Source organism: Thunnus albacares, chromosome 19 (genome assembly GCF_914725855.1).
Source record: "Thunnus albacares chromosome 19, fThuAlb1.1, whole genome shotgun sequence".
Taxonomy (NCBI): Eukaryota; Metazoa; Chordata; class Actinopteri; order Scombriformes; family Scombridae; genus Thunnus; species Thunnus albacares.
The window spans coordinates 19,330,737-19,548,540 of NC_058124.1; the positions used below are offsets into that span (position 1 = coordinate 19,330,737).

General features: G+C 39.1%; 15 protein-coding genes across 29 annotated transcripts; 6 read left to right on the plus strand and 9 right to left on the minus strand.

The window, feature by feature from the left end:
* Positions 1–12,082: 12,082 nt before the first annotated feature.
* Positions 12,083–25,639, minus strand: spaca4l (sperm acrosome associated 4 like). The gene is made up of 3 exons (XM_044336484.1): positions 25,477–25,639; positions 15,809–15,919; positions 12,083–13,877 (listed from the first exon to the last, which is right to left on the minus strand). Exons 1-3 carry the CDS (start codon positions 25,526–25,528, stop codon positions 13,648–13,650), a joined length of 393 nt encoding a protein of 130 aa, XP_044192419.1. The 5' UTR covers positions 25,529–25,639; the 3' UTR covers positions 12,083–13,647.
* An 11,855-nt stretch (positions 25,640–37,494) lies between these two features.
* Positions 37,495–47,167, minus strand: csnk2b (casein kinase 2, beta polypeptide). Its single transcript, XM_044335803.1, has 7 exons — positions 47,027–47,167; positions 46,345–46,426; positions 44,969–45,071; positions 44,213–44,328; positions 42,608–42,683; positions 41,426–41,615; positions 37,495–40,051 (listed from the first exon to the last, which is right to left on the minus strand). Exons 2-7 carry the CDS (start codon positions 46,414–46,416, stop codon positions 39,961–39,963), a joined length of 648 nt encoding a protein of 215 aa, XP_044191738.1. The 5' UTR covers positions 46,417–46,426; positions 47,027–47,167; the 3' UTR covers positions 37,495–39,960.
* Positions 47,168–48,839: 1,672 nt separating this feature from the next.
* On the minus strand, positions 48,840–66,815 carry prrc2a (proline-rich coiled-coil 2A). 4 transcript variants are annotated; one of them, XM_044334806.1, is made up of 17 exons: positions 66,688–66,815; positions 62,537–62,688; positions 61,239–61,416; positions 60,861–60,972; positions 60,660–60,741; positions 60,408–60,551; positions 59,650–59,891; positions 59,328–59,416; positions 59,052–59,203; positions 58,346–58,448; positions 58,012–58,201; positions 57,746–57,838; positions 56,941–57,493; positions 56,537–56,793; positions 55,682–55,985; positions 55,253–55,475; positions 48,840–54,900 (listed from the first exon to the last, which is right to left on the minus strand). In XM_044334806.1, exons 2-17 carry the CDS (start codon positions 62,649–62,651, stop codon positions 51,843–51,845), a joined length of 5,895 nt encoding a protein of 1,964 aa, XP_044190741.1. In that variant the 5' UTR covers positions 62,652–62,688; positions 66,688–66,815; the 3' UTR covers positions 48,840–51,842. The 4 variants fall into 4 exon arrangements, with proteins under 4 accessions (XP_044190741.1, XP_044190742.1, XP_044190740.1 ...); XM_044334807.1 differs by having other exon boundaries at positions 60,876–60,972; positions 66,486–66,815; XM_044334805.1 differs by having other exon boundaries at positions 66,486–66,815.
* Positions 66,816–68,935: 2,120 nt separating this feature from the next.
* Positions 68,936–76,999, minus strand: neu1 (neuraminidase 1). Of its 2 annotated transcripts, none has more exons than XM_044336500.1 (7): positions 76,743–76,999; positions 76,190–76,379; positions 74,844–75,100; positions 71,587–71,769; positions 70,446–70,665; positions 70,118–70,343; positions 68,936–70,015 (listed from the first exon to the last, which is right to left on the minus strand). In XM_044336500.1, the coding sequence occupies exons 1-6, from the start codon at positions 76,884–76,886 to the stop codon at positions 70,123–70,125; spliced, it is 1,215 nt and encodes a 404-aa protein (XP_044192435.1). In that variant the 5' UTR covers positions 76,887–76,999; the 3' UTR covers positions 68,936–70,015; positions 70,118–70,122. The 2 variants fall into 2 exon arrangements, with proteins under 2 accessions (XP_044192435.1, XP_044192434.1); XM_044336499.1 differs by having other exon boundaries at positions 70,107–70,343.
* Positions 77,000–81,672: 4,673 nt separating this feature from the next.
* Positions 81,673–93,137, plus strand: LOC122970548 (transmembrane protein 268). The gene is made up of 9 exons (XM_044336717.1): positions 81,673–81,882; positions 83,623–83,758; positions 85,970–86,064; positions 86,212–86,319; positions 88,727–88,879; positions 89,053–89,163; positions 90,194–90,283; positions 90,534–90,752; positions 92,555–93,137. The coding sequence occupies exons 2-9, from the start codon at positions 83,641–83,643 to the stop codon at positions 92,720–92,722; spliced, it is 1,062 nt and encodes a 353-aa protein (XP_044192652.1). The 5' UTR covers positions 81,673–81,882; positions 83,623–83,640; the 3' UTR covers positions 92,723–93,137.
* A 4,078-nt stretch (positions 93,138–97,215) lies between these two features.
* prrt1 (proline-rich transmembrane protein 1) lies at positions 97,216–109,802 on the minus strand. The gene is made up of 4 exons (XM_044336542.1): positions 109,325–109,802; positions 104,524–104,861; positions 102,279–102,470; positions 97,216–101,003 (listed from the first exon to the last, which is right to left on the minus strand). The coding sequence occupies exons 1-4, from the start codon at positions 109,341–109,343 to the stop codon at positions 100,827–100,829; spliced, it is 726 nt and encodes a 241-aa protein (XP_044192477.1). The 5' UTR covers positions 109,344–109,802; the 3' UTR covers positions 97,216–100,826.
* Positions 109,803–109,989: 187 nt separating this feature from the next.
* Positions 109,990–127,238, minus strand: skiv2l (SKI2 homolog, superkiller viralicidic activity 2-like). The gene is made up of 29 exons (XM_044335201.1): positions 127,138–127,238; positions 126,639–126,757; positions 125,479–125,600; positions 124,665–124,782; positions 124,338–124,452; positions 124,136–124,210; positions 123,956–124,009; positions 123,700–123,863; positions 122,939–123,106; positions 122,598–122,743; positions 121,924–122,070; positions 121,745–121,829; positions 121,533–121,639; positions 121,222–121,368; positions 121,008–121,104; positions 120,661–120,873; positions 119,736–119,846; positions 119,397–119,508; positions 119,145–119,263; positions 117,712–117,843; positions 117,245–117,382; positions 117,048–117,152; positions 115,467–115,602; positions 115,148–115,274; positions 114,447–114,657; positions 113,462–113,572; positions 112,605–112,823; positions 111,956–112,096; positions 109,990–110,531 (listed from the first exon to the last, which is right to left on the minus strand). Exons 1-29 carry the CDS (start codon positions 127,148–127,150, stop codon positions 110,331–110,333), a joined length of 3,753 nt encoding a protein of 1,250 aa, XP_044191136.1. The 5' UTR covers positions 127,151–127,238; the 3' UTR covers positions 109,990–110,330.
* Positions 127,239–127,377: 139 nt separating this feature from the next.
* On the plus strand, positions 127,378–132,553 carry nelfe (negative elongation factor complex member E). 2 transcript variants are annotated; one of them, XM_044335202.1, is made up of 11 exons: positions 127,378–127,480; positions 127,775–127,860; positions 128,012–128,081; positions 128,500–128,645; positions 129,223–129,297; positions 129,868–129,905; positions 130,007–130,278; positions 130,443–130,587; positions 130,763–130,817; positions 132,010–132,112; positions 132,225–132,553. In XM_044335202.1, exons 2-11 carry the CDS (start codon positions 127,786–127,788, stop codon positions 132,299–132,301), a joined length of 1,056 nt encoding a protein of 351 aa, XP_044191137.1. In that variant the 5' UTR covers positions 127,378–127,480; positions 127,775–127,785; the 3' UTR covers positions 132,302–132,553. The 2 variants fall into 2 exon arrangements, with proteins under 2 accessions (XP_044191137.1, XP_044191138.1); XM_044335203.1 differs by lacking the exon at positions 127,378–127,480 and adding an exon at positions 127,555–127,700.
* Positions 132,554–133,680: 1,127 nt separating this feature from the next.
* On the minus strand, positions 133,681–139,429 carry LOC122969505 (zinc finger and BTB domain-containing protein 12-like). The gene is made up of 5 exons (XM_044335215.1): positions 139,043–139,429; positions 137,354–137,562; positions 137,042–137,236; positions 136,534–136,746; positions 133,681–135,927 (listed from the first exon to the last, which is right to left on the minus strand). The coding sequence occupies exons 2-5, from the start codon at positions 137,555–137,557 to the stop codon at positions 134,806–134,808; spliced, it is 1,734 nt and encodes a 577-aa protein (XP_044191150.1). The 5' UTR covers positions 137,558–137,562; positions 139,043–139,429; the 3' UTR covers positions 133,681–134,805.
* Positions 139,430–139,976: 547 nt separating this feature from the next.
* ehmt2 (euchromatic histone-lysine N-methyltransferase 2) lies at positions 139,977–154,149 on the plus strand. 9 transcript variants are annotated; one of them, XM_044335208.1, is made up of 29 exons: positions 140,030–140,073; positions 141,758–141,798; positions 142,007–142,073; positions 142,179–142,343; positions 142,496–142,785; positions 142,913–142,991; positions 143,135–143,217; positions 143,375–143,506; positions 143,663–143,734; positions 144,733–144,853; positions 145,876–145,962; positions 147,127–147,263; positions 147,702–147,845; positions 147,982–148,304; positions 148,400–148,627; positions 148,976–149,058; positions 149,331–149,437; positions 149,563–149,685; positions 149,784–149,885; positions 150,147–150,251; positions 150,666–150,820; positions 151,004–151,171; positions 151,298–151,442; positions 151,587–151,664; positions 151,908–152,023; positions 152,353–152,439; positions 152,529–152,607; positions 153,002–153,177; positions 153,376–154,149. In XM_044335208.1, the coding sequence occupies exons 4-29, from the start codon at positions 142,226–142,228 to the stop codon at positions 153,554–153,556; spliced, it is 3,519 nt and encodes a 1,172-aa protein (XP_044191143.1). In that variant the 5' UTR covers positions 140,030–140,073; positions 141,758–141,798; positions 142,007–142,073; positions 142,179–142,225; the 3' UTR covers positions 153,557–154,149. The 9 variants fall into 9 exon arrangements, 8 of the variants coding, with proteins under 8 accessions (XP_044191142.1, XP_044191143.1, XP_044191139.1 ...); XM_044335204.1 differs by lacking the exon at positions 140,030–140,073 and adding an exon at positions 141,569–141,629; XM_044335206.1 differs by lacking the exon at positions 140,030–140,073 and adding an exon at positions 141,569–141,629 and having other exon boundaries at positions 149,787–149,885.
* Positions 154,150–155,625: 1,476 nt separating this feature from the next.
* On the plus strand, positions 155,626–177,432 carry slc44a4 (solute carrier family 44 member 4). Its single transcript, XM_044335212.1, has 22 exons — positions 155,626–155,928; positions 165,832–165,880; positions 166,134–166,207; positions 168,519–168,597; positions 168,726–168,825; positions 168,927–169,058; positions 169,151–169,211; positions 169,503–169,623; positions 170,432–170,515; positions 170,914–171,026; positions 171,437–171,559; positions 172,147–172,246; positions 172,486–172,578; positions 172,711–172,813; positions 173,046–173,305; positions 173,869–173,963; positions 174,351–174,454; positions 174,757–174,830; positions 175,011–175,081; positions 175,892–175,986; positions 176,111–176,195; positions 176,649–177,432. Exons 1-22 carry the CDS (start codon positions 155,886–155,888, stop codon positions 176,765–176,767), a joined length of 2,178 nt encoding a protein of 725 aa, XP_044191147.1. The 5' UTR covers positions 155,626–155,885; the 3' UTR covers positions 176,768–177,432.
* Positions 177,433–178,507: 1,075 nt separating this feature from the next.
* rnf5 (ring finger protein 5) lies at positions 178,508–193,488 on the minus strand. 2 transcript variants are annotated; one of them, XM_044335218.1, is made up of 6 exons: positions 192,088–192,587; positions 184,829–184,847; positions 182,734–182,846; positions 182,566–182,623; positions 182,358–182,469; positions 178,508–180,813 (listed from the first exon to the last, which is right to left on the minus strand). In XM_044335218.1, the coding sequence occupies exons 1-6, from the start codon at positions 192,327–192,329 to the stop codon at positions 180,695–180,697; spliced, it is 663 nt and encodes a 220-aa protein (XP_044191153.1). In that variant the 5' UTR covers positions 192,330–192,587; the 3' UTR covers positions 178,508–180,694. The 2 variants fall into 2 exon arrangements, with proteins under 2 accessions (XP_044191153.1, XP_044191154.1); XM_044335219.1 differs by lacking the exon at positions 182,566–182,623 and having other exon boundaries at positions 182,358–182,493; positions 192,088–193,488.
* A 604-nt stretch (positions 193,489–194,092) lies between these two features.
* On the plus strand, positions 194,093–197,295 carry utp23 (UTP23 small subunit processome component). The gene is made up of 3 exons (XM_044335216.1): positions 194,093–194,531; positions 195,413–195,584; positions 196,733–197,295. Exons 1-3 carry the CDS (start codon positions 194,344–194,346, stop codon positions 197,135–197,137), a joined length of 765 nt encoding a protein of 254 aa, XP_044191151.1. The 5' UTR covers positions 194,093–194,343; the 3' UTR covers positions 197,138–197,295.
* rad21b (RAD21 cohesin complex component b) lies at positions 197,163–207,895 on the minus strand. The gene is made up of 14 exons (XM_044335214.1): positions 207,750–207,895; positions 205,456–205,653; positions 205,121–205,250; positions 204,727–204,826; positions 204,156–204,262; positions 203,797–204,006; positions 203,504–203,626; positions 203,267–203,395; positions 202,950–203,173; positions 202,647–202,803; positions 202,151–202,296; positions 201,836–202,051; positions 201,524–201,607; positions 197,163–200,570 (listed from the first exon to the last, which is right to left on the minus strand). The coding sequence occupies exons 2-14, from the start codon at positions 205,597–205,599 to the stop codon at positions 200,379–200,381; spliced, it is 1,962 nt and encodes a 653-aa protein (XP_044191149.1). The 5' UTR covers positions 205,600–205,653; positions 207,750–207,895; the 3' UTR covers positions 197,163–200,378.
* A 5,821-nt stretch (positions 207,896–213,716) lies between these two features.
* On the plus strand, positions 213,717–215,454 carry si:ch211-153f2.3. The gene is made up of 2 exons (XM_044336254.1): positions 213,717–214,352; positions 214,598–215,454. The coding sequence occupies exons 1-2, from the start codon at positions 214,128–214,130 to the stop codon at positions 214,718–214,720; spliced, it is 348 nt and encodes a 115-aa protein (XP_044192189.1). The 5' UTR covers positions 213,717–214,127; the 3' UTR covers positions 214,721–215,454.
* Positions 215,455–217,804: the final 2,350 nt, after the last annotated feature.

Consider the following 217,804-nt stretch of genomic DNA (forward strand, 5'->3'; position numbering starts at 1 on the left):
ATGGTACTGTATATCGGTGCGTATATAATTTTCATGAAAGGATAGGTTCACAATTTTTCAAATCTGTAATAAAACTTAAAACTCAAAAACTATGTCAAGAAAAACCCATTTAAGTGTTAATTTGGGCTCCTGACGGTTGTTTTAAGACAGACTTGAGAAATGGTGAACCCATCCTTTAGGCTTGGCATTTATAGCGAAAAAACATTGTTTGTGATTATTTAGTGCTTGCAGACAAAGACAACACCCAGTGATGAATGGGATCCTTTGTTTGTTTGTTTGTTTATTTTAATGGCCCCAGTTCTTCCAAATAGACATTAAGGCAGCACCCAGATCACCAACTACAGGGAGCTGGACAGGTTTGACACCATTACAGAGGTCAGTGCTGCAGCATTTCCTGGTGATGGTGTATCCAGCAGTCAGGAGGGTTCCTGTTTCTGTTCGGTTGCAGAGAGCCGTGGCCATGCAGCCTCGAGTCTCCAGTCTCATCAAACTGCTGACGTTGAAGGCTGAAGGAGGGCAAGAAGATCAGCAGTCTTTTGTTAAACTTTTTACATAAGGTACAAGGTACTTATACATTTCACTGTGTCTGTCTGTGGCCCCATGTGCAGTGGTGGAATAAGTACTCTGATCTTTTACTTAAACATAAACACTGCCTTTACTGAACCTGGTTATTCAGGCTAAAGAAGTTTTTAGAAATAACACTTAATGAATTTTCACATTGTCGGTGATCTCTAAGTAGGACCATTTAATACAAATCAAATGACATACAGTATTTCACCATAATTTTATGAAACATTATGTACATTTGTAAAAGGAATTAGTCTTACATTTTGGGAAATACACTTGTTTACTTTCTCGACGAGAGTTAGATGAGTATGAAGTCAGAGCCAGGAGATGGTGAGTTTAGCTTAGCATAAAGAATGGAAACAGGATGAAACAGCTAACCTTGCTCTGTCCAAAGGTAAAAAAAAAATCCACCTGCCAGCTCTCTAAAGCTCACTGTCAACACTTTATATCTCGTTTGTTTAATCAACAGACAAACAGAATTGAAAAAAAGAAGTGGTTTTACAGGGAGTTGGGTGCTAGCCTACTTCTGGCAACTTCAAACAACAGTTCCAAAAAAACCACAACTTGTTTTTACATTTCTGTTTGTGTACAGATTAAACAAATTAGATATGACATGTTAATTGGTAAGGTTTAGAGATGCTGCAAGGCATATTTTTGAAGTTTGGACAGAGGCAGTCTAGCTTTTTTCAGTTGCTTCTTGTCTATTAATGCTAAGCTAACGGTCTTTAGCTGTAGCTTCATGACATCGTCTTATCTAACTCATAGGGGAAAACAAATAAACATATTTTCCCAACACGTTCCTTCAAAGAAGTGACACTAAATTTCTTATTTGACTCTAAACATAGTAAATTAGAATAAATCCAGTTCTTGAAGGACCATATTATTATTTAACGTGTTAATTCCTTTAATATACTGTAAATCAAACATACTGTATAATAAAAATCCTGCCAAATTATTATTTATTTTTTGCTTTTTCCCCCCTCAAAGTTGTTATGTTGTCAAAGCTGCATTTTAGTTGTGTGGTAAGTCAGCTGACTGGTACATTCAAGTGCTGATAAGGATCTCCAAAATCAAGTTTTGACTTCCAGACAGATGACGTCATGCCATGTCAAGTACCATTGTTAGAAAATGGCTATGTGACTCAGCCTCTTGCATCAGCCATGTTTTAGATGTCCTGAGGTGAGCCTAACAACTGCACATAAATCTGTCAACCCAAAAGGTTGTTGTTGTTTTTTTTTTAATCAAAGGCAGCCTAAAGTGGAATAACAATATTCCCCTGTGGATAAGTGTGTTGCAGCAATGTTAAACATATCTGATATGTAAGAAATGGTCTAAAACATGCAAAAACAATGGTATTGTTCTTTTTATTAAGCCTGCAGCTGTGTAAAGAGAACAGAAAGTCATTGTTGGACTGCTTTAAACAGGTTTTTCCATCTTCTGCAGTGTCAAATAGCAGTTATAACATAGTTACAAACTCTGCAGGGATCAGTATCATTGTTAGCACAGACGCACACACCAATCTGCTCTCACAATTTTTTGGGGAGTTATGTAATCGACTAAAGAAGACAGCAGATGGTCATTGAAATGTTACTCACTCAGTTCTCCCCAGTAGCAGTTGTTGTGAGTGATATCGCAGGTTTCAGTGATGCTGATCAGGCATTCTCCTCCAATCCCCATTTTGCAGGTGTTACAGGTCAGGGACTCACCTGTGATCCAGAGTAATAGAGAAATTAAGGAGAGCAAAGCAGTGGACTGTAAAGAAAGATGAGGTGCCTAGTAGAGCTTCGTTTGTACAAACAGAAATCAGATGAACCCTAGAAATTACATTTATATACTACTGAATTGTTTTCAAAATTACGTTGCATTGGAAAATGTAATCACTTCCTGGATTATATTCACAGGCAACATTTGTTTTCTCTGAACATTTCACTCATTCATGTTGATACTTTTGCAACATGCCAAATACATTAATTAACATTTTCTCATTATGTTGAGAGAAAACGTAAGTCAGTCAGCATTACATTTCTAGCAAAATATATATTTGCTGTTGCAAATTTAGTGGTATATGAATGTTATTTCTGGGCGACAGGATTGTTCAGATAGATACAATGATTTAATTTCAAACTGTGTCAGTAACCAACATTACAAAGTGTTGACATCATCTTTTCATCATCAAAGTTGTCATCATGATCAGAAATATCATCATCAAACACTTTTATAGTTATTCAGTCAGTGTTTTAATTTTAGTGTTGTACAACTTTTTTTTTTAATTGTGTGAAAGTTACAGTAACTTTAGTCACACACATTCTTGTAGTATTACTTTATTGTCAATGTTACTGGAGTTTTGACTGTTTCAAGTTGGTTTCCTTTCTCCATTTCTTTTGAAAATAGATAAAGCGATGCCTCTGCAAAGATCTGATCTAATCCAAATCCAAACATAAACAACAAAAACGAAGGTAAAAAAAGCCCCCCCAGAGTATCTCATATTCTCAAACATGATACAGTTCAGTACTTCCTTGATCCAATCTTTCCATTACAGAATAATTAGGCATCCAAGGCCAAGACCTTTAGCAAAGTGACAGAAATATGACATCATAGGGAACGCCAAAAAATGGCTGATGATTTTTAGAGAATTACACAACATGGCTACAGATAATGTAGATAATAGATTACAGCTGTTATTATCTTGATAATACAATATGTATGACAATGGAGATAACATTTTATAAAAAAACTAAAATGCTACCAAGAGCAAACTCACAAGGATAAACTTCAACAAAAAATGAAAAATAAGCGATTAAAGAAACATTAAATCCTCACTTATGTTTGTCTGTTTATTGCTGTTTGTATGTTAGACCAGCTTCTAATTATTTTAGTGTTGGATTGTACTCCGGGTCACTAAAGGACAGACGGACACATTTAGCACAATTCATCACTCTTCAACGATGACACATGAACTCCTTTGGTGTCTATATGACTGACAAATATTTTCAACTTTTAGCACAACACTTAATCACAATGATTAATAATTAGATTATGTAATCTATCTACCTCACAGGATATAGCTCAACTGTCTTAGTGAATCAGTGTAATGTCGTCAATGATGACAATTTGGAAAATGTCACATTTGATATGAGATGGGTGTGTACTTGGAAGTAGATCTAAGAAGATACAAAATGTATTGAACAGCGTCATATACAATTAGGTAACAAGTTCTAACAAATACAGAAACTGGCGGCAAATTGAGACTTCATGAATAAGCTCTGAATGTACAGAAATTTAGGATGAACTGATAAAACATACTTTAATCTGCATTTTGCATGTTAAAATATGTTTTATCAGTTCATGTTTTACCAGTTTATCATGTTTTATCAGTCCTCTCTGCAGTAGACGAGTGCCTCCCGTGTGGTGCTCTTACCTGTAACAAACAACGCCATCAGTGCTGCAGAAACCCACAAGAGCTTGTCCATCTTGTTCTTGCAGAGATGTTGTTTTTATCAAGAAAATATCAGCTCAGATAAGTAGATGCCACCCAGTCAAAGAGCCGTGCAGTGATCTGACAGTCCAGTGAGTTTCAAATGAGATTCTTCATCTGGGCATCTGCTTTTATGCCATAAGTGTGCCAGTCACTGAATATGGTGCAAAAAAGGATGTTGACATTAATTTTGATTTGTTAACTGCTCATATATTCTTTAAAATGCTGACGCTATTAAAAAAACAAAAAAAACCAATAGAGGTTTGTTTGGCGAGCGTGAAGTCTTTTAAAAAGTTAAATAAAGAGAAAAATAGATGGTGGATGACATGTGTACATAGTTGAATATAAATGTGTTTGTGTGTTATTGAAAACCAAACATTAAAATAATTTTCAAAAGCTTTCAACTGCAATAGAGAACAAAGCTTCGGTTAATAACTCAGTAATTCAACAAACATTCTTTGTTAAAGCTAATAACACTCCTTTTATTCTTTCTATTTAACATTGAGCTGGAATAAAACAGCGTATGAGCGCGGAAGTTCATTTTTGACCTTGGGAACAGTATATCTGATAAAATAATCTCAACTCAAAGGTCCACTTACAGGCATAGAATAAAACAGAATAAATATTTGAAGATAAATATGGAAAGAAATAATATAAATGAGACACTGGAAAGGAACTGAAACTGTGAGCTCAATGAAAAAGTTCTGAAACATTATTTGCATCTAATCAACTTGCTGTAAATCATAGTTTTTAAGTTTAGTCATTACTTTTAGTCTGTGTCACCTCTTTAACGAAGCCTCTACATTTTTGTTTTTTGTTGACATTGTCAGAAATGTGATAATTCTACTTTATGTTTATTATTGAGGTGATAGTGGGTGGTGGTGGTGTACTGGAGTGAATTATATTGAAAAGTGTTCCTAATATTTTGTCCACTCCGTTAACTCCGTTAACATACATTCAAAAACTGAAAATGTAGAAGCTTCGTAAATGTAGAATTTATGGCAGAGCTGTTGTATTGGATTGCATTAGATTGCACAGGTGTACCTAATAAAGTGGGTGAATATTATTTGTACATATGGGATAGGAGGTTCTGTTCCAAATAAACACACAGTTACATAAATGGAAATAATTTATTGCTGTAATAATCAGTATCAGGGTTTACAGAGGCTGAGGCAGAGGATTTTTGCTTGAAAGTACAGTGGTTTATTGAACATCAACAAGGTGTTAAAATGTATGAGAATTACATAGAAAAGCATATACGGTGCATACAACCACACACTGCATGTACATTAAAAGCCAGACCTGCTCAGATGATGCTGTAAAGACTCAAAGCTGAGTCATAGCAGCCAGTATCCCTCCATTATATATCATAAGGATACTGACAGACTGTAAATGTTATTTAAAGCACATTAAAGGATAAAAAAAAAGGAATTCTTAAATGAAAACGCCCTCACTATTCCTCTTCTTTAAAGGCTCCATTGGCTCAAAACTGCCACCAGAGCAGCAGCCAGAGCTGCAGTCAGCGGCATTTGGATAGAATCGACTCTGTTACACAGGCTGGTGCTGCAGCAGGTCTTGGTGATGTTGTAGTGTACATTCAGGATAGAGCCTGTCCCATTTTTGCAGTTGGTGCTATTGGTGCAGCCTCTTTCATGGATATCCAACAGGTCGGCACTAAACTCTGGTGGAAGCAAAGGAGAGATATTTTGATGTGAGTCTTCTTTTACTGGAGCTGATTACAATCATAAAATCATTCTGTTGTTATACTTGGTGGGGTTTTGAAGGCGGATTCTTGTATATTTTTAGACTAAATATCTTAAAATGTGAAAAGTTTTTTGTTACATCGAATTGGGATTGGGAAAATTGGGTGTAAATTGAATATATTTATACCAAAAAAGCATCTGTAGTTCATGTTTTCCATGCAAAGTGTCCCAAACTACATGTGGTTACATTAATTTACTGTATGTGCAGTATTGGAAAATATGGGAAAATTACATGTGCCTGCATCATGTGAATTTATCATGTCTGAAAAACACATTACCACATGCCTTAATATGAAACTTCCACACGTACATTTTTTTTTTCAAACGGGAGAAGGATTTAAAACAGGATTTAGGAAATATAATTTGTAGAAGATATTAAGGAAATGTCAAATAAATTAGTAAAATGAAAAAAAAGTAATAATTAGAATATTTTTTAGTGGTTCATCAAAAATTTAATTGGGGCATTTGTTGGCACTGTGGCGATTTGGGCTTGTCTGTCATGCAGTCATTTTTCAGGTTTTATGTCGATACTGATAGTTTTAGACTAAAGTTATTGATAGATGATAGTTTGTTGGCATTTACAATATCTTTAAACTGTATAATCTTCATGCTAACAAACGTAAATTGTCAGCATTTCTCTCAAACTTTTATCAAGTTTAGAGTACACAAGCATCTGAAACAGTTTTCACAGCATTCTGAGAAATTGAAAGTCTCCATTAAAAACATAATAATTTAAATTCCTTTATACTTTAAGCTGTTTTTTCAGTGACAGTGAAAAGTTTAACACGTTAGCTTTAAATGTGCAATTTCCACAAAACACAGGAGGCAAATTCAGTGAATAAAAATATGAAAACAGAATAAAATGTTTGTCTTGTTGTTTTTAGGTCTCTGATATAAAAAGTGGATGATGCATATCGACCTAAAACTGAAGTTGTTATTTAGTTATTGGATATTTTTGTAATGCCGCAGAAATTATCAAGGTGTCATTCAGCTGTTAAACTCACTTGCAACTGCGGTGTAGCATCTGTCCTGAGTTTCGGTGCAATTTACAGGCGCCTCTCTGAGGCAGGTACCGAGGATCCCCAGACTGCAGGTGTAACAGCTAAGGGACTCAACTGTGGGACAGGAGAAAAAATGTTTGTATCTCAGACTATCAATCTTCTGTCATATTTAAAGAAAAAGTTAAACCAGTGGCCTTAAATATCTGACTCCATTTAATCATACTTTTATCAGACATACACCTTCTGTAATCACCAAGTACACACCTAGAGTTTCTTTTGTTACCTCTCAAGGTGAACACTGGTGGTGAATGCATTATTGAAAAAAACATAATTCAATGTAGGATGCTTGACTTTGAAGCAAGTTATAATGATACACCACACCTGTTTTCTTGTGTTACATCAGGAAACAGATTTAATTGCAGGTTTCTGCCTCCACCCAGCACATTAGAGGTGAATAGAATTTGGTTTGTGGTGTTCAAAACTTAAAAAAGATGACCTTTAAATAGTGAACAGCCAGAAACAATGTCCTGATGACTGAAAAATCCACTTCACTTTGAGGTTTTCATTACTGCTACTAGAAAGAAAACTATAAAATACAGTTGAAAGTGTGTTTTGTGATTTGAGGGAACTGTTCCTTTTACATAAATGTTATGTTTGGAGTCCTGAAGCCCCGAAAACATACTTAACAATGTTTTATCATCTTGGTACTTCATGATTTTTCATAATCTTATGAGAATTTCTTATGAATACAATTTTGATGATAGAAAATGATGGAAATGATTACGTCTGTTTGGGATCTCAGAGACCCCAACAGTAAAACGGTTAAATGAAATGGATTTTTCATAAGCTATACATCAGTGTTTGGTGTTGACTGTACTTTTTATGCAGCTCTACCTCTTCCAAATCTCAAATAAGTCGACAAAGAGTGAGACCTCTCTGAAGTCTAGCATAAAACTCAGTTACTACTGTATGTTTCTTTGTCTGTGGATGACTTTTTGACCAAAAAAAGGAATATATATACTGTATTTGTTCATGCATAGCCCCTATTACATATAAAACATGAAATATTTCCTAATTTGGTGCAGTAAAAATACTGCATGGTGTGTATTTTGACATCTTTATCAAATATTCATGTCCAGTTTATGGCGAAAGAAGGGTTACTACTTCAATACTTCTCTTGTTATTGGGTTTTAATAAGATCAGAAGAAGAAAAAGTGGTTAATTTTGTCATTATTATTATTGTTTTTACACATACACATTGAGGAAGTGAAGTCAATATCATCAAAACACAGGAATTAAATGCAATGCAGATGTGATATTATCTTAAAAACAGGTGTTGCATTTCATATAGCTTGAATCCTGCAATGATAACACATTGCAGCAGTCCTGCACTGATTTGAAAAAGGTGCCACTTTTCATCCACAAAACACAGTAAAAACCTCCTACCTGCAACAAACAGAGTCAACAGTGCTGCACAGCTCCACAGAATTTTGTTCATCGTGTTGATCTTAGATGTGCTGACAGGTGAAAATATCACTCAGGAGAGCTGGTTGGTCTCTAATTATTTAAGATCTGACTGTTTCAGGAGCTGTGGGATTATGTTTTGGGGAACCACGACTCACGTTGGACAAGTTTTATACACGCAGGAGTTAAATCAATAATACCCTGACTGCAAATACACGTCAACAGTAGGGCTGTGATAAGGTTTATCAGAGGTGACACATTCCTGTAACATGAATTATAACTATTAAACACAATGCTTCATAATAGAATATTTCTAAGAGATAAAAGATGAAGAGATAAAGATGTTATCAAACTACTTAGAAACAAAACAAGTGAGACTACAGATGGGTTTTTTTTTGATGATTTTCTTTATTTTCACATTAATGTTTTACCCAGTAAGACACACAGTAGTAAAAAAAAAGGATAAATAAACTTTTATGTAAAAACACCATGAAAGGTTTACAACCTCGAAGTTTCCCTGAAACATCCCATTGATCGACTTCCATGATGTGAACACCTCAGTTTGGTGTTCTGGTTTATGTAACTTGTCATAAAATTGAACCCTGATGTGACAAGTATCCACAATAAGACCTGAGTTATGAAAAGTAAAGAGTGTTACAGTACATGAGCATATAAATAATTATACATTTAAGCTCATAAACGGTCCAAGGAGTTTAGTTTGGACGGTGCTTTTGATAAAAACCCTGCTTGATAATTCATTACAACTGGATATATACAGCAGCTGGATCCAGCTATTGTGCATTTTTATTTATCTCTATTTTAATTCAATGTTTTCGCTGTGCAGGGCCAGGTTTCATTAGGTGTATTACAGCATGCTTCCCCACATGGAAGCCAGGACGGCGACACCAGCGGCGACGGTGAGGGTCATCTTGGTAGACGGGGCACCGCTGACCTGGACGGGGTTGCATTTGTCTGTTGAGCAGCAGTCGATTTTGGTCTCATAGGTCACGCCCAGCAGTGTGCTGTTGGAGGTCATGTTGCAGCCGCTGGGCTCCCGGCAGCCCTGAGTGTTGAAGCCCGAGAAGCTTGAGAGGCTTGGGAAGGCTGAGGAGAAATATTTGTGTTAGACTGACACTGAGGACACATGAGAATGGAAATATTTCTACATTTATTTGATGCAGTTGATTCAGATTTTACATTCAACATGAGATAAGCTCATTGAATCGTTAATCAATCAGTCATCTTTTGCTTCCCTCCATGATTCTTTTATTCCTTCCTTTCATTCTTTAGCCTGCAGGATGTGTAATGGAGTAATTTCTCAGTGTGGAAAAGTTATTTTATGCACTATTTAGACAAAAAAAGAGATCAAGGAATGACTTAACTATCAATATGACTGTAAAACATGAATTTCTAGTCTGGTGTGTCAGTTGGGAACATCAGGGTGTGCTTGTTGATCTGTGTTTGTGTGACTGGGCGTCAGTATTTTGGAGTGATTTGGACTGAAATCATGTCTGTGTGGTTATGTAATGTTTGAAGGAAAAGGGGGTGTTAGCTTTTAGGCTATTAGGCGGAGACGTACTTGCTTTTCCAGTAAAGCAGACGCTGGTGTTGGTCGAGCAGGTCTCCTCTGAAGTGCTAATGCAGATGCCCACCAAGCCAAAGGAGCATTTGTTGCAACTCAGGGAGTCCACTGAAATACAGAAATGGCAAACAAAAGAGTTGAAATGAGAACAAACTGTGAACAAACTTTGATATTTACCCCTAATTTGCTGTATTTTATCACAGTGACACTTCACGTGAATGTTGTTTTGGAATGAGACACTTTTTGACTACCAGTATTAGAAGTCATAATGATCTTTGTCCTGATCTTTCACAATGATGGATCATTCAAATGCAGCAGTCATTGTTTTAGGGACTTTGTGGTGGTGCCACACCCTTCACTCTGCTGCAGGCAAGAAGTAACAGCTGCTCAATGAACTCTTGTCTTAACCCTGCCCAGTTGAGTCAACAACCAAACTCTAAATGATATATTAAAATACGATCGGACAGATTTCAAAGATATGATTTAAATTTTCATAGTCAGTGAAAGCAGCCAGTGTGAAGGAATGCTAATCTGCTTTTACTAAACTGGAATGCGTTCAAGATTTTGACTCACAGTAATCTAGAGAACTGAAGAGTTGGTGAGCTCTTGTGGTTTCTAATTTTTGTTTTTCTTATCCAGATTTTGAGATTTTTCCTGCCACGCCTGTACACTTGAGATGAATGGAATCTCATTTGTTCTGACTACTTTCTACCAAAAACTCAAGAATCTGCATGTCTAAAAGCCACACAGAGTAATTGAGAAATACATCAAATTTTGGGTGAAACAACCCTTTGAAGAGTCTTTCTCAGAAGGATCCAAATTGTGACTTTTAGCTGCAGTAAATGTGGCACAGAGACAAAATATCTTTAAAAATACAGGTGGAGTAGTCTAGGCATACAGTTGGAATAGATTTTTTTCACCAAAGTACTTTATATTAACACCAAAACAAAGTTCTGCGTAAGTATTGGACAAATTAAGTGATTTGAGCATAAAGACTTCAATCCACTTGTTATATTTGCCTTTTTTTATGTTAATAAAATTTGTCAAAATCCCTCAAATCATGAAAGTTAAAAACAAAAAAGGCGTGAAGCCTTTTAATTGACTCTTGAGTTGTCGCCACCAGATTTCTTATTGAAGAGATCTTTTTGTTTGTCAATAATGTCTTTACACTATACAATTAAACTACAAAAATACATCAATCAGTTCAATCACCTACAGAAAAATTTTCTGTAGAATTTTCTTCATTCTCACATTTTGTCTATTTTACCTCGATTTAGTCATTAATAGCCTGCGTTTGTGATCGCTGACTGATAACCCAGATTATTGTTTAATCTTACCCAGCATGAAAGATGCAATGGCTGCAACGATAACAATTAGGATCCTGCTCATCTTGATGTGTTGGTTGGTTCTTGGTTGTAGATCAAAGACAAAAAAGTTTTCCACAGACTATCTGAAGCTTCTTATCACCTGAGTGGTTGAGTGGTGTGTGAAGAGAGAAACTGATGAGCCTGCTTGGTGAACCCAGGATTTTATACCATCAGGAGCTGGTCTGACAGGTGAAGGGAGGGGACAAGGACAAGAGGGGGGTTTCCCCCCACCCCCTCCCCAAGTCTTTTGTCTTCATTTTCACCTTTAGTCTTTTGTATTTGCATTCCTTCTATCTCTATGAGTCACTGAGACATCGAAGGAATGCTAATTCAGTGTGTAATAAAATTACGTACATGGTTCATCCTTAAAACACGCACGGGACCCTGACTTTAAGAAAACCTCCAGGCCACAAATGTCAGACATTTGACACAGGAAATGCTTCATATGAAAGGTCAGTTTTAAAAACCATCCCTTTTGGGTTATTTACTAGACATTTCTTACTCAAAGGCTGTTTGTAAGAAGACCATCTTAGGTTTCAACACTAGAAATGTTCTCGTACCATAGGAATGAAAAATGTCTGCTCTGTAGCAGATCTGAAATCATGATACTAATGGCACTGAAACCTGAACAACAAGTCAGTCCTGGGGGATTGCAACAAGCCAAGAGATATTTAGAAGACAGGAACCAAATCACGCCAGTAGCACAAATGTCGCAGGAAGCGGCTTATTCTGCCCAATTTGAGGATTGCATTGCCTTCTTTAAATTCTTCGAATTGTCTACATAACCCATTTCACAAAAGAAGGGGAAAAAAAGAGACAGGCCTACACATTTCTTTTTGAGCAATAATGACAAAACTATCAGCTTCAGGAAGGTTTAAATTGTCTTTATTCATTCCGTGTGATTCATGTTGAAATCCAAGCCAATATCTCGTGATCAGTCTTGACACATTTCAAATTGCTGCGATCTCAATTACATTTCAATATATGCAACATCATGATTGATGTCATCACTTTCTTCCCATATATACACACACACATTCAAAACTAGCAAGAAAAACTTATGAGCAGTGAGCAGAATGAATTTGACACAAATATTGAAAATAAAACAGGTTAAAGACAGAAATGATGGAGCAGTTTATGTCAAAAAGAGGAGAAAAAAAACAGCAAAACAAAATAAAAAGAAATGTTTTCACAGACACTAGTGAAGGGATAATATACATTTTATTAGATAAGTTGTAATTATGTGAACACAAAGCAACTGGCAACAAATTAATAGGTGCTGTTTTGAAATAGAAATGTTTTCAACTTTTAGATCTAGATATTGGTATTTGAATATATGACCAAAAAAAAAAAAAAAGAAAAAAAAAATCATACAGTGAGTCAAAGGCAATAAATTAAAAAAATAGTTTGACATTTTAGGAAATGTGATTCTTCGGCTGACAGAAGATCGATACAACTCATATCTGTCTGTTCAATGTCAAGCATCAGCACAGCAGGCGGTTAGCTTAGCTTAGCACAAAGACTGGAAGCAAGGGGGAAAACAGCTAGCCTGGCTGTCAAAAAAGGTAAAAAAAAAATATACCTAACAGCTCAAAGAATAGCTCACTATGACTAATGTGTGTAAGACCCACAACATGTCTTGTCTGGATAAAGCAAACAAGATATAACATGTTAATCAGTGAGCTTTAAAAAAGGTGCTGATAGGCAGATTTCTTTACCTTTCAGAGCCATGCTAGCAGTTTCCCTCTGCTTCCAGTCTTTATGCTAAGCTAAGCTAACCGCCTCCTGATTCCTGATAGATTCATATTTAAACATACAGACATGAGCGGTATCGATCTTAACTTTCAGCTAAATGAATAAGCATTTCCCCCAAAATGTCAAACTATTCCTTTAAGCTATATTAACACTTAATTTGACCTGCAAAAATGATTTAGTCATACAGTGAAACGCTTGAAGGATTCACACCCTCGGCCCTGAAGCTAAACATTATATATCGCTTATTCATGTGGAGAGAGTTAATTGCAGGGCCCTTTAAGCAGGCGGTAAACTTCTTAAAATCATCTATGTGTCGGTGTAATGCACTCGTTTTACACTTTTCATCTGCTGTCGACTAATTTTAATATCTCTGACAGTGAAATGACAGCTTAGGCAACTTACTGATAAATCTTAAAAAATACAAAAAAAAGAGGGAATTACATTTTAGGGACAATTTATAAACAATAACACCGTGCGTGAAATTATAAAGTACAATACACCTGAAGGAAAGTAAACACAAGACCCATGTGGAAATGAAATCAAGCTCTATGATTAAAGAGCTCATGTCTGCCGAGATCATTTAATTTAATCCTTATGTAGTGCCGGTGTGTGGGTGGTATGTAGTTTTTGTTTTCTGTGTGTGTCTGTATGTATTTGCATTTTGTGTCATCCATCAAACCAGGACGTTAGCCACAAACAGAGCAGTGATGGTGGCGAGGGCCAGCGGCAGCCCGGACACACCGGGCAGACCGGGCGCCTTGTTGCACAAGTCGGTGTCGCAGCACGTCTTAGTCATCGTGTAGACGGTGGTGTTGCTGCTGCTGGAGGGGAAATTCACGTCTTTGGTCTGGTTGCACTCAGCCTTTATTAGACAGCCCTTGGTCTTGATGTCCACGAAGCCGGCTGTGGAGCAACGGAGAACATAAAATCACTGTCAGCGTTCATTGTTCATTGTGTTTGATTGAACTGGTTGGATGGTGTTGCATGGACAGAGGTATTCACTCACACACACACACTGCATGCTCTGTTGTTGTTGTTTAGAGAAGACATGACTCCAGTTTTGGTGATTTTTAAACAGTTTTTAACCAGTTACAGAAATCTAAAAATACAAATTGTATAGTACAAGTTTTTACTCCTTAAAAAAGGATAAGTGTGATGTTTTTTTACATCTTTGCCAACAAACCCAATGAAGAGATCAAAAATCAAGAATGAGTTAGTTTGTCCTGATACTTTCAAACTTCCCTCCTCTATCTGTGTCTTTTCCGCTACAGATTAACTGGTGCCTAGTTAAGTATTAACAATATGAAAAAAAGTACAGATACTGTTCATATAATTACATTGGGTGACAAAGATGAAAATAAGTCAGGAATTATTCTATTCCTGACCAGTCTGTTGTATTGTATAAATAAATACAGTATCAACCAAACCAGGATGTGTAAGAGCTGCTTATTGATTTTCATACTGTGTAGAAATGACAGGAAAGTGATGGATGTTTACATCGTTTGCTCACTGTAACATTTAAACACCACTGGTATTGTCCTTTAAGTTAAAAAGAACAATTATTCACTCCCCTGCAACACTGAAGTACATTATCTACCTAAAGCTTAAAATCCATTTTATTAATTGACTGTCGAAAGCTTTCATTCACAACACGCACGCTGCTGTCTGAGCCATCAGACTAAAAGGAGAGATTGAGCTACCCGGTGGATTCTTGGAATAATCTATCTCAAGTGGAGACAGATGTCAGTGATTGTAATCACCATTTTCAAGAACACTTAGAAATATCTCAAAACATAAAGATGTAGATCTGACTACTGATCTGTAACACTTGATAAATCAAACATAAAAAAGGCACAAAAGGGGAGAGTTGGTTTAGAACAGAAACTGAAAATTATTTTAATCATCAATCTGTCCCCCCCACACCACAGTTAATTATACCACTCATACATCTGTAGATGAATGTAACACCACACACATTCAGTTGTAAGAATTAAGAGCATTGTTGGAGATTGTTTTGGCACATAAATGCCAATCATTCCCACATCGTCTGGTCATGTGAAAATATATTTTGGGAGAATATATGTTTAACCCTTTGAGACATTTTTGGTTATGTGATGTATTATATGTTGGATTGATAACAGCATAAGTAATAAGTGACCTGTATCTTTGAAAAACTACTGGTGTCCAGCAAAATAAGTAATACCCAACATGCAAGTTTGTATTTATACCACTTGGAGAGGCAGATGCTGTATGTTTCAACTAACTACTTCAATTTATTTTCATTTACTTTTATCCAACCATTTCAACTGTTTATCATTTACCTTCAGCCAACTGTATTTCGACTGTTTCATTGCTTTTAGCTAAATATCAAGTGTTTATTTATTACTTTTAGCTAACTACGGTATTTCAACTGTTTGTATTATCTAAACTATTTATCCATTAGCCTACTTTTAGCTAACTGAACTTTTCTGCTCACTTGCCAACTAGCATTATAGTGTTCACACACTGTCAATTGCTTTACAACTGAATCATGTTGATGGTAACTGTAAATTTACTAGTTATTACTTAAACTTTCCATGAACCTCCAGGCAACGCAGAAATACCTCCTGGAGTGCGTACACATGGTTTAGAATAACTGACAAACTCCACAAAGGCTTTGTTGATTTAATTACTTAAAATCCAGCTTAGTAGAAATCCCTCACAACTCCACCTTGTGATGAAACATAAAGCTACGCATTTTGAGAATGTAGCTGGCGGGGTTTCATGTGAACGATGACGACAAGCTTCGTCAGGAGAGTATTGACTGTGACATTTTTAGCCCCTGAGTTCCTTACCTGCTTTTCCGACACCACTGAAGCATTGTTCCCCGTTTTCACACGTGGTTTTAGTGGTTATGCACAGGTCCCAGAAGCCAACTTTGCATTTGTAGCACTGCAGAGCTTGACCTGAGAGTTTGAGGGGAGAGAGATAAAAGAGAGGAAAGAGGAAGAACAGAAGAATTAACCTTTGCAACAGGATGTAATTTAGGTTAAAATGTAGGCTGATAAATACGTCTGCTCCCAGTTAACATCTTCTCGTGTTTGTCTGAGCACAGAGACTGTTTAAACAGTGCAGGTTTACCATCCACTCAGGTGATGCAGTTTGGCAATTAAAAGAGGCAATCAGACAAAGTCAGTAATCATGGCTGAGACAACAAGATGACCTTTGACCTGCAGCCCAGAGGAGGTTTTGTGGTCAAGGTCTTACTAGATCTTGGAAGCACATGGAAGTTACTTGACATCTTTTCTGATTCAGTCTCAAAACACTTCGACACTTTGCTTAAAACTCTTCAAACCTATGAAACTTAACATTAACTAATTTGATTTAGTTAATATTGCAGTTCTGTTACCCCACATTGTAATTCTACTGTTATTTCTACTGCCAAGTCTGATTCTTAAAACATATTTTGCCTTTTAACCACTTTACAAGCACAAACCCAAATACTGCAGGGTCTGATGGGATGACATTTGGTTAAATCTTCACTCAAAGCTGACAAACTATACATTATTTTAAAGCACAAAGCCTCCCGATTCTTTCTGTGCAAACATTTAGCATCTAAATATCACTATAACATCATTTTGACTTTGTAAAAAATCACTTTTGACTCATTTTAACAGTTTTGATTGGAAACTGTAAAGAGTTCCTGACAGATGATGACTATAATCAAAAGGGTTCGAGAACAGAAGAGTTTTTATTTTGGGCTTGTTCACAAAAAGGTTTAACTTTTAAAGTTTTTAATGGCTCAAAAACACACGTATCTGAAAGCTTATCCTGCTTTTATTTGAGGTTTTATTCCGTGAACTTGAATTGTCTTTTTGTTTATTTTATATTTTATTACTGGAAGTGGTTTTAGCCATTTTATTTTAAAATCTAGTCAAATATATTCAATTTCATATTAAATTCTATAATTTGTTGTTTGCTGGCTTTTGTGAGGCACTTTGTAACTTTGGTTTCACAAAGTGCTCCAAGATTACTGGTGTTATGTCATCTGTCTGCTCCGTATGTACAACAATGGAGACACTGTCGCGCCTCCTGACGTGATAAATGTGTTATTTTGGGCTATAAAAATAAAATTGACTTGACCTGAACTATTTTACCAGTGTTATTAAACAACTGTGGGACTCCAGACTGCAGATAATAGTACCCTATGTATATTTAAACTATTAGTTTGAAGTCTTACGGGAAACAAAATGGCTGTGTGAGGGAAATTACACATACGTCTAATCAAGTTTGAATATCTTTTATTGCACATGTTTGCTTATACAGTTAATTTTCACTATGTTATCATTTCACTTTTCAATGTGTTTGATTATTCTGAATCTTAAGAGGGTACATTAGAGAACTTCTGCTGTGAAAGAAGTCTTAGTCACTGAGACTGTGAACAAAGAATAACTGATAAACCGAGTTAAAAAGGTACAGATAAGAAAGTGAGAAAGTGTCCAGTCCGCTAAATGCAAAATGGCCTCACAAAAAGTCCTCTCAGAAGCTGCAAGAGGCTCCCTAAGAAAGAGAAACATGATAAGCTACACACAACGTACAAGCTGTAGTTTTAATTACTTCTGAGAGTGAAAAAATTCTTTATAGCGTTCATGCCAGGAGACTCTGGCACTTTGCTCAGCCTGTGTGCACATGTATTAAAGTGTGACAATATTGTAAGAGATCTTTATCTTATTCCTCTTTGTCAGAGTGGCATTACAAAATTACCATGACAGCTGATACTGTAAATGCTGAGTAAATAACTTGATCAATGGGCTCAGAGGTCACACTGAGACTTAAAACATCTGCCGCCATTACATCCATTTCTCTTAGGAACTTAAGCGCATCTAATACGCACCTGTGACCTTTATTTGTTACAGTAACTCCAATAAAAATAAAGCTACCTGCTACAGGCCCTTTGTTATTATGAAAGAGTTCAACACTGACCTGGAATCGCTCCAGACAAAAACACATGTTAAGCAGAGCGATTAAATGGCTAAAACCAGTCACAGCTGTCGGCTCTCAATTCATGGAAATTAAATTGTTTTGTTTAAAACAGATTTTACATGTCACAGTTTTTAAATAGAAAACTAATGATCCTTGGTAGTGATGATTCAATCTTTCAGCAAATGGAAAAACTTTTTTTTTTTTTTAGACTTTTGAGAGAACAAAACTCAATGAACTCCGTTGCCATGGTTACACCAAGCCTTAAAGTCCTGGTGCCATTGTGAGGCAGAGTGTGTGACTACGTGCTGGGAGGGGGGGGGGAAGATACTCGCCTGTCCTCCACATCACAGCAGCTGGAGTGAACTTTGGTGAAAGTGCCAGAAACCTGTCGTTCAAGTTTCAACGCCAGGATCGAATAACAGGTGATGACACACTGATTATACTGAAACAATTTTACACCCACACACACACACACACACCGAGTTTGGAAAGTTCTCCCCCCCCCCCCCCCATTTTCATTTGTATGATCAAGATTTGTATATTTAGTTTAAACCGGTAAAATGAGTGAGTGATTTTTTGGAATATAAAACACTTAACTTTGTTTGTTGTAATAGATTTGAAAGCTTTACAGGCCTTAAAGGACAATAAAGCCCAGACCCAACTATTCTTACACATTTAAAATTTAAATTCACAATATATTCAGTCATCACAGGTAATGCTTTAATCCAGTGTGTTCCAACTTGGGGGGCAGGACGCCAGAAAGTGGTCACAGAGTGAATCTAAGGGGGTCGCCAAGTGTTTAAATGTTGAAAGAAACAATTAGATGCACATCATGTAGGTGCAAAGCTATTAAAAAGCAGCATCGATGAAAAAAACGTAAGCCACAAAATTTTATCAGTTAGGACGTCTGAGTTTATTCGGATCGTCACCGTTTTGTCGGATTGAAATGTTGTTCTAAACGATTACATTATGTGGCTTAATGTAAGTATGCAGGTGTTACCTTTACCATGATCCTTTAATCTGCTTGTTTTCTCAGTTATTAAATTATCCGAAAAACATCAGAGCCTGAGGGAACATATTCAAATTGTTTGTTTTACTCAACCAACAATCTAAAACCCCAAATATGTTCTGTTTATAATAATAATACAAAACAGAGAAAACCAGCAAATAATCGTGTTTAAAAAGCTTAAAACAAGCAAATATTTGCTTGAAAAAGGGACTCAAACGATTAATTTATTATCAAAATAGTCACCAGTTAATTTACCGTTGATTAAGTAATCATTTCCGCTCTCTAATAATTGCTGAAAGTCTTCAACTCTTCACAGATTACCAGTTTTGATATAAAGTTTCAAAATAACGAATAATCTCACAGGTTAGTGTGAGGCCAGACGCAGCTCACATGTAGCTTTTTGGTCTTGAATCAAACTCTTATGAAACCCAAACAGTATAAAGCAGCTACTGAAGTAGAAAGATGGCTGACTCAATATTTATCTACAATAATCTGACAGATAAAAGAGTCACTGCTGTATTGTCGATGTTTGCTGAGCTGACTCATCACCGGTCACAGTTTTTTTTTTCCAGCTGACCAACTCCTCCATTTTGGGTGTGGATTGCATCCAGCCACAAAACTCAAAAGTGCTGACATCTTTGGATTTTTTCAACTGGGTCACTTTTTCAGTGCATACTTAAAAAGAAAAAAGGGTGTAGAATTGGGAGAATACAACCAAAACTAACTTAAACTCCACCACAAAACAGGAGGGTTTAAAACAAATTAAAAAAAAGATCTGACAGATGTTTTATGTGACTGAAGACCCTGAGGGACAGCTTCAACTTAATCACATTCTGTTGGGATAATCCCAACTCTTTACTTCAGAGATGAAAAACACAGCCACGCCTTCGTACACAAACAACCGCACACACCCTTGTCCCGCCAGTTTCGGTTACACCCGAATTCAAGTGGAGCCTCCAATTTAGACACTTCTGACGATCCTGACATCGTCTTTTATTGCTCTTACTCTCATATAATCTCACATTTTACTCTGTTGTGAGATAAAAAGAAAGATTTTTTTTCCATCTGAGACGAATTAAGTTTGTTTATCCGAAAACAACAAACCACCAAAAGTACCTCTGTAAAAAAAAAAAAAAAAAAAAAGGCACCTACAAACATCTGACTCACTCGGTTTTATAACCCTGTTAACCAAAATAGCAAACATAACTCAATTCTTAAGTTAAAACATTGAATACTGTGTCATGTGACCTCAGTGTCGCCACACCTAGCAACACCTCAGAGCTCTGCAATGCCGACTGACGTGTTGCAGATCACCTCCCCTCCCTCCCCACCCCCCCCCCCCCCCCCCCCGCTGCTGGTGCAGCTGTCTGAGAGGCATCCAACCAGTCCAACCTGATCCTCCACACTACTGAGTCCTGTCATACACAAAACAACATTTACGCAAGCAAAGTTGCATGGCTTAAAATTTTCTTTTCAACCCAACAGCACAAATGGACGAATTGGCGGTCTGGAGGTTAAGTCACATGGGAACACTAAAGCTAAATGTCGCTCAGTTAAACTGTTTGTTCACTGCAGCGGAAGTGTCTCAACATGTAATTGGTTGTGTCCTCGCCTCCCTTGATTGCGACACTTTTTCTACACAGCTGCATAACAGGTGCCAGTCTGATAAGAATACACAACAATAAAAGAGGAGATTGGCATTCAAGAAGTGTCAGTACATAATTGTAGGGGTAATTAGTCACGATGCAGATATCAGAGGAGGTATATGTCCTTGTTGGTGCACTTCAAACCCCCTCCTTTTTGTTTTTCTTGTATGAGTTCAATCACAATGTGGCATGAAAGTAAAAAAAAACAACAAACTATAATGTTTCTCTTGCTACTGGAAACGTTCTCATTTGGAGCATAAAATGTCCTTTATGTAACATCTCCTAACACAACCAACATCACCACCACCCTCGTTACTGGAGCATGAGAAAGGACGCACCTGAGCACAAGCAGCCGCAACCTTTCAACATGAGAACAACAGCACCGGAAGTCCTGAATGCTGAATGCTAAAAAGGTCACAAAGTGGTGGAGCAAGTCCTCAGATCCTTAACTTACACATATTTTAATACTTTATAAAACTAAAATCTGCCTAATACTGTTAAAACTGTTACTTAAAGGACGGGTTCACAATTTTAAGTCTGTGCTAAAACAGCAGCCAGGTGCTACATCCATGCAAATAAGTTTATTTGAAGCTAATATGAGGCTTCAGTCGTCCAAATAAGTCAAATAAATTCAATATCTTTTAATGTTACATGTATTTTTAGTGCCAAATTCCCTCTTTTTGTTACTAATCCTTCTACTACAGCTCAACAGGACACAAAGAGGGAATTTTTCCACTTTCTTTGACTGACTCAGATGGGTAAAGCTTCATATTATCTTCAAATAAACTTTTAAATACATTGTTTCTCAAAAACGAGGACTGTGGATTTTTGTTCCCCGTGGCCAGTATGAACATGAGGAAAGATCACAGTGAGCCACACCTGTTTCTGTGATATATATGAGCAGCTGACTGTTGTTTTAAGACTTTCGTTAGCCAAAACTAACAGATTTAAAAACCTAAACTGTGAGAAAAAGGTCACATAAGAACATAAATTCAAAATGTTTTATGATTTGTATTTTTATTAATGATTTAACTTATTTTTTTAACTTCTGTACTCCATTTTTTCTTTACTTGATGTGCTCACATGCATCTATAGCAGTCAAATAAATGTTGTGGAGGAAAAAGTATAAAGTAACAGAAAATATTAAATATTCAAGTACCTCAAGTTGTGTTTCAATACTTGAGTAAAGTCATGTGTGTCAAAACTTGTTTATACCTTCAGTATGTATAAATACTGCAACTATTGAGCAAGAAATCTTCTAAACTACAATGATACAGATTAAAATTGTAATTAATGACACCTGAACACATTTATTGTTCATGTAGTCACTTGAGGATGCTGCTACTGTGAGTTAATACTCTTATACTTTGAGTAAACCTGGAATTAAAAGCGCTTTCAGACTCTTTGCAATCAATGTTGCTCTCAAAAGTATTCAGGTGTGGCACATTACTAATCAACCTGCATGATATCTGTCTTATGCTGCCACCTGCTGCCCCTTTACTGACACTACAGATATAAAACCCTTCAGTTACAAACACAAGGACAAGTTAAGCAGCACAAAACACAGAGAAAAGGTCAAAAATACCAAACAGAAGCTGCTTTAAAACAACAAAAAATCCTGTTAATTCTAATATCACAGAACAGAAGAAGAATAAAGTGACTATAAAAGGAAGAATACAGCTCTGGATTTGAAGTTGAAATGTTTTTAGGTGTGGTATGATACCCGCTCTGGTAATCTGTGCTTTGGGAGGAGTTAGAACCCGCATTTTCCACCCAAGGGCATCATTATCAAGATATTTTGTTTGTACTTTAAACAGTTACTGATTCGAATATCCAGATTTCTTCAGTCACTCGAGAGTTTATTCATGTGTGACCAACAGAAGCAGCTGATAAGATGTTCAGTACAGCCTCTCAAGAGCTTAAAAATCAGTTCTTTTTATTCCCAATTCACCAAAAAAAAAGAGGTTTGGAAAGAGCTCACTTAAGGGAACAACTGGAAAGAAAAACAGTGAATAACACGAGCCAAAATTAAACTCATGTGCTACAACACATCCCATGATGTGATGAAAGCTGAAATGAGGCAATTTGTTGTCTTTGCCCTTGTGATTTAGTTGTTGATGATTAATAAAACAGACTTCAAACACATTTTTAACAGAGAAGTAATGACAATTCTATAAAAAGGCTTTTGTGCTGGAGTCAAATCTGAACAACAGAAGATTAGACTTGCAGTAAAACAAAAGAGGTGTATATTTAAAAAAAAGGGGGGGGGGGGGGGGGGGATCTCCAGGAAATGCTATTAATAGAAGGTGAGAAATACTTTCAATTGATGATTGGATTGAAAGAATTCACATTATCTTTATGGTAGACATAATAACTTTCTCCATGAGACTCTAACATGACAAGTTTGAGGAAATTTGGGGAAGTTGGAGCTTGAATTTTTATACCTTTACATCCATTTGTTTACGGTGACTACTTTTTTATGCATGTATATGTGTTTTTTATGTGTTTTCTCTTAATTTCTTTGTATTTATTTGCCATTATATTATTATCATCATTACTCTTTGTTGCAATTGTTAGAAAAGAAGAAGCATGGACAGTCATGACTTCTACATTTTATCATTTGCCTTTTTCAAAAAATAAAAAAGTATCTCAAACAAAACCAAAGATCCAAATGTGACTTACACAAATGAACGTCACTTCTCTGTTCTCCCAAACTCCACAAATTTACTGACATCTGACTATAAAAGTAGCAGCACAGAGGTATGTTTTTGTCTTTTTATGGGGCAGCTGGTGCTTGGGGAAACCTTTCAATCGCCTGTAACATGTTGACATCAAAAATCAACCAGACCGCCACCTGAAGTCATCTGCTTTTCCCCAGAGTACAAACCAAACCCACAAGGATTCATCCCTGCTGGTCACTTGAACATGGAAAAAAAAAACCTCAGTATATAATTATCTACATCCGTGAACCACTCTTCAGTCACAAACAACTATTTACATGAAGGATTAGTGGGCTGAAGGTCACAGTTGTTACCTGAAAACATAAAAAACAGCCAGAGAGGGAATAAAGTTCCAGCTAGGAAGGGTGTGGTTTGAAATAGGAGACTGAAACAATGCAGCAGAGGACAAAAAAATGAACTACAATAGCCCCAAAACACAAAAGAACAAATGGTCCCATACAGTGCCCAGTCTGCAGAGACTCTGTTAAAGTGGAATTCGAGAAATGGGCAAAGCTTCCACCATTACAAGGTGAGGAATTTCTCATACAATGGCTGGCAGGATGGGACATGATTCAGTCTTTTAATAACGTCTGGGGGGGAAAAAAGAACCTCTTAGTACCAGGCTATAACAGGCTGCCTCACCCTAACCTGTAATAACAGTATTACAGTAAAGCCTTTGGGATGTGAAACACGGAGTAAACACGGCAAAACTCTGCAGCTACTTTGTTCAACTGTGGCAATCAGTTACCATGTTGTTTTGTTGACTCTTTAGGAGCTAAAACCATTGATGGATGATAAAAATGTACTTTAGGGCTGCAACTACTGACCATTTTCAACCTTTAGCAATTATTTTCTTGATCAAGCAATTAATCATTTTGTCATAAAAGAGTGAAAATGCCCATTATAATTTCCCAAAGCCCAAGGTGACGCCTATAAATGACTTCCATCAGTCCTAACCCTTCAGTTTATGGTCGTATATGACAAAGAAAAGCAGCAAATCCTCACATCTGATAAGCTGAAATCAGAGAATGTTTGGCATTGTTGTGCAAGTTAGTAAGTTATTTTGGTGATCGATTAATAGATTAATCAACTAATTGTAGAGCAATTAGTCGATAATCCAATTATTGTCATTTCTCAAGCAAAAAAGACCAAATATTCCCTGGTTTCAGCTTCTCAAACGTGAGGATTTGTTGCTTTTCTTTGTCATATGTGACAATAAATTAAAGTTTTGGACTGTTGGTCGGACAAAAACAAGCAAAATGAAAACATCTATGTAGGCACTGAGAGGTTGTGAAAGCCATGGATGATGGAAATAACTCAGCCTTGACTTCAATTTGCATTGATTGTAGGATATTTTGCGTGGATATGATGACTAAACAGGTGATGTTATGACTGATCATTATCTCATCTGGAGCAGTCAAATTAGTTCAACTAGCTCAAAAAAACAGGAAATAATAACATCAGTATATGATAGTAACCAAAGGTTTACTTAATTTCAAACCAAAGCATTGCCAGTTTTATATTACATTATGTTAAACAACTGGGGGGGGGGGGGCATTTTTTTGATGTTTTATTTCATGGTGCGTCACTGGTCATATTTGTCTCAAAAAAAGTGCCCACTTCTTATTTTTGAGCCCCGTCTGCCACTGAAAACATGTGAACACACCACTGGTATTAAAAGAGTGAACACACCCAGTTAGAAAACAGCCCCAAGCTCTGCAGCTTCCAACATAACCAGTAACCGTCAAAAAAAAAAACAGGACACACAGTGGAAATGACAGAATATTTGTTTTTAACGCAAAAAAAACCGTGCGAGACAGAATCAAAACGCATTTTCTCATCTATTTTCTTAGAATTAGATCATGGAAATTTTTGCTCCGTGCAGCAAAACCTAGAAATGCAACATATTAATCATTAAAGAAAAGTCACTCTTACTAATACTGCACATAATAACTGAATATATTATTTATGGGAAACAAACACACCAAACTTCATAGAGAAAAAGGCAGATTTTACCCGTTTTTTTTCCTGAAATATGAACTTCTCGAACCCTAACAAATCCTATTACAGAGGAAAGTTTTTACAAGTAAACGCTTTGAGATAACGGGGGAAACATGCATGTATAGAATATATTATATATATTATAAATCAGAGTATTTTCTTACCGACTGCAAAGCAGAATCCCACTGCAACAAGCTGGAGAATAACTCTGTTCATGTTGGGAAGAAATAAGGTCAACAAACTCGACTCGAAGCTGCCTGCTTGTCTTGTCTGCGCGGACCAGACCGTTATATTCTTGATCAAACAACAAACTGTTTCTCTCCGCCATCGCTGCATTTATAATTTTCCACCTCCCATCCAAACGTCACCGTTATCCAATCAGAGGACGTCTTCCGGGACCTCAATCCAGTTTTTCTCTTTTTTTTTTCTTCTTCTTCTCAAATTCTCCCACCTGTGTGATTTTACAGGTAGGGGGGATTTTACACTCCAGCATGAGGCTCAAACTGTGGGAAGTGTTGCTCAGAAGAGATTATAAGGTGATGTTGTGTCATTTAAATATCTCTAAAAGGATTTATAGTGTTTTTCTACTGTTTTTTAGTGACTTATATGTTGTTTTATGCCATTTTAATCATCTATGGAAAGGAATTCATGTAGAGCTTGAGTGCAATTTTGAGGTATTTGTGCTTTTTGGAGGGTGAAGTAGGATTAAAACAAACTGCAAGTCATCAGTTAATTTAAAACTCCATCAAGTTTATGAATGAACAAACAATTTCCATGATGTATATCATTAACCCTGGACAATTTGCAAGTGTCTCTCTTTTTTTCCGAAAGACACAGCTATACTGACGCAACTGATCAAATCAAGATAATAACTATTTGTCTTCACGTTTCAGCACCTCTCGCTCACTCATGCCGTACTGTTCACACACTTCCTGATTCACAGAAATGTAAAGGTGTATGCAAACTTGTAACTGATACTATATCTCAGTCTATCACGCCCTAATGCAGCAGTCAACACATGAAAGCTCACACTAACAATATACTGCATAGAGCAGTGGTTCTCAAAGTGAGGTGTGGTAGACCCTCAGGGGTCCCTGAGGGTCCTCCAATGAGTTCCCAGCAAAAAGGGGAATAATTTATTTTCGCTATAATTCCATCCATAAGTAACACAATGACAGATTGTATGACTATTTTGGTCACGGGTTTCATACACTTTCTGTAATAAAACATCTTAAAGTAAAAATCCTATCAAATGGGGGTCCGTAGTCTAATTTGTGTCAGTTTAGGGGTCCTTGACATGAAAAAGGCGCAGAGGATTTCATGTGTGTGTCTAAAGTCTCCTGACACAATGACAGCAAGGAAAAGACTAAAAAATATCAAATGCTGTAAGTGAAACTTCAATAATGTGATTAAATTCGAGTAGATTTGTCGAAATATTTAGACAGAACGTGTTCAAATTTGAAATGTAAGTTGCCTTATAAATGTCAGGTAGCTGAACTCAAAAGTCAGGCGCCGAAATGAATATTGAAACAGGTTTTTCTTGCTGTGATAATTCCTCCTGTTTACACAGACCTTTAGAAAATCGCTTCCAAATGTTTTTATAGCATACATGATGGCTTCAGCTGTCTAAGTTCGTCATATCAAGTGGATTTTTAGTATCAAATTCAGGACTTTGGCACTAAAAAGACTGTGTCGTTGAAAGATATCTACTTATTTTGACTCATTTGGACGGCTGAAGCTTCATATTAGCCTCAGATGAACTTTTAAATACATATGTGTACAGAAGGAGGACTGTGGATTCTGTCGCCCGTCACTTACATTTAAAAGGTGCATTATGAAGGGAACCAATCCTTTATGTTGAAGGATTAGTTCCAAGTCCTCCTATAAGTAAACTCATTAATTTGAGTTATCTCAACTAGAGATAAGATCAATGACTGTTCAAAGATGTTAATCAGATTTTCTTTCTGTTGATGTTCTCAGTTCGATTAGTCAGACCTTTCATTGTAATGTTGTAATGTAATATTAAGATAATATGCAAGGCTGTACTTAAAGGGAAGTTAGTGATTCAGAAGTAAACACAAGGTGGGGCTGAAAGTGACCTTCATCACAGTCTGCTTTGTTTTCATTACAACAGCCATGACTTATCTTAACAGATTAAAGACTCACAAAAAGTTTCCATCATCTTCAAACTACACATAAGAAGGATCTCTGGAGAGTTTAAACTGTCACACAATGAATGCTAACATGCTAATCATGTTTCTTTAAAAATGTAATTGTATGTACGTTATATAAAGTAACTTATTGCATTTTTTTACCCATTCAGTATTCATTTCAGCACTCCTTGCACCTTACACACCTTCGACTACCTGTATCCTTGTTTACAATTTACAGAAACTGTTTTACTAGTATACAGACATTGTATGTTGTCTCTACGTGTGTGTATCTAATTTTTCACCTACTTACTTGTACATAACAAGTCATAAGTTAATGTTTATCTTCATTTGGCTTTTTTGTCCTTGTATTGACTGTAAGTCCACGTGTATCTTACTGAGCAATGTTGTGTGTACGTATATTGAGAGTCAAATTCCTTGTATAAATAAACATATTTGGCTAATAAAGCTTATTCTGATTAATTTAACGAATCTATGTTTCTAAGTTCTGACACGGCTTGAAAATGAAAACAAGAACATTTCAAGTTTAATCAACCCGAAATTCATAAAGTTTACATAGTTAAAGAGCGGGTTCACAATTTTTCAAGTCTGTCTTAAACTACAGTCAGGAGCCCAAATAAACATTGAAACAGGTTTTTCTTGCCTCCTGTTTATACTGACTTACATTAACCCATAACAACCCATAGTGAAGGTAGATGTCACCAACCCTTTCAGTGTTCTGGAAAATTCCTTATACAGCTTTATCCTTGATTTTGACTCATGAAGTCCTTAAGTGACACCTACTGAACATCCTGCTGCAGTCATGTGACAATGTGTTAATCTGTGTACTCATGACATCATTTCCAAAATGACGGTGTGCCTGGTTAGCAAATGTGACAGAACTAGCTAATTTTAGAAAAAGCTTGTTTTTTGTTACTAAAAGGTAGGTTTCAACTCATTTAACAATTGTGATGCTTTAATAAGATGTCCTGTATTACATCTAACCTGTTCTGACCACATTTCTTGACCAAATTTATATAAAACAAGTTAGGGAAATGTCATTATGACATACAGTACAGACCAAAAGTTTGGACACACCTTCTCATTCAAAGAGTTTTCTTTATTTTCATGATTATGAAAATTGTAGATTCACACTGAAGGCATCAAAACTATGAATTAACACATGTGGAATTATATACTTAACAAAAAAGTGTGAAACAACTGAAAATATGTCTTATATTCTAGTTTCTTCAAAGTAGCCACCTTTTGCTTTGATTACTGCTTCGCACACTCTTGGCATTCTCTTGATGAGCTTCAAGAGGTAGTCACCTGAGATGAGTTCCCAGAGATGCTTAGCACTTGTTGGCCCTTTTGCCTTCACTCTGCGGTCCAGCTCACCCCAAACCATCTCGATTGGGTTCAGGTCCGGTGACTGTGGAGGCCAGGTCATCTGGCGCAGCACCCCATCACTCTCCTTCTTCGTCAAATAGCCCTTACACAGCCTGGAGGTGTGTTTGGAGTCATTGTCCTGTTGAAAAATAAATGATGGTCCAACTAAACGCAAACCGGATGGAATAGCATGCCGCTGCAAGATGCTGTGGTAGCCATGCTGGTTCAGTATGCCTTCAATTTGGAATAAATCCCCAACAGTGTCACCAGCAAAGCACCCCCACACCATCACACCTCCTCCTCCATGCTTCACGGTGGGAACCAGGCATGTAGAGTCCATCCGTTCACCTTTTCTGCGTCGCACAAAGACACGGTGGTTGGAACCAAAGATCTCAAATTTGGACTCATCAGACCAAAGCACAGATTTCCACTGGTTTAATGTCCATTCCTTGTGTTCTTTAGCCCAAACAAGTCTCTTCTGCTTGTTGCCTGTCCTTAGCAGTGGTTTCCTAGCAGCTATTCTACCATGAAGGCCTGATTCACACAGTCTCCTCTTAACAGTTGTTCTAGAGATGTGTCTGCTGCTAGAACTCTGTGTGGCATTGACCTGGTCTCTAATCTGAGCTGCTGTTAACCTGCGATGTCTGAGGCTGGTGACTCGGATGAACTTATCCTCCGCAGCAGAGGTGACTCTTGGTCTTCCTTTCCTGGGGCGGTCCTCATGTGAGCCAGTTTCTTTGTAGCACTTGATGGTTTTTGCGACTGCACTTGGGGACACTTTCAAAGTTTTCCCAATTTTTCGGACTGACTGACCTTCAGTTCTTAAAGTAATGATGGCCACTCGTTTTTCTTTACTTAGCTGCTTTTTTCTTGCCATAATACAAATTCTAACAGTCTATTCAGTAGGACTATCAGCTGTGTATCCACCTGACTTCTGCACAACACAACTGATGGTCCCAACCCCATTTATAAGGCAAGAAATCCCACTTATTAAACCTGACAGGGCACACCTGTGAAGTGAAAACCATTTCAGGTGACTACCTCTTGAAGCTCATCAAGAGAATGCAGAGTGTGTGCAAAGCAGTAATCAGAGCAAAAGGTGGCTACTTTGAAGAAACTAGAATATAAGGCGTATTTTCAGTTGTTTTACACTTTTTTGTTAAGTACATATTTCCACATGTGTTAATTCATAGTTTTGATGCCTTCAGTGTGAATCTACAATGTCAATAGTCATGAAAAGATCAAATCAGAAATGTGTTTCTTGTGGTCCATTTGGTCTGTTTTATATTCCCCATAATTTTCCTTTAAGGAGGAATGTAAGTAATGTAAGTGATGAAGGACAAAATCCACAGTCCTCTTCTGTTGATGAGGACTGTGGATGATGAGTCAAATCAAGTAAATATCGTTCAACGTTACAGTCTTTTTAGTGCCAAAGTCTGTTTTTGTTACTATACTTCCACCGCAGCTCAACAGAGAAACACAAAGAGGGAATTTGATGCTAAAAAGACTATAAATGTGGCAAATATCCACTCGATATGACTAACTCAGACTGCTGAAGCCTCAGCAGACTGCCTAAGCTTCAGATAAACTATTAAATGACAATGAATGGACAAACTGGATTTTATCCACAGCACATTTGAGGAGGAACTTTTAACAGCCAGTATAAAGAGGAGAAGGAATGATAACAGCGACAAAAACCTCTTTCAGTGTTCATATGGACGCCTGACTGTTGTTTTAAGACAGACTTGAAAAATTGTGAACCCGTCCTTTAAGCTAAGTTAATGACATTAAGATGAGTTGATTCCACTAAATTCCTGGATGATGTTTTACAGTGCAGTCAGCAAAAGCTTATGTACAGACTTCGAGCTGTTTTCAAGTCTATTTTTAAACTTTTGGAGCCTTAGTCATCTACACAGTGTACAACAAAGCAGTCTTAAGGCAAAAGTATGTGACTGTGTTGTTTCCCAGCAGCCAAAGTGACACCAAAACATATCACATATCAAACAATATCAACTTATGTCTCTTGTTACATGAAAAAACACTGAATTCTTGAGTCCTCGTTATGCACTTCCTCTACATAATCAGGATGTTTTTTTTTTTAAAGACAAAGTTCCCACCCCAAAAAAGGAAATTTAAAGAACATAAAACTAAAATCATTTTATGAAAAGCCAGCCTTTGTATCCATTGTTGCCCAGCAGCAACTTGATGGTGATGTGATCCGTATTTCCAGTCAGCTAAAGCACAAATACAATTTCACTAATCTGATCAAATAAGCAGAACACAACATAACTGATCTAGAGTTTCCCTTAAATCAAACACAGTCGCATCTTGTGCATAGTCTCTATTTTCAGATATCATTAAAATGAAATGCAGGGTTTTTTTTTCTCCTTGGCAGCAGCTCAGCAAGTTTAAAGACACAGTACAAAATTGCAGATATTAGTGGACACAATCTCAGCAACACTTGCACAATATAATGCAAATCCAGTATTATCTCTGTAAAGCTTATAATGTAATCTAATAATTACCAAAAGCTGAATTAATCAAACATCCCTAAGGAAATAAAAAAAAAGATCCAGCTTCACAAAGACACTTTCTAAAACAATTTAATCATGAGGTCCATTTAGTAGCTGCTCTTGTGGCCATTTTTCACACACTTCAAGAACTTCTTGTCCATGTCGGCACAAAAACTGAGATTTAAAGTTAATTATTGACCTTGAAAACAGGCGCTGACAGCAAACAATCTCACCACAAAGTCCATTTATCATTCAGAAAAATGGAAATCTAAAAATGTATGATTACATGACAACTGTGCTGAGGAAAAATCGTGCGATACCATCAAATCCAGATTAGCTACTAAATGGACCTTGTGGTGAGGTTTATAGGTCAGCTGCTGTTTTCATGTTTTCAAAAATGAACTTCTTCTTTTTTTAAACTGTGAAGTAGAGCTAAGTTAATCAACTTTAACCAAGTAATCGATTTGTGGATCGATTTGATATTTGATTCATCTTTAGTTATTTTTCAAGCAAAAATGTCTTCTGAAATGTGAGAATTTTCTGCATTCCTTTGTCTTATATGATGATAAGCTGAATATCTTTGGTCTGTCAATTTGAAGACTTCACATCGGGCTTTAGGATCTCATAAAGGTCCATTTCCACAATTTTATGACATTTTTTTTAGTCCAAATGATCAATTAGTAATGAAAATAATCATAAGTTGCAGCCCTTATGAGAAGTGATATACTGTATGTTTTTCATTTATGCCAGGGCTAGCTCAAAAGCTAATTTGTACTCGACTAATCCCGACAAATTAGAACTATAAAATGATGAAAAAGCTTTAGTACAAAGTAAAGTTGCAATGAAAAAAAGGCTGTGAGAAATATTTCACAACACTTTGTTCTAACAATCTTAAACCAACTATACAATCAGATCAGTGTAAAACTCAATCATTTAAGTGTGATCTGATGGTTTTATCACATTGAGTCTGATTTTAAAAACGCTGTATGTGCTGCAGTTCTTTGAGTTACTCCAGAAGTCTGTTATTCTTGCAGAAAACACTGATAGTCCAATGTTTCTGCATCTAAATGGGACAACACAGTCCTACATGTAATCTCATGGACAAAAATGTTAAAAACAAGATAAAATCCAATGTGGGTCAAGCTCAAAACAGAGAGTGACATGTTTACCACACATTTTATTACAGATTTTATCACTGATGCGAGCACTGTGTGTCTCCCTGAAGCTGGTCTGACCTGATAGCAATATGTTGGAACAGCTTAGTGAGTAAAACATCAGCTTGTTGCCAGAACAGTCCATTATCCAAATTAATACAGATGTGGTTTAAGACCAAACTGAGGAGGTGAACTTTCACTCTGAGATTGATAAATGGGACTCAACAATGAAGCAGCCTGAGCACACTGAGCCTGAATTCAAAGAGCGATTATTGATGAGTTGAATTATTCACATAAGCCCGTGTGTGTGTGTCCTTGAGCGTTTTTCTCCACCTCTGTTTGTCTCCAAGTGTTTGCACAGATCCTTGGAAAGAGAGGAAGAAAAAGGATCTAGTCAATGACTGACAAGTGGAGTCACGGGTGAGGCTATTACCAAGATGTTCACAGTTTGTTTGTCCACATAAGTCACAATGGCAGGCGTTTGTTGTCTCTGTGTGAGCCTTTTTTAATAATTATCTCTGCGTGTGACTTTAAAAAAGGGGGCACATGATTTCCTGCTGGAGAGGGGAAAAGTTATGAAACGGCATCTTCAGAAGTCATCGTTTCGAAATATTTTGCTGAGAGGGAGGCTGCTCGCGGCCCCTGGTGAAATGCCACTATTGTTTTTTGTACACAGATCCTCGGTGTTTCTCAACTCGTCACTTGGAAAGAGGGCGTGTGGGAGAACAGAGCTGCCAAACTAATCCTTATTCCAACACTCACAGCAATGACAGTTAAGTCAACGGCAAAGTCCAAATTGTGAGAAAGGAGGGAGCAAAGAAGGGGAGTTTAAACATTAAAACTCAAGAGGTTGTCAAGTTTGATGAATTTTTAACAGAATTTATGAGTCTTGCACATTGAAACATCACTTGTGAAGAGCAAAACCTCAAAAAGGCAGATTTACTATCATTAATACATACAGTGGTGCTTGAAAGTTTGCAAACCCTTTAGAATTTGCTCTATTTTTTGCATAAATATGATCTAAAACATGATCAGATTTCCATGCAAGTCCTAAAACTACATAAAGTTTAACATCAGTCAAAGAAATGAGACAAAAACCTTACACTTGTTCATTCATTTATATAATGATCCAATGTTACATATTTGTACATGACAAAAGTATGTGAAGGATTAACAACTCATTTGAAAGGGAAATTAGAGTCAATCAATGGGATGACAAGCAGGTGTGAGTCTGGGAGGCCCTACCTTATGTAAAGAAGAGAAAGCAGGGTTTTCTCTATCAAAGTTTGAGCTTCACAACACAGGTTTGTGGAAGTGTGTCATTGCTCAAACAAAGGGTATTTCTGAGGACCTTAGAAGGAAAGTTGCTGATACTCACCAGACTGGAAAAGGTTACAAAACCATTTCTAAAGAGTTTGGACTCCACAAGTCGACTGTCTGGCAGATTGTGTACAAATGAGGACATCCAGAACCAGTGTTACCCTCCCCAAGAGTGGTCGGCCAACAAAGATCACACCAAGAGCAGTGCGTGTAATAGTCTGGGAGGCCACAAGGGACCCCAGTGTAATGTCTAGGAAACTAAAGGCCTCTCTTGCAGTGGCTACAGTCAATGTTCATGAATCCACCATCAGGAGAACATTGAACATCAATGGTGTGCATGGAAGAGGTGCAAGGAGAAAAGCCACTTCTCTCCAAAAACAACATTGCTGCCCATCTACGGTTTGCTCAAGACCATGTGGATAAGCAAATAGGCGATCGGGAAAATGTTCTGTGGATGGATGAGACCAAAATTGAATTTTTCCGCTTGAATGAGAAGTGTCGTGTTTGGTGATGAGCAAACACTGCATTCCAGCATGAGAACCTTATCCCATCTGTGAAATATGGTGTCATGGACTGCGAAAAGAACGTCCTATCCACTTTTCCTTCACCTCAATGGAAAATGTCACAAGGTCAAGGAAAGATGTTAAGGAGAATTCATGAGGACTTAGGAAAAGACAACCACGGTGCTAAGAGAAGCTGCACTTACACTGGGCTATGCATCTTAGATACTTTGCCCCATGCGTTCTTACCAAGTTGTTTCATGCAGGCTATATAAACACAGACAACACGGTGAAAAATATTACTTCATCACCAAGGTCAGAATTGAATTAAATAAAGAAATATAGGCTACCAGCCATAAAACTGAAACGAAATTGTCACATTGAGAACGCTTGCTCACTCTCGCCCTCCTGAATCCCAATTATTGCATGAAAATAAATGTTAAATGTATACAAATCTACTACTGTACATATTATCATCCTTAAGTTTCAAACATGATGAATTAAAAACATCATCTGACTAAAACCGTCTCATATTCCCTTTTGTTTTGAAAGACAGACGTCTGTGTTTTGGTCAATGTGCTGATTATGATCTGGTATAATAGCTTAAGAACCACCACACAACTCAGTAAACACCTTGAAATGTTGACTTGATTGTGCTTTGAAGTTGTTATCGGTTGATACAGGTTGCAGATGTGACAAAATAGTTGATTCCCCAAAGATATTACTCTCAGATAATCAAGGGCCCAGCATTACTGCACTTAACGATTGGCCAATGACCCATCTACCTAGCTGAGTAGTATATATCCCAAGGAGCCCATCTTCAATTAGTAGCATATAAAAGGGCAGCTCAGGAGTATCAGAATTATACAGCAAAATGGGAGACATGGAGCTTGCTGCTGCTGTGTGGCTCATCTTACAGCGAATGGTACGTGGATGCTGATATGTGTTTTGGACAGACCACAGGGCATGCTTCATTTGAATATACTTTCAAAGCATGTTCGTGCATAACTAATGTGTTTCTACACAGAATATAGCTGTTGTTTTGCCTCACACAACGATAACGCAGCACACTAGTTATTTATTTACCATGTCCCTATTGCGCAGATCTATTTAAAGCTGTCCAAAGACATGAGCTTTGACTACCGCCTTCTGTGTTCTTCCTCTTCGGGTTTAATCGTTTGAGTTTGTGAATGGTGCGTCCCTTGGTAGCTTTAAATGTTGCTGCTGCAAGGAACTGTGGGACGGCATTATCTCCTCTCCTTTCATAAAGGATGGTTACATGTACCCTATGCTAAAGGAGATTAGAGAGGAAGCATTTAGAGAATTCAACCAACTCTTATCATGGCTGCCACTTAGATACTTCTGGGTCAGTTCACTATAGGAACCTTCCTAAGCAAAAAAGACTATTCGACTGTAGCCTTGATTTGGGCATGCTTTGCTGCCTCTGGACCAGGACAGCTAGCAATCATTGATGGAGCTATGAGTTCTGAGATATACCAGCGAATTCCACAGGAAAATATCTTGGTATCAGTCTGTGAGCTGAAGCTCAACAGAAAGTGGGTCATGCAGTAAGACAACGACCCTAAACACACAAGTCGCTCTACCAAAGAATGGTTAGAGCAGAAGAAAATTAATGTTTTGGAATGGCTGAGTCAAAATCCTGACCTTGATCCAAAAAAAATGCTGTGGAAGGACCTTAAGTGGGCAATTCATACAGGAAGTGCACCAACATCCCCAAATTGAGACTGTTCTGTAAGGAGCAATGAGCTAAAATTCCTCCAAGCTGATGTGCAGGGCTGATAAACAGCTACTAGAAATGTTTGGTTGAAGGTATTGCTGCAAAATGGGGTCAAATACTCGCTTCATATAAATATGTAAGATTAGATCATTTTCCTCAATAGATAAATGAAGTTTAATGTTTTTGTCTCATTTGTTTTAATTGGATTCCCTTCATCTAGTTCTAGGTAATATTATACAGAAATCGGGTTCACAAACTTTCAAGCACCACTATATTTTTGGAGTGTTTTTGTGTTTTTTCAGCTTGTGGTTGGCAGAGCTCCTTAATAGTTGTATCTATTGCAAAGGCAAAAAATAAAAAAATCTTTGAGGGGAAAGTGCTGCAATATTGCCTCTGGGTGTGGCAAAAGAGAGGCTGAACATTTCACATGACTACACTATGAGCAGCTGAACTAACAAATTATAACTCAGAGCTGCTTAATTGCCACATTTTTGTGGAAATGTGAAATCAAACACACACACACACCTCTCATTATTCTTCAGAACATCACCATCAGAGGAAAATCGGCTCTCCTACAAAATCTAAACTTTAGGAGACTCTCGTATAAAAAAAAACAGGGGATTCCTCATCACAAAATTTGTTCCCAAAAGAAGAAGAGGAGAAGGGCTGGTCCCCGAGTTGTGGTTTGAGGTTATCCTTAGTCATAAAGGAACCTCCTCCTTCTCCTCTTCTCCTTCCAGAGGGAGCACTCTGGAAAAATTGACTTGGTAAGGCCACATGAAGACAACTCAGCCCTGCCAGTCACTTTTTTGCCAAAGACAGCAGCAAAGAGGGAAAAACAGTTTTTATGAGTCACACATAAAGAAGCCATAACAGTTCGTCTCAAGGTGTTTTGTATGTTTCTAAGGAGGGCAGCCCGCTCATTTCCTGCATATTTTGAAAATAAAGATGCATTTTGCTCACTTATTACTCCCCCCCCCCCCCCTCCATATATCAAAAGTGAATTAAAAGATAAGTGCAAAAGCCTGACTGAGATCTTGTGATCTTGCCTGTGCTTTTCTATGGTGTGTATTTGTTTTCGTGTGTTTGTGGGTGCTTGCCCACCAATGTTGTTACTCAGAATCATGTGAAATGCCACTGCAGCCACACCCAGAAGCAAGACGACCATTTCTCTCCCTCCTGTCACCACAGGAAATCTTCCTTCAAGCTTGAAAACATACACACAACAAAGAATGCAATGACGTGTGTGTAATGTTATCTTTTCATGTTTAAGATTTGAATTTAGTAGTAAGTTGTGCCTCAGAAATATTTAGAAATGTAGACAAATGAAGCTTTTCATAAGTAAGAAGCTCTCTACTGACACTGTGTGGTAGGAGGGCAGAACAGCAGCATTACAGGGAAATAAAAGACAAAAGAAGTATGAAAAGAAAATAGAAGTTTATTGAGAATTCTGAATCCTGCTCACCCTTCCACAGTAGCAGAAAGACAACGACAACGACATGGACAAACATTAGTTAAAATCTGGACACATAAATACCGATTCTCTTGTATCATGAAATCCAAAAAACGAAAAAAAAAAACCTATTCCAATCACACAAACTCAAAAGTAGACAGGAGAGGGAGTGAAGGGAGGGCAGTGTGTATGTGTGTATCTGCCCCGATGTTTCAGAAACAAAAAAAAAAAAAAAAAAAAAAAGCGGCTGGTGGTCTGTTTGTCTCTAAACCTGAACATAAATAATGAGACTGTGCGGTGGAGAGACACCAGTAGAATCAGTGCAGTGGTGGAGTGAGCCAAAGGATTCAGATTGTCTAAATTCCTCTTTCTCTGAGTCTCCTCCTTGATCTTTAAACAAATAGTTCCACGTTTTGGGAAATACGCTTAAGAGTTAGATGAGAAGATTAAAAACATGCTCGTGTTTGTACGCTAAATATAAAGGCTAGGATCAGAAGACAGTTTAGTTTAGCTTAGCATAAAGACTGTCGCTCTGTCCAAAATAGGGCTGCAACTAACGATTATTTTCATTATCGATTAATCCATCGTTTGATCTATAAAATGTCAGAAAATGGTGGAAAATGTTGATCACTGTCTCCCAAGCTACAACCTAAAATGTTTTGAGAAACCAGTAAGTATTCCAATTTAAGAAGCTGGAACCAGAGTGTTTTTGCATATTTTTTTCTTAGAAAAAAAATGACAAAATGATTAATCGATCATCAAAATAGTTGTAGATTAATTTTCTCTCAATCACTTGATTAATCGTTGCAGCTCTAGTCCAAAGGTAACGAGAGTCAATCTACCGGCACCTCTAATCAACACATTACACCTCTTCTGTTTAATCTGTACAAGAGCTGAAGTTGCGGTGTTTCAGGGGTTTATGTGCCAAACTATCTCTTGGCTCGGACAAAATAACTTCCTGAAGTCCCCTGTAACACCGCAACTTGTTTTTATACGTCTGTTTTTGTATGGATTAAACAAACAAGACGAAACATGTTCATTAGTGAACTCTGGAGGTGCTGTTAAGCGGATTTTGTCACCTGTGAACAGAGCCAGGCTATGTTTCCCTCCTGTTTCCGGTCTTTATGTTAAGCTAAATGGCCGCTAGCAGTCGCTTCATATTTACGTCACAGAAATGAGTGGTATCAATCTTTTTCTTTAACTCTCTGCCAGGAAGTAAACGCATTTCCAAAAACTATTTCTTTACGGGAGATGGAGCAATGAGGGGAAGGTGGTGGTGGTGGTGGTGGTGGTGTGGGGGTGGGTGGGCTGCTGCTGCAGAGGGGTCTCGCGGGAAAAAAAAAAAAACGTAGCACAAGTTATATTCTCACTTGGGTACCAATAAAGACAGTTGTTTGACACGCGCACAGACAGCTGGAGAAATGACACAGGCTTGATTACAAATTGTCTGAACAGTTCAGAAGTTCATGTTAGTTTGATCTATTTCTATTACACGTCCTTTAACAGCAGAGGAAATAAAGACTCTTCTAAGAACAATCACACCATCTGGGTGTTTTCGCTGCATCTTAAGGCAAATTTAACAGAATGCTTTGCGCTGCGTGAAAACAGCAACAACACCACAAAACATCAGACAGAAACAGCAACCAAATTTTTTTTTTCTTCTTGTTCTTCTTTTTACAAACGAGTGATACAGAAAAACACCCGTCCAAACTGTCTCTGCGAGTGCCAGCCTGAGTGTACATGCACTGGGGGTTGAGGGGGGTGGGGAGGGGGCTAACGGGGAGAGGAGGCAGGCTTCCAATGACGGAGGGTTTACCACCACTCTTTACCAAACTGTGCCAAATACAGAAAAAAAACCACAGAGCCAGAGGTGAAAACTGACCAAACATTGCACTTTTTCTTTCTTTTTTTTTTTTTTTTTTTAAGCTTTCTGTCTCATGTAACAGCCCCGTACATTAAAACTCTTTCTACAGATCCTGTAGTGTCACCCAACGATAGAATAATTTTCCTTATCAGTGTGCTCATAAAGCAGCAGCATGGAGCCCCTGTATTGTTCAGCTTCCTCTTACCTCACCTCCTGTTTTTGGCACTGATGAGTTTGGTAAGGTACGTGCATGGAATCCCAAGTGTGTGACTGCAAGTGTATGTGTTTGTTTGTTTGTGTGTGTGTGCACGTGTATGTGGTGAAGATCATGGCTGTACGTTCTTGTGTCTCACTCACACTCAAAAATCTTTACACTTTTGTTTTCATTTGCCCTAAACTAAACCAAAATAATACAGTCTTCAGGGTGGGGAGGGGACATCTGAAGAGCTTTGTAAAATGCAGGTGACCTCTCCCCCATCTGACAATAATTATTTCCTGTCTTCTCTCTCTCTCTCTCTCTCTCTCTACAAATCCATGCTCCTCTTCCTCTTCCTCTTCATCTGTCTTCTAGCGGATGGCCTTGACGGGGCTCTTGAAGCTGGAGGCTGCTTGCAGCTGCAGCTGGTAGGCCATGGGGTGGATCTTGAACCCGTACAACCTGGAGAAAGAAGACGCAAACAAACATCTGAGCATTTTGAAGAAATAATAACATTCCAGCTGCATGACGTAAAATATGCCTCGCAACTAAAGCTACAAATAGCAACATCAAATACAAATAACTAAACATGCGCTGCTGCAAACGGATGTCACAACCAAATGAAATTGGATGCAGGGAAAACTTGACAAAAAAAACCAAAAAAACAAAACACTTGAGTGTCTTCAAGTGATCAGAAATGTGACAAAATTAAGACTTTAATAGCTTAAATGTTTGTGTAATCAGCCAAAAATTTAAAAAATAGGTTGCGATACAGACAAGCATGCAATTCCTATCAACAATAAACCAACAACAAGTATTTCTCTTGGTCTCCTAAGGCTGAAACTAATAATTACTTTCATTAGATTAATCTGCGGATTATTTCCTTAATTCTGGGTGATATCTCTAATAATTCCATTAATTTAAATTTTAGTTTTTCCACGATGTGTAAAATGTCTAAATCTTAAAATCAAAAAAATGTCTGCTGTAATTTCCCAGAGCCAAAGGTCATGTTTTAAAATTGATTGTTTTGTCCATCCAGTTGACCAAAACCTAAAGACATTTACTTTAAATTGATATAAAAATCAAGAAATGCAGTAAACCTTCACACGGGAGAAGCAGGAACAAAAGAATGTTTTGCATTTCTGCTTGCAAAAAACAATCCATTTATCATTTTCAGCTCTATTTCCTTGTCATGTTATGAATCATCACAGACGGCAGGTGGGAAAACATCACTAAGCTCTTACTTGTCATGTGGTATAATTTCTGGGAATTTAAGTTCAGATTTTTTTTCTGTCATCCAAATCTGACACTGCATGGCTTAAAAATGCTTCTTCGTTCAAAATGGGTTTCAAACTGTCTCTTACAGTAAAAAAAAAAAAAAAAAATACTGCTGATGTCACAATCGGAGCGTTGTTAGCTGGCTGAGACTGCAGAAGCATCAAACATGCCTGTATATGTCAATCTCTGTCAGAGCGGATCACACCGTGAATACAGATTGTTCTGCAATATTATGACATGAAGAGTGAGCGGATTCATCTTTAATCTTCGTGTCGCCTGCAGCGTTGTGTTTTGGCTTTGAAGTGAGGATACACCCACAACCTTAAATTGTGCAGCCGCACGATTCTGACCTGAATTATTTGGGTGTTTATTTTGTTCAGTATTCAAATTAAAATGTACTTTTGATGATCATGAAGGATCATAGTTTTAGGGCTGCCCTAAATACCTTTTTCCTTGTTGTTTGTGTGTATTTGTTTGATTTTAACCCTTTGACGCTGCTGTGTGAATGTAGTGATACTGCTCTCTGGACACCTTTTAAGTTCGATCTGCTACACTCACCTTGGGACAAACTGATTGGCGGGCCTCTTGGGCCTGTACTCAGGGTGAACCATGAAGAGCATGTGGGGGAAACCAGTGCCAAAGTAGGCTCCATCTGTGTGGTGGTGCCTGGAGGACTTGGGTGTGTAGACGTCCATGCACTTGGGGCAGTACAGCTTCACCATGGCCTCTCCTGGGATGTCTGACAGGCCTGTGGAGGTGGAGGAAGAGGAGCAGGAGGGAAGAGACTGGCTTAGATAGTAATTCAATATATCATATCTACAATAGAGACAGCACTAACTTATACTGGGACACTGCTATTGCAAAAAAAAAGTCCTCGTTCCTAGATCTTGAAATATGGTCCTTACTGAAAAAAGTAAAAAAATAAGAGGACAATATTTCGAATAAGGCCACGAGTGATGAGCAATGAGCTGTTGTATGTTTTTACACATGCAAAGCCAAGAACAGACTGCAGCTAAATTCCTGAATAACTCTTTGATTCTTTGAACCTCATGCAAAATGCTGATTCCAGTGCTGAATAAAGACCTCAAGCAAAAAAAAAAAAAGACAGTGTGACACCAATAAGTATCGTCATGGAAACCACAAACTTTTCACAGTTATATACACCATCTTGTTCTCTGTCTTATTCTGTGGCTTGCTATATAGTAAGTGGCATCCGAGGTAACACTTTTTAAACATAAATGCAGCAGTTGCGAGCATGTTTTGATTTAATGACTAAATAATTACCTTTGCTTTATATTATGAACTTTCTATGCCGTCACCCTGACTAACATTAGCAGACTCTTTCCCCAGAGCTGACAGTGCAGCAGAGAGGCTGCTCTCCGCTGCTGGAGACTTGACATTAATAACAACGCAGCAGAGCGCTCCGCCTCCCCCTCACTGTGTTATTCTAAATACAGGTAGGAGACTGTAAGATGCTTTCAAATTAATTAATGTTGTTAACTTTTTAAAATAAATAGGCTGCAGACTGTTTATCTTTTCTGCCAGTTATGTTTCATATTGTATTTCAGTGGACAAAAGACACTCAGTACACTGGAGCAAGAGAGTGAAAATAGTGCCCCCTTTTCTATTCATTCAGTCAAGAATCGGTTTTAAATCGAATTGTGAGATTCCCAAAGACTTGCACTCCTAATAAATTGTTTAAAATAATAAATTACAATAGTCATAATACATTTTACTCACCAATAGGAAGCATAGGCTGATTCTCACAATACACCCGGGGACAATAGCCAAAGTCTCCCTGCTGATATTTCTCCAACTACAAGGAAAAAAAGAGAGTTTAAGATTAAATGATGATGACGATGATGAGAATAACGATAATAATTTAGGTCAGGACAAAAGGAACCACATTTTCTCAGCTGGGGCTGTTGTATATACAGAAAAGATCGCGTAGACAAGTATGCAGCATACAAAGAATGTGTCTTGGCGTTTGCACACAACAGCAACAAGCAGCTTCTTCTGTCTCTTCGACTGCAGAAACTAAACTAACAGCCTCTCCGCTGTTGAACACCTGCTGTTAACTATCATAGAGCTGCTTCAGTGAACTAAGAGTCCCAGTTATAAAAAGTGACAGGTAATAGGCCAAGTGAATTTCCGTATCAGGGACTCTAGGGAGCCTTTTCCACAGGAATAATAATAGTTTTGAAATGGGATACAAATCTTGATATGAAATATTAACTGTACAAAGGACATGTAGACTGTACGACGGACAAAGAAATTAAGTGTATGAAATATGAAAAGTGCAAAAATTAAATGTGACGTGCAATAAATAAATCATAAGTGTTAAGTCGAGCTTGATGAAATATATGGAAGTGACAGGATTAAATGAGGGAGGTGAAATATAGAGGCCACTTTGATAACAGTACAGTTCAGCTTTTTTAGGTGGGTTTCCATTGTTGATTCATCTGGCAATTATTTTCCTGATTAATTGTTTGGTCAATAAAATGTACGACAATTGTGAACATCACTGTTCCCTGAAGCCTAAGGTGACGTCCTCCAACATCTTTCATATTCACTTTACTATCATATATGACTTAACAGCTGGAATCTGAGAATTTGGACATTTTTTCCCCTAAAAAATTACTTACTTACTACAATTATCCAAAAAGTTGGCAATTCATTTTCAGTCCGTTGACTCATCGATTAATCACTGCAGCTCTAATTTCAAGGATCATTTCTCTGCTGTTCGTTTTGAGTCAATGTGAATATTGGAAAAAAAATCTTGCAAAACAATCCAACAACACCACGAATTACGGCTTCAAGAACTACAGAGATGAATCACCACCTCCCCGACACAGTGACACTGAATAATTGAACATCATAAGCTTTTTAACTATTGCAGTGATATCGCCTTTGAGTTTATTATACTGCAAGTTCTTGTTAGTTTGTCTACCTTCTGTTTAATGACACCTTGGCCAAAAAGTAACAATTCAACAAAAACCTGTTAGGTTTTGAAGGTAAAGCGCCACTGAAAGCTGAGCTTGGCAGCAACTTGCTTGAGTTTAACTCTTGTAATGACAGCTGATAAAAAGTCTATTTATTTCCCAACATAAATCTAGCATTATAACCCATCACTGAATATATTAAATGACCCCATTCTTCCTGTTAAACCTGCTGTACTGCATCAGAATTCAACTGTCATGTTCAAACTTGCAGGCATCATCTCACACGCTGTAAATAATTTTCCACCTCGTCAAGAGAAAAAAAAAAAAAAAAAAAGGTGATGGAAAAACAGCTTCTCTAATACAGACAGCGGTGGGGGTTTATGCTGACACAGAAGGCGCCTACCATCTGTGCGATGCCTCGGTTAGTGAGGATGTAGCGTGCGTGGATGAGGCCGTACAGCATCTCAGCTGCCTGCTCTATCAGGTCGCTCTGGTTGGGATTGTCCTCCAGCTCCTCGTCTAAAAAAAGACAGAGAAGATTGTTGAGGTTTCTGACAGTTGAAAGAAATGAATGAAAAAGAGTTTTAAAAAAGGACGGGGGAACACCAGAAGCACAACAGAGAGAATAGGGACACATGATGGTTTTCAAAGCGTGATACATCAATAAATCCTTAAAAAAGGCACAAAACAGAGACAACAAAAGATCTAAAGAAGCCTGAAGAGGACTTGCAAGATGAAACGAACACCTGCACTGCTATCTGTTGTTTGTAATGATCTAAGAAAAGAGAGACGCAGCCTGCACACAAGCAGGGCAGGCTAAACAGGCTTAAAACGAAAGAATCCTGAAATCACATGACCCTCCTAAACTTTATTTATTACTTGTCATGTGCAAAAGCGCTTAAAATAACCGAATGGCAGACGTTTAAGTCAGGAACACTAATGGTGACTCCTGCAGCTGCTTTAATCTTAACTCTTGATCTGTGCTCCACATGAAGACGCAGATCAACATTCAGTCTCAGCATTTGTTTGTTTTACAGTTGCTTAAGGCTTCTCTGCTGGTGTTTGGGGTTGTTTTTCTCTCCACTGATACAATATTTAGGGTGGTAACCAGAGCTAAACTAAATTTGAGAGTGTGGAGGCATGAATGTAACATACAGACCTGGTTCAAGGTCCAGGATCATGTCTAGGGCCTGGCGGTAGTGAGGAACCTGCTCATTGAGCCCCGTCAGGTTGAACTTGTCCTGGATATAGTCTTCATCCACCTGATAGACGGGAAATGAGACGGATGAGAAAAACGGATTATTTGGTGAGAACTTACTGTGGAATATAACAAAGATCAGTCAAAGATGCCACATGACTGCTTTCTCACTTACATGTGCCATCGTTGATTTTACATGATTTGTATTACTTTTAATGGAAGAAACCTTTCTCTATCTGAATAAATCATGTATTTTATTACTTTAAAGTCACCTGATGTGGATTGTTCTCAGCTTATAAGTAACTAAGAAGATTTCCGACTCTACAGTGAGTTCGTACATTCAACATTTTTTACAGTAGGCAGTTTTATGAACGGATGTGTACCTGAGATGTCCGAGTTACAGGAGATACCCATGCAGGACTGTGATACAATGTGTACAGTCAGCACCGGTTATTTTGATAAATCAATTACTTACTTGGAGTCATTCTTTAAGGGAAAAAAAAGGCCAAATTCTCTGGTTCCAGCTTCTCAAATGTGAATATTTTTCTTGTTTCTATGATAGTGAAACAGTCCATAACTTAAAATATCTTTGAGTTGTAGACTGTTGCTCAGAACAAAAGGAGACATTTAAGGACGTCATGTTGAGCTTTGGGAACAGTGATGGGGATTTCTCATTTTCTGACATTTTATAGACTAAACAATTAGTCGATTAATTGAGAACATAATCAACAGATTAAGTGATAATGAAAATAACTGTTAGTTGCAGCACTAGTCCAGGTGTATTTAGTAAAAATAACAGTAAGAAAAATATGCCAATAAGGAGTATAATACATTCTGCTGGACTCATAACTGTGGGATTGAATGTTTTAAAGTTTTTTTAAGTCCAGCTTTTAATTTAATTTCACTGATACATTTCTAACTGGATGAGAACAATTCATAGATATATATAAGGCTGCAAGTAACAATTATTTTCATAATTACTCGATTAGTTATTTGTTCTGCAAAATGTCAGAAAATGGTGAAAAACGTCGATCACTGTTTCCCAAAACCCAAAGTGTTTCCTCAAATGTCTTCTTTTATCCTGATCAGCAGTCCACAAACTAAATATATTAATTTTACTGTAATAGAAGACTAAATAAACCAGAAAATATTCAGTTAAGAAGCTGCAAACAGAAACTTTTTTTTATTCTTTCTTAAAAACTGATTCAAAAACAATTAATGGATTATCAAAATAGTTGGAGATTAACTTTCTGTAGATTGATTAATCAATAAGTCCACTAATCATTGCAGCTGTGGACATAAGACAGATGAAAGTACAGGAGAATGAGGCAACTCACCTCACAAAAAAACTCATTCCCCCTCAGGCCACAGAACCAGGAGATCCATGACACTTCTTCTGAACTACTCATCTCTGAAGACCTTTAAAGAGAGACATGGAAACATGAAGATACAGAAAATAAATTAACACTATATTCACACAAGTCTGAGAACTTTCAGTCTCAAATTCAATGTTAATGCCTGCGGCTGGTTAGATTTTTCCATAATATTTATATTATATCTTATATAAGTAAGTAATTGGCCAAAACAGATACCGTGTAAGAATAATAGCCTTTCCACAAACGAATAACTTGGCTGTATGAGGAAATAATTAGTGACTGACCGGTCAGAATTGATTAAGGCTAGGCTAACTAGCTAGCAGCATTATCTTTCCAACAGTTAGTTTTATAAGTTTGCCGCTGCGTTGCAAAAATGACCGTGAATCCATCAAAAACATGCATTATTCATGGTAAACCCAACTCTAAATATATAGTGCAGTTATACAAGACGACAAACTGTTAATGTAGCCGACGTTAGCTCGTTAAGCTACAACCCGCTAACGGCTAGCATCCAAAATGAAATTCAATATGGCGCATCGTTAGACAACAGGCCTCATGAAGAAGATCGGCGCTTTCTGGGGGAGTCTGAGCGACCGCGTTTAACCGTCTGAGTATAGTTAGTTGCGTATTTCTTCCAGCTTACCCGGTTTTCAACTTTTATGTTGCTGTAAAATCCGGCAGATCAAATATTTAGCGATCTCACGGGTGTAAATAAGATGGACACCACCTCCCAGTTCACCCCCGCTAGGTCTCCTTCTTCCTCTGGTGTCTCGACGGCAGGATGCAGCGCAGATTGTGTACTACTGCCGCTCAACGTTTAGTTTGAGTATTACATATTCTTTGATGACATAAAATTGTTCACTTCTGTCTTAAAACAACAGTCAGGTGTTCATATGAACACTGAAAGAGGTTTTCCTCGCTGTAATCATTCCTCCTGTTCATACTGGCTGTTAAAAGATCCCCTTCAAATGTGCTTTCATTGTAGGTGATGGGGGCCCAAATCTACAGTGTGTCCACAATATAGTTATTTTGTACAAAAAATGCATTTAAAAGTTTATCTGAAGCTTATATGATGTCTGAGTTAATCATATCAAGTGGATATCTGCCACATTTAGTCTTTTTAGCATCAAATTTGTGCTTCCTCGGACAGTGTTTCCCTTTAACGTTGAAAGATATCTACTTGATTTGACTCATTTGGATGGCTGAAGCTTCATATTAGCTTCAGATAAACTTTTAAATACATTTTGTACAGAAGGAGGACTGTGGATTCTGGCCCCCATCACTTACATTTTAAGACAGACTTAAAAAAAAACATGAATCTGTCGTTTAAATAGCTTTGATTTTAGTATTTCAGCAGCCTTTTTGTTTGATTTTAAACACTAAAGTAGAAAATTTAAGTCTTGTTTCCTCTTCCTCTTTTCTCTCTATATTTATATATGTATTTACTGTATATGTATATATAAGTACTCCATAAAGATAATGATAAAAATGATACAAGCCTTAATAACATAAGTAACATATCTAAAAGATTGTATTTTTGGCCACATACAACTGTAATCCCACTATTTTTTTTTAAAATGTACTGTTTGAGTTTTCATATCATCTAGCTGACAACAGACAGTGGTGGAAGAAGTAGTCAAATCTTTTACTTAAGTAAAAGTGGCAATACCACAATGAAAAATACTCAATTACAAGTAAAAGTCCTGCATTCAAAATCTTAAGTAAAAGTATTGTCCGCAAAATGTACTTAAAGTATCAAAAGTACTCATTAAGCAAAATGGACCAATTTAGTGTTATATAACATACATGTATATATATCATTCGAGTATCAAAACTGATTGATGTGTAAATGTAAGCAGCATTTTAATGTTATACTGTTAAATAGTCAAATATATAAAATTACACATTTTTATCAACTGATCATATGTTTTATGTATTACAGTATTAAGCTGAAAAGTAACCAGTAACTATAGCTGTGAAATTAATGTGGTGGTGTAAAAACTACAATATTTCCCTCTGAAATGTAGCGGACAAAATGGAAATACTCAAGTAAAGTACAATTACCTCAAAATTGTACATTAAGTAAATGTACTTAGTTACTTTCCACCACTAACAGATTGTAATATATTAAAGCATATTACTAAGTTTTGATTTCAAGATACTTCTAATGAGGTTTGTGGTAACTTAACATCATATCTCTTCTTAAATGTGTTAAGAATTGTATTTAGGTGAGAAAATAAATGTAAGGACATTTTGTCAAACATAGATGTAACTAATAACAGTAATTACACCTGCATTTTACTGGGACGTGCCACTGTCATACTGGATCACCAGTATGGCTTCCTGGCACGTTTACTTAGACTTAAGTCATCATTGTTACACCTGTTGCAACACGTCTGCAGTGAAAACACAAAATATTCCACTTAATCTCAGAAGAATAAGACAATGCAATTACATTTTCCATTAAATCAAAAGTAGTTTATTTAACTTTGCCTTCTCTGTATAACTTTATTATAATAAGACACTTCTCTGCTTGTACATTGCTCCCTTGAACTAAAAATGGCAACATTTGTTTGTGGGAATGTAAGTTGGGGTAGACAAAACTTAGATACATACCAATATACATACATGTGTGTATATTACGGTTCCATTAATAAAACCATAAATGCTAAAAACAGTTTGAACCACTCCAGGTACCTTGGTAATGCTGGAAACATAGTACAATCTTTGAGTAATTTCTCTGGAATACACTACTTTTGTTTTCTTTTAACATGGGTACATACAATAATGCGCACATCAACAGTAAGAGTTAAGGAGGGATGAAGGACTCTTTGAGCCAGTGTTAAGTGTACAGCTATTGATGTATAAACCAGTAACAGGCAAGGCAAGCTGCACGCATGGGTGTGTGTTCATGCTTACAAGAAGTCATAGTGAAAAAATAATAATGTCCAACTTCACTTGCCTGCTTAAGAATGTATGCTTTAAATTACACAAAAAAAAACTGGTGAAGTTCTCCACTGCATGTTCTTCTTCACTTGGATGATGAACATATACACACAGCTGAATGTATCTATGTGGATGTATTTAAGAAAACAGTAGAATTGTCTTAATAATATTGGTTAAATCAAGTGTGGGCAAACAAGGCAGAAAGTGCTTGCCATTCATGTTACCCTCTGGTCCCCACCCCTTCCCCGAGTTATAACACATACACCAGAAAACTCACACATGCTACACACACACACACACACGCACGCGCACACACACACATACACAAATCATCAAATGCCCTACTCACAACATCCCAGAGACAATCTTCAAACTGTTGTCAGTAAACAAACAAACCCCAACTTACAGCAGTGACAGAATTGATGCAGATGAGTATATCGATTTAGTTCACCCTTGGATGTTGTCTCCTGTCATTTTTTTTTTTTTTTCAAGCTGTGTGCCATTTTGTGTCTTTTTAATGTGTGATACAAACTATGTTTACAAGTGTTATCTTACATCAATCCAAATATTTCCTGAACACACCATGTCAGCATTATTTGTTGCGAGTTACTTCTTGGAAACCGTGTGGTGAACTGTAGAAAGGTGACTTCGCGTGATGCTTCTTTTTTTTCTTTTCTTTTCTTTTTTTTTTTTTTGTTGTTGTCGTCACCCTTTCAGCATAGTCCTGAATTTAATTCGTTTTGGGCTTCTGGGTTGCCACCGTGCACTGAAACAGCCATCCCGAGAGCGCGCACACTTTGAAAAATACTTCCTCAGACAAGGAGCTCTTGGTAGTCCTCCTTGGCGTGAGGAGTCTCCACGTGAGCGCAGAGTGCATCGCAGCGTGCAGGACAGCAGAGGAGGTGTAATAGTACAATACTCAGCCTAGCTCTGTACTCTGGGCCCAGACAGAGTACCTGTTCTGTTGCATCACATGTAACTTGCCCGAAAAACATAAAACACAAAGAAAGACAGAAGGAAAAAAAAAAAAAAAAAACAGCAACCATGGATTTGTTACTACAAGGAGTGCTTATTAGAACATATTCAGTTACCTATTGAAGCATAAACAGTTTTATGAAAGTCAAACATCTTTTTCTTATTCTAGCATGACCTACATTTTCATTAAACTCATTTTCCCCTAACAAGATAGAAAAGGTATTTCACCTTGAAGGGAGGGAAAAAAAAGTGTTTCCATAAAAATGGATGTCACTGAGGAAATAATGGTTGTTAAAATAAAGCCATCAAGCTATCAATACAGTCCTCATAGGGTAAACAAAACTCATGAATGAGATCATAAGAGAGAGTAAAACTATTGTCCTTGGGGGAAACTTTTTGCACTGTGCAGAACTTTACTGCAGGTAAAGTAGGATGCTACGATGAGGCTGAAAAAGCCTTTATTTTCTAAAAAGGACCAACCGATAGCAAGTCAACAACTTGAGGGGTGGGGTGGGGGGAATAGAAAAAATCACACTATCTGCACAAGCAGCAGAAACACTGATATTAAAGACAGATCAATGTAAGTGTAGGTGAGCACTGAGCAGTAGTACTTCAATGGGTCTTATCACAGTAATCAGAGACCTACTTTGCAGGAGACCAAAAAGTCAGCGAAAAGAGTAACTGGGAAATTTAGTAAAAAGGTATTTTTAATGACCTGCTTTTATAGAAGACAAAACACACACCCCTAACATTTCTCAGAGGCTGAAACTGAACTGACACAAGGCCCAAAAAAAAAAAAAAGACAGAGAGAGAAAGAGAAAGAAAAAAAAAAAAAAAAAAACATTTTATGGTACATTGTTCTTGTTAAAAGATGAAGCTGCACTCTTTCCCTTTGTGAGGGAAGTAATGCAGAACTGCACTACTGAATACCACCAAAGGCCAAAGTGTGGTAGAAATATACACAGGTACATAAATATAAAAATTAGCCCAATCCAAACATTTTGCCAATTTAATCCCACGTTCATTTTTCGCCCACATGACTGCATGTGTTTCGTGTTAAAAGATGTCATATTGTGCTTGTTTATGCGTGTGTGTGTGTGTGTGTGTGTGTGTTTGTGTAGCTCTGTGTGAATGTCTTCTGTCAAAACGACGTGCACCTCCATAGCAGAACCACATGCTTGTCAAATCCAACTGGGGGTGAGATTCTTGAGGGAAGGTAAAGGGGCAGGGGGAGGGGGGTTTTGGGGGAGAGGGTGAGGGGGGGGGACAACTGAACGGAGAGCAAGACGGAACAAACGGAGAAATTTACAATAACGGACGGTAGATAGTAGATTGATGCAAGGGGGGAAAAAGGTGACCGGGGTGGTGGCAGCTAAAGTGAATGTGAATACCATCTCCATATACTGTACAATGCACTAATATGTTTAGGGATGCAAACATGAAATAAAGCCATGAAATAATGATCAAAAGGGATTAAAATGTAAGAGGTGGGTTTTTAACGTGGGTGGGGTTCATCTGAAATGTTTTGAAATATTCCATCACTTCCTATTTTTCGGAGAGGGCCAGTTGCCCCGCTTCTCCCCGCGGTTACCACCTCCGTTGCCAGGCCCGCCAGAGCCACCACCGGGCGGGCCACGTGGGCCTCTTCCTCCCCCTCCACCTCCTGCTCCTCCAGTGTTGACCCTCCGGTTCTGTCGCTCCATGCCAGGACGCTGACTTGAAAAGCTTCTTTTATTAGCTGAGGGCTCTTTTCCCGCCATCTCTCGCTCGACCACACCTCCTCCTCCTCCGCTGCCCCCTCCTCCCCTTCCTAGGTGGTGGTGATGGTGAGAAGAATATGACTTCCCTCCTCCCTCCCTGTCTCTGAACTCTGTGAAATCACTGCTCTCGGAGGCGGTCTCCCATTCCTCATTGGCCTGGTCCGAGTTCTGGTTGGTGAAGTCAGGGGACTTTGCTCCATGGCTGTGGTGGTGCTGGGGGTGGGTTTGCCCAGCGTTGCCCTGGTTGTAGTGGTGATGGTGGTGGCTGTTCGCGTTGCTGAGATGCCCTCCACCACTGTTATTGTTGGCTGTTAGTGTGGCGTTGTGGTTAGCATTTTGGGCATTGCCTGTCATGGGAGCAGAGATAGGGGCTCCGTTGCTGTCCTGAACTGAATTCAGGGAAGGAGAGGAGGGTCTTCCTCCTCCGATGACCCCCACTCCTCCATTGATGCGTGCGGCATTCTCTCGCTCCTTCAGTCTCCGGAAGCGGGGTGGCTTGTCCTGCTGATGCTGGGATCGCCCGTGACGCCGACGTCTGGGGGGTCGCTCAAACCCACCCGGCGGGAATCCACGATTAGCAGGAAGAGGGACTGAATTTGACCCTCCAGAGTTTGACGTAGGGTTAGTTGAAGCTTGCTGGGTAACAACCCCTCCATTTTCAGTAGAACCTATAGTGGCAGGAGTTACTGCAGACAAAGATGGCTGAGGGGGATTGGACCCCTGACTTTGAGCTTGACTTCCATCAGCCATCTTGTCCTTCTTCTCGCCACTATTTCCTCCCCGGCTCAAGTCTTTGGGCCCAGAGGTTTGTGCCGGGGCTTGCTGCTTCCGCACTGAGGCTGATGGCTTGGAGGACCCACCGTGAGAGGCTGAGCTGGGTCCAACCCTGTGTCCCCCAGCTGTTCCTCCAACATTGCCACTACTCCTGTAGATGTTTCCTCCTCCACTACCTCCACCCCTGCCCCTCCTCGAGGGCACACCCCTGGGGGTGAAGACCCTGGCCTGTGAACCTCTGGGAGGGGCAGATGAAATGTTGCCGCTGCCGGTGGTGTTGGCATTATCTGAGCCATTCTTGGTGTTGGGTTTCTGGTGGTCTTCCTTGTCTGAGTGACCAAGGTCACTTGCACCACTCTCACTGCCCGTCTCTGAGCCTCTCTCCCTCCTTCTCTTGGGGATTTCTTCATACTCTGAACCCTCACTGCGGGTTTCACTTCGATTCCTGGCTCTGGCTGGGTTGTGTTGGGACCGGTCTTGACCATGCCTGCCGCCAGCCCCCTCACCCTTGGACTCCTGGTGGTGGCCACCAGCAACAGATGAGCGGTAGTCTCTGCCACTCCTGCCACCCATTCTACCCCGACTGCCACCACTAGGTCCAGCGCTGGCCGTGTAGGTTCCCCGGTAACCACGGCCACGCCCATAGAACTCCCCACCTCGTCCACGACTGCCTCTGCCGCCTTTGGTGGAGACTCCATGGTGGTGGGGGGTGCCGCCTCCTCTCTCAAAGGAGCGGTCTCTGTCCCTCCTGGACCCTGAAAATCCTGAAGAAGTGGTGTCTACATCTTTGGGCCCTCTGCCTGACCCTCCCCCACCTCCTCCAGAGGACCGTTCTTTTCCTCCGTTCCTGGGTTTGGCTGACTGGGTAGACTCTTCTTTACCAGATGGAGCTGAAGTATTCTGGGAGATGGAGGAGGCTTCCTGCTTCATGGAGCTGGGTTGGCCACCATCTTGCTCTTTATCTTTCCCAAAGCCTTGGCTTGTTTTTTCTCCTCCATCAACTTCTCCCTCTCTCTTCATCTCTTTCAGCACTGGTTTCTTGATGGGACCAGCCCTCTTGTTGGCATTGCTACCTCCTGTCTGGCTGGAGGGCTTGTGGTCCAATGGAGTGCTGGAAGAGTCCTCCCCTCCACGGGAATTGCTCCCACCTCCTGCATTGTTGGCCCTCCTACCATGAGAGGACCCCCCACCTGTATTGCTGCTGCCAGGCCGTGGGCCCCACTGGGTCTCTGTCTTGTGCTCCCGCCCCCCTCTTTGGTTTGACTTTGGATGGGGATGCTGCTGCTGCTGCTGAAGCTGAGTATGACTGCCATGCTGAGCGGGAGGTGGGCTCGAAGTCATGGAGGAATGGGGAGCATATGCTGGGCCGGTTTTCTCCTGTTTGACATGGCTGCTACTGCCAGCACTACCACTGTTGCCTCTTTCACCAAGACTGTGCCCAATAGCTTCACTTTCTCTGTGGGATGGGTGATGATGCATGGCGATTTTGACATTCCCATCTTCCCTGGCAGAAGTAGAGGAGGCCGAGGAAGAGCATGAAGATGAGAGGGAAGGTTGGTGGAGTGGGGGAGAGGAATCTGTCTTCTTGGCAGGGGCCTCAACAACCCTGTCGCGGCTGTTCTCTTGCTTATGGGGATGGAGAGGGAAGTGAGGCTGCTGAGGGTGGTGGCTGTGATGGTGGTGGAGGTGAGAATTGCTCTCAACAGTGGGGAGGTCTGCTCGACCGTTGCGATCGTAGTGAGGGTGTGGGGCTCCCCATATCTGGCCCTGCTGAGCTCCTCGGGGGGGCCCTTCATCCTGATGGGTGAAGCTATGCGGGTGGTTTCCCCTTTCACCGGCCCTTTGCGGCTGCTGATGGGGAGGCATCCTCGCACCTTGATCAGGGAAGTTACTGTAGTTGCCCCTCCCACTCATGTAGTGATGAGGGTGGTGGCTGCCGCCCTGGGTGCCAACTTGAGTGCCGACTGGTGGTGGGGTCTGATTGGATGTCCCAGAGCTAGAGCTGGGCTGCTGGATGGGTCCCAATCCACCCTCTCGCATGCGGTGTGGAGGAGTGTCACTCCTAAGACAAAGAAGATCGTAAGAATACAAAATACTAAATTAAACACACTTACATAAATATATTTTTCTCCAAATCCAAGTAATATTTAAAGCCTTGCAGTATATATAGATTGAACACTATCAAACAATCACATGCAATCCAATTTAACAGCCCTGAAATAAATTCTCCCATTGAAAAATGTATAATACTGTTCTTAATACGTACAATAAATGTTGCAACCACTACAAGGCAGGAAAACAAAAGTAAAACTCTAAATTTCTAGCACAATGATTTATGCATCATACATTAGTTGTGTATAACATCTTGAAACTGTTCGGCTTAAATCTCCCTCAAAACTTGCTTGTATCCATACCTGGGCCCTTTGGCCACATCATCATCCTCCAACGCTTGCTTCTGCCTCAGTGGGGAGGTTAGCCCACGACCCTCCCCTCCACCAGGGAATACCTCCGGCCCCCACCCCAGCTTTGGATCCATAGGGGGGGTCCCACGGTGAGGGTGCCCTGGATGCTGTTGCTGCCTGTCAAAGGGGTCTGAACCAGATCCCCCTGAATCAGACCGCTCACGCCCAATAAGCCCTGTGACACAGGAGGATTTTTAAAATGACAGACATTGCAATGTTTGATGCTTGATGGGACAGCTTGATAGCCACTACGTCAGCCCACCATACATTAAGAGCTACACTCTCACATATGTCAATACAGTTATTATTTAACCATTCAACCACAATCTTTATCTTCAAAGTGTTGAATCAGATCTCAGTGATAATGATATATCTACTCACCAGATGGGTGCATGCTGGCTGAATAATAGTCCATAGGTGGAGGGCGGCCCTGCATCATGCGAGGGTCCATGTAGGGCATCATCATCCAGCGAGGGTCAAAATTCATTGGCAGAGGCGGGGGTCGAACCATGTTGCTGGGTTGATACAGTGGTCCACCCTGCTTAGGTCCAGGCCCTGGCTGGGGTGTTGAGCCTGGTGAAGGACCCTGTGGAGGCTGGGGCTGGGGGGACAGCTGGCTCTGGGATGCCTGGCTGTGCTGCTGTTGCTGCTGCTGCCACTGCTGCTGCTGCTTCAAGAGCTGCTCCTAAAGAGGAATTATGTAAAAATAGAAAGCATAGCATTCAGGTTGTTAAAAGAACAGAATCATCAATAGGATTCATGCATAAAGACATGCCAGCACTGTTACCTAGCACCTTTTAGATAATTTTGTGGTTATTTTTTCTGAATGTCCTTTGGTGTCTGCCTATTATTTGCCTAGATTTAATGAGGACACAAGTGTACCTAATCAACTGAAGTGGTCACCTTTCAGACTTGTGAATGGGCATAAAAACCACCTTTATCATGGAGCTACTGCTTCCGATATAACATGATCAGTACTTTGACAAGCCTATGGAATGACAATTAAAATGAATATTATAATGGCATTTCTTACATCCCAATTTTTTTGGTGAGGATGCTGTATTGTTTGAATATCAAAAATCCTTGCGGAATGCTTGTGAATCATTGCTAAGTGGTCATCATTAAACCACTTGGGGTTTAATATTGGGGTTTAGTTTGAATATAACAGAGAGTCGAACACATTTAGGATTAAAAGATCAAGTAACACCTGTTATTATGACAAGAACAAATGCTAACCTGCTGCTGCCTCTGGAAACGAGGTGGAAGAGACTTCTGGTACTTTGAGTAACCCTGGCCAGGGGGACCACCGGCTTGACGACCTGCTCCTCCTCCAATATTCTCAATCTTCACTGGGTCGACTCCTCTTTCACCTCCACTTCCTGCACGAATGCGAGGACTACCAATGGTCTCCTCCTTAGTCTCTCCCGGTAAAGGTACCTCCAGGGTGGGCTGCTGTGGCTGTGACACAGCAGGCTGGGGACACTGTTGGGTATCTGAACCAGGAAAGAGGGTTGTTGGGTTGAATAAAGAGCTTTAATCAAGGAGGTGGATGCTTTATTTGACACATCAACTCTTGAGAAAACCGATGTTAATGATCCAAATGATTCAGACCAGTCATCGCTGATCATGTGTAAACTCACCTGCGCTGGAGTCATAGCTGCTGTTGCTGCTGGCTCGCTGTCTGTCACTGACTCCAGGACCCGTCCCCGGCTGCACAGCCAGCACTGGAGGCTCCTCGGTGTCTACACATGGGGATGGGGGCTGGCTGATGTTGGGGGAGGAGGCAGAGGCTGACATAGATGGACTAGGGCTGCCTGCTGTGGCAGCTGTCAAGTTTCCATCAAGGCTCGGGGATTTACTGGTGCCAACACTGCCTCCCACGTTACTGCCCTGCTGCTGTTGCTGCTTCTCATCGAGCCTCTTCAGCTTCTCGGCACAGGCAGCACGTCTCTCCTCCTCCATCCTACGTTCTTCCTCCTCACGGCGTCGACGGGCTCGCTCCACTGCAGCAGAGATCTCAGTAGAGGACTGCTTCCTGCGCTGACGCCAAGTCTCATCCTCATCCTCCCCCTGGGCCCCATGGACCAGCAGGCCAGGCTGGGAAGGAGGGCTAGGGCCTCCTGCTGCTGGCTGGTGCTGGGCAGGGCCAGGTTTTCCAGGGCCTAGAGGGGCACCCTGGTTGTGGGGCCGGTCCTAAACAGAGTGCATTAGAAAAAATATGAAGCTCTATTATGTAGTTCTCACCAATACAGAAGACATCGTTGCAATCTTGTTGAGAAAAATTTATAGCAATGATTACATCCAACTGTAATAAAACTTCAGTTAAAAAAGCGAACTTAAAACTATAGATGATTTATAATGACTATATGACATAAGATCTGTGGGGGCGGTGGATGAGATAATGACAGAAATGATTTGTCTATGAGGCCCTATCCAGATGTCTACCTCTCGGTAAAAGGAGTAGGGCCCTTGTCCGAGGAGCGGCCCAGGTGGGGGGGAGGGCTGCTCCCGGGGACCACCCAATCCAGGCCTGCGCCCCTGTATACAGGCAGACACATTTAGCCATGCTCCACCACAATAATCTACACCGACAAAAACAGACAGGCACACACACACACACACACACACACTAACACATCTCTTTCTATCTTTTCGTAGCTTGAGGATGGCCTGGCTGGGCAACCCTTTATTGCCGCTGTTCAGCACACTACCTGGTAGTTGGGTGGTGCTCCCTGGCCGCCCCAGCCACTGCCACCCTCCTCGGCCCATCCTGGCTTGCTGGAGGGGGGTTGGGAGCCATTGTCAGCATTAGTGGGAGGGGTGCGGCGGGTGTCTCCACCGCTCTCTGAAGCTCGAGAGCGAGAGGTTGCAGGGGGGGCATCCTGGGACCTCTGCTGCTCACTAAGGAAAAGAGAAAAAAAATGCCTATTATTTAAACAAATTATAGTATAGCTGATATGTATAGTCAAGCAAAAAAAAGAAAAAGAATTATAACAGTATTGTTATAGTTTAGCTCACACACACTGAATGTACTTGGCCACATACCGCAAGTCATTCTTGCTCTCCGTTCTCTCCTCTTCTCCCTCCTCATCTCCTTCATCATCACTGAACTTCAACTTGGCAGAGTAATCAATTTCCTCATGAGCTCCTATTAAACCAAAAAGTAAGACATAAAGAATACATCAGAACCATGTTTATAGCAAACATGCATTCAGTGCACTGGCACATTATTCATCATCCTTCACTTCGATAAACCCAATCCTCCTTTTCCCCCCCTCCCTCTTGTGTAGTGACTGGAACCCCTCTGCTTGGATCAGCAGGAAATATGATATATAGACACATCTGCAACGCTAGAAAGCATCAGTCTCACCCACTACCACTGTGTCGTCAGCTCCTTAATAATTTAGCAGCATAAGCACTAAATCAACATGCCATGCACACACCCCATGTAAAACAGCTGCAAAAATGAAAGCCTCTCCATTGCTAGTTCTCTGTAGCTGCTCTCTAAATTAACTGATACGGTTGCACTCATAAGAACAAATTAAATATATACACATATATGAAAAAACTGTCTTTGAGCAAAGATTTACAAATGATGCAATATGATTATTTTTTCTTAATTTGTTTTGTTGTAGCATCAACTGTATTAATTATTTTATAAATTTGGAACTGTTTCCAAATAATATCAGGGTCTCTTTAGCCATCTCTGTTTACAGGTTAGTTGTATATATAAGAATGAGCATCTTTCGACCTGCCCAGCCGTCGTCTCCATCGTGGTCCAGCTCGTCAAGCTCCTTCAGGTCGTCCTGCTTTAGGATAGAGGGTCGCTTCACCACCTCTCCACCTGCATCACGTGGGCCACCCTGAGGCCTGCTGTCAGGACCACCTTGCGCACGAGCGAACCTAAAAGAGGGCAGGGGGTTCTTTGTCACTGATATGATGAAGATGCAGAAAAAAGCATGGCTCAAAATGGCAGAGCAGTTGTGATTTAATTATAAATCGAGCTAAATTGTAAAACTTAACATACCTTGGAGCAGGCCCTTCCCCAGGTGGCGGGTACCTGTAGGGTGCCTGAGGGCCATAGGGGGCCGGAAAGGGCAGATAGGGAGGATACATCTAGAAAGAAAAAAAAGAACCAGTTCAAACTCCAGTTCTTTATTCTAAAAGCAGCTGTGGTAGTTTAAACCCTTAATCTATACAGGAAGCACTTAAAAACAAAAATTGTGTAGTGTAGCAATCGTAATTCTGCACTCCATCTGCATACAAATGATGCAGATAGAAAAAATATATAAAGTGAAAACAAATACTATAATATTTGCCTGAAATCAAACAGAGAAAAACAAACTTACGAATGGAGGCATGATCCCTCGGTATTGGGGGAACCCTGGCCCAACGGGGGGCTGGGGCAGGGGCAAGGCGGGGCTGCCTGCGGGAGGGTTCCTAGGTGGCCCGTGGGACTGAGGGTTCTGAGGCGGGACCCCAGCTGCCCCATCCATCACCAGAGCCCCACCACTGCCACCCTCCGCTGCCCCCTCCCCAGACAGGGTGGGCGCCAGGGCTCGGCCCCCACCGTCCCGCCAGCTTGTAACGTCTGAGGACAGCGAACACAAGAGAGGACAGAGCGGTCAGAATGGTTTATGGTCTTGAATGCCTCAGAGATGCAAAGCCATTACTTTAGAGATAACACATCCTTTCAACAGAAGACAAACGGATTCAAGTTCTTTCAGATGGGAGAATATCTTTTTTTATTTTTCCTTGGTTCTTAAATTACATTCATTTTAAATTATTAATTTGGCAAGCACACTACAACACAAACCAAAGAATAAAGAAAATAACCAGAATACATACAGAATACATATATATAAAAAAAATCTTGTGCATTTGAAGCAATACAAGCCAAATTAATAATTAATAGGAAAATAGCTCTCAGACTATTTGATCAGCTGCCCTGTTGCTGTATGTTATCAACTTAACTACTAGCCAAAATCTGTAGTCTGTAACATAATAAATAGAAGCAGCTCTCCTGCTTAAAACAGATCTAGTGTCTCACCACCACTCACTTAATAAAAGTTGATCAATTATTGGATATTAAGTAGACATCACTCACTCTGGGGGCGGAGGCTTGGTCCGGGCCCATACCACTGATCTGCAGTGCCCTGTTCTCTGCCAGCTCTGTCCTGGTCGCCAGCCGCCTGCAGGGTGGGAAATTCCTCGCGAGAGAATGGCGACGGTAGGTTTGATCCCTTTCCACCTGCAAAAAGGCAAGACAAGGAGAGAATGATTTTGCAGAAAGCATCACACATGTGCGACAAAAAGCTTATTCCGGAGAAATGTGTGAGAGATATACAGAAAGACTCACCATCCCCTTGTGTTCCATGTGTAACACTGGCCTGTGCCCAGGACCTTGCCCCTACGGCCTGGGTTGAAGCTGGGGCCAGAGCCTGAGGAGGGAACACACACACACAAAGAGACAAATAACCATATGATACATGTCAACTACGGCTGCTGTAAATCCCCAAGCACATTATTAACTCAGAAGATGATTTAGCATTTTCCTTACTGTGTTTGTCGGTACCTCTGAAGCCGGCGGGGTTCTCGGGCGGGTCGGTGCAGGCATCTGTGAAGCCACAGGCTGCTGCGGTTCCGGCTGCGGTGCTGACAATGCATCGGTACTGAGAGAAAGAATAAAGTCAGGGGGAGACAGTTATGAGACAAGGTGAAACAAGCGACCGCACAGGGCAACAAGGAAACAAAACAAACAACAGTGTCAGACAATATTACAGTCTGGTGTCTGGATAATTAATATAAAGCAACTTCTCAGAGTAGCCTTCAAAATGTATGTTTCTCTTCTTATGATGAGATCTGAATGCACTTTGACATTTGGAGTAATTGTAACAGTCTAAAATTGATATGGTGGGGGGGAATGGGATCCACTTACCTCTTTGGGTCTGCTGGTTCCGGTTTGCTTGCCCATCCTGTGCCGTCTTTGGGAACGAGCGAGACGTTAGGATCGTTGCCTTTGTTCTCTGCCTTCAGACTGGGCAGGTTGGCAGGGGGTGGCATACGCCGCGCGGAGGCAACTTTACCAAGAGACTGCAGGCCATGGCGGGGGGGAACTGATATGGGGAAGAGAAAGGAGGTCATTAGCACAGATGGACCATGGAAACCTGACACCAATTAAATCTACTGGATGTAAGGAGGGGCCTGATGACAGGCTGATGTTAGGTTTGCTGCTTACTTTGCTAGATATACAATTAGGATTCTGAACAACCAACAAGGCTGGAGACTTGCTAGTTTCAGTCTGATGATTCCGACAAATATTTAGTTGTCATTAAAACCCACTTCACTTACGGTTTATAGAGAAGTATTAGGATATTGATGTTCACGGAAGCATGGAAAAGCTTTCCGATTCTGAAAAGTGAAGCTGCGCTGAATATTAATCCCTCGTTTGTTTCCTTGAGGCTGAGAGAAACCACAGCAGTGCATGGCTTCACTATGTAGGAGGGGGAAGTATGTAGTTTAGAAACGGGGACAGCTGCTTAGATCTAGTGGGGAGCTTCTGAATAAAACATAGACTGGGGACTCAGCACAGAAGTCAAACAGCGTCCACAAGTAAGCCTCTGTCTCAGGTCAGGCTCAGTGGCTTCGAGGCTCAGCTGACACGACGAGGCTCAGGAGCCCTTCACCCTCTAGGCCATGCATAATTTCTGTCTATATGGCAACAGTTGTGCATCAGTCTAATAGGCAACCCTTTTCTCTACAAGACAGGTGTAAAGGCCTATAAATAATGGAAGTAAACATCCTGTATCCCTGAATAATATTAACCGTATCAGCAAAACCAGGTTAGCAGGCAGCTGAGAGATGAAGCGTATCGTCCATTTCCTGCATTGGAAATCGGTAGCACCAGAGTCATTAGGGTGACGGTACGCTAATGCATCAAAGTTCAAGCACTTGGTGAGAGGAGACAACGCAGCACAGCCAGGCCCACTTAATGACAACACCAACGGATAAATCAAAATGACCAGGCAGATCTGCTTCTTAAGGCTATATCTGATAAATGACACCACAAACGTTACATTGTTACAGGTAGCACCAAAACAAAACCATCTAGCAGAATTTACAGACAGCCTGACAGTTATGTGATTTAAAAAAAAAAAGAATAACCCGGATAGCATGGCAAATCCATTACAGTAAGTTACAACAAAAGCTTGGGCATATCAGAAGCAAGATACTCACCAACAGGCTTTTGTGTTTCAAGGCTCTTTCCTTTGTATGTATCAAACAGGTTGAGAGACGCATACTTGGTTTTGCCTTCCTTCCCCTTTGCAGTTTGCCCAGAGCGCTCTGACATTGCGCTGTCCGCTCATTGAGTATGGTGAGCCCTGAGACTGGGAGGGAGAGACAGACAGACAGAGAGAGAGAGATTTGACACCAAGCATGCACAGAAAGTGAGAGTAAATGTATTGAGTGCACAAGCACGCATTCATGACAACTGACACAAACAAAAACTGGCTGCAAATCAAAATATCCGCATGTGCTGTGGTCCAACGGATTTAAAATACGGGATTTGACTGCAGTGGTGATTCAGCTGGAGGTGTGTGTGGTGGTATGATTAAGTACTCGTATAGTAAATTACAACACAACATCATCACAACACAGGCTGTTCTGTGAAACGTGATATATTGCAAGACGAACATTTGTGACTACCTTCACTTAGGTGTTGCAGTTTCACTTTTTACAGGGCCCTAAATCTCTTGTATCACATGCCAACTAAGAAGACTTAATGCTAATGCACACAACACTGCTTGCCGAGGCTTTCAGACATGGTTTTTTGTCCTCTGTCTCACTGATGAAATATGCCTCTATTCTATTTCGATAAATTATCCGTCTGTAACACAATGAGACGTGTCGATACACAAACCCTCTTTTTTTTTTTTTATTGTTTTTTTTTCACCCTCTTGTGCCCGTTGTAAATCACATCTAAACTAACTAACTGATCAATTAAACTAAACAAATTTCTATACATTGTGCATTAGCTACATCGACAATGATTATTCATGGCCCCAGATTTAATTATGTGCATTCACAAGTTAAATGGATGGAAAAGAACAGCTCCAAAAAACATTTTAAAACCAAAATACTTCAAACATTTATTTGCAATAAACTTCTATAAAAACAGCTTATTTTTGTACATTTTAACAACTAACTGTTGGAGTTATTTTCAATATTTGCCAATTTAGTGAAGACATGTTTGCTTGCTGCAGGCCTTCTGAACCAGCACAACAAAAACAAGGACATTAGGAAGTTCATTAACAACTCAAACAATATGCAAAATCTACACCAAAATAAAACTAGCAATGCAGCTGGAGTAAGGCAGTAAGCCTCACTAGGTGATCATCAACACACCTGCAACATCTCGGTAAGTTAAAGTAACTTTTTCCATTATATTTTTCCAGAAGATAAACATTTTTTAAATCAGACAATCCATAAACATAAGGAAAATACTTGGTCATGTAAGATCCCATGGGTCTGACTCCTTAGGTAAACTAGCCAATCTTTACAAAACATCAGCAATCATGTATAACATAAGGAATTGTGTTGCAGGCATTAGAAAAGTCAGATGAGTTTGTGTGCCTGCCCTTAGATCAGAATAAAGTTGCTTCACATTAAGCTTTTTCCCCCACAGGGCTCTGTCACATGTAGAAGCAATTTTTTTTTTTATTATTTGCACAGCACAGAGATGAAAGTGCCTGGACCACAATAATGATGCAGCACATTCAACTAAAACATATATATCAAAACAGAAGAAATATCCAGAGATGTGGAGTTATGTTAAGCCCAGTCAACAACTACCTAAAGGCCAGGGGGTATTTGGGGATGACCTGTTGTTACACACACCCATTTTCTTCTCTTAGCCATATTGTTTTCACTGTTTACCTACCACTGTACTGACCTATAAGGCATAATTCTCACTCACACACAGTGACATTTTTATGTGGCATGCAAGGATTACCAAGGCAGTCAATCTGTCCACCGAAATAATTCTGGTTCTACTCCAGCCTTTTAGGAGGGTGGACAGGTGGTTTAGTGTATGATATTACACATATTGTCACTAGGGCATATTCGGCATCATGCCAGTGTAAATTCTACTCGGAAAGACTATACACTACACACCTTATCACAGGAAAACTGTACAAAAGAAAGGGGGGGGGGCAAAAGCAGGGTTTCTATGGCAACACATTATAAATGATATTCTTCTATGCCTTGCCTTGAGACATGGTTGGCTCCATGGCAACGACCAGGCCTTTAGCTTGAACTCATTTTACTGCACATCAATAAAACACACTGTGCTGACATCTGTCCAATTCAGAATAAATTGGCTGAATCCAGCAGGTTAAACTGTTGCCCCAACTCCACCCAGCTCTTACTAGGCACAATTAGTGAGGAGAGATGATTCTCCTGAAGATTATTGTGCTACAAATAACATTAGTCATTTCATTCACTGGCTCTGGATGAATTGGTGAAATGATGCGAGCCAAATGGTCCATGACCAGAAGAACAATTTTAGACCTCAACAAAGACTTTCAAGCAATGCCTTGTTGTTTTATTATTCTGTATCAAAACGACCTGTGTATAGTTTAATAAAAAGGTAGAAGAAGAACTGATGAAAACTCTAGTCATGATAGCTCCATTAGTCTACCTGAATTGATGGCTACAACAGGGCTCACACCAGCAGTGGTGTAGCTTTGTTGAGCAAAACAAAGTGATTCAAACAGGGATTAACACAAAATCTCAATCAAACAAGTAGAAACACACTCTGAAATGTGAAGCCAATACCCTTCTACAGCGCGCTGGTAATCCTCACAATGCCACAATGATCCACGCTGTTTGCAATAAACACCACACTGCAGAAAAATAAATAACTACACTAAACAACCCAGCGGTTTTTTGTTGGTTTTTGTTTTACACAAGAGGGACTACCGAGCAGCAGCACTGCACCGTGTCTCGATAGCCAGATGAGATTAGAAAATTAGGTCGTGGGATGGCTGGCCAACTACATGTTGTATGGGGATTAACTGGGGCCAGCAAGCTTCACTACCAAGCCATAAATGCAGCAACGTATACCACAAAAAAGGGGCCTTGCAACGCTACAGCTAACGATAAGCTATGAGCACGTATGCACGATCGTGTCCGGACAACATCGGCTCGTAGCGACGACATTAGCAACCAGAGATCAGACATTATAAATTTAAAAAAATAAATTTGATGAGACTATCCAAACTCAAGACATGTTTCTTGTGGAGTTGGTGCTAGCTGGCTAACACAGGGCCTCAGTGTTCGCGTTGGGAGGGGGACTGCGTTGATGTTTCATAATGCATTTTCAACTCCTTGCGGTAACACTAGCTTGTGGCTCTTCAACCAGTCGAGCTGCTTGTTTGAATCACACACACACACACAACCGATACGGGCAAACGGGCGTTTCTGTGGAGCTATTACTCATCTATCGCTCGTTAAAAAAGGGGGGCATGGGATAACGAAAGGAAAAAAATATTTTATTATAGAGAACAAAACAAAATGGCGGTGGAGAGACAGGCCCCGGTGCATATTAACGTTAACACAAACCGGTTGAGTAGCATAGGTGTAACGTTAAGCCAACTTGCCATCATGCGACGTCCATTTACAGACGCTGGCAATACAGACAAAGCAGGGTTGATTGTGCTACAATACCAAATCAAAATAAATATCCTGTTCTACTAAAGTTAATGTATCGTAAAAGGATAGTTTTATTAGCTAAAGCTACACGACTAGCGTCACAACCTGCGCTAACGTTTATCCGCTAACGTTAGCCTTGAAGCGTTAGCAACCAACAAAACGTTATTAGTTATATCAATAACATACAAACTTCGTAGCTAATAACATCACAAAAATACATATATGTGTGGTACCTCACAAAAAACATTGCACCTAACATTTGAAATGATAGCTCACCCCTTTTAGCCAAGCTACGCTAACGAGCTACCAGCCTTTCCCAAAAAAAAACAATAAGACTGCCTCTCCACAAAATACCATCTTAATACGCTGCTAATATGGTGTCCGCTGCTAGTATGGTGATCATTTCTGCTCATTATAATGTAAGTTGATCGGTGTGTTTGCATAAAATAGACAATATTTCCCGGCCACTGACCTGGTCTTGTCCCGACTTGTCTCGAGGTTGTATCGCAGAATGAGGTTAGCTATGCTATCGCGTAGCTTTCTAGCAAGTGACCCAGCTAGGCTAAAGCAACGTTATTATCCTCCTGCATAGTCAAAACACACAAGGTCTTTGCAATCGCTCGCCCCTAACTTAAGATACGACTACGTAAAGACAAAGAAGGTTTACGGCTTACTTGCACTCCTTTTCTTTTTTTTCTCCCAGAAAAAATAAATGAAAAGGGGGGGAAAAGAAAACTGTAATAATGGGCTCGATCCGTCACCTAAAGAGCCGTCAACGGCTACTGGGTGATATCATGAGATGGGAGCCGTTTGGGATCTTTACTGTAAATGAAAAAAAAAATGCGACTCTAGTTTATATTTTCAAAAAAATGCAAAATAAGTATTTATAATATAATAATTTTCATAAGCTTGTGGGTTAAATATGAATTTAAGTGGCCAAGTGTGGATTGACGAGTTTAGAAATTGTGATTTATTCTCAGTCTTTGGTTCACCAGTTAAAGGACAGGTTCACAGTTTTTCCAAGTCTGTCTTAAAATAACAGTTAGGAGCCCAAATGAACATTAAAATTGGTTTTTCTTGCTGTAATAATTCCTCTTATTCATACTGGCCATTAGAAGATCCATTTATTATGCACTTTCATTAATGTCAGTGATGGGGGGGCAAAATCCACAGTCCTCCTGTGCAAAAAAATGTATTTAAAAGTTTATCTGAAGCTAATATGAAGCTTCAGCCGTCCAAATGAGTCAAATCAAGTAGATATCTTTCAATGTTACAGCCGTTTTAGTGCTAAAGTCCCTCTTTTTGTTACTATACTTCCACCACAGCTCAACAGGGAAACACAAAGAGGGAATTTGAAGCAAAATGTGACAGATATCCACTTGATATGATTAACTCAGACTGCTGAAGCCACATATAAGCTTCAGATAAACTTTTAATTAATTGTGCATAACTTGATTTTGTGGCCCCCATCACTTACATTGAAAGCACATTTGAAGGGGATCTTTTAACAGCCAGTATGAACAGGAGGAAGGATTACAGCGAGGAAAATGTCTTTCAGTGTTTATTTGGACACCTGACTATTGTTTTACAACAGACTTGAAAAATTGTGAACCTGTCCTTCAAAGCAAGGAGGGGTTTATTTGTATAGCACATTTCAACAACAAGGCAATTCAAGGTGCTTTACATAAAACATAAAAGGCATCAAGAGACAATGTAAAAGCAACACAAGGCAATATTAAAAGACATTTAAATACAATTAAAAAGTGTTACATTGGAAATAAAATTAAGCTGAAATAGAATAAGACAGATAAAACAGGAGAGTAAAAGTTACAGTGCAGTGTAAGATATTAATAAAAAGCTTCAAATTTGATTTAATAAAAGGCAGCGGTAAACAGAAAAGATTTAAAAGAACTGAGAGTTGCAGCAGACCTGTTTTCTGGGAGTTTGTTCCAGATATGTGAAGCATAAAAACTGAACGCTGCCTCTTCATGTTTAGTTTTGACTCTGGGGACAGAAAGCAGATGTGTCCTAGACAACCTGAGAGGTCTGGATGGTTCATAACATAGCAGCAGATATGTAGAAATGTATTTTGGCCCTAAAGCATTCAGTGATTTATAAACCAACAGCAATATTTTAAAATCAATAGGGTGACAGACAGGAAGTCAGTGTAAAGATCTGAGAACTGGAGTGATGAGATTCACTTTTTTGGTCTTAGTGAGCTGTCTGATTGATTTTTTTAGAGAGACCTTTAAAGAACCCATTACAGTAGTCGAGTCTGCTGAGGATAAATGCATGGACAAGTTTTTCCATAAACTGCTGAAACATAAATCCTTTAATCCTTGATATATTCTTCAGGTGATAGCGGGCTGACTTTGTAAATGTCTTCATGTGGCTGTTGAAATTCATGTCTGAGTCCATGACTACATCAAGATTTCTGGCCTGGTTTGTGGTCCTTAGCATTATCGATTGAAGCTGCGCGGAATGGATGAAGGATGACTCGCCATAATTAGGGCACCATTATTATTGTAGCATGCAATTTTCGAAATGGGTGGGGAAAAAAACAACTTACTAAAAGGCTGCAGAGAGATTTATCAAGACAGAGTATTGTTGTTCAAAACAGAGTGGGATGCATGCTGTCATTTCTTCATTTATGTGTTTTTGTGTGCTGATGCACAAGACAATATTAGGATATATATATATAAGCTACTATGTTAAAAGCAAAAATATAAAATGAACACACATAGCACATAGAGTGAAATTAATGTACATCAAGCCCTTTCTTTCCTTCCTTCACTGAGATCAAGAACCAGCATCTTCCTCATTATTCGATGAGACTGTAATTATACTTCTTTGCCTAAAACATGGACAAGACTGCAGATCAACTTGGCTGTACTCACAACAAAAAAAAAAGGCAGTATGAAATCTGCTCGCAACAATTTTTTTTATTTTACAGATCAGATAATAGCCCAGTTAGGGAAAAAAAAGGTAATCAAGTGTACTGTGCTGGTAATACAGGGCTTAAACTCACACTTGATTTGAAAATAAAATATCCAAATCTAAGTGCAGTGGAGTTCAGACTGATTACAAAGTATTAGAATACACTCTGTGTAAGTACAAGGCAGATTACTTTGGCTACATTATGCACTTACCTCTTCACTCTCACATTCAATCACACACTCGAACCCAAACCACTCAAACCCAATAGGAAATAGGAGAGAACATTCAAGTACAGGTCTCATAACAAAAGGCTATCAACATTATTTTACATACATATTCTAGATTTACAGAGGCAGAGCCATTTTCAATCGGCGTGAAATTCATTGCACAATTAAGGCCACTTGTAGGCCACTTCTGTATAACATTATCTTATCTGAGCGACTAGGAATGACAGTATTTCACAGCAAGTATACAGTTCAATGAGGTGAGGTGAATTATATTGGTGGATGATTTGCCAGCGAAAAATCTATGTTGTGTTAACGTCATATTTCATTCTGCGAGACCCCAAATATACTGCTGTCACTCATCTGTATGGAAGAGTGTGATGTGATACTTATTGTATATATATATATATATATATATATATATATTGTATTTACTGTATAAATGAGGTGTTGAGGTTGTCTGCTTCAAAACAGATGATATTTACATGACAGTATGGTTTAAGTTGCTTGGAAACTAGTGTATTTATCCAAAACTTGCTTGTTATATTTTCATTTGTCTAGGGAACAGGGGACTCGCAAAAAAAAATTTTTGGCTGTGCAAAAGTACATATCTCAGACTAATGGACGTGAGACGTGTGACAGAGAATATAAAACAAGGAGAAAAATGAAAAGCTTAATTAGATGCCAGACACAAAAACTTGTGCTTTCATGGTGCCAAGCATCATTACGTTCCCATATCTTTGATCATAAAGTGATCTTTAAAAGTCTCTTGTGTTCTTCCTGAGAAAGATGAGGAAGAAAACCACCTCGTCCTGTTTCCTTTTACCTCCAGTGGTTGAATCTGGGAGACAAAAACAATGAGAAATCAAAACAGGAGTAAATGCGATTACGTCATATTTCACTGTTGATGTTCATGACCTCTTCCTCCTTACCTTTGACTTACAAGCTCTAATTGCCGCCATACAGGTGGATCTTGGCGAATGAGATAGTCTCATCGTAGTCCTTGTGCCCCTTCTCGTAGATGACGTAGATGTACCTCCGGTCCTCTGGGGAACCCGTATCCAGTGTTGTAATGCAGGAGTAACCACTTGGCCCCCCCCATATCTGGACAGCGTTCTTCTCCCAAGATGTGCCATTAGTCAGCGACCATCGTAAAGTTAGATTAATTCCTGAGTAAAAAATGCAAGAAGTCGATACAGATTACTCATTCATCATCTTTTTCTGTATCTTTGGTTAAGGTTGTGGTGACCCTCGATGTAAACGGCTCTTACTGTGCTGGTCGTTGGCGGGGTTGGTGAAGAAGAGCACTCCCTCTTTCTGCAGGGCTCCGGCCGCCACCGCAGGATCCACCAGCTCGTAGTCGAAGTACAGTTCGTCTATGGGCAGGGTTAATCCGCCGTCAAGGCTTCGCATCACTATGCGACACCTACAATGGTAGTTGTTCTGGTTCCGGACATTGATGACGATGCTCCCGTCCAGCATCTCAAACGGCTGCAAGAAGGGCAGAGAGGAAGAAAATGGGTTTAGCTTGGCGGGTGTCTAATGCTTTGTAATTTAAAAAGGTGTCTGAAGTGATGTTTGACATTCATACACTGGAATCAGATTAATTATGACACCTTGGTATCAACACAATGGTTGAGATAAATGCCAGGTGTTTTAAATCCTAAAATTTACAGCTCTATTGGCTGATTTTCTTGGCCAGTAGAGGGCAGAAGAACTCTGCAACTACAGCCCTAACATGAGTTCTTTTCAGTATCTTTTTAACCTGTTTTATTTCTCCACTAACTACAAAGAATAATTTTCTTCTTTACCCGTTAGGCACTCAACTTTCTTCAACAGCTAGTTGCTAATTTGGTCTTTCTACTGTTTGATTTTGGCATTATCACAATGCCAGCCAATTATTGCTGGAAACTGAGTTTATAAGCACTTAGACTGAACTGTAGAGGAAATTTGTGGGGCATAAAAACTAAACTATGCGTCAAATTAGGCTAAAAAGTCTCTGTAGACCTGCATAGTTGGCTGATAACTCTCTGTTGGTTTCATATTATGCATAATCATTTGATTCATTGTTAATATAAAAATACCAATAAGTGGAGCTTTAATGAAATAGTATTTTTAGACCATCTGTCTGAATATGATGTATTTCCTGTTAAATACATCCACTATGGTGGAAAGGAAAATTATCTCAGTCACACAGTCACACTGAGCATATGACCAGATAATAGACTCTCAGTTTTAAGTACTTTTTAATTGGTTAGATTATTAAATTGAGTTTTCATATTGTGTTGCTGTTGTAAGATGACAGCAGCCTAGGGCGGGCACTTTTGGCATCCTGATACCCGAATGCTACACGGCCGACACGTTTCTGGTGTGATTCACAGCACAGTTTGATAAACAGCAGGGTCCGTGTACCTGGCATTCATCAGGGTTGAAGTCCTGTGGTTTCTTCTTCCTGTTGTAAGGGATGCTTTTCAGCACAGCACCATTGGTCCAGCTGCGTCCGTGGTCGTCACTCAGGATGCAGAAAACGCCATCGCCCTCCAGTGTCCCATGACCGCAAACCACCAGCCTTCCTTTAGCTGGGTTGTAGCGCTTCTGTAGTGCAAAGATACAAAGTGATGTAGTCTCAGTACACAATAAACAAAAGGTCCAAACAAGAGAGAGCAATGATTTGATTCAATGATGACGATCAAAGCGGAAATCAAAAATAGATTTCCTTAATATAGAAAATTGATTACATATACCAAATACATCATTCTGAAATTCTGGCAAACAAAAAAGCATGAAAGCATTTTTCGGTATTGAAACATGGAATGGTAGCCTACATGCACAGAATAAAAATAAGCTGTTTAAATATTCAGCATTATATAATATACATTTTGGTATTTTGTATTGTTTCATCCACATAGAACTGTGTTTTCTGGGTTCTTACATGTTAAAAACACAAAAAAAACTAGGGCTAAAAACTAAAAATAACAGCTGCGCCATGAACACAGCTCTCTCTCATAAAGCAAAACCAGAATACTAATCATACATATTGCCTTAGCTGCTGTCATCCAACAGAAGGTTTAGTGTCCCAAAAGCTGACAGGAATCTGCACAAACATAATAGCTATACAGATGCTCAGCTCAGATTGTGGAGAGGGATAAGCAACTCATTTGCACAATTAAAGCTCCCCTCCCATTATACGGTACAGTATAATTGCTCTGTTGCTGCAAACATTTCAAATTCATTGTTTTGCATGAATTAAATGTCCTTGTTTATCACCATGATAAATTATAACAAGGCTCATATTAGGAGAGGCAATCTGGACACAAATAACATACAGTATGTTTGCATCTTGCAGGTTTAACAAGGTTGAGCTCATAATGTGAATATGATATTAATGGTACCCAGACTAGAACATCCTCAGCCCATAACGGTCAATACTGATGATATGGGATGGCAACCACTAAATGTCAGACATAAATGTGACATGATTTGACTTGTGAATGGACACTCCTGGATTAGTGAGGTGAAAAAAACAGATTTTAGTGGAATATTCATGATGCACAAAGTGTCCCTGATGTACAAAGAAAGATTAAATTAAAAAAACATATTGTTTGATGAAATACAACTACAGCGTGGAGCCTTATGTGAAGCAGAATTTATCCAAAAGTCAAAGATCTCAGTGTACACAGTTATGTTCAGGTACATTGCCATCAGCTATAGAAACAGGCAGGTTTACTCCCTGGAGAGAAAAGACTCTGTTTGCTGTGTGATGCACGTGAGACTGTTAAATTGATCATTATATGATTTAACAGCTACACTATTTAGTAAAATGTCCTTAATTTTTGATGATTTTTTTCTGGATTGAATGATTATACAAGAAAAAAAAAATTGAGCTGTGTTTCAGAAAAGAAACCATTTTTGTGGCTGATTTTATTTGTAGAGCCTGGTGCAGAAAACTAAGTTCTTTGTTTACAATGTTATGTAAGAAGCTTTGGTTTTGTCTATGTTTGAGAAATATTTCATCACTGCAACTGTCCTTAAGTATATTCAGTCACACACAAACAAGTGCATGAACTCTAGGAAATTGTGATGGACATTTTTCACTGTTACGATGTTTTAAATGATTGATTTTCAATAATCGAAAAAAAGATTTGGAAGGTTAATCGATGATGAATTGTTAGTTGAAGCCCTAATACAGACTCTACAGTATATTAGTCTGACTGTAAGTTAAATGTAAAGTAAAATCTACAGCAGCATTTGTAAAACCTCCCCATACATCCATCATGTCTCTTTTGGTTAGTTTTAACCAGTGGTGGAAAGTAACTAAGTACATTTACTCTAGTACTGTACTTAAGTACAAATTTGAGGTACTTGTACTTTACTTGAGTATTTCTATTTTATGCTACTTTATACTTCCACTCTACTACATTTGTCACTTATTCTCTTAAGATTAAGATTTTACAGTAAATTATATATTTTAATATTCTAACTGTTGTTTAAATTGTGCACTTTTAGCTGCATTAGTGTGTGAAAGGTTCTATATAAATAAAGTGTATTATTATTATTATAAAAAGACATATGCTACACTCATATAATATAATGCAGTGCTATTACTATGAATCTACCCAAAATATCTAAAATTGGCTTCACATTGATGAACTACAACATTAAAATTCTGTTACATGTATTTTTCAGTAATAAAAACAAAAGCAATATAATATACTACAATAATATAACATTCTGCATAATGAGCACTTTTACTTCTGATACTTAAAGTACATTTTACTGAGCACTTCTTCTACCACTGGTTTTAACTTGTGACTACAGTTCCTCTTTGTGGGTGCAGTTTCAACAAATTTCTAAATTGCTTCCCTTGACATGCTAGATTGTGTCTGTAATTCTATGACTGATGGGTAAAGATACACCCCCCCCCCCAAAAAAATCCAGCCATATCTGATAGACAAAATACTGACATCCTGATCTCATCGATCTCAGTATGACCCGTCTTAACTGCTTTCTTATAATTCTGATAAAGTCACTTCAGAGTTTACACTGAATCCATTTTAATAAATTCATTTATTTCCTGATAAACAGTCCATAAAGTGTTAACATTATTTTGTCTACCCTCTGTGCTTTGTTGACTAGTTCACAGACGAAATATGTTGTGAGCTTGAAACTAGAACTAAGCAAGTTTTCACTTCTTAATTTAGACCGTATATTCAACATTAAATTCACAAGATACACTTCCTCTTCTCATGAAGTGACAGTTCAAGTAAATAAGTATTTTTTTAAATGCATTTGTTAATCAGAATCAGTCAAATTTTAAACACATAACTATGTTGAATCCTTCCTTTAGAATAATTACACAGGTGGAACAAAGGTGTATCAACTAAGAATTTTAGATTCAATGAAATAAAATGATCATAACATCCCTGCAGGGAGTGAAGAGGACTTTTGTGTCTCAATATCACCACTCAGATTTATATCTTTAAATCTCACTAACAGATCTGTTATTATTACTAGTGCGTGACACAAATGACGAACGTCTTGTGAGCTGTAAAACCAATGTGACATGAACACAATATAAAGGTCATTTAGGTTCAATTTTAGCTCACTTTACAGCTACAAAACAACTCGTCCGTTGCCTCTCACACCTTCGTATCGTACTGTTCTCTCACCTGGAGGCCGAGGCCCGGCCCGGGAGCGAAATTCTTGAGTTGGAACTCCGCCGAGAGGTTTCTGGGTTGGCTCCAGCTGAGGCCGTCATCCGTGCTCTCTACCATCATGGTGCTGGACGGGTTGCAGACATGGAAGCAAACGGAGTAGATCAGAAAAATCGAGCCCACTTCATGGTCTACCACCACTGAGCCCAGGTTCAGGCCGTCCTGCATCTGATCGTCATCCACAATATATTTAATCGGGGACCAGATGGCTCCTGGAGGAACAGACGAGGAGAGGGGAGATCAGGATAAAAAACTTTTGAATAAGCTCTTTACACTGGTGGATTTTAAACTTTCCATTCATAGACCACATTATGTCACATCATCAGTTTCCCTCCACTGCTCAACTTAAAATATTTTGTTGTCTCTTTCAGTTCCTTTTTTCTCCGTTCTGTCTATCCGTTTTATTTACAGGAATTAAGAGAAAGAGATTCAGACAACAGAGGAGGTCTACTCAGGCAACAAGATGTTTAGGTGTGGAAGACCTTTGTAATAAGCGTGCTCACATGTAAACTAATTTAAGTAATGTGACTGAAATTGAAATACTCTGAATACCTTTATCAGATCCACCACGATGCTTTTTTTTTACTGTTTTAGTGTTGATGTCAAGTACCGAAAGCTGTCATCAAATGCTGTATTAAAATTCTTATTTACTTGTCCTTTGATCAGATACTTTGCTAATTTTTGACTGTAGTCATTTATGCAAAGCTCTTGTGCAGCTAATGTTTAGACTGTTTTTACCTTTTGAGAGGCTTCTTCTGTTCAATGACAAAAAAGGGGATTTTTTATAGAAAAACATGTTTTTGAAAACATGTTTTTACCTGAGTTTTTCCAAAACCAAGGTATCAAACCAGCACTAATATGCAACATTTCCAAATGGTACATCTAATAGTGATGTACCAAATTTCCCATGTTTGAGCTTATGCACATCGCTTTATGTTGTTTCTTTACTCTTGTATTTGTCATAATGTTGTTTTCTGATAAATCTGAGTATTAACAAAGGAAGATGCACATGTAACATAATAAAAAAAGCTGAAAAATGCAGATAAGATAGCAGGTTAAGCCATGACTGACTGGTGCTGATGTTCGTTGCCCGGTTTACATCTAAACATCAACAAAGAAACCAAGACAGGATGGTAAATTAAAGTTACTCTTGACTATTGTTTTTCATTTTTACTCTCTGCTAATCACTCTCAGGCATTCACAGCCACTTTGTTAGTGTATATGTGTGTGTGTGCTGCCTGGGTTTATCTAACTCTGCCTGTCTGCCTGTCCACAGTCTGATTAAGGGGGGGTTGTCCTGCCTTTGTCAGTGGACCGCCGCATTGCGAGGAACTTTGACCCCGTGTCAGCCTGGAATGCCTTCCTGGCCTCAGCAAAAGCCAGCAGGGTGCCTTTGTGGGTGGAGGTGAGCAGCGGGATCCTGTAGGTGTTCACCTCCCCCTGGGTGCCGCTCACCCATAGCAGGTGCTCCTCATACAGGAGCGGGTTTATCTGGACAGAGAGAAAATAAAGAAGAGAGGGAGGGAGTGAAGGAACAAAACCTGTTAGGGCACCGATTATATCTTCAACATACACCAGGTGTCAGGTTAAACAGTCAGGTGATGATCCTCATTTCAGTTCAGGAACCTTGAGGCTGCAAAATATTAACTTTCGATGCTTAAAAAAACATAGAAGGCTTGTAAGAACTGGACAACATAACAGAAATGTAATAGCATATTTTTTAAAAGTTAATTAGATCATTGAAATCATCTGACGGCCTCGTTAAAACACCACAAGCTTCACCGGTTTTCTACTAAGATGCTGTTACTGTGTTATAAAAACTGATATTTTGCAGGTAATGACAACTCACTGTACCTCGTTAGGACCGGGTATACAAACACAAGGAGAAAACACAGCAGAGAGAAGTAACGAAAGCGTAGCGAGCCGGCTTCCTGTTTCCATGTTAGATCCTCGTCCTGAAAACATCATCTTTACTCCGACAGGAAAGAGAGTCAGCATGAAATAAATATGCGAAGAGTTTTAAAAACAAGCCGAAAAAGAATCTGAAACAGAGAGAAGAGCACTGTTATCAGTTTCTCCGGGTGATCTGGACATGTGACCAAGGTGGGCGGTCACATGACCAACGTCACGCACCAAATATAGATATAAATGTTTTTTTTTATTGTTTTTGTCAACTTTATTGACAACAGACAAACGAAAAGAGGAAACGAACTGCCGGAGAATTTAGTTGTGACATTAACAAAAAAAAAAAGAAAAAGAAAGAAAAAGTAAAATGTGGAAAAAAAGGAAGAAGCAAGAAGCTTTTTACATTCAATAAGAGCAAAACAATACATAAGAGGAATAAATAAGTAAATAAATGAGTAGGCACAGATTAACAAATAACTAAGTAACTAACTAAAATTAGTCGATATAGTCAATAGTCGATTTTATATGTTTCAAATATTGTTTGGGTCTTTGTTGCTTTTCTATTTTTCAGTTTGACCAGAGCAGCAGTTCTCAAGCTTTTCCACATCAAGGACCTTTAAACTGACACAAATTAGACCACAGACCCCCATCTGATAAGATTTTTTACTTTTAGATGTTTTATTACAGAAAGTATCTGAAACATATGACCAAAATAGTCATATATTCTGTCATTGTGTTACTTATGGATGGAGTTATTGTGAAAATAGATTATTCTCCTTTTTGCTGGGAACCACCTGGAACCTTCTCAAGGACCCCTGGCTGTCCCCAGACCCCAGTTTGAGAACCACTGGGCTAGAGAATTGTAATAGTGGTTAATTGATATTAACACAAAATAAAAGAGGAAACTATTAATGATGATGCACATTATTATTATTATTATTATTATTATTATTATTATTGATAGAATAGTATTGATTTTGATAGATTTTTAAGGTTAAAAAATAAAAACAAGAGTACCTAAATTACTGTCTTGTTTGATGAGTCGTAATCGTAATTCTTTATTTACATAATATTTATTTTGTATAATTAAAATGAATTTAACATAAACTTAAACTAAACATACTAACAGCTAAATATTTTTTTCTATAATGCTGTCTGATGTTTGAACACACAATAATGCACCTTGTATTTAGCTGTTGAATTATGCTCAAATGTTTGTTGCTACATTTCAGTTATTTTGATCTAAATAAAACGTAATTACTTGTGATAAAACATAACATGTCATTGCACATATCATACCTCTGTGGCGTTTCTCTTCATTCAACAATACCTGGAACTTAACTGGAAAAATCAATTTCAATGGTTTTTACTTTTTATAGCAGGTCTGGATGAATGCTGTCAGCAAGTAAATTTAATTTACACTGTGTGTAATTAATTTCATGGAATTAACCCATTTAATTTTATGTTTTTATCATGCTCTTTACTTATAGTAAGAAAACACGCTGAATACACTTTTATCCACATGGGGGCAGAATTTTCCTAAAACAACACCAAGGACAGCAGATAGTTACTTACAACAGAGTACTGTATAATACACTGTACTGTGTATACTGTATAATAGTGTAATATACTGTACTTTCCATTGACTGTTTGGTACTTTCCAACAGTGTTACTGAAATCAACCATGATGTGACTCAATTTAGATGTAGAATAACACAAAGTGATTGATTTAAATATGAATTAAAACATGTATTACTATGATTTTTAAAAAAAATCAATTATAGCAACAGAAAGGAAAAAAGAAACTCACAAAAGTTTGTACAAACTTTCTCATTCACTTGAATGACAAAGTGTGTCTGGTGCTGTATAAACTAACATGCACTTATTTTCTATATTTCAAAGTTTATATGTAGAGCACAATCTCATACAAAAGCAGTTCAGTGTGCCATACAGAGTGAAAGTTCAACAAATTTACAGACAGACAACAACATGACAGACAGACAACAGTAACAAAGTAGTAAAAGATACTGAAACCTTCACTATCTTACCTAAACTTTAGTATTGGTGAGTAAACCAAATGAATTATATCAAATAACATTAACACATTAACAAAAATGACACTTTTTGGGGGGTTTAGTTGATGACCCAACATAATGATGATTTGGTTTGATTTATGACCCAACAGTAATGTAAAAATGATATTGTTACTGGGTCAAAACAACCCATTGTCTTGGGTGTGAGTGGTGACCTAATGGTTTTTGTACTCACGGGTACAAAGTGAGGCTTTTTAGTGCGTAAGTAAAATAGTGAAGGTGCAAATGCCAAATGAAAAGGCAGAGCTGTATAAACACTGACTGCTCCATCACCAGAGTTTGAATAAACCGTAGGAATTCGAATGAGAAGACAGTAACAGTATGTGGTGTCTGTGTGTTTTTAAAGTTTAGACTTAGTTTTAGGGTTATGGTTAAAGAAATGAGTTTAGGGACTTTACGCCTTCCTCTCTCTCTGTTACCTGTCTGTATCTCAGGGGTGGAAAGTAACTAAGTACTTAAGTACAATTTTGAGGTACTTGTACTCGAATATTTCCATTTATGCTACTTTATACTTCCAATCCACTAGATTTCAGAGGTAAATTATTGTACTTTCTACTCCACTACATTTATTTGACAGCTTTAGTTAATTTTCAGATGAAGATTTGACACAACTGATAATATAACAAGCTTTTAAAATACAACACATTGTTAAAGATGAAACCAGTGGTTTCCAACCTTTTTGGCTTTTGACATCTTACAAAAAGCAGTGTGTAGTCGGGGTCACATTTCAGATGTCTATGAGCTGTTAACAGCTCCACCAAATAGTGAGTTTTCCCTCTAAACTTCTCATAAATGTTCAAATGATCCAATATTTCACCAAAAATCAAAGATTAGAGAAAAAGTCCAAAAACTTCGAACAGATTTTTGTATCAGAACTTTGTTTTTTCTTCTTTCCTCTCCCGTCAATCATTTCATGACCCCTCAGATTTATCTGGTGACCCTTTGGAGGGGCCCGACCCCTAGGTTAGGAACCACTGGACTAAACTAAGTAACTGTATGTAAAGTAGTTCAAACTAGCTCCACCTCCAGCAGCTACAACAGTAACATGCTGCGTACACACTGATGCTTCAGTACTAATAATCTAATGATGTCAAATATAATAAAGTAAATGAGTACTTTTACTTTTACTTGCTAATACTTATGTACTTTTACTTAAATAGGATTTTTCATGCAAGACTTGTAATGGAGTATTTTTACATTGTAGTATTGGCACTTTTACTTAAGTAAAGGATCTGAAAACTTCTTCCACCACTGCTGTATCTCCACTGTTACAAATCAAATAAAGGCAAAAATGCAGATAAATAATCTAAGGAAAAAAAAACCTTAACTAAATAAAAATGTCTTGGGCTTATTCTTAAAGAAAGATAGTGTAACTACAAAACTCTATTCAGCGGCCACGCTTTAGGTACATAATCAGTCAACACAAATTTTGAATGAACTCTGGGAATTTGAAGGTGGACGTTCTGTAACCAGTGTGTGTGTTTTGTATTTTAAGGGACTTAAAGCTCTTAAGTTTGAGGTTAAAATTTTGTATTTTATTTTATTTGTTTAATCTGTTTCAGCACTACTTGCACACTTACACACCTTTTCACTACCTGTATCCTGTTTACAATCCACAAATACAATTTAACCTGTATATAGACATTGTATGTTGTTGTCCATTTGTTTTTTTCTATGTGTTTGTATCAACTTTTTCACCTACAAGCTTGTACATAATAGTGATATGTTTATGTTTGGCTTTTTTGTCCTTGTTTTGGCTGTGTGTCCATGTGCATCTTCCTGAAGATTGTTGTTTGTAAGTATATTGAGAGCCACTAGAAACTGGAGTCAAATTCCTCGTATAAGTAAACCATTAAAACTGATTCTGACATACGGATAAGCAATACAGCAGATGTGATGTAAAATTTGCAGCCCCCATCACTGGTTAGGTTTTTAAAACTTGTGTTCAAACAATCGATCGAATGAGTCGATGAAACAGAATCAGGATAACAACAACAGGAAAGATACTGTGAACATGTGTATATACATGTGTCTGTATTCTATATGACTTTGACACACACTGACATGTTGTGTGTGTATGAGTATAAGTGTGTATACAGTATGTAACCATATATTTAAAGGGTAGGTTCATAATTTTTCAAGTCTCTATTAAAACAACAGTCAGGTGTCTCCCTTCAAATGTGCTTTCGGTTTAAGTGATGGGGGGCAAAATCCACAGTGTGTCCACACAGTCATTTTGTGCAAAAATGCATTTAAAAGTTTATCTGAAGCTAATATGAGGCTTCAGATAAGATTGTAAATTGTAAATGTGGCTGATGGATATCTACATCTTTATATGTGTGTGTGTGTGTGTGTGTGTATCCACCGTGTGACCCCACTGGACTTTATTAGTTAATGTGTGACAGTTCCAGTACAGACACAACATGGTGCCAGTGAAAACAAACTGGCACCTCTCCATGTTTTTAGAATGCCAATAAAATGCTAACACGTCCCATATCATAAAACATTTTTACTGCATACAGTAGCTATAAGACAGATTATTATTCTCTATTACAATGATACTGACAGAAACAGAAATCTCACCTTAAAATATATAAAAGTTTGAATCGCCATGCTTAATAATTCCAAGCATGTAAAAAAAAAGGCTGAACTAACACAGTTCACAGTTCTCTCTCTAGTGTCGTCTGTATTGAGACGTGAACCACAAACCGCATTCCAGCAGTCATGAGGCTGAGCTGATCTGAGTCACACGCTAAGAGAGACAGAGAGAGAGAGAGAGAAATAGAGGGAGAGAGAGAGATAGAGAGAGAGAGAGAAGTAGGGAAGAAACTCTGCTGAGACACGAGTGTGAAAGTAACCACGCCACACTCTGTATGAGCTGCATGCTCTCAAGATGTATGACAATGTTCAACAGTGACAACAGTCACAATAGGATCGAGAAAGGAATACAATCATCACAGCTTTATTGACATGATGGATTTTCATCTGAAGTGCAGGTATGATGTGTTTAAATCGTATAAAAAAAGTGAACTTTGTGGGTCGTTTGTGTTGGTTTTGGTTTCAAGGCTTCACTGGCTCAAACATGAAATGAAACAAGCAGGGCAGCCACTGAAAAATAAGATTGAACTTTTGTATACAAATAACTTTTTTTTTTACTAGACTTCCAGGAGATCTTTTTTACTTCAAGAGGGTTTCAACTTTTTTTTTGCAGTGAATGGATTAAGTCTAACATCTCTGCTCAACATTCAGATTTCAATTCATCCTTCAGGATAAAAAAAATCTTGTGAAATGTGATGCACTTTTCCTTGAAACAGACACAACCTACAGACGAGATGCATTTTAAAGAGGCTATGAGTTTAGTTTTTACTGATAAGATCAAGACAATTATGCCGTTTCCTCTATCTAGCAGCGAAACACTGCAGATGCTGCTCGTGCAAAAACTTCTGCTTGCACATGTGTGGACAATATGTTCTCCTATTGAGGCAGGTGCAATGTAAGCAGACAATGATAAATTGGCTTAGAGTTTGTGTGACTTTATTTACAGGCAAGGAAGTGAAAATGAGAGAGTAGATAAAGGCAGAGAGGAGGCCTACGTGGGAGAGAAAGTAAAGAGAGAGACTGCCGTGTTGAATTTTTACACTTCAGTGCCGAAATGTGGCTCCGTCACAGGCAAACAGGCGAGAGAGAGAGATGGAAAGAGACCCAGAGAGAGCTGGTTTTATCTGCATGTAGCTTTTCTTTAGTTTCATCCCTTTCTTTCTTTTTTTTTTTGCCTTTTTTTTTTACAGACATTAAGCTGTTGAAAGGATCAGAGGAAGTGTGCTGAGCGTTGTTAAAGGTGTAGTGCACAGAGATATGAATGTCTTATCCTCTATCAACAGACCCAGCTACACTGTCATGATAATACATGACATTCTGGATGTTCTTTTCTTTGAAGACAACACAGATATTGGCAACTCTAAAAGCTCATAAAAAAAAGGAAATTCATTTAAGTCTAGTCCTCCAAACTTTATCTACCCAATAAGATGGTAATAACCTATTTGTTCTGCCTGTGCGAGCAGATAACACCATGAAAACGTCATAACAGTGAAGCCCTGAAAGGAGAAGTGATCTCGTTTCCTGCATGTTCTTGCCTTTCTTGAGCTACTTCAAATAAACTGTGAACATGTCTATCAGAGATAAGGGCCGCTGTTTATGTGAAGAGCTTTCTTGAAAAGGATTGCAGCTGTCTGATGTGAATGTTCTGCTTCCTCTACTTCGGTTCAGCTTCACCTTTGTGCCTCCAATACTTACGCAGCAGACTTGCTCTTTAACAGTCAGCTTCATGTATTAGTTACATCATCGACCCGAGTTGGTCACATGAAAACTGATATCATAGTGTTATTTAGATTTTTTGCACCATGAGGTTTACCTGTATTGAACTGTTTCGTGGTTCTTTTGTGACTCTATTGTTTTCAAATGTAATTGCAAAACGATGCATGCCTGCTGTCACATGAAACCTCCGCATCCTCTTTTGTTCTTGCTCAAATTGAAAGTTTTCAAGGGTGTTGAGGCAGCAGGTTTTAGCACTTCAGGGGTGGGGGGCCTCTCAGGAATTTCTGGAGTTTCAGTTTTTCAGACATTATGAGACAGAAACTAGAAAATGTCACTATCAAGTTTTATGTTATAAATACGGCAGCAGCTGTTCAGTATTTCTTATCAGTATTTTCCTTGACACACACTTTTTTCTTCTTCAGGGTCTGGTTTCCTCTGAGATGATGGAGGACAAGAACGGAGTTTGTCATGTGATGGAGGAGAGTGAAGTGGATGTTCAAATTAGACACACTAAAGTTCAGCCGCAGGCAAACAACAGCATACCCAAATGGTCGAATGGTAATATTTGTTTCTTTACTTGTCTTTATCTGGTATAAACTGTTTTTGTATTGAACATACTCCATTTGTGCCAAAATGGTGTTTTTGTACATGGTGGCATACAGGTATTATACAGTTGTGTCAGAGAAGGTGCAAGAAGGGCCACAGGGATACAGTGGAAGGACCCGAATGCCGATGTCTGAGGCAAAGCTTAATACAGTTAAATGATTTAATGCACAAAATGGATGTTCAAAGGCTTTCGGGATGGTGAGGCAGGCAGGCAAGGGTCAAAACCAGAGCAGGCAGTCCAAACAGGCAAATAAAGCTGAAAAGGAGCAGGCAAGAATCAAAAGTCCAATAAACAGGCAGGTAACAGGTCTCAGGTACAGAAGATGAACCAAACATAGACACAGCAGCTAGAGAGCAAGAAGCACATGGCTACTTAACAGTCTGGCAGAGAACAATGGAAGTAGACCAGTATAAGTAGTGAGTGGCTGATGAGGGAATGAGTTGGAGGTGGTGAGTGGGCGGAGTAGGATATGACTGATGAGAAATGGGAACGGGTGTGTAGATGGGGAAAGGAAGGAAAGTCTGAGGTAATTTGGTGGACAGCTTGAGGATGGCAGGTCAGGGGAGTTGAAGGAAAGTAAATGGCCTGGGAGAAGTGAGCAGGAGCTGGAGACAGAGACAGAGAGTGATGCAGAGGGCTGAGGATCAGAGTTTGTGGCTGCGGAGAAGGACTGAGGAGAAGTTGTTGTGCACGTTTCCCTGCTGTTGTGTAATTGTTTGACCTTTGTCACTGGTTTATATTGACTACACAAACTTTTACCTGCATCAATCCATAATTAACAGTGCTAATAATGCTATTAATGCTAAAGCAGATTCGGGGTACAACAACAATGTTGCTTATGTAATTTAGTGTTTTATTGTGTAGTTTTTGACCATTAGATAAAAATCAATTATTGCTCTATAAACGACGTTTATACTGTAGTTATACTGAGATGAGACAGATTGTAACAGCACATGGCATTAGTGTTTCTTTCAGACTTACATTTTCACATTCAGTTTTAGTATTTGGAACCTGTTGTGGAAATCTAAAAGGAGTTTGTTGTTATCATCAACAAATCCCAGCAATGTATTACTGAAGACGTATATCTTTAAAAACTGGGCACAAAAACATAGTTTTGCTTTTTTTAAAAAGACATGTGGGTACTGTAGTGTTTAGCAAATGTTATTCAAACAGGAGTAAATAGTGCATTTGTTGAGGACTACTCTCAGCAGTGGATTTGATATGATAGTGAGTAACTACAGCGAATGTGGGATTGACTCAAAATGAAATACTGTGCCCATGTTGATTGTAATGAAGGGGTTTACCACCCAGTGGCTCATTGATGTGTTGTTAATGGTTTTGGAGCTCTATGGCACACAGGAATAAGATCTATCTGGCTTTGGAGACGATACTTGTCAGTCGAATCAACTCATTGTTGGTTTCTGAGAAATATAAAAGATCACCAGACTTCTCCTTTAAAGCATTTCCGGTGTCCACTAACCACAATCCCAGTCAAACTGAATCTGAAAGTACACAGCTGTGTGTTCAGTGTCTTGTTTATTTTGGCTCATAGTTTGATGATTTGTCCTGCGAGGCTTTTTTCAGAAATCTTTAAGGCTGTGATACCGATGGGGGAACAAATCAGTGTTCCAATCTTAGATTACCTCATGACCAACCCGTTAGAGATGTATAATCACCATGTGCCACCGTAACGTCACGTTCACATGCCATCGATGCCACTTAACCTGTGCAGACACGTTAAGACATGAACAGACCCTTTTGACACACATTATTTCCCCTTAAGTAGCTTTAATGATGGAAAAAAACATCTTATTTCACACTGTCTGACTGTATTGAACATGTGTACCAGCTTGTTTTAGCTCTTCATTGAAGCAATATGATGTTTACACCGAGTATAAAATTGGAATAACATATTTGGCATCTAGTGATCTCCACTAGAATTTAAAATAAAGTTCTGGGGTATTTGAACGATGTTTGGCTGTACAAAATAGGGTTTGTGACCCTAAAATCTTTAAATATTTTGTGTGTTTGCCAAGTTCTCATTTTCTTGTCACACTTCCATTTTAAGTATTTATCTAATGATCGTATTGTGGACTGCTCTCTCTCTCTCTCTCTCTCTCTCTCTCTCTCTCTCTCTCTCTCTCTCTCTCTCTGGCTCTCAGGTCAGTGTGTTCTGGCAGTGCCGAGCTGTTCATTTTTAAACCCCAGCTTTGATCTGTCTCTGTGCCGCGCAAAACTGGAGAGGGATGGCTTCCAGGTCAACACACACACACACACACACACAACATAAAGAACAAAATACAGATGTATTTATTACAGAATTATAACTGAAATTATTCGTTATATCTCACTCGTGGTTAATTCAGGTTTTTAATTTGTCTTTTTTAAAAAAAAATCATTTCAGATTCCAGTCACAGATATGGAGGTTCCACTGAGGATAGCTCTGGACGTTCCTTCAGTCAGGAGATACATGGTTTTCAACTCGGCCCTCTTCCATTTCATAATGGCTCCGGTATGATCATCCAGCTCTCTGTCTCTGTCCAATCCCATCAACCTTTTACCCAAAATATATCAGTACTGCACTTCCATAAAGTTAGGGTTTTTGCAAGAGATTAAAAATAAAGAAAATAATAATCAAGATCTAATCCCAAAAAAATATGTGGATACGTGGTTTGTACCTCATTTGTACGTCACATGAAGGAGAGGAAGAGATATTCAGCCTTTAATTCCCATGTTTGAGTCCCCAAACATGTTGCAATATTCATAGTACAGCTCAAAAACATCTGTCATTACATCCTTCCTGTCTGGTAAACAATCACGTCTTTCAAACTTTATGCCCCCGGTTTGTAACACAGGTTGTTAAACATTTCAACAGAAGACGGCATCATCAGGGTCGTTTTCTTAGACTTTAGAGATCTCAGAAGACATTATTCAACAGGCTTGTGACAAGTAAACTGAATCTTGATGTGTAAGAACGGTGGACGGGGCCTTTAAGTGCCTTTAAGCTCATATGAGCTTCGCTGCAAATACAGAGCTCATATAAATAGCACACTGGAATAGATCAGATCAAACATGGCATAAATAATCACATTATATCACAGGCAAAACAACACTGCGACTGTGTACCGCTGGTTACTGTTAACAGCTTCTGCCTGTGAATCTCTTTTACTGTTGTACATGTAATTTTGAATTTAAATATGTTTTTATCTTATTTTTGTGCGGTTGAAGGTTGTAGAACGGATGCTGAAAAAAGGCTGCAGATAAACGTCATGATGTTGATAAAAATCAGATCGTGAATGTGCTTTTATATCATCCTCTGCAGTTTGATGGCTTTTATTTATTTATTAATTTATCTATTGCGCCTTAATCGACATTTACATTTTAACAACGTCAATGTGAATGTGCTGGGGTTTGCTCAATAGCCCTAAACATCTTGCATAATTGTAGGTAAGTTGCTTTGTTCACAGTGAGAAGAAGTTCCTTTTAGGAATCAAAAGTTTCTTTTTGTGACTCATACATTAAAAAAAAAAAAGAGAGAAATTAAATGTCAGAGCTGATGTAGCCAGGTTTATTTTAAGAATTAGGCCTGCTTCAGAATTACAACACATTCATCCACTGTGCTGTGATATTTGGCTGCAAATGGTTTCTTCTTTCTTGCCATCAATACAGAAACATGGAAAATTGTCTCTGCTGGTTCCAAACAGTCTTTAAGTGTTATGTAAGTTTTATCACCTAGAAAAACTGCCAGAATCCTTTATCTGACCTTATAAGGCTGTCACATGTTCTCATTTTTATATCATGGAGTCAAAAGAATTCTTTGACATTTTACTTATTTGTTTTCTTGCCAAGAGTTAGACGAGAAGATCAATTTACTCTCCCTTCTGGCTCCAGCATCAATCTTCTCATCTAACTCTCAGCAAGAAAGTGATTAAGCGTATTTCCCAAAATGTAGATTTATTCTTTTGATGCTAGTTGCCAGCTCTCACTCAGGATGTTTTAAGCAAACTATCACCAAGCGTTAGGCTACTTATTGGTTTTCTGTGTCATGCCAAACATTTGGCCCGTTCTACATGGGATCACAAAACACCACTATTTTACAGATCATGCATCTTCTGGTAAAATATATACAAAGCATATACAGAAGCATGTGGAAAAAGAAGCTCTATAAAGAGCTTTTTTTCTCTTCTTCAAGGATTTCTACAAGTAACTGGCTAATTTATATGTTTCATATGTGAACAGCCAACTCAGTCTTTGTGCATCATCCAAATCTACAAAATGAATATCTATTTATCTATCTTACTAAACAAAGCATTGCACAGCTCCCAATAAAAGGACAGTAGAAAACAAAATGGAACTCATTTACTATCTCATTTAGACGGCACATTGGACAAATCCGCTTTTCTTCTTCTAGATTAACATACTGTCCAGTTTCGATAGTCAGTGGACAAATTTTATACAACTTAATTCTCATATTCGGTTTTTTATCCTTGTAAATATACACAGTTTTGGTTTAGTCCATATATCATCAGCCCACTGCTCTTTGCTCTGGACAAACAAACGTTGAGCTTTTCATTATTTAAAAAAAAAAGTCTCACCAAACCCAGAGTTGCAGAATAATGTGCACACATTAAAACATTACTCACAAACCCATATGAACACTGAAACAGTTTTTGCTTGCTGTAATCATTCCTCTTGTTCATACTGGCCATTAAAAGATCCCCTCCGAACAAAATCCATGCAAAAAATTATTCCGAAGTTGATCTGAAGCTAACACGAGGCTTCATCAGTCTGAGTTAATCAAGTTATGAATGGAAGTGCAGTAGGAAGCATCTCCTAATGATTTGTTTGGGTGTCTGATGTGTTTTGAGACAAAAACTGTGAACATATCCTTTAATATTCCTCTGTTTTCTTTCCACCAGATGCTGTATGTGGTGGTGTGGTGTGCCGTGTTCTCAACTCTCCACCTCTACATCACCGTCAGCGACTACTGGGTCCTCTGCCTCTCTGTCAGTCTGGTCTCCATCTTCCTCACCACTGCCATCATCTTTGTCCTCCACCACAGTAACAAAGAAGTAAGAGGGGTTTATTTCCATACGTAGAGTGTATTTGAGTTTTGAATTTAGGTTAATCTCAGGAGGATTTTTTAAAATATCCCCACAGTGATTTCCGTTTTTATATGAGGGGAATACCTGAAATGTGAAATAAGTGATTCTAAAACTTGTCTCCGTGTCTGTTTTTGTGTCAGATCAGCATGAACTTAGACGTCCGGCTGATCCAGGTGAATGAGAGGATGGTGAAACACAAGCTGCTGGTGGCCGTGGCCGACTGGGTGCAGAACTGCACCGGAAACATGAAGGTATGTTCCTCTGAAATTAACAGAAGAAGAATTTGGTGTTTTACTTGTACTAAAATATTCTTTTTGTAGACAATACTCGCTTTGTCAGAGTTATTTTGCTGTTTGCTCTGCTGCTGTGTCACTTTCCCCGATGACATTTTTTGCTGCTCTCCATTGTCTTGTTGATGTTAAGAAGTAAAGCATAACTAGATGACACAATAAGATATAAAAACATGATAACAACATCGCAACAACAGGGAGAGTGACATAATAAGGCAAACAAGATATGACACAAAACTATGACGAAGCAAATACACACAACCGCCTGTGTTTGGCCATCTATATGATATGAAAACAATCTAGATGTTTTGCAGCATTTTACAGACATTTCCCCAAATTTCATGACATATTTTATGACTATTTAGTATCTTAAGAAACTTTGGGATCTCCACTAATATTTAAAATGCAGTTGCGTGGGTTTGAACAATGTTTGGCCGTACAGCATGAGCTTATGAAAATGGACCAGTCAGTAGATTTTCATGATCAGAGTCAGTTTTACTAACCAAAAGCATCAAGAAATAAGTGGGACTGAGTGGGTTTGCTCACGTACAGCAGGTCACATCAAACAGCACAGAATGTATCATCAAGATCTGTCAGTAATTCTGGTAATAACAAGAATTAAAAGGTAGTATACACAAAATCGAAATAGATTTTAGAACAAGGGATGCCTCTTCTTATAGGAGGCTTTGGAGGTCAGTGATAAAAGAAAAAACAATGAAGAGAGACACATATTAATGCTGCTAACAAATGTTAAAAGAAATAATCTATTCCCTGGTGTGCATCTCCTCCATGTTGTTAATCATGTAGGAGTAAAGACGTTTATGTAAAGTGATTAGTAAATGTTTTCCTGTAATAAAACTTGCCAAAATGTGAGTTGTGGGTGGTGATTTTGTGGTCTGGACTCCTACAGTACATCAGCAATGAACAACAAATTGAATAAATTTGCTTTGGCATGTTTCTTATGCTGATGCATTCACATGTCTCTCTGTAGCTCTACTTTGTGTATTGGGACATGACTCGCTGTCTGAGAGCACTGACTGAAACTTTAGAGGATCGCAGCTCTGCAGCCAACGACACCCAGGTGAGTGAGTCGACTACATCTGTAGCTCAGTTTGTCCTCCTGCTGCATTATTGATTTCTTTTGTGTTCCCATGTTAGTCCTCCCTCAAAAATCAATAGAAACATAATTCTGTTGAGAGGAGATTTATTTCTGGACTTTGAAGAAACAGAAGTTTAGTCGTCGTAGGAGAGTGTCACATTTCAAAGCTTCCGTTCTTGCATTATGTAGGAAATTTCAATAATCTAATGTATAACAATCACACTTTCAACAGAAAAAACTGAAGAGGAAAATGTCCCATCTCGTCCTTGTGACCGAGGTTAAGGCTGCTGACCCGGAGGATGGTGGGTCAGACGTTAGTCAGGGCTCAGATGAACAGAGGCCTCTACTGAGGAATGAGGAGACGGACTGCAGTTCCTCATCCAGCCAGCGGGAGGACGCTAAAGTCACCACCAGTTACAGCCTCGTTCCTGACGCATCGTTACCTGCGCAGGTAAGAGACGTGATGCTTCAAGGTTTCTGTGAGTGATATATCAGCAGTCTTATTACAGATATATCTGTATTGGTCTGTATATTGTAAGATTAGCAATAAGAACGTGAAGTGCTGAAAACTGCGGAAGTAAATGTTTTACATTCTGCATTTTTATGGTTACCTTCATTTTCTTTAATGAAAAATGATTATCTATTATTTTAGTTATGTTTGTGTTTGTGTATTTTAGTGAAGTCAGTTGGTTAGTGGCTTTATTGTGAATTGGTGAGTTAGAAACTTTACTGTCCAAAATGTGGGAAATTGTCAGCAGCAGCATGAAGAAGAAAGGGAAATTAAAGGTGCAATATGTAAGAATCAGAAATTCCTTCTCATTAATGACACCGGTGGCCGTTAAGTGAGCTGCATTCAGCATCCTGTTGCTCACACTCCATCCACAGCTTCGCTAACATTAGCCAGCAAAACCACAATATCACAATATATGTCACATGCTTTGCAGTAATGTTAGCTTAGCTGACTCTGTGTTGTGGTGGGTGCCGGTCATTTGTTGACATCAGCAGACTCCATTTATAAGCTAATGTTAGCTAGTGTTGCACCCTGTTGGCGCTGTAGGGGAACAGAAGAGAGGCAAGGCAATCAGGAGCACAAATAAACATTACATCCTTTGAATTTTCCCAGCAAAACCGTCCCGAGTCCTTTACATAGAAATCAGTCCACAGTTGTCTCTTATAGACAACTGAGAAAGTTGGGGAAGGTCTCATTTTAACATTTCTTCACATTCTGTTGATAATTTTAGTTAATTTTTGAGTGTTTTAAACTAACATTCTTACATAATTCTCACATGCTGCACCTTTTAATAAATGAAATTAAATAGATTGGGAACAAAACATTAACAAAAAGACTTCAAAAAACTCAGATGCAGTTAAAACAATTTATTAATCTAAATTTCTTTCTTTTATACTGTCACTTTCATTTGTAATTTTATTGTTTATTGTTTAACGGGATATCCTGATTTAATGACATATTTTCATAACTTAACTGATGCCAAAGTAGTTTGTTCATGTTATATTTTCAAGTCAATAAATGAATATTAACGGATGTATCAGATTTTTATTAAATTCAAATATCTGTATTGGTACTTTCAAAGAAAATTCAGTATCTGTGGGGCTTAAACTGATAACAATCATATGACCCAAACCGCAGCATCAAAACACGTACAGATGAGAGATTTCTCTGTGAGAGAATGGCTTATTTTATCTGTGTATGTGGCTGATATTTTCAGTGTTTTGAGACTTTAAGTGAGCTGCTGATTATTTTTTTTTGCCATCCAGTATTTTCAAATGTAACTAGAAATTAAACTAGATATTGAGGTTTTAGTATTCTGACCATCACAGAACACTTCAGTAGACGAGTACAACTTAAACATGTATGTTAGCTTCTTTTTCAGTGGAATGACCCATGTTGTTTATTGGAGAAAAGAAAAATTCAGACTATATTACCGCCTTAAATTGCTTCCAAAAAACCCCCCAAAAAACACTAATAGAGCAATCGAGTTACAGAATAAAATATGCAAATAGAACAAAACTTAAGTACAAAATTGAAGAGCTGTGTTTTATCTTGAAGCATTGACTGTATATCAAGACAGATGGGGAACAGATTTCCTACTTATAATGCAAATTAAATCTCAAACAACCAGTTTCCAAGAGTGTGGAAACAACAGTTAAATGGTTTAAATAACACCAGCACCAATAAATATTGGTCTGTCTCCACACACATGCATAAACTCCTTTTCCCCCCTTTTATTGCAGGCTAAAGCCTACCAGCTTCTCATGACCTACAGTGCCGCCTATGTGAAGCTGCTGGTGTCTGACAGGCTGTCAGGGCCGTCGCACCACCGACTACGACCCCGGAGAAATCACTGCACCACCGCCCCGTTCTGCCTCTGCCAGTACATCAAAAACAAGATCCTCCGATAACACATCTGGTGAAACAGATGAACTGCTGGACTATTAAAAAAAAAAAAAAAAGACTTCTGCTTTGTGTCCAGGCTCTTGAACAGACTGACATCCAGGAGGATTTCCTAAGAAGCAATAATGGATTAAGTGACATGTTGATAAAAAAAAAAGAAGGACATGTTTGGAGCTTCAGTCTCTTGACTCCTCAGTTTTAAAGTTTGTTCTCCAGCCTGCGGGTTACTGTATCTCTACTGCTGTTTTCATGCCAGCTCTGTGTTTGCACCACCTGGATCCTCGTCTGTTTTGTGCCAACTATTGCCAAACAAAGGTCCATCCAGCTGCTGTAAAACAATATTTGTACTCTTGTATGTACATGACAATCGCCGTCTACTGTTTAAATTATTTGTACAAATAATAAATATATTCTTGTGATTTATCCTTTGCGATGGATTCTACAGTATCTTTGTAGCTGACTTGGAGGCAGCAGTGCCTACAAGAACTGTACTTAAGTACAATTTTGAGGTACTTTACTCCAGTATTTCCATTTTATGCTCCTTTATACTTTTACTCAACCACATATCAGAGAAAAATATTATATTTTTAGTCCACTACTTTTATTTGACAGCTGTAGCTATTATCTACTTTCAAGATCAAGATTTTACATTTAAAAAAAAAACATATGATAAGCTCATAAAATACAATGTAATGTTAAAGATTAAACCCGTGGCTGCCAAGCTTTTTGGCTTGTGGCCCTGTGTTAAAAAAGGTGTGTCTAGATGGGGCCCCTTGGTATGTTTCAGATGTCTTTGAGTTGTTAGCAGCTCCAAACCTCTTATATGGTTTCATTTAAATAACTGCTCGAGAAAGAGGTAAAGGCAAAGAGGTAAATTATTACATATTTCACAGAAAAAGCAAAGATTAGAAAAAAGTTTTTTTTAAAAAATACAAATTTGTGTAGCAGAACTTTGTTTATTCCGCTTTCCTCTTCCATTAATCATCTCATGACCCCCCAGATTTATCTTGTGGCCCAGTTTGGACGGGGCTTCACTCCTACGTTGGGAACCACTGGACTTAACTACCAAACTGTACATGAAGTATTAAAATACAGCTCCACCTCGACCACTTACAACAGTAAAAAGCTGGCTACACATTGATCTTGATAATAAAATATGTAATAATCAGTCACAGGGGCCGTTTTCTTTACTTTTGCTCCTTTAGTATATTTTGTTGATAACACCTCTGTGTTTTTACTTACGTAGGACTTTAAATGCAAGACTTTAACTTATAATGGAGTATTTTTGCATCATTAAATTAATATTTTTACCTAAGTAAAGGTCTGAATGTACTTCTTCCACCACAGCTTGGAGGATTGATAAGTGATTTGTAGAAAAAGACAGTGGACGCATGAAAGGAAAGAAAGAGAATCCCCTTGATGCAGGAGTGTAATGATGCTGAAAGGGGGTTAACACGAATCATTGGCTTTAGTTTTCTAGCTACATCATCTCAAATGTCAGCAGCAACACAGCAGGACCAAGTGTGTTTGTGTGTGTGTGTGTGTGTGTGTGTGTGTGTGTGTGTGTGCTTGTTGTACACCTATGATTTTATGTGTGTGGGTGGGTTAGTTATCTATACATAAAGACATGTTCTGGATTTATTTTCCAGCATCCTCCAGTATTACCAGCAAGTATTCATCAGTCCTGATGCTGTGGCCAGAATGACAGCCCAGCAAGGGAGCTGCAGCATGACACAAACACACACAGCGAGACAGCCAGCGTGGCCAACGCAGGGAAAGCTGGGATTGTGTGTGATGGAGGAGAGAGGCGTGCAGCGTGAGGCCAAGTTAAACGATCTCAGAGACACTGGCTCTCCTCGGGAGGCTAAACGGCCATCTGTGATCCTGCACACACAGGCTGGCGCGGCTCCTGCCTTTAGTTTCTCCCTCAAACCTCTTTTTCCATTGGCCTGATCTGTTGGGCACATACTTAACTGTTCATGAGATATTAATTAATGGATTTTACTTAAAAGAAAATCATCATCATGGGATGAAACAGCAGCAAAAGTAAGAGAAGACATGGAAACATAGGAAAAATAAAGAAAATAACAAAGCCATGCTGGTGCCTCTGTGCATTTGAGCTAAATGCTAATGTCAGCATGATAACATACTGGTATAAGGTTTACCATGTTCAACATTTTTTATCGGTTATCAATTATCTCTACATTCACAGTTCACTATTGTTCTCTCCACAAACAGGTCAGTTGGACTCTTTTATCCTATCTCTAAACACATGCACAGTCAATCATTGTCTTTTCAACAGACAGGTGCGACTGGCCTGTTATCTCTGCAAAGCAGTTTCACCATAAACCAGATCATAAAACATCATCAAAGTATAGTGTAAAGTAGTGGCAAAGTACCAGAATAAGTATAACGTATTGTATTTTTTCCCATTTCTTTTTCATTATCAATTAATCTGTTGATTATTTTGTTGATTAACTGATTAGTCATTTAATTGGTTTACAGAATGTCAGAAAAGGGTGAAAAAAGTTGATCACCATTTCGCAAAGCTTAAGATGCAACCTAAAATGTCTTGTTTTGTCCCGACCAACAGTCCACAACACAAAGATATTCAGTTTACTATCATGGAGGACTAAAGAAACCAGAATACACTGATATTTAAGAAGCTGGAGGCAGCGCATTTTAGCATTTTTACTTGAAAAGGACTCAAAACGAAACAAGGATGTTGCAGATCGTTTTTTGTTAATTGATTAATTGACTAATCGTTGCAGCTCTAGTCTGTATCAAATTTTAGCAATCCATTCAACAGTTGTTAAGACATTTCACTAAAAGCCATAGATGTGAACCTCATGGTGCTGCTGGAGGAAAAGTCAGACTGATTTGGATTCATCCTCTGGGAACCATGAATGTCTGTTCAAACTTTTGTGCCAATCCTTCAAGTAGACATATATATATAATATTTCACTGGATAAGCAAAAATCTTGCTGCTGCTGGCAGTGGTGAAAGAAGTATTTACTTCAGTAAAGGTAACAACACACAATGAAGAAATACTCAATTATAAGTAAAAGTCCTGCATTCAAAATCTTACATAAGTAAAAGTACATGGTGTTGTCAGAAAATGTATTTTAAGTTTCAAAAGTAAAAAATAGTAAGCATGCAAAATGGCCCGATATTGAGTGTTGTATTTATCATGTGTGTATATATTAATTGAATATTAAAACTGATTAATTAATGTGCACATGCAAACAGAATTTTAATGTCAGCAAGCTAGAGCTAATTTTAACACCTTGCACTAGTCTAATCTATATCAATGCATATATAACAAATCATATGTTTTACATACAAAATGTTGTTATAGTAGAAAAGTACAATATTCCTTTGCAGAAGTACGCAAAGAATCACAAAATGGAAATACTCAAGTAAAGTACATTTACATCAAAATTGTACTTAAATCGAGTACTTGAGTAATCGTATTTAGCTACATTCCACCGCTGCCTGCTGGCGGCGCTGTAGGAAAAGTTAGGTGATGACAAAAGTCAGTAGGGGTGCATTCTGACACCCAAACTACCATAAAAGATTTAGTATGTCCCATTACATAGTATGTCAAATGCAGTATGTCAAAAATACCAGGATGTCTTACTACATCTGGTCACATTTAGCAGTATGGAAGCAAGCATGCTTTTCTGGCTATTCTGACCCACAATCCTCTGCATGGCATAAGATCCGTCACATCAACTGAGCCGCCGAGAGAGCACAGACCAATGACAGTGCATTGACAGTGCAATGACGGAAGCCGGCATGACGACAAGTGCCGCAATGGCAGATGAAGTAGTATGTCCCAGTTGTATGCATACTGCATGCAACAGTACGTAGTTTGAGAGGGCAGCTGCAGTATGTACTAAAAGTTAAAAAGTAGAAGTATGCGATTCAGAACATACCGCCAAATTCATCATCGGGGAACCATGAATGTTTGTGCACAATCATGGCGATCTGTATGTTAGCTTTTGAGATGATTTGGTCTTGGCCAAAGTGGTGGAGCGACCATCTAACATCACCACCCAGAGCCATATTACATGACCAATAACACCTAGAAGACACTACTGTTGCTCTGATTTAAAATGTTAAGAGTAGATATATTGAAGGACACTAAAATTTAAGTTTATACAATATAAACTTCCAAGACGGGAAGATATAATCATTTTTATGTGATATAGATTCAGTGGAGATGATAGGAAACAACAGCTACCCTAAATGTAGAAAAAGCAGCTATAAAGCACAAACCTTATGTGATTAAATACGTGATAGTGAGAGATACTGTAGCTCATGTCAGGGAGGGAGATAACGAGAGACGGAGAGGGAGAAAACCGGGGCAACTATAAATAGCAGCTTAGCGATGAGGGGAGAGGAAAGGCCGCAGAGAGACTGAGAGGATGGAGAGAGATAGAGAGAGAGAGACGGAAAGGTGAAAAACAGACCCGAAGGAAGAGAGATGTGTCGTTCACAACTCAAAATGACTCTTTTTATTCATTACTCAAACAACTGAAGTCAGAAACAACCAATGCGTTTGCAACACATCCATGAACATAATAATAATAAAACCCCAAGAGAATCAATCACATGTACAGTTTTTTTTTTTTTTTTGGCAGCCGCCTCTTTAAACAAACAACCCGTCGCATTTACAAGCTCAACAACAAAAAAAGAAAAAGGAGGAACACATCTCCCAGCTGTACAGTAAACAGCTACGATTTATGTTTGTTGAGCACATAGGAGTCCTAGAAGAAAGCACACAGGAAGATGCAGCCTATCTAGCGCCATATAAACTAGATATGAGGAGTAGACACACACACTCACTGCCAGAGCCATCTGTACAACAGTAATACTAAACAGCACTGTGCTTCAATTACTCTTTTTTAACACTGAAATATTACCGTGCCATTCAAATAAGGTCAGGGCCTGTATTTATCAAACTGCTAAAAAGGACTTAGCTCAAGTGTAAGATAACAAAGTTTTACTCCTACTCACAAATGCATAAATAAATAGTTTTATTTTGAGTATTGTATTCGCTTTCTTAGAGATTAGATGAGATTGATGCCACTTTAGTGTTTGTACAGTAGTTGATGAGGCTATAGCTAGTAGCCGGTTAGCTTAGCACACAGATTGAAAACAGAGGAAAACAGCCTGGCTTTGTCTAAAGATAACAAAATACATCTTCCAGCACCTCTAAAGATCACTAATTACCATGTTACATTTAGTTAATTTAATTAGTACAAAAAACAAAGTGTAAAAAAAGACAATTTAGCGTTAGCCCAGTTTTATTTCTTGGTCTGGAGCAGTTGCCAGGCAACCTGTGGAGAAAATTTGTGCTCCCAGCTCATTTTTATACTTTTGTTTTTGTACAGATTAAACAAACCATATATAAAACGTTGATCAGTGAGCTTAATTTACAGATGTTGGTATAGGTGGATTTAGCCAGGCTAGTTGTTTCCCCCGTTTACGCTAAGCTCTTTATGCTAAGCTAAGCTAACTGGCCGCTAGCTCTAGCTTTGTAGTGTTCAGACATGAGAGTATCAATCTTCTTATCTAACTCTCTGCAAGAGGAAAATACGTGTATTGCCCAAAATATCAAACTATTTCTTTAAGAATAAACTATTTATTAAAATTCTTTTGACTTAAAAAGGCTTTTAAATTTAAGAAAGCTCCAGATGTATCTGTCACACATAAAGAGAGGCGAGCCCACATCTTAGGAGACATGTTTTAGAGTGATTGTACAAAATATCATTAGTCATGATAAAGCAATAAGCATAATTCAGGATAAGGTAGTTTCAAATACAGCTACATTCTCCTTCGCTGCTCCAGTTTGGTTTTCTTTGAAGCCAATATCTGTTATTCCATCCCATTTATACATTTGATCACTGTTAATTTCACATGTTGATTGCCTCTAGAAATATTAAAGATGCCACATAAATAAAAAGAACTTCACTTCAATCAAAAACTGTATGTTTGTGCAGAAAAACACCTCTCTGAGTAAGGATTATTTTTGGGGGACGAGTGATACAGCAGATGTGGTTTGCTTTTTTCTGCTCAGAGCATACATGTGAACAGGAGTAGGAGTAAATTGCTTCATAATCGGCAGATTAAACTCAGATCAAACTTATTTTTACTCCTAAATTGGCTCTTAAAGTTTGATAAATACCAGCCCAGATGTGTTCAATGTCCATAATATCATACATTAGTAATAAAATAATAATAATAATATAAACTAGTATAAACTGTAGTTATACTTTCTATTTGTGATCATTTTCAATAAACATAATTTTCATTATTTTTAATATCTCTGTATAATTCTTTTAAAAATAGCATCATCATAGGAACCAACAGAGGAAAGGGGGGGGGGGGGGGGGGGGGGCAGAAGAGATATGTTGATAGGTCCGATTATTCATGTGGACAGGAGAAAGACAGAAAGAGAGAGAAAGAGGATCAGGGGAGAAAGATTTCACAAAGAGGAAAGTGCTACAATACAGTATAGGCATTGATTTTTTTTTCTCTCTCTCTTCTATTTGAAACATTCATTTTCAGTTTTTCCACAACTGCAGTTCATACTGTTAATGTTACAGCCACTTACAAAACAACAGTGCTCCCGCTCAACGCTACATTATGGAAACCCTACTCATATTGAAGGAAACCCTGACTCGTTGTACAGTAGAACAACAGTGAAATATACTGTAGGAGCTCACAGTTGCACATCTAGCCTCAATATTTAAGACAAATGGAAACAAACTGAGGATGACATGCAGGGGTTATGTTGCCTCATAAGTCTAACATTGCGCTAAAGTTTCATATACAGTGTCTGAGATTAAATAGCTAAGAGATGTGCAACACAAAATAGCCCAATACACTTCTAAAGTACTTGCGAAAACAATATTTGCAAACCTATTTAAACCCAAAGTTCAAATACTTATCATCTAAAGTGTCTCATTTTCTTGTTTTGACATGAGCTTGTTTAACATTTTTGAAAAATACTGTAGCACACACTTCTAGAAATTTTAGGAAATGCTCCCACCAACAGCTGAGAGATAAGCTATTTTTGCACTAAAAGCCCATTAGCCTCAAAACGAATTCATTTTTATCATGCACTATAAGAACTATGAATGTAAGCAGCTGCGTCATCTCATCTGGTTACTACAAAGTGCAATATCATCATCATAAGATATCAAATTTAAGCCAATTTCAAAGTGTTAACTAGTGATATACTGTAAATCATAGCAGACAAAGTCAGTACATGGGTAGATATAGAATAAATTAATAAATAACAGATTTTTAAATAAATAAACATGTCATACATAAGTTATGATAGACACAACCAATCTCAAATAAATACTCTCGTGTTTGGTTATGTTAGACAGTCACTTTGTCAGTCTCCATTTGGTGTGTTAAATGTGTATTGATCACCCCCCTCTAACACTTTAAATCAGTTTGACAGTCTCTTATGCAAGTGCACCAGCAATAATACTATTCTGTAAATCAATAGTAGCACACTGTTTCAACATGGCACAGTTTCAAAAGAGGAAAACACACGTATACTTTTATAATTAAAATGTGCATTTCACTATCCTAAAAAAACTCTTTGATTATGTTGCCTCTAATTACAACTACTGCGTGGGTCTGTTTGGTCATTTGGAATATTTGAAACTGAAACACAAAGTGACCTATCCTCTCATTTAACTACATCACTATGAATTAATCAGTGTCAAATGAATTGTTAATGCAAGGAGCTTTGTACCCCTCCTGCAGCTCATATCTGAGTGTAAATATTAAGATGGTCGCTGTGTTAACAGCAATACTGGGCCTCATTTGATAGCTGCTTGCATTTGGCATTTGGACATCAGCTGTGATTGGTTGTTTTTGGTCGTCGGTGTGTGTTTGATGGCAGCGGGTTATTTCACAGCTGTGTGTGTAAATGTACACAGAGGGCCAGCGTGCAGACCCATTGTGTAGCAGCAAGCAGTAGCAGTTTGAGTACATTATCAGTGCTCCTATTTCCTCCGCCCGATCAAGAGTAGTTAGCTAGCTAATATATGCCGTGATTTCCCATCTGTCTGACGCCGCGTGTAGTTATGGCTCCCAGTCGTCGTCGTGGTGCTGAGAGGCGATGATGACTACCACGGTGAGGATGGTGCACAGCACGATGGAGGCGATGCCAACAGCCAGGCTGATGAAGGAGAAGTTGCGTGCCTCACGGGAGGCTATTTCCGCTGTCACCATGTCCCCTCTGGCTATCGCCGTACGCACCTAAATGATGTGGAGAGAGAGAGAGAGACAGAGGGAGAGAGAGAGAGAGAGGGGACGGGTGTGTGGGAGAGAAGAGAAGTCAGGATGTAAGTTATGTAAGAAGAAGATGCACGAGTGGGAGCAGGAGAGATCCTGGTTAACAGCTAAAACACCATGAATGGATCGATTTCACTGCAGCACGGCCTGGATGTGCAGAAAGAGGCCACTCCACACAACATTAACACACCATAACAACATATACAGCTCAGACCGGTGGGTCTATGCCTTGTCAGCTCAACTCAACTCAAAGCCAGCTGAGCAGGCCCAGAGGAAAAAATCCATTCTATCCTGTTGCACCGACAATGGTGCCGTTACGTAATGTGGTCCGTTGGGTGCATGTTGGTCAGCACGGTCTGCCATTACAGAGGCAAACAACAGGCATCATGAGCTATGAGAGCCACCAGACTGAGCCTTTACATTTCTAACATCACGCTCAACTTAACTTGTATGTTAAAGAGTGTCAATAAAGGGTCTGAAAAAGAGCAAAACATGTCTTTTTATGGCTACATTCCACCGTATGGATGATGTTGCTGAGAATAAAAACTATAACAGAGCAGCAGCATTTTGCTCTTTTTTGAAGAAAAGCACTAAAGACTGACATTTGCAATTTCTATCTCCTTGTTGACAGTATTTCTTGATTCTGCATAATTTCAAAGTATTGAAAATATCAGCTCAGCACTGTCTATTCACACTTAATTGACAGAAATTACATTGTTTAATTGTTTTTTACTTTGTCTGCAGTTCAAACCTGTACAAAGTACATGACTTATCTGTGCTGAAATCAAATGTAATAGTGAACATTTTGCTTCCTGTTATCATTCAGCAATGTTCATATTAACCATTACATGATCTCCTCCAGATGATGGGGGACGGCGGACAAAATCCACAGTCCTCATTTTGAGCAAAAATGTATCTAAACGTTTATCTGAAGATAATATGAGGTTTCGCCCGCCTGATTTAGTCAAATAAAGTGGATATCTTCCACAGTTACAGTCTTTTTACTAGTTTTGTATCTTCATATGAATAAAATCAGAGGGCTATATCTTACTATTATGCATACTAGAAATTCTTATCACAAACTTTGATGTCATTCTATAAGGCGAGTCAATTTCTGCTGAATAAAAATGGGGAGTAAAATGACTTTAGGATAGATTTACACTCCAAAGTCCCGGGTAAAAGCGACATTATGTTAATGAAATCCAAAGATCAAAAAAGATACTGTGAAGTCGCATTAACCTGCACTGCCTTGATGATCGCAATGATGCCTGTAGGCCAGAAGCAGCAGACGGTGGTGAGCACGGCGATGGGCAGGTAGTCGTGTGGCGGTCGGCGGTCCATTAGGGTGATGCTGGGCGGCATTTGCATGGGATGAATCTGCCCCGGTGGGATGCCTGGGTGGCCTCCCCCGGCCGGCATGTAGGGCTGACCCTGAGAGGAAGGAGAGAAGGAGAAAGGGAGTAAGCACACGTACCTTTTTAAAAACAGAAGAGCAGCTTACATCGCACTTTCCACTCAAGACAGGGGAAACGAGGTGACACGAGCAAAGAGAGGACAGCAGCAAAAAGCACGACAGAGGGAGGGACACAGAGCTTGTTAGGATTACTGCTGCTGGACAGGGAGCAATAGGGAAAAGGGCTTTATTTGCATTTTTGACAGCAGTCTGTCAAATTGATTTAGAGGATTTTTTTTTACAAGCTGGTAGCAGAACGAGACATCAGAGGCAAGTTAATCACAGTGCAGAGCCTCTGAAGATTAGCCTTCAAAGCCAACTGGACAATTTTCACCGGGTTCGCCTTATTAAAAACCACCTGCAGAGCTCAGACATGGCTGACTCTTCAGGTTCTGTATCTTCTGTGCATTCATATCTTTCATCTTACTGTTAGCTGCAAGACCTAAGAGGAGATATCAGAGTGCATTGGTGCTTTAAGCTTCTACAAATCAAACAGTGTTCAAAATTGTATGTATTTGTGTAAATTGCCTCTATTGTGTGTATAAGGGTATTTTTTCAGTTAGTTGCATGTGTTCATTCTGTTCAACGAAACACGCCACCAGTCTCTGTGCTGATGCAACAGTTGCACGTATTAGAGTCATGCATGTCTAAGCTCCATCAGCAGCGTGGCAGGAAATGTCTGAAGCGATGATTGATTTGTGAGATTGCAGCTGGCCTGCAAGATGAGCGTGTTACTTACAAATCTACACTCACTGCTGTAGATTTGTGTAACTCTGTGGAATTTAGACAAACATAAAGTATTTGGAAAACATTAATGATACATTTCTGGGGTTTTTCAATGTTTATCCTATTAAAAGTAACAGATAAGAGTACAGTGGGCAGCAGCCATGGTCGACCAGTCTATTCACAGCTCAGTGTTAAAATTAGGACACTTGATGGTGAGAAAACAGTTGCACTTTCAGTCATTTAATGACTCACAATCACATTTATAATTAAACCACTTTCAGTTTAGAGCTGGGTATCGCTGTGGATGGTTTTATCTGTTCATGTGCAAACACATGATTGTGAATCACTGATCTTACAGACATCAATTCTAAAATGATGAAGGTTATTGATGCCATCTCACCTGCCAGGTTTAAAATACTTAATGTTATGCAAATGTCATACAGTACATGTCAGTTGTTTTAGTTTCAGTGTCTTATGTGAAGCACTTATAATTGTCCTGTCTGTGAAATGCTGCACAAATTAAGTCTTTCCCCCAAGTGTCACCAGCTAGAAAACTGCATAAAAATGAAGCAATGCAGTCGTGTTTGGACTAATCAAAGAACCTGGTGCTCAGTCACAAAATATTGTCTATTGTGTTGTATATTTATGTTCTTATAAAAGAATAAGTCTGAGTAGTCGTGTGCTGGATACAAAATTCTATTAAATTGGGATACAAGGAATACACACACACTAAATTAAAGTTCCCTTTAATTTTATTTCTGATGTTTCAACTAAACACAGGCCCACCTCGGGAGGGAAATTAATTATGTATATGTATATATGGAGCAAAATTACCAGTCACATCATAATCATCTAATTACATCATGTGTCTATTCAGTGAACATTCTGTGCTTATGTATCTGTAATCTATCTGTGTTTAAATCAATAAAAACCCAATCAACTGTTTCAAATATTGCTCTAAACATTTTCCCCCTGTTTGAATAACCCTCTCCTTAAAAATATATATACATACTCATCTAAAATGTTAAGAAAAGCTGTGGCTGCTGCCAAATTGCATGTGAGATAAACATGTGCTATAATGCTAACATGCTAACATTTGAATAAATGTATAGTTCAGTAGACAAAAAAAAACAGAATTTGGCATAAAATAAATTTCCGGTTATCCAATCTGTAAATGTTAAGGATGCTAGCTGTGATATGAAGTGAAAATAAATATATATCTAGAAGTTTGAGCAGAGATCGGTGTAACTCTGCAGCCGCCTGATATCAGACCTGTGAAAACTCTAAAAGCAGTCTCTGACTCACCGATGGCATGGGATAGACGGGTACGTAAGCTGTGCAGGGCTGCAGCTGAAGCGGGTAGCCCGGGTGGAGGTATCCTACAGGAGGATGAGGCATGGTGCCTCCGGGTCCCTGGGTCTGGACTGTGTAGCCCTGCTGGGCCCCCGGGGGTCCCAGTGGGCTGCAGTGGAACTGCGTCTCTTGGAGGTAGCCTTCTGAGCCTGGAGGTGGAGGTGGCGGAGGATAGTTGGGCTGGGTGCCCGGCGCGGGAGCCATGTTGGGGTGTTGGGGTACGTTGGGGTCTTGCGGGCCGGGGAGATACGGAGGAGGCTGCATGGTCTGACGGCCAGAGTCATCGAGACCTGGGAAAGAGAGAGAAAGAGATAAGAAAAAAGCAGGTAGGAGAACAATCAGAAATAGAAAGAATGGTGGGTGAACAATAAAAGAGACAGATGTAAGGGTGAGGGCATGTTATCTAACTCGAGCACTGTTACACGTTCGTCCGCATGTAGAATGCGACGTGTCTTATCTCAGCTCTTGGGGAGGAGAAAAACAATTACACAGACCACAGCTCCTCAGCACGACATCAAATAACATCCACAAAGACACGCGGAAAGAAAAAAGGCTGATATTTTCCAACCTGTCATGTCTGTGTGCTAATGATGACAAGTGATTGGCATTTTCACTTCCAAAGAAGAAAAGCCTTGTTCCTCTTTCACTCCCATCAGAACAATATTTATTAACAGCTGGAAATGTGGCATGAAGAACTTCATCTGATTGCTTCATCTGAAGCATCTGTCCACTTTTTGGACATCTGAGCGTTAAATGGTAAACACCTCTTGCTTCCTTTGTGTTTGTTTGAAAATGACTGATAGGATGTCGTGCTTTCGTAGGAGGTTACAGTAATCCGTTTTGACAGGGACATGAGGAAGGATGAGAAGAGCAGGAAGAGAAATAGAGATAGATGGAGGTGAGGTTGGAGGACTTGAAGAAGGAGAGCAGGAGGCAGTCAGAGAGCAGAGCAGCTGAGCAATGACGGATGACGACTTGTGCTCGGGGACCGACTTTACATAACAGTCCCTATCTCCTGTCACAAGCAGGAGCTGGACCAGAAACAGACACAAGGGAAAGGAATGAGTACGAGTGGAAGGGACACCTTTAAAAGGTCATGGTGATGTGACAAGCAGCTTGGCAAATGTGAGAGACAAAATACATGGAGTGAGCTGTTGGCGTTTACGAGCCCATGCCTGTGACATCTCAACTATTTACTTTATTTTCTATCAAAACACAAGAAACCAGGAAGTGGTGGATTTTCAGTTCAATCCTGATCAAAGATAGGTCAAAACCCTGACTTTAAACTATATTTTGTGCTACAGCAGGCATTACAAGGAGAGAAAAGCACCAACATTCATTTAAAAAAAGAACTTAATGATGGTAGGCCTGAGCTTCCTTAGTGTACCTGCTGCCACAGCGGACCAGACCCAGATAAGTGGAGTGGATGCATGGAGTCTTGTGGTTAATTTAATCACAAGTCGTTCATCTGCAAAATGCAACTCACAAGCATAATTCTGCTAGTCACTACAGTCTATCAGGTCTCATTAATCTATAATTGACTAATTCATATATTTTATTAGCGATTCCATATGTTGCAGCTCCTGTTTTTATTAAATTAATGTACTAATAACTGATTTATGTTTCTTTAAACATAGAATAGCTGTTTTTTAATTGAATCATATGGAGCTTTGATATTTTAAGATAAACGTTTCATTAGTCAGTTGCTTCTTGCCAAAACATTATATAATAATTGCTCATATTTATTAATTAATAGTTATAATTAAATTGTTTACACGTCACTATTTCACTGCTGATGAATTTCAACACTTTCATTCTTATAGTTTTGTTCCAAATCATGATCTCAACAGTCAATATACTATAATACATGGTTTTTAAAATGGTGATTAGTTGAAACTAGAAAATGATCATACAATTGTAGATTTTACTAGTCAAGCTGAAAGTGGTGACATTTACCAAAAGGGATGAAACTGGATTAGATTTACTGCTCGTCTCTAAGTAGCAGCTATGAGCTGACTTTTCTTGTAATAGCAGGAAAATCACAGGTGCAATTAACAGCATTAATGAGGATTTTACTCCATCTGATAATCACATTTTAACATAGCGATAGTATGTAGTTATCATATAGATAATTTTATTCATATAGTCCAAAATGACAAATTTGCCTCCGAGGGTTATTGTGTCAACAGTCTAATCAGTAGTGAAGTGAAGTGATGGCAACTTTAAAATAATAATAAAAAAGGCCTCATCATAACAATTACAAACAATGTCATAATTATGAACAGAGTTGGAGACAATGTGTCAGTGATGAGTGACTTGTACAAATGCTACAAAAATGTTTTTATACATGATTTATAAGCTATCAGTAGATGGAGGAACAGTGAGTACTACAGGCAGCATTTAGCTGCAGACAAAGTGCCTTTTAAGGAAAGGAAACATGAACATGCTCAACAGCTACTGAGCATCTCTGAATTTATGGGCCAAAATCCCTCCTTCTCAGTGTGTGTCATGTGATATGTACAGTAGCCACTGTATCACGATATCAACACTATTACAATAGAGAAATTGTATTCTGGTGTGTTATTCATAGCTGCATCCTAATAAAAATATTAAAGCTGCAGTGATTAGTTGATTAGTTGTGTGACAGAAAATGAATAGAGAGCTATTTTGATAATTGAATAATTGTTTTAGTTATTTTTTAAAGCACAAATGTCAAATATTCTGTGGTTGCAGCTTCTCAAATGTGAGAATATGAAGCTTTTTTCTGCCATACTGTACATGATAAATGTCTTTCTTTGGATTTTGGACTGTAAATCTGACCTTTGAAGACCTTTAAAGACGTTGTCTTGAGCTTTATGAATGTATAATGGCCATTTTTCTCTATTTTCTGACATTTTATAGACAAAACAATCGGTTAATCGAGAAAAGAATCAGCAGATTAATCAATAATGATAATAATTGTTAGTTGCAGCCCTAAAAAAATATACCGGTACCACTTTCTGATAAGTCATCAGGTCTTAAAAGTGTTAAGTGTTTCACATTTTCTAATTCATCGGGTCCGCAGTTATATTTAATAAGTCATTAATGAAAATAATCTGCAGTTATAAATGTTATAAATTGTTGATTTTTAGCTGGATGTCCTGCAGCTCTTTCCAGAGAGTAAGTGGTTGAATATCAGAGGTGTCTTCTTAAAGAATTAGATAAAGCAAATGCTATGGTGGTATAGAAAGGAGGGATTTTTCACAACCTGGCACCCCAAAACTGATGCTTGTTAATGGCTTATAAATGATATATAAAGCATTAGTAAATGATTTGTTAACCATGAATTAGCCGTTAATTAATGCTTATAACCCCTTTATAAAGGATGCCTTCTCAGAAAATCAGAAAGTGGTTCCCTTACAGCTACAACAGCTGCTGGATTGTTGTTGGTCATCCCTGGATTAATTGACCACACAGAGTTTATTAACCCTTTCATGCTGTTCATATTCTGACCCGTCACAGTGTATATGTATGATTAGTCTCTCTGCCACAAATCATACATGAATACCTGATCAGTTACAGATAAATTGGTGATTAATGAAGCTTTCAGGGAGCAGAGAGAGCATATTCTTAACATTTACACACTATATAATGGTCCTATGTTAAAAAAGGGGGGAAACATAACGCACACACAACAAAAATGTGCATCAGCTGCACAAAAATGTTTGTAAAAAGTTGAAATATTCACATTTTTGTATATTCAGGGTCACATTAGAATAAGTCATCAAATTTCAGGCTTAAAGAAAAGTGTTTAAGTGTTTTTCTTCTTCTTGCAAATGTAAAAATGGTTCAAATTTGAACAGTAGCCTATATATAAGGGTTTTTACAGCCCAAACTGCAGTCTGCTGCAGTGTGCTGAACATCCTGCCCTTTACAGTGTCTGTGGTAACTTTATAGGTTTCACTATTTATCATCTTTATTATTTATTTTTTCTGCTGTAAAGCTGTTTGAGCTCCATCAGTTGGCGCTTTCACATCCTGAAGGACGGAGAAGAAAACCGGAGAGTCAAAATGTGTCTTATTGTGCACCAGACGTTATTATTAAAAATCCTGTTGAACACGCGCACATGAAGGCGAGTCTCATGATGCGTGCACGCGCAAAGGACACCCACATAATGTCTATAAGCAGGAGGAGAAGATGTACAATATGTGGGCCTGTGCGTAATGATGATAATGAGACATACAGAGTGAAGGAAAAAAATGACAATAACCCCATAATACATTTTAAAGTCGCTAGTTGGGGGTTCTTTCCAATTTTGTGTAATAAAACAATAAAAGCTTGAAAAAAAAACTCCACATGACATAAAAACATTATCAAATTAAGTCTGATTATGTCACTGTAAACTCTCCTCTGTGTAATTTAAGGCCTTATATTGATCCCCCCCCTGCCCCCCCCCCCTCCTCTCCCTCAGGCTGCACCCACACAGCGGCGCATCATCCTACAGAAACAACGCTGTGCAGATAAATAGCGGATGGAGATCTTGACAAGGAGGGAGAGCTGAGGGGGAAAAATGCAGATGGGATAAAAAAAAAAAGATGTAGTCAGCCTGATGTGTATCAGACGCTACAAAAAAAAAAAAAAAAAGCGATGTACACATAAAGCTGTATTCACACATCTCAAAGGGGTTGGATGAGAAGTGGCTCAATTAGGCTGCCAATTAGGCTTCAAAATGCGCCATGTACGTATGTTAGACAATTAAAAAAAGACACCTCACCGTGTTTTTCCGACGACATGCCTTCCGATCTTCTGTCCTCCTCCTGTGATCGGATGTATTTTTACTCCAGCTAGTGGTGGGAGAAAAAAAAAATCCCCTCCTGTCGTGCGCGGCGATGCAGACTTTTATTCCAAACGAGCCATCCTCAAGATGTCTTCATCTTAATAACACCCACGGTTTACTAATAATAACTTCAGGTGTGTTTTCTAAAGCTTTCAGTGGTCCTCTCCTCTCTCCTCTGTCTGTCTGTCTGTCTCTCTCTCTCTCTGTGTGTGTGGCAGCTTGTCTAATAAGGTTTCTCCACTAACGCGTTGCCGTACATTGAATTAATCAGACACAAAGCTATCGTTGTCTTAAAGCGACAGCCCGGGACTGGGAAAACGCACAGGCACTGGGCTGGAACATCCCATTACTGCTCAACAAAGAGGCACCTTTTGAATGAGATGGATTTCTCTCATTGCGTGACATTTCACCACCTCAGTTTTTCCCCCCCTCTCTCTCTCTCTCTCTACGCCTGCTTGTCCTCAAATTATATTTCTGGCAGATTATTCCAGCAAGAGGTGTTTACAGGATGTCAGAACCCCCCCACCCCCCCAAGTGATGATGCAGGCAACCACACATTTCCTTTTTATCTCTTCTGCTTTTAATTCAATGTTGACAAAAAAAGAAGACATCACATCATGTTTTTTTTTTGTTTTTTTTTTAATTCCTGTACAATAAATTACAATCCAGATTTCATTCCGACAGTCAGTACTTTGGTCTGTTTGTTAAAAATGATTCCCTTTTTCATGGTCAGGAATTTCTTGTAAACATCAACATATTTTTTTTTTGTAGGCACATACAGCACTTGTCAGCAGAAACCTCATAAAATATCTCTCTGTCCCCACCACCCCCCCAACATACATCTCACACCTTTCACACAAAGACACACTTGGCTGCAGGCACCTCGGCATGCTCTCTCACATTCACCAGCGTCCCTTTCTCCCTCTCTCTCTCTCTCTCTCCCTCAGTGGGTGTAGAGGGAAGCGGTGAAGACGATGTCCCTGCGGATGGCCAAGGAGGCCTTCTCCATCTTGCTCCCCAGGACGGAGTCTCCCACGATGCGCGCAGCCTGCCGCACCTCCTTCAGCACCTCGTCCAGACGCTGGATGCAACGGACCACCGTGCCCTCCTGGACGTCTGTCAGCTGGGCGATCTCTGCGAAAGGCTGGTGAAGGGACAAGCGAAAGAGGGGGGGGTTTGGGGGGGGGGGAGAGAAGGAGAAAAAAAAAAGCGTGAAATGACATGGTGAGATGGTGTGTGTGATGCAAGAGGAGGGTTGCGGAGGTGAGGAGGGAAAGCTCAGTAGCTTAAATCCAGAAGAAATTACAAATTCTGTTTGAATGTGTCTTAAAGATGTTAAACTATAATCCATTTTAGAATTAGATAAGAAACTAAATGAGATAAGCACTGAGATCTCATACTGTATACTGTACGGATAAGTATGGTGATAAGATATATGACTGGTCCATATTATTAAAACACTTTGATTTTAAGATAGAGATTGTGAAAAGTTACGCACAAAAGAACCAGACTTTTTATCTTATATTACCAAAATATTAAATCTCTTTTGATGAAACTAAAATTGAAACCCATTCACACCTGATATCAACATTCAATCTGCATCTTAATTAGAGCTGAAGCACTAAATTGATTGATTAACAGACAAGTAACAACAACAACAAAAAAATTAAAAGCAAAAATGCAAAAATTCTCTGGTTCCAGCTTCTCAAACTTGACTATTTGCTCTTTTATGATGATTGATGATCATGATTATCTTCTATGATAGTTAACTGATCATCCCTGAGTTTTGAACTGTTGGTCAGACAAAACAGGCAATTTAAACATGTCAGCTTGGGATTTGAGAAACTGTTATTCCTCTATTTTCTGTCTGTTTATAGACCAAACGATTCACTGAATAACATAGCCAATCATTGGCAGATGAACAACGCAAATAATCCTCAACTGCAGCCTTCACCTTAATACTTAAAGGACCAGTGTGTAAGATTTAGTGACATCTAGTGGTGAGTTTGCAGATTGTAACCAACTGGATACCCCCTTCTAAGCATGTAGGACAACCTATTGTGGCTGCGAAACCCTTGAAAAACGCAAAAAGGCCCTCTCTAGAGCCAGTGTTTGGTTTGTCCATTCTGGGCTACTGTAGAAACATGGCGGACCTGCTCCCTCTATAGATATAAAGGGCTCATTCTAAGGTAACGAAAACACAACGGTTCTAATTTTCAGGTGATTAAAAACTAATGAAAACATACTTATGATTTCATTTCTGCCAACAGATGCCCTAAATCTTACACACTGGTCCTTTAATACATTATCTGAATCAAAAACCTTTACATTTATACTCAATATTAATAATATCAGTATCTGTATTCTGCCCACATAACTTCTCAACATCTTCCAGATGTGGTTTAGACATCTGGCCAATTTGATAGCTTTCTGACAGCAATGTGTACAATCACACCAGCTAGAAGTGCGTTTTTTTTTCCTCATTCAGATAAAACATCCAGATACAGATCTCATGTTAACGCCAGATGTAATTGTCAAAATCGAGTGCAACAAAGGGTTAAATCTCACCATGCCTCTGGCCCAGCAGTACACCACCTCTGTCAGGCCAAACTTGAACTGGCCTACAAACTCCTCGGCCGTCTGTGGTATCCCACATTCCCTCTGCAGCTCTCCGATACGCTTGGCCACTGACAGCACGCGATCGATACCCTGAAAGAAAAGGGGGGAAAAAAGAGACAAGGAAAAGACGGGAAAGAGTAAGTTAACCCTGAAAGACACATCCAACTCTCACCTCTTGGCGCTATCACAGAGAGAGACAGCGAGCGGTTTGTCATTTATGTTCAAGAAATCTGTTTCACCGCTCTCTTAGGGCGGCAGGTCGCCACAGATACAGACCTCAGGTCATCACTAATTTAAACCCTCATAAAGCACTTTCATGTATCAGGGGCCGTTCACAACACACACTGACACGGCAAAGACGTATCTGACAAAGACGAGTGAATTAATAAGTGACTTGGGTGAGTCAGGTGAAGTGCCTTTGCTGTCTTTTCTGCAGGGGAACGATGTTATGCATCAAATCTGCACAAGTACGATGTAATACAATGTGAGTGTGTGTGTGTGTGTGAGTCACACATGGAGGAGGCAAAGTCTGTACACACACACACACAAATCATGTTCATGCTTTCTGTGCTACATGAAAAGACCACTTCCTTCTTACCTCCTGCAGCGTGTTGGTAATGTGCGGCTCCACCTGCGTGTTCTGTGTGAAGACCAAACAGGACAGCAGGGCGGCGCTCTCCTCGGGCGCCAGCGGGCTCAGGACGTTTTCGAACAGCAGCTCGGTCAGCAGCAGCTCGTGGCTGCTGATCTGACAGGCCACCCGACCCTTCAGCTGCACCGCGCCGCTGCTGTCGACGTACTGGAGGGACTGCAGCACCTGAGGCCGACAAGCAGGGAGATAAACCTTTTAGTCTGAACTCACCGGCATGCAAATGATTCATTAGGGCTGGACTCAATGAAAACACTACTTTTAATGGCATGTTAGAGATAAAAACTTTAAGAGAATAAAGTTTATAAGCTGAAGTCATGCTCACCTGACTGTATAAAAATGTGTGCGTCATGTCTGTGAGTGTCTTTATGTGAAAGGTGTGTATATATAATATCCCTTCTGCCAAATTTACTCAGACAAAAACAAACATTTCTATCACAAGAATATGGTCAAGGCACTTACAGAGATTGTCTTTCTATGATTTCTAAGCAGATTTATCAATATTTATGAATGTTTATATCTCTGGTAAGTGTAAGTCACACTGAATGTAAAAAAAAAAACTCGAAGGAGGACGACTTTTGAGCCAAACTGCCGCTCATCTCTCCCTCCGCGTTTGAAAATGTCCGACTTAAACAAACAAAAAAAAACCCTGAAAGGATAACAGTATCTCACAGAAAGGACTCCAGTCAGTGATTTCAAAGTACTAAAATTAACTCTGTGGGACTGGAAAGTGACCTTATTCGGAAAAATACAAAATGCCCCGACAGAAGCAGGTCTGGGCAGCGAGTCAAGTGTCTAATCCAAACCTTGATCCTCTGGTGGTATTCAGGCAGCAGAGACAGAGACTGGTCGGACACCAGGAAGAGCAGCTTGTCCAGCTCCTCCTGCACACTCATCCTCTCCTTAACTCGAGCAAACTGAAACACACACACACACACACACACACACACACACAAACATACAGGTTACTTAACTCAAGCAATACTGCAGCACTTGACCTGATTTCAAGGCAACCAAAAAAGCAATGCTGCATTTTAGAGGAGAGGAAAACGTTGCCTATTGTACTCTTGTTGACAGCGCAGGGGAGTCTCTTGGAGAAAATGTTGCATAAACCCACCGAGGCCAATTACTGTACACTAACAGCTTGCATTGTTGAGCATACTGCCCTAACCGCTGCTTCCCAATACCCACAATGCTGCATAAAGACACAAGGAAGTGTGAATCTACAGTGATGAGAGGAGACAATGATACAGCAAGTAAGAGCTTGTTATCTTGCAAAGTAATGAGAGAGCTTGTGTGTGTGTGTGTGTGTGTGTGCAGGTGAGATGGCTCAAATGACACGCTGTGCCTGTGAGACAGTGATGAGCTGACTCTATGAGCCTATATGGGTAATTATAGACACGGCCGCCGACTCCGATTCTCGCATCTTATCTCCTCGACAGGCCACCGGGAAGACAGGATACACGACACAAAAAGCAGAAATCTTGTGGTGAAGTTTGATGTCGTTATTGTGAAATTAGAGGCACGAAGAGAAATGATGGAAGATTAAAGGAATGAAAAGGGACAAATGAGAAACGGCGTCAAAAGGAGGCCAATTGCAAGTAAGTGTCTTATTAAAGGGTATGATGCTAATTAGCTGGCAAAACAATGAAATAAAACACTCGCCTCATCGTTCAACTTGAAAAGAGCGCTTTCTTCAAGGACCGCCTCGGTGATTAAACGCATCAAGACATGCAAACACACACACACACACACACACACACACACACACACACACACACACACACAAACCTGCTCCGCGAAAGTCGGCGAGTGGATGCAGTTGAAATCTCGGAGGCTGTCCCGCAGCACACGGAGCCGCATGGAGTCTTCGACCACGTCGACGCTCTTCAGCTGGAGATCGTTCACGGGGTCAAGGGTCCCTATCCCGCTGGGGTTGGCCTCGGCCAATCGCAGGAGCTCCTGGGTTGCCGTGGAGATGGCCTGGCCGGGAGGGTCATGCCTGGAGGACGAGAGAGGGTGATGGAAGGTGAATAAGAAATGTCGAATAAACCAAAGACAACCACCTGTTATCACATGATGACTTCCATTCTTTAGGTCATGTGACGACAACTACAACAACAACTAAGTGAGCAAACTCTTTACTTTGAAGAAGACCATGAGATGTCATAGAAATCCCCCCAAAAATGCTAGTAAATGGACCTTGGGTTAAGATTTTTTGTCAAACAAATATAAACAGTTCAAGTGTTTTTATATACAGACTAGATAAAACACATATTTCATGTCACTACTTTGGCTTTTACGAGGCTGGAAAGAAGGACACATAAAAAGGGAAAATACTGTAAATGGAGATACTAGATTTGTCTCAATTAAAAGAATAATTACATAAAATGGCCCTCACAGAGTACCATATTTCTTGGTTTTAATACAGAGGGGACAATTAGACATTTCATTTTGCTAAAGAGAGACATCAAACATGCTGTTACACACACCTGAATCGTGGCTGTTGCCTCTTGTTGTAGTTGTCGATGATCCTGTCGGGAATCACTTTGAGGGTTTTCACTGTGATGGCAGTGATGTCCTGTAGCTTCAGCTTCTGCACCGTGTGGCTGCAAGGACCTGATGCAAAAAAAGAAAAAAGCTCATTTTACTGCTCTGTAAAAGCATCAAGAAAAAATCACAAAAATGCAAATGTGTGTGGGAGGTTTTAGAGAACGTGCGGCGCTCATGAAAACCGGAGGTTGGAAAGACGATTCAGAGCGTTAACGAGAGGAAACCAAAGTGTCTTTGTCAGCTCGTCCTTCGACCAACCTTCAGGTATGAAGAGAGCCGTGTTGTAGAGGTGAGGGAAAGCGGCGTTGTCGTCGCCCTTTCCTTCCCCTTCCTCGTTGCCTTTGTCACAGATGATGAGAGCCGTGAAGGTGCGATTCACAGCGTCATTGGACACCTGGCACAGAGACGAAACGGGAGATAGGATGTCAGATGTATAGATATGATGACTGATGTAGGAACAGGCCTACAATGTTCACACAGATACAATGTCTTTAGCTACATGGTGGCTTAAAGCATAGTGACCCTACATTTCCTTTCTGTGTGGAGTTTGCACGTTAACCCCGTGTGTTGGTTTCGTTCTGGTGCTCCAGTTTCCTCCCAAAGCACAAACACATGCGGTTTAGGTGAGATTGCCTGCAGGTTTGAATGATTTTGGCTGGGTGTGTGAGCTCTGTAACAGACTGCTGACCTGTCCAGATTGTACATTTCCTTTTGCCAAGTGTATGCTGGGAAAGGTTCCAGCCCCCTGTGACCCCAAGCACTGGGCATACTGGGCGTCTAATAAAGTAATTAACATGATTTTACTACAATTTCCTGTTTTCTTATTTTTGGAGACTTGTAATTGCTTTTTAATCATCCCTGACATTTTATCGTGCAGATAATATCAGCTTCATGAGTCTGTATCGCTGCCTAACTGTTTAACTAGTGCCCAGTAACTGAAATAAGTTTCACATTGGGCACATTTTCTGTCCTAAACACGTTGTCACATCCTGTTTTCACCCATCTCCTCATATATATGTTGGGTAACTTAGTCAAGTGTGTTTAAATCCGTAAATCTTAAGCTGAAGGTATATTATTTATGTCTATTACATTCTATAAATTTCTACCTTATTTTATTGTATTTTAATGCTGTGTTTGCCAATATTTTAATTTTAAATGTGTTTTATATATGTACTGCATATACAACGATGTGAAGAACTTTGAGCCGCATTGTTTGTATGAAAGGTGCCATATAAATAAAGTTCATTATTATTATTATTATTATTATTATTAAGTTTATTAAATTCATCTCATCACCTCCATATTGTTAATATCTATATATTTATATATTCTAAGAAAAGCCTACATATGGACATGAGTTATTAGCTTATTATATCCTTCTTAGTATTGTTATCTGTTTTTTTTTTAGTATTGTTTTATCTGTTGCCTGATTTTGTTGCTTTTGTCTGCAACTTTTTATGCTGCTGTCTTGGCAACATCTCCCTTGAAAAACTTCAATGGGACTTACCTTATTAAAAAAAAAAAGTTTAATAAATTAATAAAACAAATGCCTAATCTCTGAAGTCAGAGCATCAGCGCTTCTGTTTGCTCGGATTTAGCTGAAATGCAGAACTGCAATGTCCCTATCAAAACAAACAAACAAACAAAAAAAAAAACGCATTCCTAATTTATATTCGGCACATCAGTCTGCCTTCCACATCTTTTTACACCTGGCAGGACTTTAGAAAGCAGTTCAGATGGATCTCTGTACAGTATGTCATGTTTAGAGAGTGTTTGTTTATTCATCTGTCGTTTCTGTTCGAGCCACCATGAAAAACTCACACACACACACACACATACCTGTAGGATAACTCCCAGTGCGTTGAGATGCTGCTTATTGTTGACTACCACGACTCGACCCACAGACAGAGCTTTTAGCCCGTTGACAGACTCGAGCATAGCGCGCTGAAACAAAAGACAGCGGTCAGGAAATGCAGGAAAACAAGTGGGATATTAAAGTTGTACGAGTTTGTGCTTCATCGTGTCTGTTTGCGTACCTGCAGGGCTTCGGTGGTGGTCCGTAGCTCCGTCACGGTGTGGTAGTAAGACACCAGGTCTGACAGCTGGCCGTCTGTATCCAGAGGAGGCAGAGTGGACAACGTCTGCTTCAAATGGCTGATCCGTTTCTCCTGGGCCTAGAGCGGGAGAACGAGGAGGAAGAGGAAGAAGAGGGGAGGAAACGGAAACCTTTTATAACACATTTGTCAGCTGTCATGACTCAGGAAAGATGCGAGAGAGAAGAACGAAGAGGAGGAGGAGGAGGACAGGAACAGAGATTAGAGAACAATAAGAGTCAGCAGCTTTAACTGTGACAGAAACATCCTGGAAAGAAAAAAAAAACATCCTCATTTTCTAATCTTCACTCCTCTTTCTTCCTCTTTTTTTATGCTGAATTTTACACGTACGGTATTGCGTTTATGAAGCATTTTGTTGTGCTGGTGTGTACTTGAGAGGTGTTTGTTACCTGAGTGTCTCTGTGGCTCTCAGAAAAGCTCCTCCTCATCATGTCGGTCACACGGAGGGCCTCCACACGCAGCAGATTGAGGATCATAGTGTAGGTCAGTCTGAACTGGGACTGGAGGATGGTGGGTTTACCCTGGAACACACAAACAGGATGTCAATTAAAGAGAGAAAAAGTCAGTACAAAAAAGATAACATTTCCCCATATGTAGCCTTTTTCTGAAGCCATTTTCTATCTTTTGTCTCACTAAACCACAGACAACTTTATTCATTCTCAGATTTATTTGAAGCTGTTAATTTGAGGATTAATCTCAAATTAAGGATTAAACAAACAACACAAAACAATCAACATCAACAAAACACAGACACACAAACAGAGCTCTCACAAATCTGAAATCTCTGTGACATGCATCATCTGCACAAGAAATAAAATAAATTAACAACTGTCTGTCTAAATAAAATTGTCAATAATACTATTTATAACTAAAAGAGTAAAAAAGGAAAAATATATATTTATATAAATTGTTAATTGTCCTCTCTTTTCTCTTTTGTTTCTTCAATTTCTCAATTTACTGGTGTAATACATAAATGCACAGATCACTTTAAGAACATCTGTGACTGGTGATATTCTCTATTTTTGTTATTGTCAACATATCCTATGATGAAAACCAAAACCACAATGTGTTGGTTAGTTCTGTCAATACTTTCCAACTTCCCTACACTCTCTGTTACCCATTCGTTTCTACTGAAGACATACATGTAAATCCTTTAACACAGCTCACATATTAGAAAAAAAAGGCTAAAACAGCTGGGTACTGTAGCTTTTAGCAACATTGTGGCTCACTGGTGTGTTTTTTAATAGTTTCTGGACAACAATAAAGGTCTACAACACCGAGGAATAAGCTCTATCCTTCTTTGGCTACACTGGCAACACTTGTTAGCAGGGGTTTGTTGACAATAACAAAAACATAGAACATCACTGGACTTTTCCTTCACGGTAAAATTACTTTTCCTGCTGATCTGCAACGCAAGCTCATTCACTGAAAACGATTAGGAAAGAATAGAGTACTAGCCACCATATTACAAGTCAAGAAGACATATAATAAGTCAAGAAGATAAAGCTCCTATCAGAGATTCATTTCTGTTCAGGAGCTCACTGATTAAAATCGAAACAATGATCTCCACAACTGGCACAGAGGGAAGGTGAGTTAAAACTACCCATTCATCTATTTAATTAAATGTTAAATGAATAACCCAGCATGAAACACAGCCAAAATAAACAAGAGGTTGAGATCAGCTTCAAGAGGTTATAAATATCAAGAAATGTTGATCGGAAACTTGCAGAAGGAGATTTGATACCACACATAATGATATATATATATATATATATGTGTGTATATATATATAAACCCTGGTGGCAAATATGGAGAGCCTCACCAGCATCATGACATGCAGATCCGACATGTCGTGAACGCCCGCTTTGCAGAGAATAATGACGGTGCCGGTGGCGTCCAGACCTCTCCTGCCTGCTCTTCCCGCCATCTGAATATACTCACCTGAAAAGCACAGGTCAAAATATAAAAAGAGATATTAAAATTCTGTTGTTTTTCCCCCCAACTCCCATTCATCCTCGGAGATGAAAGAGCATAATGAATGCTGGTTCAGATGAAAAGAAAGAGAGCACCGTACCGGGCAGCAGATTTCTAAAGCCGGTCCCGTCGTGTTTCCTGATGCTGTCGAACACCACGGTCCTGGCAGGCATGTTTACTCCCATTGCAAATGTCTCAGTGGCAAACAGCACCTGGAAAAAACGATGACAGGATGTAGAAGGACAGTTTTAAAGGGCAACATGTATTTGCAGATTTTTTTGAGGTAGCATTTGGACACGTTTGGTCATTTTGGCATATATTTATGATTTGATGCCACAGAATTATAAAAAAAAAAAAAGTGCAGTTCATCTAGGGCTATCAAGTGCTCATAAATACGTGTAATATCTTCTCTTCACCCTGCTGAACCAGTCTAACTCACCTTTACGAGACCTCGTGAGAAGAGCATCTCAATGACCTCCTTCAGTATCGGCAGGATCCCGCTGTGATGGACCGCTATTCCTCTCTTCAACAGGTCCCTCATTGTCAGGATCTAAACGTGACATTTTTAAGTGTTAATATCACATGTTATGGTTGATTTTTATTGTTAATACAACATTTAAAAAGGTCAAATCTACATACATATACCTGTCAGCCCTGATCACAAAGTAAATAAGCATGACAGAAGAGCATCAAATCTGTTCCAATTATGAAATTATAAGGAAACTTGTGTTAAACCAGCAGCAACAATTTAGAGCAGCAAGTAAAATTGGGTTTATACAGAAAAAAGTTTTTTTTTCTTGTGTGTTTTTATGTATTTTTACTTTGTGCATGTTTTCAGTGCTCATATTAGCTACTGTTGTACAAATCCTTGCTGTGCTTTAACATAGATTGTTTAACATGTGTCTCTGTTTGCACTTTATAATCTTGTTCAGAAAGGTATAACAAATATGCCATGGATTAAGATTTCTATCACACAGATGCTCCATTTGCCCAAATTAGATTCTGTTTAACCGTGAAAAAAAAAGAAAAAAGAAAACACAGAAACTGGGAGATACACTTAGCTCTGGATAGGTGTGCATCGAGTATACTGTGTGTTTTTCAGGTGGTGAAAGTGCATTTAAGTGTTTTAGACCATAAGTTTGGGGACTGAGGGCAGACCCACAGACTGGCGAGGTTTCTTAGAGTTTTTAGTTACTGTTTGTAGCCAACAACACATAAATTGCCCAGTGCAGCAAATAGAGAATCATTTCTTATCTCTTCCTTTGTGAATAACATGCTATACCTAAGGTAGCTGTCTGTACAAAACAATAATTAAACAGAAACATTAAAAAGAAATGATCATCCATACATTGTGCGCTCTTTACCTGAGGCAGCTGTCTGTCTCCTCCTCGCAGGCGACTCAGGCTCTTCTGGAAGAACGAGTGGATCTCCGCCTTCTCTATGGAGGTGGTCATGTCCATGGACTCCAGCGAGCGGGCGTTGTCGTCACAGCGCGTCCGAGAGAAGGTGAACGCGACCACGGGGGTCTGCTGCCGCTGGGACAGGAAGTGCAGTAGGCTGAGCCACACCGCTCGGTCCTGGAGGGCAAAATACGGAGAGGGATGAGAGTATGGAGGGACAAAAACAATGAATAAATTACAAAAAACTAATTAATAAAGCATATTATGGGTAGCTTTAGAGTCTGTTAGAGAAAGGAAGGGAGGAGAAATACCTGACTAGCTGTGGTGTTATGGGAAGTGTTTTTCGTGCCAAAAGTTTGGGCGTGTTTACTGGTGCGCTCCTTCTTGGCATCAATAGCTGCATAGTACCTGAGCAACAAACACAACTCGCCTTATGAGGAAACAGCTTTCCGTGTGACTAAAACAACAATAATCAAGTGAACCATCTGTTCCTTTTAACCTTGAGAAATGAGAAAAAAGTTGTACCCTTTAGTGAGGAAATTGCCCGTAGGATCCACCAGCAGGAACATCTCTTTCTGAGTCTTAGTGCTGTTTCCAGTGTACAGATGATGCTCCAAAGGCACAGGTCTCTTCAGTGTGCTGATCACATAAATATGCCTCTTCTTAATGCGACTGGGGATGAAAGTTGGGAGAGGGGAGAGAGGGAAATGTTCAAAAACGCAATTGATATTAGGATCTTGTGCCTCGTTTTTTTAATCAGTTTTGTGTATGTTTCATTAAAAAATGATCGTAAGCTTTACTGTTGCTTGACAAGTTGTCAAGTGTGGAGCACCTACCCGATCCACTCGCTAAACTCCAGGGCGTTTGGCACTGTGGCGCTCAGGAGAATGATGCTGACATGATCGGGAAGCATAATCAAAACCTCCTCCCACACAACGCCTCTCTGAGGAAACAAAAGGAAAGGTAAGAGAGGAGAGGAAAATGGTCGTTCTTGATTATTATAACATGAAATCTGATAAATGAAGGATACGGAAAGCAGGTTCCTGACCTCGGCATCGTTGATGTAGTGAACCTCGTCGAAGATCACCCACTCCAAGTCTCTGATGACCTCTGAGCCGTTGTAAAGCATAGACCTGAGAGAGGCAAGCGAGAGCAAGAAATCTAGAAACTTTTTTGGTTAAAATAAAGCAACATGACTCTAATATTTGTAACAAACAGCCCGAGTACCTGAGGATCTCAGTGGTCATGATGAGGCATGAAGATTCAGGACTGAGCTGGACGTCGCCCGTCAAGAGTCCAACGTCCCCGAAAGTGTTCTTAAAGTCTCTGAACTTCTGATTAGACAAGGCCTTTATAGGGGAGGTGTAGATGGTCCTATCAGAAGACACGAGCGCAAAGAGAGTCAGATTATGATTTGGATATACAAAAAGTACATGAAACAAGTATTAGTAAGATATCTTAGATCCTCAAAATAGACAAAGTCATGACTGTGTCTTGTATGTTTGTCTTAAGTATTGCTTTTGTCTTTAAAACATTAAAAAAAATATATTCAAAAAAAAAGAAATAAAGAAAAAAAACCCTGAGATATCTACATATATATTCTAATATATATATATATAGCATATATGAGGTCACGTTTAAAACACTACTATAAATAAAAGTGTGATCATTTAAAGCCACTATGTGTAGGGTTTGAAAATTTCTGACTTTGGTGCCCCCCAGTGGTGGTGTCAAAAACTGAAAGTAACAGGTCGACTGAACGAGTTGTCACTGGACTGTCTCATTTTTCAACAAACAAACAAACAAAAGAAACAGTATGCAATCAGGATTTAAAAGGAGCTACTATCACATCAAAGTCTGCACATAGTGGCTTTAATTCAGTCGTAGCAGTATATACACACCTTGTCATGTGTTTCTGTGAGAGGGCGATGGCATATTCGGCCACCACTGTTTTGCCAGCTGACGTGTGCGCAGCTACGAACACAGACTCATGTGCTTCCAGCCGCAGCACAGCCTGTTTCTGGAAAACATCCAGCTCAAACGGCCACTGGAGCAGAGGAGGGAAACAGAGGAGTTATTACCAGATGCTTAGCCAGGACAGAAAGTGCCACGACTCACATATATATTTACATATACACGGAAACAACCAATAAAACAGGAGAGACCAAATGACTTTTTTTAATAAATTTGGGACAAATGGAACAAACAGAGGCACAAAAAGACATTAGAAAACTATATGTACCTTGAAAGCAGGGTTGGGGATGCGTTTGTAGAAATCATCGCAGGGTGAAGTTATGTCAACAGGGATGGCCCATTTCTTATTCTCCACTGGCTTCTCCACTGGCTTCTCCTCTGGCTTTGATTTCTCATTTTTTCCCTTCTCTGGGGGAGAGGAGGATGACACAGCATCCTGAAAGTGGAAAAATAGAAACCAGATTTCAATCCAGCTCATGTTTGGCCAGAGGCAACAGCATACTTGGAGTTTAGGTTTTATAAAAAGGTATGGCCGGAAGAATGTGATTGAATTTAGTTTGCAAAAATTAACCATCTGATGTATCTATACAGAATTCACTACAAGTTGAATATCTGTCATAAACAAATTTCTTCTTCATATGTTAAATGTCCATCTGTGAATCCCAGCAATAAACACTTCCTGCCTATGTACAGTGTATTTTATGGACTGTATTTTCATCTCATTTTTTCTCTTTGATGAATTTATGACTTAATATCACGTTTATGAACAAACTCATCACAGTTAGCTTGACAAAACGTGCATTTAATGGACACAAAATTCTACAACACCTCCATGTATCCAGATCTCTTTTCAAAATAGTTAAATGTAAGCTCAAAAGCTAAACATAAATTGACTTGCAATTTGCTTCATTTCTACAGTGACACCATATTGATACATTTAAAATCTGAAAAGAAATTAAACCATTAACAGCTAACTAATTATCATGGGTGAAGAAATGCATGTCAGTTATTAAAAAGTAAATGTGGTACCTTGATGCCCAGGTCTTCAAGGCTGTTTGTTCTGGGTAGTTTAGGAGCTTCCTCACTTCCTTTGCCTTCCTCCTTCGCCTCCGTCTCAGGTTGCAAGTCAGGGATGCCATCAAATGTGGACAGGAGGGACATGAGGTTGACCTCTGCCTTTGCCGTTTTGGCATCTTGAAATTGAAAAAAAAAACCCAGAAATGAATGAAATAGTAATTTGTAATTTTAATCCCTATAAGCAAACTGACAAGATATCCAGACAAACCTTTGTCAGCGAAGTCCATCCCCGCTTTAAATCCAGGAGGGACTCTGAGTAAATCTGTGGGGGAAAAATAACAACCATAAAGAGCTGAAATAACTGCAGAAGTCTCACCATTATTTTACAAAGCTGCGAACCAAATTCAAATTTAAAAAAAAAAAAAAAAAAAAAAAAAAAAAAAATCACCATTCTCAAAGTCTATGTCCTCCTCCAGCTCAGATTTCTTCTTGATTTGGTCCAGAGTAAGTTCCTCCATACCTCCTGTGAAGTGGCGGAGGTAAATAAGATCATAGATTACAACCAATACATTGCAAAATAATAAGGATGAAGGGAAACCTCCTCACTTTATCAACTCAAAGTGGAAATTTTGTGAATGAATCTATCTCACCTGGCTGGAAGGGGTAGTTGGTGTTGCTTCCTCGAAGGCTCTCTGAAGGAGGTCCGGGTTGTCGTTGCAATGACAGCGAGTTCTTCGCTGAGAGACCAGTGTTCTCCAATAGCACCTAAAGGTGAATTAAAGAAGAAAAAGACCCAAATACATCTGAATAAACTTTTAACTGGTTTAAATAGATACTGCATTGGCCCAGAGGAGTTATACCTCAGCATCTTCTCAGTTGGGGATGATTTTTAAAACTGGATTACATTATGCTTTGTAAAAAAAAATGAAAGTGATAACAGTACGGTTGGAGAGTAGGATGCTGTTTATGTGAGTTACCTCTGTGAAGTCCAGCAGCATCCCTGTGGTTGGATCTCTGATGACGGAGAGCTCAGAGTGGAGCGGAGACGGAGCGCACTTAAGCAGAGAGTCGACATTAATATCTCTCTGAGTCACTCTGGAGGAGACGACAACACAACTATTATATCTTATTCAGACATAAAGTATGTAGTTATTAAGTATTCTTATGAAACAAATTGAATGATTTGAAAATAATTTGAAAATCTTGATGAATTTATCTCATCTGGATTGCTGCTAATTAAGTAATTTGTTGTTTTAAACACCAGACAACGTATTTTTAATTATCTGTTGTTTTGGTCTTGCAGCTAATAATGTTTGTGTTTTTCCTCCACTTTCATAATTACATTAGATGAGGAGTTTAATTATTAGTGATTAAATGATAAAATTTTAGTTGTAAAACTTGAAAGTTATTCACTAATTATCATGTTGTTCTTTATGTTGTTTTGAAATAGACTACCCATTTGAAAAATACAAAAACAAAACAATAAAAAAGATAATTTTTATTTTATCATTTTCTATTTAACAAACATTTATATACAGAAACCACATGATATATCTGCCGACATTAATTATCTGCATTTGGTTAAAAAAAATATGTTTTTTGTATTGTTTTATACAATGAGTACAAAAATCAATTATACATGTAGAATGACAATACATGCACATTAAATTGTGCTTCATACCAAGTATAAGCAACTTGTACCCCCTCTCAAGAAAATATTGGTGAATATTTTAAAAAATACTGTTTACTATTTAAACAGTCAGTGGTATGATTGTCTATAGGAATACATACTTGAGAAACTTCTGAAAGGCAAAGTCTGTGTCATGTATAGGAAGCCAGGCAGGGTCCCGTAAAAACTGTTTCTCCACTTCTGTCTCCAGGTTCAGGCTGGTGGGGGGCAGCCCATGGGGGAGCTGCGGAGAGAAAGATGAGATCAGATATTCAACTGGAGGAATCTCCATGAGTTAGCAGTCAAAAACACAAACAATGTAACAGCGACATGCCAGGTTGAATCACATGTACTGTAATACTCCTCTCTCCCTCCCCCCTCAAGTTTCTTTTCGATCTCTACTGCCGACTATCTGCTAAAAGCAAAATACCAGAAAAATAATATAATAAAAGAATTCAAAAAGTGACTATTAAGAGTTAGACAGTGCAACTAAACAAATGTGTGAAAAAGTGTCACTTTTCTAATCTGATCTGGAAAAAGATGTGATAAAAATATGAATATCACAATGACATTTAAAACTACCCAACAGTATAGGCACAATCTGTGAACAAACTGTAAACAAAGGGTAGCCTCACCACCAAATATCAAATAAATAAATGTTAATACATCCCACTTAAACCTAAGTTTTCAATTTATATGCATAAAAAAAATCAGAAAATGTCCTTGTTATGTCTAACAGTCTAAACCCCAATGATATTTAGTTTACCATCATGTATGATGAAGAAAAGCATTAAATCATCACATTTGAGAAGCTGAAACCAGCAAATTTTTGGCATTTTTGCTTAAAAAAAATGACTTAAATGATTATTTGTTTAATGAAATATTTGCCGATTAATTTTCTGTTGAATGACTAATCGATTTATAATTGCAGTTCGATTTATAATTGAATGCTATTTCTTTTGCAAGTGTTGGCAGCATTTGCATGAGAATGTTTCATGTTTTTCTCTTAAGGATACACAGTACTGTGCCAATGTATTAGTCACTTTAGATGTTTAGATTCTTAGAGTCCTGCAGTAGATGGTTTGGCCCCTACAGAGCCCTGATCTCAACTTCATGGAGGCAGTCTGGGATTAGATGAAGAGATAGAAGCAACTGAAGCGCCTAAATCCAGAAAAGAACTGTGGCAAATTCTTCTGTGGATTAAGATTACACTGCTGAGACAGACCAGATAAACATGCACACAGCCCTGGATGTATAGTCTGTATTCCTGCTTCATACTGACCGTACTCTGTGGAGCTAAAGGCTGACCGGGGAGGGGATGCGTGATGAGTTCAAATCTGCCAGAGCATCCCATCTCCAGCAGGGACAGTGAAAGGTCCATGGGGCCCGGAGGGGGCACATCTGCAGAGAGGAGAGAGCATGAATGGGCCAAACCAACACAATAAGGCTCCACATACATGAAGGGTGCAACCAAGAAGATGCAAATGCTAAATTAATTTAACCCTTTTAATTATTATCATGTGTTCAAGAAAGACTGAACAGACATTATTAGAGCCTTGGTAGGTCAGTAATTAGCTTAATACTAAATCTATGGGCATGAGGCAGCTGAATGGAGCACTGATTGACAGCGAGCTCGCCCTTTTAGCCACATCATCATCACCTTCATCATCATAATAACACATTAAGCTACACCAGCGATGCATGTTAGCAAGATACAACGTCTTTAAAAATTATTATGCTTTTAAGGCGTTGGCTTGACATTTAAAAAACATGCAACTTACTTATTCTGTCCATGTCTCCCTTCTCGCAGCTGGGAGCTAAAAGTTGTTGCCACTAACTAGTTGTCGCCCCGGAAGTTGCTAGATGTGACAAGCGGAAGTGGCTAGTAAGCTAAGCTAAAGGCAACAAAAAGGATAAAAGTGCGTTTAAACTGTTAACACGGCACCTGTTTTTAATACCGCAGCCTAAAATATATAATTCATTTTTGTATTACGGCGGCATATGGTTTCATATGCTTTGCTAAATGCGTTTATTAACATTTTTGTTGCAAAAAAAGAGAAACGCCACAAACCGCTACTACGTCACATTCACGCGTCGGTGTTTTTGTTGAGGTCGGTAAATCTGGTAAGACAATGAATTAGATCATAACTATTAAATGTTTTGTGAAGTGGTTGCAAGAAACAGCTTTGGTGATGTTTTATCACTCAGGCAGACAGGAAATTTACTTTCTGTGTTTTCTAAGTCAGCTTCATTCTCTTGGAAGAGGGCTATGTTTTGATTTCTGGTTAGCTAATCAGCTAGCTCACTTAAGCTAGCAACTGTGAACGAGTTGAATTATTTGCAGGTTTGTTAGTGATTATTTAGTGTTAGTAATCCTGTATTTGTTGCCACTTGTTCATGCCGTTGTCTGTGTTGTAGCGGTTATCATCATGGTGGTGTTTCCAAGTTCTTTGACGGAGGAAGAAGAGGCCCTGCAAAAGAAGTATGCTAAACTCAAGAAAAAGGTAGTTATGGATTGTGTGGTCATATTAACCACATTGAAATAAGTGTTATTGCCAGGAAAGATTTTGCATTTAGTTATTTTATTAATAATGATATAAATTAGCACCTGCCCTCAATCCATCCATTATTCTTTTTTTTTAACTGTGTCCTCAGAAAAAGGCACTGCTCGCCCTGAAGAAGCAGAGTTCAACTAACCAGACAAACCAGAGTGGACTGAAACGAAGTAAGTGTAATAAATGTTTATTTATGTATTTCAGCTCTAAGCTTTATTCAGCCAACTAAAAGACACTTAACTCACCACCAGCACTTCCAGTATGGCTACACATTGTTCAGAAGAATTTAAAAAGCAAATTAAAACACAGTGATACAAGAATGGAGGTAAATCATTAATATTCTGACCATAAATATTACAAATAAATGAACAATAGATAAAATACATTTGCCTTGCTTGCATATTTGTGCATTTGTACTCACTCAATTTGACCTAATTTAAAGTAGAGCATATTCAGAAGTGACACTTTTATTCCTGCAAAAGCAGAATGGCCACTGCTTAAACATGAGATATACTGAATAGTTACTAAGAAGAGACAGAATCAAACATCTTGAACACTTATTTACTTTACACTTTCCCCTCATCACAGCATTGTCGGACCAGCCTGTCGTTGACACTGCAACAGCGACAGAGCAAGCAAAGATGCTGATCAAGTCGGGCGCCATCAGTGCCATCAAATCAGAGAACAAGAACTCGGGCTTTAAACGCTCTCGAATGCTGGAGATCAAACTCAAGGTGGGATATAATATACAGTATGAACCATTAACTTAAGGTTATTTGTGGTGGTGCCAAGAAGGGGACATATAGTCATGTAATGGAGTGAAGTGTGCCATTAGAACATAGAGCGGCAAGGATTAGTCGATTAATCATTAGTTGCCAACTATTTTGACAATTGATTAATAGTTTTAAATCATTTTTTAAGAATCACAGTCAAAATTCTCTGATTTCAGCTCCTTAAATGTGAATATTTTCTGGTTTCTTTAATCCTTTATTATAGTAAACTGAACATCTTTGGGTTGTGGACTGTTGGTCAGACAAAACAAGACATTTTTGGATGTCAATAGATTAATTGATAATAAAGATAATCATTAGTTGCAGCCTTATTAATATGTTATATTTTGGTATTGGTTTGCACAGCACATACAAATACATGTATTGAAAAACACAAGGAATCAAAGAAAAATCGGCAGTTCAATAAAAGACTTGGAGAAAGCACATATGAGAAGTTCTATGTTGTTTCAGCAGATTGTTAAACAGTTTCTTCCTTTGTTTTGGTTGCTCATGTATTTTTTTTGCTCTTTATGTGTCACAGGACCCTGAGAAAGGCCCAGTTCCTGCTTTCTTACCATTCCAAAGGAGTGTCTCTACAGATGAAGAGCAACCTGAGGTATACAGGAGATAAAGCATGGAAATTCAATACTGCAGAGCATGAGCCACTTTGTGGATTGGTCAATAGGTTTCTTTCTCATGTTGCATTTGCATTGTTGCATATTGTTTGACTGAAGAAAAAAATCTTGCTGTGACACACATAAAGTTAGGTTTTGCTTTCAGAGCTCTTATGTAGAATCTTTGACCTTGCAGACTCCAAGTAGTAGTATAAAAAAGGACACATATGCTATGTTCTATATACATTTTCATATCAAGGCAAGCTCAACAGTTTGAAATTTAAAAAATAGGTCTAGTGTTCTGTGTTGCACTTGTGCTAGCAACCAAAGATGCAAATTATTATTGGCTGGACTGCAAAAGCGGGGCCAGTCCTATGAACGTGAAAGTCTGTGACTGACTGACTGACTGAGTGATGAAGTTACACAATTGGTCGGCTGAATGCCACCACTTCCTGTATCCGTTTTAAATCAAAAGCCCTCCAGCGTTTCATACACGGTCCAGCCATTTACTAAGTTTTGACCTAGTCTTGTTTTACTCTGATGTTATCAAATTTGTTTTGTGCTTCTTCTAGTCTGCAAAGAGAGCCCACAGGAAATCTCTGTATGAGAGGTAATGTTTAAAATCCACAAACAATAAGTAAAACACTGTTTAATCCACTGAATCTGTGTGAATCTCTGGGTGTAACATCATTTCCCCATGTGCCCCTGCAGCTTCGTCAGTTCACGTGACCGATACCGGGACGAGGACGATGGAGGCGGCATGTCATCCAGCCGTGAGATGGACAGGGACAGAGAGAGAGACCGTGACCGAGAGCTGGACAGAGAGCGGGAGAGAGACAGAGAGAGAGACCGGGACAGGGAGAGAGAAAGATGCAGGGACAGAGACAGAGACCAGGACCGTGAAAGAGACAGAGAACGAAGCAGAGAAAGGGAACGAGACCGCAACATGGACAGGGAGAGAGAACGAGATGGACCGTTCAGACGTGAGTAACCATCTTCTGATGATTAGTGTCCCGTACTTTACAATTTGCAGTAAATTTCAGCAGTCATACAGGGAGAAATTCACTGATAGTTAATTTAAAATCCGGAAAGGGATCATGGTTCATGCAAGGAAATGTCATTTTTCTCTTTTTGTTTTTATTCTCAGGGTCAGATTCTTACCCAGAGCGGAGAGGGGTCCGGAAGGGGAATACGGTGTATGTTTACGGGTCTGGGCTTGTTGAGGACAGCCTGCGCTCTGCTTTCGCTCAGCATGGCAACATCATCGACCTCTCCATGGACAACCCACGCAAGTATGGAACAATAATATTAAGCTGTATGCACATACTGATCATCTTTACCTACTGCTGTATAGTAAATCTCTGCTATAATCCACTATCTACTTTATTATATGCTACACAATCCTTTCCTGTTTCTGTTTTATTGTGGGATACAGCTCTGATTTGTGGTTTCTGGTCCTCTTTCTAGTTGTGCATTCATCACATTTGAGAAGATGGAGTCTGCAGACCAGGCTGTTGCTGAGGTTGGTACCAACCTAGATAAAATTTAATTTGGAATAATGTAAATGGCACCTTGCATAACACAGCAACAAACAAGCAAAGGACTTGGCAAAGAAATAAGAGTATGCATGTAATTCAGAGTAGAATAGGCCCTCAGCCGACCAGTTAAACAGTGAAACAATTAGTAGGAATAAATAGATAACGTGTGTGTTGTGCAAAGTAGTCGCAAAATAAATAGAAAAGTATTTAATTAACTGAGTTTGTCCAACATAATCTAATTAGATGCTAGATCTGATTAGGAGATTGTAAGTATATTTAAAAGAAGGGTAAGATTCTGACCAAGGACGTTTGTTGCATACCTCCTCTTTCTCCCCTTATTTCATGTTATCTATAATAGAGGCATAAAAATAGGCACAAAATGCCCAAACATGTGGAGGCAGGGTCCAAAGTTTTTAGAAATGTATGTAGTTTAATGTCTCGATGTAGTCTGAAATTAAAGCATAGAAAAAATAAACAATTGTAGATTTAAAAAAAAAAAGAAATCATGGAATCTTTTTAACAAATTTTAATCAAATATTTTGACAGACAGTTGGGACAACTATAGGAATTGTTTGCATCAACTTTAGATGCTTAATTTACTTAATTGCTGTAGAAAAGATGTAAATTGTAAACCTATTATGTGATTTCTGAAAAAGCGTTTTAAAAAAATATCATTTTTACATTAATCACAATTATTTAAAAAATTTTTTTTTTTACCTCTGACAGTTTACTCTTTACCTGTATACCATGTAAGATTATTCACTGGACTTGAACTGCTTAAATTTATATAAAAACTGGAAAAATTAGAGTGTTATAAAACTTTAGACCAGTAGTGTATGAAAAAAGAAAAATCAAGCGTAGTATTAGGTCGAGAAGTGCACTTAAATGGCTTAAGTGGTTTCATTCATGCTTCACAATCACTGACTCATTCATCAGCTGTAAGTTTATCAGCTGACTAGTAACGTTCAATCATATTCATGCAGGTGTACAGTCTGTCACTCTGCTGATACACTAATAACTGCTAAGGTTTCGTACTGATTTAATGTTCATGTATATGGTTAAAGGTGGGATTAGATCAGGAAATGTTGACATTTAGAGACACCCTGGAGGTGTGGGGATTCCCCGCTCAGGTAGCCTGAGCTAAACTAAACTCATCGTGCTGTTTTTGTCTCACAGTTGAATGGAAGCACGGTGGGAGACATTCACATCAAAGTCAGCATCGCCAGGAAGCAGCCTATGCTGGATGCTGCTACCGGCAAATCTGTCTGGGCTTCTCTGGGTAAACGCAGCACTCTAACTGTTTGTTTAGACATCGATCAGACCCCCCGTGTGTGTCTGCACAACATGGTTTAACCTTCACCACCGTCTCTCTCTCTCTCTCTCTCTCACAGCTGTGCAGAACAGCACGAAAGGTTCCTACAGGGACAAGAGGAACCAAGTTGTGTACAGTGAAGATTTCCTGCGATGAAAACAAAATGGACTATTGTTTTTGTATTTTGGCTTATAGCTTGTCTTTTTTTTTTCTCTTTTAATGACCTGTTAGGTTTGCTGAAGGTGTTCATGTTTCAAGATAAATACAAAACTTTCTTGTTTTCTTTTGAATACTAGATCACTGTATTTCACATGACGACTGGTATGTCATGCTGTGTGTGGCAGCTTTGCTCATAAAACTACAGATCTTGTTCTGTGGAGCTCAATAAATAGTATCCATACGTTGTTACTTTGAGTGAGAGTTTCATGTCAGAGTGGGAACTGTATCCGGTATTGCAGAAGTAGATAAAAAGTAATACATAAACAAAGTCTCAATGATAGGGTAGAGTGGGTGGGTAGAGTTGTTTACAGACTTTTATTGATCAGTTTTTTACTGATTATGCATTCATTAATCAGGTAAATATGTATCCCTGTTGTAATATCCCCAGACTTGCGTCACAAGAAATGTAAATATTCTAAAAATATAATTTCCCCCTGACGTGACCCTCTTCCACCAGGATTGATGTTTGTGAGCCTTTAATCTACACCAAACACAAGACTTTTGCCAGGATTTTAGAAATACTGAAATCATGGATCCAAATTCCCTCAGTATGGTGAAGAAATGCTTGATTAGACACCAATGAAGGTTGAATTTATTAAAATGTTCCATTTTTTCAATATGGGCTTTGTCATTAGCTTTATTTTTTTCCTTAAAAATATCAAGATCAGCCTAAAAAAACTACCACATGTAACTGTAAAACGTCAAATTCCCAATTCTAGAAACAATACAGTGTCCTAAATGTTAGCTTAACACGATCATATCCTGGTTATATTCTACTGGCTGGGACGGACCTGGAGAACCTTGATGGAGCGACAGGTTTGTGGGATGTGTGTATATATTAGGGCTGAGCAATATATTGATATTATATCGATATCGTACTATGAGACTAGATATCTTAGATTTTGGATATTGTAACATAGTGATATGTTGTCTTTTCCTGGTTTTAAAGGTTTCGTTACAGTAAAGTGATGTAATTTTTATGAACTTATCAGACTGTTCTAGCTGTTCTATTATTTACCTTTATACACTTAGCCATCATATCTACATTACTGACGATTATTGATCAAAAATCTCATTGTGTAAATATCAAGTATCAAATATAATACCAAGTTATCTCTACAATAGTATTGCAATATTGATATGGTGGTATTTGGTCAAAAATATCATTGATTTTGTCCATATGGCCCAGCCCTAGTATACATGTATTTATATACAGTATGTAGTATTAGGAAAAAAATGAATGACCTGAGACCAGTCACAGATCACACAGATGTCAGGTGATATACAGCATAACCCATTTAAAAAAAAAAAAAAAATCACTTTCAAATTTTATTTTCTGCACAATGCTTTGCAACAGAGGAACAAGTCATATCCTCATGTTTTATCAACTTTTAACAAAATCTTGTTCTGTGGTGTATTTAAGGCCACGTACACCCACACAGTTATTGTTCATTATTCTGGCTGATAAAAACCTCTTTGTGTTGCAATTTGCTGGGAATAATGTGATATCAAGAAACTATGATCTGATATCTATGTGCTCATAACAATGTTGGCAGTGTATTTTTTTCTTGTCCTGACAGGTTTTAAACAAAACCAACAGGAGAGTGAGGCAGCTGTCAATCAAGCAGTCTGTGTTCACACCCACACAGATCTGTGAAGAGGTCGTAACAAGTGATATACTATAAGTGAAAACACTTGTGTGGGTGGACGGCAGGTGTGTAGGAGCTATAAATTGCATTCAACCATGTCAGGAAATGATACATTTGATTCATGTTTACATTAATGTTACAGAGAAGACACTTTGTAATTATTATATTTACACTCATTTACAACTGTTTTTCATCTTTTCATTTAAATGCTGACCTGTTGTCGTACACAACAAGTACAACGTATGTTTTTAAGTTTAAGATTACAGTTCAGAGTAAAAACTATTCTAAGAAACATAAAAGTCAAAAGGCTTTTTTTCCCACGGGAAACATTTTGACATGTCACAAGAGGAAAAACACACGTGTAAATAGAAAATGAATGACGGCTGAATTCCATTTAGCTGCTCTGGTTTCAGGATCCTGGCATTGAGCGTGTTTGGCTCGCTGTCACGACTTTCTGGGAATAGAACAAAGCTATCGTTCACATTATTGTAACACCTGTACTTTTCCGACTATGACAAGTCAAAATGTGTGAGCTGTGGAAAAACGCCTATCGTCTCAGTGTAAGAAGTTGTGCAGTCTCGGTCACTTTTACTCACATATGTCACTCAGTATGCATCTTTTAATGCAAATTTGAAAAAAAAAAACATTTCACGTGAAAGGGCTGTTATTTTCACAGTCTGAGATTTTAAAAAGGCCTCTTAGTCATTTCTTGCACCAACCCGTGCTCATGCATTGAGCCGTAGAGCCGGGTTTCCAGATGTTAAGACATCTTATTGTCTTTAATGCTTTGGCTTAAGACACTTGTTCAGTAACTGGACATTCTTGCTCTTCCTCTCGTATTCTTCCCGCTGCCCTCTCCCTCTCCTCCTGCTCGTGTAGGGAATTCTGCCCCGTGGTTTTTCCGTGCTGCTCCTTCAAGTGGCGTCGTAAGGCGGGCTTGTGGGCAAAGCGGGCGTGGCAGTACGCGCAGCGGTGTGGGCGCTCGCCGCTGTGGAGGTTCATGTGGTCTATCAGTGTGGATTTCTGGGTGAAAGTCTTGTAGCAAAGGGGGCACTGGTGGGTTTTACCGCCACCCCGGTGCACGGCCATGTGTCGGTTGAGGTTGGCGGAGTGGTGGAAGTGCTTGCCGCAGTAGGGGCAAGCGTACAGTAGGTGAGTGGAGCGGGAGTGGATGGCTAGGGAGTGGGCCGAGGGGAACGTCATGCCGCAGTCCTCGCAGATGACGGGCCCGGCTACGCTTGAAGTGGACCCCACCACCGCCACAGACTCGTCCCCTCCCTCGTTCGTTCCAACAGTCAACGCAGAGCTCCCTTCGCCAGCGCCGCAACTAGACTCCTCCAGGGCAAACTGGCTCAAACCGTTGGCAGTCAGTGGTGAGACCTTTTCTCCCTGAGCGTCGTCCATGCTTACGTCCAGCCGTGGGAATTCGACTGACATGTAACTTCCTGTCTTAAGCCCTTCTTGGCTGTAGTCCAGCCCGAAGCCCCCTCCCATTCCTGTAGTCGCGAGATACCACAAATCCTGTTGATGAGCCGCACCTGGAGGTCTTTTCTCCTGAGACGACACCCACCTTCTCCTCCTCAATCCCCTCGCCCTGCCTCTTACACTGCCCCAGAAAATTTTATTGTCAGGCTGCCTGCGTCTGAAAGTGCGCAGTCCCTCCGCTAAAAGCTCCTCCCTCGAGAGGCTGCCAGTACCAAGATCTCCTTCTGTTGGGTTCAAGTCATATTCACCGCCCTCTCCTCCGATCACGACACCTTCTGTTTTTGGGTAGGAAGAATCTTGAGGGCCGTCAGAGGGAGCTCCCGTCTCCTCTTCCCTGTTTCTGTTCATCTGCTCTTCTCCGGAGATGTACACTCTGAACACGTCATAGTCCTCTGGTCTGACCTCTTCCTCCTCGTCTGATCCATGAACCTGGAACAGAATTGAAGACTGAGTGAAGCGTCAAAGTGGAAACATCAGGAAACAGTGAAAAAAACTAATCAAAATTCCCTAGGAAGGACGAGAAGCTAATCAAAATTCCCTAGGAAGGTTTGTCTTTTTATTAAAAACTTCAAATCCATCTATTTCAGGACTAAAAGTGCTTTATTATCTCTGTTCTGTGTCGATCCTGTGTTCTCTGTTATCTTCTTGTTATCTTCTTTACCTTTTCATCCTGTTACCCTGTCCTCTGTAAGACTTTGATCACACATCACACTCAACTGCCATCTGCTGGGACCATTTACGACTGTATAAAAGTAAAAAGCATGAAGGAGAGACCCCTTGCTCCCTCCTTTGTGGCTAGACATCATGCAGCATTCAGAGGTCCTTTGATTGTTTTTTTTTTTACTTTAAATAAATCCTAATTGTAGTAAACAAAAAAGTTTATCTAAGTCACCAATGACCACACAAAAACTGGTGAAAAAGGACACTCCACCAAAAATCTTTTACGGATCAGTGTACTACATGAATACTGATTTGTAAATTCAATGTAGATTTAAAAAAAAAGGTACCCTGGTTTCAGGTTTCTTTTTAACGCACCTTAATACACGGCTCATCTAGCAAAGGACTGTCACCGTGGTGTTGGCTGCTGCCCTGGGCGGACATATTGTCGTTGGTCTCCTCCACTGAGCGTACCACGGGACTGTGTGGGTGCATAGGGGAAGGTCGGCTGTTGGGAGGCGATGCGGATGCAACAGAGTGAATGCTGCCACCGACAATGAGTGGTTGAGGCTGACTCTCCTCTGTAGTTATCTGGAGGAAGAAACGGGGTAAACAGGTGATGAGGCGTCTCAAAACTTATGAAAACTGAACTCAACATGTAAAGAAAAAGAGGTACAAGCAAAATGAAGAGATAAACATGGACAAGTGCATACCTAATGTTAGGCTGAAACTGGAATAAAACCACTCATCTTTGATACATTTTTTACACTAAAGACTTTGATTACTTTACATGCTACATGAAAAATGAGAGCTGCATTTCGCAGACTGCCTCTATAAATTATTTTGACCAAACACAGTCTAAAAATGATTATTTTGGAAGACTGACCTTCGGTGGAGTGGGGTTCTTTAGCTGCACATATTTCTTTAGAGCTCCTCTGCAGCGCTCTACGATATGCTCCATCTGAAGGTAACTGGCAGCGGTCAGGTAGTTGACAATCTCCTCTGGCTTGAATTGCAGCACACCAGTGTAGCAGGACTGGAGCAGGTCACACACCACCGTGGAGCTGTACAGCATCGACACCTGGATATAAATGTAGAACAAAAACACGGACAAGAACAGTTTTTTTTACTTGGCGTCAGAGAGTAAAAAGGGAGGTTCGATGACAGTGTGACATTGTGTGTGTTGTCATCTTCCTACGTGAAGCTTTGGGGACGGGTTGAGGAGGAATTGGTCCCTTAGGAAGGGCGAGCAGGCAGCCAGCACCACCTTGTGTCCCCTGAATGTCTGGTTGTTGCTGGCCACAATGGTGACGTCACAGAAGTGCTGGCGGGACCTCAGTGAATTCATGTGCTTCAGGGTCGTGTCCCCATGGCCCGGTAAACGGAAACACAGCATCTCCATCTTGTCTGAAGAGATATGGAAATACATGTAAGAGCTTGTAGGGATGAATTTCAGGAATCAAGTATTACAAATAAGTAAATGAGGTGGTCTTTCAATTAGAAGCTCAAAAGGCAAAATGGTTTAAGACTAATAGATAAAAGTTGCTCAGACTGTGTGTTCACTATCTGATACAATATACCTGCCTGATCTCAAACACACACAGACATCTAAGGAAGTTTATGCTCCTGTGTAACCTGACATGAACTCTTGATTGCACTGTAGCAGAACGAGGAATGCAGTCAGGCAGTGTTTACGCTTGGTTGGTTAGAGACTAGTCAGGTGCTGGGGACATGAGGCATGACGCAGTTTTATTTCCTTTATGAAACTTTGTTTTAGAGGGTCCATTTTTGTAAGATGTATCCGAGTTTCTTGCATCTATACAGTAAGCCAACAGGTTGGCAAGAATCTGATTGTGAGCCGTTGTCTTGGCTGCACATCTCATCCAGTTCCAAGTGCAAAAATCACACATCAACATTCTCCAATACACTATTTTTTTAATTTATTGTTATATTTGAGTTAGTTCATTTAGTTACTGTATATATTTTAGCCTTTAAATGTATTTGTTTCTTTGACCTTCCTCACTGCTTTAGTATTTTGATTTATGTCAAGTGGCTGCTGTAACACTTTAATCTCCCTTTGGGATTAACAAAGTATCCATCTATCTATCTATCATGTTGGGCCTAAAGATGCAACAAGTGTGGGATATGTGTTACCGTTATAAGGTCAAATAAAATAGCTGCCGACTCATTTTCCTGTCTATCCAATAATTCATTGGTCATTTCAGCTCTATATTAAATTTCACATTATCATGTATGATTAAATACCTCCAGAATGACAATGTAGATATGAATACATGCTGATTTCCCACTATAGCTATATAATCTTAACTTCTTGCTATGGGTTAAGTGATGCGGTGTCTCACAAAAATCCTCATTAACGTGGATATAATGGCCAAACAGCAAGGACCATTTATTGTTTTTTTTAAATTCAGACAAAATAGTAATATAATATATTAAGATTGAATCACTTGTGATGTAGCTTTGACATCAGGAAAATACAATTTTAGCCGTATCACGAATCTATTAATTACTATGGAGTATGTTATGGTTATATTATCCAATACACCAGATGTTATCACACATCACGCTATCGATTACTTTCACTAAATCTTCAGCTTTTAACTGTTGGACGTTGGAAAGTTAACATGTGGGCTCGTTAAGAGCAACAAATACAAAGTGACACTGAATGTATTTTATTAGGACTCTTTAATAAAATGAGAATAACATGTTTATTGTTGTGTTTTGCTCCTGGCCTAAGCTAACCCACTTGTCTGAACGGTAGTTAGCTAGCGTTAGCTGCTGGTTAGCTTGCTGGCAGCTGGCAGTGACCAGCCGCAGAAACAAACAAAAGCTCTCCGGTTATGGTAAAAACTTTGCCATCACTCACCTTCCCTTTTTTACTCTCCTTTCGTTGGGGTGTTTTTTTTTTCTTTTAAATCTGGGTTTGTGTCAACACGACAAACGTTGGTGAGTTGGCCCCAGGCAGCATTTGCTCCTCTCCGCTGCCACTGGCTAAAACCTCGATTTCTGTTTACTTTTAGAGGAAGCACATCTCGTGACAACAAATATAAACCGCTAACCGTTTTGTCTTCCGCGACCAAACTGACCTCGAATCGGTTTAAGTGGGAAGTTTCTCCAGACGGTCTGCAGCCAATCAGAGCACGCACGCTGACTTCTGATCAGTTTTGAAAAATCAATGGACTCGCGTATCTTTATTATCAACAACCATATTAATGAACATTTTATACTATTATTTTTGGAAACATGTACTGTTTGGAATACTAGAAGATGACCAAACAGAATTATCAGCTATACATGTGTTTGTGTTTTATATGATAGATTTTTATTGAACCTACTCAGCGTAACAGTGTCTGTTATTTGTTAGATTTTTTTTTTTTACTAAATATAAATGTCTTTGCGTGTTTTGAAAGCTGAACCAAGGCAAATTCCTTGTATTTTTATACATGGCAAATAAACGATCTTTGAATCCTTGTATCCTATAGAACAAATGTTTTTAATTTCCTATTCATAAAGGCCAATTTACAGGTAAAAAGCTGAACTTCTTGGTTTTTTTGTTATTTGTTGTTGTTGTTTTTTTTTTTTTTTTACAAAGAGTGCATTGATTCAATTCGATTGTCCGCTAATTCAAAAGCTGTAAAAACGATGAATACCTTTCTTTCTTGATGTTTAAAATCTTTGTATGTAACCCCCCTTAGCTTTTTTTTTTTAACTTTTCTTCTGCAAACCGCAAGATGAATATTTTTCGATATTTTCTATATATGATCGTTTTGTGGAAGAATATAAAAAAAATAAATAAAAATCAAGGTGGTAGGCGGGGCTCGGGCGGTGACGCTGCACGTTCATATTACGTCGACGTTCATTGGGGGAAACATGTCGGCATCTGAGACAACGACAAAGGTAACAAACCATAACACATAATAGCATCGTAATGAGATGTATGATTGTTTAACCACTTTTAAACACATTAGCTTGAACAGCAAAAACAAAAGCACGATAGCTGCAGTCTGCCACGTTACAAATAAGTCTCATTTGTCGATTATAGGACTAGTTTGCTTGCAAGATGTGCTAAACTGCTAGCAACGGTAACGGTTAGCTTGTCTTAACTGCAGGACTGCTCCAATATTGTTGGCGTTTTTAGCTGATATTCTCGACTCCTTGATAGTTTAGTTTGTTTTATAACCATCGTCTTGTATTACTTTCATCACATTAAGAGGCTTTTTCATGTTATTTACTCACTCATGTCGTTTTCAAAGCTAACATATTGAGACAACACTGTAACGTTACACTATGAAAAAGAGACGTTAAGGGTACACTGTAAGAAGTCTAGCCTTGCGATCCCCTTTTATTTTACGGACTATTGTTGGAGGAAGGGTCTTGCTTTCATTTGTAAAAGCATGAATGGGTTGATTGACTGATGGCGGTATCTGACGTAAGCTCAGAGAAGGCCAGCCATTGGTTGAGCGGTTTATTTTGGCGAGGAAAAGGTGGGACTTGGATGTATAGATGCACAGATGTTTTGGCTGCATAAACGAATTAATAACAGTTATCATAAGATTTCACGCTTAATTGACGTCTCATGATAGAAATGATTATGATGTGTGTGGCACTGGGCTATAATTGCACTCAAAACTAAAAATCTGGAGCCACTAAATTAGAATTAACCTTGTTGCCCCTGGGAAATATGTTTTCACTGGCATTGTGTTCTCAGTTATTGTTTGTCAATTACAATAGAGAGTGCAAAATGTAATGTACAACCCGATGGCCCCCTTGTAGAAGGGAGTACACAACAGCTGTGGTTTGAGATTTTAAAAAAAAATCACAAACAAGAGTTATATATCTGTCGTAATCCTGTCATATTTTATAAAATGGCGCATTACTACTAGACAAGACAGTGATAAAAGAGAAGTTGAGACAGAATCTCACTTCCTATTATACTGTGACAAATATAAGGATTTGAGAGAGGTTTTCTTGGAAAAAAATAATCATATATATCCTGAGTTTATCCACCTCCCTGATCTTCAGAAACTGCCCTATCTATGTGGGGAGAAAAGTCAATGTGCAGTAATAGCTGCAAAATATGTTAAATCTTGTCATAATCTGAGAGAAACGAGCTCTGTAGTACATGTTTCTGTGTGCTTACATCTGTAAAAAATGCCTTTTATTGTATTGTATTTAAGATGATTGTTGATATTTCCATACTATTGTATAATTATTAATAATCTATCAATGTTTATAATTTCTGTACTGCTTTGGCAATATAGGTTTCTGATCTGTCATTTCAATAAAACTTATTTGAATTTGATAAGAAAACAGTTTATTATGCAGTATATTTGTCGTTTCTTACCTGGTGTAACACTAACATGAAGATGCTTCCAGACCAGGGGGAGCATAAGCTTAGGTGATTAACATGAGTGCACAACATGGTTCACCTCTGAAATGGCATCTTTTGATAGGTATCCTTTATAAATCTTAACAGGACTATAACCAAGTTGATTGAATTTAAAGTGAGCGCTAAGTTTCCTATTATACTTTTGCATGTCTTCTGATTCATTCTCAAAAAAAGCAGAACAAAGTCCTGAAGTTTGTGTGCTGAAGTTTCTCCAAGCAGCTACTGTATGTACAGTACGTAACTTACCACACAACTGCAACAACAGCCAAAGCATCTCTGCTTTGAACTGTCTTTTTTAAATTCTGATCATGTTCTTGCAATCATGTGGACTCTGCTGAATACATACATGTATCTTCAATAATCTGCAACCCTGAACATCAGTTACTTCTTCATTGGATTTATTCATGGATAAACATATAGCTATTGTTTGTTGTCTCTCAGGAGCCTCCTGAAGGAAGTGACTCAACACCAGCAGAGTCGTTAGCTGGGCCAAGTCAAGTAAACGAAGGTATGTCTACAGCTGATGCGGCTGATGCACGAGGCGGATATATGTTTGAAATCTATGCATGAAAACAAACTCATGTAGGACTTTATTTCTTTCTTTATTCCTCAGATAATGCAGCCTTCACCACAACTGCTGTAGCCAAAAAGACAGAGCCAATGGGTGGTATGCCATCAATGTTGTCATCTCAGCAGCCTGTGAAGGACGTTTCCAGAGCGGAAGAGGAGGGGGAGAAATGGTCGCCCGCCTCCTCACCAACAAACAAACCTGCTGCAGGTGAGATTACTGTTTGTTTTCTGTTTCCTCAGTGACTCTGAAAGCAGTAGCTCTTATTTTCCTGAAACTGAATGTCTTCCTAATTTAATGATAACCTTTTACCAGAGTTTTTATTTTAATCTTCAATTATCGAAAATACCTCCCTCATACAGGACACGCAGCAAAGTCCCTTCCATCGATGTCCTCCTCTTCGTTGTCCTCCTCTCCTTCTACGTCTTCAACGTTGTCCCCTGGCCGAGCGAAGATGAGTGTCTCTGGGCCTGGTAGTAGTAAATCCGTCCTACCACCCGCCCCTCCCTCCTCATCCTCCTCGTCCTCGTCGTCTTCTTCCTCTTCTTCCTCTTCTTCCTCTGCCACAGCTTCCTCTTCTCCCTCTGTCTCCCCTGCTCCACCCAAGATCCACCGGGCCCGCAAGACCATGAACAGGCCTCCACCGATGCAGGTGAGCGTCCTGTTTATCTATATTTGCTTTCGTCTTGATTTTTGTATCTGCAGCGGGGATCTGTCTTTACTTTGTTGCAACCTTTTTATGATCGTTTTAACCATTTTTGACTATTTTTGTTGCACAGATGAGCCACGTCGATACACCTGTTGCACCCGTGACTCCTTCAGGATCATCAGCCTCACTTTCCTGTGACACTGAAAGTGGTTAGTGACTGTATTATACTCACTGCGCTTTGTCTGTGTGAAATAATCAAACGGTCATGGATAGAAATGAGTTCACTGTGTTAGCTCACTGTGTTATAGTTTGAGTTGCTTTGTCATTGTGAAAGTGTGTCATTTCTCTACAGTTGCAAAAAAGAGAAAACTGGGCCATTTATCGGACAACGCACCTGAGAAATCTGAGAACGTTCCAGACAACGCTCAAGTTGTGGTAAGAGGAAGAACAGCGCAACAGAATGCATGTCATTGTCTTGGCTGGAATATGATTTATACCCAGAAATACATGTAATTAGATTACTTGGGTATTTGTTGGGAACATTGCCTGTTCTTACTGTCAACTCACATTTCTGATTTCCTTTAAAATTTAGGAAGAAACGTTATTCCATAAAAAAGTGGAGCCTGTTACCAAGCCAGCAGCGGTAAAGAGCAGCAACTCGGAGGAAGAAGCAGCAGTCGAGAAAATAGAGATTTCCAGTCCGTCCGTGCAAGATTCAGACAAGGTGTGAGGCTTTGACTTGGTATTGTCTGTTAGAAGTGATCACACGTTGCCAAAAAAATGGTTTAACACTTGTAGCATATTTATGTGCTGCAGGATTTTTATATAAAACAGAATATTTCTTCTTTTAAAATTTGTAAACCTTTTGTTTGCCTGATAGATTGAAGATGCTGAGGGAGAAGCAAGGCAGTGTGGTAAAGACATAGAGGGGTCAGTGAACATGTCAGATCATGTGAGTGATTCTATCTATTTTATTAACTTGATAATAACTTTCTAATCTAGTTCCCTAACTTCTAACTTTCTCCTAAACTCTTCACGCACTTTCTACACCTCCTTGATCTCACACTAGTCAACTAGCCTGGCAAACACCTGCTTACAGTTTGTGTATCATCCTGTGCTTGCTTGAAAATACAGGTGTCATAGATGATTAATAGTTCTTTCTTTCACTCAGACACCAATGCAAACTATATCTGATTAGTATGCCAAACTGGAAGAGTGCACCACTTGCTGGGCTGTCGTTGGTCTGCGTTTCCAGTTTTCAAAGTAGAAAAATATATAAATATTTACCTGTCCACCAAAATAAATAAATATGAGGGGAAAAAATGGGCCATGCAGTTTGAAAATGATGCTTCCTTTTAGACGTAGAACACCAAAAATAGTGAACTGCTCAGTTCAGGAGTGTCAAGTAATGTCATCATCTAAATATTTAGCATAGTTTTGTCATTTGTCCATCATGTATTTGGTTGCACTCAATCAAATTCTGATGGATGTTTTCCAGACTCAGACTTGCATAACACAAACTGATATTGTAAGATGTAGTGTTTGATTTCATGGCTACTAGCTAGCAATAGCTAAAGATATGCACAGTTTTAATGGTCATTTAATGAGTGGTGTCTCAGTTTCTCTACATGATGTTTTTAAAACCAGATGAGATTTTGCTAAAATACTGAACACAGTGCACACTGTAAATGTCTTATCAAAGGGAAAAATGCATTTGGTAGCCTGTAGTGATTTGCCAGTTAATTTAACTTTAAATTTAAAGTCCAATGACCTCAAAACTGCAACTACACAGCCTTTCTTTCTTTCTTTAGTGTGAAATAGACTTGTGCATTGCTCTTGAAACTCTTTATTTGTTGACTGAATCAACTTAATAAATAACCGAACTCCGTTTGTTCCACCCCTTTTATGCACGTAACAGTTTTAAATTCAGACAGAATTTCTTTCTTGCAGAGTTCGGAGCCTGAAACACAGAAAGCCGTCCAGAGTAGGAATAAAAGCGAAGAGTTTCCATGGCCGCAGTCGGACCAGGACAAAGAGAGAATTGCTGCTGACGTGGTGGAGACTGTGGGAGGTGAGAGACTTGAACCTAATCTACTCTGATTTCCTAAAACTACACCGCAAATCTCTTTTAATGTAAACATGAAGATAAATCACTACAAATTGATCTAAACTAAATGCAATTTAAAGTAAACTACATCACCCCCTTCATCCTGTGGTGCAGCCAACTGTTTTAACAAGTCACATAATAAACTTAATGAAGATCACCTGTGTGCAATTAAAGGCTTAAAGCCACTGTCAAGCCACTGCTCAGCCAATTTCCTGCCAAAAACTACACCATGAAACATTCCAAACAAATCCGTGACAAGATTATTGAAAGGTATCAATCAGGAGAAGGATACAAGAGGATTTCCAAGGCGCTGAATATCTCTCGTAGTACAGTAAGGACAGTCATCAAGAAATGGAAAGAGTATGGCACTACTGTAAACGTACCAAGAGCAAGGTGTCCTGAAAAACCAGGCGTCTGTGCAAGACGAGCACTCATGAGGGAGACCAACACGACGTCTACGAGAACCCTGGAGGGACCACGTTGTTGGAGAATCGAGAATTTGTGGAAGGACTGGAAAGTCGTTGCTCGCTCACGGTCTCCGTGCAGCCTGACAGAGTTTGAGCATGTTTGCCAAGAAGAAATGCGACAAAACGCAGCGTCGAGATGTGCAAAGCTGGTACAGACAAGTCCGCTTAGATTCAAGGCTGTAATTGCCACCAAAGGTATCTCAACTAAATATTGATTGGAGTGGGTGAATGTTGATGCAATTAATTATTTTGTGTTTTTTAGTCATTATTATTAGTCATTTATTTAGATGACTTTGCAGAGATCAGTTTTCACTTCGACATTCAAGTATTTTTTTCCGTTAATCAGCGTTAAAAAGCTTAATTATCCATGACTGTCGTAAAATATTAAGACAGAAAAAGGTACACATGACTTTTTAAAGGCATTGTATGTAAGTGTTTGTCCATCAGTGAATTGCATTATTTTCCAGCGTGCTTTTATAATAGTCAGTGCTTATAGTTTGTCATTTGTTCCTCCCTCAGCAGGAAGGCCCACTGAGTACACGGAGGTTCCTCTGGGTGCTCTGGACATCGCTGCTGCTGACAGTTTAACACTCTCACCTCACCATGGTAGGTTTGTGGTAGATATACAGTATGTAATCTGTAATCACTATAATCTGAACTGCTGGAAAATCGTAAGGTTAACTGTCCTTTCCTGGTTTTTTTCTCCTTAATCATGGTAACATAAAACAAAGCTCAAGATAGAGGATTTGGGACAATGAAAAAAGAGGAATAACTGCTGCTAGGAAATTGCTGGCTGGGTGGTTGCAGAACTGAAACAACAGAAAATTAATCTGCAACACTAAAATTGATTTTCTTACAAAATGCCCCGAATCCCCTGGTTTCAGAGGATTTTGTGGTTTATCTTTGAGTTTTGGACTGATGGTTGGATTTTAATTTGAAGACACCATGTGAGGCTCTTGGAAATTATAATGGACATTTTTCATTTATTTGATTTTATTTTCTTTCATTTGTCTGACATTGACAAAACAATTAATTGATTAATAGAGAAAATAATTGGCAGAATAACCAGTAATGAACATCGTTGTTGTTTGTGGCCCTAATGTCATCCATTCAGATCCATCTGTTTGTGGATTTATAAGGACATTAGGATGATAACTCTGATTTAAATCTGAGTAATCTGATTATTTTCTTCATTATTCGATTAATAGTTTGTTCCAAAAAATGTCAATCAACAACTAAGACTTTTTGTCAAGATTATTAGAATAAGGTTATTTTTATTATTGATTAATCTGCCGATAATTTTCTCAATTAATCGCTTGTTTTGTCTATAAAATGTCAGAAAATTGTGAAAAATGTCTGTTTATAATTTCAAAAAGCCCATGATGACGTCCTCAGATGATTGGTTTTGTCTGATCAACAGTTAACTGAATTTCTTTGGATTTTTGACTCATGTATGATACAGAAAAGCAAATCATCCCATTTAAGAAGCTGCAACCAGGAAATGTCTGGTATTTTTGGTTAATAAATGACTAAAACAATTATATATTATAAAATTGCTTAAACAATCAATCAGTTATGGAAATAAGTTGCAGATACATTTTCTGTCAACTGATAATTTCAGCTCTAATATAAATACACATACACACATTCAGGGTTGTTGAACTTCTAAAAATGTCTTTTCCTCTATCTCCCTCAATGTTAAATTGTCTACAGTCTTTTAGACAAAACTAATTTCATAAACAATCAAGCGTTCTTCCTCCTCCTCTGCAGAAGGAAGTGATGCAGGGGACACCGAGCGGCTGGAGGAGCTTCCCCTGTGCAGCTGCAGGATGGAGGCTCCTCGTGTCGACAGCACCAGCCACCACGTCAGCAGACAGTGTATGGCCACTGAGAGCGTCAATGGAGAGGTTTGTGTTCATGTTGTCTCTGGTGATAAATATGTGTCTATATGTATCTACACCACACACACAAGATCATTTGAATTAAGTCCCATCAGGTGAAATATTAGTTATTCAAAGTGGTGGAGATTTTGCTTTGTACTGCCGAATTGTGAAATAAAATATGACCGTGTGGCGTCAAAAGAATCGCTGATCAAAAGTAGGATTCAAGATCAAGGTTTACTTTGATCTTTTGAAAAACACAAACCTTCCTTCTCAGCCCAAAAACCAAATTATACATCAGTGTTATCAGCAATGCAATATTGGCATACCTCATCATGTTTACGATGGCTTTAGTAGCAGAAAACAAGTGTGATCGGTACGTTTTCTGCCAGTTAATTAATAATTCATTAAAGTCACAGATAACTTTCTAACTGTCTTTGTTTTCTCTCCTGCTGCGTCTGTCAGCTGAGGGCTTGTACCAATCGGACTATCAAAGGGGAGACCATGCGGCCCTCCAGTCGGGTTCCCCTCATGTTGCTTTGCGACATCCATCGATCACACATGGTCAAACATCACTGCTGCCCTGGCTGCGGATACTTCTGCATAGCGGTAAGGGTTTATATTGCCTGCTGTCATCATTAAAATATACTCAATATAGTATTTTAAATTGTACGTTGCCTCAAGGCCCCACAAGTTCTGTATATTTTTCATCTAAAAGGAATTAAGTAAGGCTTCTTCTTTTTAGGGCACGTTTCTTGAGTGCTGCCCAGACCAGCGCATCGCTCACCGTTTCCACCGGGGTTGTGTGACGGTGCTGGGTGGCGGGCGGAGCAGGGCAAACGGCGGCGGTATGCTTTTCTGTCCGCACTGCGGCGAAGATGCCTCCGAGGCTCAAGAGGTCACCATCCCCTCCTTCAGCTCCGCGACAGCCTCGGCGACCACCGTCGTCACCATGTCGGCCTCCTCTACCACCACCCCGTCTCTGCCGCCATCCGCCCCCATGGCACCCTCCCTCACAGCCTCAACAGGAGGGATGAAGGACGGGAAGATGCCCGAAAGACCTGTCAGGTAAGATTAAATTAAACTGATCCATTAAAGATCCATTAACCCGTTTAAAATCCACATTTTTCCTGACCTATGCCCTTCTTCGCTGGCTTCTCCAGTGCTCGTATGCGTAGCCACGGCTTGGTAAAACTGGCAGTGGAGCAGCAGCAGCAGCAGCCCCCCGCAGCTGCAACCGTGGCCACTGTCCCCCCACCAGAAGAGGGAGTGGACAGCGTGGGGCCCTCTCTCTGTATGCCAAACGGGAAACCCATCAGCCCCAGTGCTCTCCCACCAGGACCCAGCAGGGCGGCACTACAGAAGGCCATTCTCACACAGGACACTGAGAGGTTTGATTTTTAAGATTTTAATCTTTTCAGTCATCATAAAAGGATTGAACCAACGTCTAGATTAATGAGAAGTTTACTCATACCGTATAAACATACTATATATTAAGATTTTATTTGCAAATCCAAATTACCACCCTCTTCGGAAAGCTGCTGTTGAAACGGCTTGTTGTCTGCAGCCACAGCAAAGTTGCACGTTGAAGAGATGTACTTTTAAGTAAGACAAACAAACTATTTCCTTTTTCTGTTTGTTTGAGCACTTCCAAGGGAAATTACATAGCTTCCAGTGGAAAGGAGGATCTCAGACTATGTCAGACCAAATTGGATAATTGTTGTGTTTTGATTTGTCAGGAGGAAGAAACTGAGGTTCCACCCTCGCCAGCTCTACCCTGCTGCCAAGCAAGGCGAAGTGCAGAGAGTTCTGCTCATGCTGAGTGAGTGGAAAAAAAATGCTCTGATGTGCATTTTTAATTTACACCTGAGTGTATAAAAATAAAAAAAACTCATGACAGCTTTATGTACAACTACTGTCATTAAAGTTGTGAACACTGAATATTCTTATTAAAAGTGTTGACCATTTGCTCACTTCTCTTGGCTTCTAATCCCAAGACTTGTGGTAAATTTGTACAGAATTGTATAGTAACGCTGTGTGTGTGTGTGTGTGTGTGTGTGTGTGTGTGTGTGTGTGTGTGTGTGTCTGTGTCAGTGGAGGGCATAGATCCCACATACCAGCCTGACTCTCAGAACAGGCGCTCTGCTCTACATGCTGCAGCTCAGAAAGGTCTGCTGGAAGTCTGCTACATGCTGGTACAGGTGAGAAATCATCTTGTTTTCTTTTCCTGTGATTTAGTAGATATGAGTTTAATGTTAATTTTGAAAAATTATGTGAACATTATGTGCTTTTACATTAAGGATTATATTTGATTTTTTACCGACAGGCCGGTGCTCAAGTCGATGCCCAGGACAAAGACCTGAGGACCCCTCTGTTGGAAGCGATCATCAACAATCACATAGAGGTGGCTCGTTACCTGGTCCAGAACGGTGCCTGCGTCTATCACGTTGTGAGTGTCTGTTAGCGCCTAAAATAAAAACATGAATGTGAACTTTCAGAGGTTTGGTTGAGCTGGATTTCTTATTTGTTTATGTCCTTGTTGTTGAGGAGGAAGACGGATATACTGGTCTCCACCACGCAGCCAAGCTGGGCAGCCTGGAAATCGTCACCATGCTGATGGAGACGGGGCAGGTTGACGTAAACGCACAGGTAAAGGAAGAGCCAAAATGGGCGTGTTTTAAGGTCATCCAATAACCTTTTTGTCTGTCGTTACCGCCCGTTTTTATTATCATTGATTTCAACTTTGCATCTAATAAGGATTCAACTTAAGGTTTTGTTTTTAAAGTTGAGAGCAATAAAAAAGATAAATCTCTGCTGAAAACCAGGACACTAATTTTGAATAATTGTGTGGAAACTGATCAAACTGTATCAGTAGGAGTAATTTTGATTCTTCTTCGTGGTTCGTCACAGGACAGCGGTGGCTGGACGCCGATTATCTGGGCTGCGGAGCACAAACACGTCGACGTGATCAAAGCGCTGCTGAACAGAGGAGCTGATGTTACTATTAATGATAAGGTAAGCTTGCACACTCACAACAGGGTTAGTAGAAAGTGTTATTATCAACGTTTTTTCTTCTTGCTATATTGCTTGCTGCTTATATAAGAATGCATAAGAAGATATTTGAATCAGTATTTGTGTTTTTTGTTTGTTCCTGATAATCTGACTGAATTGAATTAAATCCCTTGTCTATTAATTGTTTCATTTCATTTATGCTGTTAAATAAAAATGCATCACTTCCTTTGTGCCACAGGACTTCCCATACATGGGGTGTTTAGATGAAAAAATGTTAAAAGATACATAAACTGAAAATGGGTTGAATCCCAATTGTGTTTTGACAAGCAGTAACACTGATTTAAAATGGCAAAATTTTAGCATTCATGAAAATGTTTCAGGTTATTACTTTAAAGACCTCTTTTATTTTGACTCCAGGAGCTGAATGTGTGCCTCCACTGGGCAGCGTATGCAGGAAACGTGGATATAGCAGAGCTGGTGTTGAACGCCGGCTGCTCCCTCGCCTCAGTTAACATGCACGGAGACACGCCGCTCCACATCGCCGCCAGAGAAGGCTACTTGGAATGCGTTACGTGAGTCGATCACCAACTCTAAGCTTCGTTTAATGCAGGAATCACATGCATCAGTTAGGGAAAGCATGAGATTTGGCTGTTGGGGAAATTAAAGACTGTCCTATTCTCTGTTTCCATATACAAACGGTGAATAAAAGGTGGAATTGTGTGGACGTGATGTTTATTTCTGTCACTTCTCTGCAGGTTGTTCCTCTCCAGAGGTGCAGATATTGACATCATGAACAGGGAAGGAGACACGCCCCTCACCCTCGCTCGAGCCGACACGCCGGTTTGGGTGGCACTGCAGATCAACAGGAAGCTGCGAAGGGGAATAACCAATCGCATGCTTCGGACGGAAAGAATCATCTGCAGGTAGGTGTTGTGACAACTGAACGGGGCGTTGTGTTCAAATCATGAACTTGTTCCTGCTTTTTTTTTTTTTTTTTTTCTGATAATTAACTTCCTGTTTTTTTTTTTACTGCTTGTTTCCTGTTCTAGTGACGTTGCGCAGGGCTATGAGAACGTACCCATCCCCTGTGTGAATGCAGTGGATGATGAGGGCTGTCCCTCAGACTACAAATATGTTTCAGAAAACTGTGAAACTTCAGCAATGAACATAGACCGCAACATTACACACTTGCAGGTAAAATGTAACTCAGGCTCCTGCTTTTCATAGTTTTCTCTTGATGATTCGCAAACACACAGACAAGCGCACAGCTGTTCGATCTGCCTAGAAAAATACATCTCATTCGTGTATTTTTTTTGTTGTTGTTGTTGTTCTCTTCAGCACTGTAGCTGCACTGACGACTGCTCGTCTAGTAACTGTCTCTGTGGACAACTCAGCATCCGCTGCTGGTATGACAAGGTAAACAGAAATGTTGTTTTTATAAACCACATCATTAAAGTAAGATTTTATCCAGAGAAGGAGCTATTTTTGGCATTATTTCACTATTTGCCAGGACTCTTCTTTAGCTTCAGACTGTCGAGTGGAATATTTAGTAGCGAGACAATCATTAAACAGAAAATTGACAAACTTCACGTGTATCACGTACTGTTCCCCATCATCTGAATCTAATGCATTTTGTTTTTGTCATTTTTCTGTCACCAGGACCAGCGGTTGCTTCAAGAGTTCAACAAAATTGAACCCCCACTCATATTTGAATGCAACATGGCATGTTCCTGTTACCGAACATGCAAGAACAGGGTGGTACAGGCAGGCATCAAGTAATAATTAAGTATAACTCATTTAAATTAACAGCAAATTTTAACTAATTATTACAGCTTCCAGTTAAAATAAACATCAACATCTTGCTGAAGGCAACATCGTCAAGATGTTAATGATTATCAAACTGGAGTCAATCACAGATGATTAACCACATAGCAGAGAGGGAGCCATGTGTTACAAATAGCAAACAATCTATCAAAGCCCAATTTTTCAGCTCAATATCCATTCAATGTCTTGCATAAGTCAAGTATTTCACTGCTTACTTTTATATTTGCTCACTTGCTGGCTACTATCTGAACCCCCACATTTTCTTCTCCTTTCCTTTTAGAGTTCGTCTTCAGCTCTACAGGACAGAGAAGATGGGCTGGGGGGTTCGAGCCCTGCAGGACATTCCCCAGGGAAGCTTCATCTGCGAGTAAGAGGGGCTTTTCTGCTGGGCACACAGTATTATATGAAAGGTCAGAGGTTAAATATAAAGTTTTATCCCTTTTTTTCCCCACACAGATATGTGGGGGAGCTGATCTCTGATGCAGAAGCAGATGTTAGAGAAGACGACTCCTACCTCTTTGACCTGGACAATAAGGTAAACCTGTTGTTTTCTAAGAGATTACTGTGGTGGAAAAGATTGGAGGGGGAGGTGAAGGAGGAGGGTTTGGCATTTCCTGTTAACTGATAATAAATAACTAATGTAGTAAATGACTAGCCAGACCTGACACCATACAGTCGGTACACAAAATAAACCCACAACTGCTGAGCTACACACCATCCTCACAATTTTTAGCTTGTAGCAAACATTCAGGTAACACCTTCTTGGGAATGTGCAGTGGTAATTCCTGACTATCATTCTAACTATACCAAGGTATCTTAATCAATATGTTAAAAAAAATGCTACATATGGAACTGTTTAATTTGAAATATCAGACACTGAACCAGTGACAGGTTTCTAACATAATGCACGCTTTGTGTTCTCTATGAAGGACGGGGAGGTGTATTGTATCGACGCCCGGTACTACGGCAACATCAGCCGCTTCATCAACCACCTTTGTGACCCCAACCTCATCCCAGTGCGGGTGTTCATGCTGCACCAGGACCTGAGATTTCCCCGCATTGCCTTCTTCAGCTCCAGAGACATCCTCAGCGGACAAGAGCTAGGGTGAGAAGTTGAGATGTTTTCAGCTACATTTCTTTCTGGAATTTTTCCAGCCTTTCTTGCATCATATATTTCCATTTTACTCTTTTTATTTAGCATGTAAGGTTTTTATTTGTTTGCAACATATCTAGCTGTACCTTTTTTTGATTTAGAGCCGCACAAAAGATCTCTGCTTGACTTGCCTCGTCTCTCATTCATTAGGTTCGACTATGGAGACCGCTTTTGGGACATTAAGAGCAAGTATTTCACCTGTCAGTGTGGATCAGAGAAATGCAAACACTCAGCAGAGGCCATTGCTTTGGAACAGAGCAGACTGGCTCGACTAGAGGCCTGTCCAGAGGCGGGAGCTGACTGTGGGATGACCATGCTAGGGAACTCTTAAAAACACTAACCCACAGGGCCTTTTGGATTAACTTCACCTCATCAGTTTTACATGCTGACATTGGCAATGGAAAATACAACTTTTGGTTTTAATCTCAACATTCTGTTTTTTGGTGTATGGTGCTGTTTTTTTTGTTTGTTTGTTTGGTTTTTTTTCTACTTGAAATGTCATTTTCCCTTCAAAACTGTCAGTCAATTTGCCACTTCAACATGTATCATTTCCCCTATGGTAGAGGATATGGGCCTTAACATGTTTTATAAACTGTGTGGGTATTACATATGTTTGAAGAAAACAAGAGGTCTTGTTTGTATGCATACAGTATGTTTACTGTATATCACTATGTACTTTGCCTTGACAGATGAAGGTTGTGCATTAGCAGTGTGCCATCATACACATGTGTTTTTCTTTTGTGCCAAGAAACGCAATGCATTTTCGACACAGAACAGTACAGTAATGGGCCAACCTCTAGCTCATACTGGACTCAATAAGGACCTGAGGAATAGCATTGTTTTTGTTTATGTTCACTTTATTTTCTTTATTTTTATACATATTGTTTTGTCATGTTTAGTGTAATAAATTAGCTCATGAGTTGATGACTCTCGTTGGGCTCTTGCCCAGGTGTGTTTTTCTAAATCTATAATGTGATGGGATAGGCAGATCTTGTTTTTCAAGAGACCTGGTTGTTTTGCGTGTGTGTGTGTGTGTGTGTTCGTATGTGCACAATTTTCAGATTGTCACCTTTTGTAAGAGATATGACTTGTGGTGGATTTAGAAGTGTTGCCTGCTGCTATTACAGTATGATCAGCAGGGGGCATGTATCTGCAGGCCACAGTGCAAAGCAAGAGGAGAGATGCTGAGCTGCACTGAGCACTGCCAGAGAACAAAAGGAAATGAAGATATCTCACTCTGCCAATGTTTTTGTAGGTTTTGTCTCTTCCTGGTTGGTCGTGACAAGGTGAGACAAGGAAGTACATACAACAATAAATACAGATTTACATATTCAACAACAGGCCTATAAGGAAACGCGAACAAAAACAAATGATAAGAGGTGATTATGAAAGCAAAGAGACAAAGACAACGAAACAGAAAACAAAAGTTGAAGTGGAAATAAAATACAAGGAAATGCAAAGTTAACAAATGTAAAATGTAATGAACATTTCAAATACAATTGTATATTGGAAGTAGTAGCGGAGGTGATGTATTAAATAAGGATTATGAAGGAAGTAAGGTGCTTTTTTTTATTGTCAGGGAGGAGATGTTTTCTTCAAGCATTAAAGTAAAATATTAACATAGTCACCATTCATGTTTCTTATTAGAAGATAAGAGATAATATTTTGTGCCATTTTATAGTCAAGTCTTGCATGTGTATTTGCAATTTACTATAAAACATATACAGATTATTTTGTCTGAAAAAAACAAAGTTCTGATACACAAATATGTTTTCAATTTTTGACTTTTTCTCTAATCTTTGATTTTTGTTGAATTATTGGATCATTCGAACAGTTATTGAAATGAAACCATGTGAGAAGTTTAGACAGAAAAATCACTATGTGGTGGAACTCAGCCGTCTGAAATGTGACGTTAACAATGTGTTGTATTTTAAAAGCTTGTTATATTATCTGTTGTGTCAAATCTTCATCTGGAAAGTAACTAAACCTGTCAAATAAATGTAGTGGTGTAGAAAGTACAATATTTCCCTCTGAAAATAGAGTGGAGTGGAAGGATGAAGTAGCATCAAATGAAAATACTCTAACTTAAAATAGTACTTAAGTACAGTACTTGAGTACTTAGTGACTTTTCAACACTGAAAACATATAATTTGTGTGATAGGCCCCAATTCTACCTGTTAAAAGTACAAGATGAGACAATCCTAAGAAAATCACCTTCTCATTTCACAAGTCAAGAGTGAGTCCTCTGTCGAGTAAACAATCTTCGGCTGCACGTGAAGGTGCGCATCCCTCAGAGTTGTGTGATTGGCCCCAATTCAACCTGTTAAAAGTACAAGATGAGACAATCCTAAGAAAATCACCTTCTCATTTCACAGGTCAAGAGTGAGTCCTCTGTTGAGTAAACAATCTTCGGCTGCACGCGCAGGTGCGCATCCCTCAGCGGCAGGTGCGCCTATGACGTCACTACCTAGTTACAACTGCCAGGAAGAAAAAAGATTTCCTCACTTGGTTGCCATGATCGCCTGGACGCGACAGTACCCGTTTTAAAGGCAATTTTTAGGTTTTGGTTTGGAAAGTTTTTAAGTTTATTTTAAGTAAAGAGAGGAGTTAAGGAAGTTAGTAAGAAGTTGAGGAAGAAAAGGTGGAAGTTGAGGCGGAAAATGGGTAGAAAACGGGAAGAGACAAACGAGGACTCCGAGTATGGTGAGTGGACATCGTCCGTTACCTCTGAGAGTTGACTTTCTGTTGTTGAAATCTCAATTTATATCTCAGTATATCTTTTACTTTGAGCAATTAATAACGTTATATTTTAGTCTTCCTAAGTTTGGGCTTACTAGAAAAGTTTATAAATTTGATTTCTAATAAATAACTTTCATGAATATTCTTTTGACAAGTGGTTTTAATCTGTTAACGTTGATAATTGATATAAGCTTATCTTTAGGTCAAATTTATATTAAATTGATAGATAATGGTGGGCTTATTTATATAAATCAATGGCCATCTCATTTTATATCTAAATCTTTAAAAAAAAGTATTTGTTTATGAATGAATAATCAACTAAGCTACCAACAAGAAAAACTGACACATTCGTCAGGTCAAATGTTTGCGAGTCTACAGATTTGTCTGTGAGCAGCTAGCATGTCTGCCATCCATACACATTTTAATTTTTTTTTAAATTTTGTTTGTTTTATTTTATTGTAATTTCTTTAATTGTTTAGAAACAACTTAAGTGGTATCAGAAAGAAATGTTTAAAATCAGCCCAGCATGTAAAAAAAAGTTATACAAGCACAGTACTTTAAAGTCAGTGCTTGGTCAGGATCCCCTTAAAGAGCAAATTGAAGTTTGGAGCCCCCAGTGAATCAATGTGTAGGAAAATGATGTAGGAACTACATTTTCATAAATATGTGCTTGTGTATACACTACATCGACTTCTGAAGTTGTTGTTGTTGTTGTTGTTGTTGTTAGAGAATTTTATTTCCGCGTCTAAAAAAAAAAACTTAACTGGAAGTGACGTAACAGAAGGGAGCACTGTCAAGTTGAACAACAAGAAAGGAATGGATCTCAAGGCTAGTTTTGACAGTAAAGAGGTTGTAAATGTTTCTTCATTCACATATGATGGACTACAAACACATAATTTTGATGCTGTTAAGTGTCCAAAGGATCAGAGACAAACGAGGATTAAAAGAAATAATGATCATTAACTAGAAATTCAGTTATACCGTAACTTACATTGTGAGAACCAGCAGACAACCAGGCATATGTGCTGCTAGCGGCACGTAACACAGTGTTGTTTCACCTCACAATGCTGTAACGTTTGCTATCACATATCAGGTTTAAAGAGCAGCTTTTTAGGTCAGTTATATGTCACAGTGTCTGATTTAACTCCTCACTATGTTTACGGAGAAAGAGAGAGACGGTGCGAGAGGCAGATAGAGATACATTTCTAATTTAAGTTTTTAATAGAACGACAGATGTTACAAAGTGTTTCAATGGCCTCATTTAGGTGACAATTAATAAAAGTTATCACAATAATAAGTGTAATGTTTGGATGTAATTAACATTTTATGCAGTTAGGAGCAGCTTCATGTGTAACAAATAGATGCTGCATTAAGGCCTTCAGGCATCAGCAGCTAATACTAATATATAAATAAAAACTATTAATACATTCTAATATTCTCCAACTGCATTGACTAAAATAAAGCACCTATATATGTAATACAAATGTAAACCAAGGTTCAATCACACCACCAAAATTCAAAGCACTAATTTGGAAGTTACCATCACCATCAAACTGATCAGTAAGTGTTTTAACAAGAGAATAGAATAGAATAACAGCAAGAAACCACTAACCTGTAAAACACTGGTATGAAATATGCTACATCCACCTTTGACTAGAATCTGGTAAGACATACAAACATGCTGAATGTAAGTTTTAAATGATGTGTCTGGATGTATCTCAAACATATGGTCAAATGAAAAAAATACCAATTTACGGATACGCCAAAGCTAAACAATGCTATGCAATGCAATCACGAGACAGTTTTTTTTCAAAATTTAATAACCATATATAAATAGTGAAAATGTTCAAAAATATCCCATCACTCAGTCATTCATGATCTAAATTTTTCACCAAATTTCATATAAATCTCGTACCAGGTTTCAAATACAAATAAACAACAAAACAATTGAGTCAGTCTGAAACTAAAATGTAACCTTTTGATAAATATATTTATAGGATGTATAAATATGAATTAATCTGACTTGTAATAATGTCAAACTGCAAACTGAGAACCACAACATCCATGCTGGGTTTCACTCTTAAGTCCCGTGTTAAACCATCAAGGCTGTGGAGGTTACAGGCAGACTGCATCAGGTTTGGTGATCTACTTGCAAGATCTGGAAAGGGACCCCAGACCAGTGGAGGACAAGGTAGCGCTGCTGTGTCGTAGAGTCTTTGGTGACCTGGAGTAGTCCTCCCTCAGAGACTCCATCAGGGCTGATGCATATGCTGGGGGAGATAAAAAAATATATAATATATCAAATAATAAATTATACTAAATGACTGAAATTGCTAACTGTACGATGGCTTCTCCTTGATGGGGCAAATATATATAGTAAATCCTCATTTTTGACATGATGTGTAGCATCACACTGTCACTAAAAGGTGCATTTTGGACATTGTCAAAAAGGAATATATCAGTACAGTCAGTTGCCAGTTTATTAGTATATATTGATACCTAGCCAAAGCAATAAATCCTACGTTCATGAAGGTTCCAATGTTCAGTTTTTATTGAAACTGATTTAGATTCAGCTTTATGGTCATTTTAAACGCTGCAGTTTGTGATGCTGTTAAATATTAACGCTTTATACTGAGAGGTATTTTGTCCACTCCATGTATATCAATGAGACTGGATTAGACTGGATTAGTTTTAGTGGCACTAATTCTGAAAAGATCACACAATAGTCACGTGCTGTACATCTCAAGGAAGGAGAAGTCAGCGCGCTTTGGTACACAATGGAAGACGAGGGAGTGAAACGCCTCCAGTGAGAAACTCTGATGCTGTGAAGACAACAACCGAACATCCGTCACCAGTGCTGTTCTGATAGCGTCACTCTCCAGTTTAAAGGCTCCCATAGACCCTGCATAAACAAATATTTTATAAGATTTATTTACAAATATGTGATCAACTTTGGTGCGTTGTCTTTACAAAACATTATTTTCTGGTTTAAGCACATTGAAACCAGTACAAATACAGCAGGAATCAGCACCACTGATGATTAGACCTCAGATCATACACATCATCCTCTACCTGGTTTCTGCTACTCCTTTGTTCGGTGCTTCTCCCTCCAGAGGTGGATGTGTGCAGTGGGGAAATGCAGGCGTGTCGAGTTAATGGATTCCTGAACTTACCAGAACAGTTCATGTCTTCGTGGAGCTGAGTCTCTTTGGTCGGCGCTGAGCTGCTGCTGAAGGTCGAGCTGATGAGGCAGCTTTGTGTACCGGAGGAACTGCACCAGCTATCAGCCTAACACAGTCCCGAACTTCATCATATCGCAAATAACACAACCCTTCTGTCTAAAATGAGCCCACACGCAACCGTGTTCTTCCATTACAAAGGCAGCAATGAAGAGTCTTCATCTGCACAAAACTCAGCCAGGCATGAAAGCTAGCTGCTGCTTTTCCTGCTAGGAAAAACTAGCAAAAAAAGAAAGAAAGAAAGACAGAAATAAATGCAAAGTCACTAACGTAATATGACGCTTTGTTGAGGGAAAAAAAGCTTTTTTTAAGGTGCTCAAAATGCTAACTTTTCAGTCTTAATTTCTGCGTTGATGTCTCATTAAACTAATAAAATCACACATTAATATTTCACAGGATATCTTTTATGATACATAAACTGTAAATTCAGTAAAAAAAAATTCAAAACTTCAACTGCTCCACAATTTCAACCTGCAAGTTGCTTTTTAAGTTAAATTTGAAGAGAGGGCAAAGCTGTTACTTAACATTTGTTTATTTTGTTTGACTTCTTGAATATTTGCTTTTTTCTTGTGAGATAAGTGATAAGTTAAGCTTTTAACTACCCAGGCCTCCTTTTTAAAAAAAAAACAAAAAACAAAAGATAAGACAAAGATGGAAAAATCATTTTTGGTTGAGCTGCTGACTGTGTTGAGGGTTCAAAAGTACACATTGCTTCATCTTAATGAGGTCTCAAGCCAGAGAGATTGGAAAACTCCACCACCACATGACAATGGCTGTGACAAAAGATGAAGAAGTTATATGTTGCCAAGACTGATGACACTTCAATTATCTTTCTTGATTAATCAATTCATTGTTGGATCTATAAGACTTCAGAAAATGTCCATCACAAGGTATCATCTTCAAATTTTGTGTGCAAAATACAAATCAGTCATAAAAAAAGAGAAAAGCAGCAAATTCTGACAATTAAAAGCTAGATCTAGAGATGGTTGGCATTTTCCCCTGAAAACAATAACTCAAACAAGTAATTGATCATTAAAATAGCTGCCTATAGTCGACTAATTATTTCAGCTCTAGTATTGCTCCTGCAGAATCTTTTAATGGTTTGTGATTTAGGCAGACTGCTCTTTATTTCGTGGATGCTGACCACCAAGTTTTCCACTGTGAAGGAGAACGGCAGTATCATGTTGAACTAATCACGTTTTGTCTTTTGCCAACAAATTATAGAGCAGAGAAAGTTGGATTGGTGTAACAGAGCCTATTCCCTCCGAGAGAATTGTCACTGTTTATGCACGGACACATTACAGACCTGCCTTTGACAATTTCATTGTAGCCGTCTGTCGTGTAAACATCAGATCTCCGCTTCGTGCATCCTTGTTTGCTCTTTGTGGCATTTGATGTATTGATGGAGTCACAAGTCTATTGACAGTCTGGGAGGTTTAGCAAGGCTACAGTAAACAAATCCTCCCTGGAGGCAAATGCCGTCGGATTTCACGTCAACTCAAATAACCTATGATAAACAACAGAGAATAGGACGACGACAAAAGAAGGTATCGCAAGTGTCGGCTGACAGTTGTACTAATCATGGCTTTACTGTGACAACCTCACCTCTGTTCCCAAGAAACTTTTTTTATGTAAATATTGTTTTTAAACTCATCACCATGTTTTCTCACCGGTAATCTGCTTCCTGCTAGTTCTATGCTGTTGTTTCAGCCTTCATGAGGAAGTGGAAATCCATTTGAATGTTAGCTAGAGGTTTCAGACTGCTCGTTGTTACCCAATCAAGTTAGGTAATGTTGTTGTAAAATGTGTCTGAATTTTTTCTTGGTTGAAGCGGTTGCACGTTTTAAACGCAATGTTTTTTCGTTTTTCTGAGGCCCACAGTCGTGAAATTGCAACATCTATTTGAAACTGTTACTGAATGAATGTAGACACACGCTACATATCCCAACACCTCAGATTCTGAACTGTATCACATCAACATTTTTGGTGAGAAAATATTAATACTGTAAGAAATACCACAGTCCAAGTTCAAACAACATGGCGATCTCCCACTGACCCCCCAGCTCTCTCTGTTGGACCAATTTCAACAGTTTTCCAAGTGAGTGTTTGACCTGTAGTTTTTTTTCTCTTTATTCTAAAGATGATTTAGTGATAGAAAACTCAAATAATTAAAAAGTATAATACACACGATTTTGAAGGATTTGTTTCAATGTTGTAAACCCCTGTTGCAGTACTTTCAGAGGTTTTTGTCCTCAGAGATGCTTCAGAATGTGACAGTCAAGAGCAATGAGTACAGTCTCCAGAAACATGGGACAGTTGCTGACATATCTGTTAAAGAGCTAGAGCAAATGATAGGCATGTACTTGCAAATGGGTACAGTACAAATGCCTCGTGTCAGGGTTTACTGTGAAGCCGACGTGCGCTGTGGCCCTGTAGCTTACGTAATGCCTCATAACCGTTGCCAGAACTTGCTTTCATCCATCCACTTTGTCAACAACCTCACTGCTTCAGGTGAACAGAACAAGGACAAACTTTGGAAGATTAGGCCATGGTTGGATGCATTCAGAGAGAAATGTCTACATATAGAACCAGAGGAGCATAACTCAGAAGTTCAGTAGAATCAGACAATACATACGTGGGAACCCCTGTACATGGGGCTTCAAGGTTTGGGCAAGAACAGGAATCTCAGGCGTCGTCTGCGACTTTGACGTGTCTCAAGGAAGTGTGCAGGGTAAATATACCAAGTTTAAGCTTATGAAGCTTGCATCAGCACTTCCTGCAGGACATTTCTTTGACTTTACTCATCAGACTCTTTAAGCTTTACACCCTGTGCATGTGCCAAACCTCAGGTTTGCACATGCACAGGGCACATAGTGAAGGAGCTGAGAAAACAAGGCAGAGGGACTTCAGACTTTTGACTTCAGAGTGGATGAAGTGAGGTGTTATGACAACTCGTCAGTTACTCTTCTCTCCACTTTTGATGGTCCATACCTAGTTAACAAGGTTGCCCAGTGGGACAAATCCACCACATCCTCCATTGAAGTGAGAAGACCATGCATTGTGAAGATGTATAACCGATTCATGGGTGGGATCGATTTGCTTGATTCCTTTACAGCCAAGTTCCACAATAGGTCCACACACTGGTATTTGTACATTTTTTTTGGCACACCATCATCCTTGGAGTGGTCAATGCTCGGCTGCAGTTCAAGCATGACTGTAGAGCGAACCCTGCAGATCCCTGTGAGGGACGTCATGATCAGGAGGTGCTTTCAGGCACAACTGGCAACCTCTCTCATTCAAATCAATACCCTGAAGAGAGGCAGACCATCCATGGATGAGTCAAGAGCACAAAGCCCCAGTGTGAAAAAAGATGGCCCACAATGCTCCCCCTCCTGATGTTCGCAGGGATGGTGTGGGGTACTTGCCAATGAAAGTTGAAAAAAGAGGCCGCTGCTGTTCGTTTGTGCTTTACAGATAAAGAAACTGCTCCCTTGAGTTTCACACATAAGGAAACCCAAAGTCCTTAGACATCCAAGATCACTATGATGTTCAAGCAAAGTTCAATATGTAAATATGAAGAAATTGTGGAGCAGTGATGTAGTAAAACTCCAATTTTGCAATGTCAAAAAAAGTTCCAATAACAAGTCATTTTCTTAGTTTTTTATCATGCAGAAATGCATCATAACATGGATTACATTTACAGTTTTAACTAGTCAAATTGATTAGCTTTTTATTGTGCTGTATCAAACAGTTTCATGTCAATAAAATTTGTTTTAGTTACATATTTTGATATTTAATCATCAGTGCCTAATAATCTATGAACTTTGTTAAAATTAAAGTTGTGATAGTTATAAGTGTTGCAATTTTGCAACATTTTCACAAAATCCTCCAAAAAAAAAACAAAGGAAAAAAGAAAGAAAAACTTCTTTAAAAAGAAGAAAAAATCGTTTTGGTTTCAGGGGGTTAAGACCGTTTAGAAACAATGTTTAGAAATAAGTCACTTTGCAGAAGTTGCTGCAAATCATTGACCAGAAAATGTGTTAAAGTTGCTCCAGTCTTTCTGGGGGAAAGACTGGAGCATCTGACTATAACACACAAGATAGTTAATAAAGCTAATGTATAAAGCTAGAAAACAACCGAAGCATTTCATTCTAAAATGCAGTATATCCATTTTTTTAAAAGAGATTTAAAGTTAATTGCACAATATGTAAATATTGTTCACTCCATCCATAAAATGTTCATATTTGGTTGGATTAGTAAGGATTAAACATATAATTATAATAATCTGTCATACCAGGTGTTTGTTGTCAAGTAGATGTACTTTTTTCTTTTACTTGCTGAAATCTTACTTTAGAATCAAAAACTTAATAACAAACAGACCACTGTTTATTTTATTGTTTATTTGAATAGGTTCAATGACTCTTTTTATGTCCCCTTTGAATATTCGTAGTGATAAGAAATACTTTGTTTTATAGAGCTGCTGCCATGGCTATTAACATGTTAAATTATGAAGCTAGTCAGGAGTCACACATCAGAGTCAACATTCAAATCCATCACCTTTGAATGGATACGTTCCTTCCCCTCATATTTTGCAAAGATTACTTATTTCTTTCTTTTCTTCTGGGTCAGTCCTCTGAATACCGCAGGTTACCAATTAACCATGGTTTAAATTACTTATGCCATCCTCTCAGTCAAGTTGTTCTCACAAATGTCTTAATCGTGGTTTTGATTGAGTGTTTTGCTAAACTTGGGCAAAGAAAACTAAAAATAGACACAGTTGTTCTGTCTGTTATACCAGGATGAAGCGATGACCTCACATGTCACCTTTCTACTTTGCAACTCCAAGCTATAAAAATGAGGTGCAGCTTGTATGTCTGGGGTTCAAAGTTTTGCGCATTTAAAGCTTTTCTCCACCTTTTTACAAGGGCATAAAAACTGAAAAGTCACTGTGTGAGTCACAGCGAGCCACTTTCCAGGTTGTCATTTATTCCAAACACAAGCTGTATCCTAGCACAGCTGAAATCTGATACTTGCGGCGTTGCAAGAGGCCGATGAACAGGTTCCTTTGTTTCATATTGCTTCCTCAGTCATTTTTCATGGTATTACACAAATGAGGGTTTGGGAAGCAAATGATGTGCACAAAAACAGTATGGATACAACTGTGTGGTCTGTTTGTGAAATTCTGAAGTAGTAGAAGTTTAGATTAGGTTTTATCTCTATTGCTTCTAGTAACTTTTTCACACATTTATACTCCAGTGAAGCAGTTTCAATCTTTTCTTGGTCTGTGTTTGGGGAAAAAAGTGTTATGTTTGCTGTCCCATTCAGAGCCGTATAAATAGTTACCAACTTATTGCATCCTGCTTAAAGATTTGCATCCTACTCAGGCAACCTGACATGACAGTCTGATGGCAGTACCGACACAGCCTCCAGTCATCTGTATTCATATTATAGTCAGTGTAGACAATTTGGCTCCAGCTGCTATGAGAAATGATTATCATTGGTGAGCTGCCTGTCAAACTGTCCGTCCCTACGGAGCAGTCAGATTCACGCAGCGTGTTTAATGTTTGCAGGCGTCAGATGAAAATCTAACAAAGCAACAAAAGAGAACCCACATGCTTTTTATCAGGTCGTACTGAAGAACCAGTAGGCTGTTCAGACTCTTCCTCGTGACCTTCACCACTATTAATTCTCTGGTAAATGAGTGTTGGAGTGTTGTTGTTTTTGTTATTTGTGGTATAGTTCAATCTGCCACATGCCAAAGGATGACTGTATCTTCTGAAAACCTGTTTTTAAGTCTTTAGGTGAGGTTGAGATTATAAGCAGTCTGTTTAGTTTTGCCTGCCAGACAGGAAAATGCAATGGAGGCTACAGACAAGTTTTCACCGTGTACATTTTTCCATTATATTGATGAATGTCCGCGACTCCACCTCCTCCAGACGCTTAATTGTTAATTCAAATTTCATTCAAATAATCCTGAGCTGCGAGTTTTAGTGCTGTGCCCCAACTCAGATCATTTTCTCTTTACTGCCTTTACTGTGATTTCACATTGAGTGACTAACATGAACTCTAGACTCTAAACTTCAGTTTATATGGATAAATGATACCTGCTGGATTTCACAGTTTGTTGTTACAGGTACTCATTCTTCCTGTTCCAGGAAACATACCTGAGACATTTCTTTCCTGTAACACTGGCACGTTTATCATAGTAATTACATTGTAAAACACTTATGAGCAACTGACCCATAAAAATATAGTATTCCCTCTCTTGTCTTCACGTTTTCCTCATTCACTTGCACAGTAATTCATTAACTCAAAAGGAACACAAGAAAACATCTTATTGCTTAGAAATATTTCTGCAAGTACACATACACTATACAAACACACACACAAGAAACACAGCTTTAATCAGCAGTGCATTTTCTTGAGGTGGAATTGCGCCATTAGTGCTATTATAAAACTGAAGGATAAACTAGTGTGTCCTTGATAGACTGTCTCAAAAACCACAAACAAGGAAGTCGCTGATAACATTATGACACAGTACCAGTATGTCACCACAGTCAATAAAGGTGTTTAGGACAAACCAATTAACTGATTTGCTGTTTTACTGTTTTGTTTTTTTTCTCCCCAGGACAACCTGCTCAGTATGACCCGACCTTTAACGGACCCATAAATAAAAGGTGAATCTGTCTCATTTCCTGCTTGTCTATACAATCTTTCCCCCCCAACTAGTCTCCTTTAATCCCCAATCCTCACTCTAGCTGTAGGGTTTCTACTGTGGTGTAAGAGTTTTTACATTTGCATAGCAGATACGTGTTTGTTGAGTTTCTGTTGACTGATGGAATCACATTTGTCACCCTACCAAGGCAAAGTTCAATGCAAAGCGCAGGCCTGCTCACTTACACCTGTCTCTGTCTCTCTTTTCTTCATCAGAGGTTGCACTGATATCATCTGCTGTATCCTGTTTATGGCCGTCATCCTCGGCTACATAGTAGTTGGGATTATAGGTGAGAGTAACCTGACACCACCTACACAGTCTTTTGAATCTGCCACATACTCAAATGATGTCTTCACTCTTTTTGTTTTCCACATTTCCTCTTGTCCATTCTGTTTGTTCCACTACTTTCAGTACTTCTGTACGTTTTCTCTGCCACAGTTTTTTACTCCACTTTCTCTCTGCTGCTTTTCTCAAAGGGGCACTCCTCCGTGTCATCAGGAGACTACAAATGTTTAAGTAAAGCCTGCATTACAAACTGAAGGTGTGGATTTTAAATGCAGGCACTTGCCAGTCAGGAGCTATTTCAGGCACCCTTGTTGCCAGAAGTCCCATTAAAAATCCCATTAATTTTTCCTGTAGACGACATTACGTGACTCACAGTTTGAGCACTTTAACAGCCTGGATTGGCACAAAACTCTCACAGTTTAATCATAAGTGCAAAAGATGAACAGCTGCATTAAAAAATATCTGGTTCTTTGATAACAAGACTGAGTCCAAACCTAGTATATGGCTGGCAAATTCACGAGGCTTATCTCCACCTGGTTACCGCAGTTACAGTCAAATCAAGCGCACCTTCAAAGCAGCCGCCACAAACTAAACAGCTACATGAGTCGTACATTTTACTTGCAAGACTCGTGTTTTAATGCTGTTGTTCATCGTTTGTGATAAAACCTTGAGTCCTGGTATTAATTCAGTTATAAAATCCAACACCTGAGCTGAGAGCGTCAGAGCTCGGTGCAGGAAACACAGTCACTCTGTTGCACTGCTGTCCTCTGCTTCCATCATCTCATGCTGATTCATTTTGAAAGAGCAATGGTGTAACTTCACTCACTCACTCACTCAGTCATAGGACTGGTCTGTGGCCGGTCCAGCCAAAAAGCTCTCAGGGTAGAAGTTAACTACGACTCCCAAGATGCACATTTCATAGTTTGGCTAAAGCTATGATGTTTCAGTTTTTGATGTTTCACCACCAACCTCAAGATTTACACTTTTTTAAAAAAAATTCTGGTTTATTATTGTTTATTATCATTTAAAGTTTACTTAGTCGTGTCTTTAAGTGAATTGAGGTTCCATTATTGTTTTAAACTATGAGCAGCTGATTTCTATGGGAACATCCGGTCAGCTGCTCTTTATTGCCAATCATCAAACTCATTCCAACACACAGGGCCGTCTCTCTTATCTAGAGTCAATAGAGAGGTCTGATAAGTAACACAGTCACCGTATGTGTGTCAACGGTTGAATGTGTCCCAAATAATCAGCTATTTTCTTCACTGGATGCAGTTCAAAAGCAGTGGTTGGCGAAGGTCGATTTGTAGTGGTGAAGTGGAGAAACCTATTGGCCTTTGCTGATGTGTTAGTGTCTGGATTTATTCTCCATAAACTATAGAGAACTATTAACCATTAGTCTTCTTTATGAGAAACAGTGGTAATAGTCAAAGAATTCACTCTTTAGCCTGTGTGTGTGTGTGTGTGTGTGTGTGTGTGTGTGTGTGTGCAGCTAAAATCAAAAAACAGTCAGTTAGTAATTCAATACATTACATTTTACATTACACTGCAATCGTTTGGCAGATGTTTTTGTCCACAGTGACTTACAATAAGTGCATTCAAACCGAACCCCATGGGAACAAGAGAGATGTCATCAAAGCATCTTGTCAGACTGTTGTGCCCTCTTGTGGTTGAACTGAGATAATTTCAGCCGGCCACCGCCAATTTGTTTTTATCATACCTGATTACATGCCTTATTTTGACAGGTGTCATCAAAAATGGAAATTTGTGAGCCAATTTGAATATATGCCTGTTACAACTTGTGGGTAACTTGTTGATAGATTATGTTAAAAATGTGCAGTGGCAACATAGCTGGAAAAAAAAAAAAAAACAGAATCTGGTGGGTTACACAATTTGGTACAACAGAATCACGTCCATATTTCCCACTTCATCCAGAAAACACTATTGTCAGAAACTATTTTACACATTTTTTAGATTATTGTCATAAATGAACAGTCTGAACAAATGTGTGAAATATAAATATATATATATACAGTCTATAAAATAAACCTTGTGAATGCTAATGTGTGGAATATAAATATATATATGTATATACCCCCGTACAAACAATAAACTGGCAAACATTATGATTGTACAGTTTTTTGTGTTAACGCAAGTGAAAACGTTTCCTCATACGCTAAAACTATCTGTCAATGTCAAACTTAAGTGACTAAATGGACACAATCCAGCTTGACTAACTTGTCATTAGCTTTTACGTCATTAGCTTTTATTCTGTTCTTCTTATCTCTGTTTTAATGTTTGTTTTTTTTTATCAGCTTGGCTCTATGGAGATCCCAGACATGTTCTTTATGCAAGAAACTCAACTGGATGGTTCTGTGGCATCGGACCAAATGAGTAATTTAACATCTCTCTACCCTTTTCATCCTTTTTTTTTTTTTAAACAGGTATTATATATATATATTATCTACATATTTGATTAATGCAAAATCAGTAACTCTTTCTTCCTGTCCTTTTTCTCTCAGAGGCCGACCCACTTTGTTCTACTTTGACATGATCAAATGTGCAACGTCTGTCAATATAATGGCCTCTGCTCTTAATGGTTTTCAGTGTCCAACCACACAGGTAGAGACGGCTCCTTGGTTTTGTAGTTTGTACTGATACTTGACTATTTACCAGACTCTTCCAGTATCTCAGAAATGAACTTTTTTTTTCACCACCCATAGGTGTGCGTGGAAAAATGCCCAACTGATTTCCGGGCTGTTTCGCCATTGTCATATATCCCAGGTGTAAAGCCAGCAGACGTTTTCAATCAAAGCTTCTGTGTGCCATCCATCAACCTGGCAACTACTAACTTGGTAAGTTTAATTTGTTTTGATTTCAGTTAAGTGAAAAATTTTGTTTATGAAATTGGTCTGTATTTTAGCCAGCAAATTACATTTTTTTTCAGACTGTTAAAGAAATTGTGGACAAGGAGCTGTGTCCTTTCTTCCAAATGCCAACAATATCGGGTGAGTTGAACTTCTCATGTGTACTAGACTGTACTGCTTTTTCATTTTGGTCTGATAGATTACATGATATGTTAGCACCGGATTACAGGTTTGTTTTCAGTTTTCTGCTGCTGTTCATTTATTTTAGTGTGGATTTAACTGCAACTAATCAACAAATACAAAGTTCACATGGATGTTTTGTTTAATTCCATAATTGTTCAGTGGGTGATGCCAAGTATGCAAAGAGACTAACAAATTATACTTTAATCAATTTCAAGCTAATTTGATTCCTTTATTTTCCCTTAATGGTAGTGCTGGGGAGATGTTTGCCCGATATCTCATTACTGAAGAACATCCCTCCAGAGTTTTCCGATATTCCAGGCTTGCCCTCCTCCGTTAACGACACAGTCAACCTCATCAAAAATGGCACTGGGTAAGATACAGCGGATTCCTGGAGCCTTTTATGTCCATTACCAATAAAAATGACTTTTGCACTGGCGTGTAATCGTACATGCACCTAAATCACAGATAACTGCACACACTTTAATAACCCTCTTGTTTTTCTCCTCCTCATCACCAGCACAGGGTCGGTGGTTTGTGAGTTTTTGTGTTGATTTGTAGTGTAGCAGCTTTAGTTGCTTGTTAGTTATACACAGCGGCCTTAGATATCATGTGAAACGCTCTCTTGGGACTTGCAGCATTAATATGTAGTAGTCTGTGGAAAAAAACTCCCTTTCTCTCTCTCTCTCTTTTTCTGAGTGTTTAGGGTGATCTGTCTATTTAGTCTGCCTTGCTTTATTTATGTCTCATCAGAGATGTAGTGGAGAGAAAATTCACCTAAATTGCACTTTACTTATTTTAGAATAAAGTTTATGGTGTTTTTACGTTTTAAAATCACATCTCATAATGTACATTAAAGCAAATGGCTTTAAACTAAGAGGATTGGGCCTTTTTATAAGGAACAAAGCATGAGTGAAGGTAGTTGATATTTTAAGGAGGATCACTGATTGGAAACTATATTTGACTCATGTTTTTCTTTACCACTACATCACTTTTAGTAATGTAACAGGCTTTACATAAATGCTTCAAATTTGTACGCAGTTAGTGTCTATTTTTGTTTCTTTGTTAGTTTTATAAAAGGTATTTGTTAGTTTCTCCTTTTGTTTACCATATCTCTTCTACCTGATCCTTTGCTTTTCACTGTCGCTGACTCAGCTTGTCCTTGCTTTTGTCTCCATTAGGGACGTTTTGAATGGCTTCAATGCCAGGGAGATTGGTGTCCGAATCTTTGAGGATTTTGCGTCGTCATGGCCGTGGATCCTCCTGTGAGCTGACTGGCAGAACTACACCACACACTGCCACCTACTGGCAGACATACAAATAGGAGATAGGAGATACTAAAGACATTTTGAACATATAGTCCCACCTCTGATGTTTGAAGTCAGATTTTAATGTGCAATACAGAGTTGAACTGTTAAACATGGAGTAGTTATGCAGTATGCAGTTATTATGCTCAATTATTTTATAGTATTTTAATCTTTTTTTAAATGGCTTACAATTAAAATGATTAACCCATTACAATTTAGTAATTCATGCTTATACCTTGATCTTTTATATATCTCCTCATCCCTCAACTTTGATCTCTGCCTTTATGTTTAGTCCATTTTTGTTTTATCCACTCATTTTTTGTTTTCTTCACAACTTGTCCGTCCCCCCCTCTCAGTGGTCTGTTTATAGCTATGGTGGTCAGCATGCTGTTCCTGTTGCTGCTGAGATTCACTGCTCCAGTCATGGTGTGGGTGCTCATCATAGGAGTCCTGGGCGCCGGGGCTTATGGTAAACACTGAACAGAAATTATTTTATATAGTTGAACATGCATTACAGAGAGTCTGCAGGTGTAGTCATATAGACCACTTAAACAACTTTCTTTATTAGAAGTTAAGTCATGATATGGTGGCACGACCCAACCCACAGGGGTCGACCACCACAAATTAATTCTCTTAAACTGTGGAAGATGGGTTATCTGTCTGATTGAATGTAGACAGAGTGAATTCAGGTCCATTCTTTAATGGAAAATATTGCTTGTCTTGTTCAATTTGGCTCATTAATGTATGGATACGAAGCTTATAAGTTATAGTTTTACATCTTTGTTCTGAACACAAATACAGTCTGTTTGGGCAATTAATTTGTATGTGTCTGTTGATGTGTCAGAGTGTCTATGAATCATTTTCTCATTTGCCTTGCAGGGATATGGCACTGCTACTGGGAGTATGATAACTACAAGAAAGCCTCTGCTACCATTGCTGACATAGGTTTCACCACCAACTTCAATATTTACCTGCAAACCCAAGAGACCTGGTTGGCCTTCTGTGAGTCTGAATAAAATGCTTTTCTATATGAAATATTAAAGCACCTTTTTTACATAACCATGTGCTGTTTTACCATCCTCAAGTATTTCTCACAGTGTGGGGATAAGTTTAAACCTTTTAGTTTGCCTGGTGGCATATTTGGATTTTGGAGGGATCTTTATGTGCACATTAAAACTGAGTTAGGTCAGAGTCAAAATACAAAGGTCAGTACAATGAAAATAAGAAATATTTTCAACCAGGCAGCTCTTACTGAGGCAAATACCACTACAGAGGAAATGAGAGCTATAAATAGGAGAAAACCACTGATAATAGTTCCTGAATCACTTCCATGTGTTTAAACATTCATGTCCAAAAATAGATGCAATAAAACCATTGTGGGTATACACACGAATACATGTCGTTTTTACAACACCACTTGATTGATGACATTGTAAAACGCTGCAGATAACAGATGACCCTGATTCAAGGGTTATCGCTCCCTGCAACTGGATCTTTCTCTATTTGAGTTCATATTTTTAAGTCCTACTTAGTTAGCACTTGTTTATTCTTCCTTCTTGTGACACTTTTCTTGTTATTTTCCACCTCAGTGATCATCATTTCTGTGGTGGAGGCAATCATTCTCCTAACCATCATCTTCCTGCGGACCAGGATCCTCATAGCCATCGCCCTCATCCAGGAGTCCAGCAAGTTAGTCCTTTAAAATAACTTCAATAATACTAAAAAAAAGTATTTAACCTAATGTTAACCACTGCTTGTTATTAGGATCTTTATTATATAAGATGAATCAATAATAATTGTGAAAATGATTTTATGGGAATGAGCATTTTTTTGGAAACTTACTTGTAGACTAATCACTGTACCTTCAAGTTTGTTTGTATCGTACCTCCATAGGATGACCTCATGATGTGTGTGTCCGTCTTTCACAGGGCAGTCAGTCACATGATGTCCTCTCTGCTGTACCCTCTGGTCACCTTCGCTCTCCTACTGGTGTGTGTTGCTTACTGGGGCGCCACTGCTTTGTATCCTTTTTAATTTTATGTTTGTGTGTGTGTGTGTGTATGTTTGTCAGGATGTTACTAATACATTGTACAGACTCTTGTTAAGTTTGACTATCCAGAGTATCAGTGCTTCTCTTTAACTGATACATGTAGATATTTGGCCACTTCAGGAGGCCCAATCTACAGAGTAGTGGCTCTCAACTCCACTGCGAGCGAGTGTAAGGGAATCAATGGCACCGTGAACTGTGACCCTCAGGTAAGTTGGCTCAATGTAATTATACTGTAGTGTGGATGATAATAGCAACCTATACTAAATCTGCTCCTGTTATTCCTTTTGGTTAAATTACACAGTTGAAGGAATTTGTCAGTCAGTCAGATTCTTCCACTATAAAACTGAATTAAAAGCAAGGTATGACATGTCCAATCACCTGACAGTGGCTGACACGCTCTTCAAATCGTCTCACCCGCTGTCCATCTCCTCCTCTCAGAACTTCACCTCATCAGATTACCCGGGCTGCCCCTCCGCTAGCTGCATCTTCATCAAATACAACGACGAAGGTCTCCTCCAGAGGAACATCTTCAACCTGCAGATCTACAATGTCGTGGCCTTTCTCTGGTGTGTCAATTTTGTCATCGCCTTGGGGCAGTGCACGCTGGCGGGGGCCTTTGCCTCTTACTACTGGGCCTTCAAGAAACCAAATGATATCCCCATGTTCCCCGTGTGCGGCGGCTTTATACGCTCACTCAGGTAGGTTAATGAGCTGCTGTCAAGTAGGTTAAATTCTGCAACAATAAATGTGTCTTTCTCTGTCAAAGTGTCCAAAACATTGAATACCTGCAATCAGCAATGATGCCGTTTCTGGACTTCTGTTGTCTAATACTTCTTGTGACATGCAAACAGTTTGTCCTACAGAAGGTTGTGTAGAAAGAGAACACATTTTTTAACCTTAAAGTCAAGAGTAGTTTGGATAAACAGTTTGATCCGTCCAGTACAGGGATTTGCTGGCTGACTGCAGTTTCCACTCTGGCTTCTAGAGGGCGCTTTAGACCTTCACATAACAGACTTCAGCTGCTAAACAATACAAACTGTATTTGCTGAGGACTTTTAACTAGAAATTTGTTTTTTGTAAAATGTTGATAAATAAAAATGATCAGCTGTGCACAGAGCCATATCCTCACAATTGATCTCATAATCCTGTAATTTGATACCATGATCTGTTAGCATTAAATCTGTACTGTTCTGTAGCAAAATGTGGACAGTATTCATCATTAGATACTCATATAACCAGGGAAACATTAATATTTTTTTAGGTACCATGTGGGCTCTTTGGCATTCGGTGCTCTGATCCTGACTCTGGTGCAGTTAGTGAGGATCATCCTGGAGTACATTGACCACAAAACCAGAGGTAAGGCTGAAATCCCTCACTTCACCTTCTGAATGCGTCTCACCCACAATAATACTGTATATTTTTCATGTGATTGATTCATGTGTGTAACTTATGCTGCAGTGTAAATAAGATATCTGATGTCTTAATTTTGGGAATGGATCAAAGTGTGATTCATTGAATGAAGCCTTTACTCTAAAATATGTTATATATGAATGTCATAATGCAGATTGAATCCATCTTTCTCTCTTGTTTCCATCTACTGTACCCTCAGTTTTTCCAGCTTTTTAAGTGGATAAAGGAATACAAACAATGTGCGAGCTTCCTGCATGTGGGAATGTGTCTTTAGAAATGAGACTGTGTTAGTTAGTAAGGCTATTAATACATGTTTTGTCTTCTCGATCCCAGCGGCACAGAATCCAGTCGCACGTTTCATATTGTGCTGCATGAAGTGCTGCTTCTGGTGTCTGGAGAAGTTCATTAAGTTCCTCAACAGGAACGCTTACATTATGGTAAGCACTATGTATTGTTAGGCCCCTCTTATCTGAATTGTTATTACTGTAGTAGTAATTATTTTTAATATTTAGAGTGTAGTACTTGTCTTAAAGTACTATTAAAAGGAGGAAAAAATGCTTTTTTGACCCCAACAAAAACTGACCCAATGTAACAAAAATAGTACTGCACTTATTATGCAATTTATAAAATGTCACAATCTTTATCTTGTGTCTGTTAGTCATATAATATATTAGATATCATTCGTTTCATGTTAAATGTTGCATTTTCCTAAAACCAAATGATTTTGTTTCCTTGACAGATCGCCGTTTATGGGAAAAACTTCTGCGTCTCAGCCAAAAATGCTTTCATGCTGCTCATGAGAAACGTTGTCAGGTTTGTGCTGAAGTCATGTTTCCTCTGCTAAAGACGGCGTCTTCATCACCGCCGGTCTACCTGTTGTCTCTGTAATGACCAGCCTGTATGACGCGAGTACATTTACGTGTATTTTAGAGGCTGGAACGGAGCCTCTGTGAATAGCGTTGTTTCTCTGACCCACACTATCTGTTCCTTCAGGGTGGTGGTGCTTGATAAAGTGACAGACCTGCTGCTGTTTTTTGGGAAGCTCCTGGTGGTCGGAGGAGTGGGTAAGGATGGCACCAGTACATTAGGCAAATGCAAGACTCCGAAAAACGTGTCAAAGCAACGTTTAAGACTTCAGGACTGAATCTGTAGAAGCATTTGAAGGCAGATACTAGTATATTTGGACCCAAAATGCAAATGGACAGTATGTTGTTCCATTATTCAGCATCCTGAAAGCTGCTCAATGTTTTTTTTTTTTCAACAACAAAGGATCAAAATGACTACATGTGATGTGAAAGGAGTCACTCATAGTGGCGAATTATCACTCAACTACTACTTTTTTTGTGTCTTTCAACTCATTGTTTTAGTTTCACAAACCACAACTTTACTGTTTTTATTTATTTTCACTGACAAAGTGTTTACAACTTGTTTCACTGCCCCCCAGTATCCAAAAAATTGATTAATACAATTTTAAATTTGAGTGTGTATATGGATATACGGTGAAAAGTGTTAGAGCCAGAATTCTATTATCTAATAGGGGATTGTACAGTACTGAGATACTGAAACTCGCCAGTAAAACAGACTTATGAATATCTGTGTTGCTTATTAGCTAATATAGTAGTCAATATTTAATCACCTACATTTTCAGATTTCTATATTCTTCAGAAGGTAATGAGAGCTCTTCCCTCTCCAACAGCTGCTGTCACTCAAGAATACAACTAATGTTGAAGTAGCATTATGTATAGCGGAAAGAGCTCAGTAATCTTTTCTTTGATTAGGTTAAATATAACATAAAGCTCTGTAACATTCCCTCTGCAGTCAGAGAAAATGTAAAGTCTCTCAGTTTTGATATTAGCTTCTCAATCTTTTCCCAGGTGTGTTGTCCTTCTTTTTCTTCTCTGGTCGAATACCTCTACCAGGCAGCAGCTTCCGCTCCGAAACCCTCAACTACTACTGGATGCCAATTATTGTGGGTTACTGTACAAGTTGCCTTTCTCTGTTTTTTAAAGTAGTCTTTCAGATCAACTATTGACTAATTGAACTTTATTCTAAATCATATGTTGTTGTTTTTTTCCATATCTGTGATGTTGTAGACTGTGGTGTTTGGCAGCTACCTCATAGCTCATGGATTCTTCAGCGTCTACAACATGTGTGTCGATACACTCTTCCTCTGCTTCCGTAAGTAGATTAACTTGAGTTTTTCTGAAAGCCTCCACATTCACATTTAACATGTATTATTTACACAGGAATACTGAGTAAAATAATATTTCATTGACAGTAAAACAATTACTGTAGACTGATGATTACATCTGTCCTCACAGGAGCAAAAATCACCTATTTTCAAACATAATAGATCACTATGATCAATCAAATTGTTAGCATGGATACTGCCAATGGGAAGTGCGAGCAGGGTTGTTTTTACAGGGAAATATTTTGGAACGTTTTCAAAATCTCAAATGTTTTTTAATTTAACATTTTACAATGTCAATTATAAGCTATTAATTGCTAATAATTAGGACAACATTTGAGTCAAGTAATACAATAAATACAAACAATAATAACACTCAGAAACTAACACAAGTCTTCTGTTTGATCACTTAAATTGTCACAATTTGTCCCTCACACTCACAGTGGAGGACTTGGAGCGTAATGACGGATCTGAGCAGAAGCCGTACTATATGTCCAAAAACCTCATGAAGATCCTCAACAAATCCAACAAGCCACCAAAAAGGGGTAAAGCAAAAGACTGAAGATCTTTCCTACTGAGTTCATGAAACCGAATATTTGTGTCACAGATTTTCAGGATATCTTTTACTATTTGCGTCTTTTAACCTTTTAAAACTCCCATCTTCTCCCACATAAGTTTACCAAAACTGATTTTGCACTTTTTAATTATTTTTTTATTATGTTTGTGCATATATAGTATTAATGACTGTATATATGAAAAGAGTGAGCATGTAAATGTAAGTCATGTGAGGTTTTATGTTACAATGTAATCCTGCATTACATCATTTTACATTTTAAAAATATTTTTTGATTTGGTTCACAATCACTGTAAGCTCTAAAATATTCTTTCTTTCATCAACACTATCCGTTTTTCTTTATAAAGGTGATGTTATTGCTGCGCAATATTTCCACATTTTAGACTGATTAATCATGCACCAGTTAATCCAGTTAAATTGCTGTCAATGCCAGTAAGATTAGTAGATTAGTTAGATTTTTTTTTTATTTGCTGAAAGTCTTCCATACAGGAATCCTAAGATGTGATTTCTTCCAATGGAACAAAAACTGTCCTGAAATAGAACATATTTTAGATATTATTTGTAACATGGTTGTTTTATAAATACTTTTTAAATCAACATAATGATGTTGATTATATGAAAAATAATATAATAAAGTTGTAAATATGACTGTACATATTCTAGTGTGTGCCGGTCTTCTCTGGTCAACTACAGATACATTATGTCTGTTTGACATTAACTTAATTTGATAATTAAGAGCTTGTTCAGTGTTTTCAGGGTTGTTCATCCTGTACATGTAAACAGTCAGTTTGATTCATATGATAATTTTCTAAACTTTGCACTGCACGTCCGAGCTAAAGATCAAATATCACTTTTAGAACTTGACTCTCATGAGTAGGGCTGCAACTAACGATTATTTTCATTATCAGTCAATCTGTCAGTTTTCTTGATTAATAATTAGTTGTTTGGTCTATAAAATGTCAGAAAACGGTGAAAAATGTCAATCACTGTTTTCCAAAACCCAAGATGACGTCCTCAGATGTCTTTATGTCCCAACCAACAGTACATAACCCAAAGATATTCAGTTTACTGTCATAGAGGACTAAAGAAAACAGAAAATATTCACATTTGAGAAGCTGGAATCAGATCATTTTTAATTAATTTAATTGTTGGCAACTTACCAATTAATTGACAAATTGTTGCAGATTTGTGTCTGAGACGCCATAACTTTCCCTGGCTATCCTACTGAGTGTTTTTAACAATTACATCCCAATCACGCGTTATAATAATCTATTTACTGCACTGTTGCAAAAAAACTATTTGCAGTACTCCATAGCTGATTGATTCTAAACATTCACTTTCAGGCAAATACACAAAACCTCTCATGATAACATCAATATGCAGAAAAGCCTGATTGACTGATTCCTTGTATGTCCTCAAAGCCTTCAGCGACTCTGAAGTCAGGCGTAACATCATGTGATCTCATCACATGTCCTGGTCTATGTGTAGAAACTATTACATCACACAAGTCACTGAAATGCATATAAAGCAATTAGAAAAAAACAACACCCTGATGTTAATGATTGTATGTAAACTTGTGAAGGCATTTGAGGTCGTTAATCAGATTAAAGGTTTCCAATTAATAATTATCTATCTGAGGAATTCCTTAACCTTCTGGTTTATCTTTGGTGTCGTTATCAATGTGGTGTTTATCAAAGATGTAACCAATGACAACACAAAACAAGTCAATGCTTTAATCAAGTTTTAATCTCCTAGACCATTTGGTTTTTGCACAATGTCTCCAGGTTTTAGTCTGTCAGAAGACTCGTAATAGTGACTTCCATCACCTGTTTTAGTGTCACATAAGCCTCATAATACAAAGTGTAGCTTGAACAGACACACGTATGCAATAAATGATGAGCCCCAGCAGCCATCCTGTCCAACCCACAGAGGACTTTGAGTTATCTCTGAGCCTGGTGTGAATGTTAAAGTGCTAAATACCCGATTCACTAGATTTAGTTTTCCAGTTGAGAATCTCAAAGACAACAGTTATTACATATTAAGATGGTGCGTTTAGTTTTAGTTCAACTCCATAAAACAGATGTGAGATCTTTTAACATGCACGTGTGTGTGTTACATGAGCTGAATCGTACATATTCTCATATCAAATCACATTAGCAGGGAAGAACAAACTTTTTTTTTTTTATGCTCTCTTGACATTTATTTAACTTTATGGGAGACATTGGCAGAAGAGTTATGAACTTGGGCTGCAAGCCTTTTTTTTTCTTTTTTTTTTTTTTTTAAAGTAAAACAAAAAAAAAAAGGAGTTCAGCACAATTTATGAAAACCAGGACCCAGATCATTGCTCGCTTTACAAAAGCATCTCGAGGCCTACTCGCACTGCCTCGTCCTCTCTCTCGCTCTCTATGGCTGGTCATCCATTCAGAAACACGTAAAAACAGCATTTACAATATTCATATATACAAATATATACTGTATACACACTCACTCTGACACACAGACATATACAGTCAGAAAAAAAAAAAAAAATCAACTGTGACAGAAAGAGTGTGTGTGTGTGATTTTATATTTTATATCACACTGTAGCACAGTTCACTGAACTGTAGATTTTTAGTGTGCTGACCTTTTGACCTCCATGACTAACTGGGAGGATTCTCCTGACTCGTCGCGCCGCGTCACCTCTCCTTGTACTGTGTCTCGTCTGGCTGCTTTTACCAAAAGCCAGAGCTTTTCTCTCTTGACAATTTGCTCTGTAATTAACAAACTGTACGTCAAATTACTCTCTCAAGTTGCTCGTGTTTGATACAAAAAAAAAAAAAAAAATCTCCCAAAACTGGCCCTTTAACGGTGCATCCCGCCAGCGTTATCTCCTGTGAGGTTCAGCTTTTGTTTCACAGACGACTGTGGAGGAGGGAGGCGGTGGGGCGGGGGGCGGGGGGAAGAAGCAAACAAGTGACTCAACACAAGCACACACTCCAGTCTGGATCATTATAGGACAGGTCAAATGACTTCACAGTGCAATGGCAGTTTTTTTTTGTTAAGACAAATGTATATTAAATGCATCCATCTGTGCTATTTCTATCTGTCCTTCTGTTTTTTTTTAAGACGCGTATCAAGGAGTATTTGTTCATTTCACCAGGAAACTGTAAACAGGACCCTCCCCCCACCCCCGCCTCCCTCAAACGTGTGACGGCGTACATGACTGATCTGCTACTCTTTGGCCTTTTTTAGAGGAGAAAAATGACCTCATTTCCCTCCCTCTTACTTTCCACAACATGCCTCCACCTCTCTATATAAGGAGTAAACCAGTGACTTCTTCAGGGAGGATGTGAAAAACCAAAACAGAATTAGTCACTGCCCTGAATTATCCTCTTCTCAGAGTGCAGCGCTCAACACTGAGACGCTGAAAAATATATAGCTCACCCTGAACACATAATACTGTCTCGTCTGATCCCCTAAAAAAAAAAAGCCCCTTTTTTAAAATGTAGTGTCCACCTTTTATTTTGTGTGTGCATATATCTACAGGTGTATGTAGAGAGGGAGGGCTAACATGACTCTTTTTTTTGGGGTGGGTGGGGGTTGCACAACACTTCTTTTCAGTGAGTGTTTCTTGCATAAACAAAAACAAGGAAGCAGGAGGGTGGGGGCGAACTATCCTAAAGTAAATCTGCTGAATTCCTGTATTTCTCGTTTTGGGATCAAACGCAACAGCTCCGCTCTCCCAAGTTAGTACCTGCCTGGAAATGTAACATGAGTGTGTGTCTGTGGCTCAAGTTAAGTGTGTGTGTGAGGTGTTTTTTTGTTGTTTTTTTTGTTTGTTTGTTTGTTTTTTTTAAAATTTGCGCTCCTCCCTCTCGGTCATCGATCCCCTCTCGTTTATCCATCCGTTTATCTCCCGTGCTGTCGTCCTCTCCGTCACACGCTCAGCAGCCAGAAGAAGAAGAAGATAGCCACGAACAGGAAGAGGGAGTCTTGCCAGTTGTTATTGCCGTTGTTGAGGTTACCGTTGCCTTGGTGATCACCTGCATACTGGTCTGAGAGAGAGGGAGGGAGGAAGGGAGAGGGGGAGAACGGGTGGTAAAAGGTCATTACTGCAGTGTCTCGGGGGGGAAGTGTGTCTGCATCCTCACTCTAATTATGTTGCTTTAAGGCAACAGCTGAGATTAAATGGAGAATTTTAACCCAACTGATAATCAGAATGATAATATTTCATGTAAACGCTCTTTTTTGGAATATTTTGGTATCTATACCTTTTCTGTACATGATCACCATCTTGAGTTAAGTAGTGTTTTCATGTCATGTAATTTCATTAGTTTATTCCAGTCCATAAAAAAAATATAAAAACATACAGATGATTGACAAATTTAAGGAAAAACCAACATAAAGTGTCTTAGTAAGGTGTACAAAGCACCTTGACATTGATTCTACAAGTCTCTGAACTCTATATCTTTGATGATAGGGGTGGAGAGCACTGTCTAACATGTAAGTGTTCATCTGGGTTGAGATCTTGTGACTGTGAAGGTCATAGCATATGACTCACATCATTCAGTGACCTCTTATGCCCTGTGAATTGGGCCATTGTCATCGTAGAAGAGACCACTCCCATCAGGATAGAAATGTTTCATCACAGGATAAAGATGATCACTCTCTGTATTGATTTGCAGTGACCTTTCCCTCTGAACCTCTAAAATGAATGCCAGCAAAATGTCCCCCAAAGCATAACAGAACCACCGGATCCCCTCACTGTAGGGGTCAAGCATTCAGACCTATACTGTTCTCTTAGTGGACGCCACACATGCACACTTGTTGAGAATATAGTGAAGGATGATTCATCTGACCGTATCACTTGTTTCCACATCTCTGTAGACCAGTGTCTGTGCTTTCTGCACCACTGAACTCTCAAATGTGCATTCATCTTTGTAATGAGGGGTTTATGCACTGCAACTCTACTATAACATCCCTCTCCGCATAATTGTCAACAGACTGTTCTTGCTGCCGGTCTGATTACATCCTGCACTGACATTCTCAGTCACCTGAGGAAGAGTTGCTCTTCTGTTTTTCCTTACATGTCGCACTAATGCACGAGCATCACGGTTATTGAACGTGCGCTGTCAACCACAATTTCCAACCCTATTTACTGATGTCTTTCCCACAGATCTAAGTGCAGATGCCACTTTAGTCACTGCTCCTATTGAAACACTATCCACTATCCTGCCATCCGTGCCCCAACAATGACACCTCTTTCAAAAGATCTTTTCCTCTTGCCATCTTGATACATAATCATTAACTGGGCCTGTTCAGCATTTTTTATACATGCCACAGAGCATGATTGGATGTTAATTGCCTCACCTGTATAGAAGCATCTGCATTCATTATGTTTCTTCACTCATTTATTCAAGTTTTTCCTTTAATTTGTCACCCATCTATATATACACCAAATGATTTTTACACCATTTACACATATATAAAGCATTATGTTTAACATATATAGAAAACATTCTCATGCATGGTATGAATCCTCCCTATGAATGTCACCACCTGTCTTTGGAAAGGTTTGTGTCTTTTTTTGTGCATTTACCTGCTCTGTGAAAGGGGTCGTTGGTGTTGAAGACTGTGGTGAAGAAGCCGAAGGGGAAAGCACCGATTCCAAACGACATGTGAAAGCCGGTGTCGCCGAAACCCTGGAACATCTGTGCAGAATCCAGAGATGAAGTCTTAAATTAGATAAGAAAATATCGGGACTCATGAGCGAAGAGAAATGTGTGTGTGTATATAAACCGACTCACCCCGCCTCGACTCTCTGGCTCTGTTCTCTGTCCCTGAGGCCGAGGTGGAGTTTTCAACCTGAACGGCAACAGAAACAGTCGCTCATAAGGCAACCACGAATGCTAACCACCAACTATCATGCAAAATACACACACACACACACACACAGATGCAAACACACAGCGTACCTGGGGTCCTCTTGGCTGGAGCTCCCTCTGCCATACAGTGGGATGACTTTCTCTCTGCTGATGCCTGCTTTACAGACAGGACACTGCTGCCTGCTGGGCCGCGTCTCCAACCACTGAGCGCAGCAGCAGAGGGAGAAACATGTGTCAAAATATTTATAATACAGGTCAGATGAACACTGTTCTACTACTGTACTCCTGAGGAGAACAAGCTTTACTGTAACATGTCGATCACTGTTTCCTAAAGCCCAAGACGACGTCCTCAAATGTCTCGCTTTGTCCCGACCAACAGTCCACAACCCAAAAATGTTTAGACTTTGGACTGTCGATCGGACAAAACAGCATATTTGAAGACATCTGAGCTTTAAAAAAACGTGCATTTTTCTCTATTTTCTGACATTTTGTAGACAATTAATCAAGAAAATAATTGGCAGATTAATCGATAATGAAACGAATCATTAGTTGCAGCCCTGGATCTGTAAAGTGCTTATGCTGCTACACTGAGAGCGATGTACAGCTCTATATAAGGAGGTGAGCAGCATTAAGTGCATAAGCATGTTTAAGCTGCACTAAGTCAACTGACAGGTGTAGTGAGGTTACATTACATGTACATGTAGGTTAACCTGCTGTGTGCCAGAGGCTTTGTTAAAGACACCACTCAGTAATAGTCTGCTCCCACTAGTGTTTTTGTCTATTCTGCCTGATTAGGACTGCGGGTGGGTGTGTAACAGACGCTGCTTGATTGACATCTCTCTGACTGTGCTGTTCAGACTACTGTTTATTATATTCTGGGGCTCTATTGGAATGTCTTTGCATGATTTACAGTTTGAAAAACTCTGTATTTATCTTATACTGGCTCTTTATGCAACCCCTCAGTTCAGCCTCTGTCTGAAACAGGCAGTTTTAGCTCCTGTCTCTTTAAGGCCCGCCTCCCGATGAGCCCACTCTGTTCTGATTGGTTAGCTCCCAGTGAATCGTAAACAAACAGTAGTAGTAGGATTTCACTTATTTTTCTCATTCTTTACTCAAAATATAAACCTCTCAAATACATCCGTACATGTTTGAGCCTGAATCTGATCTGAAATATGCGAATGGACAACGCGAACAACCCGACGAACAGCTACAGAATAGAGGGTTTGTGAGCATGTGCGAACAATCTGACGTCAGTTCAATGGGTAAGTAGAGGTAACATTGCAAACGGAGCGTTCAGATCAGGTTGAAACGTGAGCTTTTGACTTTCAGGAAGTATTTTTACATACTTACATCCAAACTTGACTGGCACTGGACGTTCACATCAAGTTTTGTCCCCTTTAAAGCTCAGACAGACCACAACATGTGCATTATGCACCAAAACCTGATGTGATGTGCAGCTTTTTCACAGTCTGATAGTGTTGTAAAATATTATAGTTATAGTGTCTCATCACACTATAATAAAATACTGTGATGAGACTCTGCTCTGGTGACTGATGACTCCGCCATAAACACAACACTAAACACAAGACACGTTATTCTTCAACACTGTTTCTATTGTCCGACTGTGCAAATTTGCAGGTCAGAGTTCCACAAAGGTAAACTTTAACCTACGGAAACTGCCAGAGCCGGTCAGAGCTTGAATTCATCAGTCACGTGGACATATGGACTCTATTTTCATTCATAGTTAATCTCCTTTTTTTAATCAATCATCTACATAAAAAGTCAGAAAGTAGAAAAATGCAAACAACCAAATTTGATGCCTTGAAACTTCTTATTTTTCTTGTTCAACAGACCAAAAACTCCAAATGTACTCAACCTACAAAAAGCAGCAGAGCTGATACCCTGTGAATATTTGTCACATTTCAATTATTTTCATTTTTAAATAAACAATCAGCTAATCAGTTTTGTTGTTGACCAATTTTCTGTCAACCATCTAATTCTTTCAGCACTTGACTGAACCTTTTATTGGTACACGAGGTTTAATAATTCCCAAGAGAGCTTCATCCAGTTTCAACCTAGTCAATCAGAATATTGAAAACACCTGTGTGTGTGTGTGTGTGTGTGTGTGCAGAGCCTTTAACAAAGGTTACAGAACAAAAGATGGAAAGGTAGAGGAAATACTTACTTGATGAAGACAGGGCCAGCTGTAGAGAGAGAGAGAGAAGGAAAAAAAAGATTAATTTGCATTCTCACAAAAGCTCCTTTCTCTTAAAATGTCAACGTCTTGCTTCAATAACAGCGCCAACATTCCTGGAGTCAATTTATTATATGAATAAATATCACCTGGATCTCAGTGGATATAATAAAACATTAAGACTTCTGGTTTTGGTGAAACTAATGGTCAGATATCCTTTGGTGTCAGTGAATATCCACCTGGCGAGAGAAACCTGTTCCTAACGAGGTGGCTAATTAAACTCGTCCGTGCTCCCCGTCGTTAGTATTAATTGTCTCCATCTGTTGTCAACGGTTAGCAGAGTTTTGCCTGAGCAGCTGCTGCTGGTGTGGCCGACCCGCTGCTGCATCGTGGGAGTGCAGGATGCAGGGTTGGGGAGACGCCTCGTCAGTTAGCAACAAAAACACTGAAGCTTTTTCAACAGAATATTTCTATATTTCTATAACCTGTAATTCTCTGAATAAATCTTTAACTAACTGACCAGAGCTGCCTTCAGCATCTGCTACAAGAGCTGCAACCAACAATTATTTTCATTATCAATTAATCTGGAAATGACTTGGTTTCCTTTTGGTCTATTAATGTCAGAAGATAAATAGAAATGTCCATCACAGTTTCCCAGCAGAAGGATGATGTGCTTGTTTTGTCTGAACAACAGTCTAAAACTGGAGCTGCAATTAACAATTATTTCCATTAATCTACCGACTGATTTCATAATGAATCAATTATGGTTCTTGTTTCATCTATAAAATGTGAGAAAATAGTTTAAAATGTTACAATTACTCAGAGAAAAGTGACATCTTGAAATGTCTCGTTTTGTCTTGAGATATTCAGTTTGCAACAATAAATAACAGAAAAAAACAAATGATTAATCAATTATCACAATTAATTTTTGTCAATCAACCAATTGATTTTTTTTTTTATTTATTGTTTCAGCTTTAATTCCAACACTGGCTTTATATGATATGATATATTTTCACAATATCATTATAAATACAGCATATAAGTTACAGACAGGTAACACAGCTTTTGAACAAAGTGACAATCAGCAGAATTGATTGATAACTGCTTTTCAGTTGGTTTATCATTTTAAATGTTCTGTGGGCAAAGAGTTCATTCATCGGCTCTGACTACTGGAACTATGTGTTTTTAAAAATAGTGAATAAACTATAAAATACAGTTGATGTTTGCTAATTATTAATGGATCATTTTCACCATAAATGATGCTTTTATACTATATGAATGTTTGATATTCAGATTGATGTCTGCTTTGAAAATCTTTTTGAATTTTACCACCGTAGCCTGTAGTGTCTTATAAATTAAATGTAAATTAAATCTCAATTCATTTTATGACTTCATTTAGAGCAGGTAGACTTCACTTCTGCCACTCGATAAAAACATAACTCTCAGTTCAGTATTTCCAGAAAACAAGCAGAGCACTTTCATAACCTCAGATAAGAATTTTATGTCATTGTTTTTTGAGAAACTGAGAAATGTCAGGCTGCATTTTCCTATTAAGTGTCTTTACCACGTTCTGAATCTTTCTATATGCCTCTGTTGAAAATTCCTCGTGAGGTAAACATTAACTACAAAGTACCAGAGATCATGCGGACGAACAGGCAGGACTTGTTTTTTAAAAACCTTCAGCACTTCACAACCACAAAACATTCAAAACCTCAACGCCTCAGGTGGGTCTAAACAAACGACTCGTCATGAACGTGAACAAAATAACTAGCTGAACCGAACAAACCACGAAGCAAAACATGACCGTGTGTCAATCTGCAGGCTTTTACTGTACACACACACACACACACACACACACACACATTTCAGGGCTCGCAGCACGGCTCGCTGTGTGGCAGTATTAGTGTAATACCGGCTATCAGATTGCTGCTGAGAATGGCATTCCTTTGGATGCAAACAGCTGAACAAAGCATAAGGCCTACGTTAACATAACAACCCATTCAGCTGCGATTTAACGTGTGGCCACACGTATAGCCGAGCTCTTGTGACCTGAAAATAACCGCTTAATTTCCAATAAGTGGCTCAGTGAAGCCTGATTGTGGAGTGTGTGTGCCTCCTGAGAGTATCACACACTCCCACCTGAGCCATTGAACGGATGCAGTCTCTCTTTCATACCGTTAAATTAGAACTGGGATAAGATTATTGTCCAGTTAGTCCCTTCTGATCTTAATCATGTGTTTACAGAAATAGACAGCAGCAAAAGAAGAGTAAGGTATGTAACTTAATGTCCACTTGACTGTTTTCAGGTGGTTTTAAAGTGTCAGAACTCCATCATCACTAAAAAGACAAACTTATTGTGAGTTTAAGACTATTTTCTTTCTTCATGCACTTTGTAAGTAGGTGAAGTTATGTCAGAAATCTTGTCTACTTCTCTTTGTGTGGTTAAAGCACAGCGTAAGTGTTTTTTTCTCTGTTCACTTCCTCTAAACAAATCATCACGCAGAGGAAGAGGATTACAAATCGGTGTGAGGTTGATCTTTAGTGTATTCATTGTCACAACAATCAACAACCTACCGGCTACAATAAGCCGAGAAAACAAGGACACGCCTGCCACCAGCTTGAATAAGTCGTAACGCCACATAATGAGGTTGAGCGTGCATGAGAAGTAGCTGGCAAGTAAGCCGAGGAGTCGAAATAGATGGCTAAAATAAATGGTTGAAATATGCAGTTTCTGCCACTACAGATGGAAGAAGCATAAATGCAAACTTGACCAAACCTACTGGACGAAAAAAGACACAAAGCCTAAACATAGACAATCCCAGGATCACTCTATCATGAATGAAAAATGAGTTCTAACAAGATCCGCTTTTAAATATCTAGTTGAAAAATGAGAAAGATCACATTTGGAACATGATGGATGATGTTGAAGAAATGTTCCTGAGCTCCTCTGACACACCTGTGAGTTTCTGTCAGACGGTAAAAGGGTTGTGAACTTCTGCTGTACGACATATAAGCTTATTCCTGGAAAACTATACGCAGGTTAGAAGTATATGTGACAAAATAATCTCAACTCAGATCCATTTACTGGCTTTCTCTGAGCTTTCAATCGCATGTCACAGTGTTCATCAGTGAATGGAGCCGGCTCAGGTGTCATCACGTGACCCGAATGTGAAACATCAGTCATGTAATAACTAGAGGGGCGAAATCATAACCCTTTCTTTCTCAGTTCTGGGTCTCTGTGTCTTCACTGATGAAGAGTGTGAGATGTGGTTAAAAGGTAGAGATGAAACAAAAAAAAGCAAATAAGGCTAAATGAACAAAGATTTTAGTTCCAGCTTTGTGAGAATTTGCTGATTTTCTTTTTGGAGGTTTTGGAGTGTTTGTAATTTGACATTTTTCTGACATTTTATAGAATAAACAGTCAGTTTAATTGGGAAAATAAATGCCAGATAAATCAGTAAATCCAAGTTGAAAGCTCCAAAAAGTGTCATACATATTAATCCCAAGATCACAAATCAACTTCCATGTTTAAATGTCGACGTTTGTCTGGTTAACTGCGGCCAAGACGTTAAAACGCTGAGTTATCTATCTGATATTTAAAGCACTTTGTGTGTCGGGCTTCAAGGTTAACTTATTTAAATATCTTGTAGACTTTACATATGCAAACACTTTGTCTGAGCCGCTCACATCTCTCACGATGACACAGACGAGTCTACTCGAGTCGAGTCTCGCTCGGGGATCGTAAAGATGTCACTTGCTCATTAACCTCAAAGTATTAAAGTGACATAAATGTCTCTTTGACATGAATCATCTCTCTGGACCGGTCTGCACTGTAAGCTCAGGTTATGTAGGGCTGCTTTCTCAGTTTACTTCAGCTGCTTTAACTTTTAAAAACTAAAACACAAGTTATAAGATAAAACAGCGAGAGTTTCTGATGCTAGAAAAGTGACAACTGTGCACTTCAACAAAACAATTCTGTTGAACTAACCCAGTTTTAAAATCGTGAGCGATTTTGGCAACAGCAGCGTTTTTTGTTGGGTTTTTTTTTTCCTGCAGCTGAACTAATGGGAGAAATGCCAGAATAGCTGGCAATAAACAAAGCCATAAACTGTGTCAAAGTCAAATGTCCGGTTGTTTTATGTACAGCTGGACAGTCGCAGCGTGAGAAGCTGAACTCACACTGACAGAATCTGACATTAACTACATTTTTTTTTCTTCTAATAGAAATAAGACTATTAACTCCTGATTATAAAGGTGCAGCAGGTGAACTGACATCAGCATCTTTGTTCCTTGCTGATAGTTTCATCATCACAGTTTCATCACATTACACAGAAACTGAAAGAGAGGGGGGTGAGGGGGGTAACATGGCAACCAAGTTACATCAGCCCATAACACCGGATCTTCAGTTCATGGTTGCATAGCAGCTGCACCTGTTACTGTAAGACGTCTTAACCAAAAAAAAAACAACAAATCTGCTTCAAGTGTAAAACAGTCAATACTAAGATTACTGCACTACTCCTTATTAAAAATGGGATTGTTCCAGACTTCACACAGTGACAGGCGTCAAAGTCAAATTTACCCAGGGGCCCCTGGGCAAGATGTTCTACGGAGGCCGCAAGAGTACTAAACTGTATTGTTAATATTTTTTAACACCTAGCATGCTGCTCTGCATGTTTACTAGAGAAATGCAGCTTGTGTTCCTTTAAAAAAAAGGCAACTTTCTCCATGCAGATGAGACGGAAAACAGTCACATTAAACTGTTAAAATAAATGTCTTGAACCTGTCCTGTCCTCCAGGTCAACCTTTATTTTAGATTTAAAGAGACATTTAGGCGTCTGAAACGTTGCCGCTAGTCATAGCTTAAATTGGTGAAATAAAGAGACGGTATTTATGCTTCAGTTTTTGCAGCCTTGCCAGAAATTCTAATTATTATTTTAAATAAAAGACAAAATAAGTAATTAATTTGCAGGCTGGGTGTAATGACATGTCTCGCGGGCTGGATTTGATTCCTGTGCTGGTAATTTGAGGTTCCTATGACTGGTGATTTTCTGTATTTTTACAAGCATTTTTGCAATCCTGCTGAAGTATTGTGTGTGTATCACAGCTTCTTGTACTTTGGACATTATAAATTTCTCAAAGGACTTCAGTACTGGCTGATATCGGGTGGTCAGTTAGAGAAGCAGTGTACAAATGTATACATGACAAAATCCTCCACATGTATTATTATACACCAGCTAAACTTAAAAAACAGGACTCATGGATGACAATTATTGCTAGAAGTGTAAAAATGAAACGGGTACTTTTCTTCATTTTAATGTGAGAATGTTCTTTTGCTTCTCCTTCTTGGAAACAACTAATTAGAAAGTACTGGTTGCCAGAATCTCCCCAGCTGTTCTTATTAGGAAACCAGTCTCTCCAACCAGCAGGTGTATCCAAACAGAACCTTAGACTTGTACTGGCAGAATTAAAGATTGTTCTCCGCTGCTGGAAGTCAGACAAAACTGTAAAGTAAATATTCCTACAATTTTTTATTTATTTATTTTTTTTAAAGGAAAATGTGCTACCCCATTTATGAGGTATTTATTGATACCCAGATTTGTTTTGTCTGTTTGTACTGTTCCTCATTTATAATTGATTTACTGTAATAAGTGATCTTGTATTTCATTATGTTTATATATATTGAAGAAGTTAAATCAAAATTTTAAGAACATGTGACTTAGATATATTTTTTTTTAAATCGTTTTTGCACAACAACGTAGCTCTACGACACACAGGAATACGATTTATCAGACACACACTTGTAAGTAGGATGTTGTTGGTTTGGCTCTGCACATGAGATTTGTTGACAATTGTAAAAACATAGAAAATCGCCAGCTTTATCCTTTATTTCAAAGTATGTGATATCTTGTACTTGATAGGCAACTAAAGATGCTCTGTTGGCTTCTTTGGTGTGTTTGCATCAAAAGGTTTCTCTGCTGCGTGTATACTTTCAACTGGAGTGGAGATAAACTCTGTAATCACAAACAGATCACTGTTTACTTCCTCAAACTCCACCTCCGGTTCTGTTGCCACAACACATGTGGCATCACCTCATCGACCAGAACAACAAAGTGGTGTTTCCACAGCAGGTAAACATTTCTGACTTTTACTACTGGTTATAATGCCCTTAGGTTTGACCCCAATCCTACACTCTTGGCCCTAATCCCACATTAGCCTCAACCTGCAAGCAAAGAGCGGCCATTAGTCAACACTGAGAACTCATGAATGAAACACACGACACTGTGCGTGTGTGTGTGTGCATTTTCCTCACAAAGCCGTCTGAAGGTTGAGCCTTACGCAAGTTTTTTTGATTAAAAACAAGATATGAGACAATAGCTGAACAAATCAGGGCTTAACAAATGTCAGAAAATGCCCTTCACAAGTTTACAAGAGGCCAAGGTGACTTCTTCAGATTGTTTTGTACAAGTATCTGTGGAAAAACGAAAAGATATTCACTTAACAGCAGCACAAAGCAGAAAATCCTCACATTTAAGACGCTGGATCTGGAGAATATTTGGTGTTTTTGCCCTAAAAAATGACTTCATTTCATTTTCTACCTACAGACTCATAAATTTTCAGCTCTACTGTAAACCTGACAGCTTGGACAATGCTGCTGCAGTGAGTGACAGTAATGATCTCAAAGCTGCAAATGATCACCAGACACTTGTAACTAAAACAGCAAAGTTAATGTGCCACAGAGATACAGAAACACTGAGCAGGGTGTGTGTGTGTGTGTGATGCATGAGGTACTGGCTGCCAACTGTGACCTCTGACCGGGATCAAACCATATGATTATGATCAGCATGAGCCACTCAACTCCTCACAAGATCAGAGAGCAGATCACGTGTGCATAATAGTGATCATCAGCCTTTATAAAAGCCATCAGGATCACGTTTGCACTTCAGACGGTAAACACACGTTTTATATTGAGGGTTGAAGTTCAGCCACATTTCACTGCAGCACTGACAGCAAACCAACCCCCCCCCCCCCCTTTTAGTAATGTCTAGCAAGCCATCTTGGCCGCTGTCATCGCCTACATGACGCGGAGGCAACCTCTTGATAAACGGGGCGTCGCTGGGCGTGATTCCGCCGTGAAATAACTCAACCCAACGGTTAACAGAGGCCGCACAAACGGCAAAACTAGTCCGGTCCGGTGGGCTGAAGATAAACAAAAACAACCACCTCCTAATAGCAAAAACTACGTCTCGTACCAGAACAAGTGGCCGCACATACTGATGACAGCGTCTCTGGCAGTGTCCAAACAAATGTTGCACTCGAAGGTGGCTCGGTCCCGCTCCCGTTCGCCCTCCCCGCTGCCGCCGCCGCTACTGCCGCCGCCGCCGCTGCTGCTGCCGCCCGGCCCGTCGCGGTCGTTGCTGCTCTCCCCTGCCGGGAATCCTCCTCTGCTGGCCGGCCCGCCGTCACTCGAGGACCGGGGATCCGTGGCCGCCATAATATTCACTGTACAAGTCGGAAGGTAACGTACCAACCCAACCCACACCGGGCCCGACCCGTGCTAACGTTAACCGTGAGTCACGCGACGACAAGTGTCACCAAGCCGAGGCTGCTGCTTGTCGCTCTACCTGAATGGAGACTTCCGCTTCCGGGAACAACAAGAGACGAGGGGCGGGGTGATTATTAACCCCGCCCCTAAAATTAATATTAATAATAACAAATAATTAATTTTATTTGTAATAATGAATATAGAAAGTAGTAGTAGTAGTAATAATAAAAAATAAAAATAAAATAGTTTAAAATCCATTTATGAACAAAATATGGAAGACAAAAGTAACAAACAAAAATTAAAATGTTACGATTGACAATAAATTTGAAAAATGGTATGGTAAGTCAAAATAATAATATGTTGACATAAGTGAGGACTTTAAAATGTTAAATAAATGTTTACCTGCTTTTTAAAGCTATATGAATGTAGCCTATTGTACAATATAATTACCAACATTGATATTTTGAGTGTTGATAGAAGAAAAACTGATTACAATATATCAGCCAATATTGTTTTTTTCGTTTCTTTTGTTTTTACATAAACATATAAAAAACATTTTTGATTAGCATACCCTGCAGACTTACATAAAATTTTAGACATACTCTGCTTTGAATGACGATTTGTCTGAATAGTTTTTTTAACAAAGAAAAGTTTAATAATCTACTTACAAATTCTTAAAATCGCATTGATTCCCTCTTCCTCCAAATCCAGAATCTATGAATATGCACTTACTTTTAATTTCGTTTACGTTTAACTGCCAGACACTACTTCACGGAAAAGTCAATTTTCAGTAAATGTGCACTGAAAGTTTCAACTTCCCACATAACTTGCATTTTTGCCCACAATTGACTGCCTAACTTGTGATGTCATGCATTCGATTCAGATTTATGGTGAGTGCAACAAAACTTTTCCCCTTCAGCAAATGAATGTCAAAACAGTCTTCTAGTGTCAAACTGTGCACATACATTATTCTGTACAGTGACAGTCAAACATCATGGTTATTAAAAAAATGTCACCTCAGGGTATGTACTGAGTGGAAGTAGTGTCCTCCTTATCCTACTCTGATCAGGATCTGGTAATACCCACAGAGACAAAATTATCTCAATCTTTTTCATTAGTCTAGTGCAACACAGAACATATGAGTCATAATTAGCCAAATGAGCATTAAAACAAGCTGTTAGCTGTCACTTGCTAATGGGAAAAGTAAAATAAATAAAACATATTGCCTTGTATGTCCATTGTGCCGGTTAATGGCCCTCCAAAGAAAAATACTGAAAAAACTGGCCCATGGTTGAACCTAATTGCTGTTTGGTCTACGCCAATACCAATATATCAGCCACAAGTTATATCAGTCAATTCATCTGTCTCATTTTTGACCTAGTAATTCAAAACTTTTGATTGGAATCTCATTATTTTGACTTACCATAAGTATCTTTTCAAATCTTTATCATAACCTTCTGTCTGTTGTTTTGTTTTGTTTTTTTTCCTGGCAGAAATGGGCTTCCATAATATTACACATATCTCTACATTAGCTGCAAGCAAACTCTCTACACCAAGTTAAAAAAAACACACACAAACATGAAATAATCCAAAGAATATTTACTATTTAGAAACAATAACTGGCAGTAAAGTTGTAATGTTTTTGTCGAATAAGACGCACACAACACGTCACACAAACTCAAACAAGTGTCCGCGCAACCGGAACCTTCGTCGCATACTTTGTTTTCGCACGGAGTCCTGTGAGGTTGCACTACAAGCATGTTGTGAACATAAGAAATGTCCATGCTTTAGTAACGTTATCTGATCATTTGAGCTCAATTAATGACAGTCAGACATGAAACTGGTCGACTGAACTGACCGGAAGAATCACCGTAAACGGACTTTTAACGGACGTCGCTATAACGGTTGTTTATAATCTGAGGAGGATTAAAAACTTTGACTTTACCTCCAACTACCAGCCACCATGAAGATCAAGCGACAGAAACAAGCCAAGAAAAACATAAGCTTCTACAAATACAACTTTAGCTTTAGGGAACCGTTTCAGATTCTCATCGACGGGACTTTTTGTCAAGCGGCTTTGAAGAACAAGATTCAGATCAAAGAGCAACTGCCGAAGTACCTGATGGGGGAGGTTCAGCTGTGCACCACCAGGTGAGTATTTACCTGAGTGGAGCTGTAATGGGACTATCCTACTTTATATATATGCCAGTGTCTGTCTGTGCTTCATTGGTGGAAAGTAACTAAGTACATTTACTCAAGTACTGTAATTAAGTACAGTCTTAAGGTACTTGTACTTTACTATGCTACTTTATACTTCCACTCCACTACATTTCAGAGGGATATATTGTACTTTCTACCCCACTACATTTATCTGACAGCTTTAGTTACTTTTCAGATGAAGATTTGACACAATGGATAATATATCAAGCTTTTAAAATACAACACAATGTTAAAGATGAAACCAGTGGTCTTCAGCCTTTTTGGGTTTTGACATCTTACATAAAGCAGTGTGTAGTCAGGGTCACATTTCAGATGTCTATGAGTTGTTAACAGCTCCACCAAATAGTGATTTTCCCTCTAAACTTCTCACATGGTTTCATTACAATAAATAATCCAATATTTGACCAAGAATCAAAGATTAGAGAAAAAGTCCAAAAACTGAAAACAGATTTGTGCATCAGAACTTTGTTTTTTCTTCTTCCCTCTCCAATTAATCATCTCATGACCCCTCAGATTTATCTGGCGACCCTTTGGAGGGGCCCCAACCCCTAGGTTGGGAACCACTGGACTAAACTAGCTAACTGTATATAAAGTAGTTCAAACTAGCTCCACCTCCAGCAGCTACAACAGTAACATGCTGCTTCCACACTGATGCTTCAATATTGATAATCTAATGATGTCATACATAATAATATATCAGTCAGAGGGGCCAAACCACTACGTTTATTGCAATACTTTAAAGTACATTTTGCTGCTAATACTTAAGTAAATGATCTGAGCACCTCTTCCACCATTGCTGTGTTTTGCCTCAGCTGCGCACTGAAAGAACTGGACACTCTGAAACAGCTGTATGGGGCCAAACTTATCCTGCAGAGGTTCCAGGTGAGGAGATGTCAACATTTCAAGGACCCTGTTCCTGCCTCAAAGTGTCTGCTGTCCATGTTGGAGGAGACAAACCCACACCACTACTTTGTCGCCACACAGGTAAATACAAACACACCACACAGGGGGAGTCATTTACATTTTATATGCAAAGGAAAGGTGTAAATGAATTAATGTTTCTGCTGGAAATAACTCAAACTAAGTGGAAATGGAAGCAGACTATGTGCCAGCACTGTCTATGTTTTAACATACACCCATGCCAGTTTATTAGGTGATTATTATTTATTAGATATTACGTTTCATGAAGGTTATAATAGTTTGTTTATTTGTTGAAACTGTCCTAGAGGTGTTGATTCAACTTTATGGTCGTTTTGGAGGCTGTAGTTTGTGCGTTGTATGTTGAGAGCTGTTGTAAGCAGGTTTCTAAAACAGTTTCAACAGATACTGAACATTATAACCTTCATGAGAGTAGGAGTTATCGCAGCGCTGCTCTATTAAGACTGAATTAGTTATATTTAATAATTCATTTATAGTCTCATATGTATCAGAGAGCTTCCCAGTTAATAGGTTTTTAAATATTACATTTAAGGTATTTAGTGGAACACTCAGAAGTCATTAGGGGAGGCAAAATGTAAGAGCTGCTTACACTGTTAAGATTCATCCAAAAACTGTCTGACTGTATAAAAACATGGAGAAAGGAAGTCTGTGTACATTTAGGTGCAAAGAGAGCAAGCTTGTGAATGTAGAGCAGTGATTCCCAACCTAGGGATCAGGACCATGCAAGGGGTCGCGAGGCAAATCTTTGCGCTTGTGAAATGGTTGATGGGACAGGAAAGAAGAAAAATAATGTTTATATTCTTGTTTTCTAATGTTTCGCTGATCTTTGCTCTGTTTTTTTTTTGGGTGAAATGCTGAATAGTTTTACCTCTTCGGGCCTCGCAGTTATTCAGATGAAACAATCTGAGAGGTTTTAGAGAAGAGAATCACTCTTTGGTTAAAATGCTCACTACTCATGAACATAATTAAGCTGTGATGAGGTGCAAGCTGGCACTGGTTCATTTTAATGGCTCACTAACCAAAAAGATGGTTAATGGCTAATTTAAAGGGGATAAAACCCTCCACAAAAACATGAATAGTGGCGTCATCAAACTGGGAAAAGTGGAAGCCAGTTAATTATCTGGTGTAATCGACATGTTTACATTTAGCGTCCCTTTACATCAGTCTAATAAGTATGTGTTTGTGTTGTCCAGGACCACGCGGTGACTACAGGCCTGAAGAAGATCCCCGGGGTTCCTCTGCTCTACATCATCCTCAACACCATCGTGCTGGACAAGCCCAGCCAGTCGTCCCTCGACCACGTCCAGGCCGTCCAGCTGGGAGAGCTGGTGAGTCCGGCCCAGCAGCAGAGCATCCGTAGCCTGAAAGAGGAGCAGGGCATCAGCCAAAAGGACGGGGAGAGACGGGGGAAGAAGAGGAAGAGGAAACAGAGCAACCCTAACCCTCTGAGCTGCCTCAAGAAGAAAAAGAAAGGGGTGCCCACGCCGCCGCTGAAAAAAACTGAGCAGGGGGAGAAGAGGAAAAGGAGCCGGCACAAAAAACGCAAGACGGAGGGAGGAGATAACATTTCCGCTCCTCCTCCGCTCACGAATCCATAGTGTGGCAGCAAGCAAGAGACTTTTCTTCATTATGTGTCAACATTGCAATAACAAGCAAATATAACTTGAAGTTGTTCATGGTTAATATAATACTCGTTGTGTTGTTATCGCTTCATAAAATAAATCAAGTGTTTATTACACAGAACACCAGTTTAAAATACTGGTCAAGGTTTTTATTTTATTTTTAAAAATCTTGCAACAGTTTCAGACTCACGACTAACAGGCATGGGATCCAAACACTTCTGATACATACAGTAGTAATATTTGTTTATTTAGTTGTTTTTTTTTATCCACAAGGTTTGTCTTGGCTTTTATACAAAATAAAAAAAAAGCAGTATTACAGGCACAGAGTTTAAAATATAAGATGCACTCAGACGTTATAATGATATGCAGTTTATATGGAAACATATCAAAAATGATGCATTCAGCTGTCTTTGCAGAAGGAAGAAGTGTGGTCATATTGACTCGGTGGTCTGCTTGTTTTAAGTGCTGCGTGACTTCAGTTAAATTCAGCCTGTAGTTTTTTGTATGATGAGTTTAGAGTCCAAATGACAACACACATATCAAATATGTTCATTCAGACTTCACTTGATCATGTTTTCAAGTCATTCTTTAGATTAAAAACCCATTTTTGTATTTAAATTAAAAAAACATGAATGCTTATCATTCTCTGTAACTGTTATACTGTATTTTACTACAATCAATGAATACAGAACAGAGGCTGTTTTACATTAAGTTCATTCAGAAAGTGTTCAGTCTACACTCAATAACTCATAATGACGAAGCGAAAACTTTGTGCAAATTTATAAAAAAGGAGAAACTGAAATATCACAAGTATTCAGACCCTTTGCTATGACACTTGAAATTTATCTCAGGTGCCTTCCATTTCTCTCGATCATCTTTGAGATGTTTCTAGAGCTTGATTGGAGTCAACCTGTGGTAAATTCAATTGATTGGATGTGATTTGGAAAGGCACACATCTGTCTGTATAAGGTCTCACAGCTGACAATGCATATCAGAGCAAAAACCAAACCATGAGGTCGAAGAAACTGTCTGCAGAGCTCAGAGACAGGATTGTGTCGAGGCACAGATCTGGGGAAGGCTACAAAAAAAATTTCTGCTGCATTTAAGGTTCCCAAGAGCACAGTGGCCTCCGTGATTCTTAAATGGAAGAAGTTTGGAACAACCCGGACTCTTCCTAGAGCTGGCCGACCAGTCAAATTGAGCAATGGGGGAGAAGGGCCTTGGGAAGAAAGGTGACCAAGAACCCAACGGTCGCGCTGGCTGAGCTCCAGAGATCCTGTGTGGAGATGTGGAGAAACTTCCAGAAGGACAACCATCACTGCAACACTCCACCTATCTGGGCTTTATGGGAGAGTGGCCAGTCAGAAGCCTCTCCTCAATGAAAGAAACAGGAAAGCAAGCTTTGAGTTTGCAAAAAAAGAACCTAAAGGACTCTCAGACTGTGAGAAACAAGATTCTCTGGTCTGATGAAACCAAGATTCAACTGTTTGGCCTCAGTTCTAAGCGTCATGTCTGGAGGAAACCAGGCAGCGCTCGTCAGCTGCCCAATACCATCATGCTGTGGGCTGTTTTTCCGTGGCGGGGACTGGGAGACTGGTCAGGGTTGAAGGAAAGCTGAATGGAGCAAAGTACAGAGATATCTTTGATGAAAACTTCATCCAGAACACTCAGGACCTCAGTCTGGGCCGAAGGTTCACCTTCCAACAGGACAATGACCCTGAGCACACAGCCAAGACGACGCAGACGACTGGCTTAGGGACAACTCTGTGAATGTCCTTGAGCGGCCCAGCCAGAACCCTGACTTGAACCCAGTTGAACATCCCTGGAGAGAGACCAGAAAATGGCTGTCCTCCAACAGTCCCCATCCAACCTGGCAGAGCTTGAGAGGATCTGCAGAGACGAATGGCAGAAAATCCCCCAAATCCAGGTGTGCAAAGCTCATCTCATCATACCCAAGAAGACTCAAGGCTGTAATCGCTGCCAAAGGTGCTTTAACTAAGTACTGAGTAAAGGATCTGAATACTTATGTCAATGTGATATTTCAGTTTTTCCTTTTTTAAGTTCTAAAATCCTGTTTCGCTTTGTTACTATGAGGTATTGAGTGTAGATTGTTGAGGGTGAAAAAGGCAGCAACATAAAATGTGCAAAAACCGAAGGGGTATGAATACTTTCTGAACGCACTGTAAGTATCTACTCGATTGACGTCGTCAGAGTCCACGTCGAAAGTGACACTGTAAGGGCACAACAGCTAAATAGTCTTAATTATCAAGACAATACATTACCCCATTGTTCCTAAATGATTATCCATCTATAAAAGGGATACAGGATAATCAGTGTGTCTCACATACTTCAAGCCGTTTTAAGAAGGAATTCTAGTTGCAAGACGGCAATAAAAATGGTATTTCCTGGAGGAATTCCACTCTAAAATATTTCAGGACTGAGCATGCAAGTATGGCAGACCACTGATGTTTACATCATCTACAGGTTGATCGAACTGTGAAGCTCTTTTTTTTTTTTTTTCCTCTGTAGTTTTTTGGACTCTTGCACAAAGGGATAAACAGGCAGAGCATTTGCAGAAACAGGATACAGTTGCATGCTCATTTTGTCAGTGTACATGAGAACTTTCTCCCGCAGTGGTGGGACAGGTGAGTCTCCAAGTAACATGGTTGATTGAGTTATCGCTGTGTAAACACAAGAACTGTCTCCCACTGTAAACATTATCTTAAAAGTAGACTCCTGTTAACTTTGGTGTCATGCCTGTACAACACAACATAGTGCTTGTCAGAAAAATCCAACAGACCTTTCCAACCTTTTTTTTTTTTAAATACAAAATGCTCACTTTAACTTTATACTAACTTATCTTTTATGTGTGTTGATAATATAAATAAATAGTAATATTAAATAAATTAATAACATGAAAAGTATAGCAGTCCATTGTTTGGAGCTTGTCATGCCAACTGTTTCAAGGAATAAATCTCCTAATAACAAACCATGTTATTCAGAGCTAATTCCTCCCACCACTGCTTGACGTTTAAATATTAAGACATAAATTGCACATGAAAGAATTTCAACAGGACACAAAAATAAAACTCCACTTTGTACAAAAAAAAAACAAAGTCAACAAAATCCAATAAATAAAACTTTTGTTAAATTAAAAAGAAGCCAGTGTGTTGTTGACCGAATGCAGAGACTTTTTAGACTGTAGAGTTGTGTTTTCCTAGATGATGTGGAAGCGAGGTCCGGGTGTCGCTATGATGTCGCTGTAAGGCTCCTCCTGAACAAGCTCCACTGCCTGCTGCTTCTTCAGGACCAGGAAGCTGTAGAACTTCGCAGCCGCCTGCTTCCTGTTGTTGTTCCTGCACAGGTCCAACAGGCTGACTGACTGAGCACCTGTTTTGGCCATCACCCTCTGTGGCGAGGAGAGAGAGAGAGAGAGAGAGAGAGAGTCAGGGGGCGTCTTACAGTGTCATTCACTTGTTTACTATTCATAAATGGCTTAAAGGTGCTATATGTAAGAATTGGCCACCTGTCAAATTCATAGTCCACACTCCAAACCAATTGGGGGCAGCATATCACCAGAAAGTTGGGGTATCCGTTACGTCACGCTACGTTAGCGCCGAATCAATAGTGCATTATTAGTGCTCTGTTAGCTTGCAAACTAAGTAACTTTGACTAAGTATGAAAACAATATCAATTCAGCGCTAACGTTGAGCTCATATTTGCTTGAATAAATCTAACCTAAAAGAAGTAACGCTGCCCCACATTTTTTACATATAGCCGCTTTAATTTCTCAATACTCAGTGTTTACTCATGTAAACCTGAAATGTGTGATTTTATTTAATATTTAATTTTTTTTTTCAGCATTTTTATTGTCTCTTAAATTTGCTTTTTTTTCTTTCACTGTTTGTTCTTGTTCTAACTTTATTATATATGATTATATATGATACCAAAGTTTCAGTTCAAATACCAAATCAATATTATTTCAGTTTATTACATATATTTTCCTACAAAAACCTTTTCTTTAACAAATGAAACTTCTGAAATGCATTCATCTTTATTGCTGTCTTAAAACAACTATACATTTTCCTAAATAAAAAGGTAATAGAATTAACAAAAATCTGATTAAAATCAGTGAAAACCTGACTGAACATAAGCACGCACAGCAAACTTTTTGTACACGGTGACACAGGCGCAATTCACTCAATACCATAAAAGTACAGAATCTAAGGTTTTGCAGTTTGTTTCTGGTTTTAACTTGATATAAAAATGCTTCGGGATGTGGGCGTACACACAAATTGTTGTCTTGTAGCAACAAGATGTCATGCTATTCTTCCGCTTTGTCTAATATGAGCATATACACACCTGGAGGCCATGAAGCATCTGCTGGGTTCTTTTGTTCCACCTTCTTTCCTCCTGATCCTGGTCTCCTCCCTGCCCCTCCTCCTCCTGACACAAAACACACAATCACAAACACTAATGAAGAATACTTATGGACATATATATATATATATATATATATATATATATGTTTATATGAAAAATTGTCTTGGATAGTCTGTGTCCATGCTCAGTTGACTTACCATGAATAAATACATTTAAAATGGCACAAAAAACATCAGTAACACTAATAAAATCACACCAGTGCTGCACACACTATTGCTCACTCAATCTCACCTCCTCATCAGAGTCATCATCGCTCTTCTTCTTGTCCTTGTCGCCCAGCAGGTCCAACTCTATCAGCTGGCTGATGTTAGCCGTGGTGGTGGTCTCCTCTGGGGGCAAATCCACACTGGACGCCTCGAGCTGCTGGGACACACCAGAGGCTCTGGACCCCTGCTGCTGCTGCTGCTGTTGCTGCTGCTGCTGCTGCTGTTGGTCCAGGGCTCCCATCTAGATGAAAGAGCAGAAGACGATGGTTGGGGTAGCTAATGGAGAGGCCAGAGAGAGGCAGAACAACACGAGAACCTATGGGGGTCCACTTGTACTCACGGGCAGGGCTGGCTCTGTGTCCTGGGCCTTGCGTTTCAAGCCACGTTGTGAAGATGGAGGGGGCATGACGGACTCATCGAGCGTCGTCCTGCTGCCCTCCACAGCTGAAGTCTGCAGAACACTGGCCTCTTCCATGATTGTCTGGTCTGGATTGGAAACAGACACACATATTAGAAAAACTAACATGGGCAAAATACCTGTTTTTTTGTGCAGAAGAACACTAAACTTTTCAGTTCATTATCAGTGAAACTACATGTGTGCTGTGCAGCTTCCTTATTCATTAGCAGTTTTCCTGCTGGATGAACAATCAATTAGTCAAGGTGAGATGAGGCTACGTATAAAAATACTTTGTGCAAACAAAAAAAGTGTCTTAATTAATTTCAAGAACCCCAAACCACACCAAGGAATGTAAAACAAATGACTAATTTTGTCATGCTTTTCCACTAAATAAGCTCATGGTCAAACGCAAGCGTAGAAAAAAACAAACAGGTCTTACCCATAATGTCTCTTTGTTGGTGGCCTGCGGTTTCTTCTCTGGGCACCTCTGGGTTCTCCAGATCTTTGAGGAACTCATCCAGACTGTCGGCCTCTCCACCTTTCCTCCTCTTCCTCAGCTCGTCTGGTACCAGCGGTGTCAGACACCTTGTAAACATCTAGAAAGACAAAAGGAGAGGCAGCAAAGAGGCAGAGTGAGAGGACAAACAGAAAGGTAAAATATTTTGTTATGTCAGAGGTGTTTTCACAATACTACTGTGTACAATTATCTCTGAATAATTTTACGTCTCTATGGCTACATTACCTTAAGCAGCCTGGCGTTCCAGAGAGGCTGAGCAGGGAGGGAGAAAAGTTTCTCCACTCCTCCGGTCTCCTTCCACATCATCAGTTTCTTGGTGGGAGGAGCCAGGTCCAGGGTGGTGACGATGTCCGAGTAGTCAGACAGCTGTGCGCGGATGGTTTTACTGTCCAGTTCCTTCACGCTGTCCACAATCAGCTTCCTCTTACGCTTTGCCTTTGTCTCCTTCACTGCACAGACCAAATTTTTTAAAAAAAGAATGTAATTTTACACTTAAAATCTAAAGAGGAGTAAAACCTGAAAACACAAACCAGTGGCATTACCTGTGATGTCAATGGGCTCCAGGGCGAAGGTTTCTTCCTCGTTGTGAACTAGAGTGGTCTGTTCTGCCTGGTCAGCCATGGCGGGTAAGGGCTCTGTTGGGCCTGAGTCTGGACTATCTGGGGCTCCCGCTGACGACACACAAATCACACTATCCTTGACATGCATGTCATGATATGTAGGCAACACAACATGAAATAATGTCGTGTTTGTTTACAGTCTGGTGCTGTGAATCTAACCTGAAAGAGCATCAAAGTCGTCATCATCGTCCCCGTGGTCCTGAGGCATCATCACACTCTCTGCTATGGCAGGAGGGTCATCAAAGATGCCGCCTCCATCCTCGTTACTCAACAGCTTGTCCACTAAACACATATACATATAAGGACTTTCTACTGTTTGAGCCACTAGTCAGAGGATATACAAAATCACTTAATGATGTCAGAAACATAAAATCTGATAAAAAAATTAGGAAAAGCTACAGTTTATTCCTAAAGTTGCTATAATTATTACACCAGTTGGTGTAAGATCTTACCCAGCATGCCTCCCTCATTGCTCTCCATAGGGTTGTCTCCGAAGTCATCCTTGTACTGGTCGTCGTACTCCAGATGGTTGGACTTGTCAGCCATCTGGTTAGTTACACCCTCAGCCTCAAGCAGCAGGTTGGAGGCTGACGCTCCCATGATATCCACTTCAAACGCGCTCTCCTCCCTCATCATCTCCCGGTCATCCATCCCAAAGTCAGCTGCATGACAGAAATGTGTGTCTTTATACTGCCAGTATGGTAAATTGGTGGATTATGAATAGACATTAAACCAAGTATTTATCATAAGTTATGATAGGATATGTAACATGCATTATGTTTTTAAAGAGAAAAGAGATGAAGATGCCTACCAAAGTCATTGTCCTGCAGCAGGTTGAGGTTTCCCACCTCCTCTCTCATGGTGATCTCCTCCACTCTGCTCTGGTTTAAGTTGAACTGCTGAGCCACGTCAATGTCACTGTACAAAACGTACCACACTGTCAGTTCAATGCATACCTTGTTTTTTACAGTGCTTCCCTTCAAATGTAATATTTATGAAGTAGTAGGTATACAGTTATGTTGTGACAAACTGCTTGTCAATTCACTTGTCTCTTCACTTGCATTTGTTAGTGATGACCTACATTTCCCAGAATGTAGAAATGGGTTATATGAGCAGGTGGAAAACAAGGACAAGAGCATCATGAGAATTCTTGTACAATATTTATAATTAATTAATATTACTGGTGTTTTTGGACAAGAATAAAATGCTTTCTACTGATCTTTCTACTCTCTGTGATCTAATAAAGGCATGAAAGAGGCCAATAAAAATAAAGAAAGTTGCGTTTGTTGTGATTGCTGTAGCATGCAAAGTGTGAAATTTAGTTTCAAGTATATTTCTACCTAATGCTCTCTCAGGGAGAAGTACACTGACAGAGAACTCACTCGAGGTCTGGTAGCGGCTGGTCAAAGTCGTGGAACTCCTCAGGTAGAGTGATTGCGTTGTAGGCTGCTTCTCTGTTCTCCTCTGGAAGATCCACCACACCTGAAACACCACAGTGTAGGAAAAGAGTTATAACATGTGACTTATGTCAAGTGACAGGTAAATATCAGGCTGAGAACACTTGGAGGACATTCATAAGTCGGGTATGTGAAGCCTTTTCATGGACCCATTGTGGAAAAAACATGAAAAAAACTAGAATCGCAATTATTTTAAGCCTTGACAGAGCACATAATAAAGCTATAGTGTTTCTTAACAAAGCTTAATATTATGTTCCTCAAGAATAAGAGGGATTTTTTGGGAACCCTGGTCTCGAATGGTCTTGATTCTGTCCCCAACCTGGTCTAAACGCCATCTTGATCTTGATGAAGGCCTCATTGCAGTCCGCAAGCAGGTACTTGGCCTTCCTGTGGTAGATCCTCACCACCCCCAGCAGCAGATGCCCTGATGTTCTTAAAGCCATTTTCACCTGTGATATAACATCAAAAGACACATCCAGAAATAATTATGATACTGTAGAATAAATCTGCAAGACACAAACTTGAAATTAAAGAGAGACAGCTTGTAGATCAACACATGCACTCTGATGTAGGACAGTTAAAAGCATGAACACAATAATCTCTTTTCAAAGTGACTGGAAGGAAAGTGTGAAAGCAAAGACCGGGAGAAAGTACCTTGGGTGAGATGATGCTCTCCACGCTGCTCTCCAGATTGCACTCAAACACATGTGCCTTGGTCAGCTTCTTGTCCCAGTGGGCCGCCAGCCAGATTTTGGCCAGCGGCCCACGTTTGCTGAGGACAAAGTGGGCATAAAACATCGTCTCAGCGCCTTCTCACCACAAGGGAAGGGGGGGAAGGGGAGGGTGTCTGGCCTAGAGAGAGGAAACAGCACAAACACACATATTCAATTGAACAGGTAAACTTTGAATGGGTAAATAAAGCATGAGTCAGCTGAAAGGACACATTTATTGTGATGTGGTCTGAGTTTTTGTTAGTGGGCTCTTCGTAGATGCAGACATGATGGTCTAGCAGCTAAACAGGTCTCAAAATAGCAGTTCATAGCAGGGTGCAAGCTGAATTTATTGAGATTTTCCTTAATCAATTGATTATTGACCTTTGGAAACAGCAGTTGACAAAACAAACTCAACTTAAGGTCCATTTACTTGCTTGTTTCAGAGCTTTCACATGTATCACATTATCTTCATCAGTAGATGGAGTTGCACGGTTGATATGGAGCTCGAGGTGTTCACACTTCTGTTATTCTGAACACTCTCATCCATGTTGGCTTAAAATATGAGATTGACAGTTTATTTATTAAATAACATCAACAATAACAACAATTAGTAAGAGGACCATGAGCTGAGACTGTTTTATCTATCATCTATCACTACAGTAAATTTAATTCAACATAAATAAAATATAAGTTAACATACAGCACATTGGTGAAACGTTATACTGACCAAAACCAGCCACAGCATCGATTAGGAAGGGGTCAAAGTGATTGATCAGGAGTCAGCGGTATGCCAGAGAAAGATCACGAAGGCTATCCACATAACCTACTTACAATTTTTTACAACATACTTGGGTCATGTAATAACAACTAAACTATTTCCATGACAACTGAGCGACTCCATCCACTGAAGAAAGCCACAATACCTCATGGAAAGCTTCAGAGACAGCAGGTAAGTTGGAGCTCCTGTTGACTTTTTTTTTTTTTTGTGAATTTAGTAAACAAAGTTTTAGATAAGGGCTACACTCCAATGCTCCTTGGCACACTATTTACACCTTTTTACTCCTGTTTATATTGTATAGCCTTAGCCTATCTGTTTTATATCTTTATATTTCACATTTTGTTTTTCCTTTAACTACATTAAAGGACAGGTTCATGTTTTTTCATGTCTGTGTTAAAACAACAGTCAGGTGTCCAAACACTGAAATAGTTTTTTTTTTTGCTATAATTATTCCTCTTGTTCATACTGGCCATTAGAAGATCCCTTCATAATACGCTTTCAATGTAAGTAATGGGGGCCAAAATCCACTCCTCTTGTGCAAAAAATGTATTTAATGGTTTATCTGAAGCTAATATGAAGCTTCAGCCGTCCAAATTAGTCAAATCAAGCAGATATCATTCAAGTTACAGTCTTTTTAGTGCCAGAGTCCCTTTTTTTGTCACTATACCTCCACTGCAGCTCAACAGGGAAACACTGTCCGAGGAAACACAAAGAGGGAATTTGATGCTCAAAAGACTGTAAATATGGCAGATATCCACTTGATAAGACTAACTCAGACTGCTGAAGCCTCATATAAGCTCATATAAGCTTCAGATAAACTTTTATGTGCTTTTTTTTTTTGCACAAAATGACTGTGTGGACACATTGTGGAATTTGGCCCCCATCACTTATATTGAAAGCACATTTTGAAGGGGATCTTTAAACAGCCAATATAAACAGGAGGAATGATTACAGCGAGGAAAACCTTTTTCAGTTTTCATATGGACACTTGACTGTTGTTTTAAGACAGACTTGAAAAATTGTGAACCCGTCCTTAATCTGTACAACTTGTGGTTTGCTTGGAAATATGTGCATGTGAAGGGGGGCGTCACCGGGATATGTCGGTCATGTATAGGTTAAATAAGAACTGAAGCCTATGTCTGCATCACTCCACTGTACTGCAGATAGAAACCACTGCAATACATTAATAGTCAGAAACGTTATACGCAGGTAATACGGACCAACGTTTTGAAAAAGCCGTTCATGTCACTCAAATGAGACGACCGTTAGATTCACGTAAACGTTGCAGTTACATTCTCCGCATTGACCGTTGACGCTCTCCTCTGTATCCCAACAGGTGATGATGCAGACAAGCTAGCTTTAGCGACTGTCATTCAAAACCTGAGCACCGCGCCGATTATTTATGCAATAATTATATCTTATGTTCACATCTAACATACATGACATAAATGACTCACCGGTTAGCCGTTTTGTGCTTTCTCCGTTTTGCCGGCCGTGTTGCTGCCGGTGCTGGTGGCTGTTTTTTCCACCCCCTCCTCCGACTAAAACAAACAAGATGGCGTCGTTCCCCTTCTCCCTACACCGTCCCAGGGATTGGGACGGTTTGAAAAACCTCAGCAGGATGCAGAGAGTGGTGCTGATGCGAGGCGGGGGGTGGGGGGTGGGGGATGCTGGGCTGAGCACCTGTGCACTCACATCTACCTGTGTATTGCTCTTGCAACATTAAGTTCAGTTCACAGAGATTGATCAGATTGGTGAGATACTTTTCTTTTTAGACCCAGAACAGCTGGGTTCATTTCTGAGAGGAAGGCACACAGTTACCACCAGTTAAAGAGATCTTTGTTGCCAGAAAGCATACAGCCAAGGTATTTACATAATCAGCTTTCAGAAACCAGGGCTTGCCCTGACTATGTTGGTGCCCTTGCCAAGATTTTGGATTGGAAAAAAGTGCCAAAAAGTGCAACAGTATAGTAGCTACCTGCAGTCCTAGAGCTTCAAATATGAATTCACACACGCACACACACACACAAGTGCTACAGTGGTACCTCCAGCCCAGACAAAGTCATCCCAGTCATCCAGACAACAAAAAAAAAGAGTTTGGTGGCTGTTGGGTGAAAACTGACTTTGAGGCTTTGAAAAACAAACTAGATGAAACCCACGTGAGTCAATGAGGGAAAAGAGGGGGGAAATGTTAAGAAGAGAGGCGAACAAGTGCTTATTTCCAAAAACTATATAAGCACACGTGTCAGTAAGAAGAAGAAGAAAAAAAAAACCCATGTTCCACTCATTTGGCGCCCTAAGTGACAACCTATGTGGCTTATGCAACAGGCCGCCCCTGTTCAGAGCTGTATGCTTGAGATTTGTACTTAAGTGAGACTTAATTTACAAACATGAGTACTTTACTTGGACTTGCCTGCTGAGATTAGACTTCCTAAAGACTCGACTTGACTTGAGACTTGAACATTAACACTTTGACCTGGTTAAATCCCAGAACAATAAAATATAGATAAAACATTGAGTAATTGAGTCTTATACTTATGCAGTAATATGAACAGTTTTAAAAGAAAATTACTCTAATGCTAAGTCATTTTTCAGCGACCTGAAAGACTTACAAATTGTTTGTACTCTAACGGACTTGAGTCTTGTCTTGGACTTGTTTCAACTGACATGACAAAAGATACTTGACAAAAGCTTCTGCAACCATTCATGGTACCAACAATTAAAGTAAAAGCGATTCAAAGTTAAAACATTTACCTGATTTAATGTCCTATTCTTAACAAAACCAACATATACATAACAGGATTATCACCACCTGTCTTGCAGTTGGATCTGGCTGTGACATATATGACTTTGAAACTGCATAAATGTGGACTGCATACAGGAAGAGGTGCACTTGGTGACAGCAGCAAGGAAAAACTCTCCTTTAACGGGAAGAAACCTTGAGCAACAACAATAAGAATAGAAACATGACATAATAATAGCAGAAGCAGTGGGCAAAAAATGGCAGCGGTGGGTGTCAAGCTGGATCATGGAGACAGCAGGCGGTCCACTGCCGAAGGTCTCCTGCAAGATGAGAAAGCACAAAACTACGGGGAAGATCTCAACTTAGTAACATGCAATAATGGTACATGAATACATAGAGATGGAGAAGGAGAGGAGGAGAGAGGAGCTCAGTGCATCATGGGAAGTCCACCAGCAGTTTAGGCTTGTAGCAGCATAACTAGGATCTGGTCCAAGGCAAATCTGGGCCGGCCCTAACTATAAGCTTTATCACATAGCATCACATAGCAAAGTCAAGCACCTTGTAACATTTTAGATATATAGTCTGTTTAATATTTTAAGAGTCACAGCCCTGGATCCTCAAGCACAAGAATCACAAACAAGAAAATCCTGTCATTTCCATGACCTCCTGCCTCAACATCCCAGGTTTGTTAAATTACTAAATATCTTAAAATTCTCCTTCATATGAAGGTTTTCTTCTGTCTTGATGTGCACCATCTTTAACATCTTTACTTTTTGTTTTGCTCTATCATCAGTCTATTTTTAATCTAAGTCATAACCTCCTTTACTATGTCTATCTTGTTTGGCCCTGCGTGTATATTTAATTGTAATTTTTATGTCTTCTGCATTGTAAAGCACTTTGCTACTTTGCTTTGCCTGAACAACTCTTCTCCTACACATGAAGAACAGTTGAGTTTGAAGGTTCATTAGTTTTCCCATGTGACACAGAACCAGCTCAGCTGACAAAGGACTGAGTGCTATGAAATCAGTCCCTTTAGGCTGCAGAGGCACTCTAACCCTCTCTACACTCACAAAAAAATAATCAGAAGTTCTAAACCTTGAAGTTGAACCTTAAAAAATCTTATAGATATATTTCATTATGTTTTAGTTCCAGTCTGAAGCTGACTCTATGCTCTCTACAGTGGATTTAATGCCAGACACACAAGGGTGTTACAAATTCCCTTAACAGTGACTCCACTCTAAAAGACACAAATTGCCTTTCCTGTGTGTCCTATTATTTTCCTCTGACAGACACTGTTTGTTTTAATGATGCTGCATGGGCTTTTGTTCATCGCTTCCTCTTAAGTTTTTTCTGTCTGTCTTTCTGCCTCTTTATTGTTCAACAGTCCAGTTAAAAGTGAATTAACTGATTTGAAAAAGGAAATACAAACTGCTAACAATTACATTTGTATAGCCTACATATATCTCTCCATAGGGAACCAACTTGTAAGACAATTTTTGACATTTTTCGAGTGCCTGGAAGTACCACCAGGAGGCAGCAAAGTTGGCTGAAATGTAACCCATCATTCAGTCAATAGACATGATCCCATCACAACTGAATTTGGATGAATGTCATATGAAATGTCAGCTGTAAAAAGGTGATGTGGAAGCTGTTTATCAGAGAGAACAATCATCTGACTGTGGTGGATAAAAAGTCATCAGACTTAACATGGAAGACTTAATATAAAGTAGAGACTTCACTCTTAACTCTTTCAATTCTTTAACAGAAATAGTTCAAGTTGGATTGAAAACATTTGCATAATTTGTTTTCAAGACAATTAAAGTTCCCTAATTACCATACTAAAAGAGTTGGAGTCACCATTTTGCATGATTTTCTATTTGTGTAACTACATAATTTAATTTCACTTCACAGTAGAGCTGAGGCTTTTTAGCTCATTTGCACAACTTTATTTTCTTCAGTCATTCTTAAAATGTAACCTCTTTCTTCCTGAAACAGGAGACAGATATGTTTTGTGTACAAAGAGACAGCAATTTTAGCCTCAGGCTGAATCTGTGATGATGGATGAGCCATTAACATTATTTTGTCCAAACAGTAAGCATGGCCAAAAAGATGAGTAAATGGTCTTTTACATAAAAAATAGGGTCAAGCGTTGATTCTAATTGGGAAAGTATCACTGTAATTCATTTTTAGAAATGCTTACAGTGACTGGATTGTTAATTTACCATTATTAATTGCATAAAATTAAGTTAAAGACAGAGGTCTGGACTGTAGTCACATGACTCGGACTCAAGGCAGACTCAAGTTATGAATCTGATTAGTTTCAATCTGACAAAAAACTTTGGCTGTAACACTATTGACTTGTGACTTCACTTGAACTTTAGCCCTTTGACTTGCAATGAATTTATATCTTCCCCAGCCTAATGACACACTTGTGTTATCAAGTGTGTCATTAATCAACTCTTCATTTTCCTGACAACCAATATATTTTGAATCACTCGACATTATCCAATCAGGAGGGAAAGACAAACAACAGATGACAAACCTCTGATTATCACATTCAGATGTGAAGACTCTGCTGTGATCAACATAAAATGGACGGCAACATGCAGAACATTCACATTCAAAGGTGACAAATTATTGTAGGCCTAATTATGTCTAAGGAACAACACAGGAAGGAACATTGGATAATTTTGCTTTTAAATGTTATAAATTATATTTAAACGTAATAAATACACATTGAACTATACCTGCAAGCAGGTATACTGGGACCCAATCACCCAGTAAAAAACATTCATTATTCCTTCCCACGTCCTCCATATTAAACAACAAAACAAGTAGTTTGTTATTGCCCTTTAGAATGACACATAGACACATTTTCTGATCTGACACCCCCATCAGCAAGACAACATAATTTCCAATGTTTGCGGTCCAAATCAGAGTTGAAAAGTAAATCTATTTTATAATGTGTTAACAGTGTAATTAAGGTTGTTACTTGGTTAGGAAAACAGGTTAAAATGACTACTTCCTTAAGGTTAAGGGACCTTTGACGTCCTGGTTACAATAAAAACCATGTGGTTAAGGTTAAGGAATGATCGTGGTCATGGTTAAAAGAAACCAACGTTGACTGTCAATACAGGAAACAGGAAATGAACAGAGCTCTCCTGTGTTTACGTCCAACATTTTGTTCACCTGTTCATCCACCCCAACCTGCTCTCTCTGTTGACTTTGTGAAATAATTTCACCTGACTTCCTTCTTTGCTCCCAACAGACGAGTAATTTCTACAGCCTCTAAAGGGCTTTGTCACTTGAACATAAACATTTGCTGAATTGACTGATTCTGTCGTTTTTCTTGGGGAGGATGCTCTTATTAATGTACTATACTAACTGTTGCTCTTTTTAAAAACCTGAAATACCATTAAACTTGGTGAAGAGGAGAAAGTTTAGGACTTGGACATGATTTGAGACTTGTTGGTGTTGATTTGGGATTTTCTAGCCAAGACTTGAGACTTGTAACCCAGTGGTGATAATAACATTGACAATATATATTAAGGCTTCCTGCTCAGTTACAAACATGCACATTCATTCATACCTCCATTGCTGCATGTTTTAGTTACATAAAGGACCACTCTATCCCTCTATCCCACCACCTGAGGCTCAGTCAGTGTCTTTGGCTGCTTGTTTGTCTCTGTCATTGTTGTCATGTGTTGCCCTTCTTCTTTGACCTTCAGGACTGATGACCCAATCCCTCCAACCTCTTCTCACGCTCCACAGACCTTTGCACAAATGGAGTCATAGCTCACATCTTATGAGCTCTGACAAATGCCCTACTCTGTCTCTCTCCGGCCAACACACTCATCCATCCGTCTTTACAGATTACTGTATGACGGAATTGCAAATCAAGGCCATTTATTTAATGGTCAATGTGTGGAGGGGGAACTCGGCTGAGAGTTTTTTAATAGGGTGTTGGACATCACAAGGTCTCGCTCTGTTCCCCTCTGGTCTGTTCTGTGTTCAGGCATTGTTTCATATAATATAGCACTGAAATAGAACAAAACACTTCCTCAAAGTAAAGAATTACCTTGGGAAATGGCTGTGCACTTGAAAGCATTGACTGAGTGTGATGTCCTCTCCGAATGCAGCCTCTCACTTCTCACAGCCAGGCCCATAAATCGGGCAGGAGAATACACTAGATCCCTGTCTCATCTCTATACAGCAGTCAGGGTAAAAAAAAACTGCTCACAGCCGCCAAAAACCATCCCACAAACCCCACAGGGAATGGACTCAACTTGGGCACAAAGGGCCTGGTTATATTTCACCGTAGGATGGCCTTTGTGCCTCTGAATCGGCTAACACTGAGGCTGTGTCTCCTTCCTCGCCCAACCTGTCTGTCTCCTAAGCTGACAAGCAGGTCTTATTTAGGGAGAAGCCCTGAAAAAAGTCCACTGGGGGTTTGATGGATTTTGTGTGCGCCCGCTGTACATGCAAGCAAATACACACACACAGGTTTACACATGGGGCACTTTGTCCAAATGAGAGCTCACTCACAACACATTTCTCACACTAGAATTGTATGGAGGCGGGATTGAATGAGAAAAAGAAAGAGAGAAAAGGGGTAGAAAAAGGGGGAGGGTGTGGTGGCGGTGGTTGGGGGGGTCTTTTCAGTTCTTTTTGGAGGCAACAATAGTCTTTGTCCGAGATCTTCCACCATTCTTATTAGGGTTACCGAAGGGAGGAGGAGAGGGGGCACGCAGGCGAAGGGGTGTTTCTCCATAGTAACAATGACAAAACAAGCCAGTTCCACACCAGGCAGGCAAAGGGTTGATTGCAGCTGCTGAACAGAGGCACACAAACTTGTGCAGCGGGATCCTGTTCACATAGGGAAAGAAGGAAGAGCTGCACAGAGAGGATCTGAAGGGGGAAACAACAGATCTAGTGGAGTGAAGAGAAGAAAAAGAAGCAGAGGAGATCGCTAAAAGTTTGATGAGAGAGTTTAAACCAAGCCTGTCACAGAAAGTGCTGGGAGGCAACACGTGAGGGGGCGCCCACTCATACCTGCCCACACATTCACACCCTCAGAGCCGCACCTCCCAGCATGGACCGAGACAGTCACAGTGAGGATACTTTGTCCACCATGGTTCTGGAGAACATTAAGAACAAACTGATTCACGCCTTCAGGGCGACAGGAGAATCCAGAGAAGATCCTCAAGAGTCTGGCACCACTGTCAGACCGGTCAGCATCAGCAGGAGTTATCAAGCTAATGAAGAGTTGCGGAGGGCACAGATAGACGGAGCAATAACCTGGCTGAGGTCTGAATTGGTAAGTTCAGAGACTTATTGACAAATAGATTTAACATTTTTGTATATTCTCTGTGATTTTACTCTGTAGTCTGAAACAGTTGTTCCAGAAACAACCAGGAAAAAATCATAGGTGATGTCACTGCATGAATGTACAGAAAATAAGTGGGAAAGTACCGTTATTTTTGCCTGTTTAATTAAGTCTTGTGTCTTTGAAACTCAGTGTATGAATCATGCTGATCCAGCTCTTTCATTGTTGTCATGCAGCTGGAGATGCGGTCACAGGACCTCCAGCTGGCTCAGACTCTACTGGGGCTCAACACAGAGATCCAAAGACTGAGGAGGGAGAGTTATGGAGGTGTGGAGGTAGAGGGGGATGATCAGCAGTAATCAACCCCAGTAGAGAACCCCTTCTCTGGGGAAGATTTAAGGGCGACTAGAGGAAGAACAAGTGGAAAAATGCTCTTACTGGAACCCATGGTGAACAAGTTATTGCCACTAATGCAACAAAAAATTTGAGGGATTAAATAATCTGACTGAACAAATCACATGATTGGATGTTTTTGCTTATGAATGTTTCATTGTAATAAAATGTGTCATGGTAAAGATAGACACCAGTTGCATGTAATCAGGGTAGGGGAAAAAGAAGGACACAATGTGCTTTGTTTTGTGTGATGCTGGCAATTCTTTCTCTTATTTTGCACTTATGCAGAGATGTGCTAAAGAAACCTGCTTGTACATGTTTTGTTTCCTTTTTATGTCAGAAAACAAGACATAATGAATGTAAGAATAAATTAGAAAATCAGCTCTGGCACAGTTTAATGCTGACATGTATTTGGATTTGACAGAAATAAAGTGCACAACACCAATGCTTTCATTTCTGCTTGTATACAGTACAGTACATTTGGGGATGGTTAATAAATACATCTGTGTCTCACTCCCAAACAATTTTAGCTTAATCAGTTCACAAAAACACATCAGTAATCTAACCACGTAATCCTTTTAGACATGAATTTACATGTTGGTTCACTGTACTAACATAGGTATCCTAATAATCCTTTCTCAGAGAGATCTTTAAGATTACAAGATCTCATTATCGGCACAGATCAGGAACAATGTTGTCACCAGAATGTTTTATCACTGCACAATACAAATAAAATGAACTCCAGGCTGTCCTGCTGCTGCATTGAATCCATTTTGTATGCAGTTACAGTCGTTTAAGGTCAGTGAGCTTTCGGCATGCACACAATGCTGTGAGGAAGTCATAGGTTCACAAATTTTACAGTTTTACATAAAGGAACTGAGAACTCAACAGTTACAGTGTTTAAAAATCAACTCAGACAATTCTTAAGAGCTACTCTCTGTTTTTCTGACACACACAATATTACACTAAGACAACAATTCTTGCCTTTAGGTCAATGTACAGTATTATGCAGGACTTATACTATCCTCTGTCACATCATTTACATACTAACTCAGAGGAGTGGTTTGACATGTTGGGAAATATGCTTGTTTGCTAGTCAGGAGTTAGAGGAGATGATATACACCTCTCTCATATTTGTCCATTAAATATGAAGCCACAGCTAGCAGCCTGTGTGCCTCTGAAAGTCCCAGCATGAGGTTTCATCTTTATAAACCTTTAAAGCTCACAGAGACCCAAAATGCTTCCAAAGCACGCAAAGTATTCCAGTATTTCAAATGCATATCCTCGCAAAATTCTGCACTGATAGAACTTTACTAGCATAGTCATTTAAAGTTTGATTTGTACTGTAGCGCCACCTAGAGTTAAATGACCATCACATTTCACAGAAGTGTTGGTGATTTATATCTGAAGATACCACCCAAAATTGGTGGAAATTAAATCATGCATACAAGAGATAAGGTGCTGTTTTATTAATGGCCACAAGGTGGGGCTATTTGTACCATACTTCAATATGTTGTGCACATGCTAATGGAGAACTCATGTACAAAGTTTCATCTTATTAAAGACAACAGAATTGTATAAATGTTATGTTATATTATTACTGTAGCGTCTCCTGTGGGTAGAATTGCATCAAATGTTACACACTTGTGCTATGTGGCTGTAAGTAGGGGAGAACCTGGTCAAAAGTAACACGGGATGAAAGTAACACAGCAATTTTCTCGGAGCCCATACAAGTCTGATGCCTGATTGTTTTACCTGTTTTTGATCACAGTAAGTAAATTCACTCAAGCAGTAATTTTTTTCTTGAGAGACAAATTTTCATTGTTTCATGTGTCAAGATTATATGACAGATTAGTTAGTACTTTAAGAGATCCTGACGTTTGCCATGTCAGAGTTTTTCAGTATAGAAGCAAGTCAGGTTTAACTATCGGGATGACTCTAACAGGTGTTTCTTTCGCCCCACCGCTAATGTGGTCACGCTGTGTGTGTTACAGCATTTATTAAAATGTGTGTATGTCATATTGCACCAACAGAATATGCCAAGAGTCAGGGTGAGAACAATAGAGAGAGGTCTGGTTGACCCTGAAGTCTGTGAGAGGGTGTTTGAAAGTGATTGGTTGATATCATCTTAAAATAAATTATATTTAACTGTAAATCATTCAATATGATTTGAAGCAGGAATTTAAGAAAATTTGTGCAAAATAGCACCTGATATTGATAGAACAAACATGAGTTGTTGATCATAATATAAATTAAATATAAATTAGTTTCTGTCTGTAATGTTGTCTTTTAAAATGATGTTTATGTGAAAAGTGTTACTGGTCCCAATCAAATTTTGCATTCAACAGTTATGGACTGTTGTTATCAGGCCACCATCAGCAGACTAGACCTGACATATTAGGAAAAAGTTTACATTTTGTTGAGTAGAATTTGATTTGTCTAAAACTAAAGCCCAGAGATTTGTACATCAATAGCGACAGCAGGAGTAGCTGAGAATGAGGATATATAATATCAGAAGACAGAACCTGTATGTTTAAGAATCAGCAGGGACCACCTGCAGTTTGTATTGCAGTCAATGAGAGCAGGACAGTGTGCTCCCTATCAATTAAGATCTCGACAACTATTGCTCCTATGGGAGACATATGTACATTTTTAGAGAAAGGAGGCCTGTGGCAACATTTTGAAGTATGATATGTGCTTGGAGAGTTAAAACTGTGGGAGTGAAACATGTTTAAATTTTTTTTTTTCTGGTCTAAAAATATCTCTTCTCTCCCATGTGCCTGAAGATGTCACACAGTGATGAGATCTGAAAACTGCTGTAAGAGCCCTGACGTTGGACTTAAATTGCTCCAAAAGTACAAAAAGGTATCATAAGTAATTAGATTACACCCACAGTTTCTCAAATTTCTATCTGTCCATCCAGTCGTCCCTCAGCCTGCAGCCTGTAACCATGTTTTCACCAATTTACAGAGAAAATCCTCTTTTGATTCTGGTTTTATTCAGCTGTAGCGTCATTAATCCTTTAAGAACTCTCACCAGACTCCATACAA

Coding starts and splice junctions, on each gene's coding strand:
- prrt1 (XM_044336542.1), bottom strand. Junction 102,471..104,523: donor CCGTCTATCCCATGCCATCG/GTGAGTCAGAGA, acceptor CCTTCCTCTCAG/GGTCAGCCCTACATGCCGGC. Junction 101,004..102,278: donor CGATCATCAAGGCAGTGCAG/GTTAATGCGACT, acceptor CACATCATTTAG/GTGCGTACGGCGATAGCCAG.
- skiv2l (XM_044335201.1), bottom strand. Junction 124,211..124,337: donor CAACTACCCCTTCCAGCCAG/GTGAGATAGATT, acceptor GCCACTTCACAG/GAGGTATGGAGGAACTTACT. Junction 121,640..121,744: donor ACTACATCAACGATGCCGAG/GTCAGGAACCTG, acceptor TTGTTTCCTCAG/AGAGGCGTTGTGTGGGAGGA.
- rad21b (XM_044335214.1), bottom strand. CDS start 205,599: ATGTTTTATGCCCACTTTGTCCTCAGCAAACGTGGGCCGCTGGCCAAA. Junction 203,627..203,796: donor CAATGAGGGAGGCATGCTGG/GTAAGATCTTAC, acceptor ATATGTGTTTAG/TGGACAAGCTGTTGAGTAAC. Junction 201,608..201,835: donor ATGATGACTCTGATGAGGAG/GTGAGATTGAGT, acceptor GTTTTGTGTCAG/GAGGAGGAGGGGCAGGGAGG.
- si:ch211-153f2.3 (XM_044336254.1), top strand. CDS start 214,128: ATGGACCGAGACAGTCACAGTGAGGATACTTTGTCCACCATGGTTCTG. Junction 214,353..214,597: donor CCTGGCTGAGGTCTGAATTG/GTAAGTTCAGAG, acceptor GTTGTCATGCAG/CTGGAGATGCGGTCACAGGA.
- ehmt2 (XM_044335204.1), top strand. CDS start 141,584: ATGAGTGCACAACATGGTTCACCTCTGAAATGGCATCTTTTGATAG. Junction 141,630..141,757: donor GAAATGGCATCTTTTGATAG/GTATCCTTTATA, acceptor AAAGTCCTGAAG/TTTGTGTGCTGAAGTTTCTC. Junction 151,172..151,297: donor ACGGAAAGAATCATCTGCAG/GTAGGTGTTGTG, acceptor TTCCTGTTCTAG/TGACGTTGCGCAGGGCTATG.
- slc44a4 (XM_044335212.1), top strand. CDS start 155,886: ATGGGTAGAAAACGGGAAGAGACAAACGAGGACTCCGAGTATG. Junction 169,212..169,502: donor CCAAATGCCAACAATATCGG/GTGAGTTGAACT, acceptor CCTTAATGGTAG/TGCTGGGGAGATGTTTGCCC. Junction 173,964..174,350: donor CATTGACCACAAAACCAGAG/GTAAGGCTGAAA, acceptor TCTCGATCCCAG/CGGCACAGAATCCAGTCGCA.
- nelfe (XM_044335202.1), top strand. CDS start 127,786: ATGGTGGTGTTTCCAAGTTCTTTGACGGAGGAAGAAGAGGCCCTGCAA. Junction 127,861..128,011: donor ATGCTAAACTCAAGAAAAAG/GTAGTTATGGAT, acceptor CTGTGTCCTCAG/AAAAAGGCACTGCTCGCCCT. Junction 130,588..130,762: donor TCCATGGACAACCCACGCAA/GTATGGAACAAT, acceptor TCCTCTTTCTAG/TTGTGCATTCATCACATTTG.
- csnk2b (XM_044335803.1), bottom strand. CDS start 46,416: ATGAGTAGTTCAGAAGAAGTGTCATGGATCTCCTGGTTCTGTGGCCTG. Junction 44,329..44,968: donor GATCCTGGACCTTGAACCAG/GTCTGTATGTTA, acceptor GTCTTTTTTTAG/ACGAGGAGCTGGAGGACAAT. Junction 42,684..44,212: donor ACCGAGGCATCGCACAGATG/GTAGGCGCCTTC, acceptor TTTTCCTTGTAG/TTGGAGAAATATCAGCAGGG.
- prrc2a (XM_044334806.1), bottom strand. CDS start 62,651: ATGTCAGAGCGCTCTGGGCAAACTGCAAAGGGGAAGGAAGGCAAAACC. Junction 61,417..62,536: donor TGAAACACAAAAGCCTGTTG/GTGAGTATCTTG, acceptor TCCCCATATCAG/TTCCCCCCCGCCATGGCCTG. Junction 60,552..60,659: donor ACATGGAACACAAGGGGATG/GTGAGTCTTTCT, acceptor GCCTTTTTGCAG/GTGGAAAGGGATCAAACCTA.
- utp23 (XM_044335216.1), top strand. CDS start 194,344: ATGAAGATCAAGCGACAGAAACAAGCCAAGAAAAACATAAGCTTCTAC. Junction 194,532..195,412: donor GTTCAGCTGTGCACCACCAG/GTGAGTATTTAC, acceptor GTTTTGCCTCAG/CTGCGCACTGAAAGAACTGG. Junction 195,585..196,732: donor ACTACTTTGTCGCCACACAG/GTAAATACAAAC, acceptor TGTGTTGTCCAG/GACCACGCGGTGACTACAGG.
- neu1 (XM_044336500.1), bottom strand. CDS start 76,886: ATGCTGACTCTCTTTCCTGTCGGAGTAAAGATGATGTTTTCAGGACGA. Junction 75,101..76,189: donor GCGGCGGTCCACTGACAAAG/GCAGGACAACCC, acceptor CTGTTCCTCCAG/GAGCCATCTGGTCCCCGATT. Junction 70,344..70,445: donor CCCCGCCAACGACCAGCACA/GTAAGAGCCGTT, acceptor TTTTTTACTCAG/GAATTAATCTAACTTTACGA.
- rnf5 (XM_044335218.1), bottom strand. CDS start 192,329: ATGGCGGCCACGGATCCCCGGTCCTCGAGTGACGGCGGGCCGGCCAGC. Junction 182,470..182,565: donor AGCCAGAGAGTCGAGGCGGG/GTGAGTCGGTTT, acceptor GATTCTGCACAG/ATGTTCCAGGGTTTCGGCGA. Junction 180,814..182,357: donor CGACCCCTTTCACAGAGCAG/GTAAATGCACAA, acceptor CCTCTCTCTCAG/ACCAGTATGCAGGTGATCAC.
- LOC122970548 (XM_044336717.1), top strand. CDS start 83,641: ATGATGGAGGACAAGAACGGAGTTTGTCATGTGATGGAGGAGAGTGAA. Junction 86,320..88,726: donor TCCATTTCATAATGGCTCCG/GTATGATCATCC, acceptor TCTTTCCACCAG/ATGCTGTATGTGGTGGTGTG. Junction 88,880..89,052: donor TCCACCACAGTAACAAAGAA/GTAAGAGGGGTT, acceptor TTTTTGTGTCAG/ATCAGCATGAACTTAGACGT.
- spaca4l (XM_044336484.1), bottom strand. CDS start 25,528: ATGAACAGAGTTATTCTCCAGCTTGTTGCAGTGGGATTCTGCTTTGCA. Junction 15,920..25,476: donor GGGATTCTGCTTTGCAGTCG/GTAAGAAAATAC, acceptor TCAAACTCTCAG/GTCAAGCTCTGCAGTGCTAC. Junction 13,878..15,808: donor CAGTGGTGTCGGAAAAGCAG/GTAAGGAACTCA, acceptor GTTGCTCCACAG/CCGGCTTCGTGGACATCAAG.
- LOC122969505 (XM_044335215.1), bottom strand. CDS start 137,557: ATGGAGATGCTGTGTTTCCGTTTACCGGGCCATGGGGACACGACCCTG. Junction 136,747..137,041: donor AGAACCCCACTCCACCGAAG/GTCAGTCTTCCA, acceptor TTCTTCCTCCAG/ATAACTACAGAGGAGAGTCA. Junction 135,928..136,533: donor TAGATGAGCCGTGTATTAAG/GTGCGTTAAAAA, acceptor ATTCTGTTCCAG/GTTCATGGATCAGACGAGGA.